The sequence below is a fragment of the Anolis sagrei genome, chromosome X (assembly GCF_037176765.1).
Source record: "Anolis sagrei isolate rAnoSag1 chromosome X, rAnoSag1.mat, whole genome shotgun sequence".
NCBI lineage: Eukaryota > Metazoa > Chordata > Lepidosauria > Squamata > Dactyloidae > Anolis > Anolis sagrei.
This window is the reverse complement of record NC_090034.1, coordinates 27626527-27869279: the sequence shown is the minus strand read 5'-3', so window position 1 is coordinate 27869279 and position 242753 is coordinate 27626527. Positions and strand designations below refer to the sequence as shown.

At 43.1% G+C, this 242753-nt stretch overlaps 5 protein-coding genes and 1 non-coding gene across 8 annotated transcripts; 3 read left to right on the top strand and 3 right to left on the bottom strand.

Moving 5' to 3' along the window:
- The first annotated feature begins 10939 nt into the window (after window positions 1-10939).
- On the top strand, window positions 10940-96106 carry ABCA3 (ATP binding cassette subfamily A member 3). 2 transcript variants are annotated; one of them, XM_060786207.2, is made up of 31 exons: window positions 10940-10996; window positions 43238-43303; window positions 45891-46161; window positions 47926-48053; window positions 52432-52597; window positions 55532-55791; window positions 56305-56421; window positions 58308-58428; window positions 60819-60992; window positions 62693-62874; window positions 64624-64770; window positions 65846-65975; window positions 67595-67749; window positions 68454-68609; window positions 69993-70203; window positions 71387-71537; window positions 72797-72895; window positions 73098-73290; window positions 74540-74843; window positions 75995-76268; window positions 76669-76873; window positions 77879-78098; window positions 79056-79214; window positions 79843-80015; window positions 81030-81164; window positions 81556-81750; window positions 84514-84701; window positions 87343-87513; window positions 88655-88842; window positions 90947-91020; window positions 92311-96106. In XM_060786207.2, the coding sequence occupies exons 2-31, from the start codon at window positions 43250-43252 to the stop codon at window positions 92440-92442; spliced, it is 5133 nt and encodes a 1710-aa protein (XP_060642190.2). In that variant the 5' UTR covers window positions 10940-10996; window positions 43238-43249; the 3' UTR covers window positions 92443-96106. The 2 variants fall into 2 exon arrangements, with proteins under 2 accessions (XP_060642190.2, XP_060642191.2); XM_060786208.2 differs by having other exon boundaries at window positions 10958-11222.
- A 5112-nt stretch (window positions 96107-101218) lies between these two features.
- Window positions 101219-113448, bottom strand: MCRIP2 (MAPK regulated corepressor interacting protein 2). The gene is made up of 5 exons (XM_060786211.2): window positions 113168-113448; window positions 111318-111405; window positions 106238-106365; window positions 103168-103269; window positions 101219-101659 (listed from the first exon to the last, which is right to left on the bottom strand). The coding sequence occupies exons 1-5, from the start codon at window positions 113217-113219 to the stop codon at window positions 101589-101591; spliced, it is 441 nt and encodes a 146-aa protein (XP_060642194.1). The 5' UTR covers window positions 113220-113448; the 3' UTR covers window positions 101219-101588.
- Window positions 113449-126187: 12739 nt separating this feature from the next.
- Window positions 126188-126258, top strand: TRNAG-CCC (transfer RNA glycine (anticodon CCC)). The gene has a single exon. It is a non-coding gene; the product is annotated as a tRNA-Gly (tRNA).
- Window positions 126259-127201: 943 nt separating this feature from the next.
- On the top strand, window positions 127202-137537 carry METTL26 (methyltransferase like 26). Its single transcript, XM_060786213.2, has 6 exons — window positions 127202-127472; window positions 129076-129238; window positions 130479-130538; window positions 133071-133138; window positions 133509-133587; window positions 134669-137537. The coding sequence occupies exons 1-6, from the start codon at window positions 127258-127260 to the stop codon at window positions 134714-134716; spliced, it is 633 nt and encodes a 210-aa protein (XP_060642196.2). The 5' UTR covers window positions 127202-127257; the 3' UTR covers window positions 134717-137537.
- WFIKKN1 (WAP, follistatin/kazal, immunoglobulin, kunitz and netrin domain containing 1) lies at window positions 136723-173813 on the bottom strand. 2 transcript variants are annotated; one of them, XM_060786215.2, is made up of 3 exons: window positions 173242-173813; window positions 159967-160140; window positions 136723-141700 (listed from the first exon to the last, which is right to left on the bottom strand). In XM_060786215.2, the coding sequence occupies exons 1-3, from the start codon at window positions 173248-173250 to the stop codon at window positions 140201-140203; spliced, it is 1683 nt and encodes a 560-aa protein (XP_060642198.2). In that variant the 5' UTR covers window positions 173251-173813; the 3' UTR covers window positions 136723-140200. The 2 variants fall into 2 exon arrangements, with proteins under 2 accessions (XP_060642198.2, XP_060642197.2); XM_060786214.2 differs by lacking the exons at window positions 159967-160140; window positions 173242-173813 and adding an exon at window positions 151283-153328.
- A 134-nt stretch (window positions 173814-173947) lies between these two features.
- On the bottom strand, window positions 173948-218761 carry RAB40C (RAB40C, member RAS oncogene family). Its single transcript, XM_060786216.2, has 7 exons — window positions 218648-218761; window positions 213833-214187; window positions 188011-188071; window positions 183055-183115; window positions 181312-181389; window positions 180730-180952; window positions 173948-177156 (listed from the first exon to the last, which is right to left on the bottom strand). Exons 2-7 carry the CDS (start codon window positions 213984-213986, stop codon window positions 176876-176878), a joined length of 858 nt encoding a protein of 285 aa, XP_060642199.1. The 5' UTR covers window positions 213987-214187; window positions 218648-218761; the 3' UTR covers window positions 173948-176875.
- Window positions 218762-242753: the final 23992 nt, after the last annotated feature.

The window sequence follows — 242753 nt, the reverse complement described above, 5'->3', positions numbered from 1 at the left end:
TCATTTTCATGGTCTCTTCCTTTCTGTTGAAATTGTCCACATGCTTGTGGATTTCAATGGCTTCTCTGTGTAGTCTGACATGGTGGTTGTTGGAGTGGTCCAGCATTTCTGTGTTCTCAAATAATATGCTGTGATGAACCAGCCTGGACACAGCATATTATTTGAGAACACAGAAATGCTGGACCACACCAACAACCACCATGTCAGACTACACAGAGAAGCCATTGAAATCCACAAGCATGTGGACAATTTCAACAGAAAGGAAGAGACCATGAAAATGAACAAAATCTGGCTACCAGTATTAAAAAACTCAAAAATTATAACAGCTAAACAACAGAGAGGAAAAAACCAGGCACAGATTAACACCTCCCAGCAACAGATTTTCCCAGGCTCAGGCAGGCCTTCAAATGCTAATGAAGGTGATCAGCTAAACATTCACACCTAACTGCAGCAGGGAAGAGCTCCTTGCCCCACCCCAGCCATTCCACAGATATATAAACCCATTTTTCCTACTTCCAACAGACCTCGCAACCTCTGAGGATGCTTGCCATAGATGCAGGCGAAACGTCAGGAGAAATGCCTCTAGAACATGGCTCTATAGCCCGAAAAAAACCCACAAGAACCTAGCTTAAACTTATTCAGCTGATACCACTGGAGCGCCGTTTTAAAATTCCTTAGCAGCTCCCACTGTTACTGTAGATATGCAACGCTGAGCCCCTTTTGGAGGAGTGTTGTCCGTTTGCATTGGTTCTGTTTATCTTATAAATATTGATAACCACTTTTATGGGTCTTAATTTCAAATCTTAGGTGTATTGCTTCCTAATGGCATACTAATGTCATTTCACTGTCTTGAAAGCCTGTTTCCTGTTTTAGAGAGCAGAAAAAGATAACTATTTTAAATTAATAAAGGGAGATTTGGCACATTTTTGTAATATATTGTTGTTTTTTGTCCTGATCTCATAGTTGTGTTCTCTTTGCTTTCCATGCCAACAAAAACAAGCAGCATTGGGTACTTCTGTTGGTCTCCACTCTATGTTTTACAGCAAAAGCTTTATCCTGCATTATTCTGCACACAACAGCAGGTTTACTGAGTGTAGTCCAGGAGGAATCAGTTGGCATAGGCTGCTTAATTCCAACCTCTGGGTTCCTCTTTCCAGCAACATTACTGAACGGACACTTGTCAGGAGCCATTAAGAACCATTATAATGCTACGGGGTATTCACTGCAGATCTGTTGCCCTTAACCTTTGATCCCTGTGTGATTTGGAGTTCACTTTCCAGGTGTTTCTGCCATTACATTCAAAGCATGGACATTCTGGGAACCAAGGTTCAGCATCCTGCTTCAAATAGACCCACTGAAACCAGCGAAGCTTATATCATCCATGACGAGCCTGTTTCAGCGCATCAGCTTTCAGCACAGAGCCATTGAGATAGTAGTTTGAATGTTGGCCTAGGATTCTGGAAGTCAGGCTTCAATTTTCCCCCCAAAACCACTTATCCCCCCCCCCCCAACCATCCTTTATGCCATTGTGTTTGCAATAATCGCAGCATTCATACTTGAATATTGGAAGTGGGGTGAATTATGCACTCAGGAGCCTGACCAGTGATGTAAACCTCACACTCCCTTGGCTTAGAAGCCATGCTCTCACTTTAATTCAATGCTGAAATATATTCTTCTTTATAGTTGATGTACCTCCCTGTCCATCTTGCACCAGATGGAGGATACAGAAAGATCTTGCTGGATTCTGATGCAGCAGCAAAGCTTTCCTTCCTCTAAGGTGCAGCAGAGATGTGCCACCGGTTGCAAATCAGGCCCTTAGGGTTTTGTCTCCAGGCAACAACCTTGTTCCCCTGCAGTGACTTCTGGCAGAGATTTGTCTGGTTTTTCAGGGACAGTGTGTCAACATCCAGTAGAAATGCTTAGAAAGTGAGTTCCTATTTCTCTAGCTAGAGAGGAATTTGGAAGATTAGCATCACATCTGGCACAAGAACAGATTCACCTTTTTAGGGTGGCAGAATGTAAATAAAGGAAGATTGGGTGGGCACTGGAAAGGCATTCCTTATGAGGTATGTATAATTGGAAGTAAGGTGAAATAATTAGAGCCCCACCTATCAGAGGAAGAATGAGAAGAGAAATTGTAAGAGGATTGGAGCAGGATGGAAAGTGCCTACAACTTCAGTATCTTGGAGCTGAGAGTCGTTCAGTTTGACATAAAGGGTCAAAAGGAAGCAGGAGGGTATAAACATCTTGCCTGGCAGCGTCTTGCCCTCTCCTTTCTTTTGGCTTTGTTTTCATCATTATAAAATATCCACCCAGCTCTATCCAATATCCAGTCTGTGAGGAGAGTCATTGCGTATCTTCCATTGTGGATATGACTGCCACCATGATCCCTGTGATTCGGAACAAAAGCAATGGCTCTAGATCAGAGTTCTCAACCCGTGGGGCACCTTTGCTACATAAGCAATGACTCTTTAGATTTCCCTTCTTCAACACATTTCTTTTGTTTGCTTTTTGCATAATCTAAACTAAGTATGGGCAAACTTTGGCTCTCCCTCCATGTGTTTTGGTCTTCAACTCCCACAATTCCTAACAACCTCAGGGCCCCCTCCTTTTCTTCTTTTCCGCTTAAGCGGCTGTGAGGGGAAAGGAAAGGGCCTGAGGCTGTTAGGGATTGTGGGAGCTGGTCCAAAACACCTGGAGGAAGGACCCAAGTTTGCACATACCTGATGTAAGCCAAAAATACAAAGGGATTCAATGATTTCGTAGTAAGAAAACTTCTGGCACTGATGGCTTTTATATAAAAGGAATTGAGTGAAGGGTTGTTTTGCTGTGGCTGGACGTGGAGGATTAGGATGCACTTTTCAGAAGAACCACTTGGAGACTCACAAATGGCATACAAAAAAGGGAAGAAGCCCAGAAACAATGCATAACACGAGTAAACAAGCAAATAATTGATTCTGCAACACAACACAAGAGAGGTTGATAAACCAAAGTGCTAAAGATCAGATGGGGTTTGCAACTCAGGCATAGTTTAAAGAAAAGCGCATTATTCCCTATGGTTAGTATTAATTCTAGTACTTCGAATGAACAGACCTTGTCCATACTTTTAACAGCAACTCACCATGCAGCAAAGTATAAAGTTACTTTGTATATTCAAATCAGTGGCAACATAGACATGTAACTTCTGTCAATAAATAAACAATGTTTACATTTAGAAAACTATCTTTAACTTCCTTATATTATGCTTTCCGTCCCACATTGTTTGCCTCTCTTGAGTTTGTTACTTTGTGTTTTCCTTGTGGATGAAATGAAATCATTGCACGCAAGGAGAGGTGCAGATTGCCCATTAGAGCTTTCCTATGGCTTCATATAATAATAATTATTATTATAATAACAACAACATCACACAGTCCTAGACGCTTGGGAAGTGTTCGACTTGTGATTTAGTGATACGAAAACCAGCATATAGATCTCGTTTGCTGTGGCATACTTTGCTTTTGTGTCAATAACAACAACAACAATAATGCTCAGATGATTCATTGGAACTTGTGCCACAAATACTATCTAACTGCAACAAAGAACTGGTGGATCACAAGCCTGAAAATGAACATGTCAAACTACTCTGGGACTTCCAAATTCAGACTGACAAGAGTTTTGGAGCACAATACTTGTGACCTTACAATCATGTTAAAAAAACAAGTATGGATTGTCTATGTTGCACTCCCAAGTGACAGCAGGATTGAAGAGAAACAACTCGAAAAGCTGACACAATATGATGATTTAAAGATCGAACTGCAAAGACTCTGGCACAAGACAGTCAAGGTGGTCCCAATGATGATCAACACACTGGGTGCAGTGCCTAAAGACCTTGGCCTACACTTAAACACAATTGGCGCTGACAAAATTACCATCTGTCAGCTGCAAGAGGCCACCCTACCGGGATCTGCACACATTATTCGCCAAAACATCACACAGTCCTAGACACTTGGGAAGTGTTCGATGTGTGATCCAATACAACAACTGTATTGCTGTGTACTAATCTTGTTGTGTTTCTAATAATAATAATAATAATAATAATAATAATAATAATTCTCAAAACCAAGCTCAGTGGAGGCAACACCATCAAGGCCATAAACACCTGGGCCATACCTGTCATAAGATATACTGCTGGCATCATAAACTCAACACAAGCAGAACTGAACAATTTGGACAGAAAAACAAGAAAACTCATGACCATTCATAATTCATTACATCCTCGCAGTAATGTTGACCGGCTCTATCTGCCTAGAAAGTCTGGTGGCAGAGGACTTTTACAAGTAAAACAAGCAGTCAAAGAAGAAAAACACGTCCTGGCAGAATATGTAAAGGAAAGCCAAGAACCTGCTTTAATTGAAGTCAATAATCGGAAACTTATCAAAGCACAGCACTCCAAACCAGAGCTGACAGCTGGCACAACAAAGCATTGCATGGGCAGTTCCTTGAGAAGACTGAAGGAAATGTTGACAAGGAGAAGACCTGGTTATGGCTCATGAATGGAGCCCTGAAGAAGGAGACAGAAGGCCTGATTCTTGCAGCCCAGGAGCAAGCCATCAGAACCAATGCATTTAAGACCAGGATTGAAAAATCAACGGATGACCAAAATGCAGATTGTGCAAGGAAGCTGATGAAACCATGGACCATCTCCTCAGCTGTTGCAAGAAAATCGCACAGACGGACTCCAAACAAAGACACAACTCTGTGGCTCAGATTATTCACTGGAACTTATGTCACAAGTACCACCTACCAGCAGGAAAGAATTGGTGCGATCATAAACCCGCAAAGGTCATGGAAAATGAACACACAAAAATACTGTGGGACTTTCGAATCCAGACTGACAAAATTTTGGAACACAAAACACCAGACATCACGATTGTGGAAAAGAAAAAAGTCTGGATTATTGATGTCGCCATACCAGGTGACAGCCGCATTGAGGAAAAACAACAGGAAAAACTCAGCCCTTATCAAGACCTCAAAATCGAACTGCAAAGGGTCTGGCATAAACCAGCCCAGGTGGTCCCAGTGGTCATTGGCACACTGGGTGCCATGCCAAAAGATCTCAGCCGGCATTTGGAAACAAACATCGACAAAATCACGCAGTTCTTGTGGGTTTTTTCGGGCTATATGGCCATGTTCTAGAGGCATTTCTCCTGACGTTTCGCCTGCATCTATGGCAAGCATCCTCAGAGGTGAGGTCTGCTGGAATTGGGAAAAAAGGGGTTTATATATCTGTGGAATGACCAGGGTGAGACAAAGGGCTTTTGTAAGTTGGGCTAGGTGTGATTCTTTCAACTGACCACCTTGATTAGCATACAATGGGCTGACTGAGCCTGGAGCAAACTCTTCTTGAAAAGTGATTAGATGTCCCTGCCTGTTTTTCTCTCTGCTGTTTTTGCTGTTGCAATTTTAGAATTTTTTAATACTGGTAGCCAGATTTTGTTCATTCTCATGGTTTCTTCCTTTCTGTTGAAATTGTCCACATGTTTGTGGATTTCAATGGCTTCTCTGTGTAGTCTGACATGGTGGTTGTGAGAGTGGTCCAGCATTTTTGTGTTCTCAAATAAAATGCTGTGTCCAGGTTGGTTCATCAGGTGCTCTGCTATGGCTGATTTTTCTGGTTGGAGTAGTCTGCAGTGCCTTTCATGTTCCTTGATTCGTGTTTGGGCGCTGTGTTTGGTGGTCCCTATGTAGACTTGTCCACAGCTGCATGGTATACGGTAGACTCCTGCAGAGGTGAGAGGATCCCTTTGCTGAACGTAGCATTTGTTGGATTTTCTTGGTGGGTTTGTAGATTGTTTGTATGTTGTGTTTCCTCATCAGCTTCCCTATCACGATCTGTCAACTGCAAAAGGCCACCTTATTTGAATCATTTGAAAATACATCACACAGTCCTAGACGCTTGGGAAATGTTTGACTTGTGATTTTGTGATACGAAATCCAGCATATAGATCTCGTTTGCTGCAACATACTGTGCTTTTGTGTCAGTAAAATAATAATAATAATAATAATAATAATAATAATGTCAGTAAAGCTTTAATTTCCCACATTGAATAGAGAGTTGGGTTTTGGAACTTGCATTCACCATGGTTTGATATCCTTTTGCATGCATCCACATAATCTTTCTTCCCCACTTTCCCATTGGAGAGTGGCAGGAGACAAAGAGAACAGGGAAACCAGATGTTCTTGGTGGATGAGGCAGACTGAATGAATGATTTCAGAAAATGAGAAGTAAGTTTAGAAAGGTGGAAACAAAAACAACATTGTTTAAAATCCTCATTTAATTTAAATCTAGGATAAATCTTTGCAGGTATCTAGAAAGTTACGACATCGCATTGCCACCTTCTGCTTAACAGCTTGCACTGCATCTTTGAGGTTCCATTGGATAATAGTGCACAAGTCCCTATCTATACTGCCATATACTGTTTGGAACAGCATTATATGGTCAGTATAGGCTCACAAAATGCAGTTCACATTTCCAAATAACAGAATGTGTCTGCATTATAGAATTAATGCTGATTGATACCACTGGGCTCAATGGTACGCAGTAGTGGGAGTTGGTAGTCTCGTGAGGTCCTTTAGGCTTTTGTATCAAAGGGTTATGATGCCTCACCAAGCTACAACTCTCATGACCCCACAGCATTGAGCCATAAAAGTCAAAGTGGGGCAAACTGAATTAATTCTACTGTACAGATGCACCTTAGGAAAGGGGGCTGAGGGATCAATGGGTTGAGGAAGCTCCAGGCTAATTCTCATTGTTGTTTACATAGACATCCAGAGCCTGTGCATTTCTCAGCTTCAGGGATTGCATTACAAGAAACAGGAGCCCCTGCTTTGGGCTTTTTCTGCCCTTTGTAATACAAGAAGCAACTTGCACTTGCAGAAATGACACCGTTCTGGAAAATAATCTGTCTCAAATAGCTTATCCATTTCAGATGCCAGTTTCAGATGAGAGAGCACTGCCTTGTCCCATTTAAAAACAAACACCAGGGCAGGGAGAGTGGAATATGTGTCCCTCCAGCTGTTGGGTTGAACTAATAATAATAATAATAATAATAATAATAATAATTTATTTCGATCCTGCCCTATCTCCCTGTGGGGTCTCAGGGCAGTTCACAACAGACAGAGGCAAACATTCAATGCCTTAAAAGTGCAATCAGAAACATAAATGACCATAATGCGAAGTAAAATATATTAAACATCAACATCAAGCATCATCCTTCATCTTTCAACTCAATCCAGAAATCTTCCTGGAAGCCAAGATGGCCAAAGTAGAGGAGACGATGCAGCAATGGATTCAAAATGGCAGGGAAAATAATTCCTCTTAAATGTTGAGACTATATGAGACTTTAAATGAAAACCATCACAAAACGTGCTATAGCAGAATGTCCCTCCTGCAGAAACAACTTTTTTTTTGCAGTTTAATAAACTTTTTCCATGGTTTTATGGTAAAACCAATTAGGAAGTAATGGCATTTATAACCCAGGAACAACAATCATCATGTTACAGAGTGTAATAGCTTTCTGAAGCCACTTCTACACTGCCATATAGAATCCAGATTATCTGCTTTGAACTGGATGATATGGCAGTGTGGACTCAGATAATCCAGTTCAAAGCGGATAATGAGGATTATCTGATTAGATCATCTGGATTCTATGGCAGTGTAGAAGGGGCCTGGTGGCTGTTTTAGACATTGATACAAATCTATTGTGCCTTGTTTACCATTCTTAGGCCATACTTCATTAAAAAGAGAGAAGAAACCAGACTCTTTAGCAAGTTTTGCAAGTAATGGTTTGTTATCCAGAAATGTTTGATCCTCGTGCCTATATTTATAACAGACCAGAAATCTAGCCTTTGGTCATAAATGGAGACCAAGTGGAGCAGGTGGCCAGTTTCAAGTCCCTGGGTGTTGCTGTGAAGGAAGATCTCACATACAGTAGCATTAGGGAAGAGGGCCCAGTAGGGACTGTATTATTATCTGAGACTCCTAAGGAACCAACAACTGAATGGAAAACTGCTGGTACTTTCTACCACTGTGCTCTAGAGAGTGTCCTAACCGACTGCATCTGTGCAGGATTTGGTAACTGCACAGTGGCAGGAAGGTGTTACAAAGCGTTACCACTACTGCACAGAGAACTATGGGTTGCCCTCTTCTCAAAGGAAGAACTTTATAACTTCCACTACCTTTTGAATTATTGCTCTCTGGCCAGTGGTACTGTCGTCAAGGGCATCCCAGACCCCTGCCTTCAAGTTGGGTGACCTGCAGCAGGGTGTTCCACAGTTCCTGATTGCCAAGTTGGGCCAAACTGATGAAATGTGCCCCAGTAGCAGCCTCAACCAGGGACTCTATACAGCCGTGTGCTCTTTCCTTTCACTCCTTTGCTAGCCCCAACTATGTAACCAATCCCCAATTAAAGATTAATAAAATTGCAACTTTTAACTTCTCCAGCTTGATACTTTGTGTCCCTTTCTTGCCTGAAACTATCCAAATGCATGATACTAACCTTTTCCAGGCCGCGGGAGACTGCAGGCCTGCCTGGGATGCCTTCCTCAGGCCCCCGTATCCGCGAGATGGCGGATCGACTCCATTTTGATGGCATATTTTTCCTGGCTAAATTCTAGCACTATCTGCTATCTTGCTTTTTGTATTTTGGGCTTCTATGCTCATTTTAAGAATATATTTTTAAGGAAACAGCTGATTGTCAAAAGCTCAGCTTTGCTGTTGCCGCGCTGCCGCTGCCCTCGCCGCTTCTTCACCCCTGGCAAGCCCCTGCCCTGGAGACTCGGTGCGGCTACCCCACGAGGCTTTCGGGGAACAACCTGGCCTTGGGGCCTCAGTCCTTGGAAGGAGTTGTAGTTTCCCAAGGACCAAGGACCGGCTCGATCTCGGCGCTGCAGAATTCCACCCTTTGGCTCAGTGGAAATCACCAGACTTCTCTTTGTGGCTTTGGACTTTTTGCCAAGTGTCCTGGACTCAAAAAGACTTGCTTCCACCTATGAATTATCCTTGAACGAACTATGGACTCATGTTTTTCTGAAAATATTGCTTTAATCAATTTCTCTGGTGGGTGGGATAGGGAGGGGGTGCCTGATATGAATTTATTGTGATTCCTATATTTCCCCATGTATTTTCCTCATGTTTCTGACCTAGCCCTGAACCCTTTGCCCCTTCCCCTCCCCTTGGGGGAAAATCAACAAGGAAGCTGCCCTGGCTTTGAAAAGGCGACCAGCAATCACAAAAGAACTCTTATCTTGAAACTTACTGCATGGAAAATAGAACTGAAAATCCCTTTTTGATGTCGGAGTCGGGCCGTCAGATTGGGGTTTCGCTTGGCAAACTTTTAATCACATAACAATGGGGGCAAGACGACCCTCAAAAAGTCTCTTTCCCCCAACACTGTTTTTTTTCCCATTCAAAGCTCTCCACAACGGACATCCACCCCAGCATCTTCATTGTGTCATATCTGATTGCGACAGGAACACTCGGATTAAGTAATCATTACTTATCGCTGACCCATCAAAGGACAATAGAACAAGTTTCTTTAGAAGGCCGATCCCCGGACTCAAGGAACCCCAGGACATTGAAATCCTATAATCCACTCAAAACAGCATTGTTTCTTTTCATCCCGCCTCCCTTCTTCCTGATTCGCTAGAGTGCTGAGGCGGTAGAAGCTTCCTGATAGGCTCTAGCGCAGCAGGGGAGCTCTGTGATTGGTTCTAGCACGGGGAAGGCGGCCGCGCCTCCTCCCAGCTCTTATCACGTCAGCCAATCACCGTCGAGCCGGGAGGAGGGCGGGGAGCGGGAATTTTGAAACTTCCAAGCCTGTATTTCCTATAAAAATGCCTCTGATTTCTGTAACCACATGCTCTGCTTGGCGAATGATTGCAGTATTGCATCCTTTTCAGCTGAATCGCTAATAAAACACCTTGGTGCCGCTTCTTCAACTTTGGTGAGATTTCTTCTGGATTTTTAGGGAAATAAAATGGCTGAAAATCAGGCTTCTCTTTGCTCGCCAAAGTAGCGATCCCTCTTTGGTGGGGTCTCAGGCTCTCTCCTCCTGGGGTAGACCCCCCTAAAGTTCCTATCCATTTCAGTACAGGGTGACAAAGGCAAGGACAAGTAGACTGAGAGGCAGCTGTTATCCTCAAGCTGTGGCTATGTTGAACTCCATGGCTTCACATTGATGTGGCATTGGGGGCTGTGTGGTGGTGGTGGGAGTGTGGAAAGATAGGAGTATTGTTTTGTGGTCTGTGCTGGTGAAGGCAGTTAATTTAATTGTGCAATAGCACAATGACAAAAAGCTATTCTGTTCTATTCTATTCTATGTATTTGTATATATACCTGGTGTTGCTTGAGTGTCACTGGGACCACTGCCTGCCTGCTTTCTCTTTTCTCCAGCTCTGAGAAGGACAAAAAAAAAGCTATTCCATTCCATTTCGTGTATTCGTGTATATACCCGGTGTTGCTTGAGTGTCACTGAGACAACTGCCTACCTTCTTTCTCCTTTCTCCAGCTCAGAGAAGGACAATAATGCTATTCTATTCTACACCAATCTGCCCAGGCTGTCCTCATTCGTGGGCTCATACCAAACAGATTCAGGAGCCTGGCTTCCCCAACTGAGTCCAGCCACCTGGGGCCTCTTCTACGCTGCCATATATAACCCAGATTATCAATGCAGATAACCCACATGATCTGCTTTGAACTGAATTGTATGAGTTTGTATTGCTTCAGGCCTCCCTGGGAACCCAAGGGAGCAAATGAAGGCCAGGTCGGCCTTAGGACCCAGCAGCAGCAGCAGGCTGGCTGTGTATCCAGCTGCGGCGGAGGGGCGGGGCCTCAGCGTCCTACGTCAGAGAGGGAGGATCTTAAGGGAGCACCAGGATCCTCCTCCTCCTCCTCCTCCTCCTCCTCCTCCTCCTCCTCCTCCTCCTTCCCAGCCGCAGCAGGAGCGCTGCTGAGCCGGTAAGGAAACACCGCACTGTCTCCACCTTGCCTTTTCCCTCCTTCTTCCTCCTCTTTCTCCCTTTGCTGCATCCCTCCTTCCTTCCTTCCTTCTTTCTTCCTTCCTTCCTTCCTTTCCTTCCTTCCTGCCAGCTGGCCTTTGTCCCTTTTGTTGGGCTCTGTAGGCCTTGGCGTCTGCACTGACCACAGAACGCAGACTGGACTGCATTGAGACCCTCTCGTGCAGGTGAGTGGGAAGAAGCTAGCATCTAAGCCAGCCTGCATTGCAATGCATTGCAACCTGCCTCCTGGCATTAATACACTCACTAGCCCCTCTGGTTCCCATCCATACTCCTCCCTCCTCCCATTGTTGTTCCTCCTTTTGCTAGGCATCAGAACAACAACCACAGTAGTAATACTTGTGATCCATTACAAAAGCTAGCATCGTGATCTTGTTTGCTGTGTACTAATCTTGTTGTGTATCTAATAATAATAATAATAGTAATAATAGTAGATGGCGATGACAAGGCCTAGGGAACTTCCTTCCTGCAGGACCTCCAAAGGGCAGAAGGCAAGCCCAGAGTCTTGAGAGGCAGGCAGTCCCTGAGTTACAAACAAGAGCAGTCCTGGAGTTTTGTTCTTAAATTGAATCTGTGTGTAAGTTGGAACAGGGACATTTCTTAAGTGTAACTCCAGCCATATATAGATGGATAGATAGAGATAGGCAGCTCCCAAGTTATGAATGAGAGCAGTTCTGTAGGTTTGTTCTTAAGTTGCATTTGTATGTAAGTTGGAACAGGAGCATTTTTGCACTGTAATTCCAGACAGACAGACAGACACACACACACACACATATACATACATATAGTAAAGGTAAAGGTTTTGCCCTGGCATTAAGTCCAGTCGGGTCTGACTCTGGGGGTTGGTGCTCGTCTCCATTTCTAAGCAAAGAGCCAGCGTTGTCCTTAGACACCTCCAAGGTCATGACTGCATGGAGTGCTGTTACCTTCCCACCGGAGAAGTACCTATTGATCTACTCACATTTGCATGTTTTCAAACTGCTAGGTGGGCAGAAGCTGGGGCTGACAACAGGAGCTCACGCTGCTCCCCAGATTCAAACCTGCAACCTTTCGGTTAGCAAGTTCAGCAGCTCAGCAGTTTAACCCACTGCACCACTGGGGACTCCATACATACATACAATAATAATAATAATAAATCTTTATTTGTACCCTGCCACCATCTCCCCAAAGGGACTTGGGGCGGCTCACAGAAGCACTCCAAGTGCCACACGCAGACAACAATACATAAGCACAAACACAATGACACAAATACAATCAACAGTGCATAAAAATCTCATCAATAAAATCAGAAAAATTCCTTAAAAGCAGTGGAACCTGTGGGCCGACTATCATAATAATCAAAGTGCGAGCCAGTACTATCAATGATTCATCACATTGGCCTGTCTGAACAGCCATGTTTTCAGACTCACCCGGAAGGGGTCCTCAAACTTTTTAAACATAGGGCCGGGTCATAGTCCTCAAACTGTTGGAGGGCCGGATTATAATCTGAAAAAAACAAGAATGAATTCCTATGCACACTGCACATATCTTATTTGTAGTGCAAAAAAAAAAACACACACACACACACACACTTAAAAACAATACAATAATTAAAATGAAGAACAATTTTAACTAATATAAACTTATTAGTATTTCAATGGGAAGTGTGGGTCTGCTTTTGAGATAGGATTGTTGTTGTTGTTGGGTGTTTTCAAGTCATTTCAGACTTAGGTTGACCCTGAGAGAGGGCTGGGTAAATAACCTTGGAGGGCCGCATCTGCCCCCGGGCCTTAGTTTGAGGACCCCTGATCTAATTTCTTTAGGGAGGGTATTCCAGAATTAGGGAGCTACCACCAAGAAGGCCCTCTCTCTTGTCCCCACCAACCGTGCTCCCAAGTTGGTGGGCAGCTCCCAAGTTACAAACGAGGGATTCTGTAGGTTCATAGGGACATTTTGTAAGTGTCACTCTAGCCAAATAAAATATAATATAATACAATATAATATAGTGTATGTATATATATGCTAGCTTTGGATAGCGTAGGGAAGGGTAATGTTTCCTTTGCTGTTTGCGCCCCTGTTTGGAAGATTTCGCCCCGTCACCCTGTGATAATTTGCAAAAATTGGTTTGTTTTGGAAGCAAGGATTAAGGATAAAGCTTCATTGGAGACCCCTTTTCCCCATGATAATAATAACTCTTCCAGGAGTGGATTTCCCTTCCTTCCGAGGGGAAGATTCCTCTCACTTCCTGTTGTCTCTCCCCATTCTTAACTAGGAGTCATTTGTATATCGTATGTTTGTAATTCAGAGACTGCCTATATTGTCATTAGGCAGTCATTAGGCAGTCTCAAGAAGCAGAGTCTTGGTGATGGGTAGAGACTTAGGCCTCTTCTATGCTGCCATGTAATATAGATTATCACAGCAGAAAATCCATGTCATTTGCTTTGAACTGGATTATCTGAGTCTACACTGCCCTATAATCCAGTTCAAAGCCGATAATCTGGCTTTTATATGGCAGTGTAGAAGGGACCCATTTCTGGATCCGCATGGTCAAAGTCCCTATGAATGGCATGCAGATCTTGGCTTATGTCAAACCCATTTTCCTCCGGGGATACATCCCCCTTATGGTTGCCTTCAAAGGGCCACTGAAGCCATGTGTGTACATGTGTAGGTATATCTGCCTATCTATCTTATCTATTTATCTATCTATATTACATAGTGGCCGGTGCCTTTTAGTGTTGACTGAGTTTGGGTCCCCAAATTATTGAATGACAACTTCTTCCCTTTTGATTATTGCTCCTTTTTAGCTCTTATTATTACTATTATTATTGATAATAATAATAAGAAAAGTGAGTGTTCCATGTATTGTAATCTTACAGTCTAGTGCCTTTTACTAAATGTGTTTACATGTGCTGCCTCGAGGTATGAGGAGCAACAGGTAAGAAATACAATGTAGAATTCTAATTATTATTAATAATAATACCAGATGGAGTAATAACTAGAATTCTGCATTGTATTTCTTACTTACTGCTGCTCATAGCTCAAGGCAGAGCCCAATATCCTTAAGGCATACCGTTGTGAAAACATTCTATAAAAGGCACATATTGAAATATATTTCTAATATTATAATACAGGGAACACACACTTTTTCCCAGTTTGGGCCCCTAGGTGTTATCAAACGACAACTCCCATTCCTTTCAATGATCCAGCAGCATCTTCTTCAGGATCAATAGTCATATTGCTTAAGCTGCAATGACTGATTCCAATGGTGGGTAGCAAGAAAGTGAGATTACACTATGTAACAAAATATGAAAAATGTTCTGTTCCTGGTTCAGAAATGTTATTCCTGTTTAAATGTGTGATCTTTACTTTTAAAGTAGTTGTTTTACTCCAGAAACTTCATTTTTATAGCGGCTACAAACGAGGTTGAATTGTTCGCAGGCTTTCATGGCTGGACTTACTGGGTTGCTGTGAGTTTTCCAGGCTGTCTGGGCATGTTCCAGGAGCATTCTCTTCTGGTGTTTCACCTTCATCTGTGGCTAATGGCATCTTCAGAGGTCCGTTGGCAGTGAAGCAAGTGGAGTGTGTATATATCTGTGGAGTAATGTCCAGGGTAGGAGGAAGAACCCTTGTCTGTTTGAAGGAAGTGTAAATGTAATTAACAAGTGTGAATAGCATGGAGTAGCCTTGCAGCTGCAAAGTCAATCAGTGAGGGTATCTGCATAGAGGTAGCCTAGCTGTTTTTGCCTGGAGGCACCTTCTGCTGGGAGGTGTTAATTGACACTTGATTGTTTGCTTTTTGGAGTTCTTGTGTTTCTGGGTGGTATTCTTTATTTACTGTCTTGATTCTGGTATTTATTTTTTAATCCTGGTAACCAGATTGTGTTGATGTTCATGGTTTCCTCCTTTCTGTTGAAATTGACAACAATTGTGTCAGACAACACAGAGAAGCCATTGAAATCCACAAGAAGCACGTGGACAATTTCAACAGAAAGGAGGAAACCATGAAAGTGAACAAAATCTGGTTCCCAGTATTTAAAAAACCACCAGAATCAAGACAGTAAATACAGAACACCACTCAGAAACAGGGGAACTCCAGACTGCAAACAACCAAGTGCCAGTGGACACCTCCCTAGCAGAGGGTGCCAACGGGCCAGGCTATCTCAATCAGATTCCTTCACTGATTGACTTTGCAGCTGCAAGGCTATTTCATGCTATTCAAGCTTGGTAATTGCAATATTCAGACTTGCTTCAAATAAAGGTCCTTCCTCCTACCCTGAACATTATTCCACAGGTATATATACACTCCACTTGCCTCATTGCCAACAGACTTCTGAAGATGCCATTAGCCACAGATGCAGGCAAAACGTCATGAGAGTATGCTGCAGGAACATGGCCATGCAGTCCAAAAGCTCATGACAACCTAGGTTGAAACATGGGTAATGAATCAATTTAATCGTTTTAGTCATCTTGTTGTTGTTCATTCATTTCCGACTCTTCGTGACCTCATGGACCAGCCCACGCCAGAGCTCCCTGTTGGCCATCAGTACACCCAGCTCCTTCAAGATTAATCCAGCCACTTCAAGGATACCATCAATCCATCCTGTCCATGGTCGGCCCCTCTTCCTTTTTCCTTCCATTTTCCCCAGCTTAATTGTCCTCCTGTCTTCTCATGATGTGTCCGAAGTACTTAGTCATCTACATTATTATTTTAATTTAACCTTAATACGTGTCCAGATGTGTAGGTGTTATTTGGTGGGAGGTCCACATTCAGCAATTGTTCTGAATTGTTTCCAGCTTAATTTTCAGTTAATCAAAACTGGAATAATTTGGCTTTGTAGCTGGACTGTTATCCCCCAAATCTCTATTTATTGGCTTTTTCATATTTGCGGATAGAGAGGCCTTGGTTTGTCTCCAGGCTGTGCAAACCACTGCTCGCCTATTTCATCAGATATAATTAGAAGTAATGTCATTAGTATCCGTTATCTCTGATCTAGGCTCTTTATACAACTAATTCTTTAAAGAAAAAAATGAAATCTGATTTGTTGGTTTAAATATCATGGGTTTTGATCAGCACCAGGTGCCTCAAAGGGCAACTAAAGTAAAGTAGGGATAGAAAGTGCCGTGTGTCAGTCAATCCTGGAGCCCCGATTGGCCGGTTCTAACAAGCCAGGAATGGAAATTCAGAGCAAAACAGTCTGGCTCTGTGGAAAGGGCCGTGGTGCACAACCAGGCCTTGGCGAATGCAATTTTTTAAGGCAATTCCCCAGCCAGTTTGGAAGATTCCAGGCTCTGGGTACAAGCAAATAGCCCTTGTGCTGGGACTGTGGGTGCCTGAGGCAAAGGCGTTATCTACTCTTGAATCTCTACTGATGGAGCTACAGTGAAATGCATTTTTAATATTTTTTTTCTTTAGTGGGTTTTAACAGATTTTTTTGTATTTTATGATGCTTTCAGTGGTTGTTATGTTGTCTGTTAAGTTTAATTAGGTTGTGTTGTATTGTTTAATGTGTTTATCTTAATGTGATTGTCTGTATGGTTTCTTTCCGGCAATTGAATGTTTGCCTTACATGTAGGAAACAGCCGTGAGTTTGTTTGGGGAGATAGGTCAGTATACAAACAATGTCTTCTTCTTCTTCTCTTTCTTCTTCTTCTTCTTCTTCTTCTTCTTCTTCTTATTATTATTATTCTTATTATTATTACTTACACCGTGGAATTAACACAGTTTTACACCACTTGGAGTCACGTCAGTTTGAGGCTGGATCTACACTTCCCTATAACACTATGTAACTAAATTTGGAAAAAAAAAGTTCTGTTCATGGTTTGAAAGTGATTCCGGTTTAATTGCACGGTCCTTACTTTGAAAGTCATTGTTGGCCTTCAGACACTTCGCTTTTGTAACTGCCACAAACTAGGTTTTTCTTTTTATATAATTGGTTTTATATGAATTGGTTGAGACTCTTATCACATATTCATTGAACAACTACAGCAGGATGTTCCTCCCACAAAAACAAAGTTTTTGCAGTTTGATAAACTTTCCCCCCATGTTTTTATGATAGAATCAATTAGGAAATGGCATTGATCACGCAGGAACAAAAATAATGTTACATAATGTAATATATTATCATAATATCTTTATATTATTGTATAATATAAATTATTTTCGGGTCAGGAGCGACTTGAGAATCTGCAAGTTGCTTCTGGTGTGAGAGAATTGACCATCTGCAAGGACGTTGCCCAGGGGACACCCGGATGTTTGATGTTTTACCATCCTTGTGGGAGGCTTCTCTCATGTCCCTGCATGGGGAGCTGGAGCTGACAGAGGGAGCTCAACCCGCACTCCCTGGATTCAAACCACTGACCTGTCAGTCAGCAGTCCTGCGCCACCAGGGGCTCCAATAACAACAACAACAACAATAATATGTGCTTCAGGATGTCCCTCCCACAAAAACAAAGTCTGTGTAATTTAATACATTTTTTCTCATGTTTTTATGATAGAACCAATTAGAAAATGACATTTAGAACACAGGAACAAAAATCATAGTATTACATAGTGTAATGTATTTTAATATTATAATAATATAATATAATTTGATAATGTGATAATGTAATAATATAATGTGCTGCAGATGCCCCTCCCACAGAAACAAAGTCCGTGCAGTTTAACAAACTTTGCTCGTGTTTTTATGAGAGAACCAATTAGGAAATGACATTGATCATCCAGGAACAAAAACCATGTTACAGAGTGTAATCCAGTTTCTGAATCTAGATTTGAACTGAATTATATGAGCCTCCGCTGCTATATAATAAGGTTCAAAGCAGATAATCTGTATTAAGAAACTGGATTATATGGCAGTGTAGATTGGGTAAAAGTGTGTCAAACTGCATCGGTTCTCCAGTGTAGATGCACCATATATTATACAAGAAAAAGACCCAAAGAGAGGGCCCTGTTTACTTTGTGACTTGGAAAAGAAATGTATAAGGATGTGATATGGAGGGGGATGTTTCCCACAGTGAGTAGATGATATGTCAGGTTTGAGGATTTTCATCATTTTCAGACTTTATATAAGATGGAGAAATTCATTTGGTAAGCAAAATGGTAGGCTGAGAAAAGAAAATCTGTACTTATGTTGTGCTGTTGATCTTCTATGATATACTCAGTGTAAAAACCCCTGTATTTCCTTACTAAAAACCCACAAAGAACTCTATTTCTCTGTTTATGCTTCTGGCTTGTTGGGGCTAGTAGCTACCCAGGAGTCCCAATGCAATTTCCAGACCCAATTTCCAGTTGTTTTAGACTTGACTGCTGATAAGGCTGAATTTAATGAACAGCCCCCGGTGATGCAGTGGGTTAAACGGCTAAGCTGCTGAACTTGCTGACCAAAAGGTCAACGGTTCAAATCCAAGAGCGGAGTAAGTTCTTGCTGTTAGCTCCAGCTTCTGCCCACCTAGCAGTTTGAAAGCATGCAAATGTGAGTAGATCAATAGGTACTGCTCCAGCGGGAAGGTAACAGCACTCCATGCAGTCATGCCGGCTACATGATCTTGGAAGTGTCTATGGACAACACCGGCTCCTCACTTAGAAATGGAGATGAGCACCACCCGCCAGAGTCAGACTTGACTAGACTTAATGTCAAGAGGAAGTTGTTTTAGTAATCTACATTATTATTTTAATTTAACCTTAATACACGTCCAGATGTATTAAGGTTAAATTAAAATGAACCTAATGAAAAGCAAGGGCAAATTTGCAGCTCACAAAAGTAAGCCAAGGTTTTTGGAGGCACTTTTAACATTCTTGTTCTTACTGAATCGTAACCTGGGCAGTAACATACATTCATTATGCTGCTGACTTCAGAAATAACTATATCCCAAATTAGTAGGACTTCTTTGAGAGATGATATGCCCAGGATAGGGTTATATCACCATCGTCTTTGCCCTTCTTCTCTTTCAGCAAATACGCATTGAACACACCTTTCTTTTCTGTCAAAATAGGTTTAGTTCTGTCCTTCCCTCTAATACTCTTCTAAAACTGCCTTAAAAGCCAGCTGAATCCAAACCTTTTTGGATAGGTTTGTCTTATTACTTCTTCGCCCTTCACTTGTAATAAAAGTGGAGTTTTCCCTGCACCTCGAGGCCAAACCCCGGAACCTGCCAGCAGGATAAAAGGATTGGAAACAGACTCTCATGTAACTATATATTACCGTTATCTCCTGCCCTTTTACTTTAAGGCAATACCTGAGGTTCTCCTACTCCTTCCCTCCTTATCTTCACAGCAATCTTGCAGAGAATTCAGGAAAAGAGTAACTTGGTAACTGAACCAATTGCCTGGCATTTTGCAGATGAAATCTCTCTGTGACTACTTTTGCACAGATGCTAGAATGGAGTGGATGCAACTTTGCCCTCTGCTTGTCCCATGATTTTGGCATATTTCTCAATTGTGCAACCCAAGGATGTGGTCAGGCTTCTTGGAGAGGTGAGAGCCACCACTTGAGGCTTACATCCTTCGCCTTTTGGGCTTATTTAACAAAGTGAGAGAGGAACCAAGTGGGTGAATGGCGTGCTTCAAGGGTTTGTTCAAACAAGGCAGAGTTCCAGCTTTCCTGAAGGAGGCTGTTATGAAACCATCACTTTAAAAAATCCTCCATTACCAGCATCCCATTTTGGAGCATCCCGGCTCCAAGCGTTTCTGGATGGGACGCTTTTGGTTGCATTGACCAGAGGAGTGCGTCCTTACTGGTTTTGCTGGACCAATCATCAGCTTGAAGTACCATTGGCCAAGGGGTCCTCCTCGCTTGCCTTGCTTGCATGGGATTCAGAGACATTGTTTCAGGTTGGCTCTACTTTTTGCTGAAGGGACAAACAAAGAGGTGATGCTGCTTCATTCCCTTGGCTTAGTTCCATCCTGTATGGTCTGTCTGTCTGTCTATCTATCTATCTAATCTTATTCAACCCCAAATGGGATTTTGGACTTCTACTCCCACAATTCCCAACAGCCTCAGGACCTTTCCTTTTCTACTCCTTTTCCACTTAAGTGGCTGAGGGGGGAAAGGGGCCTGAGGCTGTTAGGAATGATGGGAGTTGGTCCAAAACATCTGGAGGGCCCACGTTTGCCCATGCCACCTATCTATCTATCTATCTATCTGCTGGGTTGTCTTGTGTTTGGGGATTTGATGCCCCCAGCATGCAGATGACATCCTGTTGTTGTCATCCTTTTGGCTGCAAGCCTTGGCCTGAAACCAGCAATGTCAAACATAATTTTCACCAATGGCCACGTCAGCCTTAGTATGGTTGTCTTCAAAGGGAGAATCCATGGAAACAGAGTGCCAACTGTAATTCTTTTACGTAGTGGTTAGTGTTCTCTAGGTTTTTACCCAGATGTTATTGAATGACGACTCCCATGAATTTGTATTACATTATGTAACAAAATTTGGTTTGAAAGTGTAATTCCTGTTTAATTGTGCAGTCCTTACTCTGAAAGTAGCTGTTATATTCCTGAAACATGTTGTTTTTGTGTTTGCCACAAACTAGGCTGAATTGGTTGTAACTTGATGACATATTCACTGAAAAACTATCGCAAAATGTGCTATAGCAAGCTAATGACATTTATAACCCAGGGACACAATTGTGTTACAGAATGTTATTATTATTACTATTATTCATTTCTTAATCTAAATGAATAATAGTAATAATAATAACACTCTATAACATGATTTGTTGTGTATTAGGTTTCAGTATCAGGGCAAATAGTTACATTTAACTGCTGGGAGAGATCATCTGGAGTTTTGGAGTTTGGTACCAAATTTATTTTGACGACACCCAATTCTATTACTCCTTTCCACCAAAAGCCAAGGATGCCATCCTGCCCCTAAACCAGTGCCTGTCATCAGTAATGGACTGGATGAGGGCCAAGAAGTTGAAAGTAAATCCAGGTAAGACAGAGGTACTCCTGGTCAGTTGGAAGGCAGATCAGGGTGCGGAGTTACAGCTTGTACTGGACGGGATCACACTCCCCCTGAAGACACAGGTTTGCATTCTGGGGGTGATCCTGGACTCATCAATGACCCTGGAACCCCAAGTGTCAGCAGTGACCAGGAGTGCCTTTGCTCAACTAAAATTTGTGGGCCAGCTGTACCTGTACCTTTAGATGCCAGATCTGGCCATGGTAGTCCATGCCTTACTGCAACGCTCTCTATGTGGGGCTGCCTTACAAGATAGTTTGGAAGCTCCAACTGGTTCAGAGATCGGTAACCAGGCTGCTAACTGGAGTGCTGTACTATGAGAGGACAGCTAAATACAAAGTGCTGGTTGTTACCTATAAAGCCCTAAATGGTTCAGGCCCAGGCTATTTGCAAAACCACATCTCTGTTTACAAACTGGCCTGAGCACTGCAGTCTGTGAAGGAGGCTCTGCTCTCGGTCCCACCCCCATTTCAAGCATGGCTGGTGGGAACAAGAGAGGGGGCCTTCTCTGTGATCGCTCCCCACCTCTGGAACTCCGTCCCAAAGAATTGAAAACTGCTCCCTCTCTCCTTGCTTTTAAAACTTCTGAAAACCCACATATGTACTGTGGTGTATGAAGAGGAGGAAGACTAATACGCCTGACTTATATTCTCATCTATATATGTTAAATTTTGTCTAGAGACTGGAACTGTCTTCAGCCCCACTGACTGTTGTATAACATATCGTCTTTTTATAATGGTTTCAGCCATTGTTCTTAGTTGCTTTTATTTAATGTCAAATTTATAATAATTGTTATATTCGTACAGGTTATTGAAGTTCTTACTATCAATGATTTTGGCTGTTATTAAGCTTAGAATTAGGTTGCTGCTATAATGTCTAATATGATTTGTCCTGATGTGATTTGTCTGAATGTCTCTCCCTTTTGGCATTGAATGTTTTGCCATACATGTTGAAAACTGCCTTGAGTCCCTTTGGGGAGATAGGGTGGTCTATAGATAAAGTATTAGTATTATTGTTATTGTTATTTATACAGTCTTCCAATTACAAAGGGCCCTTGCGGAAAATGAGTTTATTGGGTCCAGACTTTTTGTTGGCAACGTGGGAGAGGCACCCTTCTTGTTCTCTTATTGCAGATGAATAAGGACTCTTCTTGTTTTGATGTTTTACCATCCTTGTGGGAGGCTTCTCTCATGTCCTTGCATGGGAAGTTGGAGCTGATAGAGGGAGCTCATCCACGCTCTCCCTGGATTCAAACTTCTGACCTGTCAGTCTTCAGTCCTGCCGGCACAAGAGTTTAACCCATTGCACCACCAGGGGCTCCTAGCTTTTGACCGAAAGGTTGCAGGTTCAAATCTAGGGAACGGTGTGAGCTTCTGTTGTCAGCCCCAGCTTCTGCCAACCTAGCAATTTGAAAACATGCAAATGTGATTAAATCAATAGGTACTGCTCCGGTGGGAAGGTAACGGCGCTCCATGCAGTCAGGCTAGCCCCATGACCTTTGAGGTGTCTGTGGACAATGCCAGCTCTTCGGCTTAGAAATGAAGATGAGCACCAACCCCCAGTTGGACACGACTGGACTTAACATCAGAGGAAAACCTTTACCTTTACTTTACCATGCTTAAAAAGGAGGGCCGTTCATTGAACCCCACTAGTGTCAGTGTGTATAGTATAATTTGAGTCAGAAGTTAGTTCAAAAACATATATTGCTCTTAAATGCCTCACTCAGCCTGCCTCTTGGACTTTGCTCAGGCCCTAAAGGGAGTTCATGAAACAATCAGATAAACCAACTATGAAAACTCTAACCTGGGAAAGAAGGGGAAATAATGCAATGCAATTTTTTTCACACCACAACAGCCATGGCTTTGTGGAAGGTGTGAGAATGGTTTCATTAGTTGTTCAAAGTGTGGGCACTCGAGCTGAGAAACTGGTTTCCAATCCTCAAAAGAACAAAGACCTTCAAAAGAAAGGCCAAACTGAGATGACTGCCTTCAATAGTGTACTCTTAGTTAGAGAGAGAGAATGGAGTTAGAAGGCAATCCAATTTCTGGGTCACATGTTGGAAGCCTTCCTTTTATTGCAATCTCATAGCAGGCAATGAGGGAAATGACTGTATTTTTTTGTGGATTACAGTTCCCAATTAGCCTGGCCAGAGGATACTGGAATATGTTACTCAAAATGAACTTTTCTACTTCTTTTGCTACTCCTTTTTGAGCGGAGTTCCTATCAGAATGGCCTGTACTTTAATTTCTCCTTTGGAATAGGCTCTCTCAAACTTTTCACACTTCAAAGGACTTTATGCATTACCAAGCGGAATGGAAGATACACAAGAAACAACTGGTTTATATGAGTTAGATTCTCCAGTATCTTGCATACAATTGTTTTTCTGCTCTCACTAGAAGCAGCTTTTCAGAATCTGTAGCCAAAAATAATGCCTATCCCACTGCTTCCTGTCCTTTTGACTGGTGATTCCAGGGTCTGCATTTGAAAAGTGTTCCATGCAAAGCATGTGTCCTATGGGGCCTTTCCAGGTACGTTAGCTCCCAACATGACACCTGTTTGGCGATTTACAACTTCCAAAGCCAGCCGGCCATTGGCCATAAGAGCCAAAGAGGCCATGTGTCAGATGGAAACACCCTGCAACAGGCCCTGCTCTTCCCTGTCATTCAGATTGACCTGAAGCATTTTGTCAACTGGTTAAACTGGTCAGGTGCTGCAGGTTTGAGACGTGACAACATACCTGAATCCAGACTAATTGATACCTTTTGGAGCGATATAGGAAGGATATGGGTGCAGGGAGATGCATGACCAGGAGGGTATAAATGCATTGTGAGGCCCAGTTGTTCGAATCATGTTATGTATGTCTTGATCTTCTGTCGTGTGTGTTTCTCAGCCTGGATTATGTATTAGGAGCATGGATGAGAGCTATACAGTTCTGGCTGCTCATACGTTTTCAAGCAGACCCTGATAGCTGTATTCCCTCTCTGTTATCAGATCATTTTATTTCAGAATAGTAGTCTTTGATTCTTAGAAAGATTGAAGCCATTGGCCTGTCTTTGGAAGCACTCTTAATGTTCACCAATGTGGAAGCCTGCAAGTCAGCCAAGAGCAGACTTTTGCATCTTGACTTTCATAATCTGGCTCTTACAGCAAAGACAACTAGTTCCCTTACCACATCATTCATTCCGTGCAAACCTGGAGTAATTATGGCAGCTTATCTTTACTTATTTTGATGAATCCCACTCAGAGGAGAGCTTTGGCAACTGCAAGATGCAATGTGTTGCCATCATCAGCTCTTTTGAGTGGGAAATATGTCAAAAATTGGGATGTTCGCAAAAGGTTTGTTCTTGTGACTTGGTTTCTGTTGTAAAACTTTATCATTCTTTGTTTGTATGCCCTAAATATGATAATATACGGATGATTCCATTTTTTCACAGTGTTCTCAATGGCAAGGGTTGATACAATTCCATACCTTCTGACCAACTCTGATGCATTCTGTTTGTGAGACTGCTGCAAATGTTATTATTCTTGAGATCAGTAACTCTTAATTGAGTTTTCCTTTGTATTGGTGGATACCTCTTGTTGTATATGCCTGTGCTGTGATTTTGTTGGTGTGTGCCAATAAAGGCTGTGTGAGTGAGACTGTATGTGTGTTAGGAGTGAGCCGCATTGGGAAAAGTTACTCTTTTGGATGATGGCCTTCAAATGGGTGGGGGATTCTGGGAGCTGTCATCCAAACCACTAGCCTGGGTTCAACGTAATGGGTTGAATGTGACAGAGTCGTGCCAAATGCTGTGAATTAAGGCTCCGGTTGAGAGGGCTGTAACCATGCCATTCAGATGCCTCTCTGCACTGAAAAGCAGGCCAGTTGTGTGGTGACGCAGCCTATGTGCAGAAGGTCTCACCCGGATTGAGGAAGGCCAGCTTTGGAGAGCGGAGTGAGTGGAGAACTTCTCCAACTTGCTCAAGAGAGCAAACATTTTGAACCTTGCAGAGAGGTTGTTGAAGAGATTATTAATATTTGAAGAACTCGAGAAGTGGAGCTTTTAAGAGGAGTGGCCCCTCTGAATGAATGAAAGAAGCTTCTGTCCGAAGCGAAAGGGAAGGGGAGGCCTTGTGTTTAACTATCCTCCTTCTGGGAAACATTTGGGTGCAGCTGAAGAGTGAATGAGATCACCAATCCTTTTCCCTTGAGATCCAAAATTTCAAGTGGCTTTATGTAGCCCCAGTTGTGTCATTTCTGAAAGAACACTGGGTGCACATGTGCCACTTGGCTCCAGATCCTTGACATGCTGTGACGTTTCTCCCCATGAGAGGAGTGCGCAGCTATGGCGAACATGGGTGGGGGGGAGGGGGCGGTCTTGGTGGGCTGCATATTGATATTATATAGTTGCTTCTTCAGCAAATGCTTCAGCTATTCTTCGTGAAAGGAAATATCATCCTGTTTAGCAATTATAAGTAAATATTTGATTTCTACACCTATTTTATATACCTATATACTTGACGACACATAAGAATTTATTGGGCAGAAAGTGTTGGGTGTTGAAAAAGTTTAAGAAGCCCTGGTTTATAATACCAATCAACCCTGGCTGTTATCAGTAGTGAGGGATTATGGGATTTGCATTCCGTCAACATCTGGAAGACTGCTTTTATTTATCAAGGAGTAGATGTCAAAACAAAACAGTAAGAACCTGAGTTCATCAATTTGCACAAAGGCGTGTTCATTATTATCCAGCTACAGTGATGCACTTATTTAATATATATCCGGGATTAAGTCAGATTCTTCTGCCTTGAATACCAATTAGGTGTTAATCCAGATTGGCACGATTCACTGATCTATCAGAATGAGTGTACACACTGCCTGAACACAGGTTCGGTGTATGGTGTCGACATCTCTTCAGCCTGCCTTAGAAATGCAAAGAACTCAAAATTTGGGCAGTTTGAGTAGAACATAAATTAACAGAACATGAAGACCTTTGATAAAATTTGGAGCATTCATGAAAATAGTTGGTCCCTTGGATGAAAAACCTTTGTGAGAACAAGATACATTTATGTAGGGCTGATTGAAGCTCACAAAACTTTCCAAAATGCTCCGTTTTGTGGATCCTGGGGCTACTTTTATGTTTGGGATATAACAAATGTAGCATTCAATGACCATATGGCTGCCCTTTGGCTGTCTCACACCACATGCCATTAAATGGCAGTAAGGCCATGAGTTGTCCTGTGCTGAGTGAGGATGTCAACTAAGGAGATTCCATCTGAACATTAGGAAGAACTTCCTGACTGTGAGAGCCATTCAGCAGTGGAACTCTCTGCCCCGGAGTGTGGTGGAGGCTCCTTCTTTGGAAGCTTTTAAGCAGAGGCTGGATGGCCATCTGTCAGGGGTGATTTGAATGCAATATTCCTGCTTCTTGGCAGGGGGTTGGACTGGATGGCCCATGAGGTCTCTTCCAACTCTTTGATTCTATGATTCTATGATTAGCGGATTTCCTTCAAAAGTCCTAAGAGTCTGAACCTGAAGAACCGAGAGGAGGGACTGCACTGAGTGTGATGCTGGGTGCCAACAACATATCAGAAAGAAGATGTAATTGTACTACGAAACCAAATTTGAAAACAAAAATCTGTTCCTGGTTTGGAAGTGTTATTCCAGTTTAATTGTGCGGTTTTTTCTTTGAAAGTAGTTGTTCTACTCCAGAAACTTTGTTTTTTGTGACACAAACTAGGTTGAAGTAGTTGAGACTTGATGATGAGGGACTTATTGAAAAACAGTTGAAAATGTGCTATAGCAGCAGGATGCCTTGGGGAAAAAACAAAGTGCAGTTGAATAAACTTTCCCCATGGGTTTTTTAATGATAGAAACAATTAGGAAATGGCATTTATAACCCAGGAACAAAGAAAAATGTCTTGTTAATATTTCATTTGTCTGGGTGCAAACCTTCAACCATCAGCCTGATGACAGATGCTTTTAATCCCTTCCCGGTCTCTGTCTCCCCCCCCCCCCCTTCCAGTGTGGTAGGTATGACTTTTGGAGAAAAAATTGCCGCTTTCTTGTTCTGCTAAAAGCTCAGCAGGCGAAGGAGCAAAAGACTGGCTTTTCTAAGGAGGCCTATTATTAAAGAACTAGGTGTTCAAGAACTCTTCTCTCTCCACAGCTGTGATAATAGCTTTCTTTTGCCTTGTAACACAGTGGCATGGATCATACCAAGACTAATGACTGGAGCAGCCTTTCTTAAGCTAGTGCTCTCCGGGTGTGCTGGACTAGAACTCCCATCACCTTCACTTAGCAAGGTGTATTTTCCATTTGGAGCTTTCTGTTGGTTACTCTGTGATGCTGTCTTTCCTCTCTCTTCTTCACTCTCAATCTCAGTATTGCTCACACTTTTTTAACTTTGTTGACGCTTTAGAAAACTCTGAAACTAGTCTCCTGGTGGAGAGAAAAAGTAGGGTATAAATAAACATAATAATAACAACAACAATAGCAACAATAATGGGAAAGGGAGAAACTGTTTCCACAATGGGAAACATGCTCTTTATGCCTGTTACCTGGGTATCTCGTGGCTTGGCCTTTCATTGCTTGGCCTTTGTGAGGAAAGAGCACTGGCTAGAGCAAGGGTTCTCAAACTTTTTCAGCCACAGAGCCCTTTTTGAAGCAAACGTTTCTTGTTTAGCCCCAAGAAAGGTTTGCATTATTATGTTATATATATTGTGTGTGTGTGTGTGTGTGTGTGTGTGTGTATGTGTGCGTATATATGTGTGTGTATATATATATATATATATATATATATATATATATATATGTATATATATATATATATATATATCATATTAGGCATGGGCCAGATGGAGGTGGAGAGTATTGTCGAAGGCTTTCATGGCCAGAATTACTGGGTAGTTGTAGGTTTTTCAGGCTATATAACATGCCCATATAGCCCAAAAAACCTACAACAACCCAGAGATGGAGAGTGTTTGTGTGAAATAATTCACACAGTGCAAAAAAAAAAAGGAATGAAAGAATCATAGAATCATAGAATCAAAGAGTTGGAAGAGACCTCATGGGCCATCCAGTCCAACCCCCTGCCAAGAAGCAGGAATATTGCATTCAAATCACCCCTGACAAATGGCCATCCAGCCTCTGCTTAAAAGCTTCCAAAGAAGGAGCCTCCACCACACTCCAGGGCACACTCCACTGCTGAACGGCTCTCACAGTCAGGAAGTTCTTCCTAATGTTCAGATGGAATCTCCTCTCTTGTAGTTTGAAGCCATTGTTCCACGTCCTAGTCTCCAAGGAAGCAGAAAACAAGCTTGCTCCCTCCTCCCTGTGGAAAAATACCATATTAAAAATGAAGAATTTTAACCAACATAAAGTTAACCATATTTAAGTGGAAGACCCCAGAGGCCATCCAGCCTTTGCAATAATAATAATAATAATAATAGAAACCCCAGGGGCCACCCAATACAACCCTTTATTCTCAAATGCAAGAAAAGCATAATCAAAACACCCCCACAGATGAGATATAAATATAAAATATAAAACTTTATTTATGCCCTGCTGCCATCTCATCTGTGGAATGCACTTCCAAAGGAGAGACGATCAACCCCATCCCTCCTGGCTTTCAGGAAGAAAGTAAAATCGTGGTTGTGGGACCAGGCTTTTGGTCAGCAGACATAAATCAGCACTTTAGTGGAAATGGACTGGAAAGGTGATTTACATGAGGATACGATTGTATGGGTAACTAACTAAGGCTTTTATACTGTTTAATTAATGGCTTATGTAGTTTATGTATTTTAATGGTTTAATGGTTTTGTTTGAATGGTTGTTGTATTTAATTGTGCATATGTAACGGCCTTGAATTGCTGCCAATGTGAGCCATCCTGAGTCCCCCTTTGGGGGTAGAGAAGAGAAAGGATAGAAACACCAGAAATAAATCTCCAGAGGGATTCAGGGCGGCTCACAAAGCACTCAAAGGTGCAAATGCACAAAATGCAACAAGTGCATAAACAATAACGCAAAAGCAATAATAACATAACATCATAAAACCCCACTGCTTAAAATCAGTAAAATGCAATGGTAACTGCAGATATAAAACAATTGCAATCAACATCAGTCTCATAAAGTGCAAGGTGAAATAATCTCTGGGTCCTTGCATATGTTCATTAAGGATTTCTAAACATGGTCAAAAGCCTGCTAAAAAGCCATGTCTTCAATTGTGTCCCGAAGGCTTGGAGAGTGGGGGCTAGCCTAATTTCCCTCAGAAGGCCATTCCAAAGCTGGGGGCCCACCACCGAGAAGGCCCTCTCCCTTGTCCCCACCAACCACGCTTGAGATAAGTGGGACTGAGAGGAGGGCCCTCGCAGCAGATATCAAAGCCCATGTCAGTTCATTGAAAGAGATACAGTCTTGAAGATTGGTTGGACTGGAATCATATAGAGCTTTATAGGTAATAACCTGCACTTTGAAATGAGTCCAGAAACTTGTCGACAGCCAATGGAGCTTCCTATAGCTAGCCCTGGTTAGTAATCTGGCCGCTGATCTTTGCACTATCATTTCAGTTTCTCGGCAGTCTTCAAAGGCAGCCCACATAGAGTGCAGATAACTGGCCAGCCTTTGTAATAACAATAACAATAATGATAATGGAGTAACCCCAGGGGCCATCCAATTCAACCCCCTTCTGGCATGAAGGAAAAGCATAATCAAAGCACTTCCAACAGATTGTCACTCAGCCTTTGCAATAATAATAATAATAATAATAATAATAATAATAGTAGTAGTAGAAAACCCTGAGACCATCCAGTACAGCTCCCTTTTTTGTGCCATGCAAGAAAAGCACAATCAGAGCACCCCCAACAATGGCCATCCAGCTTTTGTAATAATAATAATAATAATAATAATAGGTTCGGGCTGAAATAATAATAATAATCATCATCATCATCATCATCATACAAGTCACCCAGCCTTTGCAATAATAATAATAATAATAGTAGTAGTAGTAGTAGTAGTAGTAGAAAACCCTGAGACCATCCAGTCCAACTCCCTTTATTGTGTCATGCAAGAAAAGCACAAACAAAGCACCCCCATTATTGTTGTTATTGTTATTATTTTGTAATCATCATCATCATCATAGCAGAAACCCCAGGGGCCATCCAGTCTTCCTTTTTAAGCCAAGAAAAATACAGGCGGTGAAAAGATTAGTGATCAAAACGATTGCATAAAGAGCACCTCTCCTTAAATCCACCTAGGGATCAGCATGGGGATAAGGAATCAAAGGAAACTGGATGTCAAAGGGTTTATTTTTCTTGCTTTGAGGAAAACCTTTCTGCTTTACTTGTGTTGTGAGCATCATCTCCATTATAAGGAAGAACATTTTCTTCAAGGATCTTGTTAACAGTCTCTAGTCTGCTTTGTACTGTCCTCTCATGTCTAGAGTTTACTCTGTTTTGTTCTTCTTTCTTATTTTCAAACACTTCTAGCTTTACCTGAACGCCCTGCATTGCTTCATGTTCTCTTGTGTGTTTTGAATTAATGTTAGAATCATAGAGTTGGAAGAGACCTTGTGGGCCATCCAGTCCAACCCCCAGCTAAGAAGCAGGAAAATCCCATTCATTAAGCTGTTACAATGCTTTTTCTTTGAATTTTGTACATCCATATGTCGTGAGTTTTGGCAGATTTCATAGAATCATAGAGTTGGAAGAGACCTCATGGGCCATCAAGTCCAACCCCCTGCCAAGAAGCAGGAAAATCACATTCAAAGCACACCCGACAGATGGCCATCCAGCCTCTGTTTAAAAGCCTCCAAAGAAGGAGCCTCTACCACACTCCGGGGCAGAGAGTTCCACTGCTGAATGGCTCTCACAGTCAGGAAGTTCTTCCTCATGTTCAGATGGAATCTCCTTTCTTGCAGTTTGAAGCCATTGTTCCGCGTCCTAGTCTCTAGGGCAGCAGAACACAAGCTTGCTCCCTCCTCCCTATGACTTCTCTCATGTATTTATACATGGCTATCATGTCTCCTCTCAGCCTGGTTTATTAATTTTAATAATTGTACCATTTACACAGACATAGGCAAGCACCCTCTGCATAACTGTGGGTGATGTTTCAGCTGATTTAGACGCTATGGATATTATCGTGCGACTCGTATGCAATGCTTTTTGATTACAAAATCTGCAATCCCTTCCAACTGCCAAGCAGACTTGTTCTTAAAAACAAAGAATTCAGTGTTCTTTCCTTTCTTGAGATGTTAGGTGCAACATGTACTAACTGCTTGGAATTTCCAGGACAGGGCGTGAGATTTATTTCTCCTCAATACTGCTGGTATTTCAAGGATCTTGTTAACAGTCTCTAGTCTGCTTCGTACTGCCCTCTCATGTCTAGAGTTTACTCTGTTTTGTTCTGCTTCTTATTTTCAAACACTTCTAGCTTTACCTGAATATCCTGCATTGCTTCATGCTCTCTTGAGACTTCATTTGTTTGGGTCAAAGTAGATAGTATACCTGTCAAGTTCATTTTGGTCCCACTGCCTTTGCTCGTCTTGCATTGATACCATCCTGTTCCTGGATCAATTGGGCGTGTGCGTGTTTCTAATTCCGGATCAATTGACAGGTGGCTCAGAGTGGAAACAGACCATCATCCATGTTCCATGCACAGTGGCTTATCCGCTTCCATTGTATGAACTAATGTCCCACATTTTTCTGGGATTGTTTTCTGCTGCTTTTGGAGGCTAGGACACAACGGAGCCATGGATTCACATGGCAAGGAAAAAACATTCCACCTAAACATTAGGAAGAACGCCCTGACGGTAAGAAAAGCTGTCCCGCAGTGGGATACTCTGCCTTGAAGTCTGGTGGGATCCCTTCTATGGAGGTTTCTGAGCATCTGTCGGGGGTGCTTTGATTGTGCTGTTCTTGGATTGGATGACCTTTGGGGTCTCTTGCAACTCTGTTCTCAAGGAAAGTCTCCTGGGATGCCATCCTCTAACTCAGCATTTCTCAACCTGGGGATCGGAAACCTTGGAGGGGTTGCAAGGGGGTGTCAGAGAGGTTGTTAAGATAATCAGAAAACACAGTATTTTCTGTTGGCCAAGGGGGTTCTGTGTGGGAAGTTTGGGCCAATTCTATCATTGGTGGGGTTCAGAATACTCTTTGATTGTAGGTGAACTATAAATCCCAGCGACTACAGCTCCCAAATGACAAAATCAATCCCCCCAACTCCACCAGTATTCAAATTTGGAAGTATCCAGTATTTGTGCCAAATTTGGTCCAGTGAATGAAAATATACCCTCTTTATCAGATATTTACATTACACTTCACAACAGGAGCAAAAATACAGTTATGAAGTAGCAATGAAAATAATTTTATGGTTGGGGGTCACCACAACATGAGGAATTGTGTTAAGGGGTCACAGGATTTGGAAGGTTGAGTCACACTGCTCTAACTTCAGACATAGCAAATACAGGCAGTCCCCGAGTTACAATCAAGAGAGGTTCTGTTGGGTTGTTCTCAAGTTGGATTTGTATGCATGTTGGGTATAATTTTTAAGTGTAACTCCAGCCCTATACATATACATATGTATGTATGTTTTGGATTGGATATGGATGTGTTAACACCCTTCTAAGTGTTTGTTTTCCTGCCTGTGCCCCTTGGAAAAGTTTATTAAACTGTTTCTGTGGGAGGGACATCCTGCAGGAGCATCTCTCCCACATTTTGCAGGATCAAAAACATTTTGCTCTAATTCTTCAATGAATGTCTCATAATTGAATCTCAAACAATTCAAACAAAGTTTCTGGAGTAGAACAACTACTTTTAAAGGGAGTACTGCACTTTAAAAAAAAAAACAAAAAAAAAACCACTTTCAAACCAGGAACTGACATCTTTTTAAAAATTGTTACAGAGTGTTATTTACATCCCTGAAGTCCCATACAATCCCAAGGGAGGTACTGAAATTTTGGAAATCTGAATGCATCTTTGTCATCAAGCAGCTTCTGAGGCTGCTTTCTAAGCCTCACTGCAGAAAAACTATGACCTGGTAAATGGAAGGTATAAAATAAATAATCTGCACTTGAAGGGTTGGATGGTGCTCGCCTTTTAAAGCCTCCATGATACAGGATGGAATGCAAGTGTTTAAAACAAGTAATCAAAGCCTAAAGCTACAAAGCTGCATGTCCGTCATCCTGAAAACTCAGTTCTTGTGGGTTTTTTCGGGCTATATGGCCATGTTCTAGAGGCATTTCTCCTGACGTTTCGCCTGCATCTATGGCAAGCTTCCTCAGAGGTGAGGTCTGCTGGAGCTGAAAACTTCTGGTTGCAGTTGGGGGGAAACTGAACCTGGCGAGATGAAGAAGCCAATATTGCAGAATAAATCTCACCAAGTTGAAGAAACCACTGAGGTATTTATTCAGTGAGCTGATAGTGATGTCAGCCTGCAATATCCCACCAAAGTAAGCTGAGATACATTGCACAGTAAAAACAGACGTTTTGTATAGTAGTGTTCCCTCACTACTTCGCGGTTCACTTTTCGCAGACTCACTGTTTCGCAGGTTTTTGCCTCCCAGTTTATGAATGGTTGCCGTTGCCCAGAGTGGCGTTCTAATCCTTCCTCTTGACAACGATGGAGTATGGAAAGGGGTTTCACCCTCCCCCTTGGGAGAGAGGCAACCAATCAAAAGAGATTGCAAAGCAAAGCAGAGATAGCAAAAAAAAAAAAAAAATGTTTGCGGTGCCTTTAAATCTTTCCTCGCTTCTGCCTCACCCTTGGAATGCTATATACATATATATAGCATCCCTACTTTGTGGATTTTCACATTTTGCGAGTGGTACTGGAACATAACACCCACAATAAGTGAGGGAACACTGTAAATTCCTTTGTATTTCCCGCTCCTGCCCCAGCTGGAGCCGGCTTTGCTGTGACTGGCAGAGCTCATTTGGCATCATGATCAGCTAGGTGGGGATTCCCTGGTGAGGTGAGACTTTGGCACTCACCGGCCAATGGAAGAGCATTCCCAGCTCTCGATGTAGATTTCCTCTCCTCCAGTGGATGAAGAGGGGCCAGCTGTCCATTGAACAAAGGGTGCTGAAATGGTTCTTGATTCGATTATGTGGTCTCAGCATGGGACAGACTATTGAACCTAATTGGTCCCAGGAAACTTTTATTATGACAAAGATGGCAATTTGAGTGAGTCCAGTGCCTCTGGCACTATTGTCCATTGAGTCCAAGGCAGAAAATGTTGTCCATCCTGAAAGGATTAAATGGTCAGTTGCTGAGAAAATGAGAAAAGGGGAAATGTCATTGCTGGAAAATGGGGCATGCCGTTCTCATCTTTGGGAACTGCCATGCCAGATGATGAAAGTTTTTGTATGTCCAAACAGCTGTACAAAGGACAGGTGGCCCGTGCCTCAGGATCCTGGTTTTGTGTGTGTGTGTCAGGAGCAACTTGAGAAACTGCAAGTCACTTCTGGTGTGAGGGAATTGGCCGTCTGCAAGGAAGTTGCCCAGGGGACGCCCGGATGTTTTGATGGTTTTACAATTCTTCTGGGAGGCTTCTTTCATGTCCCCGCATGGGTAGCTGGAGCTGACATAGGGAGCTCATCTGCACTCTCCCCAGATTTGAACCTCCAACCTGTGGGTCTTCAGTCCTGCCAGCACAAGGATTTAACCCATTGTACCACCAGGGACTTCTGTTGTCCTCTGCATGGCTGGAGTTATGAGTTGTATGCTGGGTGATTGGATCCAGTTTAATAGAAATTAAGTCCAAGAAGGCAGTAGGCTGGCCCTCCTGTGGTCAATAGGTGAAGATGAAATGTCGGCACAATATTGAGTTGGTGGCAAGACTTCTCCAATATTTTATATAAAGGTATAAAATATAAAAAAGATCAAATATATACACACAAAAGGAGCCCATGGTTATGGGGGACCTGTTCATCTGGAGATCTGAATCCCACGGAGAGTGAGGGGCATATACGCAGTGGGACACATGGATGTCTAAGGGGATCTGATCCCACCCTGGGCATTCATAGGGAAGAAAAGTGTAATAAAAGGCAAATATAAGGTCGACATAAACATGAGTGTCCCATGGATAGTGAGAGAAACTAATTACCTAGGTAGAGGGCAACCCCTGGGGATGAAAGGTGACTCAGGCTTAGTTGGGAAGAAAAGAGGAAGGAAAGAAAGAAAGGAAAGGGTCAGGAAACAGCCAGGAATGATGGTTTAAATACATACATATACATATACATGTTTTAGTAGGATCCAGCTGCAACAGCAAGGAAATAGCAAAAGTGAGTCAAAGATGATACAGAGAGGCAAGAATAGGCAGAAAGGATAAATTTTAAATTTGAGAAATAAGTGCAATATTATAAAATATATTGTTTACTTGGCTTTTCTAACCTTTAGTCTAAAGCCTAGAGATGTAAATGTTCCTTACCTCTGCTTTAGACAAGAGGCATTGGGATCCCTTTGTTTGTGAGTCATTGACATCCCTTTGTTTGTGAGTCGCTTAGTTCTTGGCTTAGACTGAGCAAAGTTCAAATGCCTTTTGTAACATGGATTCCAGTATATTTGTTACCTGTCCATTTCTGCTATAAATATATAAGATATAAAACCTTGATTAAATGTACACAGATCTAACATGGGAAGGAATCTTTGTTAGTCCTTTTGCAAGTTGGCCAAGACTTAATCCCTTTTATACCATTCCAGCCTGGTATCCTTGGCATAACACAAGTTTGCCTTGAAACCAGGAGAACTGCCAGGAGCAAAATGCTTCCAGGGCAATCTGCATAGATCTCTGCCTTTCCCCAGGGTCAGAGAAAAAATGAATTATGCAGAGTACGCAAATGTACATACTGTAAATGTATAGTGTGCATAACTAATGGATGCTTCATTATGAAAATCTGGATGGTTGCTATTGGCGTGTGTGGTTTAAGCACCAGTGTGGTTTAAATACCAATGATGCCCAACCCAAGCAGCTCCTTTAATTGAGTGAATGCAGATCATATGCACTGAAAATGTAAACAGTACCTGAAAGAGCTGGGTTGTTGTAGGTTTTTTGGGCTGTGTGGCCATGTTCTAGAAGCATTCTCTCCTGACATTTCACCTGCATCTATGGCAGGCATCTTCAGAGGTTGTGAGTGATATCGAACTAGAATTTAGATGCTCCCACCCAGGAGAGAGGAGCCCTCAGACCCACCAAAAAGGATTCAATACTCTGGCGAGCAAAGGAAAGAGCCAAATAAAATTTTCCCAGATTTTCTCCCAATAAATCTCACCAAAGTTGAAGAAAAGCCACGGAGTTGTATTTATTTTATCCAGCTGGTACGGATGTCAAACTGCGATAGTTCGTCAGGAGAGACATACATTCAATACATTGCAGTACATTTTTATAGAAAAACAGAGCTGTCGAAGTTCAAATTTCCCACCCCCCACCCGGCATTCTCCTGATTGGCTGTTGTCATCAGCTGGAGGGGAGGCATGGCCAGCTTAGCCGCGCCTCCGCTAATCAGAAAGCCAGCGCCGCTTTGAGCTCTCGACTAATGGGAGCGGAGGAGGCGGTCCTTGGGATGAACAATGAAATGAATGTCCAGATGATTGAATTAGAATGACTTAATGTGTCCAGATGGCCGGTGATTAATCAAAAGAAAAGATTCCTCAAGCTGACCTGGGTATTTTGAAAGGTTGAGAAATGCAGATGTGGCTGGCATGATCGCCAAGCCCTGAGATATTTCCTTGTCTCAGATATTGGAGCATTTTGTTATTTTTTGGATTCTCTCGGTCCAGGGGAAATGACAATAGGGAGGAAGGCTGGGACATCCTGGCCTCCCTTGAAGACAGGATGTCTCTTTGTTGATAGATGACCAGTTCACCAGGGGGCTCTTTCTCAAACGGTCCTGCTCCAAAACTCAAGGAGAGCCTGGTTATTGTCATGCAATCTGTCTTCGTTGAAAACCTTTAATCAGTAGGAATTTGCCTTAGGGAATGGACTACCCAAGGCTGATGTCATGCTGGAGGTCACGAAAGGGTGGCTTCCCATATTTCATATACAGACACGTACACAAGGTTCAAGGGAGATACATAAAGGATAATGAAGTTTAAAGGAATTTCATATTCACCCATCCCACCCACCAGAGTCCAAAAGAATAAGTTCATAATCACGAAATCATATCACCCCTTAATTATGAAAGGGGAGTGCATAGGGCTTGGGGAAGAAGTTCCATAAAGTTTTCAAAAGTCCTTGAAAGTTTGGGAAAGTTGATTAAACTTGCAAAATCCAGAAAAGGCAAGTGGGAAAAGGTGTCCCAGTGTCTACAGAGTCCTTATGGGCCAACTGCCAATGCTGAAGATCAAGATCCATGAAGGGAACTACAGATCCCTCCTCACCAAGGCAGCCCGCCAATATCTTGGGGATCTTATGGGTTGACTGCGACAGTTCCCCAGGATCAGCAGGCTCCTTGGACATCCACAAAATGGTAGCAGCGAGGCAACGTCTTTGGAAGAACAGCTGGGCTCCAGGTGGTGGTTTTGGGGACAAAAAAGGTTATTCCTGGGGCAGAGGGGGCAGCGTAGCAAAACCGAAATAGCCATTCGTCTTAGAATTCTCCCAGGAGAAGAATGACACAATTTTTGAAGTGATCCATTGACTCACGGATACGGGGCCTGAGGGGTTTCCATATCTGCGGTTTAAGGGAACGCAGTTTCGGCCTCCCTGGGACACGAAAATTGCATCCCAGGAGGGCCGGCAGTCATCTGCAGCCTGGGAGAAGAAAGTTTTATGGAAAGAAAGGTTTGAGGCAATAAAGGTACACAAAGTAACACCATGGAGAGAAAAAGGTTGCAATTGATTGATACTTTTTATTGGGGGGGATTAGTTACAATGTTAGGAAGGGGGGAAAGGCAAAGGAATGAGAAGGCTTCTGAGTTGCAGCTGCTGCTGTGGCCACGTTCATGCAGTTGGCCCAAGCGGGGCAATGGAGAATTGAGGAACTCCCTGCTGCAGGTCAGATTAGCTTGAAGGCAGGGGGTTCCAGGTTCGGCCTCATGAGGTCTGTTGGAAACCAGGAAAATTTGGTTTATATATCTGTGGAAAGTCCAGGGTTGGAGAAAGAACTTTTGTTTGTTGGAGCTAGGTGTGAATGTTTCAATTGGCCACCTTGATTAGCAGTTTTTACGTGTGGCTTGTTACTGCCTGCGGGAATCCTTTTTTGAGAGGTGATTAGCTGTCCCTGATTGTTTTTTGTCAGGAGTTCCCCTGTGTTTGAGTGTTGTACTTTATTTACTGTTATAATTTTAGAGTATTTTAAAACTGGTAGCCAGACTTTTGTTCATTTTCCTAGTTTCTTCCTTTCTGTTGAAATTGTCCACATGCTTGTGGATTTCAATGGCTTCTGCTGCGAGAGCCTTTTTAAACCTTGTCTCTTCCCAATGTCACACTTTCTTCTGAATTAATAATGGGGAAATGGGCTGGCACAAGAGTGGTCGAGGGGGGCACGTGTCATCCATTTGTGATTTAAACAATGTGGAACAGAAGTGTGGTGATTGTGACAATAGAATCATAGAGTTGGAAGAGGCCCCCAAGGGCCATCCAATCCAACCCCCTTTCGGCTTCATGCAGGAAAAGCACCATTGAAGCCCGCCCGATAAATGGCTGCCCATCGTCTTCTTCCTTTGGTGGCCTTTATGAGTGGGCAGCTCTTCTTGCTTCTCTTTCTGCCACCCTGATCAAATCCCTTTGGAGGGGAAAGACCTGCGGTTCTTCGCCGTCTTTGTGGCATCTTTGTCTTGTGAGGTTTATTCGAGATGCTGCTTGATCGCCCTTTCATTGATCTGGTGGCTTTGTTTAATGCATCGGGTGAGGTTTGGGGCTCAGGGCAGGATAGTGTGGTTTGGCCTCTGGAAACCCACGTTGGTTTTCTTTCTGGTGAGAAGAAGCCACATGTCTGTTTGTGGCACCTCTTTGGATAGATAGAGGAAAATTGTCTTTTGTTGCTCATAGAGACAAGTGCAATTCCCTGATAGTCAGGGATGGCCAAGCTGTCACTGTATTCTTTTGAGAAGAGGTGAGAAGCTTTCCTCATGTTGTTGTTGTTGTTGTTACACTACGTAACAAAATTTGAATAAGTGCTGTTTCCTATTTAAGAGTGTGGTACTTACTGTATTTACTCAAATCTAATGCTCACCTTTTTTGGCTAAATGACCTGGCCAAAATTGAGGTGTACATTAGCTTTGTGTAATATGGTGATATTCATGCTGAGCCAAAGCCAAAGGGGAAACTGCTTCAGGAGCTTCTTTTTGAGGAACATTGTCTCTCATTTAATGGCCATGGTTCAATGCTATACAATCCTGGGATTTGTAGTTTGGCGAGGCATCAGCATCCTTTGGCAGAAGAGGCTCAAGACTTTGTCAAACTACATCTAAAGGATGCTGTTAAGTCATCCCTCAAAGTATATGTATCATGTGTGAACACACATGTATTTCCCTGTGATTGACTGATGTTTAGTAAACAGGCCAGAGTGTCCTTGTTGCGGAAGAGAAGCTGTGGTCTTCCAGGCATTGCTGAATGCGGTGCCCAATGACCATTGATGGGATTTGTAGTTCAACAAGTACAGACAGCAAGAGGGCCAGTCCTTACAAGTAACTGGTGTATATAAAAGTATAAGAACAAATACTGCAGAAAGCACAATATAGTTTGAAAATAGTTAAGCCTTGATCCAGAATGATATTACAGGCAGTGGCTCCTCTTCCCTTCTAGTGCCTATGACTTCATTCTGAATATAATGCCAGCCGTGACCTCATGTGCTTTATTAACTGGCAGGGAACAGGATGCACTGCCTTCTGCATATATTTGTGGTCTTGTGTCATTCAGTAGCTTTCTTACTCTAAAGAGAAACAGACACTGTGACTTTCTCGTTTTACTGATAGAATGGGGCTTCCTGGGTGAAGTCATCAAGGTGACATCAAAGCTGCAGTAAAACTATGTCAGCGTCACATTCTCTTGCCTAGTGTTGTCTCCAGGGTAAGTTGGACTAGAGTTCCCATCTTCCCTGATCAGGTGATAAATCAAGAAGAGGATTATTAATATATCTGGAGAGCCCCAAGGCCATGATGCTGCAAGGCTTTAGGTCCCGGTTAATGGAAAGATCATACATCACACTCGTCTTCCTATCACACTATGTAACACCAGTTTTGGGTAATCAATGTCATTTCCTAATTGGTTCTATCATAAAAACATAGGGAAAGTCTATGAAATTGCCAAAACTTTGTTTTTGCGGGAGGGACATTATCCGGCAATAGCATATTTTGCTCTAGTTTTCCAATATGAATATCTCATTGGGGGCTCTTCCACACAGTCTTATATTCCAGAATATCAAGGCAGAAAATCCCACAATATCTCCTTTGAACTGGGTTATCCGAGTCCACGCTCAGATAATGTGGAATTTTCTGCCTTGATATTCTGGGATGTAGGGCTGTGTGGAAGGGCCTTGAGTCTTAGCCAGGTCAGCCACAAAAATGAAGTTTCTGGAGTAGAACAACTACTCTCCAAGAAAGGACCGCACAATTAAACAGGAAACAACACTTTCAAGCCAGGAACAGGATTTTCTTTCCAATTTTGTTGCACAGTGTCGTTGGTCCAAGATGTCATGGGTTACACGTCCCTTCCATTTTTCCTGGCTGCCTCAAACAAGACACCCCCTTAGGAAACTTGGCAGGGTGGCCTTGTCTGCTGAATATGAAGACTTTTGGCCCATTTGGTCCACTCTTGTTTGCTTTGATTCCATCTTCCAAAATCTTGATGTCAGTGGTAATTCAGTGGCTTCTAGCGATAGCCATCCAGTGGTGAGCCCTTGGCCTGGCTTGTGGGCAGCTTCCAAATCATAACTTTCAGAATACTAGGGTATTCTGGGAGGCATTGCCATTGGCTGTGGTTTTGGCAAAAGAGTATTGTGCTCCAAAACTCCAAAATTATTATTATTATTAAGGAGCCCCCGGTGGTGCAGTGGGTTAAAGCACTGAGCTGCTGAACTTGCTGACAGGTTCGAATCGGGGTAGCGGCTTGAGCTCCTGCTGTTAGCCTCAGCTTCTGCCAACCTAGCAGTTTGAAAACATGCAAATGTGAGTAGATCACATCTCTGATGCAGAGTAGATCACCGCTCTGATGGGAAGTCATGCTGGCACATGACCTTGGAGGTGTCTACGGACAACGCTGGCTCTTCGGATTAGAAATGGAGATGAGCACCAAGCCCCAGAGTTGGACACAAATGGACTTAGTGTCAGGGGAAAAGCTTTACCTTTATTATTATTATTATTATTATTATTATTATTATTTATTGCATTGCAAGGGAAGACCTAGACTGCACTGTGTTTCTATGTGCAAATAGTGGAAGCTAATGCACGGAGTTGTAGCCTTGGGGCCAGAAACAGGTTTCCTCACTTAAGGCTGCCTTTGGGAAAGAGAGAAACGGAGGAACCAGTTTCATCTATCATGTCAATGAGATGCTTGCTGTGTGCTCTGGAGACAGCTGCTGACCTTTTCCCTGGTCACTGTTGATAAAACTATGGCTGATGAGAAGTTGGAAGCAGCTTCTGCTGTTGGCTTTAGGTGTTTCACGTAGGTGATTGTTCTTCTTTCATAACACCAAGAAAACAAGGGATCCAAGCTAAAAACTTCATTTTACTCCCATAAAAAAATCATAAAGTTGCTTATTGATCCTATTGGTAAATTGGTCACCAGTCAAAAAGCAGAAGCTCAATAAACTACTTTGGAAAAATTGAATACAGGTCTTATTTTCACAGGAAACCCATAAAAGAAAAGAGAAAACTAGACTGTTGAATTTTAGCCTTTAGGAAGCTCAGTATGAGTCTAGGGGATCAAATAAGTCAAGAGGGGTGGCTGTAATAATAAAAGATGACCAGAATTTTCAATTAGGGAGGACAATATCATGTGGAGGGAAGGTTTATAATGATGTGAGGGAACATTAAAAATGATCATATTGGTGATGGAATAAGCCCGGAGTGTGGTGAAGGCTCCTTCTTTGGAGCCTTTTAAACAGAGGCTGGATGTCCATCTGTCGGGGGTGCTTTGAATGCGATTTTCCTGCTTCTTGGCAGGGAGTTGGACTGGATGGCCCACGAGGTCTTTTCCACTTTATGATTCTATGACTTGACAGCATTCAGTATTTGCACTGGATATGGAAAGCATGGTCTATATTCACGTATATGTCGACCTCATGTATAAGTCAATTATGACCCCCAAAATTGGAGTCGACGATAAGGGGGTCATTGTGCCAAGTTGAGCTTCATTCAGGTTCTTTTCGGATGAAGTGGCCAAAACTTTTGCCTTCTGCCATTCTATTCAGAGGAGATGGTTCCTTAAAAAAAAAAAAAAGGATTAAGGTACAGTACTCACAATGCACCATGAATAAGTCAACCCGGCTTTTTGGGGGTTGCTTTTTTGAATTTTTTGGTATTTTTTAAAAAATTTGTCTGATTATTTTGATAATATTTTTAATTATTTCTGATTTCTTTATTATTTTGTGAATAGTTTTTTAATTTTTGTGATTATTTTTGAGAATATTATTATTATTTGTGAATATTTGTATTTTTGTAAATATTTATTATTTGATTTTTATTTTCTCTGAATATTTTTGTGAATATTTTATTTTTGTGAATTCTTTTTTATTGTTTTAATGAATATATTTATTAGTTTTATGAATACTTTGGGCTTATTTTTATGAATATTTTTGATTATTTAATTAATATTTCTTATTTTATTTTTTGTGATTATTTTTTATTCCAGGTTATTATTTTATTTTTGTAAATATTATTTTTATTATTATTGTGAATGTAACCTACTGCGCCACTGGGGGCTCCCAAATATAGATAGATAGATAGATAGATAGATAGACTATTATATCTGCTATATAGTCTATTATATCTACAATATACCTGTATCCTTCTACTCAGTTTCTCTTCTATGAGGGGTTTAGCCACATTAACCACATTAACCGCATATTTAACACACACACACACACACACACATATATATATTGTGTCAATATTCTAGTTTTTAGTCACCACATTTAAGATAACATTCTACTTTAAAAGTTTGGCTCCATCTTCCCTCTTTTTTTCCATTACACAATCTTTCTACTAACAAGTTTATCTTCTGTGAGGGGTTTAATAAATTAATCACCTTGACTGCATGCTTAACATATATGTATAGGTGGATATTCGGTATATATGTTCAGTTGATATTTAAAATTATTATTTTCTGCAGAATCCTGCAAGGATGGTGGTGCTGCGGCAGTTTGGGCTTCTTCTTTGGAAGAACTATATCTTGCAGGTAAGTAAGTGGCTTATGGGGAACTACTAAGTTAGGCAACTTTGTTTGACCAGATCCCATGGAAAGAATGTAAATAAATAAACGAGGAGGAGCCTGAGCCTACTTCCCTTTGTTCTGGAATTCTTTGTGTGTTTTTAATGGCCACAGCTAGAGTTATTTTGCTTATGATATAAGCTTGACATTCAGGTTGTGCAGGGAGGGATTTTGTTATGTCAGCCCTTTTGGGAGACCGGTTGCCCACTCAAGCACAAGTACAGTCGCGGCTGTTATTGCCATTCCCAATCACAATATGTAACAATTTGAATAATGTTCTGTTCCTGGTTTGAAAGTGTTATTTCCTGTTTAATTGTGCAGTCCTGACTTTGAAAGTAGTTGTTCTGCTCCAGAAACTTCATTTTCTGTGTCACAAACTATTGGTTGAGACTTGATGATGAGATATTCATTGAAAAACTATAGCAAAATGTGCTGCAGGATGTCCCACCCATGGGAGAAAAGCGGGATAAAAATAAACAAAGATAAAAATAATATAGGTAAAGGTAAAGGTTTCCCCTGACATTAAGTCCAGTCATGTCCAACTCTGGGGGTTGGTGCTCATCTCCATTTCTAAGCCAAAGAGCCATTGTTGTCCATAGACACCTCCAAGGTCATGTGGTCGGCATGACTGCATGGAGCACTGTTACCTTACTGCCCGAGCGGTACCTATTGATCTACTCAGATTTGCATGTTTTCGAACTGTTAGGATGGCAGAAGCTGGGGTTGACAGCGGGAGCTCACGCCACTCCCCGGATTCGAACCTGCGACCTTTTGGTCAAAAAGTTCAGCAGCTCATTGCTTTAACCCACTGCGCCACCGGGGGCTCCAGTAATATAATAGGATGGAATATAAATAAAGACAGGCAGCAGAGAGCAAGGACAGGAAGCCCGTCAATATGAGAATGTGATCCTTCCTGTAGGAAAAAAAGAAGCGAAATCAACCTGGCCAACCTTTCAGCTGTAAAGCCATTTGTTCCTGAATGACTTGGACACGCAGCTCGGAGGCGAGGGCGTGTTCGTTGTTGTCCTGCTTGCAGCATTGGCCATGACTCCACCGACAGATTAAACCTGCTTACAGGGGATTGTGGACGTTAGCTAATCCGTGCCAGATGGATCTGCCCTGGTCTCCCTTTGATTGCATGTGTCAGATGTAAATGGATCTAGAAACCAAAGGGCCATCAAGGGACAGGTACCAGGTCAAAAGGATGTGACTTAGGAATGCTTCGCCACAGCGCCAGTTACACAACCAGCTCGTGCTTCCTTTGCTGTGTTGGAGACGGCTATGACACACAACACGGTGTGGTGCTGGGCATTCCACCTTTAGAGCTGGTGTGGTGCTGCTTAGCAATGCTTTCCAATGCTTAGAAGAGTTACAGCTCCCAGAATCGCTTTGCAATGTGCTCTCAGCTTCAATCATCCCTTAGCTGGGATATCTGAGAACCGAAGTCCCAAACATGTTGACTTTCCTCACGCCTGACACCTGAGATGGACTATAATCCCCAGAAGCCTTCAGCTAGCCTAACCTAGCATTCTGGTGGGGATATTGGGATCTGGAGTTGCATTTCCATGCTCTGCAGTTTCCCAAGGTCTCAAGCAGGACCCTCTTGCCCACTCATTTTATTAACATTGAAGAAAGGAGAGGATGTATGTATGTGGGTGGGATTTTCTAAAAGTCTGTCCAAAAACAAATATTATCTGGGGAGACTATTATTATTATTTGAAACACAACAAAATTAGTACACAGCAAAAAAGATCACTATACTGGTTGTTGTATTGGATCACATGTCGGTCACTTCCCAAGTGTCTAGGACTATGTGATGTATTGGCGAATAATGCATGCAGATCCCAGTAGAGTGGCCTTTTGCAGCTGACAGATGGTAATTTTGTCAGTGCCGATTGTGTTCAAGTGCAGGCCAAGGTCTTTAGGCACTGCACCCAGTGTGCTGATCACCACTGGGACCACCTTTACTGGCTTGTGCCAGAGTCTTTGCAGTTCGATCTTTAAATCCTCGTATTGCATCAGCTTTTCCAGTTGTTTCTCTTCAATCCTGCTGTCACCTGGGATTGCAACATTGACAATTCATAATTAGTTTTTTAACACGATCATGAGGTCAGGGGTCTTGTGCTCCAAAACTATTGTTATTATTATTATTATTATTATTATCATTATTATTATTATTATTATTATTATTATTATTATTATTATTATTATGCCCTGCTGTATCTCTCCCAAAGGAGATAAAAAGTGGCATAACATAAAAGAGTTAGCATACAATTTAAGATATGCAATTATTATTATTATTATTATTATTATTATTATTATTATTATTATCCCCCACTTTATCTCTCTTGGAGGAGCCTCAAAACAGCAGAACATAAAAGCATTAGCATACAATTTAAAATATACTAATATGCAAACATTAAAACAATTGTGCAAAGACTCTTAAATATGGGGTAGTTAAGTAATACAAAAATTGTGTTTCTGCATAAACAACGGCCTTGATCACTTGTAACTTGGTCTGTCCTCATCCCTGTGTCCCTGCTTTCCTCTGCAGAAGCGACAGATCCTGGTGACAGTCATTGAGATCTGCCTGCCGCTGCTCTTTGCGGCAATTCTCATTGCCCTCCGCCACCGTGTCCATTCGGTCAGCCACCCCAACGCCACCCTCTACCCAGCAAAGAGCTTGGCCACGCTGCCTGTTTTCTTCCGTCACTGGCACCCCAAGCCCTGGGAGCTAGCCTTCGTCCCATCCAACAACACCGCAGTGGAGAGCATCGCAGAGGCCGTGGAGCTGGCCCTGCAGGAGGCAAGCGTCGATATCAAAGGTCAGCCAAGTGGTTCCTGTGCAGACATGTCCTCCAGTGGTCTTCGGACACTGCACAACACTCTCTTGTTAGCCAAACACAAATAAAATAGCATAGCTTTATTGTCATTGTGCTATTGTACAACAAAATTAAATGCCTTCCCCAGCACACACCACAAAACAACACACCCATCCCTCCGCACTCCCACCACCACTGCACAGCCCATATGCCACATCAGTGCAAAGCCATGGAGTTCAACATAGCCACAGCTCTAGGATAAAATCTGTCTCATAGTCTGTTCGTCCTTCCCTTTGTCACCCTGTACCATCTGCCAGATGGCAATAATTCAGAGAAATAATATGCTGGGTGAGATGGATCCCCAAGAATGCTCTGAGCTTTCCTAAGGCTACGGGACTTATAAAGTTCTTCCAAAGAGGGGAGAAAGAGGGCAACCTATGAGTCTACTGTGCAGGAATGATGACTCTTTGGAGCGCCTTCCTATCAGTTACCAAACTGTACACAGATGCAGTTGGCCATGACACACTCTAGAGCACAGCAGTGGAAAGTCACCAGCAGTTTTCCATTTAGTTGTCGGTTCCTTAGAAGTCTCAGATAATAATACAGTCTCTGCTAGGCCCTCTTCACCAACGCTGCTACGGTATGAATGCTGCCCCAGGCCAGATCCTCCTCAACAGTGACACCCAGGGACTTGAAACTGACCACGCACTCTACTTGGTCCCCATTTTTGACCAAGAGATAAGAAGCCCCACCATAGTTGCATCATCTTCGAATTTGGTAATGATATTGTTATGGGAGTGCAATCATGTATGTACTAAGTGTAAAGCAGAGGACTCAACTAATGAACCAGGTGGATCCTGCACTGCACATGAAAGCAATCCGATATCTTGTGATCCGTAGACAATGCATGATGTACACGTGTTTGCAGTGAATCGCAAAGGGAAGAGAGACAAGGAAATAGCCTCCCTTTTGCAATTCTGTCCTTGCATCATTTATGGCATTTGCTGCCCCCTGTTTTTGTCAAGATGGTCTGCCCTCCATGTCTGCGAGTTGGCATTTTGTGGATTTGATGACAGTGTTCTCTAAAGGAACCCTCTCTATGTCTTCCATGGTCAGCTTCCAGTAAAAGTTAAAGTCACGCTTGAGAACCTGCAGATTCCTAGAGATGACGTCTCCCTTGGGATTTCTAGTGCCTCCCCTGCAATTCTGTGGCCAACCGTTGACAGAAGTTGACCATGGACTCATGCTGGAGGACCTAGAGATCACTGAAGAGATATTTTCTCAGGAAAAAGTGAATTGTTTTATTTGAAGTTTGCAGTTTTATTTTCCCCAGGAAAGGTGGCAGGTGGATGGTGGCCACAAGAAGCACAGATGAATTAAAAAGGGATCCAGTTAGTGGAGGGTTGGTATAAAGACCCAGAAACCTAATGTTTTTCTGAGTGCGGTTACCAAAATTCTCCAGCTAACGTGGATTCTAGAAATTACAGTTCAGAAGTATTGTTTCTAACAGATATACCTGCCAATGCCTATTAAATCTGGACTTTGGTCGTCAGAGGCAACCCATCTTTGCATAGTGGTAGGCTAGAGGAAAACCAGCCAGGCCAATTAATGCCTTTATGCTGGGTTTGTGGGCTTCTAAGAAGTATCAGACTGGCTACTTTTGGAAACAAAACACTGGGCTAGATGTCCTCTTGAATTAGGACATTCTCTGTCTGGATGAGACACTCTTTAGTTCTTCTGATGGCTCTGTTTTTTTCCCCCTTGCAGCCCGAGGCTTCCTATCTGAAAAAGATTTTGAAGACTACATCCGATTTGACAACCATTCAGGCAATGTGTTGGCTGGGATTGTTTTCGAGAACTGCTTTGCTCATAGCGAGGAAGCCTTGCCTCTCCAGGTAAGTACCTCCCCGTTTCTCATGCTGAAGAATGGAGGAAGTATGGCAGCATTGCATAGATAGTAGTCATGTGCATCTGGGACTTACCTTGATCCGTTTCGTGTCCTGGCTTTTGGTGGAGACCCCAATCTGTTTTTGTTTGAGATTCCTGCATAGGGCTTTGGCCCTATGCACCCGGGAGTAGCAGGGCCTGCAGCCGAGCATCGAGTAAGGAGCGCTCCTTACTTGGCACTCAGCTGCAGGCCCGGCCAGGTCCCACACTATCCATCCAAAAAGCAGGCCTCCTGCCTTTCGTATAGATTGCATTTTCATTTCTAGAGGGTTCCATTTCGTGCAGTCCGAATTGACTGAACGAAACAGAAACACAAATGAAATGAATGGGACAAATTTCAGGCTAGATAGTTCTGTATCTGGAAGAACCACCTTGGCCAAGGCATCCTAGCAATGGGTTGTAACCAGCCGCAGATAACCAAATCAGAATGCTTTTTGCTAAAAAGCAATTTGCAACTTGTGTGGTCGAAGGCTTTCATGGCCAGAATCACTGGGTTCCTGTAAGTCTTTCGGGCTGTATGGCCATGTTCCAGAAGCATTCTCTCCTGACATTTCAGGCATCTGGGGATCCCTGCCATAGATGCAGGCAAAACGTCAGGAGAGAATGCTTCTGGAATATGGCCATACAGCCCAAAAACTTACAGGAACCCAAATTTACAACTTCATTCAGATGCTTATGCATGTATGGAAATGCTGTTTCTAATCTATCCATGCATGAACGTGCATATGCACCCAATGGCTAGCAATAATTTTGTCTGGAACTTGCAAGAGCCGTTGGCAGGGAGAAAGCAGCAGCTGGAGAGGAGGCAGGCGGCTTCCCCTGTGTTGCGTTATCTGTGTTACTGATATCTTCTCTCCTAATAGAGCGATCAAGTCTGACAAAAAACCAATTGTAATAGTTGAGGATTAATGAAATAATAATAATAAATTGCTCTGTTAGTACAGATCAAATGTATGACAGGTAAAAGGATTTACAATGCAATCATTTGGAGGAAAGGCACATCACTTTCATTAAAAGATCCTTCTGTAGCAATCAGTAGCCATCAATGATTAATTAAAAAGATATTCTGGGGAAAAAAATTAAAAAAGGGGAAACCCAGTATTTTTTTTCCCACCCCCCCCCCCCCCATTTTCCCGGGTTTTTTTTTCTATTTCTCTCCAATTTTTCCTGTTTTTTTCCCCCAGGTCTTCCCATCTTTACTCTTGTCCTTTGCTCCTCCTCTTCTTTCCCCCTCTTCTCTTTTCCTGACTTGCCAATTTTTATTGAACCATCAGCTTCTAGAGTTGGAACCCAGTCCAACCCTTTGCCACGCAGGAGCACACAACTGAAGCACCCCCAACAGATGGCCATCCACTCATAAGTGTCTTTTTCCCCAAAGCAACACTTGTAAACCATCACAGCAGGTTATAAAGAGCAATAATAGTAATAGTAATAATAATAGTAATAATAATAATAATAATAATAATAATAATAATAATAATTCACCCTCTCTCCCTGAGGGGACTCAGAGTGGGTTACAATATATATACAAACACAAACACAGGCAAACATTCAATGTCTTAATACAATGAGACAGAAATTCACAAAGGCAAAGGGTTCCCCTTTCATCTCTGGCTTCTGGAGAGGTTGCTCAACTCTGCCTCTGGGGGAGATGTTTATCTGCATTTCCATGCCGAGTGGCCAGCATTATCCGTAGACACCTCCTGGTTGTGTAGAGCGCCTGTTTGTCTTCCCACTGAGGTAGTACCTATTGATCTACTCACATTTGCCTGTTTTTGAACTGCAAGGTTGGCAGGAGCTGGAGCTAACAGTGGGAGCTCACCCCAACCAGCAGATTTGAACTGCCAGCCTTGCAGTCAGCAGTTCAGTAGTGCAAGGATTTAACCCATTGTGCCACCATGACATTTTCAAAACATCTTTCCTAATGTGGTTAATACATTAGTGATTTTCTGACCACCACTCTTTAAATGCTTGGTGGGCCACACCTTTTCATTGATGGGGAAAAGCCACCAATGGCTCCATCTAGCAGCCTGTTGCACTGCCAAAGAGCTTTTTCCAGCAAGAAGTTCTCCCTGATGCTTGGTTGGAATCTTTTTTCCTCTGTGGTTTGAAGCCGTTTCCTTCCCTTCCCTCTCCACTTTCTGGTCACTTTGCACCATGGGAAGAGTACGGAACGATCAACCCAAGGGGGCACTAGGTTGAAAAGAGGGTCTTTCTTGGGACCAACTTGACTAAGCTTCCCTTTCCCTTCGGTGAGGCTCTCCCTTCCACACATCAAACCATCCTCCACTTGGTTAGGAATAGCAAGAGGGAGAGGAGGAGGAGGAGGAGGCCTGCAATAGATGGAGCCATTGGTGGCTTTTCCCCATCAATGAAAAGGTGTGGCCCACCAAGCATTTAAATGCAAAGCAGTAACAGGAAAGACATGACAACATAGGAGAAGTGCTGGCTGCAGATGCTCTTATCCTGCTCTAATTATGATTTCCCTGCCTTGTGTAATAAAGTCCTAATCTGCGCAACTCAGTGGATGACAATGAGCCCATTGTACCCATTGGAGATAAGTAAGGCTTAGCTCACAAAGACAGTGATGTGCAGTCTGAAATCACTTACATATAAAACAGTTGAGACAGAAAAGACAAAGAAACTCTTCCCTTGCAAAACTGGACATATGTGCCATAAAATATGAATTACCAGCTTGTCAAGCATCTCGGTAAAAACTAACCTTTTGCTTAACAGAGAGGCCACAGAGAGATGCTCAGGCCTCTTTGCATTAAAAATCACCTAGTTTAGATACAATGGTATTTTTATACACTTACACCATTCACATAAAGTCAGAAAGCGCTATCAGCTTCCTGGTGCCATTTTGGAATTGCAATTACATGGTGATTCATGCAGTGTGTTTTCCTTTCTGTGATGTTTCATCCAAATGACTCACGGCTCAGTCGGCCGCATTGAGACAACCATCACCCTGCTTCATAAGCTTAGATAGGGTTTCAGTTTTTGTCCAGTCATTGGCCTTTTCCCTTCCTTCCTTCCTTCTCTCTCCGCTTAAGCTGATAGGCAAACCAGAATGGTTGGTGATATCTTAGCTCTTCCAAATTGGGTTGATGCAGAGCACCTGATGAACCATCCTGGACATAGCATATTATTTGAGAAAACAGAAATGCTGGACCACTCTTAACATGTCAGGCTACACAGAGAAGTCACTGAAATCCGCAAGCATGTGGACCATTTCAACAGAAAGGAGTAAACCATGAAAATGAACCAAATCTGGCTACCAGTATTAAAAAACTCTAAAATTATAACAGCAAATAGAGAACAACATTCAAACACAGGGGAACTTCAGACAAGAAACAATCAGGGACAGCTAATCACCTCTCAACAAAGGATTCCCCCAGGCACGAACAAGCCACACCTAAAAAATGTCAGGTCATCAAATGCTAATCAAGATGGCCAATTGAAACAGTCATACCTAGTCCAACAATCAAGAGTTTTTTCTCCCACCCTGGACATTCCACAGATATATAAACCCAATTTTCCTAGTTTCCAACAGACCTCACAACCTCTGAGGTGGCCTGTCATAGAACCAGGCGAAACGTCAGGAAAGAATGCTTCTAGAACATGGTCATATAGTTTATATGTTTAAATTTTGGATTCAGACACTCATTTGGTCGCATAGGAGCCCATCTCACCAGATTGCAAGCAATTGGACTTGGAGACCTCAAAACTAAATACCAGCAGTGGACATTTCCAAATGCATCTGATATGTGCACAGGACTCCTCCTCTGTGAAGCTGTGTGATGACATTACCTTCTTTTGATATTCTCATCACATATTTGTAATCTGTCAGACTCAAAACTTGGAAGGTTCCATAGCCCAACATGTTTAGGCTTGTTCTTGGGGTTATTTGGGGCCCTGATTCAGAAAATTGCATGGAATGGGCTGCATATGGTTATCATGATTCTTGAGCAGATGGCAACTGGTAGATAGCATATGTTCTGTATCTTGAAAGCTTGGGCTGATAGGGGGAAACCGGTGTCATTGTTGGAATCAGCAGGACAGATATATCCAGAAACAGGTCTAATGTCTGAGGCACCACAATGCGTGTTGGCCAGTGTCTCTTTCTGAGATGACAGCTCCTGTCGCCACTCGTGTGGCCAAAGGATGTCATCACCAGATTGCTGGGAATTGATGACCAAAATAAGAATTCATCTTGACTTGGCTCATCCGGTTGCACCCAGGCCAAGTTTAGTCTTTTTGTCGGACTGTTTGGGAAGGCAGCGCTCTTTGCTCTAACTGCAATGCTTGTCATGATTTGCCTTGCAGGTTAGTTACCACTTGCGCTTCAAGTACAGCCCGAGGAATGCTCCTCAGAGCGAGCAGACAGGTCTGAACCCTAACCTGGACCGGGACTGGCACACCAACTACCTCTTCCCACTGTTCCAGTTGCCGGGTCCGAGAGAAGCCATGTCCAGTGATGGGGGGACGCCAGGTGAGTCACACCTAGACAAAGGGTCACCCTGTTCTTCTCAGGGCTTCAGGCTGTTCTGATTTTACCTGGGCTGAACTATTTGATCCCCTGGGCCAAGCCTGTACCTCCAGCTCCCAGAAGTCCCTATTGCCAGCTTGTCTAATGGTCAGGAATTCTGGGAGCTGAACTCCAAAGGACTGGAGGTTGTGCAGTCCTGCCCTAGATCATAGATGGGGAACCCTTAGTTCTGTTGTGTTGGAATAACAGTCTCCACTTTTCCCAAGGCCGTGCCATTCTGGACTGAAGGCCTGGGAAATGAAGTCAAACATACTTCTGAGAAGCAAAGGTCCTTCGATTCTGACTTCGATCAAAGAGTTTTTCAGAAGTGGATTCAAAAAATGGCCTATTTTCCTAGGAATTTTTCCACTTCCACCTGTCCTACCTAAAAACCTCTTGCTCAAAATGGGGGTTGTGCTTGTCCCGCTGAGGCATCCTTGGGATTTCTCACACAATCCCAAGGATGAGCTGCATGGGATGTCTCCCCCACCCTCTCTCTGCCCCTTTTTCATGCCTTAGTTACACTGGAAGGGAGCTAGTAAGCACCTGCATTTAATTGGCAGCTTTCATAATTTAACTTTTATTTATTATTATTATTATTTAGCAATTTTGTATACCGGTTTTCTCTCCTCTGTTGAGGGACTCGGGCCGGTTTCCAACAGTAATATCACAAACAGTCATTAAAAACATCATATTACATATTACACTAAAATGTTAAAATAGCAAAATGCAATCACATAATTACAATGGTCAGTCGTCACTGTAAATTCGTTGTTCGTCATTCATCGTCGTCCATCCATATCACAGAATATTGACTCACTCGTCGAAAGCCAATCTCCATAGCCAAGTTTTCACCTGTTTTCTGAATGTCAAGATGGAAGGGGCAGTTCTGATCTCCAGTGGGAGAGAGTTCCAGAGCCAAGGGGCCACCACCGAGAAGGCCCTGTCCCTTGTCCCCACCAGATGCGCCTGTGAGGCCGGTGGGACCGAGAGCAGGGCCCCTCCAGACGATCTTAACAATCTAGATGGTTTAACTTTTGCATCAAAAACAACCTGTCCCCCTACCACATCATTAATTCCATGTGAGTGTCGACTCAAGGCAGCATATCTCCGCATTTTGATGTATCTCACCCAGAGGAGAGCTTTGGCAACTGCAAGATGTCATTTGTTGTCATCAGCTCTTTCGGATGGGAGATATATAGAAAAACGTGGAATGTTCCAAAAGGGTTCGTTGTCTTGTGACTTGGTCTCTGTTGAAATATTTCACCATTCTATGTTTGTTTGCACCAGATGTGATAATATATGTATAAAATACAGAAATTCAATTTTTTTACAGTTTCTCAGTGGCAAGGGTGCTATAAAATTCCATTTATTCTGAACAACCCTGAGGCATTATTTTGTGAGACTGGTGCAAATTTTATTATTCTTGAGATTAACTTTCCTTTCCTTACCTTTTCCTTAACTTTCAAGTATGTTTTCTTTTTTATCTGTGATGTCCTCTTGCTGTATATACCTGTGTTGTAATTAGTAGCATAACAAATGGCTGCATGTGCAGGATGGACCCACTGCCAGGCTTGGAACATTTTCACATTTAGTCGTTTCCTGACTTGAAATCTGTCAGGTGGTGACACTTTCTGGCTAATCATACCCAACGCTTCTTTCTTCCTGGTGATAGGTGCAACTCGTACTCTCTCTAGCTCTCAGTTGCTGGAGGTCTTTAAGGCTTTTCATTCCCACAAGCAAACAGGGATTTGGAAAGAGTGGGAGGAGAAAAACCATGCCCCAAATGCATGTTTGCAAGATATTCAGTGGTTCTAGAGCAGGCATGGGCCAACTTCGAGCCCTCCCTCCAGGTGTTTTGGACTTCTACCATTCCTAACAGCCTTGGGCCCTTGCCTTTTCCCCCTCAGCAGCTTTAGTTCTTAAGCAGCTGAGGGGGAAAAGGAAGGGGCTTGAGGCTGTTAGGAATGGTGGGAGTTGAAGTCCAAAACACCTGAGGGAGGGCCAAAGAGAAGAGCCCTGCATGCCCAACTTGAGTTCTGTGAAGGAAAGGCAGCCTGTAAAAGTAATAAATGCAAAACTATTCTAATAAGTAGTAGTAATAGTAGTAGTAGATAGATCTATTTACTGATTAGTCCACTAACCATGTCAACAATAAAAGACAAAAACAAAAATACAGACAAATAGACACTAATCACGATGCTAAAACTTCTGCAATAGTGAACTAAAATAAATTGAAACATTGATAAAACTTGATTAATAAGTTGGGTAAAATGGGATTGAATTCCAAGATGAAATCAGGGGGAGTAGAGTGATGAGTGTGAAATAATCAGTCAGAGAATTTAGATAAGTTCATTGCCATGATAAGAAGGGACCCCGTTTTATGAGATCAAGGGATCTTTCCGGCAGGCAGTTTTTGTGATGAATTTGACTCTGCAGTGGATTAATGTTGATTTTCCCCAGGAAAAAAAGAAGGCAGTTTGACCATTGGGTCCAGGTTGGTTGTTCTGACCAAAAAACAGTTGTAGATATTGAAATCTCACCTTAGCATCTAGATAACAATAAAGGAAAATACGCACAATGTCCTCTATGGCTGGGGCACCACAGATGCATGTTCTTAGTAGTCGTAATAGTAGTGGTAGTAGTAGGAGGAGGAGGAGGAGGAGTTCTTGATTGGTATCTTGCCCTTTGGTGGCCCTGTCTGCCATTGCGGTCCTTGGGTTCCTCCTCCTTGGGGTTCCCCTGCCTGCCGCCCTTTGGTTCCATTGAGCTCCTCCTATCCAATAACCCTCTTTGTCTCAGCCTAATCCCCACTACAGAGTTGTTGCAAAGCTCAAGCCAGAGGATGAGGAAGTCTTCCCAAGAGCCCTTCCTTACCTGCTTGTCTTGCCTCCATAGGCTACTACCGGGAAGGTTTCCTGGCAGTTCAACATGCAGTGGACAAGGCAATCATCCAGTACCATGCAAACGCTTCGGACGCCGATCTCCTGAGCAGGGTGACAGTGGTGGTGCAGCGCTTTCCATACCCACCATACGTCAACGACGTCTTCCTTCTGGCCATCCAGAACCAGCTCCCGCTGCTGCTGATGCTGAGCTTCACCTACACCTCGCTGAACATTGTCCGCGCTGTGGTGCATGAAAAGGAGAAGAAGCTCAAGGTAACACAATGACCGATTGGTCATATCTAATGTGGTTGCCTGTTAGATAAACCCTTTCTGAACTGCATGCAGCTTGGTTCATAGTCAATAATGATTCAAAGTAGGTCAATATAGATTTAATGCACTTTTAAACTTATATATTCCAGTTTTTCAAAAACAGAAGTTGCCTTCCAGGCACTTCTCATTTCTTTAAAAGCATTGTTGGCAGTCCATGACATCCTGAGATTTTCCCAGATTTTCCCAGGGCAGAACACTCAAGCCCCCCAACATGCTATAGTTGCTCACTCTTGCTTTAGGAGCTCAGAAGACTCTCACGTGTGAACAAATGTACCCAGTCTGTGTGGATTGTTATGGCTCTTTGGAGTGCACCTTGACATGTCAAAAGGAGCATTCCATGAAGACCTGCTTGAGATGAGTTCAGGAAATAAATAACAGCAAGGAGAATTAATGCAGAAATGATCAGCACTTCCTACTAACGTTTTATGGTGTCATGTTGAACTTTTTTGCCTGCAGGAATACATGCGCATGATGGGCCTCAGCAACTGGCTGCACTGGACGGCATGGTTTCTCATGTTTTTCCTCTTCCTCTTGGTGTCCGTCTTCTTCGTCACCGTGCTTTTCTGTGTTAAGGTGAGTCTCTTCCGGCAGATCTTAGAACTGATAGCAGGTTAGGCTGTGCCCCGCCATGACATAGTCCTTGTGGCTCTTGTGAACCCTCTTAAAGGTGTAGAAGATGCCAATGCAGGTTGAGAAGACCAGCGTCAAGCTGTCATGATCTGTCAACTGCAAAAGGCCACCTTACTTGGATCTGCATACATCATTCGAAAATACATCACACAGTCCTAAACGCTTGAGAAGTGTTCAACTTGTAATTTTGTGATACAAAATCCAGCATATAGATCTTGTTTGCTCTGTCACTGTGTTTTTGTGTCAGTAAAATAATAATAATAATAATAATAATAATAATAATGTTTATTTATAATATTATATAATAATAATAATAATAATAATAATAATAATCCTTATTTATTTATAACCCGGCCTATCCCCCTGAGGGGACGTAGGGCGGTTTCCAACAAAGAATGACAAACATTCAGTGCCATAAAACAATACAAAATGATCAAATAACCCCATGAGTAAAACATCTATAACAAATTATAGCAACTACTAAAAAAAATTAAATAATTAAGTAAAACATATAAATCTATTAAACCTGAAAAGTAACAAAACCAATCAATTTGAATACAGTAAAATGTAGACAATGGAGTTGCTTCCTGGAAACAACAGGCTGCTTCATCACATCTCATGGACACTCTGGCTTTGGGTTGGGAATAGTGGTGAAAAGAGCTCCTTGGACGGAATGGCTGCAAGATTGGGGCGTTTTATTGAATTCATTTGTAACCTGCCTTTCTCTCAACGTATAGTGCATAAAGTCTTTGTTCTTTTATTTGCCATTGAGTAAACTTCAGTGGCAAACCCTTGCATGAGAGACTTTTTAAAGAGCCCCCTTTATCATCATTTGCCCTGTTCAAGCCTTGCAAATTCAGTACAGCCATGGCTTCCTCATTCTACCGGCAATGCAATCACCTTCTTTTCCTGTTTCTTTCTTCTTTACCAAGTGTTATCATCTGAACTTTGGCCCTTAAGGTGTTTTGGACTTCAACTCCCACAATTCCTAACACACTCATGCCCTTTTTCTTTTCGCTCTCAGCCGCTTAAGCGGAAAAGGAGAGGATAAGGATGGGTCCTCAGGCTGTTGAGAATTGTGGGAGTTGAAGTCCGAAACACCTGGAAGAAGGGCCCAAGTTTTCCCAGGCCTGGTCTACACTGTCATATAATCCAGTTTAAAGAAGATATTCTGGATTTTATATTGCAGTGTAGATACTGCCTCAAATAATGCAGATTGAACTGCATTGAACTGGATTATTTGAGTCTACACTGCCATATCATCCAGTTCCATGCAGTCAGTCTGCTCTCTGAATCATTTTGGCTTCCGGCAAGAGTTCAGATTGAATTTAATCGTGATTTATTCTCTTATTTTTATTGGTTATCTTAATTTGCTCTCGGATCCATAATAATAGTATAACATAGACACATGCACATATAAATGTCACTGAGAGACCTTCCGCTTAAATAAGAAGGATTTTACTTGCCAATGAAAGGTAAAAACAGGGAAGAAAACTGTGCAACCTGGGAACAGTCATTATTGAGAAGGGTCTTTCGGATTTGGAAGATCTGGGTTCAGGTCTTAATGCACTCATGAAATATATGCTGGGTGGCCAGCTACACATGCTGTTTTAGTCTGATCTTCCTCACATCATTGTGCAGAAGGTGAGATACAGAACACTATCTGGACTAGACCCCAGAGACTTGCTTTAGACATGCCTAGCTTGGGGAAAGGGCCAAGCATTTTTAGGTCTCGCTTGCTATTCTCAGTCTATCTTCTGCGTTTCTGCACTCTATGGATAGGTTGCGAGCACGGATTGACTTAATGAAACACTTAATCTGTTTGGCAGGTGAGTGAGCAAGGTGCGGTGCTGACAAACAGCGACCCGACCCTGGTCTTCACCTTCCTGACGGTCTTCTCCGTCTCATCCATCGCCTTCAGCTTCATGGTCAGCACCTTCTTCTCCAAAGGTGAGTGATCTTGGAGACCAAAGGGCGAATGATTTGCACTGCTATCCTAGTCCAGCATACCCTTCCCTTGATGGCCAATCAGTTGCCTATGGGAAGCCTGCAAGCAAGGTAAAAAGTATGGCAACATCAGTTGTTTTGTGGTTTCCCAGAAACTGATGTATGGAGACAGCATGTTTTTAATGATTCGGGGACTATCTAAGCATCATGCCTTGTAGTTGTTGAAAGATCGTCCTATTCTCCCTTATTCCCTCCATACAGAGAATTATGGGAGCCCCCGGTGGTGCAGTGGGTTAAACCCTTGTGCCAGCTGGACTGAAGACTGACAGGTCATTGGTTCGAATCCAGGGAGAGCGCGGATGAGCTCTCTCTGTCAGCTCCAGCTCCCCATGTGGGGACATGAGAGAAGTCTCCCATAAGGATAGTAAAACATCAAAACATCCAGGCATCCCCTGGGCAAGGTCCTTGCAGACGGCCAATTCTCTCACATCAGAAGCGAGTTACAGTTTCTCAAGTAGCTTCTGACACAAAAAAAACGCAAATTGAGTTCAGGAGCTGAATGTTCTTGCTGCTGCTTTTCCCATCTTCCAAACATTTCCTGTGCCTTTCAGAGTATATCTTTGGTGGCTTGAGGCAATACGTTATCTTGATATTGCTCTATGCTCTATGTCAGTGGTTCTCAACCTGTGGGTCCCCAGGTGTTTTGGCCTTCAACTCCCAGAAATCCTAACAGCTGGTAAACTGGCTGGGATTTCTGGGAGTTGTAGGCCAAAAACATCTGGGGACCCCAGGTTGAGAACCACTGCTCTATGTGAAGTTATTATCGCATATCGAGTCATTGTGGAGAGCTTGGAGATGTTCCTTTTTATATATTGCAATTGTAAACCAGCCCCTGGCACTGTGTATACAGGCAGCTCTTCGTATCGATTGGACACGCCACAGACCCTTTTTGTGTTCAGTTTTCTCACTTCACTTAGGTAATCCCTCGTAGCTCGAGAATGGTTGTCTTCCAGATGTGGTGTCTTGGCGGTAGGTCCGTAGGTGACTGTGTAGCCCTATTCTTGATCTGCATCTCCCGCAGTGAGGACAAGGCGGTCCCGGTCAGGGTTGGCTTGACGCTCCTTCCTCTTGGCACATTTCTCTCTTTCGCCCTCTGTTCATGCCTCTTCGAATTCTGCAGCACTGCTGGTCACAGCTGACCCAGTTAGAGCACTCAAGGGCCAGAGCTTCCCAGTTCTTGGTGTTATGCCACAGATTTTGAGGTTGGCTTTAAGCCCATATTTAAATTTCTTTTCCTGTCCACCAACATTCTGTTTCCCATTCTTGAGTTCGGAGTAGAGTAGCTGCTTTGGGAGACGGTGATCGGGCATTCGTACAATGTGGCCAGTCTAGCAGAGTTGATGGCGGAGGAGCATCACTTCAATGCTGGTGGTCTTTGCTTGTCATATATACCTAGTTTTCTCATATACCTATTTTTACATATATATATATTCCTGTTAATTAAAGCATTTTGGTGGATTGTTTAAACATGCATGTGACTTTGTGGCCTTTTCCTCTTACAAATGCGATAGAAAAAGGGGCAAGAAGTACTATATCACTTTGCCTGTCTGGGCAGATGTGAAGCAGAGTATTGTAAAGGCAACTCATTTTCTTTCCCGTTCGTCCATGAGAGATCGACCTATAGCCTCCATAGAGGTGCAGTAGTTGAAAAATCCTGCTGATGCCACATTATTCCTGACTGAAAACAACAGAACACAGCCAAACATGTTTACCTGACCAAATAGCACCAGCTCACATGATCATAGGGATTCAGACCCGGTATCCCTTTACAGCTCTATTGCTTCAGAGTCCAAAGTTCAACTATTTGAATGATGTGTTGTTTTTTTGTCTGGTGGTTCTGCCTTCTTGGGGTTTTTTGAGTGATAAAAGTCTTGGAAGTGGTTGCTGATACGCTTTGCTGTGTTATAATTAGATGTGCTAATGAGGAAGTCTGTGGGAGTTTGAAGCAATGTGAATCCTAGTAAATGGCGAAAGAGCTGTTGAGTTTAAAAATGGACTATTTCTAACAGCATTATCTCCCCCCCCCCCCCCCCACTCCGCATCTAGGAGATTAATGTTGCAGTTGCAGGTTTGCACAATTGCTCAGTTTGTAATTTAACCAGGAATGGGGTGAGTGCCCATTCTTGCTTCCTGCGCTCTCCTCATCCCCATCAATGCTAGCAACGGGAGGCGAATGGCAATGGTGGAAGCATCTCAGGGTGGAATCTGTGGGTAAATTACCTTGGCCATCGTTTGGAGACTCCTGTTGTAGGTGTTTTATAAGACATAAGCATTTTTGTAATGCCTGACTATTGCCTTTCTCTTCTCTCCGGTGTCCATCCTTGCACTCACAGCCAACGTGGCGGCAGCTGCTGGCGGGTTCCTCTATTTCTTCTCCTACATTCCCTACTTCTTCATTTCCCCGCGTTACGACCTCATGAGCCACAGCCAGAAGCTCTCTTCCTGCCTCATCTCCAACGTTGCCATGGCCATGGGAGCCCAGCTGATTGGCATGTTTGAAGGGAAAGGTGAGCTGAAAAGACAGTTTCATTAAGAACACTTCATAACACTATGTTTTTTGTTCCTGGGTCATCAATGTCATTTCCTAATTAGTTCTAACATTTAAAAAAACATGGGAAAAGTTTACCAAACTGCAAAAACTTGGAATGAGGTGGATAGGCTGCTCTCGAGTGGCAGGAGCAACAATCTGATTCTTGGGTTGTTGTAGGTTTTTTGGGCTGTATGGCCATCTGTGGCAAGCATCCTCAGAGGTTGTGAGGATGCTTGCCACAGATGCAGGTGAAACATCAGGAGAGAATGCTTCTAGAACATGGCCATACAGCCCAAAAAACCTACAACAACCCAGTGAGTCTGGCCATGAAAGCCTTTGACAATCTGGTTCTTAACAATTGGGCCATGTAGCACAGTGGGTTAAACTTCTAGCTGCAGAAAAACTTACTGACTGGAAGGGTGGCAGTTTGAAACCGTGGGTCAGGATGAACTCCCACTGTTAGCCCCAGCTTCTGCCAAGCTAGCACTTCAAAAACATGCAATGTGAGTGGATCAGTAGGTACAGCCTCGGTGGGAAGGTAAAAGGCACCCATGTAACCATGCTAGTAAAACACGATCAGCAGAGTCTACGGACAGCATGCTCCTCAGCATGCAAAATGCAACAAGAGCACCTCCCCATGGCCAGAATTGTGCCTCCAGATGCCGGAGATGGAAAGAGAAACCTTTGCCTTTGTTTGTGTACTGTATGTCATTGTTGACCGTATAAAAGCATTGAATGTTTGCCTATATATGTGTATACTGTATTCCGCTCAGAGTCCCCTCAGGGAGATAGAGCACAATATAAATAAAGTGTATTATTATTATTATTATTAGTAGTAGTAGTAGTAATATCAATAAGACCAAGGAGCTCATAGTAGATTACAGAAAAAAACAGACCAGAAACCCAGCCCATTTGAAGTTCCTGGATGTCACTGTGAAGGAGGATCTGACCTTGGGCAGCGTTCATATAACAGCAGAGTTGGGGAAGAGGGCCCAGCAGAGACTGCACTGTCTGAGACTTCTAAGGAACCACCAACTGAATGAAAAACAGCTGGTGGCTTTCTCCCACTGTGCTATAGAGAGTGTCCTAACTGACTGCCTCTGTGCCTGGTTTGGTAACTGCACGGTGGCAGATAGGAAGGCGCCCCAAAGGGTCACCACTTCTGCACAGAGAAGCATTGGTTGCCCTCTTTCTCCCCTCTTTGGAAGAACTTAATAGGTCCTCAAGAAAGCTCAGAGCATTCTTGGGGATCCATCTCACCCAGCATATTATTTCTCTGATTTATTGCCATCTGGCAGACAGTGCTGGGTGACAAAGGCAAGGACAAACAGACGGAGAGACACCATTTATCCTAGAGCTGTAACTCTGTTTAATGATGTGGCATTGGAGGTTGTGCCATAGCAATTAGAATGTGGAGGGGTGGATGTGTTGTTTTGTAGTGTGTGCTGGGGAAGGCATTTAATTTCGTTGTGCAATAGCACAATGACAAAGCTATTCTGTTCATAGCACTGAGCCATGGCAACTAAAGTGGTGTCGAATTGCATTTAATTCTGCAGTGTAGATGCCCCCAAGTGAATGTCATAGTCTAGTGGGGACTGGGAAGTCCCAACCCATGATGTTCTTAGGCGCTATACCGCTCTGACAATGGCTTGTCCAATGGGCCTTTTTTCCTCTAAGGGACTGGTGTGCAGTGGCGGGACCTTATGAAGCCAGTCAGCGTGGACGACAACTTCACTTTGGCTCATGTTCTGGGGATGCTCCTCTTTGACTCGGTGTTGTACGGCTTGGTGGCCTGGTACGTGGAGGCTGTTTTCCCAGGAGAGTATGGCATCCCGCAGCCCTGGTATTTCTTCTTAACGGTGAGTCCTGGGACCTCATCACATGTAAACTTTAAACATCATAAAAGTACTACAAATACACATTATAAAATGTATTTCTATAAAAGCTACATATTAAATAATAATAATAATAAATAATTTATATCCCATTTTTCTCCCAAAAGAGGGACCCAAAGCTGTTTCCAACATATCGAAAACAGTATAAAATCAACAGCAATTAAACACATATATAACATATGAAACATCAATAAAATATAACATCAACATAAATTGACATTTAAAAACCATAAATAAACATTTAAAATTGATTGGCAAATCATAATCTTAGCAGTGTATGGTTTAGCATTTGAGGAAGCATGTTTCTATAAAATACATATTAAAATACACAAAACAGATTAAACATGCATTTAAAGTCCATGCTTAAAGAATGGCTGGGCAGGTCTTTCCATGATTTTTACATTGTAATTTCTACATACATCACTCCCCCCCCCCCCCCCGTTGTTGTTGTTGTTGTTGTTGTTATTAAATGCGCAGTGACGCTGTTGTGCTGTATGAAGGAATTCTGAATTATTTTCCTGTCAAATTCTTTTGAAAACACATTCTAAAAAAGGACAGAAGGCTTCAAAGTAGCCATTGCCAAGGTCTTCTCTCGCCATGTATTGAGAAGACAGCTCACAACTGGTGACGGCTCACTTTGTGACAAATCTCAGGATTTGCAGGGATTTCCCCAAAGGAGACGTCACAACACAAGGGACGGAATGCTTACTATGTCACCAACCACACATAAAAGCAGCACATTTCATGCAATTTATATTTTGAAAAAACACGATACGAATCCTGTGTCCAAATGCTCCATTTCTGCCACGTTTATCACACAGTTTCCAATGGGTTGACGACACCAAGGGACAAATGTCATTTGATGGGACCCGTCGAGATTAGTATGCAAATGAGCTCAGAAATGGACAATTGTTTAATATGATCACAGGCATGTAGCCGGGGGGGGGGGGGTGCTTGGGGGGCTTCAGCCCCCCCCCCCCCCGAAATTTTCAGGGTGGTCCGCAAGAAGGCCTTACTGGTACATTATTTAAACTGTTATGTTTATTCATATCATGATCTGATTACCATGCTCAATATATCTCATATGCATGGGGTATTGGGGTAACGATACAAAAGGTTTGCTAGGGTAGACCCGCTTTCACTCAGACTCAGCCCCCTCCCTCCCGAATCAAACTCAGCCCCTCCCAAAACAAAATCCTGGCTACGGGCCTGTGTGATCAGGTCCCTGCTCTCTCTTAAAAGTGTTCCATTTGGGACACCTTTTGGCCCAATAAATTGTTACGTATATGAAATATATAAGTATATGAAATAGGTATAAAAACCAAAGATACTGATACTGTATCAGCATTTGCAAGGCTTGCTAAAGAGGCCAATTTTCCTTTTTTAATTATGAAGAGGAGCTGAAGAATGTTCTGCAGAGCCCACTATAAAAAACTGCATAACAGATTTGTGTAAATGCCTAAAACAGCCACTAGATGGCACCCAGAAAACTTTATCTGTATCCAGATTCCCCTTTTGGGACCCACAGTTTAAGCAGCAGTGCTCCCAATAACCACCAGCTAGTTTTTTTATAAGCAGGGAAGAATATATTGCAAAGTGTACCAAGAGGGAAGAGGATGAAATGAAATTGAGCGTGAATGAGTTATCCACAAACTAAAAAATATGATGAATAATGCAAGTCTTTTTTAAAAATGAAAAAAATTCTCTCTTTAGCCTTCTTATTGGTGCGGAAGTCCTCAGACAGTTTTGGGAAAGGAGAAAGAAGAGGAAGAAGACCCAGAGAAGGCTCTGAAAAGCCAGTACATTGAGGAGGAGCCTTCCGACCTGGTCTCTGGCATCAAAATCAAACATCTAAACAAGGTGCGTTCCTCCCGGCTTTTACCAGTAGAACCAGTAAGGTATTGGGAGACCATAGAAACAGTATGGGATAGAGGTTCAGATTTGGGAGCCCCAGCCCACCCCCCAAAAAACCCCAACCCATATAAAACTCATCAGGAAACTTTGGATCAGACACTGTCTTATCCTAATCCAGCTCATCCAGTTGTTTTGAGAATAAATTGAAGTCTGAAGCAAAAGAAGAACACAACTGTGACTAATGGTAAACACTGCCAGCCACTGTCATGAATTTGGACTTCAGAGGCTCAGTATTTTGGTCTGATGCTACATTAGAAAGCTTGGTGTACATGCCATTCAAAGGGGGAAATGGAGAAAAGGCCATCCTTTGCTTGGAGCCTGCAACATATCCTTTTCAGGATTTAAAAAAATTAAATGGATGATCTGTCTGTCGATTTGAAACAGTTTCTCAGCAAGGAAGGATGATTCCTTAGAATATGTTCTCAATGAAAATTGTAGTGATGCCATATACAGATTTTTCCTACCTTTGTCCCTCTTATCCTTGCAATGCAGCTCTTCCTCTGAACTGCATTGTCATGCCTGAGTTGGGATACTTGCTCGTACCAGGCATTCATTGTCTTTGTTCACTGTAACATTGAAAAAATAAATTATTCCTCATTTGGTCTTATTCTCCTTATTGGAAGAGGAGGGGCCCTTAAAATTGTAATGGCATGAAATGTTTTTATTAGAATGCCTCTAAAAGTATCCTTAAGTAACTTTTACCTACAAAATATTTTCAGCAGGCACTTAAGCAACGCAACATGTTTTCCCCAGTCGCTGTGCTAATTTGAAGTTGGAACATTATTGATGTTCTTGTTACTGGGGGGAAAGTATCATCTTCACATTACTTGCAGGTGTGTTACTTCTTCCACACTCTGGTTTGTTGATCTTTTCGGCAAAAAGTGAAAGAACTCTGCAGGCAGTTGGTGTTTTGGTGCAGGCTTTTCTGACACTTGCATCTCTACCTGACGGCTGGAATGCTTTGTCTTGAGTACCCCCCAAAGCACCTCTGAACATCTCTGTCCTTGATTCGTGCCCGCAGGTCTTCAAGGTGGGAGGGAAAGCCAAGGAGGCTGTCCGGGACCTGACCCTGAACATGTACGAGGGACAGATCACGGTGCTTTTGGGGCACAATGGCGCTGGGAAGACTACCACTCTCTCCATGCTGACCGGTGAGACTGGGCCTGCACGTCGACCGTGGCTTCAAGCAGCAGCATTTCAGCACATCTCCAACCCCCACCACTTGTAGTTTGCTAATAGAACCACTGAAAGTTATTTTCTACAAACTGGCATTTTCAAAAGCCAGATATTATAGACATCTTTTGTATTGACCCAGTAGCATACTTGTGCTAATGACCAGAAATAGTGGGTGCAAGGGCTCCTTTTCAATTGTTTCTGTCACAAAAATGCAGTTTGTGTTCTATTTCAGAGAAGAGGGGAAACTGAATAATTTGTACCTTGAGACTATATACTCTGAAGAATATACCAGTGGCACTAGATCTGGGTTTAAACACTTATGCATGTAACTTTTATTCAGCATTTAAAATCATACATTGCCGTGGTACCAAGTGGATCCATTCTTACGCACATTCACACACGCACATCTTCACCAAAGCTTCTCGCAAAGGATTGATCAATTCTTTCGCAGAAGCAATGGACTGTAGATGTAGTGCCACAGCTGATGACTACACTACATCTGAAATAATAATAATAATAATAATAATAATAATAAATGATTAATCTTTATTTATACCCCACCCCTCTCCCCAAAGGGACTTGAAAAGACCCCTTTTTATATTCTTTTACAGCAATTGTAAGGTACAGGTAAAGGTTTCCCCCTGATATTAAGTCCAGTTGTGTCCAACCTCAGCCCTCCCTCCAGGTGTTTTGGACTTCAACTCCCACCATTTCTAACAGCCTCGAGTCTCTTCCTTTTCCCCCTCAGCCACTTAAGTGGAAAGGGAAAAGGAATGTGCCTGAGGCTGTTAGGAATTGTGGGAGTTGAAGTCCAAAACACCTGGAGGGAGGGCTGAGCTTTGCAGATGCCTGAGTTAAACCACCCCCTTAGAAGAGATGCAGACACAAATACAAATGGTAATAATGAAATGTCTTGTGAAAACCTTTCATTTATATATTTAGAATACCTGATTTATTACTTATTTCCCAAAGACTCAGATGTCTGGTTACGTTCACAATGCCCAGTTTGGAAGGCACTGCTCTAGGGGGTCTCAAGCCCCCTTCCTCACACAGAAAAATCAGTTTTCAGAAAACATGGGAAAGATGGGTCTCTTGTTAATTTCAGTGTTACCTTAACCATAATTAAGTCTGGATCGAGCCTCCTTTGTTCTTTGGTTATTTATTGATTCATATGGACTTTATTTGCTTCCTTGATACCTCATCTTTCTCTCCATGGGAACCCAGGTGGCTTAACAATCACATACTTTGGTCACAATTTAAGACAAAAAAACCCCTAAATAATGGGGTGTGGATTTAGGTTAAAATAAATACACTTAAAATAGCCTTTAAAACTCACCCCAAGCAGTGTATTTAATTAATCTAATCATGATCACAGTTCTCAAGGCTGAGTCAACAAATTGCAGAGTACCAAAGCAGAGGTTTCTTCTGAATATATCTTCAGTGTGGGAGTTCTATCAATTCCTGACTCAGTGAGAAGCAGGGAACATATGTAATATCGCCTTTGAACCTCCCTGTTCTTTTCTTGGTTCATTGGGGATTGATGGTTATTCTGACTACACATATCTTTTCCTTTTTTACGGTTGTTGCTATCCAGGGCTGTATCCTCCAACAAGTGGCCATGCGTACATCAACGGCTATGAGATTTCTCAGGACATGATTCTGATCCGGAAAAGCCTCGGCCTTTGCCCGCAACATGATGTCCTTTTTGATCAAATGACAGTGGAAGAACACCTGCGCTTCTATTCCGGGGTAATCAGCCTTAAATGTTCCAACATCTCTTTTAGTGGCAGGCTATCAGGGTCATGCTGCTGTGAGAGAGCAGTGGGATTTAGGCTCTCAACAGAAGAAAAAAAGGGCTTTGTATACTTCCTGTAAGTCAAAACAATTATGTGAACTAAAAGGGGACTGCAAAGCTAGGGATACTTTCAACAAGTTACAAATATAATCATGTTCCTTGCTACTGTCGTCAGAGTATTTTAAAAATTACAGCCAGTCCTCCATATCCACAAATTCTACCTCCACTGATTCCGTCATTCATAGCTTGAAAATATCCTTGCAGAAATCCCAAAAGCACACTCTTATTTTGCAATTCTGTTACGAAGAGCACCATTTTGCTATGCCTTTGTATATATAATAGTACATGAGCATCCATAGAGTTTACTATTCATAAGGAACCAAACTTAGAGGATACTGAGGGTCCAGTGTAATAATAAAAATAATGAAACCCAGTCATTTGTGATGCACAAAATGGCACCTTGTGTCACAAAGCAGAAAGATGTGCAGATGTGCTCACAGCACATTAAAATATGTGGACTTTTATCCTCCCATCTTCCAAAAACGTAGGCTAGAAAGTTGGTTCTTTTTCAGATTTCTTTCTTGAAATGTAAGCAGTAGCAAAGAAAATACCCTGCCTAGCCTCTGTCCTTACATTTTCCTCTTTTTGAACTTTCTAGTTGAAAGGATTCCCTGTAGAGAAATGCCCGGAGGAGATCAGTCGCATCCTGCATATCCTCTGCTTGGAGGAGAAACGCTACTGTCTGTCGAAGGCTCTGTCTGGAGGGATGAAGCGGAAGCTCTCCATTGGCATTGCGCTCATTGGGGACTCCAAGGCAAGTCTGTCTATGTTTGGAGTTCTCTTTGTCATTCGGTTTCCACTGGGACTGCTGGTTGGGTTGACGAATACATGATGCAAGAATGTAGCTGGGAGTTGTACGTTTGGGTAGGAACCTGTTTAGAAAGGTTCCTTTACCAACTACAACACCCAGAATCCACTCTCTAGTGTTGCTACCAGCTGTTAGGGAATCTTGTGCGTTGTCCTTCAGGAAAGTCAACATGTCCATCTTTCAGGAATACATACTTTTCAAACATTAAAATGTTCTTTAATCTTTGTTCAGTGGGACAGAGTACATCAGAGAAAGAAGTAGACGTCCAGTACTGGTTTCATAATATCTATATTGGTTACACAGACAAAGGGGAAGCATCACATTTACTCAGCATTCACTCACACATTCAACATTCATACTCAACAACCTTCTTCATTCACGTACATTCAACATTCATACTCAATATCCTTCTTCACTCACATTCATACTCATCATCTTTCCGGTGGCGCAGTGAGTTAAACCCCTGTGCCGGCAGGACTGAAGACCGACAAGTCGCAGGTTCGAATCTGGGGAGAGGCGGATGAGCTCCCTCTGTCAGCTCCAGCTCCTCATGCGGGGACATGAGAGAAGCATCCCACAAGGATGATAAAAACATCAAATCATCCAGGCGTCCCCTGGGCAACGTCCTTGCAGACGGCCAATTCTCTCACACCAGAAGCGACTTGCTCCTGACACGACTCAAAAAAAAAATTCTTTATTCACATGCATTTAACATTCATACTCATCATCCTTCTTCACTCGCATATAATCAACATTCATACTCCCTGTCCTTCTTCATTCAAGTACATTCAACATTCATACTCACCTTCTTTCTTCACTCACATACATTCAACATTCATACTCGCCATCCCTTTCCATTAAGTTGATCAGGCTTGTTGGGAGGAAGGAGATGGGTGTTTAGATTCTGCATTCCTCTCAGATCTGGCACACAGCTGAAAAGGAAAAGGATCTCCTATATAGCATTATTTGCTTGTTTAGAGAACCTCTGACATTCAGCTCAGACCTGTTGGAGCCTCATCAGTCCCAGAACCAATAAGTTGTTTAACTTCATTCTTTAGGTAACACTGTCTTTGGCTATTGTAAACTGCTGTTGTTTACACCAAAAGTCCTCGGGTCATTTCTCATCAGCATTTTTCTTGCTGAATTCTCCAGCTCCTTTGTTCTTTCCATAATGCAGTTTTCCAGGTTTCATTTTTAGGATGGTCTCTTCAGCCTTGCCAGATCTTAACAGGCCCCATCCAGATCCTGACTGTACATACAATTTCATTCAGTCCACTTACTGCATAGCTCTGCACTGGCTTCTAACCTGTCCTTCTCCATTCTGCCCAGGTGGTGATGCTGGACGAGCCCACCTCCGGCATGGACCCTGTGTCTCGCCGAGCCACATGGGACCTCTTGCAGCAACAGCGGAGCAGCCGCACCATCCTGCTCACCACACATTTCATGGATGAGGCAGACCTCCTGGGGGACCGCATTGCCATCATGGCCAAAGGGGAGCTCCAGTGCTGTGGGTCATCGCTCTTCCTCAAGCATAAATATGGTACAGTGAATCCACTTTCTGCCAACAATGGCTCTTTTTGGCGTAGAAAGAAGGGCATGCAGGGAGTGGTTGCCTTGGTACCTCCCTCCTACCCAATAGGTGGGGTGGAGGAAACAAGACAGTGCTCTGGCTCTTTAAAGAGATATTATTCTTCATTTCTTAAATTTGTACTTTTCTCCAAAGTGCTTGAGATAGCTTACATGGTTCTCTTAACCATTTTAATCCTCATAACAAGGTAGGTTAGGGTGAGGAAGTTCAACTGACTCACGACCACCTAGAAGGTTTCACGACTGAATTTGAGTCACTGCCATAATCCTGTAGTTCTGCCTATTCATTACACCACACCACACTTACATATAAAACAAGGCATATGGGCAAGTTGAGCTTGCAGGACAAGTCTGTTGAAATTCCCTTTTGAGGGTAATTGTGGAGGTGCGATTTTGTAGCACAATCACCATGTGAAGCTTGTGACCAGTATTGGCTTGGAGTAGATGTGGGTTCCACATGAATGCTCAGGGTCAGTTTGCTCATAAACTTCCATCCCCCCCCCCCCCCCCCAAATAATCTCTGCCTCAGCAGCCTGTGGCCAGGGCATTCTTTGCAACCCAAGCTCATTTTGGCACACTTTCATGTTTTATTCTGATTCTTCTAGTCACAGCAAAGTAGGGACAATGCTTTGGCTCGATAGCAGGCTACTTGCTTTGTATCTAAGGCCCTTCTACACTGCCACATAAAATCCAAATTATCTGTTTTGAACTGGATTATGTCAGTGCAATGTGATTATTTGCTTTGATAATCTGGATTATATGGCAGTGTAAAAGTGGCCTGAGGTTCAGTTCTTAGAGTGAGCTGGAACAGTTCCCTGCCTGAAACTTTGAATGCCTGCTGTTAGTATAAATAATATGAACTAGATAGATTAAGTTTAGTATGACACAGTTTTCAATGCCCCTTACTGCTGAGAAAGGACTATAGTTCACTCAGTCATCATTTACTTTGCAAAACAGAAGGTCATGGTTTGGTCCTAGCATTGTCTTGAAAGGCAGGAAGAGATAGCTTTCTGAAAATCTGGAAGACTGCTGCCAGTCAGTGTCAACAGTACTGAACTTGATGGGCTCATGTGTTGGTGCTTTCTATATTTCTTCAAAAACCACCCTCTTCCTTTTCCTACCCTGCTGCCTCCTAGGTGCAGGATACCATATGGTGATGGTGAAGGAGCCATGCTGCAACCTTGGAGAGATATCCCGCCTCATCTATCACTATGTGCCCAAAGCCACCTTGGAAAGCAATGCCGGAGCAGAGCTCTCCTTCATCCTCCCCAAAGAAAGCACACACCGGTAAGGAGATGCAGGAGAGACCCCTTCCCAGACTGGAGAATGACGCTATGTAACCAAATTTGATAAATTTCCTGTTCCTGGTTTGAAAGTGCTATTTCCTGTTTCATTGTACAGTTCTTACTTTGAAGGCAGTTGTTCTACTCCAGAAAATTCATTTTTTTGTGGCTGCGACAATCTATGCTGAATTGAGACTCTATGATGAGATACTCATTGAAAAACTATTGCAAAATGTGCTATAGCAGGATGTCTCTCAAAAAACAAAGTTTGTTTGAGTGGCCCTCTACCCCTGTTATAAGAACAAAGATTCAATACTTTGAAAAGTGGAGAGCACTGTTTCTTTATGCTATATAACAGGCATGGCCCAATCTCGACCTTCCCTCCAGGTGTTTTGGACTTCAGCTCCCACAATTCCTAACAGGCTGTTAACAATTGTGGGAGTTGAAGTGCAAAACATTTGGAGGGATGAAGTTTGCCCAGGCCAAATCTGGCTGTATCACAACTCTCACTAACTCTAGCCTGTTACTGGATGCTAGTATGTGCAGTGATTTATAGTTTCCCAGTCACAATCTCTCTGAACCACTGCCAGCTGGATAACAAGTGTCCCGGAAGTGAACAAAATACAGCAGAGTCCTTTCACAGCAAAACACACACTTCAGTGCATTTTTCAGCAGAGTCCAACTACCAGCATCTGACCTTATCTATACACTGTTTAGTTAACTCACGGATTCAGGTTTCCATCCAGAATATCCAGAAGCTTTAATCTTCACCATTGCAATATATTCAAATATATAAAGAGGATTTGCAGATCTTCATTACTTGTACTTGCAAACAATCAGAGTCTTCAGATAGTCACATACAACATAGGCAGATTCTCACAATGAGTCATGCAGGAGAGAGGAAGATGGATTATTTCACCCTCCTTATATAGCCACCTGCTAATAGGTCATTGATAAGGAACCACACTCTTTAGGTATAGCATCATGACATTCACAGCTATTACTCTGGTGCTGTCAATATACCACATGATCATCAAACAGTATTCTTTCCATGATTAGAAATGCTGTGACATTTCTATCTAACATAGCTATGGTGTCAAATGATGAGGGATATAGAAGTTGTATTCCAGCATCTGGAGGAGGGACACATAGAATGACATGGCGGGCCAGATTCATGTGTGCTATAGACTATAGACAATGCAAGGACCGTATCTGGAATGACACAGCCCTTTCTTGTTCCCTGTTAATGTCCTGCTGTTCCAGGTTTGAGGCTCTGTTCACAGAGTTGGAGCTGCGGCGAGAAGAGCTGGGCATTGCCAGTTACGGTGCCTCCGTCACCACCATGGAGGAGGTTTTCCTCAGGTAAGCTGCTCAGACCCTTGCTGGTTATCTTTAGGTTAGTTTATGCATGGGTAAACTTGGGCCCTCCCTCCAGGTGTTTTGGACTCCAACTCCCACAATTCCTAACAGCCGGCCGTTAGGGAGTTGAAGTCCAAAACACCTGGAGGGAGGGCCGAAGTTGGCCCGTGTCTGATCTAACTGTGTCCATTTCCATTCCTGGAAGGGTCGGCAAGCTGGTGGATTCCAGCATGGACATCCAAGCCATCCAGTTGCCAGCCCTGCAATACCAGCATGAGCGGCGCTCCAACGACTGGGCCATGGACGACTCTAGCAGCCTGAGCGGGATGACGGACATGACTGATGACAGTGGGGCCCTCATCACCGAAGACTGCCCCAATGTCAAGCTGAACACAGGGGTGAGCTCTGGAAACAACGGCCAAAGGAAAATCAGTGTTTGGAAGGCAGTCTGGGGCAGCCAACATGGTTTTAGGCTGCAAGCAGAGGAGCATCGAGAGGTCCTGGCACATGAGGTGCATTTAATCAGGGTCCTCAGAGGGCTGGAGCCCCCTCCCCTTTAAAAAGAAATCAATAGCCCCCCTTTTGCCCCCAGCTTTGAGGGTAATTTAGTCATGGTTTTTGGCACCTTCTGGTTTATATCCAGTTAGGTCACTTCTTGCTTTTTTTTTTTAAAAAAAAAAAAAAGACCTCACTTGGGCCAGGTTGGGTTGTTGTTGTTGTTGTTATAATATTCATATTTATTTATACCCCATCCACTTCATTTCTCTAAAAGGAGACCCAAAATGGCTAACGATTCTCAAAAAGCAATACAACTCAGTTAAAACTTTGTGACTTCCTCCACGACAGTGTGGGACATTTAAAAAAAATTAAACTATTCCAAATGCTATTTTAAAATATATATTTTTAAAATTGGGGACAGGTGTGGATCGCTTGGTAGGCCATAAAAGATACTCTGTTAGTTGCATGTGACCATGGATTGCACTTTGCCTACCTATGCTTTTGTTGGAGTGTGCCTCTCAAAATAACACACTCAGAATGGCTAGTGACTGGGGGATTCTCTGAGTTATTGACCAAACAGATAATGTTTCCCAGTTCTATAATGGACCATGCTTCCCAGGTGTAAACTACATATTAAATCTGATACTTTGGGATCTAGTTTGCAGGAGTGGGAAATACTTCTGTCTAATGTTTTGGTGTGTGGTTACTAGTCAGCTGGGATGGACAAATCAGAGTGTGTATTTAAATTAAATCCATGAATAACACTATGGAGCAAAATTTGAAAAAATGTTCTCTTTCTGTCTCATTGTGTGGTACCTACTTTGAAAGTAGTTGATCTACTTTGTTTGGTGGCTGGCACTTTTAACCTTTCAGTGTGCCATTCTTCATCTTTTGTGCAGATTACAAAAACAAAGTGTATGCAGTTTAATAAACCTTTTCCATGTTTTTATGATAGACCCAATTAGGAAATGACATTCATAACCCAGGAAAACAAACTATGTTACATCATGTAATCAACTCCACAAAAGCCATACATGCAGATGCGGGGGACCTACCATATATCCCTCTACCTACCCATCTATTTACCCATTCCATGAATGGAGATTCCTTTACTTATTCTGCATTTCTGGATGTTCTGCTTGTTCCTAGTTCTACCTCTGCTGCCAGCAATTCTACGCCATGTTTATGAAGAGGGCTGTGTACAGTTGGCGCAACTGGAAGATGGTGGCAGCACAGTTTCTGGTGCCTCTCATTTTCACTGCCTTTGCCCTGGTTGTGGCCAAGACTTTCCCAGGGCCTCGGGACTCTTCCTTGCTGAAGCTGACCTTAAATCCATATGGCAGAACGACAGTGCCTTTCTCCACCTCGCAAGGATCCATCTTGGCCCAGAGGCTGGCTGCACAGTATCAGGAGACAGTGGAAGCTCAGGATCAAGGGCCATTGGAGGTAGTGGGTGAGTACCATGATGGGCAGAGAAGTGCAACATGGAGGAAAACATTATTCACTATAAAGTGCAGACATGGGCAAACTTTGGCCCTCCAGGCATTTTGGACTTCAATTCCTACAATACCTAACAGCCAGTAGGCTGTTAGGAATTGTGGGAGTTGGAGTCCAAAACAATTGGAGGACCGAAAATTGCCCATGCCTGGTCTAGCCCTTATCTTTTACTTGAACAAATGCAAGCTACTGTCTGAATAGAAACTCTGCATTGCATTACAGTTCTTAGAATCTTCTAATCAACATGACTAGTATATTTGAGCTGTTCAATTTTTGTGGCCCCAGATCTATTGAGACATGGGTTTCCACTTTTTGGAAAAATAAGAATTTTTGATTTAACATAGCTAATTTTCAGGCTGTTTGTTTCACAGTAAGTGACAAAGCAATGAATTGTGCATTTAAGGCCAATACTAGATAAGGACAGTAGTACAGCATCATCTGCATATAAGAGTAAATGAAAATGAGTAGAGTGGAATTTGGGACTACGACCATTCACCAATGCTAAAGCCTGAGATAAATCATACAGAAATATGTTGAATATAGTAAGAACTAGTATGCAGCCCCGCTTGACCCCACGCAAAGCACTAATTCTAAAAGTTAGCTGACCTTCTTCAGAGCATCTTATTTATTCATTCTACTTATTTACGACATTTCTATCCTCCTTTTCTCACCCCGGAGGGAACTCAAGACGGCTTTACATACAGACAACGATTTGATGCCTTAAAACACAATGTACACTTAAATAAATATTAAAATGAAATTAAGAAGTACATTAAAACAATTAAAACGTTTAAAAACAATACATTCAGAGTTAAACACATAATCCATGAGTGTAATTTGGGCCATTTCACATTGTTCCATGTCATTGTTCCATGTTTCCATGTCATTGTTCCATTGCACAAGTTCTCTAAGCGCTTGGTCACAAAGCCAATTTTCACTCTCTTGCGGAAGGTCAGGAGGGAGGGCGTTGATCTAATATCCCTGGGGAGGGAGTTCCACAGCCGAGAGGCCACCACTGAGAAGGCCCTGTCTCTTGAGATCAGAAATGCATCTGATTGGCTAACAAAAACAGTTAGAAAGATGTAAATGAAGCTGGCGTTGTTGCAGGTAACCTGCAGGAATACCTGATTTCTCGGGCGTCAGACGAAGGTGGGGCGTTCAATGAGCACTACCTTGCGGCTGCTTCGTTTGATGAAACTGAGGACCAAATGCAAGTCACCGCTCTCTTCAACAACCAGGCGTTCCATTCTTCTGCTGCTGCGCTGCTGCTGGCAGACAATGCCTTGCTGAAGCTGTTTGCTGGTCCAAATGCTTCCATCACTGTTGCTAACTTCCCACAGCCTCGCAACGTCACAGAGACAGCAAAGGATCAGCTCATGGAGTAAGTTTGGAATGATAACACTATGTAAAACAAAACTGAAAAATGTTCTGTTCCTGGTTTGAAAGTGTTATTCCTGTTTAATTGTGCGGTCCTTACGTTGAAAGTAGTTGTTCTGCCCCAGAAACTTTGTTTTTGTGGCTGCCACAAACTATGTTGTTGAATTGGTTGAGACTGGATGATGAGACATTCAGTGAAAAAATAGAGCAAAATGAGCTGCAAGATGTCCCTCCTGCAGAAACATTTTTTTTTGCAGTTTAATAAACTTTTTTCCCATGCTTTTATGATAGAATCAATTAGGAAATGAGATTTATAACCCAGGAACAAAAATGTGTTACATAGTGTAATGGGAAAATATGACTAAATTTTGGGATGACTGTGTTACCTTTTTATGTCCCATTAGAGGCCAGACAGGCTTTGCCATTGCAATCAACCTGCTCTATGGGATGGCTTCCTTGTCCAGCACCTTTGCTGTCCTGCTGGTCAGCGAGAGGGCCATCAAGGCCAAGCACGTCCAGTTTGTCAGCGGGGTCTATGTCGTCAACTTCTGGCTCTCAGCTCTCCTCTGGGACCTCATCAACTTCCTCACCCCATGCGTGCTCATGCTGGTGAGTCTGTGCCGTTTTCCTTAAATATGCCAAGCATCTGTGAAGTTAATGTGGTACTTGGAATGGACATTAGGACTTTGGAAGCATGGAGCTTATTACTAACTGTAATGATCAATTGCAGTTGAAGCAGTGGTGGACTTGGATTAGACTCTTCTGGGCTTGATGGAGTAATATAATCTCCTCCTCTAGGATAAGTCAGCATTTTGTGTCCTGAGATCAATCAATCAATCTTTAATATGGCCCAAAGACTCAATTTACTCAGCAGGGAAAGTGCACAGCAGATTCATAAACCGATAAGATCACTTAAAAATAGGACAAGTGCAATGCTAAATGCATATTAACAACAGTAAAAACACTGATTCTAATTCAGGAAGTTGTCTTATCTTGGCTGGCTACCTCAGAGAGAAACTTGGCAACAGAGTACTGGGGGATATTGTCACCTAGAAAAAAGGCTTTACATGGAATTGGGCTGATCTACCAGGTAGGACGTTCAGTAGTGAGTTAATAATATGTAGTTGAGTCTGCTTGTAAGAACTGCAGGACAATAAGATGTGATACATACATTCAACATCTTGGTTATTACAAGAAGGGCTAAGTCTTACGTTGTATGGGACTCCCTCCTGCAAATCTGCCTCAAAACACTTTGGATGGGAATATGTTGCACTTTGCCTTGGAGAATAGGCAGCAATATTTAGCCACAGTCAAGTTCTTCCCAGGTAATCCTCAGAGCTTGAGGTGCTTGTCTGTTCTTAAGATGAAAAGCACACATCTGCATTTTAGATGGATTAGGAATCAGCTGGTTTTCCCTGTACTGGACAGTAAGAGCACCTAAAGCTTCATAAAACTTATGTTCAACCATTTCAAAGCTCCCTGCTTGAGCAGTGATCAGCACAATCGTCAGCATAGATGAAACTTTCTATCCCTTCAGACAGTGGCTGGTCATTTCTGTAAGTGACTTGCAGTGTCCTGGGTTGTAACTTCACCTTATGCTGTCCGATCCTGCAGGTGATTTTCCAAGCATTTGATGTGAAGGCTTTCACGCAGGACAGCCACCTTGTGGACGTGATGCAGGTGTTCCTCCTTTACGGCTGGGCCATCATCCCACTCATGTACCTTTTCAGCTTTTTCTTCTCTGTTGCTTCCACGGCCTACACCCGCCTCACCATCTTCAACATCCTCTCAGGAACAGCCACGTTTCTAGCCGTTACCATCATGAGCATCCCAGGTAAGGGGCACACGCTTCCAAAACTTCCCTTTTTATGAACTTGTGTCAAATAATTACTGAGCAAAGTGAGGAATTCTAGGCACTACAATTCCCCCATCCAGATTATTTGTTTATTTATTTGCAACATGTATAGATTCATTATGTCCTGTTCCATCTCACCTATTATCCCAGAAGCACAGTGGACCCCTTGGCACTGGTGATTTCCTTCCCATAAAGCAGGGGTCAGGAACCTTCGGCCCTCCAGGTGTGGTGGACTTCAACTCCCACAATTCCTTGAGGCTCGGCATTCGCCCCAAAGGCTTACCTTGGCCTCAAGGAATTGTGGGAGTTGAAGTCCACCACACCTGGAGGGCCGAAGGTTCCCCATGCCTGCCATAAAGCAATGACAATGCACACAACTAATGCAAAAGTTTGCATTTTTAAAGACCCAGCAACACACCCTAAATCTAAAAGAAGATAAATATCACAACCTAAGGCATTCCCTAAAGACCTGGAGTGCCTCCTACTCAAAAATCATTCCAAATCAGAGGCCACTGCTTAATTCCCCATTTATTTATGGATAGGCATATAACATGGTTTAATTTCAATCAAATGAAAATCACACTTTAGCTCATTTTCACCAGCAAAATGGATGTCATAAATGCCCCATATGTACACCTACACTTTTTTAAAAGTTCCACCACAACAGTGCATCTGCACTTATGAATTAATGCATTTTGGCACCACATTAACCGTTATGGCACAGTTCTTGGGATTCCTGGGTGTTGTAGTTTGGTGAGTCATCAGTACTTTATGTGTAGAGAAGGCTAAAGATCTTGGGAAACTATGACTCACGAGATTCCATATAATTGAGCCACAGCAGCTACAGTGGTGCCAACATGCACCATGCCCCTGTCTTAAACAGTTCTACTCTCAGCTGCTACCTTCCAGTTCTCCTCCCTGTGTTTTGTCTTCTAGAACTCGGAATGGTGGATCTCTCCAAACTGCTGGATAAAATATTTTTGATCCTGCCCAACTATTGCTTGGGACAAAGCATCAGTGAATTCTACCAGAATTACGAGTTTATTCAGTTCTGCACCTCCTCCTTTGAGGCTGTCGTCATCTGCAGAGTGTTTAGTGAGTATTGATTGCATTCTGAACATAATGTTGATAGTAATTTTGTGCCCAAAACAACATTTGTGTACACTAAACTACCAAAGGAACAAAGGTGTGACTATCTTCTGTGGGGTATTTTGAAGTTCTGGGTCATGGAAACTAAATCTGTTGCGATATATGGCTTTCGTATTTTATATGAGATATGTTTTGGTGCATAACTTTTATATAAGTACATTTTAATACATGTATTTGTGGTGTTTATGCTGTGCTCATGTGTTTTAATTGTTCTGTAACCGGCCTCAAGGTGTGAGGAGAGGCAGGTAAGAAATAAAATTGTTGTTGTTGTTTTCTAACATGATATCCAAAATATTTAAAAGTTAGAAACAGAGAGCTAGTTAACTTCTTAATATTGTTCTTTTTATAGCTATATTTGAACAGATTAACTTGGTTTTTTCCACTGGGATGTGATCCAAATAGACTTGTGATGTTTTTCATCTGCGGTCATGTTGGATTTAGGAGGACTAAAACGATGTCGTCTGCAAACCTCTTCATGATGTGCTGATGGCCATTGGGTTTCATGCCTAGTCCATGAAGGTCAAGGGCACCGATATTTATCCTTCTTCTCCTCTTTTCTGCCCTGTCGTTCCAGATATTACTTACCAGACCAATTACTTTGCCTGGGAGAGCCCTGGGATCGGCAAATACCTGACAGCTATGGCATCGCAGGGTCTCGCCTTCCTCCTCCTCCTGTTCCTCATTGAGACCAACCTCCTTTGGAGACTGAGGAATATCCTCTGTGGAATGCATCGGAGGCGGAAATGGGTAAATAAATGGGAAGTGGGTGCAAATAAGATCCTTTATTTGCTGAAAGGCCTCATAAGCTATATGAACTTTGCACTCTAGGAATGAGCAATGCCTTTTTGCTCAAGGGCATTGCTGGTGCAAGACCCCAGTGCAAACATGCCAGCAGATGCCAGCAAGAATCATGCTGCTTCCAGAATCACAGACCTTGGACTCATCATAGAATCCTAGAGTTGAAAGAGACCCCGTGGGCCATCCAACCCAACCCCATTTTGCCAAGAAGCAGGAAAATCACATTCAAAGCACCCCTGACAGATGGCCCTCCAGCCTCTGCTTAAAAGCCTCCAAAGAAGGAGCCTCCACCACACTCCGTGGCAGAGAGTTCTACGACTGAACAGCTCTCACTGTTAGGAAGTTTGTCCTAATGTTCAGGTGGAATCTCCTTTCTTTCCTGTAGTTTGAAGCCATTGTTCTGCATTCTGGTCTCTGGGACACCAGAAAACAAGCTTGCTCCCTCCTCCCTGTGGCTTCCCCTCACCTCTTTGTACATGGGCCTCATCATGTCTCCTCTCAGCCTTCTCTTCTGCAGGCTAAACATGCTCAGCTCTTTCAGCCATTCCTCATAGGGCTTGTTCGCCAGACCTTTGATCCTTTGAGTCACCCTCTTCTGGACACATTCCAGCTTAAAGTCAACATCTCCCTTCAATTGTGGTGCCCAGAATTAGACACAGTGTTATTCCAGGTGTGTTCTGACCAAGGCAGAATAGAATACAGGGGTAGCATGACTTCCCTGGATCTAGACCAGGCATGGGCAAACTTGGGCCCTCCAGGTGATTTGGACTTCAACTTGCACTATTCCTAACAGTTGGTAGGAATTGTGAGAGTTGGAGTCCAAAACATTTTGAGGGCCCAAGTTTGTCCATGCCCGATCTCGACACTATACTCCTATTTATGTAGGCCAATGATTTGCCCATCTTGGCTGGAATTCTTTGGCATCTCTATATACTCATTGTTTGTTTTCTCTTGGCATTTAAGGTGATGCTGCTGAATCGAGTACCTGTATTGCCAGAAGACCGGGATGTAGCAGACGAGAGGAAGAAGGTTTTAGAATCGCCAACTGCGTCGCTGTCGTCCTTGAATAGCCCTCTTGTCATCAAAGAACTGACCAAGGTGAATGGGCACTTCTTCCATGTTGCTTTTAAACCTGAAGCTGTGTTTAGCTAACATGCTTTTATTTAGTTTTAGCAGTCTTATGAATACATCTATTATTATTATTATTATTATTATTATTATTATCTGTACATAACATCACAGCACACATGGACATTAGGTCCAAGTTGTTGTTATTATTATTATTACAATTATTAAGTATAGCAGGATTATTATTATTATAGTATAATAGAGTTGGAAGAGACCACATGGGCCATCTAGTCCAACCCCCTGCCATGCAGGAAAAGCACAATCAAAGTATTCCTAGAGATGGCTATGGAGCTGCTTCTCCAGAGCAGCCAGCCAGAGTAGCCACCCCCTAATGCAGTGGTTGGTTGGCCCTTCCTTCCAGGTGTACAGCAGCAGGGATCTATGCCTGGCGGTGGACAGGCTCTCCCTGGCCGTCAACAAGGGCGAGTGCTTTGGCCTACTTGGCTTCAATGGGGCCGGGAAGACCACCACCTTCAAGATGCTAACTGGAGATGAGAGCATCACGTCAGGAGATGCCTATGTAGATGGACACAGCATTCTGGCCAACATCAAAAAGGTAAGTAGCGGTGCCACAGTTTTTGAACATTCCATCATTTCTAAAGTGACCATAAGTCATTATCCATGGCTTGTGAAATTTATTTCTAGATGTCTGGCTTCCTTTGGCAATTTTTTAAAATTCCTGTCATACGGAGAAATGAAAAATAAGATCTGTTTTTAGCATTACCATTTAAAAGAGAGGGAAATAAAGGGAAAACACTCACACAATTGTAATAGAATTGTAGTTCATCTTTTTGTATGTGTGTTAGTTACCTGCTTTAAATGGTAGCTTGAAAACCAGTTTGCTCGCCCCAGTGTTTTTCTGCATAATGGCAGACTGTAAAAGAAATGGAAATTCAGATGGACAACTTCCACCCATGCCTTAGCAGAATTATGACATGAGGAAATTTAATAGATTAGGTATATGCATTCCATTTATTTCTAGGCTATGAAAAAAATGATCTTAGCTGCTAAATGCAGAGAAGCCTTGCTGCTGAATAAATTCGCAAGACATTTACTAACTTACTGATACTTATGATTTTCTTATATTACAAAAAATACTGTCCCAAATACATGGTCAGATCTGCCCTTTCCAGTTTGGCTGCCCAGGTCTTGTTAATGCATGCCAGCTTTGCTGCTTCATTATTGATCAAATGATGGGTGTACAAAATGTTATTACCCAACCTAGAATTAAACACCAGTTGTTTAATTATCATCATTTTATTTTGATTATTGTCATGTTACTTACATTGTTGTAATCTGCTCTGAGTCCCCTTGGGGAAATGGAGCAGGGTATACATAGTTCATTATTACTATTACTATTATTATTATTATTATTATTATTATTATTATTAGGATCAGGACCACCCCAGCAGCAAGCATTAAGGATTTAATCATCTGGCTAGTAATAAGTAATTTACAGCCAGGGTGGGGTAGCTTAAAGAGCACAAGCTTCTCTGTTAGAGTTGTTGTTGACAGAGTGTTGAGCTGTTGGAGATGGAGATCCTAAGTTTGAAGGACTAATGAAGAAGACCATAGAGAAGCTAATACTATGGAGAAGGTATGAACTGATGGGGAATGTTGGAAAGAAGGGCTAGAGAAGAGTCAAGAACATCAGTCAGATATAGGTAAACACTAGGCATGTGCAAAAAAATCGGAAAGCATCGTAAGTTGGATCAGTTATTATTTGTACTTACAATGCGATATCCGACGTGTATGCACAGAAATCAAAACTTACCCCATACTTTTTCATTTTAGTTTTGTATATCTCAATGTTCCCAATGTCGGTTTCATATTCAGAACAAGGGAGCAGAGCCATTGAGCCCAAAAGGCTGCCTGCCTGCCAGCCTGAAATTAATGGCCTTTCATCTGAGAAAAAAGGGAGCAGTGCACTTTGGGAACAGCATAGAAATCTGGGAAATGTACTTTGGGAAGGGGAATATCATTAGAAGAGTACACACCTTTCTTTTAGATATAAGCAATCAAAATCAGAAGTGTAATCTAGATTGGTACAAAGAGAGGAGTGTGGAAGATCTCAGTAAACAATAAGCTGACGGGAAATAATATGTAAAAAGTGATGTATGGAAAGAAATGATATTGAAGCAATATGGGTGAATTCTTAGAATATATAGTTGTCAAGGAAAAAGGCATAAAACCAAATCAATATACATTAGCATTTTGGAGAAGAGGTCACTATAAGAACTATTAATATTATGGATGAATACATTTATTTATTTATTTCGGGGATTTCTATGCTGCCTTTCTCCTGACAGACTCAAAGCGGCTCACAGCAATCATTAAAATAAACAAGGTGATATAAGACATCCATTGAAATAGACTATAAAACCAAAAACGTTACCAAGATGCTCCATCGATCATCTTATAAATAACTAAAATTCAATTAAACTAAAATACCTCTAAAATTTCTGGATATCCATAAAATGCAAGGACTCAATAAAATCAGTCAAAAGCTTTTTTTGAACAGGAATGTCTTCACTCCTTTCCTAAAGGACATAAGGGGGGGAGGGAGCTGATCTGTCCCCTGTGTGGTGGGTGCAGGTAGAGATTACCTGTATGAACATATATGAGGATGAATTGATTTATTATATGTTTTGTATTAATGTTAATTCATTTGTATAATTTATTTTATAAATAAAAATGTAATGTTCGTTTGTGGGATTAACATAACTCAAAAACCACTTGGCGAATTAACACCAAATTTGGACACAATACACCTGTCAGAGCAACAACTGACCATCACTCATAAAAACACTGAAAAACACAGCAGAAGAGACTTTAAAAGCCAACCCCCCCCCCCAAAAACATTGCAACACATGCACATATATATACATATACACAAATATGTACACACATGTACACATATATACATACACAAAACACATATGCACGGACTGGCCCACAGCAAGGTGTGGCAAGGGACAGCTAGTTAGGAATAAAAAGAAAGAAATGTAATCTGAGCCGTAGCTCAGTGTCAGTATTCCATTCAAATGAAATACATATTCATTTTTAAATTCTTCAGCTAGTCTGTGTTGTACATATAAGCAGATACTTTTTGCAGAATTTATTCAGCATTTTTCAGGCTAGGCAGGGAGAGAAAGCGATGCCAGCATCTCCTACCCAAGGTAGCTGCATCACTTGGCTTGACAGTAGCGCCAGCCCAGGACAACATTGCTGTTTGCTTTGATGGAAGTGGAACACCTCCAATAAGGGGCTAGTGGGTGGGCTTGCTCTGCTCTTTCCTTGATCTGTCCCTTGCCTGCAGGTCCAGCGGCGCATTGGCTACTGCCCGCAGTTCGATGCCCTCTTGGACCACATGACAGGGAGAGAGACCCTGAGCATGTATGCCCGGCTGCGGGGCATCCCGGAGCGCTACATTGGCAACTGTGTGGAGAACATGCTCCGAGGGTTGCTGCTGGAGCCCCACGCTAACAAGCTTGTCAGGACGTACAGGTGAATGGCTGCTGAACAAACCCCAATCCCCTGACCTTGAGCCTCCACATTGCCACTACTCTGTATTAGGCTTGTGCAATCTGGGTGAACCACAATCTATTTCTGTGTTCCGGATTTCAGTGGGGGTCCTGATCCATTTTTCAGGAACTCCTGTATTTGGGAGGATGGAAATCTGTTTTCGATCTGGGAAGCCAAAATATCCGTTTTCTATCCAGCCTATTGGCGGCAGGGAGGGGGGACTTCCCACAGGCTCTCCTTCCCATCATTTTCGGCATCGTGTTTGGATGATTGAATGAATGATTAAGACTTTATTTCTATCCCACACTATCTCCCCAGTGGAAACTCAAGGGGGCTTACAGCATATAGAGAGGCAAACATTCAATGCAGTATAAATGTCCTTATACCCTTCATTAAGAACTGGATTAAATACATCAGAGTTAAGATACTATTCTTTCTGTGATCCTTTCCCTTCTGTCTGTAGAGGAGACCTGGGTTTAATGTTACATTAAAGCTGTTTCTACTCTAGAGATAGGAGCCGCAGGTGCCCGCTCTCTTCCTGAAGCAGGCAGTTTTCCAAGGCATTTTAAGAGGGCTTCCCATTTCCCAGGGAAGGAAGAGGGATCGACCTGGAGGTTTCCTACCCTGGGCTTCCTTTAAAAAGCCCGTTCTTCTCTCTTGATTTGGAGGCTCTGCAGTGGTGCCTCCCTCCCTCCCTGCACTCCATGTGTAACCAAAACCAGCCAGTTTTTAACAGCCACTGTTATGTTGCGGCTGGTAAAAAAATGGCGGCAGAGCCCATGCCATTAAGGGCTTCCGAACAAGCCAAAGGCAGATGTCCAAAACGAAGACTATTCTGTACAAGGATAACTCAGCTCCCTTCCTTTTCTCTACTCAGGAGATGATTCTTTTTATTTTGAAGATAATTTAAAAGATTCTCTCTTTTTTATTCTTCAATATTTTTTACCCATGTACTGTAGCCTTAATTGTTTACATGTGTTGTACATGTATCATCTGCTTTCATTCAATGGGCTGTTGTTGACATCTTTTATTTAAAAAAAATAATTAATTTTTTTAAATATAAAAGCCACCTGTGTTGTCCACCCCTCCTTCCTCCCTCCGACCATATATTTATTCTATACTATTCTCTTTAACTATGTGCAGTTTTTGTTATTTCTGTAAGATGCTTGCCTTGGCTCCCCCTTTTTAAAGCCACCCCATATATGTCATCCATTTGTTCTTTATTTCTTTTATTTTATGTTCTTGCATATCATCCCTCCATTACACTTGTTGTAATTTGAAATTGGATGTGATCATATAGAGAACTATTCCAATTTTATATGGCTATTGCCAAGTTTCTCTCTGAGGTAGCCAGGATAAGATTGAGGCTGAAACTTGCCGTGTCTCTGTTTGCAGTGTTCTTACCTTTGTTCATATGCATCTTGTCCTGCATTTAATTGGTCTTATCTGTTTATGAAACCATTGGATTTGTGCACCTTGTGCCACTTAACAAATTGGGTCTTCGGACTGTAATAAAGTTTTTGATTTATTGGATTGATATTTGGTTCAAACCTATGTATGCTGTTGCTGGATAAGTCAGAGGTTGAAAGCATTGTTGTATAAGTTGGAGATTGAAAACTGGTCAGTCAAACATTCTTGATGGATCTGCTTCATGAAAGAAGCCTTAGCCCCAAGACCTGAGCAGGACTGTTGAGTATAGGGTGACCTGGAGTTTTCTCCTTTGTGGGGTCTCCATACATTAGAGTCAAAAAGAGAGCACTTGGCAGGAAGTCTTAGTTTTGTGGCTGAAAGTACAGTTGACACAGTTCCATCACTGATGTCAGATTCCACACTATGCTCTTGTAACACTGCTTTTGTCATTATAATCCCTGTGGCTCCATGAGGAATGAGGAAGAACATAGGAAAACTTCCCAATAGTGAAACCATGAGAAAATAAATGTGGCAACCGGAGACCTGATCACATTAAGAAAGACACAGTTTCTTGAGACAGTTTGATAATTATTTTGAATGGGTCCCATCACACGACGTTCCATTAGGATGCCCCATCCTGTCAGTATTCTGTCAGGCCCCATTTGCAAAGGGTCACAGAAACCAGGGATTTGCACATGGAATGCTAATCATGTTTTTTTGAAATGCTGCGGATTTTTCCATTGCTGAAGCTCTGCTTTTGTATGCGATAGGAAAATCTGTATGCACCCCATCAGCAACAATACTTTTTAAAAAGTAATTGAGTGATGTTTTGAATTGATTGGGAGGAGCCAGCCTTCTGTGTTGCGAGGAGTCTAAGAATCGTAATAATCAGGTGTGATGAGGAAGGAGAGGACGCATCCCATCTCAATAACAGGATGCATCCAGTCCTAAAAAAATATGGGATGGAGACTGATATAAATGGGTTATATCACAATGTGATAAGGTTCCAAGGAACGCACTAGGTTGGGGTTGGGCCCCAGGGACTGAGCTTCCTACTCCTGGTTTACACTAGTTGTCAGTGGCATTCAAACAGATGTCTCTCCAGCCTTACATGATGAGACCCTCTGCATGAAAAGCCCCTTGGGTGAGAGTGCTTTAGGGCTCTGTTCCAGCCCAACAGCCATTCTCAAGGCTGCCACGTTTGTCTCCGCAGCGGGGGCAACAAGCGGAAGCTGAGTGCCGGCATTGCACTGATCGGCGGCCCGCCTGTCATCTTCCTGGATGAGCCATCAACCGGTATGGACCCTGTGGCCAGGCGCCTGCTGTGGGATGCGGTGGCCAGGACGCGGGAGTGTGGCAAGTCTATCATCATCACCTCTCACAGGTGGGCTCTGTTTTCCTGCTAGTTGGCCTCTGCTGGCAGGTTGAAAGGACAGCATATAAACGGGGAAGTGAGGCTCTCTCGCGTCATTCAGTTATATCCCGAAAAACGAGTGGCTTCTTTAAACAGAGACTCAGGGAATCTCAGAGTAGGAAGAGGGACCCCAAGGTCCACCTAGTCCAACCCCTTGCCCTGGAGGAATGCAGAGCTAAAGCACTCCTAAAAGATGCCTGTCCAATCTCTGCTTCAAGGGCCTCCCAAGAGAGCAAGGCAGTCCATTCCACTATCAGGCAGCTCTTGCTTAGGTGCAATTCTTTTCTTGTCATTTGAATCCATTGGTTCCATTAGGATGCCTAGATGCTCAGGCAACATCATACTAAAAGCTCAGGTGATGTAGATACACATTTAATGACATATTTTACACACATTATAGAGACCATCTGTTCTGCTGAGAGAGCCTGGACTTCCTATCCAAAGCACATTTGCCTGTTCTGTGCACAGCATAGAGTTCTCAGAAATGGGGGAGGCTACCCAGGAACAGACTTTGGGAAAGTTACTTTTTTGGACTTCCAGTTGCCACACTGAATTGGCATTGCTAGGATCTTTAGTTCTGCCAAAGTAATTCTGTCCAAAAGTAGATCTGTCTTTTCCAAGCACTGTCCAAAAACAGCTTTCTTCTCTGCCTTGTAGCCAAAAAGGAGGATAAGCTGTAATAATAATAAAACTAATAAAACTTTATTTATATCCCGCCACCAACTTCACAAAGGGGCTCGGGGCAGCTAACATGAGGCCAAGCCCAAATAATTACAATAAAGCAAAGTAAAGTACATACAAAACAGATGATAACATCAAATAAAAATGCTTAACAATAACATAGTAATGCCATAAAATAATGTCAACAATGTAATAAAAACAAAGTATAAAATGCTAAAAAAATTGAACAAGGGCGAGACTCAGAGCTGTACTCTGAGCACTTCCAAAGTGCTGTTCCTGCTTAGCTGCCAGGAATAATCTGGTTGGTTGAAAATAGAGATGTTTTCCTGTCGTCATTGACATGTTTTGCTTCTGTAGCGCCCGAGGCCACTGCTTTCCCTTGTCGGGTGGGTGATTTGATGTCAGTTTGGCCTTGTGTTTTGTTCCACAGCATGGAGGAGTGTGAGGCCCTGTGCACCCGGCTTGCCATCATGGTCAATGGGCAGTTCAAATGCCTGGGCAGTCCCCAGCACCTCAAGAGCAAATTTGGCAGCGGGTACACGCTCCTGGCCAAAACCCACAGTGATGAGGAAGACAACCTGCAGGCCTTCAAAACGTTTGTGGAGAAAACCTTCCCAGGTACGTTGTGCAGAAGGGCAGCCAAGGCAAACATCCTATACGGGGGGGTCTGCTCCTGCTGCTTAATAGATTAGTAATTTGTTTCGGAGATTCAGGTGGCCCCCACTCCGTTTTGTAAGATTTGGAGGGATCCCATTTTGTTTCGTAATCCGAATCTCCCAAACTTCATAATTGTTTTGTTAAGATTTGTTCCATTAGTGGCAATGGGGAATATTTCAAGGCTTGTTTCTCTGTCATTTTTATGGCTATCAGGATGAAACTCGGCACAATTTTAAGCAACATTTATGACTTTAAGCCTGCCAAGTTTCAGAGCGTTTTGATCATCCACCGATTTTTAGGAGATATTTAAAGTTTTTACAAATAGATATATTTAAAAACCCTTCAAATCACATCAGCTCCCTTGTCCCCTCCCACTCAGGCAATTACAGAGTCTGTTATGTTGGGGAAAAAACACACATCTTGAAATGCACCAAAACAACAAATCTTTACTAATTTGTATTTCATAATGCCTTGGAAGAGTTCTGCTCCCATTAGCAAATCAGAGATCTGTATTAATAAATATCAGAATTCCAAAATGGACCTCCAAAGATTTGCACAGTCCTACTGCTTACCAGTAGGGGAGGGAGGGAGGCAGTTCATTCCCATTCTGGGAGAAAAGCAGAATGTAAACCCAATAAATAAACCAAACAAGGAAGCGGTTGATCTCCGTTCAGCACTGGAAAAAAATCAGAATGTGCCATCCTTTACTTTGGAGAAGTTTGGGATGGAATGCACAGGGCGAATGAATAATCCTTTGGTCCATTTAAGAAAGACACACACATGTGTTAGCCAGCAACACAGGTCACGAACAGGAGGAGAATCCAAATGGTTAGGGAAGAAAACCTTGTCTGTCCCCCGCTTTTTCCATATTGGTCAGCCAAGTTTCTCTGCTCTCTTGCCTCCAGTGAGTTCAAGTGCTAAAGATAACTCTCCTCTTCCTCCTCCCAATGTTATTTTTGCAATAGATGGATAGATGTTAGCCTCCTTGGGTCCCCATAGGGAGAAAGTTGGGATATAAATAAAGATAACAACAGCAGCAGCAGCAGCCCTGGGAGGAGATTAGTCCAAGAGAGGCCAGCTCAATGACAAAGACTGAGTTTCAAATTGACCCCATGTCTTTCAAATCCAAGCCCAATGTTTCGTCTCAAAGGCAGGCAAGACCCAGCAGCCCATTGTCTTTCTCCCAGGACTGCCATGCCAACGCCAAACTTTCAGCTTGATAAAACAACTTGGGACCTTGAGACAAAATGAAATATGTTGGGATTCTTCGGTTTGATTTTTCTCCCAGTGGCAGGTGTATCTTGGGGGCCACGTGGCCACAGAAATAGAGCAAGTTCTCCACTAAAGAACTAAGTCCTAGGAGTTGTCATTTGGAGAGACACCAGCCCTCCTTGGCAGAGAAGACTGGAGGCCCTGCAAAACTCCCAGGATTCTATGCCATTGAGCCATGGCAGGGAATGTGGAGCCAGAGTGTGTTAATTCTACTGTGTAAATACACCCTCTGTTTCAAATGCTCAGCACTGCGTTGGCCCTTGTGGGTGTTTGAAGTGCTCCCCAATCCATACGATAAGAAGTTGTCCAGTAGTATCCTGATCCATACGATAAGAAGTTGTCCAGTAGTATCCTGATCTCCTGTCCTGAAGAATAGAAGGCCCAAGCTGAATGAATGCATGAATAAATGTATTATGTTCAACAGATCAGATAAACAAGCAGAACCAAACAAATAATATTAATAACAAGATTATAGACAAATAGATATAATTAAACAGAGGTAAAGCTTCCCTTAAGTTTGTGGTGACCCTTTTTGCCGACAAGTGAACGCTATGACCCAAAAGCCGGCTGCTTTGAATGTTGCCATTGGATTCTGATCTGCCAGCAAGTAGTATTTGTAAAACTCCTCAGTTCTTCCAGGGATGCTTTGTAGAACCGGATGAATCTCAGACAGGCCCAAGCTGAGATAGGCTTCTGCATGAGGGAAAACACATCTTCACATTTGGGTATCCTTAGCTGCTTTCGGAGAACCTTTTGCACTTCACTGGGAAACTCTTTTTTTCTCCTCTTCCAGGGAGCGTCCTAAAACATGAGCACCAAGGCATGGTCCATTATCACATCACCAATAAGAACCTCAGTTGGGCACAGGTAAGTCCTGCAAGGAAGTGTGAGCAACAGGGAGAGTTATGTATGTAGATAACGGGGCTGGCTCTACCATTGGGAAGAGTACATACAGTATTGGCTTTAGGTGCAGTTACAGGGAAGGAGGCAATGGCATCGATCCTCGGCTGTTGTTCTGAAGAAGAGAAGGATGTCCTGTCGCTGGTGCTGACATTACATTCATCTCTCTGTTGTCTCTGTGGCCAACTTTGGATCTATAGGATGAGGAGTGCCTCATGTCTCACTTTTGGCTAGGGACGGTACATGTTAAAACCCACAAACATTACAAGTATCATATTACTCGTCCCAGGAGTAAATAACACTTGCCAATCCACATTTAGGTGCCTCGAACATTAGCCTGCTGATTACAAAAATGGCACCAGTTTCCCCCCCTCTGGTCTAGTTCTTGAGATACAGAACATAATGCCGTCTACCAGAGGTCATCTGTTTGCCCATAGAAAATGATATGATAGCCATATCTCAGAAACTAAAACTGATGCGGTCTGTCCAATGCAGTTTTCTGAATTAGTGCCCCCAAATAATCCCAGGAACAAACCTAAACACCAAGAAACATTCTACAGGCAGTCCCCAAGTTACAAACATAAATGACTTACAAATGACTTCTAGTTAAGAACGGGGCTGAGACAACAAAAAGTGAGAGGGGTCTTATATATTGTTAGTAATACATACACACACATACATATACACTGGCAGTCCCTGAGTTACAAACATCTGACTTACAGATTCTCCTAGTGAGGGGAATCTCTCTCTCTCAGAAGAAAGGAAAATCCACTCCTGGAAGAGTTAATATCATGGAAAAATGGGGAAAAGGGGTCTCAGGTGAAGCTTTGTCCCAATTCTTTGTTTCCACAACAAGACAAATTTTCCAAAATCCAATTCTCACAGGGAGAGAAAGTGAAGTGAAATCTTCTGAACTGGGGCACAGATAGCAAAGGCTTAACAAGATATGCTATCCAATACACATATACATGCGTGCACACACATGTAGGCTGGAGTTACACTTTTAAAAATGTCCCTGTTCCAACTTCAATACAAATTCAACTTAAGAACAAACCTGCAGAACCTATTCTGTTTGCCACTTGGGGACTGCCTGGATTTTCTTAGGCTGTGTCATACTTAAGAATTACTTTGGGGGGAACTGGGACGAAGACCAGAGAAGAGCAAATATGCATTTTATTCCCCCCAGAAATGTTGAGACATTTTGCTGGATTGGGATTCCTTCCTTCTCCCTTCATCTTCTCCTTTCCTCCCTCCCAGGTGTTTGGGGCTCTGGAAAAAGCCAAAGAGAAGTACTGCGTGGAGGATTATTCCGTCAGCCAAATCTCCTTGGAGCAAGTCTTCATGAGCTTTACGCGCTTCCAGCACTACACAGAGGATCGAGGGAAATGAGCCGCAAGGGCCCCTCTCTCCTCTGACTCCGCGGTTTGAACCCGCTGCCTATATATATAGTATACATAGAGACAGTAATTTATATCTCAACTACGTCTTTAACCATGCATCCAAGGGTCGTGGTGCAAGAGTGTGCAGGGGCGTGCCTGTCTGTCCGTGTGTCCATTTGCACGTGCAAGGACGAATGAAGACCTCCTTCTCGAATCAGCACTGGACAACTGACATCTTTCGCTCCGTTTTCACACTTAGCAAGTGGAGACGGTGCTCCATTGCGGCCCAGGTATGACTGGACATCGAGATAAGAGCTTTCCGACGCTTCCACTGGATTGGTGTCGGCATCATTGACCCTTGCATGCCCCGTGTATGGGGCGCTGGCAACGCACATATCCATATGGCTGCGACTCGTGTCTGTATGTACAAAATCCCTGTGGCATATCTGTGTGAATGAGCTCAGTCGTCCTCTGTTCACTTCCGAAGATGCAAGGGGAAGGATCAAAGCAGTGCGGAACCAACCACATCTCCCAGTCTGGGCTGCATCACTTCCAGGGGATTGGATGTTGCGGACTGGGGAGGGATGCCTTTTGCTGTGGGGAGACTGGCCATGCTGCTGCTGCTGCTGCCCAGAGAGGCGGAATAGCAGAGGGACCATTCCTGGAGGAGGTATACTCTGCATCTGCATATTTCTACGTCCATTTTCCTCTTGATTAAGAGGCCGCGGGCAAGGTTCAGTCACGTTGCCATTCCAAAATAGCTGCTGAGGTTTAGACCGAGGCTTCCCGAACTTTGCTCTGGCAAAAAAATTGAAGTTCAGCTCTCCTGATTCCCAGACAGTATAAGTTCCGAAAAAAGAACAACATTTAAGATAACAACAACAACAACACTTTATTTATATTCTGTTCTCCTCCTCAAGGGGACTCAGAGCGGATTACAACATATAAACAATCACAGGCAAACATTCAATGCCTTGTTCCAGATGAGAATACACAAATACACAGACAAAGGCAAAGGTTTCTCCTTTCATTTCTGGCTCTGGTATGCTGCACATCCCGTTTTGAGTCCCAACTCCTTAGAGGAGACTCATGAAATCAATAGGGTTTTTCAGTATGTTGGCTGTGCATCCAGCAGGGACCTGTCCATTGAAAAGGCATTTCCGTCTTCTTTCTGGTTGACTTGTGTTCTTAAGAAAGGAAGGCAGTGAAATAACTTGCTTTCCACATCTTTGTTGGTTTTCTATTTAATTTTATTTTTAAGCCTATGGTCCTTGTTATCTCTTTTCAAAAAAGGATGATGTTGAAATTGTCCAAAGGAAAAGCTTGGCCTATTTTACTAGTGATGACATGCTGAACTTGTGCATCTCTGAGGCTTAGTAGGATGAAACCTTGGATCCCAGAGCATCCGCTTGCCGCTGCTGAGGTACGGGTTGGTCCAATCTGTCATGACAGTTACTCCTAGGAGTACATTTGCACACCTTTTTGGTTACTAAAATGACAAGTGAGGATAGTAAGGAAATGCGTGGAGGAGAGGATTCAAGACCAGAAAAGGGAGAGGAGGGTGCTTCATGTTATCATTGAATTGTGATGAACACGGCTGCCCTTGAGAGTGATGATGCCTTTCCTTGGAGGATAAACAAACCCATGGTCACTCATCCAGGGCCATTAGTCCCGAAGGCTATTTTCAACCTCCATGTTCAGAGGCAGAGTTGCTTTCACCTGCTTGCATTCTTAGAAGTAACCCAACTATGCATCTCTTAATGGTTCTTCTTTGAGTCCCCCTTGGGCGCCTCTCTGCCTGTGCATTGCGAACATCATTTGCTTTCCCCAGTCCTTTATGGGAGGGTCTGTGGCACTTTAAACTCTGTGGTAGGAGTCAAGCATGCAGTATCTTTTCCTCAAGACCAGACCCTCCAGCTTTCGAGGGAGACAGTATTGAACAGGTTTCTTTGACCAAACCTTCATCATCAGTTCTATAAAGAACATTGATTAATGGCTGTTCCTTCCATCAGCTTTTCGCTTTGTCTTCCTTTCCAGTTTTTGTCTGTTGCAATTGTCACATTCTGACCAGTTGCATTCCTTTAATTTATTTGGGGAGACTTATCAGAATGTCCTGCTTCGGCTCTCCTTGAAACGAAACTCCCATTTTGGGGTCTGACCTCTCTCATGTCCTGCTGACCTGGAAACCTTGCACATTGTTTCAAAGCAGCGGCATTGCCTTATTAGTCTTTTCCACCAATATAAGTCTTCTTAGCTCTTGGTGGAAATCCCAGCCCAACAAATGACCTCCTTTTGGAGACAATAGCCAGGAGCTGAAGTCAGTTGGATTGCATGGCTCCGCCTCTTGCGGCATTTCATTTGACACACATCCTATGGTGGGATGGAGCTTTTTCTTCTTCCAGTCTTTGTTTTACTACATGTTTTAAAAAAGGATGGGGAAACTAAGGCCCTCCAGATGCTCACACTTCTAGGAAACTGTTCAAAACATCTGGACAGCAAAATGTCCCTTACCCTTCTGTGAAACTGCAGCTGCTCCTCTCCCCAACACTTCCTTACTTGTCCATTTTTATCAGTGATTTTTAAACTTCCAGGGATTTACCCTGTAAGTAATTCTCCCATTTCTGCCGAAAGTGAGGCTTCAATGGCCTTTCCCTCCCTTGCGTCAGCTCAAAGGGCATCTTCTCAGGTGCAAAGGGTTGTCTGCAATGTTTTGTGGCCAGGATGGGAACTGTGGGCAAGATCCTACATGACTTCAAACATCATGTGGATGTCTGCTCTTGCATTATGCTTCCACTGCACAACCCCTGGAATGGATGGGAACATAATGCCACACGTTCATATGGGTAGTATTTGCTCATTAAGTGAAAGTTGAAGCGCAACTGCATCGCACTGCATGTAGCTGGATACAACCAGCAGCATTGTCCACACGATTTGCCCAGCATGTGTAGCACAATGTACGCCTGCATCATGTCATCAACAAGGTGCTAGCCCAGGTGGCAGACTGCAACTCCCAGCATCCAGCTGTGCTGGCAAGGGCTGAGGGGACTTGCAGTCCAATGACATCTGGAGAGGCATGTGTCCCCATCCCTGGCGGAAAGCACCACTTGGAGTGTCCCAAATATGTAAATGGTTGGTGTTATTATTTTTGTACCTTTCCTTTGATTATACCAAATACCGTCCTCTTGCACAAATCACTGCTATTTTGCACAGTGTGTGTGCGTATGTCTCTGTGTGTCTGTATTTGTATGAATGCATCCAAACATTCTCTAACATTTCTTAGGTCTGTCTCTGCACCAACACCTTGCCCCAAACAGGATTATGTAGCGACTCTTTTCATTCGGATGACAAGCAGAAGCTAAACGCCCGTCCTTTGCTCCTCTTGGACACCAAGCCCCACTTGTGAAAGGTCTTCTAATCTGCAAGCCCCTGTGTGAGATTTGCCCCATATTTCACTTCCAAGTTTTGTTCTGTTTTATGGGGAGGAGGTTTGTGTTTTTGTGTTTTTAAAGACTAGGAAGACACAGGCTGGGGACCAAGGGACAGGTACAAGGCTCGTCCGTGACTCAGACCAATACGTCGGTGTACCCGTCCACTCTTTGGTGGCTCTTATGTAATGCATTGGCTGTCATGGTTACATTCCGCCCCATCTCCAAAAAATAAACTGAATTTTCAAAGTGGTGTCTCTTCTTCTTTCCACGGTCTTTGTTCACCAAGGTTTTTTAATGCACTGAGCAAATTGCAAATACATTGTGTATATATCTGGCATCCCTTTGCTACCCACAGCTGAAATGTTTAGGAAGTTCTCATCCAAGTAAAACTTGGGAGGATGCAACTTTCAAGGAAGCTCGTTATGGGGGCAAATGTTCCCATTGTTACAGATCCTATGTAACACTGCTGAAGAATAAAGCTTTCTGTGAAACATTAGTAAAGGAATGGGTGCTAACCTGGGCAAATCTGGGAAGCCACTCCCTTTAACTGGTAAACATTAGTATTGGAAGGGGCAAAGAAGCACGCTGCTATCCAATGAGACAAAGATATTGACCAAGGAAGTACTAAACGCCTTTCGTGTAACAAGTACAGTTGTTCTTATGCTGCCATAACTTCCAGTTACATGATTTGTTTCTACGCAAGGTAAGGGGATGTCTTCCTGGGTGCTCATCCTCTGTGCTTTTGCCAAAATCAACCATCTCAGAAATGGCAAGGCAGCTTCACATAACCTTTCATCACACGAGAGAAAAAATCCACTTAAAATCTGCTTTCTGCCTCTTGCAGAATTTTATAGTTTGTAGTTTAGTGAGGCTGTTAAAGTCTCCTCCCTAAACTACAAACCCCAGAATTCTGCAGGAGGCAGAAACTGGATTTTAAGTGGATTAATTCCCTAGTGTGGTGAGGCCCTTAATGCTGTCAAAAGCCAAATGTACATCCTGCAATGTCAGTCTTTGAAACATGGAGGTTTGCACATTACATTCAACCTTTTGGATTTGCATGTTAAACTTTAAAACGCCATCCGCTCTTGAACGTTTTGGTGGCTGGGGCTGTGTTTTGATCCGAAATGGATGCCATGCAAGATCTGCTTCTGAAACACATGTGCCTTCATAAATAACGTCATGTGTCAACATTTGAAACATTTTCAGTTCCTGGTTTGAAAGTTATTTTCTTTTTAATTTGGTGCTCCTTACTTTGAAAGTAGTTATTCTACCCCAGAAACTTTTGTGGCACAAATTGGGTTGAATTGAAAAACTAGACCAAAATCTGCTATTGCAAGATGTCCTTCCCGCTGAAACAATAATAAACTTTCCCCATGTTTTTATACTAGAACCAATTAGGAAATGACATTGATAACCCAGGAACAAAAATTGTGTTATGGAATGTAATGTAGCAATCGGCCTTTGCCAAATTAATGGCCATATTTGAAACCTCAAGGAAATAGATGGCAGTTGTTTGGAGTCATAGAATCCTAGATTTGGAAGCAACCACAAAGGCCATCCAGGAAGACACAATCAAAGCACTTCCAACAGATAGCCATCCAGCCCCTGTTTAAAACTCCCCAGAGGAAACTCCAGGGAAGCCTATTCTCCTGCTGAACAGCTCTTACTGTCAGGAAGTTCTTCCTAATGTTTAGGTAGAACCTCCATTGTATCAGTCTTGAAAGTATCAGAAAATGAGCCTTGCCCCTTCCTCCTTGATGTGACCTCCTTTCCAATATTTAAATATGGCTGTCATGCTCCCTCCTCTCTCAGCCTTCTTTTAAGCTAAACATACCCATCGCTCTGAAGTTATGCTATCTCACCAGAGTCTTGGAAGTGTGTCTGACAGTTTTAGTCACTGAATAGATCATACAGCTAAACCTACCTTGAAAGCCCTGCAACCAATTCCAAGGTTGTTGGAGAGCAAGAGGGATCAGCATCAATGCATTTGACTGTTTTCCTTTAGCTGGATGCAGTGCACGGATATCAACTGCAGGGACATGGCACCGATGCTTGTTGTGTCACAACCAGCGAAAGGGAAATAGCTCCATGTGTCGCCACTGGCCCCTTCGTTTAGATGGGACTGTGTGGCTGAGAAGGTAGACTGGATAGACAGCAGTGGGAAGTGTTCTGTATTTACTCGAATCTAATGCTCACCTTTTTTGGCTAAATGGCCTTGCTAAAATTTGGGTGCATATTGGATTTATGTAATGGGGTAATCTTAGTGTTGAGCCAAAGCCAAAGGAGAAGCTACTTTGAGGGACATGATCTCTAATTTGCAATGGCTCAATGCAATGGGATCCTGGAATTTTTAGTTTGGTGAGGCATCAGCATTCTTTGGCAGCCCCCATGACCCCACAACATTGAGCCAGGGCAGTTAAAGTGGATCCATTCTACAGCATAGATCAGACATGGGCAAACATCCCTCCGGGTGTTTTGGACTACAACTCCCACAATTCCTAACACCCTATTGAAGTTTGCCCATGCCTGGTATAGATGCATTCCAATGTTTTCTTTTCCATTGTTGGAATCTTTGGTGTGCCAATTATTTTGTTTTTAAAGAAGGAATTTTAAGCAGGCAGCTGCTGTAGTGCGCACCTTTTTTGGCCAATGAGAAAAAGGGTACTTTTTGCAGCTGGGCATTACATTCCCCAGCAAATACTTTTTGTGGCTTCGGGGTTTTGGAAATTGAGGTATGCATTTGATTCAAGTCAATACAGCTAGCTATGAATTACATGGGGGTGACAAAGTAGCTCTTAGGTGCCCAATCACACATTCTGTGGGCATAGCTGGTCAAAGGAAATGAGAGCTGTGACAGGCAACCTATGGCACCCAGGCACCACAATTCTTCCTCTGTTTTACATTATCTTGGGGCAGCATAGCTCTGAATAGCAAGAGCGTTGTTAATAAGCTCTTGGCCAAAATCTGGAAATGCAGAAAAGACACTGCATGCCAGCACTCAGCTTTGCTAGGACCTGGGCGCCAAAAGCTGCCAAGTTTCACAAAGCTTAGCAACATGGAGACAAAAACTCAGCTCCACTATGGCTGCATAACATTCAAAGCAAGGAAGTGTGGAGACTGGCACAGAGGCCTGAGCCCAGTCCGCAGAAGGACATCTGGCACCCATTTGCCTCTCATGTCTGTTTCCTTCTCCTCATGAAATTCAACCATCTATAGTTGGAACTACTGAACACTGTACCAGCCATTGTAAGCCCTTCTGTATGTATTGAGCTGTATCTTCCATCATCCAGGCAGCATGGCCAATGGTGATGGGACCTGGGGTGGGGGTTGTAGTCTAACCTACCTAGATAATGTTGGGTTGGGACAGCTTGCACCAAAGCCTGGATAGTATGCATCTTGAACCATATACAGATGGCACCACTTCCGATGCTGCTTTGGTGAAGCACTCTCTTCTCAGTTCTACAAATCACACCCTTTTCCAAATCCAGAGCATTGCAATATGTTCAACTATTGCAATACTCTGGATTTTGACCTGCGTTGGCACCAGCAACAACACACAACAGGGGAAGGAAATGCTGCCCATCCACATGATTTTGGCTAACAACTCCCATCAGTCACTGTCAGAATAATCGATAGGTTTGGGGACTTTGGAACTATAATGCCTGAACTGCATTATAAGATCAGTACAGACGCATATAATGCAGACTGAATTGCACCGAACTGTTTTGTGTGTGTGTCAGGAGCAACTTGAGATTCTGCAAGTCACTTCTGGTGTGAGAGTATTGGCCGTCTGCAAGGACGTTGCCCAGGGGATGCACGGATGTTTTGATGTTTTACCATCCTTGTGGAGGCTTCTCTCATGCCCCTGCCTGGGGAGCTAGAGCTGACAGAAGGAGCTCATCCACACCCTCCCTGGATTCGAGGGGGCTCCACTGAACTGGATTATATGAGTCGACACTGCCACTTAATCCAGTTCGATGCAGTTAATTGGCATTCTGAAGCTGCGTTATACAGCCATAGTTCTCAGCCCAAATGTTGGGAAAAGCATAAGCACAGTAAGGAGCTATGCAGTGACTACCATCCCAGTTATGTATTTTGTTTGTTTGCTTAAGGTATTTCTGCACAGAGGGATTTGTGCAAAAAGATGTGAAATACTTCCTTCCACAACCACAAATAAGGCTGGATTTTCACTGCCACAGATTATCCAAATCATCAAAGCGGATAATGCAGACAGCAAAACAAGCACCATAGGGATATTAACCCTTCCATGTGCCCTCTCTCTCTCTCTCTCTCTCTCTATATATATATATATATATATATATACACACACACATACATACATATACACATACACACATGCACATATATATATATACACACACATGCAGGTGGGTCAAAATGTAATGCCTCCATCGCTCCCAGCTTTTCTTTCTTTCCCAGTTACTGGACTATCTATGCATGGTATGAAAGAGGTAACCTTACTCTACTGATACAGTCTTTTCTTTTTCTGATTGACTGATTAGAACTATAAATCTAAAGCTAAAAGAAAGAGTCGTCAATGAATTTCCAGAAAAAAAATGCACACCTCAGGAAATCCATCATTGCTTGAAAGATGTTTATGATTTGTCCCCTTCTGACGTTGACCTGTTTGGGCCTCTGAAAGGCAGTCTGTGTGGTTTCAGATTCAATGACTTGGTTGATGTTAAAACAGCTTTAAAATCATGGGTCATGAAGCAAAACCTTGAATTTTTCTGAAATGGTTTGGATGCCTGGGTTAAATGATGACAAAATGTGTCCAAATTGATGGTGACAGTGTTGAATGGTAGTTTTGGGTAGAGGACACGAGCTGGAGTAATTTCTGCTGTTATAGATTCATTCATAACATTTTTATGACACAGGAGGCAAAACTTTTTGTCCCACACTTTGTGTGTGTGTGTTGAGAGAGAGAGAGAGAGAGAGAGAGAACACATGAAACAGTTGATACCATTATGGTGTTTGTTTTGCTGTCTGGATTATCTGCTTTGATGATCTGGATAATATATGGCAGCGAAGATCCAGCCTTATTTGTGGTTGCAATGAGACTTTAAAAATGTATCTGTTTCGATTTGCATACAAACTCAGCTTAAGAACAAGAGTATAGAACTTCCATCAGTCACAGTCAGAATCATCAACAGATTTGGGGATGATGGGAGTCGTGATCCAAAACAATCTGGAGGGCCATGTAAAGGGAGTGAGTCCCTGTTTGTGCCTGCAAAAACACTGTATGTGAATCTGGGGAGGTGGCTGTGGTTTTCGCTTGCACCTGAGCAACAGAGACACAGCCCTGGGCGCCTTCTCCATATTCAAGCAAAGGCATGATTTGTTTGGTTGGCAGCACTGGGTACGTTTATTGTCAAAGGCAGGTCCTGACCTTCCGGGCCACTGCTATGGGCTCTGGCTCTGTGCGAGAGAAGGATGGGGGTTGCCAGCCCCTTCCCGCTTCCCTTCTTTGAGAGCAGACCACCCATGGGACTCTTCCTTACTCAGGTTCTGGCGCATCCCATGGAAGGAACAAGAAGCAGAGTGCCTCCAGCCGCTTCTCCCGGAGCGAATGCAAGCATGGGGACGGGCACGGTCCCGTTCCTCTCCCCCTTGTCTTCTCTCTTCACCTGAACAGGTGTGCATTTTCTTACATTAAAAATCATTTGTTTTGTTTCCCCCTTGGTTTCCGCCTTCCCGTGACCCTTCGCTAGGAGCCATTCTCAATTTTGGCCAGGAATTGCTGTGCCCACCAGTCTTCCAGGTCTATAGGCACAAAATCTGGGAAATAAAAAGGAGATATAAAATCAGGAAGGCACGGAAGAAAAACATGTCTGCAAAGTATGATGTGCATAATAATAATAATAATAATAATAATAATAATAATAATGCTATAAAACTTTATTTCTACCCCACCCTATCTCCCCAGGAGGCCTCAGGATGGTTTACAGCATAGCAGCGAACATTCAATACTGTAAAGTGCAGAAAAACAATAAAGACTCGTAAACAACTAGTGAAAACATCTTAAACCTCAAATATCAAATACTAATAAATTAAAAAGCAGATTAAAAACAGAGACAAGAATGATAGTTATAGCAATACATAACAAACTTTGTTCATATATTATTTTTTACTTTATTTTTTATTAATTATTTGACACAATCTCATATATATATTATTATTTGACACAATCTCTGATTATATATATATATAATCAGAAAATATACATTCAAAAATAATGAAACGTGTCTAGATCTGTACGCAGATGGCAACTTGTACAAAGTAAGTATAACATACTTTACCATTCACTCAAGTTTAAGACATTATGAAAGGAAAATCCATTTTGTTCATATATTATTAACAGATTATCTTGAATTGTTAGATTCCTTAGGTAATAGATTTAGAGAAAGATTTCACATTTTGGCATCAGCAATGTGTGGGGTTGGGTGAAGAAGTTTGAAAGTTTCAGATTCAATGACTTGAATGATGTTCAAACAGCTTTAAAATCATGGGTCACAAAGCAAAACACTGAATTTTTCCAAAATGGTTTTGATGCCTGGGTTAAACGATGGCGCAAATGTGTACAAATTAATGGTGACTCTATTGAACGGTAGTTTTGTGTAGAGGGCAGTTCAGGCTATGATCTGGAACAACTTCTGCTGTTGTATGTGTGACTAAATGAAAACCATGCATAGTTCATTTCTGACCAGTCCACACACTGTCTTGCCAGAGAAAATATATGTCATGCAGATGATCAATAAAGAACAAGTTTACTCTTTGTAATGCAGATCAACATATGTGCAGTCGTTTGAACAATTTCACTGACTCACAAAATGTCCCTTTAGAGAGATTCAAAATGGTCCTTTTTGTGTCCATGTAAGAGATCTCCTTTTAGCAGCCAAGAAGCAAATCAGTTTAGATAGCTAGCAGCCTGAATATGTAACTGTTGCCGAAAGTCCCAGGCTCAGCTAGTTCCTTGGGCATGGCCCAACCAATCAGCTTTGTCCTTTGCATTTTCAGTTAACACACACACACTAACTGATTTTACATGCCCCAACAGTATGTTCATTCATAATATTTTGATGACACAGGAGGGAAAACATTTGACCCACCCTCATATGTGTGTGTGTGTGTGTGTATTTGGCTGGAGTTATACTTAGAAAATGTCCCTGTTCCAACTTCCATGAAAATTCAACTTAAGAAACCTTGTTTGCCCCTGGGGGACGGTCTGCACTTCTCCTTGCCTGCTATGCACGGGCTCCATGCTGTTCCCATGGGGGCTTTCTTACCTTTCAGTTCGGGGCTGGGAGCCTTTTCTGCATATTGCACTGGGCCGGGGCCGCTATTTCCCTGCCGGCTGTCATCCAGCTGTTGTTCTACCTGTTGCCAGGCTGGAAGGAAAAGGAGGAGGGTGGGTAATTGTTTCTGTTAATTGATGTTATTGCTAGAATTGCTGTTTTCTGTTAACTGATGTTATTTGTCTTATTGCTGTTATGTGATGCGGGCATCGAATTGTGCCTTGCTTTTGTAAGCCGCCCTGAGTCCCCTCCGGGGTGAGAAGGGCGGGGTAGAAGCAACCCAAATAAATAAATAAATAAATGGTATAGCATTTGCATGCAGCTCAAAGGCTCCAGAGGGCTTTCAGTAGCATTTAAGGCAGGCATGGGTTGACTTCGGCCCTCCCTTGAGGTGTTTTGGACTGCAACTCCCTCAATGAATGTGATCTCTTTTTTCGATAGCATTACAAGTCAGGTAGATGCAGAGAACTCCGTGGCTGTAGCGTATCTGGATTTCAGTAAGGCCTTCCTTCAATGAGGTCCCCCATGACCTTCTGCAAGGAAACTAGTCCAATGTGGGCTCAGCAAAACTATGGTTAGGTGGATCTGTAATTGGTCAAGTGAATGAACCCAGAGGGTACTTCTTCCCAATGCTTCCTCTTCATCCTGGAAAGAAGTGAGGAGTGGAGTGCCAGAAGCAGGGCTCCGTCTTGGGCCTGGTTCAGTTTGGCCTCTTTATTAATGAATTAGATGAAGAGTGAGAAGAAGGCATGATCAACAAGTTTGCAGATGGGACCAAATTGGGAGGGACAGCCAATACTCCAGAAGACAGAAGCAGAATTCAAAATGATCCTAACAGATGGGCCAAAGTTAAAAATAAAGTTCAACAGGGACAAATGCAGAAAAAACGAAATGTAAAGATACAGAATGGGGGACAATGCCTGGCTCAAGAACAGTACGTGTGAGAAAGGTCTTGGAGTCCTCGTGGACAAGTTAAACATGAGCCAACAATGCAATGTGGCGGCAAAAAAAGCCAATGGGATTTTGGCCTGCATCAATAGGAGCATAGTGTCTAGATCTAGGGAAGTAATGCTACCCCTCTATTCTGCTCTGGTTAGACCACACCTGGAATATTGTGTCCAATTCTGGGCACCACAATTCAAGAGAGATATTGACAAGCTGGAATGTGTCCAGAGGAGGGCGACTAAAATGATCAAGGGTCTGGAGAACAAGCCCTATGAGGAGCGGCTTAAGGAGCTGGGGATGTTTAGCCTGAAGAAGAGAAGGCTGAGAGGAGATATGATAGCCATGTATAAATATGTGAGAGGAAGCCACGGGGAGGAGGGAGCAAGCTTGTTTTCTGCTTCCTTGGAGACTAGGACGCGGAACAATGGCTTCAAACTACAAGAGAGGAGATTCCATCTGAACACGAGGAAGAACTTCCTGACTGTGAGAGCCGTTCAGCAGTGGAACTCTTTGCCCTGGAGTGTGGTGGAGGCTCCTTCTTTGGAAGCTTTTAAACAGAGGCCGGATGGCCATCTGTCAGGGGTGATTTGAATGCAATATTACTGCTTCTTGGCAGGGGGTTGGACTGGATGGCCCATGAGGTCTCTTCCAACTCTTTGATTTTATGATTCTATGAAGATACTCCACTTAGACAGAAAAAATGAAATGTAGAGATACAGAATGGGGGAGAATGCCTGGCTCGATAGCAGTACATGTACTGTACCCAGATGTACTGTATCTCTTGGACAGCAAGGTGAACATGTCATGAGGCATCTAAATAAGCCAATGGGATTTTGGCGACCTGGAATCACACTGTGTCCAGTTCTGGGCACTGCAATTGAAGGGAGATGTTGACAGGCTGGAATGTGTCCAGAAAAGAACGACTCAAAGAATCAAAGGTCTGGAGAATAAGCCCTATGAGGAGCAGCTGAAAGAGTTGGGCATGTTTAGCCTGAAGAAGAGAAGGATGAGAGGAGACATGATGAGGGCCATGGATCAAGATGTGAGGGGAAGTCATAGGGAGGAGAGAGCAGGCTTGCTTTTTGCAGCCCTAGAGACTAAAATGCGGAATAAAGACTTCAAACTACAGGAAAGAAGATTCCACCTGAACACGAGGAAGAACTTCCTAGCGGTGAGAGAGAGCTGCTCAACAGTGGAACTCACTGCCCTGGAGTGTGGTGCTTTGAGTGCGATTTTCCTGCTTCTTGGCAGAATCGGGTTGGATTGGATGGCCCACGCCCCACGAAGTCTCTCCCAACTCTAGGATCCTATGATTCTATTATTCTAATTCCTAATAGAATAATAGGCTGTTAGGAATTGTGGGAGTTGAAATCCAAAACACCTGGAGGGAGGGCCAAAGTCAGTGCATGCCTGATGTATGGACTGCACACTCAAATAGTTTCTTTTACTATGATGCTGTTGAGAAAGAAATGCAAAGTGAGTGAAGAAACAGATACAGTGCCTCTGAGGATGTAGCTACGCTGTATAATTGTAGTTTGGTGAAGCACCAGAACTCTTTGGCAGAGAAGGCTCATAAAACTATAGCTCCCAGGATTCCATAGCATGGAATCATGGCGATTCAATTTCTATCAAACTGCACTCAGTGACACTCAATTCCTTTCCTTCGGGGCTTTCTCAGGAAGTAAGTATATTGTCGCCAACTTATTTTCCAGAAGTCTTTAAATCATGGAGGTAAGCAGGTTGTGGCTCCCATCATCCACACCTAGCACAGACAGATATAGTATCATAGATTTGAAAGGGACTCCTAAAGAAGGACAGTGATATGTTGCATGTTCCAAAGTAGGCTAACCAGACAATCTCTACATCAACACTAACAAAGAAACAACAAGAAATACTGTTTACCCACAAGCATAAGGACATTACATATATTAGAAACTAACACTTTCTCAATTTTTTTCCAGATCACCAGGCTGGGCCACAGCAATGCATGGCAGGGGACGGCTAGTATAATTATAATTATATTATCATATTATCATACTGCCGGAGTGGTATCTATTTCTCATGTTATTTGGGGGAAACCAAGCAGAGGATGCCACACCCTCAGGATCCCACTTACCTTCATATACAAAGCGAACGTTTTCTTCGTGAGCCACGGTGTAGCTTTCTTCTACATTTGATGTGGGTTGGATGGTGAGAGCAGGCTTTTTGCCATTTATTCTGTTGAACACGATCTTGGGAGCCATGCTGCCAAGAAAGAAAGAAAGAAAGAACGACATAGAGGGCTTTATTCAGGAACACCACATTAATCATTGTTTCAATCTTCCTTAAATTTTGAGTCCAAGCAGGAACCCTAAAGGAGACTGGGTCTCTGCAAGGGACAAACTTGTGTCTTGGGCAACCAGTAATCCCTCCCCTTTGGCCCTCCAGGTATTTGGGACTCTAACTCCCAGAAGTCCCAGTGTCAATTCACCTTCATCCAGAGAGCACTGTGGACTCAAACAATGATGGATCTGGACCCAACTTGGCACACAGACCCAACATGACCAACTGTGAATACTGGTGGGATTTGGGAAGGACTGACCACAATTTTGGGAGTTGTAGTTCACCCACATCCTGATCCTAATGGAAGCATTAATAAAAAACAAAAGGGAAAACTGACTTTTTTTCTAATAAATAGTATCACAAATTACCTAAGCTGCTTCTGCTGCTAGCCAGTCCCAGTCCCACGTCGTGTGGGCGCTTTCCCCCCTGCCTTGAAGGGCCTCGCTGGCAGGAGCCTCCCTCCAGGCTTGTGTGCTCTCCCTCGCCCATCCATGCGTACCATGCCTGCTCTCCCCGCCCCACTTGGAGTCTCAGAAACAGACCTCTCCTTGGCTGAGAGGCCAGCTTAAAGGCGTGCCAATCACAGCAGAAGGGGGGCTTTTGGTGGGAGGATTCCCTGTAGGTTTCCAAAAAGGAAGGGAAGGACAGGCGGAGAGATCTTCAGCCTTCTTTGCCAAAGGAGTTTGTAAAACCGTAAGAAATATGTGTTTTCTTATGGTCTTTGGTGACTGCTCTGAAACCCCTTGCGACCCCCCCCCCCCCCCCCCCAGGGATCCCGACTCCCAGGTTTAGAAAAGCTACACTAGAGTCTCAAGCAATTGCCACCTCATTTGTGGCAGGCACAAAAACAATCAAGAGGGCACTACGTAGATAGGAAGTCTGGCTCTAGCATTGCCATGAAGACATTGTGAGGTAGGTCTTCTCAGAGCTGGAGAAGGGAGAAAGCAGGCGAGGCCAAGGCTTGCTGGAGAAACAAGCCAATCTATCTGGATTTTAGCCCAAAATTCAGGGTGCTCAATTCCGTCCTCCTCATGACTTCTACTTTTCGATAGATCAGTGTTTCTCAACCTTTCTAATGCCCTTAATACAGTTCCTCATGTTGTGGTGACCCCCAACCATAACATTATTTTTGTTGCTACTTCATAACTCTAATTTTGCTACTGTTATGAAACATAATGTAAATATCTGAAATGCAGGATGCGTTTCCATTCACTGGTCTGAATTTGGTACAAATACCCAATATGCTCAAATCTGAATACTGGTGGGGTTGGTGGAGTGAGTGAGTTAGTAGTTGCTGGGATTTATAGTTCAGCTACAAAACAACCAAGTTCCTGGAGTAGAACATCTCTTTTTTGAAGAAGGTACCAATAAAAAAAACAAAAAACGGGAATAACACTTTTAAATCAGGAGCAGACATTTTTTCAAATTTTGCTGCATAGTGTTATGAGCCCACTTCACGGTCTTCCACAATTTATTTAATTTTCGGGATGCCTCCTTTCTTTTTGGAGACATCTGCACTAGCTCATTCACTCCCATAGCTCAGGAGTCACCGCTTCTCTGGGGCAGGACTTAATTTATGCTCTATTGCTGAGCATGTGGCTCCTGATAGACATGCCTTGGATTGTGCAATCGAGCCATGTGACAGGGCACCCGGAGGGGAGAGTTGCAAAACAACCAAGCAGTGCCTTCTCACTCAATTGGCTAGATGCAGATCTGGCTAAGTCGGGGCGACTGCTCTTGCTGCCAACCTTGATGGGAAATGGCAAATCCTCCGGCACCTTTGAATAATAATAATAATAATAATAATAATAATACTTTATTTATACCCTGCTACCATCTCCCCATCTAATTTTTTGAAGGGAGTCAATGGCAAGTGAAGAAAACAGCCAGTTGTCACTTCATTTGGCTTGGAATATAATCCACAGAATTCCCCTTGCAGCAACTTTAAAATCAACAATTGTCTTTCTTTCCAGACATTCAAATCCATTTTTGCAAACTCTTCATTACAGTTCACCTGCAATCAGTGAGCACTATGTACTCCACCAAAGATGGAATTGGACCAAACTTGGCACACAGAGCCCCCAGGACCAACAAAAAATGCTGGAGGTCTTTGGGGAAAATTCACCTTGATTTGGGAGAGTTGTAGTTCACTGTCATCCAGAGAGCACTCTGAACCCAAACTTGGCACACATACCTGATATGCCGAAATTTGATTACCGGTGGGGTTTGGGGGGAACTGACCTTCCTTTCTGGGAGTTGTAGTTCACCCACAACCAGGGAAATTGTGACCTCCACTGATGATGGATCTGGACCAAACTTGGCACACAGAATCCCCATTACTAACTCAACCAATTGGAGGGATTTGAGGGGACTGACTCACCATAGTGGGAGTTGTAGTTTACCCTGCAGCCAGAGAGCACTCTTAATCCCACCGATGATGTATCTATCTAGATCAGCGTTTCTCAGCCTGGGGGTTGCAACCTCTGGGGGATCAAGAGGGGGTGTCAGAAGGGTTGCCAAACACCATCAGAAAACACACTATTTTCTGTTAGCCATGGGAGTTCTGTGATGGAAGTTTGGCCCAATTCTGTCATTGGTGGGGTTCAGAATGCTCTTTGATTGTAGGTGAACTATACATCTCATCAAGTACAACTCCCAAATGTCAAGTCTATTTTCCGCAAACGCCACCAGTGTTCACTTTTGGGCATATTAAATATTTGTGGCAAATTTGGAACACATCTATCATTGTTTGAGTCCACAGTGCTCTCTGGATGTAGGTGAACTACAACTCCAAGATTCAAGGTGAATGCCCACCAAACCCTTCTGGTATTTTCTGTTGGTCATGGGAGTTCTGTGTGCCAAGTTTGGCCCAGTTCCATTGTTGGTGGAGTTCAGAATACTCTTTGATTGTAGATTAACTATAAATCCCAGCAACTACAACTCCCAAATGACAAAATTAATCCCCCCACCAGTATTCAAATGTATATCAGGTATTTGTGCCAAATTTGGTCCAGTGAATGAAAACACATCCTGCATATTAGATATTTACATTACAATTCATAACAGTAGCAAAATCACAGTTATGAAGCAGCAACAAAAATAATTGTATGGTTGGAGGTCACCACAACATGAGGAACTGCATTAATGGGTCGCGGCATTAGGAAGGTTGAGAAACATTGATCTAGAGCAAGTTTGCCCAACATAACAAACTTTACGTCCTGATAGGAGTTTCTCGAAGTTAATCTGACATAATGTAAGTTGTAGTTTACCCACAACTTTATGCATTTTGTAGAACTGAAAAATTGACTTTTTCAAATAACTTGGGCAACGTTGGGTACCCAAGCTAGTATGCACACACGCACACACACACACACAGAGGTGGGTCAAAACATTTAACCTCCTGTGACATAAAAATATTATGAACGAATGGGTTGTTGTAGGTTTTTTGGGCTGTATGGCCATGTTCTAGAAACATTATCTCCTGATGTTTTTCCTGCGTATATGACAGGCATCCTCAGAGGTTGTGAGGATGCCTGCCATAGATGCAGAAGTTCTGAGGATGCCTGCCACTGATGCAGGCGAAACGTCAGGAGAGAATGCTTCTAGAACATGGCCATATAGCCCGAAAAACCTACAACAACCCAGTGATTCTGGCCATGAATATATTGTGAATGAACGTATAACAGCAGAAGTTGCTCCAGATCATAGCCTGAACTTTCCTCTACACAAAACTACCCTTCAACGTAATCACAATCCATTTGGACACATTTGCCCCATCAGTTAACCTGGGCATCCGAACCATTTTGGAAAAATTCGTGACCCATGATTTTAAAGCTGTTTGAACGTCATTCAAGTCATTGAATCTGAAACCATGTGGGTCCAAACAGGTCAAAGTCTGAAGGGGCCAAATCTGGGCTGTAGGGTGGGTGAGGCACTACAGACCATACATACAACCCTGATTTTTTTTCCAAAATGGTTTGGATGCCTGGGTTAAACCATGGCTCAAATGTGTCCCAAAGGATGGTGACAATATTGAATGGTAGCTTTGCATAGAGGACAGTTCAGGCTATGATCTGGAGCAACTTTTGTTGTTCTAGGTTCATGCATAACACTTTTATGTCACAGGAGGCAAAACTTTGTGACCCACCCTGGTATTATGACATGGCAGTGCAGAAGGGGCCGGGATCCAGCCATGGGTGGCAAACTGCACTGAGCCCAGGCTCCTTAAAGGAGCCGCACGCGCCTCAGCAAGGCGGGCCAGCGGCCAAGCGGGAAGGGCCTCCTGTCTCTTTAAGAAAGAGAACGCAAAAGAAAAGAACAGGCTGGCTGTCATTGGGAGAAGTGGAGGACACGCTCCCACTCGTGATCAAGGCCGAGGGGTTACTGCTTTGACTTTTCTCGCATGGGAAGGGGAAGGGGGCACCCACGTTGAACTCCCCCTGGTGGGTCTTCTCCCCACTGCCACGTGTGCCCAGGCCACGCCCCTTTCATACGCGGCCCCGCCTTCTCGGGAGCAAAGTTGACCGCCAGAGAGGCCTCAAGGGGAGGGGAGAGCTGTGTTCCCGAGCCACCCACTCGTGTCTGCGTGGGCCCCTCCCCATTTGCACCACGTGGGTGCCCCCTCCCCCTTTCTTCCCTGTTTGTCCTTGGAGGTCACCTTCCCACAAGGTCATGGCCCACCCCAGCGCCGCAGGCACGCGTGGAAAAGGCGAGCCTTGTGTTCCCCGATCAGGCACCCCAAGAAGGGCAGTAGATGCAAGAAAAAGTAGGGCGAGGGGAGGCCAAAGAGGCAAGGTCACAGCCCAAACACCTCACCCCCCTCCCCCCCCCCACGCGGGAAAGTGTCACCATTGATGGGGGAGAAAGGGACTCACTTTTCGTGGGGCTTCTCCTCCTGCTGCTGCTGGGCCCGGCGGCGGCATTTCAGCTCCGAGGCTTTGCTCTCCACTTGCTGCGTGGGTCCTGCGTGGGTCGGGGAAAGCGGCGTCACTCGCCTTCATCTCATGGAGTGTTTTATTTGGGGGGGGGGGGAGTGGGAGAGAGAAATGTCCCTTTGGGTGCATCTACACTGCAGAATAAACGCGGTTTGATTCCACTTGGACTGCCCTATGGGGTCCTGGGGCTTGTAGTATGGTAGGGTATATAGAGGAAGTAGTAATCAAACTGCTGCTATATATATATATATATACACACACACATATATATATGCATTATATTTATACGAAAATATACTTTACAATATAAAGATATAGCCATATATATATGTGTGTGTGTAGAAATATATAATTATATAATATATTATATAATTATATAATATATATAGCTATATCTTTATATTGCAAGGTATATTTTAGTATAAATATATGCATAATATTTATAGAAAAATATACTTTGCAATATAAAGATATAGCTATATATATAAAGTAAACATGTAGAAATATGATATTATCAATAATTATATAATATATTATATAATTATATATAGTTATAATATCATTATATTGCAAAGTACATTTTTTCTATAAATATTATGCATATGTTGTCAAAGACTTTCATGGCTGGAATCACTGGGTTGTTGTAAGTTTTCCAGGCTGTCTGCCCATATTCCAGAAGCATTCCCTCCTGACATTTCACCTGCATCTATGGTAGGCATCCTCAGAAGTTGTGAGGTTGTAATACATATATTACTAAATATGTACAGATATAATATAAATAACAAATGCTCCTGAGAGCAGCAGTTTGATTATTGCTTCACCTATATACCCTACTATACTATAAGCCCCAGGACCCCATAGGGCAGTCCATAATATTTATACTAAAATATACTTTGCAATATATGTATGTATATATATATATATATATATATATATATATATATGCATAATATTTATATTAATATTCTATCTACATATAATATTGATAATGTAATTATATTTATATATAGCATATTTACACTAAAATTATATCTTATGTACATATTATATTTGTAATATAAATATAGCTATATATAAACACACATATATTTACTCTAAAATTATATATATATAATTATTATATTTACATATTGCATGTTTATAATATAAATATATAATACCACTGTATACATATATATTTATACTATAATTATATCTTATGTATATATTATATTCGTAATATAAATATGTTATAGCTCTATGTATACAACATTGAAAATGTAATTATTATATTTATATATAACATATTTATAATAGCTGAGTATATATATATATATACTATAATTATAACTTATGTATATATTATATTTGTAAATAAATATATCATGGCTATATATGTAATATTTTATACACATTGATAATATAATTATATTATATGTTTATATAGCATATTTATAATATAAATATATGATAGCTCTGTGTATGTACATACACATATACATTACTTATTATATCTTATTTCGATAATATTTATAATTTAATTATAGTCTCTTTATATGCATTCTATTGATAATATCAAAATAATATATTTACATTGGGAATATTTGTTTTGGGGCAACCTTTTTTTTTTTTTGGAGGGGGTGTACATATATCTATATATAGGGCTTGAAGAAGGGATGGAAAAGGGAAAGAGAGCAAAAGGAAAGCAGGGAGAAGTCCAGTGCAGGGAAGTGTCACGCGTGGAAGTGACACGCCCCCTTCCTTCCTTCCTTCCCCGGCTTTTGCCCCTTGCCCTTTGCCCTGACCCTTACCTGTCCTCCTCTGGGTGACCAGCTTGCTCGGTCCCCTCGTGATGGTGTACATCGTGGGCAGACAGAGAGATCAAGGCAAGAGAGGTGCCTGAAGTTGCATCACCAAATCCCTATAGGAAAAGACTCTTTTCAGAAATGTTGTGCAATTAGATTGCAATTCCACGCAGCGCCACTCGTGTCCCCCAAACACGGAAGTGGTTTCCCCGATGGATTTGCAAGGTCTTCTGCGTCCTGCGCCTCCGATCCCTTGCCCGCCTGTTGCCAGAGCCCGAGGCGCTGCGGCTCCTTTAAGCGGCGGGGGCTCGTCTTGGCCACGCCCTCTCCGGCCACGCCCCCAGGGCTCCTTAAAGGCACCGCCACGTTTTTTTCTGTACAACCTAAGCAAATGGGAAAGCCTGCCTCATTCAAGGGCTGGATCTACACTGCCATTTAATACAGTTTCATTGATAGGTTTTTAACTGAATTTTTCCACTGCTGTCTATGTTTAATTCTGCTTTAATTTTTGTGCATGTGTATATTTTTATATTCAGTGCTAATGCTGTCAAGCCACTTCCTTTAAAAACCTTGGGGGGAGATAGATAGATAGATAGATATACACATACACACAGAGAGAGACATATATATATACTAGGCCTAGGTAACAACGGAAAAATTTGTTTCTAAACTCACTTCGTTTTTAGGGGTCCATCGCGTTTCGTTTTTTTTAAGAATTCCGAAATTTTGCTTTAAAACATTTCGAAATTTACAAAATTTTGTAAAATTACGAATCAATTCGTTAATGGCGGACGCGATTGCGCAATATGCTAAAAAAACCTCCAAATGGGACAGGGGGAACTTCTGAAGCTTCCCTCTCCCTCTGTTGTTGACTGTTGGTGTGATAAAACAAACAACAACTATAAAATTTGCACCAGACATGCGAAAATAATTACGAAATAATTACGAAATAATTACGAAATAAATTGAAAAAATTGTTTCGAATCTAATTTACTCCTCACACTATTCCTGCATGGCTCAATATTGGATCGTAAGCTAATTTAAATACGAATAAATAACAAATTACGAAATTAACGAACGAAACCGCCCAAGCCTAATATATACACACATACATACACATATACACTCACACCTATATATTATTATTATTATTATTATTATTATTATTAAACTTTATTTGTACCCCGCTAGCATCTCCCGAAGGACTCGATGCGGCTTACACGAGTATATAGATTTATAGATGCATAGAGATATGTATGTGTGTGTATATATATGTATGCATGTAATGGATTGCCTCTATAACTATATATGTGTATATATGCACACACTATATGCATGACTATATGTACATATAAATATATAGATGTATGTAGATATGTATGTATTTGGAATGCATGTCTTTCTATGTATGTATATATGTGCACATATATATATATATACATATACACACACACATACACATGCCTATGTGTGTATATATAGATATTTAGATGCATATAGATATGTGTGTGTATATATATGTGTGTGTCTGTGTGTAATAAATGCAGGTCTATGTGTGTATATAGTTGTATAGATGCATAACAATAATAGTAATAATAGTAATAATCTTTATTTATATCCCACCCCCTCTCCAAAAGGACTTGGGGCGGCATATAGATATGTTTGTGTGTATGTGTGTGTGTAATGTACGCTTGTCTCTCTGTGTGTCTGTGTGTGTGCACATATATAGATAGCCGTCCCCTGCCATGTATTGCTGTGGCCCATTCTGTGTATATGTGTTTTGTGTGTGTCTATATGTGTGTGTATATTTGTGTATATGTGTGTTTGCGTATATATATGTGGTTTTGCGCATCCGTTGTAATGTATTTTTTGGCTTTTTAAGTCTCTTCTGCTGTGTTTTTGAGTTATGCTAATCCCACAAACGAACATTACATTTTATTTATATAGATAGATGTGTATGTGTAATGCATGCCTCTCTATATACGTATATGTATATATGTATAATATATGCATGCAGATGCATCGGGGGGGGGGGGGGATACATGCATGCATTTTGGAAAACCTGTACCTAATGAGCTACCTTTGAGATGGGGCACAAAACTAAACACAAAATCCATTTAGGTTTCATACCCAACTTAGCTTCAAGATAATTTATACAATATTTTGAATAGTTTTGTGCATGCACCAAGCCAGGGTTGTGTACATTGTGCTACCAGAAAGTAAAGGCGTTACGCTCTCCACTGCTTATTTGGACCATTTTGGAATCCCAGGTGAATGCTCCTCCAGGTGCCTGCAAAGAGTGGCCCCTTAAGCAGTGTGCCCATTCACTCCTGGCCTCCTGAGGCTGCCAAATGAGCCGGTTTGCTCACCTCTCACCTAACATGACAGGAAAAACCAGGAGGAGGCTTAAGCTTTGTTTGGGGGCTGCTGTGCCAAGGGCTGCAGAGCATCTCCCAGCCTTGCATTTCTCCTTCCCTAAAAAAAAAGGCAGGAAAGCTTTAGGGAGGGAAAGGGGTCAGATGAGGAGAAGGTCATTTGGTCAACCCTGCAAGGAATGTGTTGGCAGACCATTAGCCAAGGCGGTCTTTGCAGACTGACCAGGGGCAAAAAGTGGCTCATTTCGGGTGCATCAACAGACTCATTTCAGGTGCATCTGCACCAGGCATGGGCAAACTTTCTAATTTGGGGCTGCGTGCTAGCACTCCCTGCTAGGAGGTCTCTTTGCCTGGTGATGGAAGGAAGGAATAATAATAATAATCATCATCATCTTTATTTATATCCTGCTTTCCCCCCTAAGCAGGACTCAAAGCAGCTCACAACATTTTAAGACAATACAAATCAACCATACATGAACAATAAAAAAGAAGGGAAGGGGGAAGGAAAGAAAGAGGGAAGGAAGTGAGGGAGGAAGAGAAGAATGGAAGGAAGGAAGGGAAGAATAAAGGAAAAGAGAGAAAGAAGGAAAGACAAAAGAGAGAGAAGAAGGAAGGGGAAAGAGGAAGAGAGGGAGGAAAGAGGGAAGGAAGGATGAATTGAGGGAGGGAAGGGTGGAAGGGAAGGAAGGAAGGGAAAGAGGAAAGAAAGAGAGAAGGAAGTGAAAGAGGAAGGAAAGAGAGAAAGAAAAAAGGGCAAAAGGAGAAAAGAGGAAGAGAGGAAGGAGGGAGGAAAGAAAGACAAAAGGGAAGGAAGGATGAAAGGTTGGAAGGGAAGAAAGGAAGGAAGAAGGAAGAAAGGGAAAGAGGGAGAGAGGGAAGGAGAGAGGAAGGAGTGAAGAAGGAAAGACAAAAGGGAAGGAAGGATGAAAGGTTGGAAGGGAAGGAGGAAGGAAGAAGGAAAGAGAGAAGGAAGGAAGGACGAGAAGAGAAAGAGGGAGAGAGGGAAGGAGGGAGGAAAGAGTGAAGAAGGAAAGACAAAAGGGAAGGAAGAATGAAAGGTTGGAAGGGATGGATGGCTGGAAGGTTGGAAGGAAGGGAGAGAGGGAGGAAAGAGAAGGAAGGGAAGAAGGGGAAAAAGAAGGAAGGGAAGGATAAAGGAAAGAGAGAAGGAATGAAAAACAAAAGGGAAGGAAGGAGAAAGAGGGAGAGGGAGGAAAGAGGGAAGGAAGGAAAGACAAAAGGGTGGAAGGGAATGGACAGAGGAAGAAAGAGGGGAGGGAGGAAAAGGAGAAGGAAGGAAAGACAAAAGGGAAGGAAGGAGAAAGAGGGAGAGAGGGGAGGAAGGAAGGATGATAGGGTGGAAGGGAAGGAGAAAAAGGGAAGGAAGGAGGAAGCAAAGAGAGAAGGAAGGAAGGATAGGATAGTGTGAGAGAGGAGGGTCTGAGAAAAGAGCCCAAGGGGCCGCATCCAGCCCCCGGGCCTGAGTTTGCCTATACCTGATCTACACTGTAGAACAAATGCAGTTTGACACCACTTGAACTGTCGTGGTTCAGTGCTATGGGCTGATGGGTGCTGTCATTTTGCAAGGTCTTTAGCCTTCTCTGCCTCATCAAATGACAAGAACCAGGGAAGTTAAAGTGGTGCCGGACTGCATTAACTCACCTTCCCTGTGGCTCATGGGCTGCATTGTTCTCACACTCATCCTGCTGAAATGCTGAGTGATGTGGGTCCTCCATGCACGGTTTTACTCCAACTCCTATCAACCCCTATGAGGAGCGGCTTAAAGAGCTGGGCATGTTTAGCCTGCAGAAGAGAAGGCTGAGAGGAGACATGATAGCCATGTATAAATATGTGAGAGGAAGTCATAGAGAGGATTGAGCAAGCTTGTTTTCTGCTTCCCTGGAGACTAGGACGCGGAACAATGGCTTCAAACTACAGGAAAGGCGATTCCACCTGAACATTAGGAAGAACTTCCTGACTGTGAGAGCCGTTCAGCAGTGGAACACTCTGCCCTGGAGTGTGGTGGAGGCTCCTTCTTTGGAAGCTTTTAAACAAAGGCTGGATGGCCATCTGTCGAGGGTGCTTTGAATGCAATATTCCTGCTTCTTGGCAGGGGGTTGGACTGGATGGCCCATGAGGTCTCTTCCAACTCTATGATTCTATGATTGCAGCCCAGCAATAATAAATAATAATAAAACTTTATTTGTACCCTGCTACCATCTCCCCAAGGGACTCGGTGCGGCTTACATGAGGCCAAGCCCACAGTACATCAATAAACAAAAGCAATAACAAAACAATCAAAGCAATACAATTAATATTAATCACATAACAAAAAAAATCAATTAATCAACAGTAACACACAAGCATTTAAAACCAATGGCCGGGCCAAATGTAATAGATTAAAATGAACTTCTTGGAGAGCCACTCAATCCTAACCCATGCTCCTTGGGAAAGGCCTGCAGCTTTAAATAGGTATTCTTCAGAAGGGTGCGTTTGCAGGATGTACTCTTGTGGGCACCTTTTATTTTAATGTGTACTGTTGAAACATCTGCTTTGTTCTCACAATACTTTTTCAGGAAAAATAAAGGTATGCGGCAGAGTAACGTATCACGTTACAAAAAGGCATGTTTAAAACAGTGTGAGAGAATAGTGTCAAGCAATGGCAACTAAACCAAGGAAGCCAGTAGGAAATTAACTTTCCTCTCCTAGGAATTAATAAGTACAAGTCACAGAGTGTGTCGGCATGTGACCGACTGACTGTGTTTGCGAAGTGTGACCATATCAAAGATCAACGGGGGTACTTGGCAGGGTTTTGTTTTGGAGCGCAAAACTAGGATGCAATCCAAAGGAAGCAGAGAAAGCCCAGGGCAGTCACTGCCTGAGGCAGAATAGGAAAAAAAAACACCTGTGTGTGTGCATTGAATCTCCTGATGGAGAGAAAAAGTGGGATATAAATAAACATAATAATGTATTGTCGAAGGCTTTCATGGTCGGAATCACTGGGTTGTTGTAGGTTTTTTCAGGCTATATGGCCATGTTCTAGAGGCATTCTCTCCTGACGTTTCGTCATCACCTCACTACCTCTGAGGATGCTTGCCATAGATGCAGGCAAAACATCAGGAGGGAATGCCTCTAGATCATGGCCACATAGCCCGAGAAAACCTACAACAACCCAATAACAACAACAACAACAACAACAACAATAATAATGACTAAATTACCATCTGGCAGCTGCAGAAGGCCACCTTACTGGGATCGGCATGTATTATTCGCCGATACATCACAAAGTCCTAGACACTTGGGAAGTGTCCAACGTGTGATCCAATTCAACAGCCAGCAGAGTGATCTTGTCTGTTGTGGACTCATCTTGTTGTGTTCCAAATAATAATAATTCAAGTTGTTTCCAACTTGCCCAAGATCACCCATTGAGTTTCCATGACCTTTGCTGACTCTCACTCCTTTCAAACCAAAGCACCAGACAATTTACTTACTCAAATCTAATGCTCACCTGTTGGGGGCAAAATTAAGGTGTGCATTAGATTTGTGTAATACGGACGTCTTAGTGCTGAGCCAAAGCAAAACGGGAATCTGTTTCCAGAGCTCCTCTTTGAAAAACATCATCTGTAATTTAATTCCACTGACTCAGTGCTATGCAATGCTGGGATTTGTAGTTTGGTGAGGCATCTGCACTCTTTGGCAGAGAAGGATCAAGACCTTGCAGAATGACATCCCCTATGATTCCATAGCATTGAAGCAAGGCAATTAATTCTATAGCAGAGATGCACTCCAAGGTTTTCTTTTCCGTTGCTGAAAGCTTTGGTGTTCTAATGCTTTTTGTTTGTACAGAAGGAATCCTAGGCAGACTGCAATTTCGTTGCGCACCTTTATTTTTGGGCCAAATTACAAAGAGTGCACCTTTCCCCCCTGCGCAATACGTTTGGCAGCAAATACATTGTTTTGGTTTCAGGGCTTTGAAAACGGAGGTGTGCATTAGATTCGTTGGCGCATGAGACTCGAGGAAATACAGGTATGATTGGCCAATGAGGCAGGAAAACCTCACATCTCTTTCTCTTCATCCCTGACAATAAAAAAACCTCCAAATGCGATAGAAATCTCAATAACTTTTTCATGACATCGCCAAACTTCCTCTCTTTCTAATGATGAGCCCTGAGAGTGAGACCCCTTCTACATTGCTATATAATCCAGATGATCATCAGAGCAGATAATCCACATTCTTATCTGCTTTGAACTAGGTTAAATGAGTCTACACTGCCAGATAATCCAGAAGCCGGCAATCTGGATTTTATATGGCAGTGTAAAAGGGGCCTGAGAGAGGGCTATGTATGCATGTATGTGTATGTTTATGTATGTATATGTGTATATATGTGTGTATATGCATATGTGTATATGTGAATATATGTATACATATATGTGTATATATGTATGTGTGTATGTGTATATGTGAGTGCGTATCTATCTATCTACCTAATAATAATAATAATAATAATAATAATAATAATAATAATAATCTTTATTTAATACCTCTCTCTTTCTCTCTCTCTCTCTCTCTCTCTCTGTTAGTGGTTCTCAACCTGTGAGTCCCCAGGTGTTTTGGCCTACAACTCCCAGAATTCCCAGCCAGTTTACCAGCTGTTAGGATTTCTGGGAGTTGAAGGCCAAAACATCTGGGAAGCCACAGGTTGAGAACCACTGATCTATATGGAAATAAGACCAAACATGGATGGGCATTTTAGTGTATTTACTGTATTTTAATTCTCTTTTTACCACACTGTTATTAAATTGTTTTTTAAACTTTTGTCTTGCATCATTTAAACTTGTTTAGTGTGGAGTGTTAGCCGCCAACAATAGTAATAATTCCAGATTTCCTGTTATTCTTTTTCTTAAAGTACATTCCAACTCAGGGAAACCTGGGGCTGAGAGGGTGTGACTCGCCCAAGGTCACCCAATGGGTTTCCATGTCTGAGAAGGGAATCAGGCTCCAGATTGTAATCCGGTGCTGAAACCATTCTATTATGCTGGGGTTTGCTGGAAAGAAGGGATCTGTTCCAATCTGGAGAATATGTGCAAGCGAATACGTTGAGTGGCTTTGCCCAGCTTTCTTTCCCCTGCGCTCCAGAGGAGTTGGATTACATTCCTCATCATCTGAGATTAGAGGACGGGAAGGTGACCGCCAGCAAGGACACCGGCTGCGTCCATCTCCTTTGAGTGCCTGGCTGGTCACCTCTGACCCACTTCTGGGGCAAGCTTCCCTGCCGGCTGTTTCTCTGCTTAAGGCATCATTTGAATATAAAATATATATGTATTCGCTTTGGACAGGCCAGAAAAAAATGCTGGAGGGGTTGAAAATTTTCCCCCCTAGATGACTTTTCAGGTCAGTGTCTCCTGATCTGTCACGAGATCTCAGCAAGGCCCTGAAATTACCCTCATTCTACAAAGGTTCTCCACAGGTGATCCTGAATCATTGCTCCCTCTTGTTGGCCACAAAGGACAATAGTTTCCACAACTTGCAGGAGTTTCTTTGTTTTCTTCTGCTTTCTTCTTATTTCCTTTATCATCATGATGACAGGTTACATCAAGACATTTACCACTGAAATTTTCAGCCAAGCACAACTGTAATAATAGAATTATAGAATCCTAGAGTTGGAAAGGACTTCTAAAGGCCATCTAGTCCAACCCCCTTTATTCTGCCTTCATGCAGGAAAAGTACCATCAAAGCACCCCTGACAGATAGCCATACAGCCCTTACATAATAATAATAATAATAATAATAATAATAATAATAATAATAATAGAACCTTAGAGTTAGAAGGGATCTCTAAAGGCCATCTAGCCCAACCCCCTTTATTCTGCCTTTATGCAGGAAAAGCGCCATCAAAGCCCCCTCCCCCAACAGCCTCTGTTTCAAAGCCTCCAAGGAAAGAGCTTATACTAGACTACAAGGCAGAGAGTTCCACTGTTAAACAGTTCTAAGAAGTTTTTCCTAATGTTCAGATGGGATCTTCATTCCTGTAATTTGAATCCATGCCTCCAAGGCAGGTGAACAGAAGCCTGCTCCCTCTTTCTCGAGACATCCTTTTACATGCTTAAACATGGTGACCATGTTCTTTAAAACTCAGCCAAGTTCAGAGGTGACCTTGAGAATTACCTGCAAGGCTGGCTTTACCTTTTGGAGGGGAAAGGTAAAGGGTGTGCTTGGGTGCCCGCATGCCCTCTAGTGACAACCAAGTCCTAGGCCTGCAAACCCCATGCATGGGGCCAAAGTGCACATCTAATGTGTGTCTTGCTGTTCTAAAATTGCACAGATGCGTGGCGGTGGGTGCTGAAAATTAACCAGGACCAGACAGAGAATCCAGCTCTTTCCTCCATTGAAGCAATCCTGCAAAAGCACCCTTTTGTCTGATAGTCTTTGGAGATGCTACAGAGAGAGAGAAAAGAGAACTCAGTTCACCAGAACGACTGAGTTTCTTCCCTCCCAAAGTAAAGCTGATAATGCGAAGCAAAATGTTTTTTTGCAAGGAAGAGTTAACCCCCCACTTCCAAGCTTGCTGGACTCCAGATTATTATCAACGGCCAGATACCCCTCATCAGCAGCAGCATTGGGCTGGAAAGCCACGTCATGTGCAATTTGACCCTTGGGAAAACAACAAAGAACAACCCAGTAGAAACTCTTTAGCATTTCACAGGTTAAAATGGGGGGGGGGGGGGTAAACACATGAACCTTGCACCCATACCTAAGGATTAAGGCAACACAATGTAAAATAATAACAAAATGCCAACAAACCCCACATCAATTGGCTCATATTACAAAAAAAAAAACCAAAAAAACAACACACACACAGCTGTGCTGGCATAAATGTGGTGGAATCGGAACAAAAAAACATTATTTACTCCAAAAATAGAAGATAAAGGTGGGAATAAAAAATGGCTCAAAATCATAAAATGCATGAGAGCAATTGTAACCTTAGGATTCAAAGAGCACTGTAAATGGGAACTCGAAAAATGGTATGACTTATCAGATGACATCACTGAAAGGAGAATTAAATAGATGAATGGGTATCCTAAGGAGAGATGGGTGTCAAAGAGAAAAAGGGTAAGGGAAATACAAAAAATGAATGAGACCATCTTCATGATCCAACAAATAAAATAATATAAAGAGCAGAGGTACAACTGAAACAGAGCAATTTAAACTGGCCTCGGATAGCAAAACCTGATGTGTGGATACCGAGTTCCGAAAAGTGGATACTGGCACCAGCAGCGGGCCGCCCATGGATTCATGTGCCTGGTGAGATGAAGATGCTACCCAATGTTTCCAAATCATGAAATCTCACCAAGTTGAAGAAGAAGCCACTGTGGTAGTTTATTCAAGTCAGCTGAAATGAATGCCAGCTTGCAGTAAGTTGTCCTATACACAGTTTGAGTTATGGGGCTCCGGTGATGATGGGTGCTTGAGTCCTTTGTGTTTGAGATAATGCCCAAGAAAACAACTGGAGGGAATTCCTGGGTCATGAGGTGCTGATGAAAGGTCACCAAGGTCGTGATTGGTGGCATCGTTCTCCAAAGAGGGTTTTATATCAAAATATAAAATAAGACACATTAAACATACACACGGGGGGGCCTGTGGATACCAGGGGAGGGCGGGGAGGGTTTGTGAATGGAAGCCAGGGTGCCCATAGGAGGTTGGCGTTAACATGGGGTTAATGGGGATGAAGGCTAGGTAAATATGGGGAAAAGGGGGAGGGAAAACCCTGCTGTGTGGGCCAGCTGTGGAATGAATGAGGGTCAGGAGGCAAAGAAAATACAAAGAGGCAGATATAAAGGGTAATGCACCAGAGTGCACATTTATTATAACTTTGTAATATAACTAATAGGGGAAAATATAAGTATAACTAGTAGATACAAGTATAGAAATGTAAAGGAATTTTTATTCATATTTCAAAATAATAATAATAATAATAATAAGTAACATCCTTCATCATATCAGAAGCATTAGTTCACATATGGCAGATTCAGTCGAATTTGGCTTCCTTCCCACGTCATTCACAGTGGAGAGTCAAAATTGTATAACATGGTATAACTGAACCAGTTTTGAGCATTGGACTACGGGCATGTCTACACTGACCTCTTAATCTGGAGAGAAGCTAGTAGAGAAGGAAGGCTTTTTCACTTTGCAGGCGATTTATATTGGAAGTCCTGGAACCACCAGGGAATTAAGAAGGAGTTGTTTCAAGTGGCAAGCTGGGCTTGTTTGCTTTACTGAATGGCTTGCAAAGCTGGGCCGGCCAGTGTCTGGGTCATAGGTGAAGAGAGTTGATTCTCAAAGATTACCCTGAGAAATGAGGAAGCTTCAGCAAACCATCTCCTTGTTGGCCTCCCTTATCTCCCTTATTTCTTATTCTGATTAAAAAAACACCCTGCAGCTTCTTCTGCTTCCCCCTTCCCCATGAAGAGATTCCCAGGGAGACCACATTAATCAACCTGCAAATAATAATCAGATCCGCAAAAGTTAAAACTGTAAATATAGAGGGGTGGCTGCAGTTCTGTTTTAAATGTTGATTTTCATAGAAGTTAACTTGTGATTTCATATGTCGCTTTCCACTTACAAACGTTGTTGTTGTTCTTATTATTATTATTTGAAACACAAAAAGATGAGTCCACAGCAGACACTCTGCTGGCTGTTGTATTGGATCACAATTGGACAATTCCCAAGTGTCTAGGACTGTGTGATGTATCAATGAATAATGCGTGCAGATCCCAGTAAGGTGGCCTTTTGCAGCTGGCAGATGGTAATTTTGTCAGCGCCGATTGTGTTTAAGTGCAGGCCAAGGTCTTTAGGCACTGCACCCAGTGTGCCGATCACCACTGGGACCACCTTGACTGGCTTGTGCCAGAGTCTTTGCAGTTCGATCTTTAAATCCTCATATCGTGTCAGCTTTTCCAGTTGTTTCTCTTCAATCCTGCTGTCCCCTGGGATTGCAAAAATGACAATCCATACTTTGTTTTTTAACACGATTGTGAGGTCAGGAGTATTGTGTCCCAAAACTCTGTCTGTCTGAATTTGGAAGTCCCAGAGTAGCTTGATGTGTTCATTCTCTGTAACTTTTTCCGGCTTGTGATTTTTGTTGCAGGCAGATGGTATTTGTGACACAAGTTCCAATGAATCATCTGAGCAACAGTGTTATGCTTCTGCTTGTAGTCTGTCGGCGTGATCTTCTTGCAGCAGCTGTTATTGTTATTATTATTATTGAAAACAAACATTTTTTATTATGGTTCATATACCCATCAGTGAACAAACCGTTGTTAATATATTTTCCCTATTATTATTATTTCCCATGGCATCACATTTCAAATGAGTTGATTATCTTCCTATTACTGTATAAAAACAACAACAATAATAATTTATTTTATTGTCATAATAAAATAATTATATTTTATTATATTTGTATGTTGTTGTTGCTGTTGTTGTTATTTCCTGTGGCACCCCATTTCAAATGAGTTGATTACCTTCCTATTACTGTATTATAGTAAATTATTATTATTATTATTATTACCCATGCACCACATTGCAAATGAGTTGATTCATAGAGTCATAGAATCCTAGAGTTGGAAGAGACCTTGTGGACCATCCAGTCCAACCCCATTCTGCCAAGAAGCAGGAAAATCGCATTCAAAGCACCCCCGACAGATGGCCATCCAGCCTCTGTTTAAAAGCCTGCAAAGAAGGAGCCACCAGCACACTCTGGAGCAGAGAGTTCCACTGCTGAACAGCTCTCTTCCTATTACTGTATAACAACTAAAACTGATTATTATTTATTTTTATTATTACAACAGATTACTATTTATTTATTTGTATAAATTATTATTATTACTATTATTAAATATTTATTAGCCATTTTCCTCCAACAATGGGCTCAAGGTGTATGTATATGTGCCTATAAAGCCAAGCATCATTTGGGATTTCAGAATTCCAGACAAGGGACGTTCAGGCTGGGATCTACACTGCCATATAATGCAATTTGAACTGCATTATAATATGGCCAGTGCAGACCCATATAATGCAGGCCAAGGCCCATCTACACTATATAGATAATGCAGTTTGAAATGGCCTTGTATCATCAGTGTAGAGCAGGCATGGGCAAACTTGGGCCCTCCAGGTGTTTTGGACTCCAACTCCCACAGTTCCTAACAGCCTATCGGCTATTAGGAATTGTGGGAGTTGGAGTCCAAAACACCTGGAGGGCCCAAGTTTGCCCATGCCTGGGAGTCATATCATGCAGTTTAATGGCCGTGCAGGTAGGGCCATAGGTGTTACTTGATACCCTAGAATTTTCAATAATTTTAATGTTTTAATAATGCTTATGCACAAAAATGCAACAACAGCAACACTGTTTTAAGGAATTTAATAATAATAATACTAATTTTTAACATACTATTTGAATGGAAAGGATGATCAGGTGAGTTGGAGATAAGCATAAGATGAACCTGCTGGATCTTTGCCTTGAAAGCTCCAAGAATGGCAAAGAGAAGCCCTGCATCCGGCAGGAAGAATCCAGGATGCCATTGCCATTTTGCACCTACGGGGGGCTTCTCGCTTGCGCTTCATAGGAATCTCCACAGCATTGACTTCCCAACCGCGCCGCTGGTGTAGTGGTATCATGCAAGATTCCCATTCTTGCGACCCGGGTTCGATTCCCGGGCGGCGCACAGGTTTTTTTTCCTTCCCCACTTCATTAATTGAATATTGATATTCGCGCCCTCAGCGGCGCTGTTCTTTCCTCTCACCTCCACGAGAGTGAGATTCTTGTCGCAGAGGAGAGCGAGAAATCCAACAAAACCAGGCGTGTGCTTGGGGGCTTACACTGCCATGCTACAGAGTTATGGGAGTTATAGTTTCCCAAGGTCCTGACCTAAGGGAATCACGGGAGGGCTACTTTCCCGTGGGAGTTGCAGTTTTCAAAGGCCTTGAGATGTATGGAAGCATGGGAGGTGCCGTTTCCCGTGGAAGTTGCAGTTTTCAAAGGCCTCGAGATGTATGGAATCATGGGAGGTGTTGTTTCCCGTGGGAGTTGCGGTTTTCAAAGGCCTTGAGCCGTATGGAATCTTGGGCGGTGTAGTTTCCCGTGGGAGTTGCAATTTCCTAAGGCCTTGAGCTGTATGGAATTATGGAAGGTGTAGTTTCCCATGGGAGGTGCAGTTTTCCAAGGCCTTGGAATCATAGGAGGCGTAGTTTCCTGTACGAGTTTCAATTTCCCAAGGCCTTGAGCTATATGGAATTATGGAAGGTGTAGTTTCCCATGGGAGGTGCAGTTTTCCAAGGCCTTGAGCCGTATGGAATCATGGGAGGTGCAGTTTCCCAAGACCTTGAGCCGTATGGAATCATGGGAGGCGTAGTTTTCTGTGGGAGTTGCAGTTTCCGAAGACCTTGAGCCTATGGGATCATGGGAGGTGCAGTTTCCCAAGCCCTCGCCAAAGAGGGACTCCCAGCATGCCCTGAAAGCCTCGAGCCAGGTCAGCTGGCCCTCCTCCACCCACCCACTCACCCACCCATTCATTCTCGAGAGGAGGGTGGGAAGAGAGTCTCTTCCCGCGTTGCCCTCTGGGAAGCGTAGTCTTGGGAAGGAGCGGATGTGGCGCGCGCGGGGGCGCAGGGCATCCTGGGAGCGGTAGTTTTTGGCGCCCTCCCCCTCTCCTGCCGTGCCCGCCATGCAGGGCTGCTCTTCTTCTTTTTCCTCGGCGGCGGAGCGGAACAAGGGGCCCATCCTGCGTGTGCTGCGGGAGGTGCTTGGCCCGGGGGGCGGGGGCGGGGGCCAGGCCCTGGAGGTGGCCTCTGGCTCCGGGGAGCACGTCGCCCACTTCGCCCGGGCCTTTCCCGGCCTCTCCTGGCAGCCCTCCGAGGCGGAACCCCGCTGCCTCCGCAGGTCGGTCTCGCGCGCCCCCCGCCGGCCACTCCGCACAAGTGCGCGGACTTGGCTAGGAGAGCAGGCCGGGGCCAACTTAGGGCCTCCCCCAGGTCTTTTGCACTCCACCTCCCAACATTCCTAACAGCCAGTATTATATTATTTTTATTTTATAGCATTATTATTATTATTATATTTGATCATTATGTTATTTTATAGCAATATTACATTATTTTAATAATTGTATTATATGCTGTTTTTATCTTATCTCATGTTAGCCACCCCGAGTCCCCTTTGCGGAGATGGTGGCAGGGTATAAATAAAGTTTATTAATTATTATTATTATTGCTTTATTATTATTATATTATATTATTGTTTTATTATTTATAATGTTTATTATATTATTAGAATGGTTTTATACTATTATAATATAATATTATTTGTAATTTTATTATTTTAATTTTATATCATTTTATATTATTTTGTGTTATTATTATATTTTAGTATCATATTTTATAGCAATATTGCACTATTTTAATATTATTATATTTCATTTTTATTATTATATTATATTTGTTTTATTATTTTATTATAATAGTATAATAATATTTTTATTATTTTAATTTATTATTTTTTATTATTTTATACTATTTTGTTATTTTTTATTATTATTATTATTTTAAAGGTTAAGGTTTCCCCTTGACATTAAGTCTAGTCATGTCCAATTCTGGAGGGTGGTGCTCCTCTCCATTTCTAAGCCAAAGAGCCAGTGTTGTCCGTAGACACCTCCAAGGTCATGTGGCCAGCAAGACTGCATGGAGCACAGTTACCTAATCATCAAGGCAGTACCTATTGATTTACTCATATTTGCATGTTTTCGAACTGCTAGGTTGGCAAAAGCTGGGCCTAGCAACAGGAGTTCATCCCACTCCCTGGATTTGAGTCACCAACCTTTTGGTCAGCAAGTTCAGCGGCTCAGTGGTTTAAATATTATTTTAGAATATTATACACACACATGCATACATAAAATTTTAGAACAATGTTATAATATTATTTTAAATATTATTATGGTTATATTATACTGGAGTCCCCTGGTGGTTAAATCTCTGGGCTGCTGAACTTGCCGACTGAAAGGTTGGCGGTTCGAATCCAGGGAGTGGGATGAACTCCTGTTGGGGAGCTGCATGAGCTTCCACTGTTAGCCCCAGATTCTGCCAACCTAGCGTTCAAAGATATGCAAATGTGACTAGATCAACAGGTAATGGCACTCCATGCAGGTCACATGATCTTGGAGGTGTCTATGGACAACGCTGGCTCTTTGGCTTAGAAATGGAGATGAGCACCACCTCCCAGAGTTGGACACTCATGGGAAACCTTTACCTTTACTGATATTATTATTATAGTGTTGTAGCATTATTATATTATTATGATATTCTTATATTATTATTACCAGCTGTTAGGAATGGTGGAAGTTGGGGGTCCAAAACACCTGGAGGGAGGGCCAACGTTGGCCCAGGCCTGGATTAGAATCTCAACCAATTCAACTTGTTGCATGGTGCATGCTTGTAGTTTGTGATCGCCTCTCACTGAGCCTCTCTCTCGGTCTTCCTTCCTTTGTTTGCAGCATTTCTGACTTGACCAGAGAGCTCCGCCTGCCCAACGTCTGGCCCCCCTTTTACCTGGATGCTTCCCAGAGCTGGGAGACCTGGGGAGGCTTAAGGCCAGACTCATTGGACCTTGTCCTCAACATCAACATGATCCACATCTCTGAGATGCGCTGCACCGAGGTTAGCACACACACTCTGTCTTTGATTTCCAGTCATTCAGAAATAGGTGCTTCAGTTGGGAAAACATATGTTTGAATGTTATGGACCAAGGCAAATAAATAGGCATTTCGACTGCAACTCCCACAGTTCCTAACAGCCAGTAGGCTGTTAGGAATTTTGGGAGTTGGAATCCAAAACACCTGGAGGGAGGGCCAAAGTTGGACTATGCCTTTGTCCTTTTGGAAATGGACACTTAAGTCAATCAAGGGATCATCTGCATACCCACATTGTGGGAATTGCAGTCCAAAACACCTGGAGGGAGGGCCAAAGTTGAACTATGCCTTTGTCCTCTTGGAACTGGACACTTAAGTCAATCAAGAGATCATCTGCATACCCACATTGTGGGAATTGCAGTCCAAAACACCTGGAGGGAGGGCTGAAGTTGGCCCATGCCTTTGTCCTCTTGGAACTGGACACTTAAGTCAATCAAGGGATCATCTGCATACCCACATTGTGGGAATTGCAGTCCAAAACACCTGGAGGGAGGGCTGAAGTTGGCCCATGCCTTATCTACAATATTCAGACTGCATTTTATGGTGGTGTAGATCCAGCCTGTGTCCCCTTCTACACTGCCATATCATCCAGATTATCAAAGCAGATAATCCACATTATCTTCTTTGTACTGGATTGTACGAATCTACACTGGCATTACAAACCACAAGTGTATAGTTTTTATAGAGGTATGTTTTAATATGTGCATTTGTGGTGGTTTTGCCACGTTTATTTGTTTTCATTGTTCTGTAACCTGCCTCGAACCATGAGGAGAGGCGGGTAAGAAATAAAATTGTTATTATTATTATTGTTATTATTATTCAGTTCAAAGGGGATAATCTGGATTTTATATGGCAGTGTAGGAGGGACCTTAGATTACACTCTGTAACACGAGTTTTGTTCCTGGTTTGTAAATGTCATTTCTCAATTGGTTCTATCATTAAAAAACTTGGGAAAAGTTTATTAAACTGGAAAAATAGACTACAATAACTTTATTGTCGTTGTACATCATACAATGAATTGAAACGCCATCCCTATTTAAAAATTAATTATAGAGTCCCTGTCAGTTGAAGCCAACTTGACAGTACATAAGAACAAATATAACATTGTGTATATTGATATGCAAAATGCTATGTAAATAATTTTCAGGAGTGACTGACTGCGTTGTTTTTCCTTTCATTTGTTTCTTGCTCTTCTCTCCCCTCTTTAGGGATTGTTCAAAGGGGCAGGAAAACTGCTGAAACCCAACGGAGTGATGCTGACGTACGGTGTAAGTTATTGTTCGTGATGGCCGTCAATTGGTTTTCCAAGCGTTCCCATTTCTGAAATGCTCTTTCCACATAGAGCAGTCGCAGCAGCTTGATACCACTTTAATTGTCCTGGCTTCATCTTCTTTTTGGAACCTTGAGATCTGCAGTTTTATGCATCCTGCTCATTGCTGTCGCCGATCTACAGGTCTCACAATTCTTTCAGATGGAGTCATGTCAAGTTAAAATTTGGTTTCAAATACTATAACTTGACAGGGAGAGTGTATCCCTGCTGGTTCTCTTGGACATCTCCGTGGCTTTCGATACCATCATCCATGGGATCCTTCTGGGGTGGCTCTTCAGAATGGGCCTTGAGGCCCTGCTTTGCAGTGGCTCTGCTCCTTCCTGTAGGATTGTACCCAGATGATGATGCTGGGGGACACCTGCTCAGACCCCTGACCATTGACTTGTGAGGTCCTGCAAGGATCTATTCTCTCCCCCATGCTCTTCAACATCTACATGAAATTGCTAAGTGAGGTCATCCAGCATTTTGGAGTTGGGTGCCACCTGTACGCAGATGACATGCAACTCTACTACTCTTTTCCATCTCAATCCAAGGATGGGTGCCTAGCAGCTGTCATGGACTGGATGAGGGCCAACAAGCTGAGGCTTAATCCAGACAAGACAGAGATCCTCCTAGTCAGTTGCAAGGCCAATCAGGGTATAGGGTGGTAACCTGTGCTCAACAGGGTTACACTCCCCCTGAGGTCCATAGTCTGGGGGTCCTCCTGGACTCAGCACTGATGCTTGAAGCTCGGGTGTTGGCAGTGGCCGGGAGGGCCTTCGCACAGTTAAAGCTGGTATGTCAGCTGTGGCTGTACCTCGAAAAGCATGACTTGGTCACAGTGGTCCACACTTTAGTTACATCCAGAATGGACTACTGTAACACACTCTACATGGGGCTGCCTTTGAAGATGGCTCAGAAACTTCAATTGGTACAGTTAGTAAACTGAGGCTGAGTATAGGGAGTATACTATGCCTCTATTGAAGCAACTCCATTGGCTGCCGATCAGTTTCCCAGCCCAATTCAAGGTGCAGGTTATTACCTATAAAGCCCTACACAGTTCAGGTCCAGCCTATCTTCGTGATCGCATCTCCCCCTATGGACTATGCCAGGAAAGCCCTTTTCTCAGTCCCGCCTCCATCTCAAGTGCGGTTGGTGGGGACGAAGATAGCAGCCAGATTACTATCTTTAGCCAGGGAAGGCTAAATTGATTGTATGGACCTTTTAATCAACAGCTATTGTCATATTTTATTGATCTTATTGCTCTTGTTAATTTTATATGTCTGCTTTTAAATGTGCTATTGGTTGTAATGTTAATGTATTGTATTTTATATGTTGGATGGCACCATTGTGTTCTATTTGTAAGCCGCCCCAAGTTCTGTATGGGAGATAGTGGTGGGGTATAAATAAAGTTTATTATTATTAATGTGCAAGAGAGGAAAGCCGCAGGCTGGATCTTCACTGCCATATAATCCAGATTATTTGCTTTGAACTGGATTGTATGAGTCTACACTGCCAGATAATCCAGTTCAACACAGAGAATCTGGATGTTATATGGCAGTCTAGAAGGGACCTCAGACCTCTGGTGTCTTTTTTATGATCTGGATTATATGGCAGTTTAGATCTAGTAGAAGGGGCCTCAGAGAGATTCGACCTTACTATTGTGGATTCTCTTTAGCAGGGATGGGGAAGGTATGTCTGCAGCTCCCATCAGCTTCTAGTGAGGGATAATGGGAGTTGCAGCCCATCAGCAGCATGGGGAGGGACACATACCCCTCTTCTGTACCAAAATGGCAGGTGAGTGTGCTGACATTGGTAGTGGGGGCAGTTAGCTGATCAGGGTTGATGCACTCTTTAGGTGTAAGTAACATCTGTCAACCTCATGGCCTGTGGGCTAAATCTGGCTCTGCATGCCATTCTGTGTGGCCTTCCTCCATATGCTGGCCTACAACTTCTATCTTCCTCGTCATTAGACATTGTCAGGACTAGAGCAGATGGGAGTTGGGATACTGCAACATCTGGAAGGCTTCATTTTGTACTTTGTCATCAGGAGAGTAGGGTTCAAATTGAGATGCAGGCCTTGCAGAGGCAGTGCCTGACTTTGAAGCAGGCAAAGGCAAACTTTGGACCTCCCCTCCAGGTATTTTGGACTTCAACTCTCACAATTCTTAACAGCCTCAGACCCTTTCCTTTTCTGCTTAAGCAGCGGAGGGGGAAAAGGAAGGGACCTGAAGCTATTAGGAATTGTGGGAGTTGAAGTCCAAAACACCTGGAGAACCGAAGTTTCCCCAAGCCTGCTTTAAGGTTTTGGATTGTCATTCTCATCATCCCTTGGGATGAGTTTGGCTCTTTGTAAATCTCACATTTGTTTTCCCACTGCGTTTTCCAAGAGTTTGGATGGGGGAGTGGATGGGGAATCCCTGTTTCCTTTGGAGTTTTGTGCTAACTTGCCTGCTTGGTTGTTCTCTGTCTCTGATTACTCCCTTTGCAGCCTTATTCCGTCAATGGGTGCATCACCCCGCAGAGTAACGTGGACTTCGACAGTTTCTTGAGGCAAAGGTAAGACTGGATCGGACTCCAGCAGGCCAGAGTTCGAATCCCTCCTCTGCCACAGAAACCCAATTAATTGCCTGGGGCAAGTCACACTCTCGCAGCCTTAGAGGAAGGCCATGGTGGGAGCAAAACTTCTCTAAATAAACCCTGGCCAAGAAAATGCTAGAATAGGCTGAGTGTGCATCTGAATTGATTTGATAGCACATAATGCCATTTGTGGTGTGGACGTCAGCTATCCGTTGATGGGACCCTGAAAGTCATCTAGTCCAACCACCGGTTTAAATGCAATATCCTTGTAGGATGGGTTTCCTTCATTGATGGGTTGCAGAGCATCTCTGATTCATTATGTTTGTTTTTCTCTTTCTCTTCTTCCCAGAAATCCAGCCTGGGGCCTCCGGGACACATCCGTGTTGCAGAAACTGGCTGAGATCAATGGGATGCAGTTGGAGAGAATGGTGCGTAAAGCAAGGGTTATAATGGAATACACCAAAAAGTAGCTTTAATAAAGGCAAAATTATTGCCTTCGATCAGCACTTTTAACAAGGATGGGAAGATATGGTCTTCCAGATGATGCCGGATTATAAATTCCCATTGACCAATTCCCTTTACTTAGCTTTGATAATAATCATTATATCAATATATATGCCTATTATAATCAGTATTATAATAGGTATATAATGATTATTATATTGTTATAATAATATATTATTATGATGATGAAAGTAATGTTATGATGATGTTCTCCAGTATTAATATAATATAGTAATCATTATAAATATGGCATGATGATATTAATATAATATTATAATGTTATAATCAATATATAATAAGTATATTATGATATTGTATTAACATAGCAATTATAATAATAATAGTAAGTATATTATGATTATGTATGATTATGTATATAGTAATCATAATATTATCAATATAAGTATATTATGATGATGTTAATACAATATAGTAATAATATAATAAATAAATAAATAAATAATGACGCTATTAATATAATTGTTATAATAATATAATAAGTATATGATGATGCATTAATATAATTATTATATTATTATAAACAATCTAGTACATATATGATGTTATATTAGTACATTATAATTCATGATATTATAAGCAATAATGTTATTATGGTGTTATATCAATGTTCATATTGTAAAGAATATAATAATTTTATTAAGGAATACATATTATTATCAATATAATAAGTATATTATTATAATAAAATAATTATATTTTATTTTCAATATAATAACTACATCATTATGTGGTATGATAATATATAAATATTATAATCATAATTATTATATCATATTACTACCATGTTAAAATAATAGTTACGATATTGTTATGATCAGTATAGTAATCATTGGGCTGCCATGAATCAAATCTGCCAAACCAGTACAATCTTCCAGTTTTTCCTAGTTTGCCAGTCCCAGTTCCTTACAAAAAGCAGTAGCACCTATTGAACCTTATAGGGATCCAAAAATGTCCAAAAAATAACCACAGAATGTCTTCTTCCAGGTCGACATGCCTGCGAACAACAAGTGCCTTATTTTCCGGAAGCGCTGACCAGCCACCTCCCCATGAAGATATTTCCCCCAAAGGGCAGCATTTTATGGTCATCCTTTAGTCAGATTTCTATCTGTACCCTTGTGTCCGACGCTCTTAGGTGCAAAGTTTGGCCCAAAAAGCATTATGCCGGATGGAAGACGGGCCAAGAATGCACTCAGGATGGAGCCGAGTCCCCTAAAATTTCTGTCAAAAAGTAGAATGAGCCTCGTTGTCATTATGATTTGTTAACAACATTGTTTTTATCATGGGCTATGCGTGTCTCGCCCTGGGTCACCTGTAGGTCTGTCCAAGCGTTGTGACAGAACGGGGAATTGCGGGGCTTTGAAAAGTGGACAAAAATGTCATCCTCTCTTAGCCAGCATGGCCAATTACTGGTTAAGAATTCCCAAATTATCGGTTCTATTGGCAATATCCGATGACCTTGATGGCAAAGCAGGTTCCTGACTCCATGGAGGGTCTGCTGGCATTCAGATAATGAGCATTATAACCCGACAGACACCATCTCCACAAGCCTTGTATCCCAATTCAGACCCTACTCTCAATAGAACAAATGGCAGCCTTGCAGGCATCATTGTACCTAGTCATGATGGGAGGAAGACAGGGTTGCAGCCCAGCATCTGGAGGAGGGGCACATCAAACAGCACAGAAGGTCATGTGGCTCGTAGGCCTTGAGATTGATGCATGTGCAGTCAAGTAATAGCAATCCTCACATTTTGGTTCGGCTCGAAAATGCCTTTTCTGTCTTTCAGATATTGTGTGCCTGTATTTTGACCCAGCAGTACATGCTGAATGCCTTACTGCACGTGCATCAAGCTCGTGGCCTGAGAGCCATGCACTTTGATGTGTCCCTCCTCCAGTTGCTGGACTGCAACCCTGTCTCCCCATGATGAGATACAATGACATCTGAAAGAGTGGGGTTTGAATTGGGATGCAAGGCTTGCGGAGGTGGTGTCTGTCGGGTTACAATGCCCATTATCCCTGGATAATCAAAAGGGATAGGGGTTGTCGTTCAGTAACATCTAGGGACCCAAACTGGTCAAAAACTCACCATGTCAACAAATGACCGCTGGTCCTCTCTCTGTCTCTATGATTCTCGCTTGTCCATGGCTTCAACGGCCCTTTGAAGGCAACTCTAATAAGGTGAAGGTGGACAGAAATAGGTTTGACCAAACTGCCTTTTCGGTTATGGCTGTCTACTTCTTGGCCTTATGTTGTGGTTTGACAAAAGGGATCGGGGTTTGTATTGCGTGGGAGAGAAAGCTCACCTGCAGGCAAGTGACGGGATGGTTGGGAGAGAATGACACCATCTCCGCCTTTTGCAGCCCAAACAGCAAAATGTACGACAGTCGGATTTTTGCATTTGCTGAGATTGGGGAGCACAGGATCCCGCCCCCCAAAAGTGCAAATAAAGAAATGGGGGTACGTGTTTTACTTTTCTAGGCCTTCGAGTCCCAGTGTTTTGCTGGAAGCTAAATATAGAATCAGCTTGGAAGACGGAGAAATTTCTAGAAAAGTGTTCTCTCCAGAAATCTCCCCAAGTCCCCCAGCAATCCGCAAAAGACAAAGTGCTGCATAATCAAGCCTTGAAAGCCAAAACTATAAACATTGAGGGAATGACAGGCTGCAAATCCAGATCCACCGAATGCTGGAGGGCCTTTTGTTCCAATGGCGTGGCCATTCTGGAGCCCCGAGCCTGGTTTGGTGACCCCATTGTTGGAACACAAAGCATCATGCAGGAGGAAGCACAATTTCTTTAAAACCAATGATTTTTTAAAGTTTCAGAAGAGGAAGCTGAAGCAACAAAGCCACTCCCCAAACATCTGATTCTAGTCGAAAGGATGGTGCGATCCATTGTGGGTCCAGCAAGGCCTAATTATTCAGCCTGACAACTCCAATTTTTCCTATTCTGCATCAGTCACTTTAGTTGGCCCAGTACTCTAAAGCATTGCAGTTTATCAGTGTTTTTGAAGGTACAGGAGACAGAAGAAGATCCCTTCCCTGGCTCTTTTGATTAGTTTTAATACCGCAGAAATTGCAACGATGCAAATGCCCAACACATAAAAATCAACCGCATGTTACAGAAGTCATTTTCAAAACGATATCAATCATCCTGTTAGTTGGTTTCCGCACAAAAGAGAGGAGGGAATCCCATCACTGCTTTGACGCGGAGATCATATTCTTGCCTTTGTGGATGCCACAAGTCCAAAATGCCTGGTTCTCCTCCTCAAAGAGGCGAAAGGGCTCCCTCACCTTCGCATGTTAAGACTTCTCAGAATTGTAGGATTGAGGACTTTGGCAGGTGATCAAGGGTTGAAATCTGATTATTAGTAGTAGCCGAGGAAGCCCATTGAATCAATGGGAATTGGTAAACAAACACTTGAGTACATTGTGTTGATTCAGTGGACCTGTTAGAGTTGGGAGGAGCAATTCAATGAATGCTTAAAGCCATTCCAAAAATATTGCATGACAAAATAGCATTTTTGGCAAGCAAAATATAATTGAAAACATTGAGGGCCATTCAGCCATATCTCTCTATGACAGGCATGGGCAAACTTTGACCCTCTAGGTGTTTTGGACTTCAGCTCTCACAATTCCTAACAGCCAGTAGGGGCTGTTAGAGGGCCAAAGTTTGCCCGTGCATGCTTTAGGGCTTCCGATCCAATTAGACTTTGTTTCCCTCCTTTGTACTAAAAAGACGAGGAAGAAGCCATTCTGGAATTGATATTACCCCAAGATGGTTTATATTGTTAAGCTTTTGTATGATAGGTAATTGTATTGTTGTTCTGTGACCATGCAAAATAAAGATGGGATTGGTATATCTCTGCATCTTGTATATTAACCTTTGTGTATTAAACCAGAGGGGTTTTCACTTGTTGGTGCAACCAATAAGCTTTATGGCCTCTACTTAAACTGCTTTCAAGAAGAGAAAGGCTTCCTCACCCAGTAAGTTTTGAAAATGTGTGGAGTGATAGCTCTCTCTGGTGGTGATCCGCAGATAAGCGTTTATCATTTGGAATCTGGAGATGTACAAGACCCTTCTTTGCAATATGGTCAATTGAATGCAGCCTTCATAAACTGCTGTATTTGGGTGCAAATTATAAAGTCTGGGCGTGAATGTAACAATGTCTTGACATTTATGATGTGTTTACTACAGCCCATTTTGCATTGCAGATTGACAATTTAATAAAATCAGGGGAGCATGCTTGCTAGCCCAAGAAAGATGCAAAGTTACCATATTTGCGCAGTATTGCTCACTTTTTGGCCTAAATTACCTTCCCAATATTTGGGTGCACATTAGAATCGCATCATAAGGTAATCTTAGTGCTGAGCAAAAAGGAAACTGCTTCAGGAGAACTTGGAGCTCCAATTTGATGGTCATTATCTCTAATATATTAGCAATGGCTCAACCCTATGCAATGCTGGGATTTTTGGTTTGGTGAGGCATCAGTATTTATTGGCAGCCCCCACGACCCCATAGCATTGAACCAAAGCAATTAAAGTGGATTCATTCGGTAGACAAGCCCAAGGTTTCGTTTTTCATTACTAACATTTTTGTGTTTTAAAGAACGAATCCTAAGCAGACAGCCACTGTGATTCACACCTTTTAGTGGCAAATGACAAAGTGCACTTTTGGTCACTGCAGTTACATTGGCCAGCAAATGCGTGTTTTGGTTTCAGGGTTTTGAAGATTGAAGTGCACATTGCATTTGATGTCCCATGAGACTCAAGTAAATATGGTAGTTTGTTTCTGAATCCGTTACTGGAAAGTGAAGGGCGTGTAGACACCAAAAATGTCAGATACCATGCCTGAAACAACCCCAGTTTTAATTATATAAACGCAATAAATGGTTCCAGAAAAGACATGGGAGGAACTGGTAAACTTCAGCCCTCCAGGTGTTTTGGACTGCAACTCTCACAATTCCTAAGAGCCTGAAATTGTTGGAGCTGCAGTCCAAAACACCCGGAAGGGCAAAGTTGGCCCATACCTGGTTTATAGGAACTGCAAGCGTCTCCCCCTTTGCTTTAAAAGACCCAGACCCCTATGGAAGAGGGGGATCCACAGAGATGCTCTCACTGGCTTCCAGATTTCAACTGCTTTCCCAATGGCCCACATTTCCTTCCGCTGCCAGATTTCAATCCCGCTTCCAGCTATTGACCTTTTCCCTTCTTTCCAACAATCCTGCCCAAATCACTATCCCGTAATTTCATTTATCACCTTCCTGGTTTTGAATCCCTTTCCCAATGATTCCTGTTCTCCCCTATCTTCAGCTGCTGCCAATGTTGGCAGGAAAGGGTTTATCACTTGGCATCGCAAGGAAATTGGGGAAAAGTGGATTCTTGGCAAAGGGATTCAAAGCCAGGCTTACTCTTCATGGTGGGGGGTGGGATGGATGTGGAAGGTGACAGAAGGACAGGAAAAGAAGTGGAACGAGGAGGCCTGTCGCTACGGATAGACATCAAAAATCAAATCTGGGAAAGGTGAACCCATGAAAGAGGGAGGCTGACTGGAATGAATGCTAGAAGTAGGAGGACGTGCCATGGAGAAAAACAGCTCCACTAACATTTCCAATTAATACCAAAGAGGAGATGCAACTGCTCCACGTGGGCAATTGATTCCAGCTCAATGCAATCCTATCTCATTCATCCTTATTGGGAGACCTAGGAACAAGGTGTTCGCATTTGCAAAGTGTCCTTTCTTTGACAAGCTAAGGAAGTCTCTAATTTCCCTGACTCTCTGAGTTAGGAAGCTATGGCCGCTACATCTGGAATAAGTCAGACATTGGTTTAATATCCTGCTTTATTCTGCATATAATGGAAAATAATGGTTAATTCAAATATTCTGGATTGTGTAATTGGTTGGTTGAACCCAATGGGCTGAATGTGCAAGGAGAATGCTTGAAAATCCAACTGCAACCCAGCAGTTTCCTGTTCTTTCATGGGCACATTTCACAATGGTCACTCAGTGTGGCCTTCCACCCCTTTGCTGTTACTGGAGGGCCAATCTTTAATATTAGTGGTCATGCTAACAATTTACTGTCCAATCCAAAGGGAAGACCTAACCGTTCCCACTGTGACCAGAAAAAGAATTAAAACAGGCCTTTAAAAATGGATATGACCTTCACGTAGGTGTGATTGGGATAGGGTGGCATCACGGACACAGATAAATTACAGCTCACACAAAAACAGACAATAGGTAGTTACAAGCATAGTAGAGCTCATGGTAACAGAAGAGTGATAATAACCGAAAACACTGAAAAAAACAGGGAGAGTCTGTGGGGCTAGCCTGGCTGAGGATGGGGTCAGAGTTCCTCTCCTTTGCTCATGGAACCGGGCTCTGAGGCACACAGGGCTTCCAGGAGCGGCTGAGACAGCGTCCGGTCATGTTCCGGCCCAGTCCTGTGGGGCAGAGAGAGGAGGGCCATCCTTTGCAGAGGGACGCCTCCGGCCTGCCTTCCTTCCTTCACAAGGCGGAAGGACCCGCTAGTCTTGGAATCGGTTGAGCAGTTCACAGGTCTTCTTCTCCAGCAGCTCATGGATCTTCTTGACCCGCTTGTCGTTGGCAGCCCGGACGTAGCTGTTGGGGTCCAGCACTGCCATGCCATCATGCACTTCACCCATGATGATGAGGGGCCCATCCTCAGCGGTCATGTTGGGGCATGGACAGTTCCAGTCCATCTCCGTCAGGGTCACCTCCAGGTACTTGATGCTGAAGAACTTCAGGCCCATCTTCTCGTCCTTTAGGATGTCATCCAGCGCAAAACGGGCGATCCCGGAGTCCTGGTCTTCCACAATCTCCATCAGCCTCCCCACAATGGCAAAGTCACTGCGGCAGAGGCTCGGCACCATCTTGCTCTTCAGGCGGCAGGCTTTGCACTGTAGGGCCTTGGGGAAGGGGCAGACGTCCTCGCAGCTCTCCTTGCTTTCGAAGTTGTTCTCATTGCCCTCACAGCCGCCATAGATGAAAGAATGGCACTGCTTCATCAGTGGGTTGTAGGCCCAGCGCGGCTCCCAGTCCTTGCAAGGACCCTGCACCATGGGCAGAGTGCACAGGTTGACTGCACTGTTGACGCAGGACTGCTGGCACGCCTCGTAGGTGTCAAAATGGTTCTGGCTACCCCCCCTGCAGCCGCCGTAACGGAAGGTGGCACAGGAGCCTCGCTTAGAGTCAAAATACCAGCGCACTTGGGAGGCCTCACATTCCTGCTTGTCAGGCTCCTTCAGACACTCTCCAGGGGGGAGCTGCTGTGGGGGACTGGGCGGACGGGGCTCCCCACGCAAGGGCTCCCTCTTGATCACCGAGAGTGGGAAGTCCGCTCGAAGGAGGCCGGCAGAGTTCCTGGCAGTGCAAGTGTAGATCCCGGCATCCTCTGGCTGGGCATTGTAGATCACCAACTGCCCGATGTTGGTGACCACCACATTGCCATACATTTGGTCAGGACGCATGATGAAGTTCTCCTGGTTGTCGCTCTGCTTTTCCCACGTGATGTCTGGCCGCGGACGGCCGCTGACGTCACAGTGGAAACTGACAGTGCCACCCACATAGACCGATTGGTGGAAGGGGTTGTTGAAGAGGGCTGGCGGGACGGGCAGCTCTGCAGCCACACCAGGCGTGGGATGGACCGTGGTTTCCATTGGCACCGGGCTGGTGTTGGGCCAAGTGAAAATGTACTTGCAGGGCACCACAGCTAGGCTAACGCCCCGGATGCAGGCCTCGGCATCCATGTAGCACTTGTTGTAGTAGGTGAGCCCGTCCGAGGCGCAGGTGAAGTTGGGCTCCTTCTCGCACCGGTCCTTGCACCTGCAGACAGGCTGTCCGTCCCAGATGTCGCAGTCCGAGCCCTGCTGCGTACAGACAAAGCTCTCGCAGGTGGCCTCCTGCGCCTGCTCCAAAGCGGAGAGACTCCCATCTGCATAGCGGGCAGCCACACAGCTCCGGAGGCCACAGACATTGGTGCAGCACTTCTCAAAGCCTTCGCAGTCCTGTTGGGGAAAGAGGAGAAGGTTTAACTCTCACAGCCTAGGCTTGCATGTCCTAACAAACCAGGCTGTCCTTGGTGGTGTCCAACCTCTAGAAGCCCTGGCAAACCTGTTGAACCGTTAGGAATTCTGGATCTTGATGTCCAAAATGCCTGGAGGACCAAAGGATGGACACTACTGCTCTAGATCGATGATGTCTGTTCTAGGGCACACAACCTTTTGAAATATGTGTAATCCTGGATGAGACATCACATAGAAGTGCAGAGTTGGAAGACAGCGCAATAGACATCTGGCCCAACCTCATTCTGCAGTGCAGGAATGCACTATCAAAGCACTCCCAACAGATGGCCACCCAACCTTTGCTTAAAATCCTCCAGAAAAGGACAAGTGCTAACATACTACTCTCCTCCTCCCGCTTACCATCCCCTACACAGCAGCAACCCCCTTCCAGTGCCCAAAACAGTGGGATACCCTCTCCTGTCCCCAATATCTCCCTGATACTATTTTCCAATGCACAAACCCTAAAGGCTAATTCTCAATGTACAGCTGATCAGCTAAGAAGAGCTGTTTGTGTACCTGCCTGCCTGCTTAATTGGCTATGTGATTATTGGCAAGCAGTTTCAAAACTTGTCTTTCCTTTTGGGGGGTGGTGGAGGGTGGTGTGTCATTAAATACCCTAAAGCACCAGATTCATTCTGATCTTGAAAGCTATCTCTTTATTTATTTATTTATTTATTTATTTATTTAGAGTTTTTATACCCCGGTCTTCTCACCTCCGAGGAGGGACTCAGGCCGGCTGACAACATAAGATTCAATACAATAAGAAAAACATTATAAATCATCAATATAAAAACATTAAAATACAATTATACAATGCATACAGGTTACAGCAAAAAAGCTAAGCAGGGTTGGCCCTGGTTATGACTTGGGTGGGAGACTGACTGCCAATGAACATCACTCAGTGACATTTATATTTCAGAGGAAGGGGCTGCCTGCATTTCTTCATTTGATCCTTGAGTCAGAAGAGACGCCGAGGGCCATCCAATCCAACCCCTTTCTGCCACACAGAAGTACACAATCAAAGCAGTTCCAACAGATGACCATTCAACCTCCATGCTTAAGGAAACCCAATGAAATCGATGATGCCACCTTCTGTTGACAGGCGACTTGTCGACATAGAAAGGCACATCTTACATTGGGCTCTAAAAGGGAGAGACTACCATAACTTCTGACAGTGCTTTGGCAGCAAAAGCATTAGCGCATCGCTTAAGGCAAATTCAGCAGACACTTCTCTCCAGTCCTGCCAGGGGAAATAACATTTTGAGAAATGTTTTACAATCCTCAAACCTGCTGCTTGTTGCATCCAATCCATTGCCTAACGGCTGCCCCATAGGACATGTCTAAGTCCTCATTTGATCTCATTTTGGAAAGTCAGGGAAGCAAGTGCTTGGTTGGCACTTGGAAAGGTGACAGCCAGGGAATTTCAGGCATCAGTTTCCAGAGACTTCACCCCACTGAACATGCCAAGTGTTTGGAAGAGTAGGTTTACCATACAGCTCAGGCATACTCCATTTTGAAATTAAATGGATGATTTTCCTGGCTCTGTCACACCCTAGCAAACTCTCCATTTGTCATTTCCTGGACTATGATTTGTGTTTCTGGGTTATCAATGGCATTTCCTAATTGATTATATCATAAACACCTGGCAAAAGTTTATGAAACTGCAAAAACTTTGTCTTTGCAGGAGGGACATCATCCTGCTATAGCACATGTTGCTCTAGTTTCTCAATGATCTCTCTCCCTCCCTCTTTCCTTGGAAGAAGGAGGGAAGGAGGGAAAGAAGGAGAGGAGGAGGAGGAGGTAACACATGGCACACACAACACAGAGAAGGGAAGGGAAGGGAAGGGAGGCCTCCAGAAAGTACATGAGACAGAAAGGAACACAACATAATGCAGATCTTCCCTCTTCTGTGAGCAAAAGGTAATGTTGGAACCTTTTCTCAAAGGGGCATTTCATCTCCTCCCATAAATTGCGTAACCCTATCATTTTAAAGCAGAGAACAACTAATACCATCACAAGACCGAATTGGCCATTTTGCCCATCTCTAGCCGGATAATTTGCAAAAAAAGTCACTTGCCAACCAGCTTAGAAAGTGCCTGAAACGATAACCCTTTGAAACGCTTTTTGAATGCCAAGATACCTCTACCCTACACATGAAGCCTATGTCATGTGACGAACATAGTAGGTTGCTGTTTCTTAAGTAGGTTGCTTGGAAGTATTTAATGAATGGGATGAAGTAGCAGGTTGGATCAGGAAACAATCCTGTCTGAAATCTTGGAGGCATGCGGTTGCTGGTCAGTGTGGGATTTCTTGGGCAATGCAGACTCATGGCTCAAAAGATGTGGATTCACACCACAGCTATGATTGCGTACATTGCCCTTGGTGCACACTGCAAACGAGAGCCAATCCGACTCACTTGCAACACACACGTTATGACGGAGAGCCTCTCAATCCGGCACAGTATTAAGTCTGTCCATGTGATGCTAAACGGGCAGAATCTTTGTGTCTCCTTATGGAGAGAAAAATCATAAACATAAGTATTGAAAATCCAGGCAAGATTAATTTCTGATATTGCACAAGTTTTAATAATACTGAATTTTAATTGGTTTTTAACTAGGCAAGAGTGAGTTATATAGTATTTTGAGGGGGCATTTCACCATTGATGTATGTAGCATTTTAATGATTTACATAGTATTTTAATGGTGTATTTCATATTGTATTTTATAATCTGGTTTTTAGGTATTTATTTGTTTGTCCTATATGTGAAAGACCTATGGTCTAAGCATTGAATAAACTACGACGACGACGACTACTACTACTACTACTACTACTACTAATAATAATAATAATGGAGCCCCTGGTGGTGCAGTGGATTAAACCACTGAGCTGCTAAGCTTGTTGACCGAAAGGTCGCTGGTTCGAATCCAGGGAGTGGCATGAGCTTCCGCTGTAAGCCCCAGCTTCTGCCAACCTAGCAGTTTGAAAACGTGCAAATGTGAATAGATCAATAGGTATTGCTCCGCTGGGAAGGCAACAGTGCTCCATGCAGTCATGCTGGCCACATGACCTTGGAGGTGACTAGGACAACGCCAGCTCTTCAGTTTAGAAATGGAGATGAGGACCAACTCCCAGAGTCAGACACGACTGGACTTGAATGTCAGGGGAAAACATTCACCTTTAGCTGCTGCTGCTGCTGCTACTACTACTACTACTACTATTAATAATAATAATAATAATAATAATAATAATAATAATAATAATGGAAGTGGCTACTTTCATCTCCTTGAAAGTCTGCTTTGTCGTGAAAAATGTACCCTATGTTTAGCAGGTGGAATCCAATAGTCACAACTATGAAAGGCCATCGTTTTTGTCAGCTGAGAAGTGTTGTTTGCACTCTGGAAGTCCAAAATATTACACTAAATTTTTCCATCCCTGGTTTGAAAGTGTTCTTTCCTGTTTAATTGTGCCGTCCTTACCTTGGAAGTAGTATTCTACTCCAGAAAATTCATTTTGGTGGTAAAAACTATGTTGAATTGAGTGAGACTCTACAATATATTTGTAGAAAAACTAGAGCAAAATGTGCGTGGTGTCCCTCCCTCACAAAAACAAAGTTTTTGCAGTTTTATAAATGTTGTCAATGTTTTATGATAGAACCAATTAGACACAGAAATAGTGTTACGTAGTGTTATGGTTGGATCTCTGTATCCATGGTTTCTTCGTCCCTGGATTCGACGGCCCTTTGAAGGTGACCACAATAAAGTGGATGTGTCCCTCAATGGGAATGGGTTTGACACCTTTCTCCTAGACAAAAGCCAAACTAAGCCACCTGAGGACATTGCCGCTTCAGGCGTAAACTGTTCCCAAAACTGCATTCACAACCCAATGGAGGGGAAGACAGGACAACGAAGGGCAATACCTGACATGGTATATTTAATAGGTTGTTTCAATGCTCTGTATCCCATTTGGAACACTAACAAGTTCCAAAGAAAATGGTGCTTCCCCCTTGCAAAGCTGGGCCAATGTTCCCTGCATGTCAAGGCACAGAATGAATGTCTTGCCAGGTTAGGAGCTGGGTGGCCTCCATTCCAATCCCTCAAATCAGCCAAAAAACAAACTAATCGGGGGAATAAATATGCTGTACACTGCTGAAGCACTGCAAGTTGACACTGCCACAACTCAGTGCTGTGGAATCATGAGTTGTAGTTTTCCAAGATCTTGAGCCTTTTCTGCCAAAGCGTGCTGGTACCTCACCAAATTAGGATCCCATAGCATTGAGTCATGACAGTTAAAGGGTTGTAAAATTGCATTAATTATTATTATTAATTCTGCTTGGTAGAATCATAGAATCCTAGAGTTGGAAGAAACCACATGGGCCATCCAGTCCAATCCCATTCTGCCAAGAATCAGGAAAATCGCATTCAAAGCACCTCCGACAGATGGCCATCCAGCCTTCTGCTTAAAAGCCTCCAAAGAAGGAGCCTCCACCACACTCTGAGGCAGAGAGTACCACTGCTGAACAGTTCTCCCAGTTAGGAAGTTCTTCCTAATTTTCAGGTGGAATCTTCTTTCCTGTAATTTGAAGCCATTGTTCCATTGCGTCCTAGTTTCCAGGGCAGCAGAAAACAAGCTTGCTCCCTCCTCCCTGTGACTTCCCCTCACATCTTATCCGTGACCCTCATCATGTCTCTTCTCACCCTTCTCTTCTGCCGGCTAACATGTCCAGCTCTTTAAGCTGCTCCTAATAGGGCTTGTTCTCCAGACCCTTTGAGTCACTCTTCTCTGGACACATTCCAGCTTAGAGCCAACATCTCCTTTCAATTGTGATGCCCAAAATTGGACACAGTGTGTCATGCTACCCCTCTATTCTGCCTTGGTCAGACCATTTTGTTTGATTTCCGCTCCCCTGGAGACTAGGATGCAATGGGACAATGGCTTCAAACTACAGGAAAGGAGATTCCTCATGTAAGAAAAGTTGATCAGCAGTGGAACTCTCTGCTCCAGAGTATGGTGGGGGCTCCTTCTTTGGAGGCTTTTAAGCAGAGGCTGGATGGCCATCTTCGGGGGATGCTTTGAATGCGATTTTCCTGGTTCTTGGCAGAATGGGGTTGGACTGGATGGCCCATGTGGTCTCTTCCAACTCTAGGATTCTATTATTCTAAATGCAATCACTAAGAACAATAATAAGAGCACCATCTTTGGACAAGTAGGTAGCACAGGACAAGTACCTGGATGCCCCAAATCCCATTTCATTATCTTGACATGCCCCCTTCCTGGCTCCTTGGTAGTAAGAATATCAGGAATTGGAGGCCATGCAGGAAAGGGCTTGTAATAGGGCTGGTGGGACAGTGCGGATGTGGAAAAGAGCCCTGGCACAAAAGGAGAAGTGAGATCTCTTGACTCTTGTGCCAAAAAAAAAAAAAAAAAAAGCCCCGGCCAGCTTTGGGAACTGTGCATCTTCACTTCAAAGTGGGTGGGTTTAATTTGCTTCTCAGCCTCAGGCAGAAAAAAATATATCTTGGCCCAACTCTGGCATTTCAATCAATCATCATAGCTGTGTGCAAGACATAATTACAAGGTGTTGTTTACTGATAAGAACTAGTTATTTCTTTTATCACATTTCTCATATAGAGAGAGAGAGAGCAGAGAGGCCACTATAGGATCTTGAAGAGGCAACTGAGAAAAAACTTTAGTTTCAGAAAAGACCACCAGTATTTTGGGACATTTCTTGGAGATATGACTATGGGTGGGATGGATGGGGGCTTTCATTTCCATATCGAACACAATGCACTGCTAAGTAGATATGGAGAAGCAAGGAGATCAAAAGGGATATTGGTCATGTTTTCCTCTTCTTCAGAGACTCTGTAAGAACAATGTATTGTCAAAGGCTTTCATGGCCGGAATCACTGGGTTGTTGTTGGTTTTTTCGGGCTGTATGGCCATGGTCTAGAGGCATTCTCTCCTGATGTTTCGCCTGCATCTATGGCAAGCATCCTCAGAGGTAGTGAGGTCTGTTAGAACTAGGAAAAGGGGTTTATATATCTGTGGAATGACCAGGGTGAGACAAAGGACTCTTGTCTGCTGGAGCTAGGTGTGAATGTTTCAACTGACCACCTTGATTAGCATACAATGGGCTGACTGTGCCTGGAGCAAACTTTTGTTGAGAGGTAATTAGATGTCCCTGCCTGCTTTCTCTCTGTTGTTGTGCTATTGCAATTTTAGAGTTTTTTAATACTGGTAGCCAGATTTTGTTCGTTTTCATGGTTTCCTCCTTTCTGTTGAAATTGTCCACATGCTTGTGTATTTCAGTGGCTTTTCTGTGTAGTCTGACATGGTGGCTGTGAGAGTGGTCCAGCATTTCTGTGTTCTCAAATAAAATGCTGTGTCCAGGTTGCCTCCTATGTAAGCCGCCCTGAGTCCCCCCCGGGGTGAGAAGGGCGGGGTATAAGTAATTGAAATAAATAAATAAATAAATTGGTTCATCAGGTGCTCTGCTATGGCTGATTTCTCTGTAAGAACAGTTTGAAACCTCACAACCTCTGAGGATGCTTGCCATAGATGCAGCCAAATTGTCAGGAGAGAATGCTTCTAGAACATAGCCATATAGCCCAAAAAATCTTCAAGAACCCAATGATTCCAGCCACGAAGGCCTTCGACAATACATCATTTGAACCAAACTGCTACAGAGTGGTGGACTCTCCTTCTTTGGAGGCCCTTAGACAGAGGTCAGATCAAGCATGGGCAAACTCTGGCCCTTCGTCCAGATGTTTTGGACTTCAACTCCCACAATTAATAACAGCTGGTAGCATTGAATGTTTGCCTATGTTTTTATATAATGTAATCCACTCTGAGTCCCCTCAGGAAGAAGCATGGAATATAAATAAAATTATTATTATTATTATTATTATTATTATTAAATGCTGAATAAAAGTTTCATGCAAAGTGTTTAAACCCAGATCCGGTGTCCTTGGTATATTCTTCAGGGTATACAGTCTCAGCCACTGCAGGTTATCCAGTTTCCCCTCTTCTCTTAAACAAAACACAAACATAATTGGCAATGAAGGCGGGCTATAGCCATATACTCATGAGCCATATACTCTCGCACGTGCCTTCTGCCACCCATGTTGGCAACCCAAACACAGCCCCTTCATCTTCTCCGGTGGCAGAGCTGTTTGCCAGCCAAAGAGGGATCTCTCTGTATAGACTTGCAAAGTCTTCTGCCATTCAGACTCGCAGTCGATGTCTGCTGAAGCAAACTTTGCAAAGAGAGTTGGGTGGCCGGGAAACTAGGGCATCGCTTTGGACCCCTCCCCCCCCCCCCCCCGCCTCCATCAATCACATCTTCAAATTAAGACTTCAAACGGTACTTATTACATTCTGCCTGTGCACACATGCCATTGGAGCCATGCAACTAGCTTTCCTATCAGACTTTCCTATCAGAGGCAAAAGGGAGCATGGAGAGCTTGAAAGCCAGATCCACTGGGCTCAATGGGAGGGACAATATAACACAAACTTCAGTCTGCCCTTCAGGTATTTTGGACTTCAACTTCCACAATTCCTATTAGTTATTAGGAATTGTGAGAGTTGAAGTCCAAAACATCTGGAGAGTAAAAGTTTGTCCATGCCTGGTATAACACTATGTAACTTTTTCTGGTTTGAAAATGTTATTTCCTGTATAATTGTGAGGTCCTTACTTTGTGCGGTACCTCACTTTAGGGGCCGCAGTGGTGCAGCGAATTAAACCGCTAAACTGCAGAACTTGCTGACTGGGATGAGGTGAGCTCTCATCATTAGCCCCAGTTTCTGCCAACCTATCAGTTTCACTCAGGGTGGATTCCAGCATATAGAGACACAGGCAAACATTCAATGCCTAGAAACAATGAAACATAGATACACAGATAAAGGTAAAGGCCTCCCCTTCATCTCTGGCTCTAGTGGAGATTGATCTACTCACTTTTGCATGTTTTCGAATTGCTAGGTTGGCAGGAGCTGGGGCTAACAATGGGAGCTCACTCCACTCTCTGGATTCGAAACACTGACCTTTCGGTCTGCAAGTTCAGCAGCTCAACGGTTTAACCCGCTGCGCCACCGCAGCCCCTTCTAGCAGCATTGGCATCTGCGGAGGATCTGATGGGAGTCAAGCAAGTGGAGTAAATACTAGGCTTTACCACCATCGAATCCTCCGAAGATGCCAACAGCCACAGATGCAGGAGAAATGTCAGGAGGAGAAAATGCTGCTAGGACATGTTGGAGATGTATTTATTTATTTATTTATTTATTTCACAGTTTTCTATACCGAGCTTCTCAACCTCATTGAGGGACTCAGCCCAGTTTCCAGCCATAAAAAACATATACACTCATTAAAATATCATATTTTAGAGATGCAGCCTGGAAGGAAACCACACAACACCCCAAAGTGTTGGCAGTTTAGTAAATTCTTCCCCTGTTTTTATGATAGAACCAGATAGAAATGACACTGATGACCCAGGAACACAAATCGTGTGATAGAGTGTGGAGAAAGGACACATTGTACATGCAGGTCGGGAGGAAACCACACAATACCTCAAAGTTTGGGCAGTTTAGTAAACTTTCCCCCTGTTTTATGATAGAACCAGTTAGGAAATGACACTGATAGCATAGGAATAGGGTGTGATGCATTCAGAAAGTGCAAACAAGGCCCAGAGTGTTGTGTGTGTGTGTGTGGGGGGGGGGGCGCATGGCGGGCCAATCACTTGTGCTTCCTTGGAAGTTAGACTTGGCCACGGTAGTCCACGCTCTGGTTACATCCAGGATAGATTACTGCAACATGATCTACGTGGGGTTGCCTTTGAAGACTGTTTGGAAGCTTCAAATGGTACAACAGACAGCAGCCAGGTTGATCACCGGAGTTGCGTACAGGGAACATACAACCCCCTGATACGTCAGCTCCACTGGCTGCCAGTCTGCTGCCGATCACAATTCAAAGTGCTGACTTTAGCCTATAAAGTCCTAAAGGGTTCTGGCCCAGCTTGCCTGTCCGAATGTATCTCCTCCTATGAACTACCGGAGATTAAGATCATCTGGGAAGGCCCTGTTCTTGGTCCTACCTCCATTGCTGGTTCATCTGGTGGGGAGGAGAGAAAGGGCCTTCTCAGTGGTGGCCCCTTGGCTGTGGAATTCCCTCCCCAGTGACATTAGAGCAGCTCCCTCCCTCCTGGCCTTCAGAAGGAAAGTGAAAAGCTGGCTCTGGGGTCAAGTCTTTGGAGATTAATCTATAGTGCAATAATAGCCTCAAAATAAGCACAGTTGATTTTTGGAACGGCCCCGGATGATGACTGAGGATGGCGTGGTTTTAATAGTGAATTTTAAGGTGAATTTAATTTTAATTGTTAACTTAAGTGTATTCTAACTGTTGGTTGTTCAAAGGCATTGAATAGTTGCCTTGAGTCACCTACGGGGAAGAGAAAGATAGGATACAAATAGAGTACATAAATAAAGAAACAAGCCACTCATTCATTCACTCATGCCTCCATTCATTCCCTGGCTCACCTGGTCTGTGCGGCACTCTCTTTCGCAGGTGCTCTGTGCGTCGACCCAGAGGTTGGGGTTCAGCTGGTTGGGGCAGACCCCCGTGTGCTCCCCCAGGCTAGCTCCCTCAGCTCGGGAGGAAGAGGAAGAGGAGAGGAGGAGGAGGAGGAAGAGAAGGAGCAGGAGGGGCGGCGGTGGGGCCCGCATGGATGGCCTCGGTGGGGCCTGCCCCTTGGCCTCAGGCGGCAGGCAGGAGCAGGAGGAGACCAACACAGAGCACCTGGGATGCGCCCCGCTGCTGCTGCTTCTTTTCTCCACGTCCAAAACTGGAGCTCACTCTTCTATGTCCCCTTGAATCACAAACTGTAGGCAGCTTCTTCTCTAGCAAGTCCAAAAAGGTTGATTGTCTGATCAACCTTACCTTCGGATCCCAAAGGAAGGCTCTCTCTCTGCCCCTTCTTCCTCTTCTTCTCCCTCTCCTTTCCCTCCTCCTCCTCTTCCTCCTGCTTCTTCCTGGGATCCCAAACTGTCACTGTCCCTGCCTAGGCTCCTCCCGATCCCAAACTCAAGGCAGCTCTGTCTGTTTCCTCTTCTTCTGTGCCAAGTCCAAACATGTAGACTGCCCACCTTCCTTCTGATCCAAAAGAGAGGCTCTCTCTCTCTATATATATATCTATATTCTTCTTCTTCCCCAGATCCCAAACTGTAGTTATCCCTGCCTAGGCTCCTCCTGATCCCAAACTCTAGGCAGTTCTGTCTGTGTTTCCTCTGATCCAAAACAATGTGTTGCTCGCTTTCTATGTTCTGTCTTCTTCTCCAGAACCCAAACTGTAGGCAGCTCTGTCTGCCTTCCTTCTGATCCCAAAGGGTGGCTCTGTGTTCCTTCTTCTTCTTCCTCCCCAGATCCCAAGCTGCCCTGATCCCAAACTCTAGCTACCAGTTCTGCCTGGGTTTCCTCTTCTTAAGTCCAAAACAGTAGGTCACTCTTCTGTGTCCCCTTTGATTCAAAAGTGTAGGCAGCTCTCCCTGTGTTTCCAAGTCCAAAAATATAGATTGCCTGCCTTCCTTCTGATCCCAAAGGGTGGGCCTCTCTCTGTGTTCCTCCTCCTTCTTCCCCGGAGCCCTTGCTCCGTCTGTGTTTCCTCTTCTTCTCCCTCAAGTCCAAAAAATGAAGATTGCCTGTCTTCCTTCTGATCCCAAAGAGTGGCTCTCTCTCTCTCTCTCTCTCTCTCTCTCTCTCTAGTTAGATAGATAGATAGATAGATAGATTCCTTCTTCTTCTTTCCCAGATCCCAAACTGTAGCTAGCTACCCCTGCCTAGGTTCCTTTTGACCTCAAACTCCAGGCGGCTCTGCTTGTGTGATCCAAAGCAGTGGGTCGCTCTATGTTGCCTCTTCTTCCCCAAATCCCAAGCTATAGATTTCTCTGTGCGTGTGTGTTTCCTCCAGTCCCAAACTGCAGGCAGCTCTGCCTGTCTTCCTTCTGATCCCAAAGGGTGGGTCTCTCTCTCTGTGTTCCTCCTTCTTTCTCAGGTTTTCCAAAACTGTAAGTCGCTCTCTCTGAGTTCCCTCTGAGTTCTGTCCGGAGGGAAAGATGAAGGAGAAGACGATGATGATGGTGATGATGAAGGAGCACCTTGCCTTAGGGTCTCCCTCCTCGGAGCCCAAGGGCCCTTCCAAGCCTCCTTCCTCCGGAGAGCATCCTTCCAAGCAGAGCTGCTGCTGCTTCTCCTCCTGATCGTCTCCCGGGCTGCTTCATCCAGTGGTGATGCACCCACTCCCCAAATTGGAAACAACACAAGCAAAAAGAAAAAAATCTGCAGGGATCAGAAGGGATCCATTGCGCACCCACCAAAGTTTTGGTAAAAGGTTCTCCTGGAGTTGCCGGAGGCAATTTGGGGAGCATCCAGAGCCCTTGCTAAGAGAGTTATAAAGCTGCTGCTGGGGGGAGAAGGGAGGGGGGCTGTAACCTGAGTCTCCTCCCCTCTCACTGAGGTGTCTGGGAGTTTGGAATGGAAAAGAGACTGACCTCAGACGCTAACCCTGTCTGGGTTGATCGGCTGGGCAAACACTCGCAAGAGATCAAAGGGGGGAGAAGGCTGAGAGGGGGGGGGGGGGCACACACACAGAAAGACAGAGAGACCCTCATTCTTTCAGGATGATAAAACACCTCCAGGCCTCTGGCCCATGCCACCCTGCCAGGCGTTTTCCCAGCAAGGGATCCTCAGAAGTGCTTTGCCACTTCCTTCCACTGAAATACAGCCCACGACACTTTCTAGCCCAGGCATGTGCAAACTTTGGCCCTCCCTCCAGGTGTTTTAGACTTCAACTCCCTAACAGCCTCAGGCCCCTTCCTTTCCCCCTCAGCCGCATAAGTGGAAAGGAAAGGAAAGTAAGGAAAGGGCCTGAGGCTGTTAGGAATGGTTGGCAGTTGAAGTCAAAATCACCTGGAAAGCCCAAGTTGCCCCATACCTGTTCTAGCCATTGGTTTGGTCACTGGACATAGAATCATAGAAGAGTTGGAAGACACCGCACAGGCCACCCAGTCCAACCCCCTTCTTCCACAATCAAAGCACAGTCAAAGCACCCCAACAGATGGCCATCCAGCCTCTGTTTAAAATAAAAGGAAAGGGCCTGAGGCTGTTAGGAATGGTGGGAGTTGAAGTCCAAAACATCTGGAGAGCCCAAGTTGGCGCATACCTGTTCTAGACATTGATTTGGTCACTGGACATAGAATCATAGAAGACTTGGAAGAGACCACACAGGCCATACAGTCCAACCCCCTTCTTCCACAATCAAAGCAACCCCAACAGATAGCCATCCAGCCTCTGTTTAAAAGCTTCCGGGGAAGGAACTTCCACTATACTCCGAGGCAGAGAGTTCCATTTCTCAACAGCTCTAAGGACTTCATCACATTGAGGCAGGGAAATGTCTGGCAGAGAAGAGCTCAGTCTCACTCCACTTTGTAATGAAACAGATGTTTTCTCCACCTTCATCACACTGTTAAATGTCTCAGTTTTCTTTCCGTATTTTTTCACTGCAGTTGCCTTTACACTGCAGAGATTTGGCCCTGCCCGCCATCCCTCTCCCTGCCCATTGTTTAGGAAAAAAAACCTAATCTCTTTGAAATCTACACTAACGCAAGATTCTAGGTGAGATCTGAGAAGCTCTGAGCATGCTCAGTTTCTCCAAACACTACATGCTGCATGCAAGGAGACATGTTGTAACAACAATAACAATAATGGCATTTAAAGTGAGTCTTGACTGCATTTATTCTCCAGTGCGGATGCATCCAGAGAAGGGTATGGACCTTGGGAAACTATAAATCCCAGGACCACATAGTATGGAGCTATGGTATTTAAAGTGGGGTCCAAGAGCATTCATTCCATATTGTAAATGCACTAAGGGAAGGGTATGGACCGTGGAAAACTATAACTCCCAGGACTGCGCAGCATGGAGACATGGCATAATAATAATAATAATAATAATAATAATAATAATAATAATAACCACCCTTCTCTCCTGGCTTTCCCATGCAACATATGGCACAGACATATCATGGAAGGAAGGGAAGGAAAGGATCCAGAAAGGCTATTTTTAAAAAAGAAATTGTTCTGGCAAAGTAAAAACTTGATGAGCAAAAGGGAATGCTTTCCCTAACAAGGGTACTTTTGGCTCCTCCCACAATTTCCCCTCCCACAAATTGGGGAAACATTTCATTTCAAACTTGGGAGCTACAAATGCCATCACATTAGAGAACTGGCCAAACACCTGGATCATTACCAAAAATCCACTTCCCCACCACCTCCTGAAACCTTTGGAAAGAATGCTGGGCCCCACGCTTAAAATACGCAAAGAATGCTTCCCGGATTTTAAGTGTGGCACTCAGTGGAATTTAGTAAATGTGACGAAGTGGTAAGACATTCTTCCTGATGTTCAATGGAATCGCCTTCCCCATCATTTGAACCCATGTCTCAATTGTGACCTAGTCTCCAGGGCAGCCAAAAACAAGGTCTGCTCCTCTTCCTTAGGACATCCTTTCACATATTGATACATGGCTCTCATGTCTCCTTTCAACCTTCTCTTCTGCTGGCTAAGATGCTCTTTAAGATGCTCCTCTTCATAGGGATTCATGGTCTCCAGATCAGTGATTGTTTTAGTCATCTTCTTCTAGATACCTTCCAGCATAGAATCAATATCTCTTTTTAATCGTGGCACTCAGAATTGGACACAGTGTGATTCCAGGTAAAGAGGTCTGACCAAAGCAGAAGAGAGAAGAGGCACCAGAACTTTGTTCTGCTTTGCTCCAGCCTCACCTGGAATCACACTGTCTCCACTTCTGGGTCCTGCCCCCTCCCCTCCGGTCACCCCTCGTCTGCTTTGTGCAGGGTTTGGTCTGTTCTGCAGTAAGTGATCCGCATCAATGTATCCGAGGTTTACAGCCCACAATTGGGGTTCTTTGCATGACTCTCATGCTGCATGCAAGTTGGATGAAAGATCTGGCCTACAAAACATGGAATGGAATATGGATATGGTTTTTCACCCTGTTTTTATTACTATTGTGTGATGTGTTTTATTGCTCTCTATGTGATTTGTTTATACAATTGAATTGTTTATACAATTTATCTGTATTGTTTGATTTATTGTTGTATTTTTGTGGTATTGAATGTTTGCCTTTTATGCTGTGAGCCGCCCTGAGTTCCCACGGGAAGATGGGGAGGGATAGAAATAAAGTTTTACTTACTTACTTACTTACTTACTTACTTACTAATGTTGCTTGCTGCAACATAGGGATTTAACCTATCAAACACATCAAGTTTTGACCAACCGTTTCCAGCCAGCTGAAATAAAGATAGCCTTTGACTTCGAAAGGCAATGGGTTTTGTAATTGCATTTTACTTTTCAGTTATCTAGTATGGAACAAGAGAGAGAGGGGGGAGGGTATGCTCCCTGGCTTTTCATGGTCAGAATTTGCTCGGGAAACCAGGAAAACCAGAAAGCCTTGTTATCACCTTCTTTGACCCTCAATTGCCCTGGCAGTGCATTAGAGGACGGTCCCTGTGCGCTGAAGCAAGAATGTGTCCCACAGAAGCCTGTATAGGCTGAGGTCAAACCAAAAAGAATACCCCATATCTTCAGGCATTGCAGATCATCCGGGGAGACCCTGGATGCATCTGCCTGCTTGTTATCAACAGAGAAGGTGGGCCTTTCTTCCTGGAAGGCAATTTCAGTGAGTGTTTATGGCCCAAAGGACCAGCAAACACAACGTATTTGTGGTGGCATGAAATGGGGTGTGCCCATTCAAGCCACCCAAAAACAAGCCTGGAGGGACTCTCTCTCTCTCTCTCTCTCTTCCTTTCTTTCTGGTATTTATATCCCGTCTCTTCTCTACCCCCAAAGGGGGACTCAGGACGGCTCACATTGGCAGCAATTCGATGCCGTTACATATGCACAATTAAATATAATAACCATTAAAACAAAACCATTAAACCATTAAAATACATAAAATACCTAAGCTATTAATTAAACAGTATAAAAGCCTTAGTTACCAATAAAATCGTATCCTCATGTAAATCGCCTTTCCAGTCCATTTCCACTAAAGTGCTGATTTATGTCTGCTGACCAAATGGCTGGTCCCACAGCCACAATTTTACTTTCTTCTTGAAAGCCAGGCGGGATGGGGTTGATCGTATCTCATTTGGAAGCGTGTTCCACAGGCGGGATGCCAAAGCTGAGAAGGCCCTGTCTCTTGTCCCCACCAGCCGCATTTGCGATGTTGGTGGGAGCGACAGCAGGGTCTCCCCGGATGATCTTAAGTTAACAGGTGGGACATAGAGGCAGATGCGTTCGGACAAGTAAGCTGGGCCAGACCGTATAGAGCTTTATAGGTCAAAACCAGCACTTTGAATTGAGCTCGGAAGTGGACAGGCAGGCAGTGGAGCTGACACAGCAGGGGGGTGGTATGCTCCCTGTATGTAGCTCCTGATAATAATCTGGCTGCCACCCGTTGGGCTAACTGCAGTTTCCGAACCGTTTTCAAAGGCAGCCTCATGTAGAATGCATTGCAGTAATCTATTTGGGATGTGACCAGAGCATGGACGACCATAGCAAGATCAGACTTCCCAAGGTACGGGCGCAGCTGGTGCACAAGCTTTGTGCAAAAGCTCCCCTGGCCACCGCTGAAACCTGGGGTTCCAGGCTCAGTGATGAATCCAGGATCACTCCCAAGCTGCGAACCTGCGTCTTCAGGGGGAGTGTAACCCCATCCAACACAGGCTGTAACCCTATGCCCTATTCAGCCTTTCAACTGACCAGGAGGACCTCTGTCTTGTCTGGATTCAGTTTCAATTTGTTAGCCCTCATCCAGTCCGACACAGCGACCAAGCACCGGTTCAAGGTCTGGACAGCTTCCTTAGTAACACGTGGGAAGGAGTGACAGATTTGGATGTAATCTGCGTACAGATAACACCTTACTCCGAAACTCTGGATGATCTCCCCCAGCGGCTTCATGTAGATGTTAAATAACATCGGGGACAGTACTGAACCCTGAGGGACTCCACAAGACAACGGTTGTAGAGTTGAACAGGTGTCACCCAGTAACACCCTCTGGGACCAAGCCACCAGGAAGGACTGGAGCCACTGCAGGGCAGTACCCCCAAGTCTCATTCCTGCGAGGCGCCCCAGAAGGATACTGTGGTCAACGGTATCAAAGGCCACTGAGAGGTCCAGCAGAATCAACAGGGACACACTCCCCCTGTCTAGCTCCCGGCGTAGAACATCTACTAAGGCGACCAAGACTGTCTCAGTACCATGTCCCGACCTAAAGCCAGACTGTGCCAAATCTAGATAATCAGTGTCTACCAAGAACTCCTGGAGTTGTGAAGCCACCACACATTCCATAACTTTGCCCAAGTAGGGAAGTTTGGAAACTGGCCGATAGTTGACTAATTGAGTAGGGTCCATTGATGGTTTTTTTCAACGGTGGTTTTATAACAGCCTGTTTTAGGCTGGCTGGAATCTTGCCCTCCTGTAAGGAGGCATTAACCACCACCTTAGCCCACTCTGCCAAACCCCCTCTGGCTTCTTTTAACAGCCAGGATGGGTAGGGGTCTAGGATGCATGTGGTAGGCCTAGCCTCTCCAAGGATCTTGTCCATGTCCTCGAGCTGAACCAATTGAAATGAATCCATTAAAACTGGACAAGCAGATGCTTGTGTCACATCCTCAGAGACTGCCATTAAAGTGATGTTGAAGTCAGAACAGATCAGAGCAACTTTGTCCGCAAAAACCAAACAAATGCTTCACAGCGATCTGCTGAATTGTCAGGGATCTCGCTCTGGGGCAGGTTTAATAATCCTCTGACAACTTGGAACAACTCAGCTGGACAGTTCTTGGCGGACACAATATCGGCCGCAATAGATGTTTTCTGTGCAGCTATTATTGCCGCTTCATAGGTCCTTAAAAAGGAACCCAGACATGCTCAGGCTGACCTGCTACGCTTCTGGCGCCACACACACTCTAGCCTCTTCTTGTTTCGCTTCATCACTGCCAGCTCCTCAGTAAACCAAGGAGCTGGTTTAGCTTGGTTACTCGAGAGGGGGCGTTCTGGAGCAATCATGTCTATAGACCTGGTCATCTCCCTGTCTCAGAGAGAAAGACCAGAGCCTCGACAGGGTCGCTTACCGAGGAGGCGGGAAAATCCCCAAGAGCCGTCAGGTATCCATTTGGATCCATAAGTCTCCTGGGGTGGACCATGTTAGTGGGTCCACAACCCCTGCAGAGGTGGAAAGGCACAATAAGTCTAAACCTGATCAGGTGGTGGTTGGTCCATGGCAATGGAGTGATGGTCAACTCCTCCACCCCGCCACCTTCTTCCCATCCCTGACAGAAAACCCAATCTAATGTGTGTCCTGCACTGTGAGTGGGACCAGATACTAATTGGGACAGGCCCATGGTTGCCATGGCGACCATGAAGTCCTGAGCCACATCTGACAGAGTGGTCTTGGCATGAACGTTGAAGTCCCCCAGCACAATAAGCGGCTGAGACTCAAACGCCAGGACTGAGACCACTCCGGCTACTTCAGGTAGGGAGACTGTAGTGCAGTAGGGTGGTCGGTACACTAACAGAATCCCCATCCTGCCCCGGTCACTGACCCTCAGACTGACACATTCGAACGTGGTTGACTGTGGGATGGGGCACCTAGTCAGGGGGATGGAATCCTTATAGACAATTGCGACACCACCTCCCCGCCCTCTTGGTCTCGACTGGTGCTGCACAGAGTAACCTGGTGGACAAAGCTGGGAGAGGTTAACTCTCTCCCCCCCCCCCCCCCCAGCCTCGTCCAACAAGGTCTCTATTATACAAGCCAGGTCAGCATGTTCTTCAAGGATTAGATCCTGAATAATAGATGTTTTACCATTAACTGACCTGGCATTGAACAGCACCACTCTCAACTCCGTTACATACAAAACTCTATTTCCGAGTCTGAGAATGTACCCAGGCTGCTGTCAGGGGTGTTTTGGGCAGAATTATGGTGTCTTCACAGCCCTACATGTGATTTGATGATAGACAAACACATGGAAAGCATAGAGAAGTCAGATCATGAGAAAGTTACACAAAAATTCCATGCAGTGTTGATGTTGCTGCAACATAGGCACAAAACACACAAAAGAAACAGTGCCACACTTTTGTGATTTGGCCACATACCTCGCTTGGAATTGTGTGTCCAGCTCTGAGTACCAGAGTTTTAAAAGAGGAGCATCCAGAATGGAAACAGCCTGTAGGTGTCAAGATGATTCCTTGTCTTGCATTCCTGACAAAACCCTGTTTCTGAAACTGACAACTCATCCAGAAAGTTGTTAGGCATGCTCCGAGCAGAATCTGGGAGAAGCAGGTAAGAAATAAAAGTATTATTATTATTATTATTATTATTATTATTATTATTATTAGGTCAGCGGTTTGAATCCAGGGAGCGGTGTAAGCTTCTAGTGTTAGCCTCAGCTTCTGCCAACTTAGCAGTTCTAAAACATGTAAATGTGAGTAGATCAATAGGTACCTCTTCAGCGGGAAGGTAATGGCACTCCGTGCAGTCATGCCGGCCACATGGCCTTTGAGGTGTCTATGGACAACGCCGACTCTTTGGCTTAGAAATGGAGGTGAACACCACCCCCCAGAGTCAGACGAGACTAGACTTAATGTCAAGGGGAAACCTTTACCTTTACATCATCACCACCATCACCACCATCCTCATCCTCATCATTATGACTCCTTGCAATGCTGATTGACAGGGAGGAGCTGGAACACAACTAGGTATTCCAAAGCAACTCCCCTTTTATTTAACCAAAATTGTATGTAACATTCCTATAAAAAAGGCCACGAGGCTTACTCTTTGCTAAATCTGGGAACCAGTTGGGAAGACTGATGGATTGCTTTTTCCTCCTGCTGTCGATATTGCTGCTCGCAGGCTCACATATAAAGGTGTGCATCTGAACAATATTTAATTTGGTGCTCTGTGTATTCAGAGAGAGAAGGCTTCTTGTATTATATGACTCTGTTTCTCTGAAATATTTGTGCCCAATGTACTTAAGATGCCTATTTCCTCAAGGATCAGCCTCTCAGGTCGGGCTCAGTTTTGGCGTCTTGGTGCTGCAGTGCTTCCCAGGCCTTTGCATTGTCTTAGACCAGTGGTCCTCAACCTGTGGGTCCCCTGATGTTTTGACCTACAACTCCCAGAAACCCCAGCCAGTTTACCAGCTGTTTCTGATTTCTGAGAGTTGCAGGCTCCAGCTTCAGTTCATTCCTTGATGTTAATAGCCTTCCGAGGCAGGCGTATTCTTCTACTGTCACTGCAGTACCATCTGCGAAGTTGTTTAGGAGTACAGTGTTCCTTCAGTACTTTGTGGTTCGCTTTTTGTAGATTCACTGTTTCACAGTTTTTCAAAAAATATGAATTTAAAATATACAAGTAGTGAGGGAATACTGTATCCCTTTTACCTGTGGTCGTGGTTGGTTAACATCATCCCCTCCAATGCCATGTTTCCCAGCGCAGCCACTGAAAGGTGAAGGCGGCATGTGGGAGTGGGGAAGGAAGAGGGTAGGGTGAGCCAGGTGCATGTGGAGGAGCCAGCTGGAAGTGTGGTGTGCAATGGGAGCAGGGAGGAAGGGAGGAAGGAAGGTGGAAAGAGGAGAGGAAAGAGAAGGGGAAGGGATTCAGTGAGCGAGAGAGAGAGGGGGGGAAGGGGAGAGAGGAGTGGGCAGAGCCACTCCTAGGAGGGGGCTGTCTTATTCCTCATGCACGCTGAGGCAGTACATATACTGTATAGTGTCCCTACTTTGCGGATTTCCACTTATTGCGGGTGGTCCTGGAACGTAACACTCGTGATAAGTGAGGGAACACTGTACCTTCATCTTTTGCGTGCTCCTCTTTAATCCAATTGACCGACTTCCGGTACAAAGCTTGCTAAATGTGCTGGAGGCTTCCAAGGCTGTATGCTTGTCTAGAATGATGTTGTCGGCGAAGCACAGGCGATTAAGCCGTCGCTCGTTGATGAGCATACCTTTGCATTGTCTTTTGCTCCAAACTATATCCTGAACATTCAATGACACTATGATAATGCAGAATGTAAACACACTGGCAAGTTGCCCCCTCATTGGAAACAAGAACGTTTTGCACAACTGTTTTAGTAATACATCATCATAAAAGGTGAATCTGAGAACATGGATTCGGCGTGTGCTGAATGAGGTTGCATTCCTCCCGAAGAGGCAAGTTCACCGTTTGAGTGTGATTTGAGGCACAGAGGTTGACATCCTGGCTAATGGCATACATAATTTGATACTAACATGACCATTCACAATGTAATGGCAAAATCGGTAACTTAAAAAAGCAAAATATGCCAGTTGCAGCAAAAATGTGTGTTTGCTGTCATGCAAATAGACAAAATTGTGTGGCTTAAAGTATCACTGTGCTTGGGTGAGGATGACCGCTCTGGAGTGCATGCATATTAGAAGGCTCTCCGTGTGAATTAGCTTAGGACTTTTTAGTCTCGTAGGTATAGTCATCAGCACACGTAAATAATATGTGAAGAAGCATAACCTCAACAGGAATATCTTTATAAAAATAATAATTTATGCTGCAAATTCACAAAAATTGTATTTTGATGCCACATTCCTGATGGTGTGCTTTCCACACACAGAGCGGTGATCCCTGTTGGAATTCAATCCCACACTACCCAAGTCTGCAGTTCTCAATGAGGAACAGTTAGTTAGCTTTAGAATAGGCTGAGGGAATCCCTTCCTCCCTGGATCCTGAATGTCAGTTCGAATGGATCTGTTTGTTCTCTCTCTCTCTCTCTCTCTCTCTCTCTCTCTCTTTCTGCTTCCATCCTGATTGGTGAAGTAGAATGGATACTTTTCAGGTTGTATGCCTTTGCTTAAGACTTCTGCTTTTTCCATCGTTGCATTCAGATCTCTCTCTACTTTGTGTGTTTGAAGAGATGCAGTGTTTGAAGGTTTTTCCTCTTGTTTTGGAACTTAGAAGTGATGGAGACCCAATTCTTTCCTATCAAGGAATGTACTGTATATACTCAAATATATGCCGGGTTTTTCAGCCCTTTTGTTTTCGGAGGCTGAAAAACCTTTCCTTGGCTTATGATGAGGTCAAGCCTTCGATGCCGCCCCCAGTGTTAACAGCTGTTTCCAGCCATTGCTTGCAATATATGATATATTTCTCTCTCTTCTTTCCCTCCTTCAATAGTGTGTTTTTTGCCCAAAGCCGCCTTGACTCAGCTTCTCCTCCTAGGATGGAGTTGCCCATTTTGGAAACTCTTATTTTTTAGAGGGGGGGGGGGGTGTTTTGAAAAGGGGAAGGAGGGGGAGCTTGAAAATAATATATAGATTTTCTCCCTTGAAATCTTTGCAAGCCCTGTGTTATCTGTATATGGTATGAGATACAAATATAATTTAAACAGAATTAATAAGCACAAATAGGAGAGGTGTACTACTGTATCTAGAACAGGCATGGGTGAACTTTGGCCCTCCAGGTGTTTTAGACTTCAACTCCCACAATTCCTAGCAGAAACATGCATATATAGAAACATATGTATAGATCTATAGGGCTTGCAAAGGCCAGTGAACACTTCCAAGTCTCATCAATCCCCAGGCAGGTAATGAAACGCAGTAAGATATAATGTCTGATACAACTCATACCAAATGGCGGCAGCGGACAATTATACTGCAGCCATTTGGTGCGGTGCCCTGTCCACTTATTTATTTGTCAAGGCTTGGGTAAACAGATACTGCTCGCCTTAGCCTGGCGCCGAAATGCCAGCCATGTTGGCAGGAGATGTGGGTCTTCTCGTGGACACGCATTCCCAAGCCAAGGAGGGAAGAACTAGGTACTAATGACTGCTTTCAGTTTCAGTGATTACATGATAGATTTACAAAAGATGCTCAAGTAGGGTTTGAAGAAAAGAAATCTAGATTGGAGTGCATTTTCGGTGTGGGGAATAAGGGCCTAATGAATGAGTAAATGAATGAATGGATGGAGTTCTATTTATATCCAGTGCTATCTCCCAAAGGGACTTGGAGCGGCTTACAAAATAATAATATAAATAAATATAATAATAAAACACATAACAAGTCAAACAATTTAAATCACCAAAAATAAAACTAGTCATCTATACATATCTTTTTATACATGGCTCCCACAGAACACTCCGACCCCCACAAATGATGGACCTGGACCAAACTTGGCACACAGACTCCCCATGACCAACAAAACATACTGGAGAAGTTTGGGAGAAAGGGAGTTCTAGTTCACCTGCAACCAGAGAAACTGTGACCCCCACTGACAATGGACCAGGACCAAACTTGCCACAGAGAAGCCCCATGACGAAGTGAACATACTGCAGGGGTTTGTGGGAATTGGCCTTGATTTTGAGAGTTGTAGTTCACCTGCATCATCCAGAAAGCACTGAACCCAGCCAGTGGCAGATCTGGACCAAACTTGGTACACAGACTCAACATGGCAAACTGTGAATACTGGCCAGTGTTTCTGGAAGATTACCCGGGGAATCTGGAAACTGTAATTCACCCTTATCCAGACAGCACTGCAGCCAGATGATGACATATGAACCAAACTTGGTGTACAGACCCAAAATGGCCAATTTTGAATACTGGCAGGGTTTGGGGAGAATTGACCCATGATTCTGGAATTGAAGTTCTCCCACACCAAACTGATAATACCTAACACCCAAAAACAAACAATGCCCTTTTCTAATAACCTAGACAGCACCGGGTCTCCAAGCTAGTCTATATAAATAAAAATGTAATGTTCATTTGTGGGATTAACATAACTCAAAAACCACTGGAAGAATTGTTACCAAATTTGGACAGCATATACCTAACAACCCAATGTATGTCCTTCACTCAACATTTTTTGATTTTGTTATTTGGGAGTTGTAGTTGCTGGGATTTATAGTTAACCTACAATCAAAGAGCATTCTGAACTCCACCAATGATGGAATTGAACCAAACGTGGTACACAGGACTCCCATGACCAACAGACAACACTAGAAGGGTTTGGTGGGCATTGACCTTGAGTTTGGGAGTTGTAGTTCATCTACATCCAAAGAGCACTGTGGACTCAAAAAATGATGGATCTGGACCAAATTTGGCATGAATATTCCATATGTCCAAATATGAACACAGATGGAGTTTGGGGGGGGGGTATAGACCTTGACATTTGGGAGTTGTAGTTGCTGGGGTTTATAGTTCACCTACAATCAAAGAGCATTCTGAACCCAACGAATGACAGAATTAGGGCAAACTTCCTACACAGAACCCCCATGACCACCAGAAAATACTTAAGGCCATTCAGCCCAATTCCCTTCACCAGGGCAAGAAAACGTAATCAAAGCCTTCCTGACAAAGAGCCATCCAGCCATAGATATAGATAGATGGATATGATTCATGCACATGGAGATATAGTATCATAGATTTAAAAGGGACCCCTAAAGAAGGATAATGATATGTTGCATGTTCCAGAGTAGGCAAACCAGACAATCTCCATATCAATACTGACAAAGAAACAGCAAGAAGTGCTATTTACCCACAAGCAGAAAGAAATTGCATATATTAGAAACCAACACTTTCTCATTACTTTATTCTCCAGATCACCAGACTGGGCCACAGCAACGCGTGGCAGGGGATGGCTAGTAATAAATAAAATGGAATATAACTCAAAAATGCTACAATCAATATAAAACTATGTGAAAGTTTAGCATATAAAACATAGAAACATTAAAACGAGTAAACACCATGTGACCTGTTCTTGCTAGTTTGAGGGTCAATTAAAATTGAAATTGAAATTTAAACTCCAGTGGTTAAAATTGTGGTCATTCGTTTCCAAAAGCCTACCTCCACAGCCATGTTTTCAGTTCCTTCCTGAAAATAGTTAATGTGGGAACCAGCCTAGTTTATTTGGGGAGGTCATTCCAGATTATATAACTACATCCTAGAATGTAATCTAGAAGGCAATAGAACAAAACCTGTTGTGATTTCTTGGGCCAGAGATTTGGGGGAAAACACTTCCTAAATTACAAGTTGAACACTTCCTAAACGCCTACAACTGTGTGATGTATTTTTGAATGATGCGCCCAGATCCAAGTAAGGTGGCCTTTTGCAGTTGACAGATCGTGATTTTGTCGATGTTTATTGTTTCCAAATGCCGGCTGAGATCTTTTGGCACGGCACCTAGTGCGCCAATGACCACTGGGACCACCTGTACTGGTTTATGCCAGAGCCTTTGCAGTTCGATTTTGAGGTCTTGATAATGGCTGAGTTTTTCCTGTTGTTTTTCATCAATTGGGCTGCCACCTGGTATGGCGACATCAATAATCCAAACTTTTTTTCTTTTCCACAATCGTGATATCTGGTGTAGTGTTCCAAAACTTTGTCAGTCAGGATTGGAAAGTCCCACAGTATTTTGTGTGCTCATTTTCCACTACTTTTGCAGGTTTCTGATTCCACCAATCCTTTACAGCTGGCATGTGGTCCTTGTGACATAAGTTCCAGTGAAGAATTATTATTATTATTATTATTATTATTATTATTATTATTATTATTGAGACGAGATGGCTATCTGTCAGGGGTGTTCTGATGGTGCTCTTCCAGCATGGCAGGGGGTTGGACTAGATGGCCCATGAGGTCTCTTCCAACTCTTTGATTTTATTCTACATGGCATTTTCTATTTTCCCTTACTTTGAATCATAACATTTCAAAGATTTCTGATTCCGAATTCATAGCATGATAACCAGAACTGACTCAGAGTTCCCCTGTTCTAAATTGAGCTGCTCTAAATTAAGACAGCTTGGGTGATAAGATCAGGAATGGGGTTTGTGCTTTTTTTTTTGTGCCGAAGAGAAATGTAAGCCACCTTTTGATGCTGAAAATAAATCCCGGCAGCAGGCTTGAGTTCAGAGGCTGGCCCGCTGTTTCCGAATCTGCAGAATGCCTCTGCCATGCAAGGCGGGCTCTGCTCTGGGCCTGTCCCAAGGCACTTTGGGGCCTGATGCAGAACAGCAAGTGGCACTCCCCCCTTTGCCACCCTGTCCGAGGCCCACTGGCCGAAGCCTGCCAAGTTATGTTGGCATAGCAGGCGGACAATCCCACTGGCCTCTTCCCGATCCTTGGCACTCCGAGCACGTCAGTCATCTCGGTCGATCATGAAGTATTGCTGGCCCAAAATGTCTTCACCATCATAACCACCAGATTTATTTATCATGTCAGAAGCAAACTGAGAATAGAGTTATAATGTAAAAAATCAACAAAGTTAAAAACTTGGCATTATACTAGATTTCCTTTGACCACTTGGAGTGTCTCTGGTGTCACTGTGAGAAGGCCCTCCATTGTGTATGTGGCAGGGCTTAGACCTGTAGTACATGGTCTGTGGTTTGCTCATTTCTACACTCGTATGTCGCTGACTCCACTTTGTAGCCCCATTTAGTTGAAGGTAAATCCAGACAAAACAGAGGTACTCCTGGTCAGTCAGGGTGCAGGGTTACAGCCTGTGTTGAGTGGAGTCACACTTCCCCTGAAGACCCAGGTTTGCAGTCTGGGGGTGATCCTGGACTCATCGCTGATCCTAGAACCCCAGATGGCCAGGAGCACCTTTGCACAATTAAAACTTATACATCAGCTGCGCCCGTATCTTGAGTCTCCAGATCTGGCTATGGTAGTCTACGCCTTGGTTACTTCCCGTCTGGACTACTGTAACACTCTCTACATGGTGCTGCCTTGAAGACAGTTTGGAAGCTACAACTGGTAAAGAGATTAGCAGCCAGATTACTAACTGGAGTGCTGTTCAGGGAGCAGAAAACCCCCATGTTATGGCAGCTCCATTGGCTACCAATCTGCTTTCGGGCTAAATACAAAGTGCTGGTCACTACCTATAAAGCTCTAAATGGTTTGGGTCCAGGCTATTTGCAGAACTTAATTTCTGTTTACAAACCCGCTCGAGTGTTGCGATCCGCAGAGGAGGTCCTGCTCTTGGTCCCACTCCCGTCTTGGGCATGGCTGGTGGGAATGAGAGGGGGAGGGGCTTTTCCATGGCTGCTCCCCACCTCTGGAACTCTCAAAAGAATTAAAAACTGGCCTATCTTGGCCTTCAAAAAGCTGCTAAAAGCCTACCTATGCACTCTGGCATATAGAGAGGATAAAGACTAACATGTCTCGACACACCCCTGCCTAGATATGTGAAATCTTGTCTAGATAGTGGAACTGATTTTAGCCTGTTGGTTAAATAAGGTTGCTCTATACGGTTTTAGCTGTTAGTTTTAGATGTTTTACCCTGTGATAAATTATGTCTGTTTGGGTTAAGTTTTATCTTTGGTTAATTTTGTTTGTCATTCAGTTAAAAATTAGGCTGCTTATATTGTTTGATGTGTCCTGTTTTAATGTAATTTGTTTATATGTCTTCTCCTCATTGGCACTGAAGGTTTGCCATGTATGTTGGAAACCGCCCTGAGTCCCTTCGGGGAGATTGGGCAGTCTAAAAATAAAGTTTTAGTATTATTACTATACTATTTCTTAAGATTGTCAAAGATGGGAATAAGTGAGTTCAACTCACAGAAGAAACTTGACAATACGAAGGTGATCCTAAAAGTGTGCATCTCACAATCAAATTAAGAAGCTCTCACATTCTTCTGTTCTGTTTTTGGTGGTTGTAGTCTGAAACGTAACAGATTAAAAGTCAAGGATCAATTTGGAACATGTGTTAATGGTTTTTAACTGTGAATTTTTAAAATATTTGTTATATTTAATCCTGTTTTAATGTTTGCATGTTTGTATATTTTAAATTGTATGGCGATGCTTTTATGTTAAGCCACTTTGAGCCTCCTGTAGGAAAGACAAAGCGGGGTATAAATAAATATAATGAGAATAAGTATTGGTTTCCTCCAAAGAAAACTGCCTCCCATTAAGCTCTTCCTTCTCCCAGTCCAGGTTGACCTCCCTCCCATGTGGCTCATTCCTCAGTTTAAATTGTTTTGCATTCGCAGAGCAATGTCTTTCGACAGAACCAGGGCTTGCCATCCCACCCGTCCCCCCATTCCTCCCCAATGCAATACTGGGATGCCTCCCTTCCATGCCACGGACACATCAAACGCCAGTAGCTGGGATCAAGGCAGCGGGCAGCAACCTCTGTGTTTCACAGCAACAGAGCATATGCTGGCCAGCAGAGAGAGGCCCACCAAAACACTCAGGAAGCATTTTGCCGCTGGTATTTGATCCAAGAGCCTCTCGCATGACCTCTGCCACCTCTGCCCCTTGACCTGGGAGCTGGGGCACTTGTCCTGCATCTCAAAGGAGAAGGAGAACAACACAAATGAGGCTAATCAGAGGCCAGCATACTGATGCGTTTATGCACCCCAGCCTCTCATTGTATGGATGGCACAGTTCAGCATACAGGTCTGTGACCAGAATGAGATGCATATGTGAGACGGCTGTCCAAAACAGACGGATGACTCTTCCTCCTTGGAACTTGCCTTGTTGTATTGTTGTCCCAGTTGCTTAGGAGAGTCTCCTCCAAGAGGCAGTGGCTTGCCAGGAAAGGGTTTGACTGCAGTCCCAGGCATCCTTCACCAAGGACGTTACAGGCTATTTATTTATTGTGTCAGAAGCAAATTAAGAATACAGTTATAATGTATTTAAAAAACCATAAAGTTAAAAACTTGTCATTATGCTAAATTTCCTTTGACCACTTGGAGTGCTTCTGGCGTCTCTGTAAGGAGGTCCTCCATTGTGCATGTGGCAGGGCTCAGGCTGCACTGTAGTAAGCAGTCTGTGGTTTGCTCTTCTCCGCACTTGCATGTCATGGACTGCACTTTGTAACCCCATTTCTTAAGGTTAGCTCTGCATTTCTTGGTGCCAGAGTGCACTTTTGGACACTCGCTTGCTGAGGTGTTCTTGCGAGTTTCTCTGTAGATCTTTAGAAGCTGTTTCTTGATTTAAGGCATTGGCATGCCGACTGATATCCAAACAGAGAATGGGTCAAAGATGTCACTGCCTTGGTCCTTTCATTACAGGCTGCTACTTCCCGATGGATGTCAGGTGGTGCAATACCGGCTAAACAGTGTAATTTCTCCAGCGGTGTTAGGTGCAGACATCCTGTGATAGTGTGGCATGTCTCATTAAGAGCCACATCCACTGTTTTAACGTGTTGAGATGTATTCTACACTGGGTATGCATATTCAGCAGCAGAGTGGCCAAGTGCAAAGGCAGATGTCTTCACTGTGTCTGGTTATGATCCCAAGGTTGTGCCAGTCAGCTTTCATATGATATTATTTTTAGCACCCACTTTTTGCTTGATAGCCAAGCAGTGCTTCTTGTTAATCAGAGCATGGTCCAGTGTGACTCCCAGGAGTTTGGTGTGTTGCAATGCTTCGGTGGGATTCCTTCCCAGGTAATTCTGAGCTCAAGAAGCTTGTCTGTTCTTAAGGTGAAAAGTACATATCTGCATTTTAGATGAATTGGGAATCAGCTGGTTTTTCCAATAATAGGCAGTAAGAGCACCTAAAGCTTCAGAGAGCTTCTGTTCAGGCTAGAGTTGCTGGTAGTTAGTCCACAGCATCCAGACTTGAAGGGCTGCAATGAATGACATTCAGTCATGCAACAATCAAGTAAAAGTGTTGCTTGAGGGCCCTTTGATACACATCATCTTGCCACTGCTGTGTAACACAGGTCTTATCCATAAGAAATATCTCACTGAGTTGCAATGTCAGCATAAAGTAGCAGTATACCTGTGGCTTTTTGAAACACACGTACTTTCATCTATACCTCCACTTGTGTGCTTATTATAGATCAGTGTGCAGATCCACCAAAAACGATCCTCAAGCATTATTTTCAAGAAAAATCACAGTGGCATTCAGAGATCTTTGTGCATCAGAAGCCAAGCAAATGTTAAGATTGCTGTCGGAAAGTATCTTGGCAGATCTCTTTTGATGCCAAAGCAACGAGGCAGGAAAACAATTACACTATGTAACACAATTTGAATTTTTTTCTGTTCCTGGTTTGAGAGTATTATTTCCTGTTTAACTGTGTGGCACTGACTTTGAAAGTGGTTGTTTTATTCCAGGAACTTTGATTTTGTGGCATTCAACTATGTTGAATGGGTTGAGACTCGACAATGAGAGATTCATTGGAAAACTGGAGCAAAATGTGCTGTTGCGGGATGATGACCCTTCCGCAGAAACAAAGTCTTTGTAGTTTAATAAACTTTCCCCATGTGTTTTATGATAGAACCAATTAGGAAATTACATTTATAACCCAGGAACAAAAACCATAGTGTTCCATAGTGTTATCGGTAGCTGTATCCAGGAAGAAAGGCGCATCGTGGTTGAGACTTGCCTCCGATTCCCCCCTTGCACCCCTTCCAGGCAAAGGCCATCTGCCCAGAAACAGAATGTACGGCACAAGTGTGCCGTCATCTCCTCCGTTGTTTGTTTCTGAGTTGCACCTGAAATCACACGGACGCCTTTGCACAGGCTCCATGGGGCGAGAGTGTCCTGGGCACGTTCCGGAGCAGTGAGGGGAGCATCCACATGTTTGCTTATTCTCTCCCATTTTTGTTTTCCTTTTTAAAAAAGAAACCACAGATGTAGAAGGGGCCCCCGCCTCACCATCTTGGCTTCCTTTCTCTTCATCACCACTTGCTACACCTGGCTCCTGGTTGAAATGGATTATCTAGATCCATCCCAGTCTGGCTTTAGGCCTGGCTATGGGACCAAGACAGCACTGGTCGCCTTGGTGGAGGATCTCCGGGGGGAACTGGAAAGAGGGAGTGTGTGCCTACTGGTTTTCTTGGACCTCTCAACAGCAGCTTGATTCAGACCTATGCGATCCAATGAGACGTTTTGGATGTAACAGTAAACTATAGGCTCAGTGTCACATGCATAAGATTGTGTTCATCTCTCCATTACTCCAGCTACAGAATGATATGGAACACTGCTTTGTATAGATTGCAATAAGCTATGATTTAATGTCACATTTGGGAGTCTATTAGATGATGTGGGTCAGAGTCAAGCTAGGAAGCCTTTGCTTCTGTTTTTCAATTTCACTATTCTTCCTTCTATGCCAAACTCAGGAGAATTCTGCTTAATTCAAACCATGATTAATGCAAGGATGATATGGTAATGCAAGATTCTGCTCACTAAAAGGAAACCAGAAGAATGTAAGTTTGGGTGTAACAAGAAACGTATTTAAAAACAGCAACACAGAAGCAAAATTCTTCATTTTCTCTTCATGGAGAAGTAGCAGTGGTAGTGTAAAAATGTCCAGCTTTTATAGAAAAGCAAACTAAAGTTTCATATTACCTGTGAACGTTGTTCACAGGTAATAGGAATTACCAATGAATCCCTAGGGCTGAAGGCTGCATTTCAACTGAACTAACCAAACCACCCTATAGTCCTTGCCTAAAGGAAACCACATGCAATTAATGGAGACTTAAAGGCATATACAGAGACTGTTGAATCAGCTTCTGAAGATCTGGAACATTTTACGCTGGCTAACATAGCCACTTATTACATCCTCAGAAAGTGTGATCATGATTTTTCTTAATATGTGGGACCTTGGTGTTAAAAGATCATGAGGCTTAAAAGTGTTTTGCTTATGCTGCAAATGGGATGGGATCCAGTTGGAGGGTAACAGGCTTTAGGGCACCTAATGTTTTAACAGAGGCAACATTGAGACAGGGGGGCTTTGCAATGGATAGCCACAGGGCTAGGTGCCCTACAACAAGGTTCTTCTTTCTTCTTCAGGTAAACAAGAGTTGTGTATTTACTCAAGCTCCACAACCATGATTCCTTTGCTGAAAAGACAGGAATGCAGGATGCTCAGGTTTAATCCTCAAAGATGTTCAGATACATACATATTCTTTTTAACAAGTATAGGCAAACCTTGGCCCTCCAGGTGTTTTGGGCTTCAACTCCTACAATTCCTAGCAGGAATTGTGGGAGTTGAAGTCCAAAACACCTGGAGGGCCGAAGTTTGCCCATGCCTGCTTTGTACCCTTCCCTTCCATAAAGTTTCATCACTGATTGAAAAAGATAACTGCAATAAGGTAAAGGTTTTTCCCTAACATTAATTCCAGTTGTGTCTGACTCTGGGGGTTGGTGCTCAACTCCATTTCTAAGCCAAAGAGTCGGCGTCGTCCGTAGACACCTCCAAGGTCATGTGGCCGGCATGACTGCATGGTGCGCCGTTACCTTCCCGCCAGAGCAGTCCTTAATGATCTACTCACATTTGCATGTTTTTGAACTGCTAGGTTGGCAGAAGATGGGGCTGACAGCAGGAGCTCACCCCACTCCCTGGATTTGAACCTGCGACCTTTCGGTTAGCAAGTTCAGCAGCTCAGAGGTTTAAACCACTGCACCACTGGGGGGGGGGGGGGGTCCGGTCCAACTTCAATAGATAACATTGAATATTGACCTCAATCATGTTAGCAGGGGTCTGATATCTCTTGCTCCGAAGGTCTGTTGTGTCTGTTCCATATCTCTCTTTTTGAAACTGACAGGGTTCGTCAGCAGCCAGGCATGGCCAGAAGGTCTCGCTGAACCTCAACAAGTCTGGGTTTGATCAACAAGGGCAACTACTTGGATGCTCCCTCGAGTTCCAGGAGGGAAGAAAGGGAGGATATAAATCTTGAGCTTCTTATTTTTTCAAAGGCTTAAGTGTGTTTTTAAAAAAACACACACCAGGGATCTCTAGAGCAGCAAGCAAAGGCTCGGTTCCCTTGGCACAGGCTGGCGATTCTCATCCGCACAAGTGTGAAGAAGGCATTCCACTTTGATCCTCCAAGCTTTCGTTCCACGGCCAAATGCCTGCTCGTCTCAAATGAGGCAGTTAGCAGAGTGCTTTCTTTCCACTGCTCCCTCCTGGGAGGAACCCCCTCCACAATCCCCCCATATCCCCTCAAATCCAACCCAAGGCCCCCTCCCACTCCTCTGCTGCCCTCGCACTGTCCTTCAGCAACATCCCTTGGAGAGCTCATTTGCTCATTGTTGCCGACAACTTCCACAGCCCGAGGGGAGGTTTTTTAAAACAAGTCTCTCTCTCTCTTTTAATTAATATAAAAACCATCAGTTTTGGTGACGTTTACTGTACAGAGGGATTAAAAACAGGAATGGTACGAGTGTTTGACAGCAGCTACTTTTTAGTGTTTTGATATCACATTCTTTTGAGTTCAACATTAATAAAATCGGGTACAAATTCAGTGGTGTGATTGGCAGACAATCGAAAGAAACTCGTCCCAAAGAACTTGCTACGATTAAGACGGAGTGAGACATTCAGACAGACATTGAAGTGAGACTGAAAATATTAAGTCAGAGAGCGGGGAACTGAAAAGTGTTTCTCGATGGCCGACAGCAGCATCCTCTGCTCTCCAATCCGACCAATGTGCATGGCCAACTCTTCCAACAAAGGACACCACCGCGTCGCATCAGATGCTGGAGAGACAACAGGGAAGATTTACAGCCCGCCAAGCAGGAGGGAGAAGAGAGGGTGCTGCTCCTCTTCAGAAAAACACAATACACATTCTATAGCTGTTTTGGAAAGGGGCTATTTTAAAACTAGGGTGGAAAGATGGCTGTCCTGCCTGCTTGCGAGATCACCTGTTCACTGCACATCCCCAGAATGCCAGCCTGTTGAGTCAGTGATTGTCTCCCACTCCATTTTGAGAAAGTGGGAACAGGTGGCCACGGCGGCCCAGGCATGCCCTGCAAATCTCGAAGCCTCCATGCTCCTGGCCTGGATTTGGCTCCGGCTTTGTTCCCGGTCCGAGGAGATGCCGCTAAAGGCTTTCCCCTGCCCTTGACCTGTCCCCGTCGCCCTCTTTGAGCGCCTGCCAGGGGCAGGGCAGGGCCCGGCCCACCCATCATACCAAGCCACCTCAGAGCGATCAAGAAGACACAGCCAGGCCTCTCTCGGGCACTCCAGAACAAAATGGGCAGTCAGCTGCACAGGGAGCGCCCGGCAGCATCATGCCACCCATTCCAACTCACAATCCACAATGCGCTGGCCCCTCACCTGAGCCAGGCGATTGTTGTGACAAGACACATTCATCAGGTCCAAGAGTAAGTGGAGGAAAAACCCAGGAGATGCTGGCAGCTGACTCAAAGTGCTCACCCCAATGCCACTCACACAAGCTGTATCACTCAAGACACTTTGGTCCTCTATCCACTTTCACGTCATTTTCCGTCAAATTCCTCTCTCTAAATTGACACAGACTGAGAGAAATTTCCCAACCAGGTTTGCAGACAGACATGCAACATAGAATTCCAACCAAGCCTGAAAATCCTATGTGATAAAAAACATTAACAGCAGCTCAGGCAACTCCAAAAGCCTTTACAATCAAGGTGAACAGAGAGCAAGAGTGCACAGAGGGGCACTTTCCCCCAAGAAGCTGCAACTAGGATCAGGGATATGGGATCCTAACATGGATGGACTCCAAAGGAAGATGCTCAGCTCAACACCATATAGACCATGGACAAACTTGGGCCCTCCCTCCAGGTGTTTTGGACTTCAACTCCCACCATTCCTCAGGCCCCTTCCTTTTCCGTTTCCCTTTCCGCTTAAGCAGCTGAGGGAGAAAAGGAAAGGGCCTGAGGCTGTTAGGAATTGTGGGAGTTACAGACCAAAACACCCGGAGGGAGGGCTGAAGTTGGCCCATGCCTGATATAGATTTATAACTGTACTGAGGCCATCTAATGTATAGGTTTGGTGGCCTAGTGTTTCTCATCGCAAGAGACTCATCCCTGCAACTGACATTAGGAGGCCTTTTCATACTGTGCCCATGTTGGGTGACAAAACGGATCCTTGAAAAGCAAAGGGTAACCAGAAATGAATTTCTAAGATGACTGGGATTCCTATGCTGCTTTGCCCCTCTATAGAAAGATCCATTGGGTAGCAGGGTAAGATCAGAGCCACAAAGCAAGCTGCTCAAGGCCGCTCAATAGTGCCAAGACATGCAAATATGTCTGACCAGAAGAGCATTGCATGCTGCGGGAGAGGCTGAGCTCAGGAATCTCTGTGGGCCTCAAGGCCATAAAAGAGCAGCATATCTCAATGTAATCGCCCTCTTCCTTGCCATGATCTCGTTTGAGATACGGGGCAGGCCAACTTTTTGACTCGGGGTCCCTGGCTCCAGAGCAGTAATTAACCAATCCCAGATGTGTCCACAAAACCCCCGCTCCCAACCACTGCCCACCCACAATGTCCTTCAAAATCTTGCTCTCGCTGTCCATTTAAGCCATGCACTTATTATAAGGAATGTCTGGCAAACTTTTGTTCGGCAAGAAAAGAAAATCCTCCTTCTTTTCACATATACAAATCTCAAAAAGCCACAAGAGCAACCCTGTTTTGCTTATACAATTCTCAAGATTGTTTGATCATTTCACCCTTTGACCAGTGTCAACTCCCTCCCTACTTCAATTAGCTTTTGCATTCAAGATTTTATGATTATATTTACAAGATTTCTCCCCCAAAAGCCTTCCTTAAAAAAAAAATCAGGAAAGGGGACATTGTAGGAGTACTTTTCAAAGTAGTGAGATAATTCCTTGATAAATAAGTGGAGAATTCCAAGTGGCCTGCTTCCAAAGGACCCCCAGCCAGCCATAGTCTTTCTTGGATCAAGGCAGGACTCCACCTGAGCTGAATTTGCCCAATCCCGGCCTCTGTTTCTTTCGCCCGCCTGTTTAAAAAGAGCCGAGTGTTGTTTGTAGCACTGGCAATTCATTCCAGCGCCCAAACGGTAAAGTTACAGCACAGAAGTCCCTTCTCCCACGACCTCCATCCTCAGAATGAGGTTGAGAAACAGTCATCCCCTCGAGGCAGCTATGCAGTCACCTCTTCGGAGCAGGGAAAGGCCTACCGCACACTGGTCAAGGTGGCTTGGGATGCAACATGCTCTGCCCCTGTGGGATCCTGTCAGGTGGTCCACACACCCTTGGACAACTGGGGAGGCAGAGCGACAGAGGAGCAGGTGACGTGCATGTCAACATCTGTACATTGGTGACCAGGTGCAGGGGTTGTGCGGCTGGAGGAGACGTGCCCCGGCACCAGCCCGCTAAGAGATCTTGCAGTTGTTCCGCGAGCAGTTCTGCGGGGGGCTCTGGGGTGGACGGATGGACTTGGAGCGCTTCAGGCTGTTGCCTTTGCTACTGCTCCCGCTGCCTCCGCTGGCTAAGGAGTATGACCGGCCGTGCATCATCACCGCATTCATGCCATTGGCCATGGAGAAGGACTTCAAGTGGCTTTTGATGGTGACCGGGAGGGGCAGCTTGTCTATAAGGTGGACAGGGGTGCAGGAGACAATGGCCCGGCAGCAGAGGTCTTGCAGACTGAACACTGGGCAGGAGAGAAAAAACACCCCATTAGCAAGGAGGTGGAACCACAACAGAAAGAAAAAGAACACCCCAGGAGACTTTGCCTCCAAGGATGGAATGGTTATGCAGCTTTATCCACTGATAAATAGCATGTGAAAGAAAATCCAGAATACTTAATTTTACTATTTTACATGTGGCACATATTTCTATTGAAGAGATGACATCTAATGGGAGGAGTACAGTTATGATATCAGGTTACGGCACACTGTCATGCCAATAATTCTGGGATCTGCTGGCAGTTCATATGGGGAAACGAGTCCCTTCGGGGAGAGGGAGTGGGATATAAACAAGACATTATTATTATTGTTATTATTAACGACAATCTAACTGGTCAGAAAAAAGTTGGTGATCTAAAGAGTTGCAGTTTTCGTCTGTATGGTCATGCTGGAATTGCAGGAGAATTTCATTCCATGTTTCCCATCAAACATGCTGAGTGCTGGATTCAGCTTATAAAGCCCTAAACGGTTCCAGCCCAGCTTACCTGTCCAAACGTATCTCCCTCTATGAACCAGCACGAAAGTTAAGATCATCTGGGGTGGCCCTGCTCTTGATCCTACCCCCTTCGCAAGCACGATTGGTGGGGAGGAGAGACAGGGCCTTTTTAGTGGTGGCCCCTCATCTATGGAATTCCCTCCTCAATGAAATCAGGTCAGCTACCTCCCTCCTGTCTTTCAGGAAGAAGCTTAAGATGTGGCTGTGGGACCAAGCATTCAACCAGTAAATACTGCAATAAGCATAATGGACTAATGGAATTGACAATTGGACAGGCCTTGGACTACGATCTGGATTACGTGATTTTAATTGTATTGTTTATTTTTATATTTATATGTATTGGCATTGAATCTCTGCCTTTTAGGGTAAGAAGGGCAGGCTACAAATATGTGAAATAAATAAGCCATGGGCATCAAAGCCAAGGATAGCATTTCATCCTTTGAAAATAGTCCATTTGGGAGTTCTCCGCATTTCACGATGAGGGAACTGAAGCAAGAGAATGAGTGACTGCCGAAGGAGTTTTTAGCGCTGGGAATGGACCTGCATCTTCTCCCCGGGAATTCCTCTGTATTAATCAGGTTTCTTGGCCATTGTCAATGTAATTAATGCCTCTCCGCAACTGGCGGGCAGTAAGGCTGGCTGGCTGGCTAAGTCATGTCTGCAGAAGACACACTGCATATCAATTCCTTTCCAGACAAAGCCCTGGAGACTGCAATTAAAATGGGAAGAGGGCTTCCCTCCCTAAAAATTCAATGAGAGGGACAGGCCTGGTCTAGAGGTGAGCAGACATGCCGGATGCCTCCAAACAGAGCGCATTCCAGTTTCAGAAATGTGCAAGCCCTGGCAACCTGAGGCAAATAGTCCTGAACTCTGACCCCTTCCCACAGCTGGACTGGGACCCTAGGAGCAAACTTGCCTCACGCCATGAGAAGCCCCGGTCTCGCACTTCTCTCCAAGCAAAGTCTAAAAAAACCCAAACATCTGCTTCACGAAGCCGGAGAACTACTCCGAGGTGGAGCATATTTGTTTTGACAAGGCCATGGGGTCCCGGGTGAGGAGAAGGAGGAGGAATACTCGGCTTCCCTACTTCATTTAAAAGCACTAGGCAGTTATTTTAGGTGGCACACAGTAATCCACCACTGGCTTGAAGTCTCTGCTGGTTTTTTGCAAATGGCAAATCCAGGGTGGTGTCTTTAAAAGGGAGGCAGCTGGAGAGGGACATGTCTGCTTCTTCTTACTCATTTAGTGCTTTTTTTTTCTTTTGGGGGAGTCTTCCTCTCCTCTCTTTCCTGCTTAGGGAGCCACGAAGCTATTGGAAAGGACTAATCCCTCACTTGAATACAGTGCCCAAAATCTATAATTCATAGAGGCCAAGAGACCTGTTTAAAAGTAAACCAGATCAAGACAGCTAGAATTGAAGGCTGGATTTTTCTTCTTCTTATATATCATCATCTCATCTAGCATTCTTCAATACCCATGGACCAGTAGAAAACTATTTCAGAGTGAAGATCAGAATTTTGTCTGCTCCAAGGTAGGGAATAAGAAAATGCGAACCACTACCACTGCATTTGGATGGAAATCGCTTTTTATTTTAACCTGAGCAAACTCACTGCTTCAAAGTCAAAGCAGATCTCTTCCAAAGACAGTTTGCTATGCCATCTTCTGGCAATAGAGGTTTACAGCATCGCACAAAGAGAGAGAGAGAGAGCAGCCAGTCTGCCAAGCGCCCTGATCTGGCTCAACATCACATCATCAGGTTGTTGTAATAATAATAATAATAATAATAATAATAATAATAATAACAACAATAATTTTATTTTTATACCCTGCCTCCATCTTCCAAGACAGGACTCAGGGCGCCTTACATGGGGCCATGCCCAGTTGACAGTTAAAACATAACATGTAGAAAATGCAATAATCAATATAAAAACAACATAAGCAATGTTATAACAACAATAAAAGGAGCAACCATCAATAGTATAATTCAGGTCTCATTTTAGGAGGACGGTCTGGTGCACAACAATTTAAAGGTAGGTCTAACGAGTAAAGTGCATAGGTGATAAAGCAGCAAATGGATAAGATAATTACAACTAGATAATTAAGAGTTTGCATAGGAAAGTGGTAAGGTGCAAGGACAAGACTTAGATCATAGTTATGGCCAGTTGTCCAGGGAATTGTCTAATCCAATGAGCCTCTGCAAACATCAAGTTTTAAGAAGAGACTGACAAATATGGCAGGGAATGGACTACACTGTAGGATTGAAGGCAGAGAACTGTTTTACTGTTCTTTTCCTTGTAAGTACTGTGTACAGCGATACAAAAATACATGAAAATGACGGTGGTGGCAGATGGCCCTTGTAGCCCCTTCCTATCTATCATTCTAGAACCCTGATATGGATAATGACAATGCTAATTATGTTATATAAGTATAAAAAACAAATGATCATTACGATGCCAAGCATGTAGATCAGAGCTAACTTTAGGAGAACTGCACCAAACAAATCAAAGCAATTCACAATTTATTTATTTACTATACTTATATCCCATCCTTCTCACCCTCGAAGGGAGACTCAAGGCAGTTTACAAACTATGGCAATAATTCAATGCCAGATTCAGACAATACCAGTAGCAGTAGCAGTAAATACAATATTATAGAACTGTAAAAACATATACATATCAATTATAAATAATCTTTCAGATTATTAAAAACATATCAAAGCTCTAGTACCAACTTAGCTTTATAAAAAGAATGTTTTGGTGAAAATGAAAGGGGACGGGAGTAATCTTTAGAACATTCTACTTTTTTTTACAGAGGAGAGTATTATTTGTATACTTGTCACTATTGAGCTAATTAATATTAAGGAGCAAATCATAAGTTAGTTAATTCCCACTCAGGGCAATTCACATATACTCTTGTGTTCAAAGAACAATGGCCAGATTGCTAGGCATCCTTGTCCTGAAATCCTAGAAAAAGGAAGGAATGTGTGGACCCACAATTTGTACTGGGAGGGCAGAACCAAAGGCACTGCTGCTCACTCACTCACCTCTGTTGGGCCTCCAGATCTTTTCCATGCCATGCCTCATAAGCACGATGCGAGACAGCTCAGTGAAGGACTCGATCACATTGAAGTTGCACAGGGGACTGACCTCGAAGAACGTCATGCAATTTTTCTCCGCGTAGGATCGGGCCTGCTCTGTCGGCACCTGTCTCTTAAAGGCCAGGTGAAGCCGGTTTCCAACCAAGATACGGGGCACACCAGGAGCATGCTTTGAACAAGAGAACATGACACATCTTTAAGATCAGTTTTATGGCTCTGCCACTAAAGATTTGAAGTGAATGTCAGAAGACCCTCCTACATTTCCAAAGCTGGAATCCTTATCCTTTCCTCAAGCAAAGATCTCACAAAGCTTTCAATACAAACATCTTTCTTCAGCAATTTATATTCCTGTCAGTGTTCAAACTCTCAAGTTCGTTATTCTGATGCCAGTTTATATGATGGCAATGTTTCTGCAAGATGAAAGGTTTGCTTCAAAGTTAACATTCTAGCTGGGATCCAAAGGACTTCTAATCACATCCTGACTTTAGTTGTGACAGATGGACATTGTCTGGGTTTTGGCATTCTTACCTCATCTATTTCTTTGATCCATCGGTCAATTCCGTCAAAGGACCAGCGGTTGGTGATGTCATATACCAGGAGGATTCCCTTTGTGGAACAAAACACTGAATGAAATGGCTTTCATGTTTAAAGCAAGAATAAATAAACAAAAGGAGATAGAGGTTGCCTATTTGCCAAAGTGTTGTGTTCAAGTGCTCCTGCTAAAGGGCAACGCAGCTGCACAACTCCTGTAGACTGCAGGCATGCATTATGCAAAAATTTTAATAATTTGGGACATGGAGTAAAGTTTACATACATTGAACCATCAGAAAGCGAAAGGGTCACTATCTCAAACACCCAATGAGAACAATTTTGGAGTATTTTAGAGTTTACAAATACTCAGCCGGTTCTCTTATGACTTAACTAGTGGCCAGCCTGCCAAAAAAAAAACAAAACAAAAAAACAAACACCCCCCCCCCCCCCCAAAAAAAAAACCCAATGGTCTTGACTGATTTTGAACATCATAATTCAGAAGGAATGTGTTATAGGGCATGCTATTTCACCTGAATATTTAGAAAAACATCTTGATGGTAAGAGCTGTTTGACACTGCGAGGCAGTGTATTCCCCTGTCAAACTGAACTCTTACTATTCAACCTCTGTTTAACAGCCACCTATCAGGAATGCCTTGATTGTGCATAGTAGAATAAGATTGGACTTGATGGCCCTTATGGTCTCTTCCAACTCTATGATTTTTTGATATTCAATAACTTCGGGAAAAACAACAGAGAACAAAATACAGTCAAGGTATCTATCTACATACATATACTTCAGTATCAATATACATAGCTCAAAACACATTTTCTATTGCTGTGATCTATGCAGGTGTTATTTGAAAACAAGAGGTTTGGCTCTGAATTCTGGTACTGGGTGTTAGAAATATAAAGGTCAGTTCAACAAGTGTTATTATTATTTTTTACTCACATTTGATTTACATCTATGATCTAGTTGCATTAAACTGGCCTTCACAGAAAAAAGAATGTAAGCCGAGAAGCTTATTATCTGCAAATCTGGACTAACATTGTCCATGAATGTTTCATAAAAAGAGGGAGCAGGAAAAAAAACCCAATGAGTTTTGTCTTTGAGTGACTGTCAGCAAGTGAGCACTGATAATTATTTTAGCGGGATCAGTAAAATATATCTAAGAATACATGGCCAGATTTCACTAAAAACAGATGCTTATACCATCCCCAATGTAAAAACACCCCTCTGTCTCCAAAAGCAGTTTTAAAAGGCTCCAGATTTGTAAAGGAAAGGCAGAGAGAAACTGTTTGTAGTTCCTTTTCATTTGATTTTTTCCCCTTTTGCTTTTCTCTTTGAAGTGAAAAGACATAGTGAAGTAGATTGGAATGGGAAATTGAGCTGAAAAACAGGTACAAGTTAATTTTCCCCACATTTTATTTCTGTGATGACTTTTAAAACTCCAAAGATTTGCTTTAAAAGCCGATCATGAAAGACAGACACCCACAGCTGTCTGTTATACCCAGTTTGTGCCACATTCTTTAGTCTTGCTGGATGGCTGGAAACCTTGCTCCTCTCTTTGGTTTCACAAAAGTGGGAGGTGAAGAGTCCTCAAAGACTGACCCAAAATACAATCAAAACCTCTTCCAGCCTTTCTGTAGACCTGCAAAGTTTAAGAAACTAACAAACTGCGATATCCAATGGCACAAATGCACTGGATTGGAGAGAAGTAACAGAAGCCAAGCAGGACTCACCTGAGCACCTCTAGAATACGATCGAAAAATGGTACAAAACCTCCCTTGGCCTGATGTATCCCTGGAAATAAAAACAAACACATGATGCAACTCTACTTCTTTATGGACACTTCATCAAGTGCTCCATATACAGTAAGTTACCATGCTCAACTGGTTGGCCAGTGTGTGGACAGAATGATGAACTAGGCAGGACATAAGCCTAGGTTCTTAAAGTTACGAGGCTTGTGCAGGGTGCATTCTCCTATCCAGTGCCTTAAAAGCCTCCTCTGGCTTCTCTCCTTTGTTTCTGTGCCAGATACTACATTTCTTCCATTCTAAGATAAACATCTAAAAATGGGGCACATTTTATAATCACAGGTGTATCACGTATTTTGTTGTTGTTGTTAGTACTGAAATTAAGGATGCATTTTACAATTGATTGCATCTTACAACTGAAGAAATACAGCATATTTAATGCATGTGTCTTGTGAACAAACATGATTGATTTGTCTTCCACAGAAAAAGGCACACACACATTTTACTTACAAATTATTAAGTAACAATAGGATTTATCTCACCTTCTTTCAAGGGGTGAGATCGTGGAAATGGAGCTACCCCTGGCTACCAGTCCTGAGGGCTATAAATTACTTGTAGTAGCAGAAAGCTTTGTATACCCTGGTGGTACCCTGTTGTTGTGTCTGCTTATGGGCTTCCCCTAGACAAGCTTGGGTAATGAGTTATCATGTGTTTTTATGTATTGACACAGGCTGGTGAACAGAGAATGCCTTATAGGACCTTGAGCCCAGGAACATGCAGAATGGAGATCAACTTGCTGGCCTCACCCACCTCTGTCATGTTACAGAAGAAAGGTTTTGGAAACAGTCTTTCTGTACCATCCAGCAGTACAGAAAGCTCTCTTCTCTTTACTTATGTATAGAGCTACTACAAAGCAATGGGTTCAAATTGCAGGAGAGGAGATTCCATCTGAACATGAGGAAATAGATCCTGACTATAAGAAGAGCTGTTCAACAGCGGAACTCTCTGCTGCTGAGTCCAGGAGAGGCACCTTCCCTGGAAGCTTTCAAACAAAGGCTGGATGGCCATCTGTTGGGGTTGCTTTGATTATGTTTTTTGTGCATGGCAGGGGGTTGGACTAGATGGCCCATGTGGTCCTTTCCAACTCTATTATTGTATGATTCTAAAGCAAGGCACCTGCTTCTGGCTGGAGAAGGCATGTTTGGGTCTCGCGCTCAATGGTGACTCCAGGCACCAACAGTGCCTCATGCAATTCTTAGAACCTTGTTTTGGAGTACAATGTGTTCTGTAGTAAACAGACAACAGGGTGCATTAAGGATACCAGCTGTTACAGAGTCTGTGTAGGTTTAAGTCATGTCTTTGAATCTATTTAAATTTTACAGCACACTAAGGGGCATCGCCAGACATCTGCGGAGTTATGCAAAGGGCTGTGCTGACCTAAGCAAGTGCCTACTGAAGAGCAAGCCCGGGTCAGGTTAGCCAGTGCACGTGGCAGAGCCTTGGGCCCCCGCTGCACTCAGTGATTGGGAGTGATCTATAACAAACAGCAGAAAGCCTCCCCCCCCCCCTTTCCCCTCTATCAGGTTTCTCGGAGAGATTGGATCTTCTGTGGAATGCAGCCAAAGGGAACTGTAAGTTTCAAAACAGCTCCAAGACACAACACTGTTCTTATTACTGTCAATCCACAGGGACACATTTTAGCAAATGATTTGCTTAGATAACCATTGTGTTGTCTACAGAATGTTTTATTTACAATCAACAGTATAACACACAAATCTTTCTGACTTGGAACCCCTGCCTGCAGTAGTGTTATCTGGGAACCACAGAAGAGGATAAGGAAATAAGACAAATTCCTTGTCCAACTTTTCCTTGCTTTTCCTCACACATCTGCTTAATTAAAATGTAAAATAGTGATCAAAGTCTTGTAACCAGTAAACGTATACATTATGCTTTAGGAGGTTTTGTTTTGATCTTAATTCATTATTAATGATAGTCTAGATGAGGACAAGCATTGTATTGTACGACTTTATATTTTTGTTTACAGTATTTATATACCGCCTTTCTCAGCCCGAAGCGACTCAAGGCGGTTTACAGTCAGCACAATTCAATGCCCCAGCAGACATAAAATACAATTAAAAACATTTAGCATATAATATAAAAACCATACAAACCCGATAAAATCATACATCCTCAGCATCTCCTTACTAAAATCATTTTCCAATTCGCATTGTCCAGTTGTTCCATAGATCTATATTTGCCTGTTACACTGCATTTGCAAATGCTTGCTCGAAAAGCCAAATTTTAACTTTTTTACAAAATGTTAGGAGGGAGGGGGCCGATTTAATATCCTTAGGAAGGGTGTTTCACAGCTGAGGGGCCACCACTGAGAAGGCCCTGTCTTTCACCCCTGCCAGATGCACCTGCGAAGGAGGTAGGACTGAAAGCAGGGCCTCCCCAGTCTATCTTAAGAGTCCTAGATGGTTCATAGGGATAGATACATTCAGACAGGTAAGCTGGGCCGGAACTGTTTAGGGCTTTATAGGCTAAAGCCAGCACTTTGAATTGTGCCCGTTAAACATTGGAAAAATGAGAAAATACCGCCAAAAGAACAATGGATTGAGAAAGTAGTGGAGATAAAAGATATGGACAAACTTTTCTCTTAAAGAAATGTACAGGAACATATATAAAACAAACAGAATGGAAACCCTTTGAAGAATATCTCAAAGAAGAATTGAAAAAAGACTGAGATAGAAATCAAAATCAAGGGACATAAATAAAGAAAGATATTATTCTCTAGAAAAAGAGAGAAAGACAATATATATACACAAAACTACACATGAATTAATATTTAAAAATATGAAATAAGTGAACTGCCACGAACAAGAATGGAAGTCAAACTCACCCCCCCCCCTTTTTTCTTTTTTTTCTTTCCTCCTCTTTTTTTCTTTTTTCTCTAATCCCCTTATTTTCACCCACTTTCTATGTAAAAACCTATGCACAATAAAAAATAATTTGAAAAAAAGAATTGTGCCTGGGAGCAAACTGGCAGCCACTGAAGCTGGCGAAACAGAGGAGTTGTGTGCTCCCTGAGCACTGTTCCCATTAGCAACCTGGCTGCCGCCCGCTGGACCATTTGAAACTTCCGAACAGTCTTCAAAGGCAACCCCATGTAGAGTGTGTTGCAGTAGTCTATACGGGATGTTACCAGTGCATGGACTACTGTGGCCAGATCAGACTTCTCAAGATATGGGTGCAGCTGGCGCACAAGTTTTAACTGTGCAAATGCTCCCCTGGTCACCGCCGAGACCTGGGGTTCCAGGCTCAGCGATTAATCCAGGATCACACCCAGGTTACACTCCCCCTGAAGACACAGGCTTGCAGCTTGGGAGTTCTCCTGGACTCATTGCTGAGCTTGGAACCCCAGTTCTCGGCGGTGGCCAGAGAAGCATTCACGCAATTAAAACCTGTGTGCCAGCTGCGACTGTACCTTGGGAAGTCTGACTTGGCCCCAGTAGTCCATGCTCTGGTTACATCCTGTATAGACTATTGCAACGTCCTCTACGTGGGGTTACCTTTGAAGACTGTTCAGAAGCTTCAAATGGTCCAACGGGCAGTAGCCACATTGCTCACTGGAGCAGCGTTCAAGAAGCACACAACTCCCTTGCTATGCCAGCTCCATTGGCTGCCGGTTTGCTACCGAGCACAATTCAAAGTGATGGATTTAGCCTATAAAACCCCTAAACAATTCTGGTCCAGCTTACTTGTCCAAATATTTGGACCATCAAGGAGTTAAAGATAATCTGGGACGGCCCTGCTCTCGGTCCCACCTTCTTTGCAGGTGTGACTGGCAGGGACGAGAGACAGGGCCTTCTCAGTGGTGGCCCCTCGGCTGTGGAACTCCCTCCCCAAGGATATTACACCAAACCCCTCCCTCCTGACCTTCAGGAGAAAAGTGAAAACATGGCTTTTTGAGCAAGCCTTTAGGAACCTAGTGCAATGGATAAACATGGTACTATGTGAAATCAAATACTGGAATGGCTTAGACTATGTTTTTGGACGATGAAGCTAACAGTGAAGGCAGTGTTTTTAAAGGTTTTAATGTATGTATTTTATAATTCTGTTTTAAATGTTTATTGTAATTTTTACATTGTTTTAATTGCATCGAATAGCTGCCTATGTTGTAAAGCCACCTTGAGTCACCTTCGGGTTCGAGAAAGGTGGAGTAGAAATATCGTAAACAAATAAATAATGACAACAACAAAGGCAAGGCAACTAGATAACTTCTCTAGACAGTTCATAGAAGGTGGGACAACTAGGAAACCCCCTCATCTACATAGTATACAGTATACACTCATGATAATGATGATGTACCCTGCTTAGGATAGAAAAACAGTTCAGGAAGGAGGTAGGATTGCATTTCTTTTTCCAGTTTGGACAAGGAAGGGGTCATGGAATGGGGATGTTTGTCACCTTTGGCTTTACACTGGCTCCCTAATAGAGCCAGGTTATTTTCCTTGCCCCCCCCCCTTTCCTGGCCATTCTCATTCAATTCCTCATTTATATTCTTTCCCCTATTTGTACTTGTATAGACCTAGATATTTGAAGATCAGGAATGCAGTTTACCCAATCCCTCATTGTAAGTCCTCAATAAACAAATCCTCTCCTTTTCTTTAGCCCTGCTTAAGTGTGTTTCATCTGTGCATTTGTGAAAAGGAGGAAATTATTTGTCTGTTACTATAATTTTGACTCTCGACTTATCCATAGGCTAAAGAAAAGTCCCTCTTTCGGGTCCCAAACATGCCCTTGACTTATACATGAAGTTGATTTGTACATGAGTATATACAAGAATATTACAAGAAATATATATTTGGGAACATCTCCCCAAAACAAAGTTGATGCCTCTTATCTAATAGACCTATCATGTGAGAAATGCAAACTTACCACAGCTCCAGTTTGACCCTTCTGCCATCTAACAGGATAGTTGTGGTCTTATAGTCAATTCCTGTAATGAAAACAATAGGGCTGTAATCACACAAAAGAAAACAAAAGGGAATCATTACAATTTCGGAATGTAAATCCTGCATTTTTGTTTTATTTATTATGGAGTATTAAAGCACAAGCCTTTGCTCACAGGAGTATCCAATCTAAAATTCAATGAACATGGAAACCAAAATGAAGAAGGGTAAACAGGAAAAAATGAATGAACTCTTAGTCTTAGTCTCATTCCTAATCATTAGTCGATTCACAATAAAAGCATTTCTGTGTAATTCTGCATGAGGTATAACAATAGCTATCAATGTAACTATAAAAACAAGAAATCTAAAAGTGAAACAAGTAGACAAACAGCAGCAACTACGTTGTTGCAACCCACGTGCAAGTAATAGGGTGTGAATGGCAAAGAGTTCCCCTGTAAACCTGATACAGTCCTTCTGAATATACAATTACAGTATCACATTTAATAGAAATGTTTGGGTTTATGTCACATGTTTTAGTAATGTGGTATTAGAATATAGTTACAGTGTACAGAATTCTGTCCTCACTTTCAATATGGTGCATTTTCCGATGCTCTTCCATTCTGGACAAGTTCTATTTGAACATTTCTAAGGCCTCTCTTTCTCTTTGCAAATCCTCTGCAGATGAATCTCAGCTGAACCTGATCTGGGCAAACCTCAATGAAAGCATAAATCTGACTGGGTCCTGTACCTGCACACAAGAGCTTTACATAACATAGTTTTGGTATGCATCACTCAGAAACGCAAGCAATCCTATTGCCTGCTCGAGCCATAATAAAGGCACAATCCAATTCGCAAAAGCAGCTTGTGCCATCTAATAGTGAAGGGCTATTTAAACGACAAACGACAGTCCTATTGACATATTAACTGTGCATCGGTGAACTAGCTACGCTTTCAGAACTTGAGTTTTGCTAACAGCAAGGATACCAAGATATGTCTTACATATCGTGTTATTCCAATAGAAGTGTATTTTCCCCACAACACATCTGTGTCAACAAACTGAATTGCAAGGGGGAAAAAAGTATTGTCCAATCAAAACCCAATGCTGGCATGAGAGTCACAATCCCATAAGCACTTCAACCAACATTAAGTTAAGCACTGCATGTAGCAATGACTCCTGGCAATTCTGCATAATTTAAAACAATGCAACCTTACAGATTACGTTGGACTGCTACTTGTGCCATCACTCTACTTGAGCTGTGTCAGCTCAAGGTACTAGGAGATGCCATCATTTCAGATGTGTTTGAACGAGCAACACACTTCTGACCGGCTGCACTCTGCAAAATTAATTCAGTCCTAAAAACTGAAAAATTACCCTTTATCCAGACCCCCTTGCCCTCAATCTTATTATTAGTCCCAGTTAAAGAGTACCCACTGAGTCAACTGAGCTTGTCGGAATTTTATTTAATGCATTCTATTGATTCAATCCAAAGCTCAACAAAAGATTCACAACAGCAAAGAGAGACACCTTCACAGTAGAATTTTCCTGTCTGAATTAGGCATTCAACTCCATTTACATTTTTGAATGCTGTCTTGGTCCCCTTTCTGCTCTCTTTCCATCCACAGACAAAGATAAATAGGACTTCAAGTGCTAAACTGGTTGTTGTCGTGTAGCAGGTGTTCTGGCTCATAATATTAAATAGATTGTAGGCCTGGGCAATGCATGGTTCTAAATGGTTCTAAAGTACTTACAAAACTAAAGTTCTGGTGGTGAAAATTTCAAAACTCTAACAAGACTCTCAACATTTCATTGTCAATGGCAGTTCCTAATTGGTTCTGTCATAAAAATCGCCAATAATGAAATAATAATTAAATTTTGAATTTTTTGTTAGAGTTCTGAAATTTTCACCATCAGAACTTTAGTTTTGTAAGTACTTTAGAACCATTTAGAACCATGCATTGCCCAGGCCTTTTAACTGTTCTAAATTCATGTTTTTATAGTGGGTTATTGTTTAACAGCACTTCATGCAGTCATGCTGGCCACATGACCTTGGAAGTGTCTACGGACAATGTCAGCTCTTCGGTTTAGAAATGGAGATGAGCACCAACCCCCAGAGTTGGACACGACTGGAGGAAAACCTGACATTATTGTTTAATACTTGTTAATTTTGCTGTGCCACAGGTTGGTCTTGCTATTTTTTTTAACTAACGGTATAAGCTGCCTTGGGTTGCGTATGAAAGAAGTGGGATATATAGGAATTAAACACTCGCTCTGTTAGAGATTTTCCCGGAGCTCTGCACCATGCAAAGCATGTGTTCTAGCACAGTTATGGCCTTCCAGGTATATGAGTTTTAATCTAGCCATACCTTGTGAGAAGCCGGTTATGTTTAGCATGGAGAAGAGACATTTATGATAGCCACATTAAAATATTTGGAAAGATGTCATATTCAAGATGAAGCAGGCTCGTTTTCCACTGCTTCATATGGAGCAGTGGATTCAAACTACAGGAAAAGATATTGCACCTAAACCAGTGTATAATAAAAAAGAAGAAGGCAAATTAGGATTTTCAGCTGATAGACTGATATGCCTGGATATCTCTTTGAACTGTTAGGAACAACCAATGCACAAAAAAACAGCAGAGTTTCAGAAGTGTCATTTCAGTTGCCCAAAAATACATCTGCTCTCCCTTAAAACATCTTGGTCTCCCATTCAGATAGGTTTCTCCATCTCCTATGGCTGCTCTGCATTCTTTCACTCACAAACCCTTTAAACTTGTATGAAGTGTTGCAATTTTAATTTCAGGATTGCATATTGCCACTGTAATCCTATTACAAAAGGGGACCACAACAATACATCTTTTCATTATAGAATCATAGAATCATATAGTTGGAAGAGACCTCGTGGGCCATCCAGTCCAACCCCTGCCAAGAAGTAGGAAAATTGCATTCAAAACATCTCCAAGGTAATAAGAGTTCACTTCTGAAAGTATCGGACTTGTTCAGGCAAGTCCATTGGGCAGAACAGAGCAGAAGTGTCCAAAGGTTTGTTCTATTCATAGAGCAGACGCGACCTTCAAGGCTCAACACTGTGCCGCTAGGTGGCACCACGACCTAAAGGCTTTTGGAAGAGTCCTTTGCACAGCTCCTTAACTGCCTGCCCGCATCAGTGGGAACTGCTGATATTTTCCTCAACAGACTGCATACATTAAAAGAACAGGCATGTTAAACACCCATATATACTATTCGATCAGTCTTTTTCTCTCCATTTTTTCTGATTTGATCTTAGTCCTATCTTTATTTTTACTCTGCTGGCTTTGTAATGAGGTGCTGCTGTGTGCTTTCATTGTTTCCAACTTACAGGAACCCTAAAACAAGGTTTTATTGACAATATTGGGGGGGGGGGGGAATAATCATTATACATATGTATACACAGTGAATAAAAGTGAAAATATGTATGTGTGTGTGTGTCTGGGCTATCCACTTACACACACAAGCTCCTGCCTCCACAAACAGCTATAGCTCCCTCTACTTAGGAGACACCAAATGTCCCTCCAATGACACTGAGTGCCGTAAACATGTCCAAGAACCCTGCCAATGTCCTCCACAAACATACTGCCCACCACCCAAGTGAAGGCTTTCATTCTGAGTCAATTTCATCCTAGATTTTATGTTTTTCCTCCATCACAGACATCCCACTGTTTCTTACTCTCTCCATTGGTGTGGAATTTACATGACCCCACCCACTGCCTATCCCTTAACCCTTTCCTGTTATTTTCTTTGGCACACAGCAAACAGAGGAATCGATCAGCAACTGAACATACTACAGAGGGTTGGGGATCACCATGATTTATACGAGTTGTAGGTACTGGGATGTATAGTTCACTTGCAATCTAAGAGCACTCTGAACGTCACCAAAGATGTAATTGGGCCACACTTGGCATGAAGACCCCCCATGACCACCAAAAAATACTGGAGGTCTTTGGGGGGAATTCACCTTGATTTGGGGGAGTTGAAGTTCATCTACATCAAGAGAGTACTGTGAACCCAAACACTGATGGATCTGGACCAAACTTGGCACACAAACCTGATATGCTGAAATTTGATTACTGGGAGAGTTTTGGGGGTGAACTACAACTTCTTTTTGGGAGTTGTAGTTCACCCACAACCAGAAACACTGTGACCTCCACCGATGATGGACCTGGGCCAAACTTGGCACACAGAATCCGCATTACTAACTCAACCTACTGGAATGGTTTGAGGGGACTGACTCACCATAGCGGGAGTTGTAGTTTACCTTGCAGTCAGAGAGCACACTGAATCCCAGCAATGATGCATCTAGAGCAAACATGCCCAACATAACAAACTTTAAGTACTGATGGAGCTTTTCGGGATTAAACTGACGTGATGTGAGTTGCAGTTCACCCACAACCTTATGTATTTTGGACAATTAAAAATGACTTTTTCAAATAACCCAGGCAACACCGGATGCCCAAGCTAGTTCCTTAATAAAGGAAGGAAATGAAGTAAAAGGAGAAAAAAATCAACTTTAACATTTTTTTCTGACAAGAGTACCAAGTTGTCCTTCTGGATCTACATTAGTTTCTTTAATCTTCTTCTATTGTCCCTTCTTCTTTTTTCCTCTCTTTCAAATTTGCAGAGTAAATATTCCTTCTCCTTATTTTAGCAATTAACTTATTCAAACTCTGTTTCTTTTACTCTTAATGGCAGTCAACTATATACATGTCTTAAAGTTAATTTCATTTGTTAATATATTAGTAATGCACATGTAAATATTTATTATAATTATCTATCATTCATATAGGATATAAACATAGTAAATCTTTTATAAGCATATATATCTACAGTATCAAGCTTCTAGAAGTTGTACACTTTTCTATTTTAATTCAAAATATTAACTCAACAATTTTCTTCTAAAAAAACCAAAAACTCCACCCCTCTATGTCTCTGATGATACAACAGACTTATGTATAGAACTAATTAACTAACATGTGAATTGCGGAGACAATTCACATATTATATCCTCTTATGGTACTTCTTTTCACCCTTTTGAAAACAAAATAAAACATATTTATTTAAAAAGAGAGAGAGATTTGTTCAGAGGGGATTTGCCATCCTCTGAAACCGAGAAATAATGGCAGGTCCAAGGTTATCCACAGAGTTTTCATGGAAAAGAAGGAATTTGTACCTTGGTCTCCAGTGTTATAGTCCAGTACTGAAACCATTATAACACACTGGCTCCCTTCCTTGAGAGACTCTATACTAATGACTTAGTAACATGAACAAAGATAGACACTTCCGACTGCACCAGATGTTATGCAACTCCATGTTATATATTTGCACTGGGAAATTTTACTGTATTGGACTATAACATTACAAACTGAATGTTGAAAAAATCAAGTTTACACATTCAGTTATCTGGATGTGCTCACTGTCAGCCAGCAACAAACAAGTCACATTAGACCTCAATGCTGAAGAGCAGACCTACACAATATGGTCCTTCAAGAGAAACACAAGGTATCAGCCACTAAGCATGGCTACCAGAGGCTTGAATATTTTGCAGTCCCCAACAGGAAAAAGGGGAAACATATCAAGTCCAAAATGGGCCATTCTAAATAACTGGCCTGCTGTATTCAGCTTAATGGATCACAAACCACACAGGTCTTGGACCAAGATTTGTATGAAGAATCACCACTGTCACCTAAAGAAACTCTCTTACCTTTGCTTTTTCACAGAAACAAAGCTAAAGAATCAGAAAAATAAATAAAGGTTGTCCCTTAGGAATCCACTAAAGTTTTTGCTTGCCAGATGCTCTGTTGTGGCAACTGCATTACTACAGGAGAAAAAAGGAAGGAAGATAAAGCTTTGCATTCAACAGCAAGGATGTCATCTATACCCGCTTGGAATGGATTCACTAGTAAACCAGGAGAACGGGTCTGGGCAGTTTTGAGCTTGGAATGCATTCCAACTCTCTTCTCTAGTCACGCTAAAATTAAAAGTGTCGTTTTTCTAAAAGCATGAGCTTCTTTGAAGCCCTTTGTGCTCACTGTTGTTTACCAACATGCATCAACATGCATCTGAAATAAAGCAAAAACTGATGGGCTATGTAATACCCTGTAGCCTTAGAGGTTATGATGCTGTAAAAAAACCACAACCATCTCTATTCTTGGCAATCCTATTTATTTATTTGTGGTAGTTGTATACCGCCTTTCTCAGCCCCAATGGGGACTCAGGGCGGTTCACAGTGTTGGCAACAATTCAATGCCATCAATAAAAAAACGGTATAGAATATCAAAATTGACCCTCCCCTGACAAAACATTAAACATTATTAAACACATTACATAAAATAACATCACATATCACACAAAGACATAGCTATTGTCCATAAACAGTCCTGGGTCAGTCTTCCAGATGGGTACAGATGAACAAACAACAAAGAAGTACCTGAAGACAATGCCATTGGCTCTCTGTATCTGCAGGTTCTGCACCCACAGATTCTACTAATCCGAACTGAAAAATCCTCATGCACACAGAGCATTACACTGATATGTATGCTTAACTTCCCATAAATTCCTGCCATCTTTCTGGCACTTGTTTGTCTTGACTATAATGACACTAAAATCCACAAAATGATAATTACTTGCTTTTACAGTCCATTTATGGTGCATTTTGACCAATTCAAGATCAATTATCTCCCAAAACCAACACACATGGTAGAAAAAGCGATGTGATTACTTATTGTATTTTAGCCTTCCTGAAGTTGAAGTGGATCTAATGTACAGCAATCATCCCTTGCTCTGAAATGTGCCTCTTTCAGTTGTCACTGAAATCCACTTTTGTTTCCTCAATTTGCAGGCCTAGTTATCTCCGGCACAATCTACAATATTTTTTCTTATTACATGCCTTTCTTGCAAATGGCACAGATTTTGTTTTTGAGAGACTGTCGTAATTTATGCAGTATTTTCTAAAAGCAAGCACCTTTAGAAAAACAGATGCTAATCTGACTAACTGACTTCACACAACCCACTATTTTTATTCTACCACTAGTAACCACAAAGCTGTTAAGTAAATTGTGAATAAGTAGATGAATTTTGAAACAGATAAGACACAGTTTAGGACAGACAATTTCACCAAGTTAGTAAGGAGCGACACATTTTCCTATTTGGGATTTAACAAGCCCACTAACCTGCTAGTCTAAGTAAGAGGTATGGATTTAGCTTTACCAAAACTATCATACTGGATGCGGAAAGAAAGGGGAAAGAGACAGGAGGAAAGTATACAACGAGATCACTATTTCCTCACCAATTTCCCACTCTGAAGCTATATTTCAGATGGTCATTTCAATGCAATTTCCTACATGACAGCATTTATTCTGCACGGAAATGGATGCTACAACATACAGGCTATAAGAGGATGTTTATTCCCTACAGACTTTGAAGCAGGATTTTCGTGGCACAACAGGAAGCTGCTGCTGCAGGAAATTGGACACACAGATTTACTACTTTATTGAGAGATATGGTTTAATGAAACTTCAAGGTTTCTAATTACAGCAGTCCCCAAGACAGTTTAGTAATTCTCTTTATAGTTAATTTTTCCTTCATGAGGTGCCATGAATTATGGAATGGAAGCCAACGAGGAAGGAAGGAAGTCTGTCTGCCATCCCCATTATTCACGTGCTCATTTTACCCTAATAGTAATGGTATATTCACACCTGTTAAAATTTGGGAACAATGAATATACACAATGGGCGATATTTGACAAGTAAGAAAAGATATTGTCAGTGTCTGATCAGATGTTCCAATATTCATTACAAGGCACATATTTGTTACAACAGAAACTAGAACAAAGAAAAATATGACAGCTGCACTCTAGAAGGCTATAGAGCAGTGGTTCTCAACATGTGGGTCCCCAGGTGTTTTGGCCTAAAACTCCCAGAAATCCCAGCCAGTTTACCCGCTGCTTTTCAGAAGCAGCACAAGGGAGAACTGGCAAGGTCTCCTCAAAATGAAGAAGTTTGACTATCTCAAGTAAAATTCCAGAGGAATGGAGTCTCTTGTTCCTAAATATGGTGGGTTCATCTATTATCTTCTTCTATAAAATAGAGAAGAAAGATGTTCTCAAGCCCCTTATACACTGCCATACAAAGTCCAGATTATCTGCTTTGAACCAGATTATATGGCAGTGTTGTTGTTGTTCATTCGTTCAGTTGCTTCCAACTCTTCGTGACCTCATGGACCAGCCACGCCAGAGCTCCCCGTCGGCCGACACCACCCACAGCTCCTTCAGAGTTAAGCCACTCACTTCAAGGATACCATCCATCCATCTTGCCCTTTGTCGCTCCCTCTTCCTTTTTTCTTCCACTTTCCCCAGCATCATTGTCTTCTCTAAGCTTTCCTGTCTTCTCATGATGTGGTCAAAGTACTTCATCTTGGCCTCTAATATTCTTCCTTCCAATGAGCAGTCGGGCTTTATTTCCTGAAGTATGGACTGGTTGGATCTTCTTGCGGTCCAGGCACTCTCAGAATTTTTCTCCAACACCACTGTTCAAAAGCATCTATCTTCCTTCGCTCAGCCTTCCCTATGGTCCAGCTCTCCCATCCGTAGGTTACTACGGGGAATACTATTGCTTTAACTATGCGGATCTTCGTTGCCAGTGTGATGTCTCTACTCTTCACTATTTTATCGAGATTGGTCATTGCTCTCCTCCCAAGAAGTAAGTGTCTTCTGATTTCCTGGCTGCGTATGGCAGTGTTGTTGTTAATTCGTTCAGGTGTTTCCGACTCTTCGTGACCTCATGGACCCGCCCAGTATGGCAGTGTAGACTCATATAATGCAGTTCAAAGCAGATAATGTGGATTATCAGATTTGATAATCTGGATTATACGACAGTGTAGAAGGGGCCTCACTTTGCCTGTTCCAGTGCTCCTGTGTCCCGGTTTGGTGGAGGGGAGGTGGGTATAAACAGTAAAAATAAATCATAAGGGGCAAAGGGAGAAGAGCAAATCACAGGCCACTTACTACAATGCGGTCTGAGCCCTGCCACATGCACAGTGGAGGACCTTCTCACAGCCACAACTGAGGCCCTTGAAGTGGTCAGCTTGTGGTCAAAGGAAATTTAGTATAATGCCAAGCTTTAAACTTTGTTTGTGGTTTTCCTATTATAACTGTATCCTCAATTCACTTCTGATACGCTAAATAAATAACTATAGGGGCAAAGGGGGTATTAGAGGACAGATGTGGGCTGCTTTGGGAATACATGGGCAATTCCAACATAATACGGAGCATAATACGAATCTCCCAATTCTTCTTTGTCACTGAGAAGAATAGTTGGGAAATAACCAAAATACTTTCGCTGCACCATCCAGCTGCTGGGCACATCCTGAGAATTCTTCATAAAGATTGCAGCTGCTTGGAAATGTTTCAGCCTTCCAGCTGTAAAACTAAAAGACAAGTGACTCAAGTTCTTTAATTTCCCCCCTAATACCAGATGGTTGGAGAAGAAGGGGTTAAACAGCCTCATCTGCACTGCTCTCTTACATAATTCTCCCCAAAGGCTCCTTCATCACCTTCCACTGCTTGCATGCCACACAGGCATTCAGCCCCATTTGGGGCTCACAACTGCTTAGGGCAATGTGCAGCATCCAGAGGACTATATTTCAGGCACAAAAGCCATTTAATACTTTCTCCCTCACCCTAGGTCATACACAGAATGCTGGTGGCCCGGCTTTTCTTTCTAGAAGCTCTATGCTGCCAGAGAAAGATCTAACATCCCCTCCAATAACAAATCCTCTTCAATGCCCCGAATCTCTGGGAAGAACCACCTTAGCGCATATGCCTGTAGCTCAGAGAAGCCTAAGTCTCCATATGTGCCCCTGTGCTCTTTGGGGTTTCAAACTGAGGATGCAGATGATAACATAATTCTGAATGAGAAAGATATATTATTATTATTTATTAAACTTTATTTGTACCCCGCTAGCATCTCCCGAAGGACTCGATGCGGCTTACAAAGGCCAAGGCCTCAATACACAACATAACAATACACTTAAAGCAAATTAAAAACAATTAAAGCAGTATTAAAACAACAAAAACCACAAGCAATAAACAATACATCAAACAAGATAAAACTGGGCCGGGCCAGAGTAAAGGGTACAGGATTAAAAAGTGCTGATGTGACAGGTGATATGTAAGGATTATAGGGCAAGTGCAGTGTGCAGTGTGCGGCAGTCTTAATTCTAATAAAGTGCATTTGGGACTTGGTATTGGAGATTTCCTAATCGGGAAAGGCACATCAGAACAGCCAGGTCTTCAAGTTCTTTCTGAAGACTGCCAATGTAGGGGCCTGTCTAAGATCTTTGGGGAGAGTGTTCCAGAGACGGGGGGCCACCACAGAAAAGGCCCTGTCTCATGTCCCCACCAAACGTGCTTGCGATGCCGGTGGGATCACGAGCAGGGCCTCTCCAGATGAACGTAGTGAGCGTGTGGGTTCATAGACGGAGATGCGGTCACGCAGGTAGGCTGGTCCCAAACCGTTCAGGGCTTTGTAGGTAAGCACCTGCACCTTAAATTGGGCTCGGAAGATAAATGGCAGCCAGTGGAGCTCCTTGAACAGGAGGGTTGACCTCTCTCTGTAGGGAGCACCAGTTAACATCCTGGCCGCTGCTCGTTGGACAAGTTGGAATTTCCGAGCCGTTTTCAAGGGCAGCCCCACGTAGAGCGCATTACAGTAATCCAACCTAGAGGTGACCAAGGCATGGACCACTCCGGCCAGATCAGCCTTCGCGAGGTACGGTCGCAGTTGGCGCACGAGTCTTAGTTGTGCGAAAGCCCTCCCAGACACCGCCGACGCCTGAGCCTCAAGCGTGAGCGATGAATCCAAGAGGACTCCCAGACTGTGGACCTGTGGTTTCAGGGGGAGTGTAACCCCATCCAACACAGGTTGCCACCCTATACCCCGGTCAGGTTTACAATCGACCAGGAGGACCTCTGTCTTGTCGGGATTGATCTTCAGCTTGTTCCTCCTCATCCAGATAGACACAGCAGCCAGGCACTCGTCCAGCACCCGAGAGGCCTCCTTGGAATTGGGTGGAAATGAGTAGTAGAGTTGTGTGTCATCTGCGTAGAGATGGCACCTAACTCCAAAACTCCGGATGACCTCTCCCAGCGGTTTCATGTAGATGTTAAAAAGCATGGGAGACAGAATGGAGCCTTGCGGGACCCCACAGGTCAAGGGCCAGGGGTCTGAGCAGGCGTCTCCCAGCTATTGATGTTGGGGAACTAGGGGACAAGGCACTCTTAGGACCCTTCCACACAGCCATATAACCCAGAATATCAAGGCAGAAAATCCCACAATATCTGCTTTCAACTGGGTTGCTTTGCTTTAGGCGATTCCTCGTAGCTCAAGGATGATGGTCCTCCAAGCGTAGTGCCTTGGCGGTGGGCCCGTAAGTGGATGTGGCCCTATTCTTGATCCGCATGTTCTCCCGCAGTGAGAATATTGGTTTCCAGGTGGAAGGTGGTCCCGGTCAGGGTTGGCTTGATGCACCTTCCTTGTGATTAATTTCTCCCTTTTGCCCTCCGTTCATGCCTCTTCGAATTCTGCAGCACTGCTGGTCATAGCTGACCTCAAGTTAGAGTGCTCAAGAGCTAGGACTTCCCAGTTCTTGGTGTCTATGCCACGGTTTTTAAAGTTGGCTTTAAGCCCATCTTTAAATCTCTTTTCCTGTCCACTAACACTACGTTTCCCATACTTGAGTTCAGAGTATAGTAACTGCTTTGGTAGACGTTGATCGGGCATTTGGACAATGTGGCCAGGACAGTGGAGTTGATGGCATAGGACCATCACTTCAATGATGGTGGTCTTTGATTCTTTCAGAATGCTGACATTTGTCTGCCTGTCTTCCCAAGAGATTTGCAGGATTTTTTGGAGGCAACACTGAACTGGGTTATCTGAGTCCACACTACCATATATTCCAGCTCAAAGCAGATCGTGTGGGATTTTTTTCCAGCTGTGTGGAAGGGGCCTTAGATAGACATTAGGAACTGTGCTAATGTACTGGATTTTAAGTCTACATCATAACACAGTTGTAGCAATCAAACTGTTAAATGTACTTCTGAGTTATCTGAAAAATATGCCTGGGTGTTGTAGTTCACCCACAACCACATCGTGAACTACATTGATGATGGACCTAGACCAAACTTGGTACACAGAACCCCCATGACTAACTCAACCTACTGGAGGGGTTTGAGGGGACTGACTTACCGTAATGAGAGTTGTAGTTTACCCTGCAGTCAGGGAGCACACTGAACCCCACCGATGATGCATCTAGAGCAAACTTGCCCAACACAACAAACTTTAAGTACTGATGGAGTTTCTCGGGGTTAACCTGGCATGATGTGAGTTGTAGTTCACCCACAACTTCATCATTTTGTACAATTTAAAATAACCTGGGCAAAGCTGGGTACCCAAGCTAGTTTTAATAATAAAGCTAAAATACTATAAAAGACATGATTGTATCCTATTGTCTACATCTCTTTGATAATAACGTTTGAATTCTCATGAAAGCATCCTGCAAACATAACTTCCCTCTTATTGCCAAGGAGGGAAAATAAATCCAATAAAAATGACATAGACAGGAAAAAGGGACATTATTATGGAAGCTTGACTCTGACAGTAGACTGAACAAGAGATACTGTGCACATGTTAGCCTTCAAATCTGTGACATCTGAAAGTCAGCAACTGATCATTAAATCTGCCACATTGCCACAATGTATTTAGTTCTTTCTTACTAGTCACACAATGTGATTTGTCAGATCATTTATTTCATGGCTACACATGGTGATTTAATATTCACATGGTGATTTTTTTGTAATCAGGTCAAGGAATAACATGAACAAGAACACACTTTGAGTCACCTGAGGGCTGAGAAAAGCGGTATAGAAATAAAATAAATAAATAAATAAATTTTGGAAGCCCCTAATTTCAAGATCAGTTGAACCCACAGAATCCAACATCAAAAAATAATTCGGTAACATAAATAAAATGCATTCTATACTTCGCAGGGATGTTTGTTTGGTTGGGAAGATGCCTAACGATCACATTTTAATTGTTTTACATTTCTATGGATAATTTTTCAGATCTTTGAGGTTTTGCAAGAATATTAAAATCCCTGAGGGATTTTTCTCATTTGCCTGTATCTTCAAAGGTCCTCACATTTTCCCTGGCTTTGGTAAGTGCCCAAACCTAAAATAGAGACAAACTGCTGCTCTGAAGCAGGCACAGGCATTTTTCCAGCCTCATGAATCTCACCAAAACAAAATATGCACTCATCAGCAGAGAGGGCAATTGTGGCTCCCTGGTTTGTAGATTTCAACCATGTTTTTCTACCTCGGCAGTAACCCCAAAACTAAGTACGGAATCATAAATGTAGACTTGCATTTATTGCATTCTTACATGACTGAAAACAGCCATATACTGAAACAGAACCAATCTAAAGGATTCTTTACAAATAATAATATTTGTATACCGCCCTATCTCCCCAAAGGGACTCAGGGCGATTTCCAACATACAGTGTTCCCTCGCTACTTTGCAGTTTGCTTTTTGCGGACTCACTGTTTCATGGTTTTTCAAAAAATATTTATTTTAAATATACAAGTAGCGAGGGAACACTGTATACCCGTTACCTGTGAGGACCCCCACGCGGATTTGGTGGTCGTGGTTGGTTAAAATCATCCCCTCCAATACCATGTTTCCCAGCGCAGTCACCAGAAGGCGAGTGTGAGCAGGGAAGGAGGAGGGGAGGGAGAGCCAGGCGCATAAGGAGGAGAACACCTGTAGTGTAGAAATAATGCAATTTGACACAACTTGAACTGCCTTGGCTTAATGCTACAGAATCCTGGGAGTCATAGTTGCTAAAAAGTGCTGGTTCTTCTGCCAACTGCATCTTCCATGATTGTACAGCATTGAGCCATAGCTGTTACACAGGAATCAAAGTGCGTTGTTTCTCCAGAGTAGATGCTGCCACAGACTTGCGTTGCACAGAGCAGAAGAACAGCTCTTGCATTGCCCCAGGAATGAGAGGAGGGGGCAAGCCAGGAACCCCTTGGCGGTGACATAGTTGCATAGGAAGTGATGTTTACTTGCTTCCTGGAAACCAGAAGCATCGTCCTGGTTGGCGGAGGCGGCGGGCTGCGAGGGAGGCATGTGTGTGGCTGGCGAAGAGCCCTGTCCTTCCTGGAGCTTAGCTGAAGTGGCACGAGCAAGGGGCACAGAGAGGGCCATCAAGGCAGCTTCCCCTGGGGCTTCTTCCTTGGGCAGCTTCAGCAAGGGGAGGGGAGAGGGAGGGAGGAAGAGGAGAAGAAAGAAAAGGCAAAGCGACTGAGTGAGTGAGAGAGAGGGGGAGGGGAGAGAGGAGTGGGCAGAGCCACTCCTAGGAGGGGGTGGTCCTGTGCCTTGCATGTGCTGAGGCAGTATATATATAGTGTCCCTACTTCATGGATTTTCACTTATTGTGGGTGGTCCTGGAATGTAATACCCGCGATAAGTAAGGGAACACTGTATAAGGAAAACAGTCAATTGCCGGAAAGAGAACCATACAAATTACATCAGAATAAACACATTTGACAATATAACACAACCTAATTTAACTTAACAAACAAAATAGTAACAACTAAAAGCATAATAAAATACCAAAATCCTGTTAAACACTCACACACACACAAATTAAAACCCAAATCCTTGAACTCCTACAACTCCTAACAACCTCAGGCCCCTTCCTTTCTTTCCTTTCCTTTCCGCTTAAGTGGCTGAGGGAGAAAAGGAAGGAGCCTGAAGCTGTTAGGAATTGTGGGAGTTGAAGTCCAAAACACCCAGAGGGCCCAAGTTTGCCCATTCCTGGTGTACCTGAACCCATGGTTTCCGTGCAACTTAACTTTAGAGAGCTACAGTTAAGTCATTTTCTCTTAACAGTAGTAATACAGAAGATGTAGCCTTAGAAGCTTTGACACAAGAGCATTTTATTGGTGGATTCCTGCACTGGCTAGATGGGTCTTAGAAAACCTTTGAACTCTGATTCTCTAACTAACAGAATGGTGCGACCCAACCCAATTGTAAAACTAGATTAGGTATAGCTTCAGAAAAACACTGCTTCCGCAAAAAATACCTTAAGAAGGTAATAAAAAGCACAACGAAAGGTTCAAGACGTGGAAATTAGGTGTCAGCTCAAGATTCTTTAGCTGTTATGTCAAACCGATGCAAACAAAATGGGAGATAAGCATTTGCCTTTGTATCAATCCTCTTTAGACATTGTGGGGGATCAATAATCATTCTTTACTAACATGCCAAGGGACAGCACCACATGTATGCCAGTTGGCTACAACTGGAAATGCACTACTGCTCAGCAGCTGTCCAAGGATGCATCAGTTGAAGCAGCATTGCTTTAGATAAGAGAAAAAACACTTATTGGCAAACTCTGTAATGTTCCACGAAAACATTCCTTGATTAATTTCACAGCTATCTGACAGCTAGTGAGAATTGTATTTGCAACATTTTGCCCAGTTTCATTATATGTTTGAATGCTGAAATAGCCTTACAATTAGATGTTTGTGTATATCATAGAATCAAAGTAATGGAGAAGGCACCAAAGGCCATCCAGTCCAACCTTATTCTAACATGTAGAAATACAAGCATTCCCAACAAATGGCCTCCATACTCTATTATAATAAGTTAGCTATTATAAGTTATTGATGTTGTTTTACTTATTGTTTGATTTAATTTGTTTTGGTTCTGTTTTACTGTGGCATTTAATGTTTGCCACTTTTGTTTGGAAACAACTCTGACCCCCACCGGGGAGATAGGGTGGGTTACAAATAAAGATTATTATTATTATTATTATTATTATTATTATTATTATTATTATTATTATTTGAAACACAACAAGATGAGTCCACAGCAAACAAGAACGGTATCCTTGGCTTTCAGTGAAAAGGAGTAGTAGAGTTGGATGTTATCAACATAAATTTGACACCAAACTCCAAAACTCCGGATGATCTCTCCCAGCAGTTTCATCTAAATGTTAAACAGCATGGGGGACAGAATTGAACCCTGAGAGATCCCACAATTTATAAAATTACTCAGCAAGATCACAAAAATAAATAGATTGCACCTATCTGTAAATGCTGAAGATGCCATGGGTTCAGAAAAGGAGAGGAAGTTTTAAGAGATGTGAAATTGTTAGGAAAAATGAAATATATGCAATAGATACTCCATCAAATCGAGCCTTGTTTATTGCTCTCACAATTTGCAAAGCATAACTGAGCATACAAAATTGTAATATTTTACATATTTATGCCACTTAGAGAAGTGCCACTCATGTTTATGCAAATAACCCATTTTGTTTAGTAGAACTTTCTGCTACCTCAAATGTAAGCGAAGGGGGAAATATGAAAAAAGACACATTTTATAGAAAGGGCAGTAGTGACTGTTTTATAAACTCTTCTTATAAAAACAGCAGAGGCACTAGGTGCAGAATAGTATCTTTGTTAGCAAATTTGTTGGCAATATGAAAAAATATTATTCTCTAATGCCATACATTTTACATAAGAACAATACTGAAAATAATTGACTACACATTTTGGTTTGTGGGAGCCCCTGATGGTACAGTGGGTTAAAGCCCTAAGCTGCTGAACTTGCTGACCAAAAGGTCACAGGTTCGAATCCAGTGAGCGGCATGAGCTCCCACTGTTAGACCCAGCTTTTGCCAACCTAGCAGTTCGAAAATATGCAAATGTAAGTAGATCAATAGGTGCTGCTCTGGCGGGAAGGTAACAGCGTTCCATGCAGTCATGCCAGCCACATAACCTCGAAGGTGTCTACGGACAACGCTGGCTCTTTGGCTTAGAAATGGAGATGAGCACCAACCCCTAGAGTAGGACACTCTGTGAGTGGAAAACCTTTACCTTTGGTTTGTAAAACAGATCTAAAAAAAAACTATTCACTTACTCTAAAAGAAAAAAAATGAAGTTTTCACAAAATTCCTTAGAATTTCATTTTGGGGGGAAAAAAGTCTAAAGAGAATATCAGAGGCCTTTATATTTGTATTCCCTGCCCACTGTGTTAATTCTTACAGGAGGCAATTAATATTACAGCGGTTACCTCCATAATGACGTGAGAGCATGCTCCTAGTCATTAGCATGGAATTTTATGTTTATGTTTGAAGAATTGTACAGAGAAGAGAATGATTTCACATGACTCATGTCTCAACTATGCAAACCAACAGAATGCAAATCCACATGAAAAAGAAAAAAAAGGCCAATGTTTGAAATAAACATTTTAGAAGGTTAGAACCTATTTTTCACAACTGACATTAAAGTTTCAAAACGTCCTGTGTCTATGTACCTGTCAAATCACTTACATTTACAGTGATCTCACGTTTATCCACTATGACACTTCTTAGTGGAATGATGTGTTACATGTCTTTTCCAAATTTACAGGGCATTCTAAGTGCTATTTACACTGAATTCGCATCTAAATGATCTTAAGAAGAGTATTAACAAGGATCTAGAAAGCACAAGATATTTATCTTAGAGAAATGTATTCACATTTGAAATGAAAGTGCTCCCACAGAACAATAAATGTAGAAAGCATAGACTCAATCCACATGTAACCACACATTAATAGTCTAACTGCTGTGCATACAGTAGGTACCAACTTCAATCCTTGGAGCTTTCAGGTAAAGCAAATGCCACTTAGAGGAATCTAACACTGATCTCAACAATTACATTGCTTATAGAATCATAGAATACTACAGTTGGAAGAGACCTCGTGGACCATCCAGTCCAACCCCATTCTATCAAGAAACAGGGAAATAGCATTCAAAGCACCCCGGACAGATGGCCATCTAGCCTCTATTTAAAAGTCTCCAAAGAAGGAGCCTCAACCACATTCCATCACAGAAAGTTTCACTGTTAAACAGCTCTCCTTACAGTTAGGAAGTTCTTCCTAATGTTCGGGTGGAATCTCCTTTCCTGTAGTTTGAAGCCATTGCGCCATTGCATCCTAGTGTCCAGGACAGCAGAAAACAATTTTTTTATTTAAAACCTTTATATCCCGATCTTCTCAACCTCCTCGGAGGGACTCAGACCGGATAGGGTCTGCTCCCTCCTGCCTATGACTTCCCCTCACATCTTTATCCATGGCCCTCATCATGTCTTCTCTCAGCCTTCTCTGAAAGCTAAACATGCCCAGCTCTTGAAACCACTCCTCATAGGGCTTGTTCTCCAGACCCTTGATCATTTTAGTCACCCTCCCCTGGACACATTCCAACTTGTCAACATCTCCCTTAAGTTGTGGTGCCTAGAACTGGATGCAATGTGATTCCAGTTGTGGTCAGTCCAAGGCAGAATAGAGGGGTAGCATGACTTCCCTGGATCTAGACCAGGCATCCTCAAACCGTGGCCCTCCAGCTGTTTGGCCCTTCAACTCCCAGAATTCCTGACAATTGAACAAGCTTGTTAGGGCTTTTGGGAGTTGGAGGTCCAAACATCTGGAGGGTCGCAGTTTGAGGATGCCTGAGCTAGACACTAGACTCAAATTTATGCAGGCCAAAATCACATTGGCTTTTTTAGCTGCTGCATGACATTGTTGGTTCATGTTTAACTTGTTCCCCACGAGGACTCCAAGACCTTTTTCACATGTACTGCTGTCGAGCCAGGCGTCCCTCATTCTGTATCTTTGCATTTCATTTTTTCTGCCTAAGTGGAGTATCATGCATTTGTCTCTGTTGAACTTCATTTTGTTAGTTTTGGCCAATCATCCCTCTAATCTCTTAAGATCATTTTGAATTCCGCTCCTCTCTTTTGGAGTATTGCCTCTCCCTCCCAATTTGGTGTTGTCTGCAAACTTGTTGATTATGCCTTCTAACCCTTCATTTAAGTCATCTACTACAGAACTGGGCCCAGGACGGAACCCTGCTTATGGCACACCACTCGTCACTTCTTTCCAGGATGAAGAAGAAGCATTGGGGAGAATCACCCTCTGAGTTTGTACGCTTAACCAATTGCAGATCCACTTAACTGTAGTTTTGCCTAGCCCACATTTGACTAGTTTCCTTGCCAGAAGGTCATGGGAGACCTTGTCCAAGAAAGGCCTTGCTGTAATCCAGAAGCACTCCATTCATGGTGTTCCTTGCATCTACTCATCTTGTAACTATATAAAAAAAGAGATCAGATTATTCTGACATGACTTGTTTTTGATAAATCCATGCTGGCTATTAGTGATGATTGCATTCATTTCTAAGTGTTTGCAGACCACGTCCTTAATCATCTTTTCCAGAATCTTGCCTGGTACTGACGTAAGGCTGACTGGATGATAATTGTTTGGGTCATCCTTTTTTCCCTTCTTGAAGATAGATAGAGACCACATTTTCCCTCCTCCAATCTGCTGGGACTTGTCCCATTCTCTGAGAACTCTCAAAGACTATTGCCTGTGGCTCCAAATGACTTCCACGAGTTCCTTCAATACTCTTGAATGTAGTTGATCCAGCCCTGGGGCCTTGAATTCGTTTAGAGCGGCTATGTACTCCTGGACGACTTGTTCTCTGTTTGGGGTTGGATTTCCTTCATCCACTCCATGTTGCTGAGGTTGAGGACGGCTTTCTTTTTGTGCTTGATTCTGTATAAGGCAGATTCCTGTGCTTGTAGCACTGGTCTCTTAGTATACAACAGCACTAACCCGGATAGACCGGGGGGGGGGGGGGGGCGCTTCAACTCTGCGTATGGGGAAGGCATTATGATCCTGCTTCTCTGCTAATGTTTTGCAGATGCTGAACCCATAGGCTATACTGTTACTTGCGTCTGATGTCAAATACTCCAGAGAAGAGATGGTTTCGCATGACTCATTTCTTTACTATGCAAACCAATAGAGCATCACTCCAAAAGGAACAAACTAGACATGAAGTACTGCAGTAGCCAGATTTGAAATTACAGGGTTTGATTCATGCCATATCATGCCGTTCTGTCTAATGTGCAACTTGCCTCCAATTGAAGACCACATCTGAATCCGCACATGGGCAGAAAGGCCTTCACATCAAGGATGGACTGGGTATTTAGGGAATAAAGTCTCTTCTACTACATTATTTTCCAGCTCCTCACTAAAAGAGATAATCTACAGCCATGGGATGCAAGCTGAGTATGGTGGTTTTTCTCCCAGAGCATTACTTGTGAAGAAGCAAGAGCTCTCAGCCAGGAGAGAAAACACAACACAATATGTTGAATGTGAAGACAGCAGAGCAAGTTCAAGAAAGTGAGCACTGTCTTAATGCAACTAGAAAGTTTCACATTACACAGCTGCGTCCCTGGGCAACAAATAACAATTGCTATTCACTCCCACAAAGAGATGAATCCTTAGGTGCCTAATTACTGAGTTTCCACTTGTAATTCAGTAACCTTACAGGTCCTAGTAACTCTAATATTAGAGGATTCTATCAACTAAGCTTGAGCAAAGATACAATAGAAACATGATATACCATAAGAGAAATCCTTTAGACTCTAGGAAGCATTTTCTACCAAATATGCCAATAATATGCCTTATGTTGTTTTCATGGTTTATTGCAACAAGGTAACAACAACACTAAAGAATGAAAAATGTCCCAATTTCTAGATGTTTCTTATTTTTTAGCAACTTAGGGCTCTTTATCCCAGGATCTGATCCCAGATTATTTGCTTTGAACTGGAATATATGTGTCCCCACTGCCAGACAACCTGGGATAAACAGATAACCTGGGATTGGAACCTGGGATATCAGGGCAGTGTAGAAGGGACCCTAGTTTCCGTACAAAACCTTCTATCAAATGCAGGCAGGTAGAAAGATGTCAGGATATGCTTTTTTTTAAAAGTGTATTGCCTTTCCTAAATAGATCATCAATATGACTGTGATCAGTTCCATGCATGCAATTCTCCAAACATGCTCACAATTGACTTGAAATTGGAGTTATTTAATGGGGAAAGCAAACTATATGAAAGATTACAAAAGATGGCGTAACAGAGCATCTGGTTACAATAGGGAATAGAATGTGTTTAGCAGTTTCTGGGCTTTGCGCAAGAGCTTTGGCATGATGTTTCAATTTTGTGGTTTGGAAGCATGACGGACTACTTCAAGTCAGAAAACAAAATATACAATTTCACCACCAGACTTCCAATTCGAAGACAGAAGCACTGATCAGACAGAAAGACTAACTGAAAATCAATAAATAGAACCATAGAGTTGGAAGAGACCTGGTGGGTCATCCAGTCCAACCCCATTTCTGCCAAGAAGCAGGAAAATTGCATTCAATGCACCCCCAACAGATGGCCATCCAGCCTCTACTTAAAAGCCTCCAGAGAAGGAGCCTCCATCACACTCCGGGGAAGAGAGAGAGTTCCAGAGGTGGAATCTCCTTTTCTGCAGTCTGAAGACATTGTTCCGCGTGCTAGTCTCCAGAGCAGCAGAAAACAAGCTTGCTTCCTCCTTTCTATGACTTCCCCTCACATCTTGATACATGGTCCTCATCATGTCTCCTCTCAGCCTTCTCATCTGCAGGCTAAACATGCCCACCTCTTTAAGCCGCTCCTCATAGGGTTTATTCTCCAGACCTTCGATCATTTTAGTCACCCACCTCTGGACACAATGAGTCAACATCTTCCTGCAACTGCGGTGCCCAGAATTGGACACAGTGTGATTCCGGGTGTGATCTAAGTCAGAACAGAGGGGTAGCTGACTTCCCTGGATCTAGACACTATTTATTTATTTATTTACATCACTTATATCCCGCCCATATCAGCCCGCAGGCGACTCAGGGCGGTCTACATCGGCACAATTCGATGCCATCAATACAATGCAACAGCAAAAAACAATTAAGTGCATTTAGACAAAAAAGACAGTGCAATAACAATTTAAAAAAAGAGCTATATCCTCTCATTCCAATCCTCATCCGTTTCATCGTCTTGGCGTTCCTGGGTCATTCTCCATCTCAAGCTTGACTATCTATTCCGGGGTTCTGAATGCTTGCTCGAAGAGCCAGGTTTTTACTTTCTTCCGAAAAGTCAGGAGGGAGGGGGCTGATTTAATATCCCTAGGCAGGGAGTTCCACAGCCGAGGGGCCACCACAGAGAAGGCCCTGTCCCTCGTCCCCGCCAAGCATGCTTGCGAAGCAGACGGGATCGAGAGCAGGGCCTCCTCAGATGATCTTAAGTTCCTGGAGGGTTCGTAGGAAGAGATGCGTTTGGATAGGTAGGCTCGGCCGGAACCGTTTAGGGCTTTATAGGCTAAAGCCAGCACTTTGAATTGAGCCTGGTAGCAAACTGGCAGCCAGTGGAGCTGGCGCAACAGAGGAGTTGTGTGCTCCCTGAGCGCCGCTCCTGTTAGCAACCTGGCTGCCACACGCTGGACCATTTGAAGCTTCCGGGCCATCTTCAAAGGCAACCCCACGTAGAGCGCGTTGCAGTAATCTATGTGGGATGTAACCAGAGCGTGGACTACCATGGCCAAGTCAGACTTCCCAAGGTACGGGCGCAGCTGGCACACAAGTTTTAATTGTGCAAATGCTCCCCTGGTCACCGCCGAAACCTGGGGTTCCTAGACTCCTATTTACGCAGGCCAAAATCCCATTGGCTTTTTTAGCTGCTGCATGACATTGTTAGCTCTTGTTCACCTTCCTGTCCATGAGGACTCCAAGGTCTTTTTCACATGTATTGCTATTAAGCCAGGCATCCCCCATTCTGTATCTCTGTGTTTCATTTTTTTCTGCCTAAGTAGAGTATCTTGTATTTGTCTCAGTTGAACTTCATTTTGTTAGCAGCTAATAAGTACAAATCAGTTATCTTATTAGGTCACTAGCATATTTTGCCCAGCAACCCAAAATCTCTGGGAAACCCCAAAACTGGGTATAAGGGCAATGTCCTCTCTTGCCACTGCTGTTTTAGCAAATGTCTGGATACAGAATATAGCCCTTTTGTCCAGCAGTCCATAACCATATCCTTCAGGAATTTCTCCAACGCTCTTTTAAAACAACTTAAATTGGTAGCCATCAACATATTTATAAGAATACACATATACTGATGACATGTCCAAATGTGTTTAACACATTCAGGTGAGTATGGAATGAAATACAGTTGCATCAAGAATTTAAGCTCCAGTGAAGGACTGACAACGTGAAGTTAAGAGGCTCAAATCCGTAGAACAGAATGTGGCATTGTTACACACAAACACAACTGTCATCCAAAACAAATTAGTTTTTTGGATATTTCCAAAATATGAGCATTAACTATTATTATCGAGAGCATTTCCCTAAGCACTGAGCCAATACCACACCCCTAAAAGCAACCAGTCAGGCGCTGGGCACACATCTTTAAATAGCAACTACTGAGGAAAACATTATGAGGAGATAAGGGCATTTAAGTAGTTGTTTGTGTTAGAGGAGAAAGAGCTGTATGCACTTAAAGAGGTAAGAAATTTGCCAACTGACAATGCATTCCAATTCCTGATGAATCAGTAGTGATATATACCTGAATTGAAAGTAGAACACCTCCTGTTGAATTATAGCAGTGGTCCCCAACCTTTTGTTTGACCAAGGACCACTTTGACCAGGGACCAGTCTTCAACATTAGTACCAAGAGGGTTACAAATCAGTTTTTGGTCAATTTCGGATTCAATTTGGTTACTTGGGATGCTGATTCAGAAAACTGCATTAGATAGACCACATCAGCTCTAGCTTTTGATACAGAACATATGCCATCCAGTAGTCAGCCTCTCTTCCCAACATTCCCGTTGCCTCGGAAGTATAAAAGGGTTTCACAAGACCAATCACTCTTGTTGCCACATAGTTTTGAGGCAACAGGGTAGTAATGGTGAGGCCATGGGCCATATTTTCATTCTTGCAGACCACAGGTTGGGAATCACTGAATTACAAAGAAGCTGCAGGTTCCCAGTTCCTACTCAAAGTAGGACATTAAATCCATTTTTAAAGGCTTGTAAAGAATATTTTTATGAGACAAGCCTTTTGTTCTTTCCGATTTTAATGCCATTGACTTGACTGGTGATCTTTCTAGTTGATTTTGATTTTATACAATGTGCATAAATGTTACTGTCTTTGTCAAAAGATCTTATTAACAGGAGGATGCTTGTACCTTTAAGAAAAAAAGTAATCTCTGTAATCTAGAAATGTTTCATGGCGCTAGCATTCGGTTTTGCCCTCACTCCCAACTAAATGCAAGCCAACACAATCCTGCCTTCTTCTCTCATGCCTTTACTTCCAAAGACAGTATTAGCGCCCTTCCAGACAGGCCCTATAGTCCAGAATCTGAGCCCATGTTTTCTGCTTGAAACTGGATTGTATGAGTCTCCACTGCCAAATTATCTGGGATAAACAGAAAATCTAGGATTAGATCCTGGGATATAGGGCCTGTCTGGAAGGGCCCCTAGACAGCTACTTTGAGTCCCTTTTGGGGAGATAAAACGGGATATAATAATAATAATAATAATAATAATAATAATAATAATAGGAATACTTTTGTAGTAATGGTCAGCAAAGGTTGTGAGTCCCTAGAAATCAAATCACTATCAAATTCACAAGCTTAAACTTCAAGAAATGACAACAGAGCCACTGTTTAAACGTAGATCTAATGGATGGGGTGATTTTATATTTAGAGCAAGAGAGGCACATGGATGCTGATTCCTCCTACTAGTTAACTCTCTGGTTTTTTTTTTTTTACTTGCTTTTCTGCGTGTTTTTCTCTTCAGCTTACAATACCAGAAAGGAGCTTGACTAGGGAAAAAACACCACATTGGAACAGGGAAAGAAGAGCCCATGAGGTGATATAATGTACAAAGTCAACACTCACACCATCTTGCTGTGTCTAGCTCACTGGTTCTATAATGTATAGTTTGGGCCTCAGTGAGTTTTGCTTTCAAAGTAGGCACCAGGTGCCAAGTGCTTCAAGCCTCAGAACCAAAATTAGTGCAAGAACATGCCTTCTGTCGTCAAGCCCCTAGAGTCATGATTCCAAGTTTAAGATGGTTAGAGAGATGACAGATTGCAGAATCACCACAGGACACAGACCCTGCCAGGCGGCGTTGCACTTTAACTACCGTGAAAGACACGTCTTGGTGCTACATCTTGGCTCTTAATTATAGCCTTGTGACACAACTGTTAATGGCCTGTCAGCTTTACATTAAAAAGGGGGACTGTATCCATGCAGAAAAGAGCAAGACTTGGCACTCCATTCCTTGTGCCCAAATTAGACACTTTGATTTAATCTGGTTGAGCGAATCTTTGGAATTTAACATGAAATTCTAAATTATAGTACCTCACTCCTCTTTCTACACTACTGGAAATCAGAAAATATAAAATGCAGCGCTTCTAAGTCATATTCCTTACCATAGGAAGATCTAGTATATTGACCAAACACCTCAAAGTACACCGCAATGCTTATTCAAACATTTATCCTACAAATATTGAGAAACTGCTTTTCAGTGGATTTTAGGAACGAAGACACACAACTTTGCATTCACAGTAATGTAACACTTATATTGTTATTATTTAATCCCCAATCCATAAAACAGAAACCCAAGATACAGCAAAACAGCAACCCTAAAGGAGCTGGAATTATTTTTTTTATCCTAATTTCCACAAAGTTATTTTTCAAGGTATGTGAGAACAACTTGCTTTATGACATGCTATACATGATATTCTACAATCGAGGGAATCAACACCTATAATTAATGCGAGACATTGGTTTAATTACTTTTGTTGCAAAGGCTTACCGTTGCTATAGGCATATGGCGATTCTGATGCTCCATCTTGAAGGCTCTCCAGGATTTCTCCTTTGCCCACATCACTGTCTCCCACCAACAAAAACTTGAGCAGATAATCATAGCTCTTCACAGGGCTACCCTGGGTTCCCATTCTCCCTCTCATTAGTGAAGAAGTGCAATCTGCATATTAACCACACAGACAGATGGAAAGGTGCCCAAAATGTCAAACTTTCAGAGACGGTCTTGGGAGAATTAGCACAGCTACGTCTTTCCAAAGGCAGGCAAAAAGCAAAGCAGAACGATCCTTCTCACAGCAGGTTCTCCATTCTTTGTGAGTAATCTTGCATCAAAATATGCTGGGTTCCTGAAGAAAAATTAAAGGTGTATTACGTACTGTGCATTTTCTGCCAAATGGTTTAGAAAGTGGGAAATGCAGAGTTTTAAATTCTCTAAACTGATAAATACAACTGAAATTTTAGTACAATGGCTAATCAATTAGAGGAAAAAGCAAACATCTGTATGCACATATGGGGTGCATGTCAATGATTACAGGTAAGTCCATTCACCCCCATGGTTGTCATGGGTACACCTAGCCTCGGAAGTGTCTTCTGATTGGCAAGCAACCTGGTGTCTTTCCAGATCTTGTGGATGACAATTCCACGTGCTGAGTACAGGCAAGGGACAAGGAAACAATCATTTCTGAATTAACATATCTGTCTCCTCTTGCAGTATTTGGCACCCTGGGTTAAACCCATGTGCCGGCAGGACTGATAACCGACAGGTCGGAGGTTTGAATATCGGGAGAGCAGGTTGCGCTCCCTGTCAGCTCCACCAGCTCCCCTTGCAGGGGCATGAGAGAAGCCTCCCAAAAGGATGATAAAACATCAAAAACAGCCGGGCGTCTCCTGGGCAACGTCTGTGCAGACGGCCAATTCTCTCACACCAGAAGTGACATACATATAAGCAGATGTCAATTTTTCTATATTTCCCCTTAGTCCTACCTCTCACTTCATGGAATCCTGTACATTAGGAAATCAGCTGTGCCCTTTTTTAACATTCCAGATCAATGAAGGATAATAATTAATAAGGCAAACCAGCAATATGGGTATTTTCATTTCCATTTCTCCATTCTACCAAAAATCCCATACAGGTACAGCTAGGTCCCTTTCTTTACAATCCACTCAAAGCTCTTACTTGAATTAGATCAGGATACTCCCTAAAGGTGTGGCTATTGAAGGGACAACCATTGTGTACGTACACATTCTGTCAAGCACTCTCAAGAAACTCTTTCAAACAACCGTGCTTAAAAAGGCTGATGTTTCCCCACCCTTCAGTGCAGACTTACTGAGAGCTGCAAAATTGTAAATCATGTCAGCTACTGCAACTACAAGGAACAGGCGGTGGCTCAAGATTAATTAACAAAGAGCAGAAGGGTGTGAACTTGTATGCATCATGCCACAGTGAAGCCCAGGAACAGAAAAGGAGGAAGGTGAAGGGCTCTTGCACCAAAGGTGTGTGGACTAAGACTGAAAGAGAGTCAGGAGAGAAATGCCATTCCAGAGTGACCTCCGAGACGCTAGCCATCAGAGCCAAGCTTTAGAAAAGGAGGAGGAAAGAGAAAATGACACTGAGCGAGAGCATTAGAGATGGCGTTTCCGATGGCTAATTCCTTCTAGTATAACCAGAAAGGATGGCTTGAAGATTTTCCCTTTCTGGCCTCTTAATGTTTATCATAACCTATGCAATTGCTAGCATAAATCCAGATGCAATCTAGTGTCACACTGACAGAGAACTCACTAAGATTCTGTAGGTGCTGGATAAGGAAAGTATGCCAGAATTAGGTTTCACAGTGCCTGGCACTAAAAAAGGTACCAAAGGGAACAAGCAAGAGAAAAAGAGAGAAATACTGCATGCACGATATAGAAGAAGGGGGGAAGAATAGCAGTTTAACAATGTTACTTAACACTTATTAAGCAACACTTCCAAAATGATATGTATATCACAGCTGATTGCATGGCAAGTGAGATTATTATTCCCTCCCTGTGATGCAGAGGGAGACTGAGAAGAGAGTGCAGTTTAGCTAAAACCAGATACTGGGTTTATTTATGGGAGAGGCCAGATCATTACCTGGGACTTCCTGATTTGTAAGTTGTTTTTGCTTACAAGGTGCTTCCCAGAGGCACAACCATACAAAAGTTATGGCACTAGGGGCTCAGATCCCTTATTTGGCAGCCAAACCTGGACGCTTTGACTCCATCTATACTGGCCATTTTATGCAGTTTTCAATCAAGTACTCAAGAAAGTAGTTTCACGGTACAGAGTATTGCATCAGAAATCCTAGGACCAGTTTGAAGTCCGGAGGCGATGTCACAAATCACAGAGCACTAATGCACATTCAGGACTTTCTCTCACACACTTCTGTGGGAGTTTGTTTTTGGATGCCCAGAGTTTGAAGCTAGCATTAAATGGTCAGTGTAAATGGGGCCTTAATGAGTGAGCACTCTTATGCATAGAAACACAAGAGTTGGAAGAGACTAGGACCAAGAGGACTGAAAGCAAGGATTGAAGTACAGTTGATCTAACTTTAATTCAGCCACCACTGAAGTGCATTTGAACTCCCTTTAATTCAACTGTGATTTAATTCAGTAGCTCTGTTTTTAGCAATATCTTAGGATCCTAGAGTAGGAAGAAATGGGTCATCCAGTCCAAGCTTATTCTGCCCTGCAGGAAATGTATAATTCAAACACTCCCAACAGATGGGCATCAAGCCTCTATTTAAAGACCTCCAGAGAAGGAGACTCCACTGGACTGGCATATTACACGTTCTTCCTGATTTTTAGGTGGGATCCTCTTTTCTTGCAATCTGAATATTTCCAAAATAAAAAATATCAATATTGTTGGAAGGGATGGGAAACAATGATTGAGGTACATTTGAACTCCCTTTAATTCAAAAGGTGGTTTAACCCTGTAGCTCTTGTTTTTTTTAGCAATTATCTTAGAATCCTAGCATTGAAAATAACCCCAAAGGCCATTCAGCCCAATCTTATTGTGTCAAGTAGCAATACACAATCAAAACATTCCCAACGGATGACCAACCTCTTAGGGGGTTGGACTAGATGGTCCATGTGGTCTCTTCCAACTCTATGATTCTATATTTAGGTGGAATCCTCTCTTTCTGAGTCCCTCCGGGGAGATAGAGAGGAATATAAATATAGTTATTATTGTTATTATTATTATTATTATTATTATTATTACTATATATTCCTGCAATCTGAATCTTTAAAAGAATCAATCTTGTTGAGAGGTATGACGGTGATCTCTAAATGCATTTGAACTTCCTTTAATTCAACGGTGGTTTAATAAACCGTAGCTCTGTTTTTAGCAGTATCTCAGAATCAACAGAGTTGGAAGGGATCTTAAGGGCCACCCAATCAGGTTATTCTTCCATGCAGGAACCCGCAACACAAGCATTCCTCCTTGCTTAGGAAAACCATATGAAATCCATGGGGTCACCCTATGCTGACAAGTGAAGCTCCAGTTACACTGCCATATAATCCCATCTCTAGAACCGTCTCTGAGGATTATTATCTGCGTTGAACTTGATTATATGGCAGAGCGAATCCAGCCTGACTCCCTTTAATTCAACAGCGGTTTAACCCTGTTGATCTGCTTTTGGCAACCTCCTACAACCCCAAGAAAGAGACCACAACAGCCATTATTATTATTATTATTATTATTATTATTATTATTATTTTACTGACACAAAAACACAGCAAACGAGATATATATGCTGGATTTTGCATCAAAAATCACAAGTTGAACACTTCCCAAGTGTCTAGAACTGTGTGATGTATTTTCGAATAATGCGCACAGCTCCAAGTAAGCTGGCCTTTTGCAGGTGACAGAGTGTGACTTTGTCAATGTTTATTGTTTCCAAATGCTGGCGGCCATTATCATCATCATCATCATCATCATTCTCTGTAGTTCTTTGGCAATCTCTTACAATCCCAAGGAAGAGACATCAAGGGCCATTATTACTATTATATTATTATAATATATTATTATTATATTCCCTATAGCTCTGCTTTTGCCAATCTCTTTGAATCCCAAGGAAGAGACCCCAATTGCCATTATTACTATTATTATTTCTACTACTATTATTATTCTATTCCCTGTAGCTCTGCTTTTGCCAATCTCTTATCCCCAAGGAAGAGATCTCAATGGCCATTAGTGCGATTATTATTATTATGTAATATACTATTAACTTGGAATATTACTATTATTATATTATTATAATATTCCCTGTAGCTCTGCTTTTGGCAATCACATCTCGCCATTATGCTTACTCTTAGGCTTATTCTTATTATAATTATTGCAATATCATATATTACAAATATATAATATTTATAGATTAATAACATCATTTTTATTATGTTCCTTGTATTTCTGGTTTTGGCAACCTCTTACAACCCCAAGGGTCATTATTATTATTATTATTATTATTATTATGTTATATATTATCATCATTATAATTATTCTTAAATTCCCTGTATCTCTTTGGCCATTATAAATTATTATTATTGAAGATCTTTCAATACAATTTTAATAAAATCTACAAGCATTCATATCAGGTTTAATTATCATTGGCATTACATTTTTAAAAACCCCTTAAAATCCGCATTCAAAACTAAACCAAAAACCCACCCAGCATGGCCTGCCTGAATAAATAAATAAATAAGAAAAGACCCGGGCCGGGGCCCATTCGGCGAGGTCACGATCAGAACCCTCCCGACAGATGTCAATCCCCTCCCGTCTAGGCCTCACCTGCCCGCCTGCCTGTTTCCTTCCTGCTTCCTCCTCCTTCTTCTCTGAGTCGGCCGCGCTCGGCTCCTGCACGAACGAGCCAACGCAGCGGCTACGGCGTCCTCCCATAGGCTTCCCTACACGTCAATCAGCAATGATGAGCGGTGGGCAGGGAAATGCAAGCGAGAGTCGCCCTCCCACAGGTTCCCCCGCACGTCAGTCAAACCGCCCTACCTTGTGTATTTTTTCTCTCTCCAGCCTCCACAGGTGCCCCATCCAATCAGGAGCGGCAGCCGTGGAAAAAGTAAAGGAGAGCGGCACTTCCATAGGCTCGTCTGCACGTCAGTCATCCCATCCTTCCTTGTGTTTGTTCTCTCTCGCGCCTCCTCAAGTGCGCCTCCAATGACAAGCGGCGGGCGGGGAAAACGCAAGGAAGAACGGCCCTCTTATAGGCTGCTCCGCATATCAGTCAGTCCGCTTTTCCTTGTGTTTTTTTTCTACTTCCCGCCTCCTCAGGGGGGTTCCTCCACTCAGGAACGGCGGGCGGGGAAAAAGCGAGAGAGAAGGGAAAGGCCTGGGAAATGTCACTCAGCCTGAAGACGTTTGATCCCGCCCTCTCAGGCTGACGCGCCCAATCACGAGCCGCGAAGGATTGGTGAGCGGGGAGAGAAGGCAGAGACAGAGAGAGAGAGAGAGAAGGGGAGGGACCATAGACTACTCGTCCCGGCATGCAGCGCGCGGCCTTGGTGCGCTGACGCTGAGCGTGAAATAAGACAAAGCATGTTGGGAAGGGGAGGAAGAGTTCCTTCCTTCCTCATGGCGTCTCCATGGCAACAGGGCTCTCCCTCTGGCCTCTCCATACACACAGGCCCCTTTCCTTCCCCAGTGACGTAGAGGAAGACAACTTCACCTAGCAACGGCTGATCTTGGGTCATGACAGAGGGTCACTTCACCTAGCAACGGCCAAGCCAGTGACATCGTAAAAAACCACCGGATTGTCACCTAGCAACAGCTTTTTGTACAAACAGACAGACATACCTGACTGTATATGTATATATATGTCTCTCTGTGTGTGTATGAATGTGCATTTCATAATGTGTGATTAATGTATCTTTTATTAGAAATGACCTTGATTTACAGGAGTTCTAGTTCACCTGCATCCAGAGAAAGAGTGACCCCCACCGACAATGGACCAGGACCAAACTTGGCACAGAGAAGCCCCATGACCAACTGAACATACTGCAGGGATTTGTGGGAATTGGCCTTCATTTTGGGAGTTATAGTTCACCTACATCTGGTGACCCCCACCGAAAATGGACCAGGACCAAACTTGGCACAGAGAAGCCCCTTGACCAACAGAAAATACTGCAGGGATTTGTGGGAATTGATCTTCATTTTGGGAGTTGTAGTTCACCTACATTCAGAAGAACAATGACCCCCCACCAACAATGGACCAGGACCAAACTTGGCACAGAGAAGCCCCAAGACAACTCAGTGTTGGGCTTTGTGGGACTTGACCTTGTTTTTGGGAGTTGTAGTTCACTTGCATCCAGAGAAACAATGGCCCCCACTGACAATGGACTTGGACCAAACTTGGCACACAGAAGCCCCATGACCAGCTGAACATACTGCAGGGGTTTGTGGGAATTGACCTTCATTTCGCAAGTTGCAGTTCACCTTCATCCAGCGAAACAGTGACCCCCATCAACAGTTGACAGGAACCAAACATGACACAGAGAAGCGCCATGACCAAGTGAACATACTCAGGGGTTTGTGGGAATTGAGCTTGGTTTGAGGAGTTGTAGTTCACCTGCATCCAGAAAGTACTGAACAGAGGCAACGTCAGATCTGGACCAAACTTGGTGCACAGACCCAACAGAGCCAACTATGCATACAGACGGGGTTTGGGGGCAATTGCCCAGGGAATTTGGGAGTTGTATCCAGAGAGCACTAAACTCAGCCAACGATGGATCCGGACCAAGCTTGGCACACAGACCCAACATGGCCAAGTGCGAATATGTTCCGCCTCGTAGTCTTAAGATCTGCTGGGGAGGCCCTGCTTTCGGTCCCACCAGCTTCGCTAATGTGACTGGTGGGGATGATGGACAGGGTCTTCTTGGTGGTGACCTCGCTGCCTGTGGAATTCACTCCCCAGCGAAATTAGATCAGCGGCCTCCCTCCTTTCTTTCAGAAGAAAACTGAAGACGTGGTTGTGGAACCAGGCTTTTGGCTAATGGATTTAACGGCACCAGAACAGTGAATTGGACCAGACGGTTGTTACAATGGAAATGCCTTTATGATTGGATAACTAATGCTGTTTTAATGTATCGTACTGTATGATTTTATTTTGCTTTATTATTGTAATTATTGCAGCATTGAATTGTTGCCTTTGTTAGCCGCTCTGAGTCCCCCTGCGGGAGTGAGAAAAGCAGGGCAGAAATGCTGTAAATAAATAATAAATAAATACTGTCAAGGTTTGGAAGTGATTGCCCTAGGAATCCAGGAGTTGTAGTTCACCCTCATCCAGAGAGCATGGAACCCAGCCAACAATGGATGTGGATCAAATTTAAAGTTTTGGGTTTTTTTTAATGTCAGGAGCAACTTGAGAAACTGCAAGTTGCTTCTGATATGAGAGAATCAGCTGTCTGCAAGGACATTGCCCAGGGGACATCCGGATGTGTTTCCATCCTGTGGGAGGCTTCTATCATGTTCCTGTATGAGAAGCTGGAGGTGACCAATGGGAGCTCACCCCGCTCCCCAGATTCGACCTGCCGACCTTTCCGTCAGCAGTCCTGCCAGCACAAGGCTTTAACTCATTGTGCCAGTGGGAGCTCCACCAAACTTAAGTGATATTACCTAACATCCCAAAACAAACAATGCCTTCTTCTAATAACCCGGGCACCTGCCCAATAAATCCCAGTGTTTGTATGTATTTTCCAAGAAGGCCCCAACTTTCAGGGAGCACTGTAACTCCCACCAACAATGGATCTGGACCAATCTTGGCACACAGAAACCCCATGGCCAACAGAACACACAGGAGTGGTTTTGGGGGGAATTGACTTTGAGTTGGGTGAGTTGTAGTTCACCTACATCCAAAGAGTATTGCAAACGCAAATGACAACATGTGGATCATACTTGGCACACAGATCCAACATGGCCAACTGTGAGCACTGGTGGGGTTTGGGAGTGATTGACCTTGGAATCTGGGAGTTGTAGTTCACCCACCTCTGGAGAGTACTGAAACCAGCCAACGACAAATCTGAACCAAACTTGACTCACCCAACATGGCCACCTAGGAATACTGTCAGGGTTTGGAGGTGATTGACCTTGGAATATGGGAGTTGTGGTTCACCCACGTCCATGTATCAAATATATGAGAGGAAGTCATAGGGAGGAGGGAGCAGGCTTGTTTTCTGCTGCTCTGGAGACTATGGTTTCAAACTGCAAGAAAGGCGATTCCATCTGAACATAAGGAAGAACGCCGCCCTGAGTCCCCCCTTGGGGGTTGAGAAGGGCGGGGTAGAAGTGCCTGAAATAAATAAATAAATAAACTTCCTGACTGTGAGATCTGTTCAACAGTGGAACTCTCTGCCCCGGAGCATGGTTGAGGCTCCTTCTTTGGAGGCTTTTAAACAGAGGCTGGATGGCTATCTGTCGGGGGTGCTTTGAAAGCGATTTTCCTGCTTCCTCACAGGGGGTTGGACTGGATGGGCCACGAGGTCTCTTCCAGCTCTATGATTTTATGATTATGCTTTTTCTAATGGAAGCAATCATAAAAAGCAAATTATTAAACTGATATTTCTAAACATAAAAATCGACTTTTTTCAAATAACCTGTGTACCCAAGCTAGCCTGCCTGCTATCTATCTGTCTATCTATCTATCTATCTATCTATCTATCTATCTATCTATCTATCTATCTATCTATCTATCAGAAGCCTCAAAAGAAAAAAGAGACGGGGGACACGAATCCAGGGATTCTCATGGCTGCCAATCTCTTTGCGCAGCACATGGGAAGCCACAACTGCTGCCTGAACAAAAGATGATGATGGTGATGGTGATGACAATGACAGCAGGGGAAATTCCCCAGTAGGATTGCCAGATGTCCCTTGTTTGAAAGCCCATCCCTCGCGTAAAAGGATTGTCTTGTGACTTATCATCTTGGCCCCAATGCACAGAATGGGGAAGGGTCTTTCTTTCATGTTGTGCAGATGGTGCTCTGTGGAACGCCGGGCGTATTAGCATCTTGTACAGAAATGGATTAGATTGTGCCATAGTTTTATCCCTTCCTTGAGACCGACAGAGAAACGAGAGGAATATTTTTCAGTTTGCACATGGAACCTTATTATTATTATTATTATTATTATTATTATTATTATTATTTAAATAAATGAATTTTGTTATTGGGTTGCTGTGAGTTTTCCAGGCTGCATAGCCATGTTCCAGAAGCATTCTCTCCTGATGTTTTGCCTGCATCTATGGCAGGCATCCTCAGAGGTTGTGAGGTTTGTTAGAAACTAGGCAAGGAGGGATTATACAAATGGCTTATTGGCCTATGCATTTTGACTAACCCTGTATATCTGTAGAATGATGCCCAGGATGGGAGAAATAATTATTGTCTGTTTGAGGCAGGTGTGAATGTTGCAATTGGCCACCTTGATTAGCATTAAATGACCTTGCAGCTTCAAGGTCTGACTGATTAGCTGGCCCCTGTTTTTTAGTGTTGTTCTTTATTTACTGTTTTGATTTTAGAGTTTAAACTGAACCACCTAAGCTGGGCTCTACAGGCCAATAGAGACTCCACCAGACATAAGAAGAGCTGCAAGACCAAGAAGAAGCCATGAGCGAAAAGTGTTCTTCCCATATATCAAGGGAATCACTGACCACATAGGGAAGCTGATGAAGAAGCACAACCTACAAAGAAAAAGGAATAAAACCAACATACACTGGCATTTTGGAGAAGAGGTCAATATAAGAATGATTAACATTAAGGATGAATATATATCCCATGGGTGGTGGTGGGTGCACGTAAAGATTAGATGTATAAAAAATATGATTGTGTAAATGATTTATTGTATGTTTTGTGTTAATGTTCGTTGTGTATGATTTGTATAATGTATTTATTATTTCTTAAAAATGGAAAAAATATAAAATAAAAACCTGGATAGATTGTATTTAGAGACAACACATGGTTCAATGTTTGTTGTTGCTGTGTGGCTTCAAGTCATTTGCAATTTATGGTGACTGAAAGGAAAACAGATCACAGGGTGGGGCTTTTGGCAAGATTTATTCTGAGGAGGTTTATCATTACCATCTTGATATATATGTTCTTTTTCAGCAACGTAAGTGTTGTTATACAGTTTGTAAAGTCAATTACTTCCCCACAGATGATGCCTTGTATCACTATAACAGGAGCTGGATAATCCACCCTTCCCCTTTGTCACTGCTTGGATAATACATGACATTTGCCATCCCAGCATGGGATTTCCAGTCAAGGGATAACCATGCCACCGTCTTTGGAAAGGCTATTTCCCCCTTTGTTATTCCCAGCCATTGGACATTTTTATGGACAATATTTTCTGTTGGAATCTGCAAGGAAGTCTGGTGATCGGGCCATTGGGCATAATCAGGAACTGGAATCAAAAGGGACAATAAAAGTATCGGGAGACCATCAATCATCATTTCATCCATTGTTCTAAGACCTGCCAGCCCCTCTGCAACCATTGGGCAGAGGGAAAATTACATCGAAGGCAGGCGGAGCTCCCCCATTGGCTGAGGCATGCTGGACTCCCACCTCATTGATATCATCCAGGCTTGGCCAACCACAGCCAAATCAGGTCTAGCTGGGGGCGGTGGGAATTTTGAACCTGAAAAGTGTATAAAAGTGCATGTTTTACTGTGTTATGTATCTCAGCTTATTTTGGGGATGGATCACCACAAGCTGGCATCACTTTCAGCTGAAATTAAATAAATACTTCAGTGGCTTCTGCTTCAACTTGGCGAGATTTGTTCTGGAACATTGGCTAAGCCCACAGTGACTTCGATCTCACTATCTACTGCCGTTCTAAATTTCTCGACAACAGCAAGTGGAGTGTGTGTGTGTGTGTGTATACACACATACACACACCTGTGGAATAATGTCCAGGGTGGAGGAAAGAAGCATGTATGAATGTTGCAATTGGCAAACTTGATTAGCATTGAGTAGCCATGAAGCTGCAAAGCCAATCAGTGAGTGTACCTGCATAGAGGTAGCCTGTCCTCTGTTGCATGGGGGGCATTCATTGTTTGGTAGGTGTTAACTGGCACTTCCCTGAGTAATAATTTTTGCCTTTTTGACTCACACTCTGATGTTCTTTGGCCGCCCACATACATTTTAATGGGTGAAATGTGCAGCAGTCGAGTAGCACAATTGCTTCTTCGCCTGTATTGCTGAGGCACGCTTGTTTACGTTTTGGTATTCAGAGCTCGCCTCTCCTCCTTTTTTCTCCTTCTTTTGGCAGACAGCAGTTTCCCAGCAAGGCTGTTGTCCTCGAGGGTGGGAATCTTTCTTTCTCCATCCGGTGATTAGGAAGCCAGTTGTTGTGGGCAATGTTTGCAAAGCTTCTGGTTTTGTTGTGATGAGATGTTGCATTGATAGATGTGGGGAGAGAAAGGGGCCCAGCAGACCCTCTTGGGAGGAATAAGGGTCCCGGACGATGTGGGAAGACGTTCAGCAATAGGCTCAATGGGAACAGCTTCTTTATAAAGACGTCATCCCACTGAACATGCCAAGTGTTTGGAAGAATAGATTACCAAACAGGTCAGGCAGACTCTGTTTTGAAATTAAATGGATGATTTTGTGACCTCCGTCACTAGCTAGCAAGCTCCTGTTTTATTCAGGAGTTCTCAGTTGATTTGCCATCACATTGTAGAGAGTTGATCCCACCTGTTTTCTTTGTGAAAGGAAACACCTCCTCTCCTGGACTGTGATTTGTGTTTCTGGGTTATCAATGTCGTTTCCCAATTGGTTCTGTCATAAACACATGGGGAAAGATTATTAAACTGCAAAAACTTTGTTTTTGCAAGAAAGACTTTATCCTGCTATACAAACTATTGCTCTAGTTTCTTAATTATTCTCTCTCTCTCTCTCTCTCTCTCTCTCTCAATCTCTCTCTTTTTCTCCTTCCTATGTTGGAAGGAAGGAAGGAAAGAAGGAGAGGAGGAGAAGGTAACACATGGCACACACAACATACAGAAGGAAGGAAGGAAAGAAGAGAAGAAGGGAAGGCGAAGAGGAGGAGGTTATTAGGAAAACCAGGAAAACCCATAGGCTTTTGGAAGCGTAACCCTTTTGGAGCTTAATTGGCATTCACACTATTTGGAATAATCATAACCTTTTGGAAGGCATGACCTTGTTAGAGATTGTAACCTTTTTGTAAAGTATGATCTTCCTGAGACTCTTCTGAGGAAGATCATACTTTACAAAAAGGTTAAAAACTCGTTTGAGTTAATCTTCTCCTTAGTGGTAAATATCCATGGCGCACACAACACAGGAAGGGGAGGCAAACACATGGAGCACACAACACAAGGGAGGAAGTAAGGAAGGAAAGAAAGAAGGAAGGAAGGAAAGAAGGAAGGAGAGGAGGAGGAGATAACACATGGCACACACAACACACAGAAGGAAAGAAGGAAGGAAGGCCCCTAGAAAGTGCATGAGACAAAAAGGAACACAGCATACTGCTCATCTTCCCTCCTCTGTGAGCAAAAGGTAATGGTAGAGCTTTTTCTCACATTTCAGTTCCTCCCACAAATTCCGTAACCGTATCATTTTAAAGCTGAGAATACCATCACATGACAGAATTGGCCATTTTTCCCATCTCTACCCAGATAATTTGCAAAAAACTCACTTGCCAACCAGCTTAGAAAGCATCTCAAAAGATAATCCTTTGCAACCCTTTTTGAACCCCAAGATCTCTCTACCCTACACTTGAAGCCTACTTCATGTGATGAACACAGTCAATAGCCATTTCTTAAGTGGGTGGCTCCGTAGGATTTAATACATGGGATGAGGTGGTAGAACATTATCTCACACTCGTCTACGGTTCCTCTTATACTTTTTGAATGGGTGGTTTTCTAACATATTCAAGAATACTGCTCACTCTCTCTTTGAAACTACATTATATGGTCAGTGTAGACTAATATAATACATTTTAACAGCCAGTAGTGTCGTCGAGGGCATCCCAGGCCCCTGCCTTCAAGCTGGTCTGACCAGCAGCAGGGAGTTCCACAGTTCCTGGATGCCAAATTGGGCGAAACCGATGAAATGTGCCCCAACAGCAGGCTCAACCAGGGACTCTACACAGCCGTATGCTCTCTCCTTTCACTCCCTTGCTAGCCCCAACTATGTAACAAATCCCTAAATAAAGATTGATCAAATTGCAACTTTTAAACTCTCTAGCTTGATACTTTGTGTCCCTCTCTTGCCTGAAACGATCTAAATGCATGAAACTAACCTTTTCCAGGCCGCGGGAGACTGCAGGCCTGCCCGGAATGCCTTCCTGGCGTTCCGGGGAGGCCGAATCTGCGCTCCCCCAAACCGCGGATACGGAAACCCCTTGGGGGACCAGGCTCAGAGCCCTTTGCCCCCTTCCCCTCCCTTTGGGGAAAATCAACCAGGAAGCTGCCAGCTGTTCTGAAAAGGCAATCAGCAATCACAAAAGAACTCTTATCTTGATACTCGTACATGGAAACATAGAACTGAAAGCCTTTGTTTGGTTTCGGAGTCGGGCCGCCTGACAAAGGATTTCGCTTGGCAAACTTTTGATCACTTCACACTGGGGGCAAAAGACCCTCGAAAAGTCTTTTTCCTCCGAAACTGTTTCTTGCATTCAAAACTCTACACAGCGGACATCCACCCCAGCCTCTTCATTGTGTCATATCTGATGGTGACAGGAAAACCCAGATCATTATTTATCACCAACCCATCAAGGGACAATAGACTTGGCTTCTTTCGCAGGCCGGTTTTCGGACTCAAGAGCTCCAAGGCATGAAAATCCTATAATCCACTCATGAAAGCATTGTTTCTTCTTCGTCCCGCCTCCTCTCCTCCTGATTCACCAGAGCGCCGAGGCGGTGGGAGCTTCCTGATAAGCTCCTGCACAGCGGAGGAGCTCTGTGATTGGCTCTGGCGTGGGGAGGGCGGCCGTGCCTCCTCCCAGCGGTTATTGCATCAACCAATCACCTTCGAGCCGGGAGGAGGGTGGGGAGCGGGAATTTTGAAACTTCTAAGCTTGTATTTTCTATAAAAATGCCTCTGATCTCTGTAACCACATGCTCTGTAGGCGAATGATTGCTACATTGCATTCTTTTCAGCTGAATCGCTAATAAAAATACCTCAGTGCCGCTTCAACTTTGGTGAGATTTCTTTCGGATTTTTAGGGAAATAAAATTGCTGAAAATCAGGCTTCTCTTAGCTCGCCAAAGTAGCGATCCCTCTTTGGTGGGGTCCCAGGGTCTCTCCTCCTAGGGCAGACTCTCCTAAAGCTCCTATTGACTTCAGTAGGCGGTTACAAATTGTGGGAGTTGAAGTCCAAAACACCTGGAGGGCTGAAGTTTGCTCATGCCTGGCCTACACTGATTATATAATGCAGTTTCAAAATGGATTATATAGATAGCCATTTTTTCCTTATTTACTTTAGTCTTCCCAAGAAAAATGCTGCTGGTTTAAAGCCTTTCAACAATTTCATTTGACATGTTTTTCCACTTGCAATTGTGATACAATGAAGTATCAATGCAACTCGGGACAATAAAATCACTAAACTTTGTCTGCATGTTAGAACCATTGCACCCGAAAACTCAGATAGAAAATATTGTGACGTTTTTGGAAATTAAGTTTCTACAAGCACCAAGATCTTTCCCAAAACCTGCTTGTGAATTTCTCCTTGTTTGTGGGGATAAAGTCAAAAATGGTTCTCAGTTCTTCAAATCAATGTGATTACAATGTTAACTTTCAGCATGTTTCAAAGTGATTTTATTTTTTGGCTTCTATCGTAACTTTCTGGATTATGTTGACGGGGGATTTCCGGAGCCTTGGGCTGTCCTTTCTTGTGCTTCTTTACAACAGATTTGAGAGCTGGCCGCAATTCAGGCAGAGGACGCTTTCAAACAGAAGGTTGTCCTCTAGCAGCCATTCAAAAGGAGGATTGTGTTCTCTGATGTTGGAGACATGAGCACCTTGTGGCTGTTGCTGGAGAAATGATGTGCAAGGAGCACCAAGGCTTCACCATTTGGACAATGCGACATTCTGCAAGGGACTCCACCGCAGTCTGCTGTCTGGTGCCAAATGTGACAGCGGCTTGAGCGCAACGCCTCTCCGCACAGCAATGTTCATCCTCCCTGCGTAGGGAGATGACTTTTCACATCCATCCATCCATGCTATTGCCACGTTTCCCTTGCACCTTTTATGGGAAAGTTTTGGCCTCTCTACAAATCCAGCAGCATCCTCATGCGATGCCCATCTCTAGGAGCCAAAGGGGTAAAACCAGCCTGAACGGCATACGAATGAGAGAGCAGCAGTCGGTGGGAAGACTCTCTGCATTTCACTTGTCTTCTTGGCCTGGAAAGCTTCAACTTGGGAAACAGCACAATTGTTAAATCTGATCAAGCAGCCCTGGCTTGGGAGTCTTACTGCTTCACCCCCTTCATTAAATACTACTAAGCCACTCACTTAAGAAATGGCAACCTACTGTGTAGGCTTCAAGTGTAGGGAAGAGAGATCTTGGCATTTAAAAAGGTCTGCAAAGCTATCTTTTCAGAAGCTTCCTAAGCTGGTTGACAAGTAGCTTTTTTTGCAAATTATCCGGATAAAGATGGGCAAAGTGGCCAATTTGGTCTTGTGATGGTATTCGCCATTCTCAGTCCCTTCGGGGAGATAGGACGGGTTACAAATAAAGTCTTCTTCTTCTTCTTCCTACTATTAAAATGATACGGTTATTGCAGGAGGAGCCTGCAATCGGCCCCTTTGAGAAAAAGCTGCACCATTACCTTTTGCTCACGGAGGAGGGAAGATTGGCAGTAAGCTGTGTTCCTTTCTACCTCATCCACTTTCTGGGGGCCGGCCGGCCTGCCTGCCTGCCAGCCTTCCTTCTATTATTATTATTATTATTATTATTATTATTATTATTAATGTTTATTTATAGCCTGCCACCATCTCCCCAAAGGGATTGGGAACGGCTAACATGAGGCCAAGCCCAAAAATAATACAAAGTCAGACCAAAACAACAGAAAAATTACATCAAAACAAAATACATAAAGTAACAAAATAAAATAAACAGTGCAAAATAACATAATAAAATCAAACAGAAAGGGCGGGCCAAATGCACGAGATAAAATGTTGAAATGTTAATACTCTGGGTGAGATAGGAACAAAAAGTATTCCTATCTCACCCTCCCTTCCTTCTCTGTGTTGTATGTGCCATATATTACATCCTCCTCCTCTCCTTCTTTCTTTCCTTTTCCCCCCAACATGGGGAAGGAGAGAGGGGGAGGGGGAGAGGAGGATCCCTGGAATGGCTGCTGAAGAGCGAGCCCCCAGACATATCATTCCTCCTCCTCCCCTTTCAGTTGACCCCAAAGGACATCTAGCCCAACCCCCTTTGTCAAGATCCAGAAGCCTCAAGAATGCCATCCACAGTATAAAAGGTCCAAACAAAGGTTTATTAAACACAAAAAAGGCTTAGAGACACTTAACTCAGTGCCTCTAGCACAAACTAAGATTCTATAGCAACCACTAAGCAAAAAAACCCAATTTAAATATAATCTGGATTATACCGGAGTATAATCTGGGATAACAAAAAGTTACAGCAATCTGCTTGAAATTCAAAAGCTCCAAAAAGCACAAGAAAACAAGGTGGGAGCATGCAAAATCAAAGTCCAAAACCAGTCCAAAGTCCAGGCACGTCCAAAATGAGATGAAGCAGTCCAAAAAGCAAAGTCGTCGTCAAAACACAGTTCAGAGTCAAAGGGAAGGTTGAAGTCAGCACTTACGGAGTTCCAGCCAGAAGTCACGGAAACACGGAGATCTGTAGACCAAGGACCCAAACTTGAGAGTAATGGCAGTAACAAAGATCCAAACCCACTAAAACACTTTGCCTTCTGCAAAGACCCATTGAAAACAAACCAATTTATATCCTATAACTCCTCATCATAGAATCATAGAATCAAAGAGTTGGAAGAGACCTCATGGGCCATCCAGTCCAACCCCCTGCCAAGAAGCAGGAATATTGCATTCAAATCACCCCTGACAGATGGCCATCCAGCCTCTGTTTAAAAGCTTCCAAAGAAGGAGCCTCCACCACACTCCGGGGCAGAGAGTTCCACTGCTGAACGGCTCTCACAGTCAGGAAGTTCTTCCTCATGTTCAGATGGAATCTCCTCTCTTGTAGTTTGAAGCCATTGTTCCGCGTCCTAGTCTCCAGGGAAGCAGAAAACAAGCTTGCTCCCTCCTCCCTGTGGCTTCCTCTAACATATTTATACATTGCTATCATATCCCCTCTCAGCCTTCTCTTCTTCAGGCTAAACATGCCCAGCTCCTTAAGCTGCTCCTCATAGGGCTTGTTCTCCAGACCTTTTATCATTTTAGTCGCTCTCCTCTGGACACATTCCAGCTTGTCAATATCTCTCTTGAATTGTGGTGCCCAGAATTCGACACACTATTCCAGGTGTGGTCTAACCAAAGCAGAATAGAGGGGTAGCATTACTTCCTTAGATCTAGACACTATGCTCCTATTGATGCAGGCCAAAATCCCATTGGCTTTTTTTGCCGCCACATCACATTGTTGGCTCATGTTTAACTTGTTGTCCACGAGGACTCCAAGATCTTTTTCACACGTACTGCTCTCGAGCCAGGCGTCCCCCATTCTGTATCTTTGCATTTCGTTTTTCCTGCCAAAGTGGAGTATCTTGCATTTGTCACTGTTAAACTTCATTTTGTTAATTTTGGCCCATCTCTTTAATCTGTCAAGATTGTTTTGAATCCTGCTCCTGTCCTCTGGAGTATTGGCTATGCCTCCCAATTTGGTGTCGTCTGCAAACTTGATGATCTTGCCTTCTAACCCTTCATCTAAGTCATTAATAAAGATGTTGAACAGGACCGGGCCCAGAACAGAACCCTGCGGCACTCCGCTCGTCACTTCTTTCCAGGATGAAGAGGAAGCATTGGTGAGCACCCTCTGGGTTCGTCCATTTAACCAATTACAGATCCACCTCACTGTAGTTTTGCCTGGCCCACATTGGACTAGTTTCCTTGCCAGAAGGTCATGGGGGACCTTGTCGAAGGCCTTACTGAAATCCAGGTACGCCACATCCACGGCATTCCCCGCATCTATCCAGCTTGTAACTCTATCGAAGAAAGAGATCAGATTAGTCTGGCATGACTTGTTTTTGATAAATCCATGTTGACTATTAGCAATGACTGAGAGGATGAACCGCTCCCCTTTCATCATCACTTTCAGCTGCCCCATTCCCTGCAGCTGAGCACTGCCTCCCATCTCTCCACCTTTGCCAGTGTCTTTCAAGACTTAGGTCTTCCCAAGTGTTCCCAGATTGCCAGTCCTCTGCAACCCCCTCAAAGTCATCACTGGATGTAGGCTGACTACAGATGTCCCTAATCTCCTGCACACGTGTCCAGTCTAAAGCATCCTCCTCCCCATCGTCACTCCCAGTCCCATCACTCCTTTCAAAATCCACAAAGTCTTCATCTTCTGTTGGAACGCTAAATATATCACGGATACGCTTCCTTTGGATCTCCTCATCTGATTCTTGTTCTTGAGTAGCTCACTTAACTCCCTTGCTTTCCTCTCCTTCCCCCATTTCACAATCTGAGAAACCCTCGAAGGACTCAGAATCAGTTGGAGCCATGAATATGTCTCTAATCCGCTTTCACTGCTGCTGCTCCTCCAACACCTGCTCAGCCCTCTTCTCCCTTCTAGCAGTAGTAGTAACGTTACTATAACGCTGAACTACAACACCCTTCTTTCTGCCATGTAGTAAAAACACAATCACAGCATCCCCAAAAGATGGCTACCATGCCTCTGAATAATAATAATATGTTCCTAGTTTGCAAATATTTGTCCTGTTCAATTGTGTATGTAGTACTTACTTTTAAAATATTTATTTATTATTTATTTCAACCCCTTCTCAACCCCCGAGGGGGGACTCAGGGCGGCTTACAACGGCAACAATTTTATGTCAACACATACAAAAACACAACATGATATAACATGAGTAGATAAAAACATTAGATTAAAATCCATTAAAAATTATTGCCATATCTGAGACTGATTCAGAGACCACCAACTCAGTCCAAAGCCTGTCCATAGTCCGTTCTAAAACATTGCGATTGCTGTCAAGCCTGTTACCCAAATGCCTGCTCCCAAAACCATGTTTTGAGCTTCTTTCTAAAGGGAAGGAGTGATAAAGTTGACCTAATTTTGCAGAGGATCATGTTCCACAAGTAGTTGTTGTGTTTCAGAAACTTCGTTTTTGTGCCCACAAACTATGTTAAATTGATGGAGATTCTAAGATTGAGAAACTAGATCAAAATGTGCAGTAGCAGGATGATGTCTCCCCTGCAAAGACCTTTGTCCAGTTTCGTAAACTTTTCCCATGTGTTCATGATAGAACCAAATAATGATACTGAGCAAGAATTTGGGGGTCTTTGCCCAGGAGGCAGAGACCAGCCAGACCCACCAATGAGGATCTGTTACTCTGGTGAGAAAGAAGCACACAAAACAGACTTTTTCCTAATTTTTCCCAAATAAATCTCACCAAAGTTGAAGAAAATATCACCGAGTTGTTTATTTCGTCTCAGCTGGTATGGATGTCAAGCTGCAATCCCTTGCCCAAAACTGACATGTTTGCTAGGCAGGTAAATACAGAATATATAGATTTCAGATTCAAAAGTTTCCATGCCCACCCCCTGAGCCAGCTTCGTTGTGATTGGCTGTGACGTCCAATGGGGTGGAAGGGAAGCAGGCAACAGGAAAACAATGAAGAAATGTCCAGTTGACTGGTTTAAATGACTAATGTTTGCTAAATGGCTGGGCGAAATCCCTTTAGGCTCTCAAGCCTAGCCTAGGTTATGGTTTTAGTCCTTTGATTCAACATTGTCATCTGCCCCCTAGGGCCTGGGTCCTTTGTCCTTACAGTCCTGCAATATGGGTTTCGTTGATGAAGCAGAGATTGGTTTCAGAGATTGGGATATGACACAGCAGGAGAGGTGGTGACAAATCCTCAGTTCCTCGCAGATGGGGAGATATCCTTTGTGTTGAGTGATTCAGTATGTCCATAGACTCCCATTATCCTGGATGGCCTGGCCATTGGGCCCTCCGAGGTCCAGGAAGAGGGGGCATTTACTTATTGTCCATGCAAATAGGTGTGGTGAAACCTTTCGTTAGGGAGTTGTCCTCGAGGGCATCGGAGGCCCCCGCCTTCAAGTTGGTCTGACCCGCAGCAGAGAGTTCCTCAGTTCCTGGAAGCCACAATTGGGACAAACTGATGAAATGTGCCCCAACAGACAGCTCAAAACAGGGACTATACACAGCTTCTATGCCTTTCTTTCACTTTCCCCCAAGCCCTAACTTTGTAACAATTCCCCTAATAAAAGTACTTGAAATTGCAACCTTTTAACTCTCTAGCCTGATACTTTGTGTCACTTCTGAACTATCCAAATGCATGAATTCAAGCTTTTCCAGGCCGCGGGAGATTGTGAGCCTGCCCGGAATGCCTCTCTGGTGTTCCGGGGACGCCGGATCCACGTCGCTTCAAACTGTGGATACGGAATCTCCCCTTTTGGATCTCCGTATCCACAAAATGGCAGATCGGCTCCATTTTAATGACTTATTTTTCTGTGCTAAATTCTAACCCTATCTGCCATCTCGCTTTTCTTATTACGGGTCTCTACGCTCAGGAAATAACCTCTCAAGTTTTGAGAATATATTTTATCAGAAACAGCTGATTGTCAAAAGTACCGGTTCCGTTGCTGCCGCTCCATTTCGCCTCGTCGTCCAGTGCTCCTGCCAAGCCCCTGATCCAGAGACTCGATGCGGTTCCCCCATGGGACTTCGGGGAAGAGCCTGGCCTTGGTGCCTCGGACCGCGGGAGGGGAATTCTAGTTTCCCAAGGACCAAAGACTGAATCGATTGCAGGATGGCTGGGGTTCCATCCGTGAGCTCCATGGACACCAGCCAACCATCCCAAAGATCATGGACTCTATGTTGTACGTTTTGGACTTCATGAAGCATCATTCCCCCCCCCCCCCCCCCATGAACTCTTTTCACAAACTCTGAGCTAAAAGTTTCCTCATGAAATCAATTCTTTATTAAATATTGTTGAAGGGTGGACTGAAGATGGGGTTTACTGCTATGAAATACTTATGATTATTATGTATTGTATATTCCTCTATGAATTTTCCTTTGCCCCTTTTGCCTTGCCATACCCTTGGCCCCTTGCCCACCCCTGAAGCGGTAATCGGGAAGCAACCAGCTGCCCGAGAGGGTCATTTGCCCTCACAAAGACAACCATTACACAAAACCTTTGCATGGACAATAGTAAATGAAATTCCTATTTATTTTCATAGTTAGGCTGATAGATAGGTATTTCCTCCGGTCAGTTTTAATTGCTAGAAAACAACAAGGGCAAGACTGTCTTTTGCCCAGCTCCGTTTGCCTCACCCGAAACCCATCTCAAACACACATCTTATCAGATCAGGACAGGAAAACCCGGCTTAATTCAATTACCCTCCCATTATCCAGACAATAAGTCAATCTCCCAACTGGCTGATTTTCCGGACGCAGGAACACATAGGTTTCAGGAATGTCATAATCCTTTCATTCCCCATTGTCTCTTTTTGTCCCGCCTCCTCTTCCCTGATTCGCCAATTCCTCAAAGTGGGGAAAGCTCCCTGATAGGCTCCCTTGAAACGGAGGAGCCTCGTGATTGGCTGAAGCCGGGGGCGGGCCGCCGAGTCTCCTCCCAGCTGTCCAGCGATCAGCCAATCACCTTCGAGCCGGGCGGGGAAGGGAGGGCAGGAAATTTGAAATCTTTGTACCTGTTTATGCTATAAAAATGCCTCAAAACTTTGTACCGGTATGCTTGTATGTGAGCTATCACTACATTGCATCCGCTTCAGCTGAATCGCTCCAATAAAAGCCTCGGTTGCAGCTTCTTCCGCTTTGGTGAGAATATTTATTTATTAATAATTTTAATATCACTGGAATCAGTCTTCTCTGTCCTCGCCAAAGTAGCGGACCCTCTTTGGTGCAGTCCTAGGGGTCTCTCTTCCTGGGGAGACCCTCCTAAAGTCCGTATTGACTTCAAGATTAGTAGCTTAGGAAGCATGAGGGGATTTCCTGAGCCAGGTGAATTGCTGGATTTTGAAAACAGTGGCTTTTCCTTCATATTTCATAAATATAGACATACACACACACATATATATGGGGAATGAGGAATGGGGCAAAGGAGCATACACAGAGTTCATAGGGGATAAATTATATAAAGGCAAAGGGGAACCATGTCAATCCTTCCTCCCTCCCTCCAAAGTTAAGACAAACACATTTGTCTCATGGCCATTTGAAGGGGCTTGGACCCCCCTTCGCGTTTCCATGAGGGAATAGATGGGGATCCCAGAGTTTTTCCCTTTAGCCCAGGCAGACAAGGGGCCAATTAGGGTACACCCTGGAACTAAGGGGCAATGCAAGGAATACATGAGGTTCATGCAGGGAAGTGGGGAGAGGGGTCCCTGATACCTAAAAGTTCATAAAAGTGGAAATGAATGGCAAGGGAAACATAAAGCATAATGTTTCTCCTGGCTAACCTTTAGCCTAGATAGGTAAATGTTTCTCAGCTCAAAAGAGATCCCTTTTGTTTGTGAGTCATTGACTGAGATGGGGAGCTATTAGGAGAGTCGTTAATTCTCTAGCCCAAGTGTGTCTCAGATGGAAAAAGTCAGATATTTTTATGGCATGGTTTTCAGTAATAAATGTGTTACCTTCTGTTATAAACATATGAAAATAGGGCACAAAACCTTGATTAAATGTACACACTGTCTAACATGAGGAAGGGTCCTTGTTGTTGTTAGTGTCTTTGCAAATTGACCAAGACTTAACCCTTATTATCCAGTCTGATGTCCTTGGGAAAACTAGGAATTCCCTGATTTTGAATTATCTTTTACAGAGTCCAAAGATATCAATAGGAAATGACATTGATAACCCAGGAGCCAAAATTGTAGTCCAGGAGAGGAGGTGTTCCTTTTCACAAAGAAAATGTGGGAGGGAGAGGGGGGACGGACGGACGGGGGACGGACGACAACTCTCTACAATGTGATGGCAAATAAACCAAGAACTCCTGAATAAAACGGAGAGTTTGCTAGTGTGTGACAGAAGTTGGACAATCACCAATTGAATTTCAAAACGGAGTATGCCTGAGCTGTGTGGTAAACCTACTCTTCCAAACACTTGGCTTGTTCAGTGGGATGTAGTCTTTAATTAGTGGTTTTGTGCAGCTATAAAAGGATTAGCCAAAAGGCCATTGTCTCCAAAGCTGATTTGTCACCGATAGGGCTGAGTAGGGCTCAGGCTTTCTTCGCTTCTCATTGCCTCACACCAGAAGCCGTGCAGTTTTTATTTAATCCAGTCCCCAAACTACGGCGCATTAGACACTGGTTGACAGAAAAAAGGGGAACACATTGCTAAAGTTGGCATAAAATTCCCCTCTGGCTTAAATGCATTATTAAATAAACATGCCCAAGTCTGGAAGTCATGATGACCATTTTGGCAATGTTGGAATGGTTGAAAGAGCCTGTGATTTATTATCCTAATAGGGCTCTCAATTTAATAATGCCGAAACTGCCTTTCTAAATATGAATTGTGTAAGATTTGATTTGAGAGAAAAAAGAGACAATTAAAGACCACTATGACAAACAAAAGCCTCTCTCCAAATGGGGAGAGTCTTCTGTTTGTTGTCGAAGATTTTCATGGCCAGAATCACTGGATTGCTGTGAATTTTTCGGTCTGTCTTACCATGTTCCAGTAGCATTCCCTCCTGATGTTTGACCTGCATCTGTGGCTAATGGCATTTTCACAGGTTCTGTTGGCAGTGAGGCAAGTAGAGTGTACATATATCTGTGGAATGTCCAGTGCTCTGCTATAACTGACTTCTCTGGTTGAATTAGTCTGATTGAAAGAGGATCCCCTGGTGGTGCAGTGGGTTAAACCCCTGTGCTGGCAGGACTGACTACCAACAGGTCACAGGTTCGAATCCAGGGAGAGTGCAGATAAGCTCCCTCTATCAGCTCCAGCCCTCATACGGGACATGAGAGAAGCCTCCCACAAGGATGGTAAAAACATCAAAACATCCAGGCGTCCCAGGGCAATGTCCTTGCAGACGGCCAATTCTCTCACACCAGAAGCAACTTGCAGTTTATCAAGTCAGTCCCGACATGACAAAAAAAAGTCTGGTGGAAAATCCAACCAAGAAGTCTCCATAGGAACGGCCAAACGAAGCAGCAATGCCCAGACATGAATCAAAGAACATGAAAGGCACTGCAGACTGATTCAACCAAGGAAGTCAGCCATAGCAGAGCATGTGATGAACCAACATGGACACTGAATATTATTTGAGAAGACAGAAATTCTAGACATTATGTCATATGATACAGAGAAGCCATTGAAATCCACAGGAAGAAGGTGGACAATTTCAACAGAAAGGAGGAAACCATGAAAACGAACAAAATCTGGCTGGTATTAAAAAAAACAACACCAGAATCAAGACAGTAAATAAGGAACACCACTCAAAAACAGGGGAACTCTAGACAGCAAGCAATCAAGCGTCAGTCAACACTTTCCAAACAGAGGGTGCCTCCAGGCAACGGAGGCTAGGCTACCTCTATGCAGATAACCACACTGATTGACTTTGCTGACGCAAGGCTACTCCATATTAATCAAGCAGGCTAATTGCAACTGATGAAGGCACGATGAAAATACATAATATATATATTGGAAAATATATATTGGATGTAACCATATTAGAAATAGGAATTAGAAAATATATATTAAATCACGAAGGGATATGTATGTATGCATGAACATTCACTTGGGAAGAGATGCTCTTCTTAAATGCTGCAAATTAGGTGCCAGAAAGAGGTCTATGGAAAGGAATGTCTAAGGCTTCTGACAAATATCAAGAGACCCTTCCATTTCGTACCAAGCAGGGCTTATCATAAGATTAATGAGCCTTGCTATCAAGAGGCTTCTTCAGGATAGACTTATCTCAAGGTGGATGGAAGCTCTTGCTATCAGTAGCTGGTGCAGACACTCTGGCGCTATGGGGTATAGGATGGTCCTCTAATGAGCAGCTCTTTAGATAAAGGTGTTTAATGGAAGATTAAAGGTGTTGAAATTAAAATATGCTATTCAAGTCAATGTAAAAGTGGAATTTTGTGATGCACATTCTGATGCTTGTATGATGCATGCATATTATTTTAAAGGGTATATAAACCAAGGCAATACTTTTGTTCAGCACTCTGTTTCCTGGAATACCAGCAGGGTCCATATCTGGTTGGCGCCAACTGAGAATAAACCGTGGTTTTACAGACCTCAGGAACTCTCTTTTGTCTCATTTCCTCAAACCTTCTCACTGCCATTTCACAGCATTCACGCTTGCTTCAAACAGATAAGGGTGCTTTCTCCCAGCCTACATATCATTCCACAGGTGTGTTCGTGTACTCACACACACACTCCACTTGCTTCATTGCCAACAGAGCCTCTGAAGATGTCATTAACCACATATGGAGGTGAAATGTCAGGAGAGAATGCTGCTGGAACATGGCCAGACAGCCCGCAAAACTCACAGCAACCCAAGGCAAGAACTGTGTGGTTGGGAAACTTTTCTCACTTGGTGTTGCCACGCATCCTTGGCTGTAACCTGTTGCTACAGCTCACTTTACCTTCCCTGTCCCCAATCCCATGCTTCCCTGCTTTTTGCATCTGCTTTTTGCATCCTGTACTTTAATGGGAGCATGGCAGCACAAGATAGCAGATAACACAGAAGAGAAGCACACAGAGGATGAAAGCTGTGGCTCTGATGCATTAACAGGAAGATGAAGGACAGGTGATGAGGAGATATTGGGAAAATAGATATTGGAAAAATATATATTTATTTATGTATGAATTGTATGTACTTTACAAGCACTGAAATGTATACAAAAATCAAGTTCTCTCTGTATTAGAGAGAATGCTGAAGGAGAGCTGCTGTCCAGGCACAGCAAGAGGGGGGCTGAAGAGAGGGGCATGTTATCTATACATTCCAGGAGAGAGATAAGCCTGTCCTAGTGGCAACAAACTGGTACAACTAGGCTCTAAGTAAGGAGCCCCCCTCTCCCTCCTGACAGGTCAAAGTTAGGCCCCTTGATTGATGAATGTAAGCTGTATGCTTGCTCTTTAGAAAGACACAGAGACATGCCTTTTGTATGTTGTAAGGTAGAATTTGATATTCATATGATGCTAAGGTGACGTAATGAATGAGGTCAATGTATGTAGACACATGTTCTTTGTTTGACTGCGATTGGAGGGTATAAAAGCCATAGTCAACGCTTATATCAGGACTCTGGATGCTTTTGGACATAGTCCACTCCAGGGTCCCAGCTGGAAATAAAATCCATGCTTTTGAGACCTCCGGACCTCTTTTTGTCTCTTTTCCTAAAACCTTCTCCCTGCCATTTTACAGGAAGAGAAGGAAATAGAAGGAGACTGAAGGGAGGACATCACAAGCTCGATTGGATGGAGACAGGGAGCAATCATGAGTGTGGGAGGGATGGACCTCTTCCTCCCCCATCAGGTAATGGGAGAACCTTAGCTCTCAAAAATATAGGGAAAATGTATAACACAAGGAGCCCTTGGTACCCACCAGAGTTTACTTTGAGGCTACCAGTGGTCAGCTTCTGGTCAAAGGAAATTTAGCATAATGACAAGATTTTAACTTTGTTTGTGGTTTTTCTATACATTACAACTGTATTCTCAATTCGCTTCTGACATGATAGATAAATAAATAAATAAACAAAATTACTAGAATCTGTAGATACACAAGTCCCATAACATGCAGCAGCATCGCAAATGACGCCGCTTATACCAAACAGCAAAACCAAGGTTTCCTTGGTTTGGGAATTTGCTTTGGAATATAAACAGAAATTCAAGTCATAATCAGTTGAATCCATTGGATACAGAATACAAATCTCATAAATAAATCCCTTGCACCTGACACTTGCAAAGCAGGCCCGTGGTATTTGGTGGAATTTTGTTCCCACAGAAATCCCAAAACTTATAGATGCTTAAGTTGCCCTGTATTCAGTGGCATAGGCAAATTATGCCCTTTTCTTCTATAGAAGGGCAAAAGCAAGGTTTGCGTTTGGGGATTTGCTTCGAAATATGAGTTTCAAAGGCCACTTTGAGTGTATTTATTGTATTTCAATCCTGTTTTTAACACAACATTACTATTCAATTGTTTTTTTTTTAAACTTTTGTAATGAACTTGTGTGAGATTTTTAGCCGCCTTGAGTTCCTACCCATGGGTAGAAGAAAAGAATGAAAATACAGTGTTGCCACAGACATGGAACATCATGTGCGGGATCTGTATCTAACCCCGTTCTCACATAGAAGAGGGACACCAAAGCAAAGCAGAGGGTCTTACCTTCCCAACAATAAGCAAAAGGCACAGGTTGCATTTTCTGAAAAGCTTGGAGTGAATTTTTGAGTGGTTTGGGGTTATAACTATTTCATGAGCTGCCAGGTTACTTCTCGGCTGAGCTATTAATAATTCACTTCCACAATGCTCTATTTAGCATCTAAAATTATCCCTTCCTGTAGGCGCCCTCCACTTGAGTGCGGAACTAACCACGGCACCTCTCCTGGCATTGCTCCCCTTTCCCCCTCGTGGTGCCTTCCATTTGTGGCTTTCAATGCCATTCGGATTTGCAAAATCCCAAAAAGAAGCAGCTGAAAATCTGTGGCCAGGAAAAATATGCTTCAAAACTTAGCAGAGACTCTCTCTCAGTCTCTCTCTCTGGCTTTATCTACGCAGCCATGTAGTGAAGTTTAGAGCTGCATTGTGTAGTCACTATAGACCAGGCATGGACAAACTTCGGCCCTCTTTCCAGATGTTTTGGACCACAACTCCCACAATTCCTAACAGCCGGTAACAGTAATATAATATAATATAATAATACTATAATAAAATATACCCTGTTATCTCTTCAGATCATATAAATCTTTCACATTTTTACTATAAATAATAATAATAATAATAATAATAATAATAATAATAAAGGTAGTAAAATAATAATAAAATAAAATACTATAATAATATAATAATAAAATATAATAAAATAATATCACACAGTCCTAAACGCTTGGTCCACGAGTTCCAAAACCAACAGCCCAGGACTTCTGCAAACAAGGCAAAGAGAGCCAATTCACCACAGAAAAAGAAAATCAAGGAAAACTACCATTTCTAGATGTCCAAGTCATTCGCAAACCAAACCAACAATTGGGCCACCTGGTCTACAGAAAACCTACGCACATGGATAGATACCTACATAAAAATTCCAACCATTACCCAGGTCAAAAAAAGGAACACAATGAAAGCCCTGACAGACCGTGCAAACAGGATTTCCACATCCCACCTCCTCCAAGGTGAATGGAACCACCTAGACTGGGCTCTACAGGCCAATGAGTATGTATTCTATGACAGGCATCAGAAGAGCTGCAAGACCAAGAACAAGCCACGAGAGTAAGGACAGAGATAATAATAATAATAAAAAATATAAAAATAAGTAAAATAAAATAAAAAATAATAAAATGCCATGCCAAAAGCTCTCAGCCATCACTTGAAAACAATAAATATTGACAAAAAGTTTGCATTATTGATGTCGTCATATCAAGTCACAGTCGCATTGAGGAAAAACAACAGGAAAAACTCAACCGTTATCAGGACCTCAAAATCAAACTGCAAAGACTCTGGCATAAACCAGTACAGGTGGTCCCAGTGGTGATTGGTGCACTGGGTGCCGTGCCAAAATATCTCAGTCGGCATTTTGAAACA

Excerpts from the sequence above, each read along its gene's own strand:
- ABCA3 (XM_060786207.2), top strand. The coding sequence starts at position 43,250 with ATGGTGGTGCTGCGGCAGTTTGGGCTTCTTCTTTGGAAGAACTATATC. Across the intron at positions 48,054-52,431 it reads AGGAAGCCTTGCCTCTCCAG|GTTAGTTACCACTTGCGCTT; the intron begins GTAAGTACCTCC and ends TTTGCCTTGCAG. Across the intron at positions 67,750-68,453 it reads ACCTGCGCTTCTATTCCGGG|TTGAAAGGATTCCCTGTAGA; the intron begins GTAATCAGCCTT and ends TGAACTTTCTAG.
- MCRIP2 (XM_060786211.2), bottom strand. The coding sequence starts at position 113,219 with ATGTACACCATCACGAGGGGACCGAGCAAGCTGGTCACCCAGAGGAGG. Across the intron at positions 111,406-113,167 it reads GGTCACCCAGAGGAGGACAG|GACCCACGCAGCAAGTGGAG; the intron begins GTAAGGGTCAGG and ends CGACCCACGCAG. Across the intron at positions 101,660-103,167 it reads TCCCAGCCCCGAACTGAAAG|ATTTTGTGCCTATAGACCTG; the intron begins GTAAGAAAGCCC and ends TTTATTTCCCAG.
- METTL26 (XM_060786213.2), top strand. The coding sequence starts at position 127,258 with ATGCAGGGCTGCTCTTCTTCTTTTTCCTCGGCGGCGGAGCGGAACAAG. Across the intron at positions 129,239-130,478 it reads CTGAGATGCGCTGCACCGAG|GGATTGTTCAAAGGGGCAGG; the intron begins GTTAGCACACAC and ends TCCCCTCTTTAG. Across the intron at positions 130,539-133,070 it reads GAGTGATGCTGACGTACGGT|CCTTATTCCGTCAATGGGTG; the intron begins GTAAGTTATTGT and ends CTCCCTTTGCAG.
- WFIKKN1 (XM_060786214.2), bottom strand. The coding sequence starts at position 151,468 with ATGCGGGCCCCACCGCCGCCCCTCCTGCTCCTTCTCTTCCTCCTCCTC. Across the intron at positions 141,701-151,282 it reads GAGAGTGCCGCACAGACCAG|GACTGCGAAGGCTTTGAGAA; the intron begins GTGAGCCAGGGA and ends TTTCCCCAACAG.
- RAB40C (XM_060786216.2), bottom strand. The coding sequence starts at position 213,986 with ATGAGAGGGAGAATGGGAACCCAGGGTAGCCCTGTGAAGAGCTATGAT. Across the intron at positions 188,072-213,832 it reads GCCATATGCCTATAGCAACG|GAATTGACTATAAGACCACA; the intron begins GTAAGCCTTTGC and ends TTTTCATTACAG. Across the intron at positions 177,157-180,729 it reads GATCTGGAGGCCCAACAGAG|TGTTCAGTCTGCAAGACCTC; the intron begins GTGAGTGAGTGA and ends TCTCCTGCCCAG.